The sequence below is a fragment of the Pleuronectes platessa genome, chromosome 13 (assembly GCF_947347685.1).
Source record: "Pleuronectes platessa chromosome 13, fPlePla1.1, whole genome shotgun sequence".
In the NCBI taxonomy this organism is placed as follows: domain Eukaryota; kingdom Metazoa; phylum Chordata; class Actinopteri; order Pleuronectiformes; family Pleuronectidae; genus Pleuronectes; species Pleuronectes platessa.
Genome location: NC_070638.1, coordinates 16,572,484 through 16,815,882, shown reverse-complemented (window position 1 = coordinate 16,815,882; position 243,399 = coordinate 16,572,484). Strand labels below are relative to the sequence as shown.

At 41.7% G+C, this 243,399-nt stretch overlaps 21 protein-coding genes across 38 annotated transcripts; 7 read left to right on the top strand and 14 right to left on the bottom strand.

Moving 5' to 3' along the window:
* Positions 1 to 3,219: 3,219 nt before the first annotated feature.
* On the bottom strand, positions 3,220 to 22,083 carry scp2a (sterol carrier protein 2a). Its single transcript, XM_053438366.1, has 16 exons — positions 21,919 to 22,083; positions 20,715 to 20,772; positions 20,534 to 20,605; positions 20,112 to 20,243; positions 19,822 to 19,886; positions 18,843 to 18,969; positions 18,647 to 18,710; positions 18,090 to 18,176; positions 17,826 to 17,976; positions 17,449 to 17,596; positions 16,602 to 16,709; positions 10,989 to 11,142; positions 9,984 to 10,080; positions 7,082 to 7,211; positions 4,968 to 5,047; positions 3,220 to 3,860 (listed from the first exon to the last, which is right to left on the bottom strand). Exons 1-16 carry the CDS (start codon positions 21,970 to 21,972, stop codon positions 3,765 to 3,767), a joined length of 1,623 nt encoding a protein of 540 aa, XP_053294341.1. The 5' UTR covers positions 21,973 to 22,083; the 3' UTR covers positions 3,220 to 3,764.
* Positions 22,084 to 22,852: 769 nt separating this feature from the next.
* Positions 22,853 to 25,489, bottom strand: czib (CXXC motif containing zinc binding protein). The gene is made up of 8 exons (XM_053437815.1): positions 25,415 to 25,489; positions 25,240 to 25,323; positions 24,720 to 24,776; positions 24,538 to 24,619; positions 24,425 to 24,456; positions 23,821 to 23,898; positions 23,396 to 23,461; positions 22,853 to 23,164 (listed from the first exon to the last, which is right to left on the bottom strand). Exons 1-8 carry the CDS (start codon positions 25,418 to 25,420, stop codon positions 23,087 to 23,089), a joined length of 483 nt encoding a protein of 160 aa, XP_053293790.1. The 5' UTR covers positions 25,421 to 25,489; the 3' UTR covers positions 22,853 to 23,086.
* A 305-nt stretch (positions 25,490 to 25,794) lies between these two features.
* On the bottom strand, positions 25,795 to 31,758 carry uck2b (uridine-cytidine kinase 2b). Of its 2 annotated transcripts, none has more exons than XM_053437268.1 (7): positions 31,637 to 31,758; positions 29,379 to 29,538; positions 28,341 to 28,437; positions 28,072 to 28,214; positions 27,763 to 27,860; positions 27,418 to 27,466; positions 25,795 to 27,179 (listed from the first exon to the last, which is right to left on the bottom strand). In XM_053437268.1, the coding sequence occupies exons 1-7, from the start codon at positions 31,739 to 31,741 to the stop codon at positions 27,043 to 27,045; spliced, it is 789 nt and encodes a 262-aa protein (XP_053293243.1). In that variant the 5' UTR covers positions 31,742 to 31,758; the 3' UTR covers positions 25,795 to 27,042. The 2 variants fall into 2 exon arrangements, with proteins under 2 accessions (XP_053293243.1, XP_053293245.1); XM_053437270.1 differs by lacking the exon at positions 31,637 to 31,758 and adding an exon at positions 31,133 to 31,287.
* A 230-nt stretch (positions 31,759 to 31,988) lies between these two features.
* Positions 31,989 to 38,939, top strand: aldh9a1b (aldehyde dehydrogenase 9 family, member A1b). Its single transcript, XM_053437267.1, has 12 exons — positions 31,989 to 32,043; positions 32,297 to 32,515; positions 33,744 to 33,889; positions 34,107 to 34,236; positions 34,668 to 34,802; positions 35,548 to 35,744; positions 35,995 to 36,135; positions 36,385 to 36,573; positions 36,657 to 36,744; positions 36,906 to 37,047; positions 37,608 to 37,720; positions 38,060 to 38,939. The coding sequence occupies exons 2-12, from the start codon at positions 32,335 to 32,337 to the stop codon at positions 38,152 to 38,154; spliced, it is 1,557 nt and encodes a 518-aa protein (XP_053293242.1). The 5' UTR covers positions 31,989 to 32,043; positions 32,297 to 32,334; the 3' UTR covers positions 38,155 to 38,939.
* zte38 (zebrafish testis-expressed 38) lies at positions 38,129 to 42,530 on the bottom strand. Its single transcript, XM_053437272.1, has 12 exons — positions 41,871 to 42,530; positions 41,549 to 41,693; positions 40,570 to 40,633; positions 40,401 to 40,437; positions 40,271 to 40,291; positions 40,165 to 40,191; positions 40,013 to 40,080; positions 39,774 to 39,922; positions 39,447 to 39,679; positions 39,289 to 39,337; positions 39,167 to 39,207; positions 38,129 to 39,015 (listed from the first exon to the last, which is right to left on the bottom strand). The coding sequence occupies exons 1-12, from the start codon at positions 41,919 to 41,921 to the stop codon at positions 38,968 to 38,970; spliced, it is 933 nt and encodes a 310-aa protein (XP_053293247.1). The 5' UTR covers positions 41,922 to 42,530; the 3' UTR covers positions 38,129 to 38,967.
* A 427-nt stretch (positions 42,531 to 42,957) lies between these two features.
* prdx1 (peroxiredoxin 1) lies at positions 42,958 to 47,329 on the bottom strand. The gene is made up of 6 exons (XM_053437271.1): positions 47,173 to 47,329; positions 45,601 to 45,717; positions 45,243 to 45,396; positions 45,022 to 45,144; positions 43,918 to 44,048; positions 42,958 to 43,461 (listed from the first exon to the last, which is right to left on the bottom strand). Exons 2-6 carry the CDS (start codon positions 45,704 to 45,706, stop codon positions 43,376 to 43,378), a joined length of 600 nt encoding a protein of 199 aa, XP_053293246.1. The 5' UTR covers positions 45,707 to 45,717; positions 47,173 to 47,329; the 3' UTR covers positions 42,958 to 43,375.
* Positions 47,330 to 48,669: 1,340 nt separating this feature from the next.
* On the top strand, positions 48,670 to 60,530 carry LOC128455262 (histone-binding protein N1/N2). 2 transcript variants are annotated; one of them, XM_053438946.1, is made up of 16 exons: positions 48,671 to 48,791; positions 49,959 to 50,115; positions 51,218 to 51,389; positions 51,500 to 51,610; positions 52,199 to 52,279; positions 53,277 to 53,389; positions 53,496 to 53,927; positions 54,023 to 54,120; positions 54,220 to 54,302; positions 54,414 to 54,487; positions 58,270 to 58,458; positions 58,540 to 58,712; positions 59,004 to 59,075; positions 59,207 to 59,299; positions 59,400 to 59,521; positions 60,372 to 60,530. In XM_053438946.1, the coding sequence occupies exons 4-16, from the start codon at positions 51,510 to 51,512 to the stop codon at positions 60,376 to 60,378; spliced, it is 1,638 nt and encodes a 545-aa protein (XP_053294921.1). In that variant the 5' UTR covers positions 48,671 to 48,791; positions 49,959 to 50,115; positions 51,218 to 51,389; positions 51,500 to 51,509; the 3' UTR covers positions 60,379 to 60,530. The 2 variants fall into 2 exon arrangements, with proteins under 2 accessions (XP_053294920.1, XP_053294921.1); XM_053438945.1 differs by having other exon boundaries at positions 48,670 to 48,791; positions 51,218 to 51,610.
* A 2,063-nt stretch (positions 60,531 to 62,593) lies between these two features.
* gpbp1l1 (GC-rich promoter binding protein 1-like 1) lies at positions 62,594 to 74,597 on the bottom strand. Of its 8 annotated transcripts, none has more exons than XM_053437521.1 (12): positions 74,445 to 74,597; positions 70,873 to 72,217; positions 70,221 to 70,335; positions 68,186 to 68,315; positions 66,535 to 66,863; positions 66,014 to 66,089; positions 65,715 to 65,911; positions 64,964 to 65,107; positions 64,171 to 64,326; positions 63,570 to 63,694; positions 63,368 to 63,470; positions 62,594 to 63,219 (listed from the first exon to the last, which is right to left on the bottom strand). In XM_053437521.1, the coding sequence occupies exons 3-12, from the start codon at positions 70,278 to 70,280 to the stop codon at positions 63,049 to 63,051; spliced, it is 1,491 nt and encodes a 496-aa protein (XP_053293496.1). In that variant the 5' UTR covers positions 70,281 to 70,335; positions 70,873 to 72,217; positions 74,445 to 74,597; the 3' UTR covers positions 62,594 to 63,048. The 8 variants fall into 8 exon arrangements, with proteins under 8 accessions (XP_053293496.1, XP_053293492.1, XP_053293494.1 ...); XM_053437517.1 differs by having other exon boundaries at positions 74,318 to 74,455; XM_053437519.1 differs by lacking the exon at positions 74,445 to 74,597 and adding an exon at positions 74,053 to 74,311.
* On the top strand, positions 74,441 to 75,917 carry LOC128454217 (transmembrane protein 69). Of its 3 annotated transcripts, none has more exons than XM_053437527.1 (3): positions 74,441 to 74,753; positions 74,985 to 75,030; positions 75,152 to 75,917. In XM_053437527.1, the coding sequence occupies exons 2-3, from the start codon at positions 74,992 to 74,994 to the stop codon at positions 75,857 to 75,859; spliced, it is 747 nt and encodes a 248-aa protein (XP_053293502.1). In that variant the 5' UTR covers positions 74,441 to 74,753; positions 74,985 to 74,991; the 3' UTR covers positions 75,860 to 75,917. The 3 variants fall into 3 exon arrangements, with proteins under 3 accessions (XP_053293502.1, XP_053293501.1, XP_053293500.1); XM_053437526.1 differs by having other exon boundaries at positions 74,441 to 74,897; XM_053437525.1 differs by having other exon boundaries at positions 74,455 to 74,790.
* Positions 75,918 to 76,371: 454 nt separating this feature from the next.
* Positions 76,372 to 82,111, bottom strand: ipp (intracisternal A particle-promoted polypeptide). Its single transcript, XM_053437516.1, has 10 exons — positions 82,031 to 82,111; positions 81,181 to 81,643; positions 80,873 to 81,084; positions 80,430 to 80,649; positions 80,139 to 80,294; positions 79,866 to 80,033; positions 79,637 to 79,774; positions 78,697 to 78,819; positions 78,278 to 78,498; positions 76,372 to 78,194 (listed from the first exon to the last, which is right to left on the bottom strand). The coding sequence occupies exons 2-10, from the start codon at positions 81,542 to 81,544 to the stop codon at positions 77,970 to 77,972; spliced, it is 1,827 nt and encodes a 608-aa protein (XP_053293491.1). The 5' UTR covers positions 81,545 to 81,643; positions 82,031 to 82,111; the 3' UTR covers positions 76,372 to 77,969.
* A 6,330-nt stretch (positions 82,112 to 88,441) lies between these two features.
* LOC128454882 (phosphatidylinositol 3-kinase regulatory subunit gamma) lies at positions 88,442 to 94,579 on the bottom strand. 2 transcript variants are annotated; one of them, XM_053438457.1, is made up of 10 exons: positions 94,203 to 94,579; positions 91,985 to 92,096; positions 91,761 to 91,859; positions 91,492 to 91,672; positions 91,231 to 91,347; positions 90,970 to 91,133; positions 90,682 to 90,858; positions 90,474 to 90,548; positions 90,189 to 90,359; positions 88,442 to 90,088 (listed from the first exon to the last, which is right to left on the bottom strand). In XM_053438457.1, exons 1-10 carry the CDS (start codon positions 94,255 to 94,257, stop codon positions 89,815 to 89,817), a joined length of 1,425 nt encoding a protein of 474 aa, XP_053294432.1. In that variant the 5' UTR covers positions 94,258 to 94,579; the 3' UTR covers positions 88,442 to 89,814. The 2 variants fall into 2 exon arrangements, with proteins under 2 accessions (XP_053294432.1, XP_053294433.1); XM_053438458.1 differs by having other exon boundaries at positions 90,970 to 91,112.
* Positions 94,580 to 114,818: 20,239 nt separating this feature from the next.
* Positions 114,819 to 132,340, top strand: LOC128454641 (SH3-containing GRB2-like protein 3-interacting protein 1). The gene is made up of 24 exons (XM_053438089.1): positions 114,819 to 114,938; positions 120,168 to 120,231; positions 120,628 to 120,673; positions 121,173 to 121,229; positions 121,560 to 121,617; positions 122,181 to 122,356; positions 122,869 to 122,880; positions 123,457 to 123,468; positions 123,826 to 123,850; positions 123,969 to 124,032; positions 124,378 to 124,448; positions 124,538 to 124,612; positions 124,703 to 124,771; positions 124,854 to 125,615; positions 126,449 to 126,570; positions 126,734 to 126,884; positions 127,015 to 127,071; positions 127,396 to 127,507; positions 128,085 to 128,240; positions 128,417 to 128,549; positions 128,672 to 128,874; positions 129,143 to 129,207; positions 129,873 to 130,037; positions 130,126 to 132,340. Exons 1-24 carry the CDS (start codon positions 114,929 to 114,931, stop codon positions 130,146 to 130,148), a joined length of 2,688 nt encoding a protein of 895 aa, XP_053294064.1. The 5' UTR covers positions 114,819 to 114,928; the 3' UTR covers positions 130,149 to 132,340.
* A 1,055-nt stretch (positions 132,341 to 133,395) lies between these two features.
* LOC128455139 (dynein light chain Tctex-type 5-A-like) lies at positions 133,396 to 134,423 on the top strand. The gene is made up of 4 exons (XM_053438814.1): positions 133,396 to 133,508; positions 133,712 to 133,800; positions 133,997 to 134,121; positions 134,220 to 134,423. Exons 1-4 carry the CDS (start codon positions 133,396 to 133,398, stop codon positions 134,421 to 134,423), a joined length of 531 nt encoding a protein of 176 aa, XP_053294789.1.
* A 1,409-nt stretch (positions 134,424 to 135,832) lies between these two features.
* Positions 135,833 to 137,564, top strand: LOC128455315 (dynein light chain Tctex-type 5-A). Of its 2 annotated transcripts, none has more exons than XM_053439023.1 (5): positions 135,833 to 135,922; positions 136,494 to 136,632; positions 136,835 to 136,923; positions 137,138 to 137,262; positions 137,361 to 137,564. In XM_053439023.1, exons 2-5 carry the CDS (start codon positions 136,520 to 136,522, stop codon positions 137,562 to 137,564), a joined length of 531 nt encoding a protein of 176 aa, XP_053294998.1. In that variant the 5' UTR covers positions 135,833 to 135,922; positions 136,494 to 136,519. The 2 variants fall into 2 exon arrangements, with proteins under 2 accessions (XP_053294998.1, XP_053294997.1); XM_053439022.1 differs by having other exon boundaries at positions 135,842 to 135,922; positions 136,473 to 136,632.
* A 1,944-nt stretch (positions 137,565 to 139,508) lies between these two features.
* mier1b (mesoderm induction early response 1b, transcriptional regulator) lies at positions 139,509 to 147,942 on the top strand. 4 transcript variants are annotated; one of them, XM_053439016.1, is made up of 13 exons: positions 139,509 to 139,596; positions 140,369 to 140,393; positions 141,489 to 141,637; positions 141,763 to 141,948; positions 142,064 to 142,175; positions 142,302 to 142,369; positions 142,710 to 142,782; positions 142,946 to 143,097; positions 143,410 to 143,491; positions 144,278 to 144,372; positions 144,693 to 144,820; positions 145,354 to 145,481; positions 146,120 to 147,942. In XM_053439016.1, the coding sequence occupies exons 1-13, from the start codon at positions 139,588 to 139,590 to the stop codon at positions 146,428 to 146,430; spliced, it is 1,518 nt and encodes a 505-aa protein (XP_053294991.1). In that variant the 5' UTR covers positions 139,509 to 139,587; the 3' UTR covers positions 146,431 to 147,942. The 4 variants fall into 4 exon arrangements, with proteins under 4 accessions (XP_053294991.1, XP_053294993.1, XP_053294992.1 ...); XM_053439018.1 differs by lacking the exon at positions 140,369 to 140,393 and having other exon boundaries at positions 139,554 to 139,596; XM_053439017.1 differs by lacking the exon at positions 139,509 to 139,596 and having other exon boundaries at positions 140,345 to 140,393; positions 144,774 to 144,820.
* A 342-nt stretch (positions 147,943 to 148,284) lies between these two features.
* On the bottom strand, positions 148,285 to 152,510 carry LOC128455312 (UDP-glucuronic acid/UDP-N-acetylgalactosamine transporter). The gene is made up of 13 exons (XM_053439020.1): positions 152,240 to 152,510; positions 151,285 to 151,318; positions 151,116 to 151,202; positions 150,456 to 150,523; positions 150,294 to 150,365; positions 150,122 to 150,190; positions 149,942 to 150,044; positions 149,764 to 149,856; positions 149,593 to 149,660; positions 149,041 to 149,119; positions 148,846 to 148,928; positions 148,705 to 148,757; positions 148,285 to 148,600 (listed from the first exon to the last, which is right to left on the bottom strand). Exons 1-13 carry the CDS (start codon positions 152,437 to 152,439, stop codon positions 148,590 to 148,592), a joined length of 1,020 nt encoding a protein of 339 aa, XP_053294995.1. The 5' UTR covers positions 152,440 to 152,510; the 3' UTR covers positions 148,285 to 148,589.
* Positions 152,511 to 153,790: 1,280 nt separating this feature from the next.
* Positions 153,791 to 161,789, bottom strand: serbp1b (SERPINE1 mRNA binding protein 1b). Its single transcript, XM_053439021.1, has 9 exons — positions 161,428 to 161,789; positions 160,569 to 160,767; positions 159,599 to 159,739; positions 159,171 to 159,242; positions 158,046 to 158,120; positions 157,561 to 157,750; positions 157,084 to 157,149; positions 156,671 to 156,862; positions 153,791 to 155,523 (listed from the first exon to the last, which is right to left on the bottom strand). The coding sequence occupies exons 1-9, from the start codon at positions 161,681 to 161,683 to the stop codon at positions 155,464 to 155,466; spliced, it is 1,251 nt and encodes a 416-aa protein (XP_053294996.1). The 5' UTR covers positions 161,684 to 161,789; the 3' UTR covers positions 153,791 to 155,463.
* A 4,689-nt stretch (positions 161,790 to 166,478) lies between these two features.
* On the bottom strand, positions 166,479 to 170,492 carry LOC128455311 (3-keto-steroid reductase/17-beta-hydroxysteroid dehydrogenase 7). The gene is made up of 9 exons (XM_053439019.1): positions 170,323 to 170,492; positions 169,571 to 169,774; positions 169,332 to 169,424; positions 169,078 to 169,192; positions 168,167 to 168,361; positions 167,144 to 167,248; positions 166,997 to 167,053; positions 166,796 to 166,894; positions 166,479 to 166,677 (listed from the first exon to the last, which is right to left on the bottom strand). Exons 1-9 carry the CDS (start codon positions 170,355 to 170,357, stop codon positions 166,555 to 166,557), a joined length of 1,026 nt encoding a protein of 341 aa, XP_053294994.1. The 5' UTR covers positions 170,358 to 170,492; the 3' UTR covers positions 166,479 to 166,554.
* A 151-nt stretch (positions 170,493 to 170,643) lies between these two features.
* On the bottom strand, positions 170,644 to 182,889 carry LOC128454625 (discoidin domain-containing receptor 2). 2 transcript variants are annotated; one of them, XM_053438068.1, is made up of 17 exons: positions 182,674 to 182,888; positions 180,654 to 180,760; positions 179,535 to 179,637; positions 178,228 to 178,465; positions 177,419 to 177,566; positions 176,802 to 176,904; positions 176,398 to 176,581; positions 175,743 to 175,983; positions 175,552 to 175,617; positions 174,603 to 174,739; positions 173,637 to 173,847; positions 173,356 to 173,540; positions 172,937 to 173,064; positions 172,600 to 172,818; positions 171,913 to 172,147; positions 171,586 to 171,735; positions 170,644 to 171,403 (listed from the first exon to the last, which is right to left on the bottom strand). In XM_053438068.1, coding segments are annotated over exons 1-17 (2,592 nt in total). In that variant the 5' UTR covers positions 182,676 to 182,888; the 3' UTR covers positions 170,644 to 171,268. The 2 variants fall into 2 exon arrangements, with proteins under 2 accessions (XP_053294043.1, XP_053294042.1); XM_053438067.1 differs by having other exon boundaries at positions 173,356 to 173,847; positions 182,674 to 182,889.
* Positions 182,890 to 188,795: 5,906 nt separating this feature from the next.
* LOC128455304 (carboxyl-terminal PDZ ligand of neuronal nitric oxide synthase protein) lies at positions 188,796 to 219,583 on the bottom strand. The gene is made up of 10 exons (XM_053439005.1): positions 219,479 to 219,583; positions 218,704 to 218,775; positions 216,117 to 216,206; positions 215,966 to 216,024; positions 215,761 to 215,869; positions 212,898 to 213,027; positions 212,331 to 212,458; positions 190,027 to 190,188; positions 189,788 to 189,956; positions 188,796 to 189,322 (listed from the first exon to the last, which is right to left on the bottom strand). Exons 1-10 carry the CDS (start codon positions 219,581 to 219,583, stop codon positions 188,796 to 188,798), a joined length of 1,551 nt encoding a protein of 516 aa, XP_053294980.1.
* A 10,165-nt stretch (positions 219,584 to 229,748) lies between these two features.
* rgs5b (regulator of G protein signaling 5b) lies at positions 229,749 to 231,386 on the bottom strand. The gene is made up of 5 exons (XM_053438036.1): positions 231,226 to 231,386; positions 231,002 to 231,097; positions 230,848 to 230,909; positions 230,577 to 230,740; positions 229,749 to 230,466 (listed from the first exon to the last, which is right to left on the bottom strand). The coding sequence occupies exons 1-5, from the start codon at positions 231,267 to 231,269 to the stop codon at positions 230,290 to 230,292; spliced, it is 543 nt and encodes a 180-aa protein (XP_053294011.1). The 5' UTR covers positions 231,270 to 231,386; the 3' UTR covers positions 229,749 to 230,289.
* Between the last annotated feature and the right edge of the window lie 12,013 nt (positions 231,387 to 243,399).

Sequence of the window (243,399 nt, the reverse complement as noted above, 5' to 3'; positions counted from 1 at the left end):
CTTACACTTGTCTTCTCCGCCTTGTTGTCCTGAGTCTGAGTGGGCACTCGGCCTCATACCTGCAGTACTGTACGACAATCGCCACACAGCGGGGCGGAAGCAACGGCCGAGATCACAATGAAAATGAAGACGAGTGTTTGTCCTCGTGTTGAAGTCCTGTCAAGTTGTCTTTGCACCCACGTTGTATTCCCTCTTTGCCTTAAACGACCAAAGGAGGAGCACGTGGGACCAGGGCGTCCACCCGACACGCGCCAGGGGCAGGTGAGACAAACGCGACGCGACAATAACAGCTCGCACTCTGAACTCTGTCCATATGTATGTGATATAATGCTGTACATGTGTGTATTTCAAAAGTTGACAAAAAAAAGGTGTACTGTAGATCTTACTACCATGTCAGTATGTTTCAAAAGCTGCCATTCTGTATTTGTATAAAGAAACGCTTCACTGTAGTCGAACATTTATAAAAGTGTACCAGCTCTGTAAAGAAGAAAACATTGAGAGATTGAAAAATATATCAAAAATATACAAGTAGTATTCTTTCTTGAGTATTTTTTTTTAAATGGTACTGAGATTCGGTTGAAATGCAATGCAATTTTTGGCAGTAAAAATAAATAAGTCGATTGGCCAAGGCCCAACAGTTATTTGGATCTGCACCAAATTGCAAACTGTCATAAAAATCAGTCCCCTCATCATTGAAGTTTTTTTTTAATCAAGATTCATTAATTATTATCATGAATTTTGGCAAAACCTCCAATCTCACAATGTAAAAACCCACCCCCTGAACCAGAGCTGCAGCATAAGCTCTGATTTACTGTATCTACTCACTTAACTTGAAGGTCAAAACTACATGCATGTCCTATTCAATGATGGAAACATGGTACCGTCTGTCCTTCTATAAAGTCCATTAAGGGAAAAATATTGACAAGATAGGATTTTAATCACCTAGTGAAAAGTGTTTGGCAGAGGAGTAGGATCCACGTGAACCTTTTTTATGCCATTCGATTCAGTTTTATTTGTATCTCGTCAAATCACATCTCCTATAACCTTGAGGCCCTTTGCAGAGGAAGGTGGAGACCTTACGTCGTTACAGAGAAAATCCTAACAAGCTCTCAATGACGGAGAAAGAGGGAAAAGGATCCTCGAGCCGAACCGGACAAAGGTGATTACCATCGTCCTGGAGGTTGTGCTTTCACCGCTGCCCTTTGGATTGTTCAAACACTACAGAGCAAACAAAACAAACGCAATATTCGGTCTTCTCAAAAATTGTGCCCTCGCCGAAAGTCAACCTTCGGTAACTAGAGTGTCACTTGAAAAATCTTGCAACGGGAAAAAGAAAAACCTCGCTGAATCATTCTGCACCTCAACAACAAGTTTCATGGATTTCAGTTGAGTGGTTTCAACCTTGGTGGATTTAATTAACGTAACTAGAAAAATCTTTTACATTCTTGCCGACGTGTAGAACAATGAAGCTCGTTTCCACTTCAGCCTGAAGTCTCTCTTCATGGAGCAGCAATAATAAATGTATGGGGGACACAATTTAATTCATGTACGAGGTTAAATTCCTACAGCCTGTGTGTTTAATGAGCTCCAAACACCAGAGGCATTTAGTCAGACACAGAACACACACACGCACACACATGAATAATTAAGTTGTGAAAAGGTAACTTGCTGTCTCAAGTCTATGGTGTCAAGGTCAAAGACAGAATGTGTCAATGTATCGCAATTTAAATTCACTTTCACGTCTCCCGTGGGTTCAGCTGTTAGAATCCAGATCTGTACACTTGTTTACTGAATTAATGTCTGTATGAAAGACGCCAGACTTCAGAGCTGCCGCCACTTCTAACTTCCAGACGATGAATTTTGACTCATGCATTGGAAATGACTCCCTGAGTCAGCGTCAGAGACGGGCCTGTGCAGAACTGAAGGGGCCCATTCAAACAGAGTTTCTAATATTTAAATATAAACTTCTGTGACTTTGAGCCGAGGTTTCTTATTCGAGCGCCGGCTGAGCTTCTTAAGTTGACTCGAGGCAAATGAAGCCTGAAAATCCTCAGCTAACGCCACCGCTCCACTTCCCCTCATCCCAACCGTCGCACTGGGCCTGCTACTGTGTATCTCCTAAAGACCCATTGGCCCGCTGCAAATGGTCAGCGAGAAGGGGCAGGCGGCCGTGAGGCCCTGTGCAGCCGCTGGATAATTTTCCATTTGGCTAGGCCCGGCCACCTGGCAGAGGGACAGGATGGGAGAGGTGGGGGGTGGAGGGGGTTGAACGAGATGTAATTAGTGACACAGGCTGGTTCTTGCAGAAGGTAGGAAGTGTGTGTGGGGGGGGGGGGGGGGGGCTAAAGGGAGGGAGGTCCAGGGATCCAGTCGAAAAATAAAAGGGACAAATGGAGGGAAAATTGGAGGAGGGAAGCGGGACACAGAGGGGCAAATAATAGAAAACTGAAATCCCTTTCTCTGACCAGGGGAGACTGAGCTGGAGCTACAGGCCGGATACTGAATACGGATGACTAACACTTTTAAAACATTTTTATGATGCTTGTATGTGCAGCCAAGCTTTAGCTGACATTCATTGAAAAATGATTGGCTTTATTCCAAACAAACTTAAACTGTTTGAGTCTCTAAACAGTCAGTCAGCAGGACAATAATGCTGGGTCTTTTAGGTTAGTTGTGGGCGGCTATAGATCAGTAGCTGGAGTCAGGCCCACCAATAACCAGCAGGTCATGGGTTTGTAAACATCCCTGTAACAGTGAAAAGCAACCTGACACGCAAATGGAAAGGATTTATTATCGAGTCATTGACATTCAGCATCACAGCTCTGACCTCCTCATTCTCCATGAGTAAATAATACATGAATAAATCAGACAGCAGGGAGCGAGGATAATAACTGACCCACTGTGTGATTGTTGTTTTGTTGCAGTGTTGCAGCTCTTTGCTCAGACACAACAGCTGTAACAAATTATAGTGGTGACATGTTGCCCCCATGACAAGCTGCCTCATCTCATCCAATTCTAATTTTTATTAGACTACTAAAACCATTTATACCAACAAACAGTACATCCCAGTGAAATAGATTATTGGCTCAACCATTTAAGTATGACACTAAAATTAGAAAAATCTGAATATCACACCATTACAAACATTTGTAAAGCTTAAACTCTTTAGTTATCTAGACAAGTGATCTGCAATATGTCAATAATGAATGAACACAAAGATAGTGAAAATTGATTTAATTATTTATATTATTGACAAGGCCAACTTTAAAAGAGACAAACATACCAGAAGATGTTATTTTCAAGGAATTGTAAGTATATATACACACACACACATTTCATTGATTCATATGCTCTATAGAAAATCTATGAAAATGTCAAAAATCAAGTCAAAAATGCCTTTAAACCACAGGTTAGATTTTATACACAGAAATTAGAGGCACATTCTGACAAACAGTGAAGCTAAACTCATTTTCTAAATTGTCAATGATTTTTCATATAAAGAAGCAGCTCCTGCAGACTCAATATGTCATCATTCACATCAGATTTAAAGGTGATTATATTAGCTATTCATTCATTCATTCATTCTCAACGCACTATGCAAGGATGTCAAATTAGAAGCTGGAGTTGGAACTTAAATGACATAATGAGTTATGTTATGTTATGGGAGGTTGTTTAGCAGCTAAATTACAGTTTCAGAAGGAGAAATCAAGAATTGATTTTTCATTGGAGCTTTTACTGAGAGGATAACAAGCTGACTCGGGGTCTCACAGTTTGGCCTGGCCTGGTTTAATCTGCAGGCTTTGCAGCTTCAGAGCCATCCCCATGTTTCCAGTGATCTTCAGCTTCCCTTCAAAGAAAGCCTGAGGAGACAGGAAGGAAAAAGGTTTCAAACAAGACTCAACATGGGGAATACTTAAATATCGTCACAAATAAACAAGCCTGACTGCGATTGTTAGGTTAAGTTCACCCGGATATCGGAAATATATCCTGGGTATGTTGAACTCGCTTTATAGTACAGGCCACAGACCTCTGGTCGAGAGATTTACTTGCAAAGGGAAGCAAAACAAACCAATCACAGGATTTTAGTTTGAGAAATGCAAGATGATTTTCAGAAATTGAAAACAATACTCCTCCTAAATGCACTTGCTAATCGTGAACTTTTATAAAGCTGCCTCACGAACTGCAGTTTGTGTTCAGTGTAGATTAAATTGATACAAGATCATTTTGTAACCATGTACATTTGTGAATGTAAAAAATCCTATTATTTTTGCAGTCTCTACTAATAATGCTCATATGCTTGACAACACGTAGATCAAAAAAGACATAACGTGAGGCATGACTTACAATAATGAGAATTTGATTTCCCCATGTAAATCCATGTAGAGCTGAAAATGTGCCACGACAATGGCAAACCCCTTACTGTTTTAAAAACTGCATTTCTTTATTTATTTCTCATTATCACAGTCAAACGAAGTTACAGGTGTGAAAGTGACCTGAACTGTATGTAATCTTAAGTCATCGAAATAGAATATTATTTTTCATAATAAATTTAAGACATGTTATACATTTAACATTACTACAGCAGTGGCTGCTTGAAACCTACGTGTTTGGAATGATTTGCTTGGCCTGCGGTAATCCTGGTTGCAGTTTTTTTTCTCAAACTGTGAAAGTGCCCTATTGTAATTGAACCGCAGCGAGTAATAAACGACTGAAGGACTCAGTCCACAGAACCCTGAAGCTGCATCCCCACTGCTGCACAAAGAGCTGTTCACCTGTGTTTTCAAAGTGAATTAATACTGAACCTAACATTGTACATCCTTGGGTCCTTAACAATACACATGTGGGAAGCTTATGAGATGAACAGTTCCGGAGATATTCGTTCCACATACAGACATTTCTGGAAGTCGTAGATAGAAATCATAGATTGAAAAACCAATGTATAGTTTCTTAATTATACTGATACATACACTTTGTGGGTTCAGCTTTCCTGTCATCAAATCCGGAAGATCCTTGTCACACATGGACAAGGAGCAGTCTGCCTTTTTATCTAAGACAAAAAAAAGAAGCATGAACTAATTTGTTATCCGGATAATTAACACACTATATCAGAGCTCAAAACCATGTAGAAGGTACTTGAGAATACACGTGGCTTTTTGATGATGCTGTCCATTAGTGCAAAAACATGTTCTATGTTGTAAGCCAAATCCAGTCTTTGACTGAGGCAACCATTCAGAAAGCTTTATGACTAATGTTTTCATGTATTCTGAAGTCTAAAGGTCAGATGCTGTGAATGTCACTTTGATGGGCTGTGAATGCAGTCCATTAACCACATATACAAGGGTTTTGAACATTAATAAAGCTTAAGATATAGTGAGGTAACCAAGAGCGTTGCAACAAGGGGATCGAAGCAGGCAATCACCTGGGGTCCCAAGCTGAGAGGCCGCCCCCTGAAAACAGCTGATAATATTATACAACAGCAATGACCATTTTAAAAGAACCCCCTTAAATTCTATGACCGGTTATATACAGTAGACTGCAATGACACCATGACAGGAAACCCCCTAACAAAGACTGAAGCCACTAGCTTTTTGACAAAAACGTCATTTTAGGCTACTATGTTTTCATTTGAAAATGTAGCAACTCTGCTACGGATACATTTTGGCATCCACACTACTCTGGAGTTTTAGAGCAGCTAAAATGGAGAAGCTGAGAAACCCTGCTGATCAAATGTTAGCTTGAAACTGAGATGTTTGAAAACGATGAGGTAGAAACTCCCAACAGCTGACCGGGTGTTTTGGGACACACCATGGCCTTCGCTGGCCTAGGTGTGTTAGAATGAATGGGGATTTAAATTGATACACGGAAAATCTTTTTAGTTTTGTTTCAAACTAAAACATAGTAGCATGGAGGTAGCCTCAGATGTTTGGCTGAATATGAGAATAAGGGGTTGAGTTTGGTCTGATCCTGTGTCACATCTTGTGTCAATGATGTTATAGAAAGAAAAAACATTTCTCCATCATCATAAAAAGAAGCATAATGTCAGCCTCAGGCCTTAAACAAATACAATTACAATTATAAATATATTAATTATTGTTACTGTTCTGATTATTATTGATCTTACACGTACCATGTTTGCTGTAAATTAATCTAGTATATCAGCACAAATGAAAAGAAGAAGTATTTTTTTGCCCATTTGCTTCTTAGCTCTATTGAATTGGTCCAAGCAAGGCTAGTTGCAATGTGCTCAATCTACCGCCCATAAGGTTTTTACAGACCATGCAGACAGTCGAGCTTCATAGCTGGAGTTGTACAGAGCAGTTGCATTTAATGCAGTTCCCTCTCTCTCAGTGGAGAACTTGTCTTTCACTCTTTAGTCCATCACTCGGAATCTGTTTCATGTGAGAGTAACATTTGTGCAAATATAACGGCTTCCTTCCTGACACATACCACATCTGTCCACCAGGTTTCATGGTAATCTGTCGAGTAGTTTTTATGTAATCCTGCTAACTAACAGACAGACAAACAAAATGAAAACAGGAGGTAAATATGTGGTTTTAGGAACAGTCAGTGTTTGTGTGTGTTGTGTGTTGTGAATTGTGAGTTTAATTTAGTAAATTCTATATTTTGATGTGTTAATCAGCAATTTCATCAAATCCATCAAATAAGCCATTTAAAGTTTTTGTTAAAACTTCATGATGAGTGTTGAAGTACCCTTAGTTTACTGGAACTGCAGTGGTCTTATACAAAACCAGACAGACAAAGCTAATCTCTAGCATCGGAATCCATAACAATTAAATCCGATCCTTTCATTGTTCATCCTGCTGCTGAGAGGAAACGGGCTGAACGAGTTTCACTTCTTTCCTCGTCGGACTGACATGGATTTCACAGGATGTATTAAAAGCTGCATCACTGCGGAATCCCACTGCTCTTTCAGTGAAGTGACATAACACAATGCATCACCCCAGAGACAGAAAAGTGGGGGAATAAGGACAAAGAAACACATTTTTATATGCATGTTTGGAATCCCACTTCTGTCACAACAATCAAATCTGAAATCACACATCTCCATACAGACACGTACCTGGGTCATTGGTGACCGAACCTTTCCCGCTTTTCACATCCACGACCCAAGTCGCCTCCTTCCCGTCAGGTCCATCCCTCACTTTAAATGCAAACACTCCCCCGACCTTCTTGACAAGCTGCTCTCCCTCCTGCAGGAATAGAGACGTTCCATGAAATCGTTATTGTGACATTATTGGAGGACGTAATCAAGGCATCAATTGTCATGTGAGGCCTTAAGTCTCTGGAAATAATCATCTCTGTGAAATATTCTCTGATGCTAATATACAGGGTAAACTACAACAAAATAAAAGAGCTGCTGTGACTGAAACAGGGGAAGTTTAAACATCATACAAAGCAAACACGGTTCACAACGCCTGAGCCACAATGAAATGAGTCTCTTCATTGTTCAGGCTGTTTGACAGAACGTGTGACGTCTCATCCAAGGACATTTTGATTGCATCTTGTGTATCCTTCATTTTGAAGACTGCGAGCTTCAGCATTGGAATGTTTATATGGACTGGCTAGCCATGCAGTAAATACATTTTTGTCCACCCACATTTCACCTCCACGCAAAAGTTAATGGAGCCTCAACGTTGCTGACCCGATGGTATCTATCCATTATCTACACCGCGTATCCTTTGAGGGTGGGGGGGCGGCTGGAGCCGTCCAGCTGCCATTGGGTAAGAGGCGGGGAACACCCAGGACAGGTCGCCAAAACATCACAGGGTCAAAACAAAGCGACAACTATTATCACTTACACCACCGGGCAATTTTCAGTTCCAATTGAGCTGAACTGCATGTCCTTGGACTGTGGGAGGAGGCCGAGTACACTGAGAAAACCCACACAGACACAGCGAGAACATGCAGCCTCCTCACAGAAAGGTTGGTCGTGAACCCAGAACCTTTTCAATGAGAGGCGACAGCGCTCACCTGGTGACATCTCAACATTGTGTTCTTATTGCATTGTGGTATGTTCGTGCAGAAGACGTGCAGGGAAACACACTCAGAAGAACTTCATATATCTTTACGGCATAGTATTAAGGCCATATTGAAGAAAAAATAAATCAATTTGAGAATTATGTCGCGATATTACAAGAACAAAGTTGAAATTGTGAAGAAAGTTAAAGAACTACTCAGCCAGAGTTCCACTTCTTCAGGCTCCGAAGTCTGAATTTCTTGAATAACTACGAAAGCTCTTTGAATATCAGATGTAACCGATGATGACCTCACAATCGACCACTACCAAACATTTCCTCCTCCACAGAAGAGGCAACTTCCTCCAAGTCTGCGTGGTTCTCTCTTCAGAAATGGGTCCTGATACTGTGCTACTGTTAGGTAAAGTATTTTCTTCTTTGTGAAACATAAACTAAAGTTCAATTAAAAAAGATGCTGCACGTTCCTCATTTCAATGCAGACGACAGACTGATCCTCTGATATCCCACCTCTAACATGACACGTCCTGTTTGATTGATACATTACTCTTGTAAAACATTTTTCTTGTAATATTACAGCTTTATTCTTATAAAAACATGTATTTTCTAAGCCGTTTTTTTTTTAAAGCTCATTTCAGGTGTCAAACTCAGAAAAGAACGTCTCAAAAAAGCAGAGCCACACACTTATACAGTATCTGTTCTGGAGAAATGTGACCAACACTTGGAACCCCCCAACAAACTCAGATTCCTGCAGCGTTTCAGAGCAACCCTCATGTGCAGCAGTGAAATCCATCGCCCTACAGCAACTGACTTCACAACTAGCCATTCCCACGCATCATCAAGGTGTCCTCAGCTGCTCATCTCTGCACCCCGAGGGTTTGGAGCGAGATGAGGAGTCAACGCCCGAGGCAACCGCATCCGACGGAGCCGTCAGAGGCTCAAACATAAATAAATGTTGTGATGGAAATTCATCTTGAGATTTGAAATAATGAAATTATCAGACTGGAGTTGCCATTGAGTCTTTATATTAGTAAGCTCTGCAGAGTTTACACGGGTGCTCAGGATGGAACAACTGGCTGCGAAGGTGAAAAAGCCAGGACTTATACCAAGAGGCGTTTCACAAGACAGTATGAGAAAAAGAAGACATGCCAGAATTAATACAAAGAGGTGCTTCATAAAACGTAATATGAAAAAGATATGAAATCCTCCTCAGTGCCTGTCTGCTGTGTCCGTCCGCTGTAGCAAACTCCCTGTTTGCCAAGGCCACTGTAGTGAGACAACTGGTCAGTTGAATTTTCCCTTACAATGTGTTGAACTGAGAGAAAATCTGTTCCTTACATGTAAAAAAGAACAGCCTCAATACTTGTTAAATTATATATTTTGGATATCTATGTATAAATGCAAATAATGTTTTATTCACCAATAGTGACATAGGCTCTAAGAACAATATCCACTTACATACAGCTAACATGTGTTTGTCTTGCCTTTCAATTTTAGAGCTGTCACTCCTTCCTGTACCGCTAAAATAAAATATAAATGATATTGTGTTATATTTGTTGAGAGGTGCTTCACAAATTAAATCTAAATTACTATTTTATTGTTTAGCTGTGTATGTAAATATGTATATTTATAAAATAACGGACAATATTCACAACAGTGGGATCTTTCTAGCTATGAATTTCACTGTACATTTAATGGCATAAAGATTGCACAGTTCAGTCGGTGTGACGCAGTCTGTTGCTTTAGCGGATCAAAGCCACTGACGACCATAAACTGCACACTGCACAGGTTCATTTATGATTTGTAGCCTTTACTTTTCTTTGATGGTCATGGTCCCATTTGCCAAGTACGTTGAAAGCAAGAAACGGGAGCCAAAACAACTCTTAGATATGCCGGCATTTAATTAGAATGCACTTTATATGAGATCAAATAGAGTAGCTACATGTAAGAGTGAGGGTAATGTGTATTTGTGAGAGAATGCTGTAATACCTCAAGTAAATGTTTCTCTATCTCTTTGAAGATAGGGTAGGATTTAAAACCCTCCAGACCGCTGCCTGCGCTGGTGGCCATCGCACCAACGTGGGTCCTGTGGGGAAGAAAAGAAAGACACAAACTATGAACAAAATAACCTCCAGCTCACTGAGGTTCCATAAAGATTCAATTGCACGTGAGGCTGTGAAGTATTTCAGAAAAAAACGAAAAGGAAAAAGAGGGGATGAAGAGGTGCGCATTGTCAGTACAACACAAGGTCAAATAATGAGAAGAGCTGGAAACTTTAATAGTTGAAGAAAACTGTGCAACTGTCGGTCAATACAGGACACACAACAAAACCGGTTGTAGTGAAAGACACACATGTTTCTCAAGGCCTTTGCACATCAACGGCAAATGAAAGGAACCACATTCAAAATCAATCAGAGGCGAATTTTGACGACTCACTGCGTCAATTTCTAAGAGAATATATTTGCATTACATCGCAATACATGCTGTGCTACCTCACAATAGTTTTGCAAACATTAAGTTTGAGGTGATGTAGTTACAAGGATTACAAAAAAAATATCAAGATCGAATAAACATCAAGTGATGATGATCTGGTGCTTCTTTAACTTTATTTAAAAAAAAAAAAAAACTAAGTTATTTATTTGAGGGAGGTCCTGTTTGTTTGTTTGTTTGTGTGAAACCTCGGAGAGATGGGCCTTGGTTTGGGAAAATAAAAGGCGCAATATTGCGGTTAAAAAATAAGACGCTGAAAGAATTGAATTTTTGAAATACAGGTTTGAAAAATATTAACACAAAAGTAATGATTTAAAAAAAAGTTATCTAACGTACATAGAGTACAAAATAATAACATCAAAACTCAATTTTCTACAGCAGAGGACATGATGACAGAAATATACACTTTATAAGTATAATTTTTTTGGTGTGTTAGCGAACAGTTGATCGCTCAATAAATACAATGCTACACAAACTGAACGAAGAAACAAGCGTCTTGCTCACCCGGCCTCCTGTGGGAATCCCATCCTGTAGAGAGCAACAACGACAGCTCCTCCTAAGCCAATGTTGTGTTGCAGGGCCACTTTGGCCCCGGGGACCTGCCTCTTGTCGGCCTGCCCTCGGAGCTGCCAGCACAGCTCGGCGCACTGGGCCAGACCTGAGGGAGCGGGGGGGAGCGAAGGACAGAGGGTGAAGATTAGAGAGCCATTGTGTCATCGTGATGGATGTGGTGTGAGGAGCTGTAGCTACACTATAATGTAATGCCGATGAAGATGCAAACTGCCCGATCATTGCCACGTGCTATTCACTGAAGTATATTAAAGTGCTTCCACAATCTGTACAGCATTTGACGAAACCTGGGGAGTGTTGAGATATCTATGTTTCTCTGTATCTTGTGATTATATTTTACCTATATCCTGTGAACAAATATTAGCTGTTTAATCCATATAATTAATAATGCTACAACTGTTTCTTATATTTGGAATGATGTATATCTTTTTGATTCAGACGCAGGGTCAGGCCCAGAGCACGACCACTGAAAGAGCAGGTATCAATCTGAATGTCAATCTGACCCAAAATACAATTCGGAGAAAAGTGTGTGATGGAAATTCATTGTATCAGCCAGAACTAATACAATGAGGTGCTTCATGAAACGTGGTGAGAAAAAGATATGAAATCCTCCTGAAATGTTTAATCTGCTGGGTCTCTCCACTGTAGCAAGCTCCCTGTTTGCCAAGGCCACAGTAGTGGGACACCTGGTCAGTTGAAAGTCATGTGCTTGCAAAAAACTGCACTTTGAGGAAACAGTGTACATCTGGCCAATGGCTGAATTCCCTCAGGGAAAAAGAACCGCCTCTGTGCCCACCCTGTGTCTGATTATATATACTGTGGACTTAGGATTGAACTGGGCTTCTTCTCGACATGATCCAGTGAACCTGGTGACGTGTCCGGCAGAATCCCAGAGACTCTCTGTAAGTATTTCATTATTTTACAATAAATGTTCAATTTCCAGAACTTCATGTATAAGTGTCTAATTATTCCTTCTCAAATCCTGGATCAACAAACACGTTTGTCAAATCGCCGGAGGCGAGGTCAAGTTTAGTGCCTGGCGACGACAGGAGCACCGTTCATCTCATTGTATCCTGAACAATAACGCTTTCTATTCCATTCTTTTCTATTCTCTTCATTGACCAATTGCTGTTTTGAGATCCCGGTCAATTATGTGAATTGATTGGGACTTTGAAATAGAGTTCCAGCAAAGAAAACCTATAATTTAAAAAGGGTAAACCACTCCGGAAGGTACTTGTATAAAAGTAGGTAAGATGCATGCGTAAGGGTTGTATTTTAAAAAGGGACGCTCATTGTGGTTCCATTCCTGGTTTTGAGAGCTTTTCAGCACACAGCTCATTTGCTCACCCAGCACATCCAGAGCCACATCAGCATTCATGTGGAGTTTCGGATCTGACAGCCTAATAAATGTAAGTCCAATCCTCACTATTCTTCTTATCCTGTTGTGAGATCCCTGGAGACTATTTGTCTTTTTAGCTGCTGTAGGTTCCACAATGTTCTTGTAAGCTTGTTGCTTGGAACGGGAGAGGAGACGTGACTGTAGGATAAAGTCAAAAGCTCCAGAAAAAGCTTGTAAGGGAATTTGCAATATTTTAATCACAGAGCTGAGTTTTCAAGAATTTAAACCCAGCATGTCAAAGGTTAGGGTAAGGCCCCATGTAAAAATAAAACAACACAAAAAGGATACCACAGTGATCAGTAATACAAACCAGATACTACTGATGAATAAATGTATTTTTGTTATTTATTACCTAGAAGGTTATGTGTTGGCCCCTGTCTGTTAGTTTGTTTGCTGGTCAAATGGATGTAACGCAAAAAAAACAATATTCAGAAGACTTGCTGGAAGAATGGGGGCTTGGGCCAAGAAAGAAGCTATCATTTCTGGTGAGGCTCCACACAAAGGGATGAATCCAGGAATTCCCTTATATTGCAAGTTCAAGCATTTATTTTATTCTTTTGAACATTTTCACTAATCTTATGGGGGATTCAAAATCCTATACCTTATAATACAAGTTACACTGACGCATCCATTAATAAAGAGCTACTATTTATAGCACTTCTCTACTCCAACATACCATCATTACCATTCTTGGAGGAGTCAGTGATCAAACCCCCAACCAGCTAATTAGCAGACTCCTTACTTTACCTCCTGAGTCACAGCCTCCGGTGTCCTCTGTTACATCGTGTTCAATCTTAGAGTAATGAGCACAAGTGCAATGAGGGAGCCCTACGTGGCTGTGATTGAAACATGTACATGCAAGTCAATTACACTGTTGACCCTGTAAAAGGGGGATGTGTTGTGAAAACAAACTGGTCTCTCTTATTAGTCAGGGGGCTTTGATACAAAAAGGTTTCTAATGGTTTGACCTTCACTAATAAACCTTTTATGAACATTCATTGTTTTTCCTGAGGAGACTGATTTCCTGTTTACTGTGGTGGGAAGAGTAACAGAAAAAGTGCTCAAGTAAAACTATTTTTGCTTTAAATATATTACAATAACACAAGTAGAAGTAAAAGTACTCATAAAAATAGGTACTTGATTAGGAGTAAAAAGGTATCTAATAAAGAACTACTCAAGTAGTGAGTAGCTTCATTAGAATGCATTGCATTCAAACAGGATTATAACAATGTAAAATGCACATTGAGTCAACTTATTAAGTGACATATTCAAAACTAGGCAATTATCAAAATACATTCTGTTGTGTTCAGCACTGTTTGCTTTTTAACATTAAGTCGCAGATTTAAAATGTTCAACTGATTAACAAGACAGGAAGATGCGGACATTCACATGTAAAAATAATATTACAATAAATTAAACAAAGGAATTCTTCACAGCAGAAAAGATAGTAAATGATATTCAAATAAAATGATCTTTTATCACAGTTTTAATGTTTATCTGTTGAATAGGTCACAAACATAAATATTTGCAACACTTCCTTTACTCCTTTCAAAGTAAAGGCACTGCAACGCTTCTGCTGATTTAACAAGGCTTTGTTTTAACACGATTTTTTGTGTTATCGCAGGACCTGAAGATGCGCGTTTCATAGTGTAATTTCCTGGCAAATAGTTGCGTATATAGCGGTTCTTTTATTCAAGGAAACACAGTGATCATGCCACAGACCCTTACATTGCAACACAACTGCAGACAGGCTGCGTGTGAAGAGACGAGCGTGACATGCAGCAGATCCACGAAGCAGCTGTTACGCTCACGCAGCCAACGGGGCCCACCGGGTGGCACTGTCGGGAAATCGCCGCTCAGCTGACTGTAAAAATATATAAATCATAGAAATGGAAAAGGAGCGAGAAGTGTCTGGCTCAAATTAATGGGGTAGAAGTAATTTTTTTTCATAAATGTTACTAGTTAGGAGTACGAATTATTCCGCAAAACATCAACTCTCAGAAGTAAAATTTACTGGAAAAACTACTCAAGTACATGTAATGGAGTAAATGTAACGCGTCACTACCTCTGCCTTCCTGGACAAAAGGTTAATTTTAAAAATATCTCCAAAGAGGCTGTTGAAAACAAACACAGACTTCTGGCCCACAGGTTTGAGTGGCAGGTAAGACATCTTCTGTCAAATAAAACTGAGATGATCTTTAAAAAAATATGTCAATGCTGAGTACGGTTTTAATCCCTTGATATGTCCGACTGACCAGGTTAAGCAAAGCAGCATTCAGCAAGTGCAAAACACAATACCCTCCAGGGTGACAAGTTGACTCCTAATCTGACAACTCACTCCTTAATCTCACCAGGGTCAGCTGCTGCGTTAGTGTCATAGCCAAGCGTTTCTTCCCATCTGCTTAATGAGCTTTTGCATTCCTCCATTATCCCAATAAGCTAAAGGACTTAACAGTTAATAACTCATCATGGAGGGTCTATCACATTGTGCAGCCCTCGTCCTAATTTTCTTCACAGGGACTTTGTTTGTGGACGAGCAGTTTAGTCTAAATGCCAACAGAAAGGTTTACTGTCCAGTTCACCGGGCAATTAATCAAAAGTCAAAAAGAACCTCTTGAAACCACCTCAGACATAATTTATAGACAATAAAAAAGGACACGCGTCTTTCAGTAAAAGGCCTCTGGTAAATTCCTCTACAGAAAACCCATTGCCCATTCTCTTTCATGGTGACAGGGGATGATCACAAGGGTAAGCCATGTTGTAATTCACCAAATACAGCAAGCTGCCTATCAGCGGTGCCTCAAGGTTCCTGCATATCATGTCAAAGCATAAATATCCTATCAGCCTGACAGGGCTCACGCAACCCACCGGTGAGATCCCTGCAAGGGTCAGTCAACTAGGTGTCGGTAGCGCTGCTCATGGCTGTCCCGAGGGAAGAGGGGGCAGCTTCACGAGCAACACCAAGGATCAGACGGAGCTTAGCTGACTGGGGCACTTGCACACCCGCAGTGTGACCCAGGAGACGGAGGGAGTATGGATGAAGCGCTCTGGCCAAAGTAATGAGGTAGAGGGATAGATGATCGAGACTTTGAGAAGTGAATAAAGAACGGCAAAGAAGAGGAGAAAGAGAAAGAAAAAAAACACAATGAATAAAATGAACAAATCTGTATAAAAATGAAGCAAAGAGAGGTGTTTGCCATTGCCTCATCATGGTATCCCTGTCAAGAGGTGTGTGTGCAAGGGATATGACGGCTGTTATTGCGGAGGCAGGGTAAGCAGGCTCCTCTGTTTTCTCAGTCTCCCCATACCATGGTTTAATATGTTGAGAGATTACAGGGAAGGCCGGCCAAGGCCACAGCCGGCTGCCTTCTCACATGCAGGCTCAGGGTCGCCCTCATCCACTTTACAATCCAGCCGGCCATCTCTAGGAGACACACGCCACCTGGTGGTCGCTGTGGCAAACACCTCTCACAATGACTTTTGACATTTTTGTAGCTTTCAACAAATTTAATTATAATGAGTGAAATTCAAGAGCTATGTCAATACGACAGATGTGAAGGAAGATCCGTGTCCCAGGATTACTTAAACTTCCCCACAACTGAAGATAAGGGGAAGAAGCCTTATCTGAAATCACTCACCACTCATTATATAGTCACCATTTTGTAGTGCTGTCGGAATGTTTAGTGAAAATATGTATTCCACAATGCATTGTGAAAAGTAGATTACAACTGACCAAGCAATATCTACCATTGTGGATTGTGGCCACACTGCATGAAAGAAAAGGGGCCAACAGATTAGAAGAGAGAGAACTTTGAATGGAAAGAACTCAAAGTTGTATCAGACACTAAGTATTTTCTATTTATTAATGTGGGAAAATAGGCATTAACAATGACATACTTGTTACCGATGCATAGAAAATGACCAGAGCAGTGTCAGAAAGTGTATAGTCATCTACACTGAACAGCCAATACAATGAGTAGGGAGGAGTGAGTGAGGAATCTCAACCTCTATTTAATGTACTGTGCTGTAACCCTGTGTGTAGCTCCAAACCAGTTACAAATTAGCTTCGGACTGGATTATGTCCTCTGTCCCATAGTATTCAACAAGTGGCTTCCATTAAGAGTCAGAAAGTCAGAGGCTCAACATACCTGTGGCCCCCAGAGGATGTCCTTTAGAGATGAGTCCACCACTGGGGTTGACCACAACCTTGCCACCGTACGTGTTGTCCCCTCTGTCAATCATCTCTCCGGCTTTTCCTGGAGAGAATTTGAAACACAACAGAACACAATTTAACGATTCGGAGTGATGGATAATCACTAGTTTGACATTACGATGAAGTTAAATGAGCAGTTCAAAAACACTGATGTTACTTTATTTATCCCAGATGTGTCGGGGACGTTAGAGTTCTATCGACTTGTCGAAGCCGACTTTCCGTTGCCTCCAGTTTTCTCTGTCAGCACTAATATATACTGTTCATAAAGATGATCAAATAATGTCACTGCTGGGAATGAAGGCTTCTACTGCCCGTTGTAGGGATCAGGCTCGATTCAGGTACTTGGTGAATCATTTTTGAAAAGATATTTTAATGGCTCTCACATGTAGAACTGTCCTCATAGTGTCTGGATGGTTTTAAAAAAAACTTTGGGATTACTGGGTCACGTCCATCAGTGTGACACCAGGCACTAGGTCTGGTTGATTGGTTTATTAACACACCATTGTCCAGACATTTGCCTGAACATTTAGACAGAGTCTAGTCTAAACCAACTGACACTGTCACAGAAGGTATTGCGATAGTTATATTTTGTTAAAACGGATGACCAATAAGTCAAGTGCAAATTACTTTTCTATTTCTTGTATTTCTTTTTGTACTTTTTGCATCTGTCGCACGTTATAAGCATAATAGGGGGCCAGGCGGAGAAAGTCTCACTAGGAGATGTGCTTCACACGTACAGGTTAAGAAGAAACTGCGGAGGATTTCAAAAGCTGCAGTCGTACCTTCTGCACACAGACCCAGGGCCTCGTATGTGATGAGCTCATTGGCTGAGAAGCAGTCGTGAAGCTCGACCACATCGACGTCACTGGGCTTCAGACCTGTGGCCTTGTAACATCTTTCAGCTGCTATCCGAGACATGTCGTACCCAACCTGCACGGGTAAACAACAAACAAATTAGTGTGTTCAGGAATACCTGTAAGGAAACAAGTCCATCATAATAACGCTACCCGCTATGACCCATGAATGTGCAGGATATTATTTAAATTTAAAGAAAATAACCTTTTTCTATTGTAAAACTTACCTTGTACAGGGAGGAGTATTACAAATAAAGGAATGTGTGCTATGAATTCTGAGTTAACCCCTTCCCCCGTTTTCATACCATCTTGATGCAGCTGTTTTCGTCAAATGTGGAGGAGAGGTCAGTCGTCATCTCTTGGGCCAAGATCTCCACTGCCTGCTTCTCCAGATGATGTTCCCTGACAAAGGCCTCACTGGCTAAAACTGCTGCTCCGGCACCATCTGATGTCGGGCTGACAAGAGCAAAAGGTCGATGTGGGAAAAGAGACAAATATACACATTACACACACTTGATTCCCAGTTCAGACATTTTCTTTATTTAACACAAACTCTGTGGGACTCTTACCAACACTGAAGCAGGGTGAGGTAGTCAAACACCTTCCTGGAGTTTATCACCTGCTCTAAACTGTATTCCTCCTGGAACTGGGAATACCTGCAGAAATAATGCACACACATAGACATCCTATTTATGCAGTATTTATCATTTATCCAATTGCTTCTTTGTGAAACTTGTTATGTTAACAACACAGCGAACCAGATGATTTGTATAAATACTCTCACAGTGTAAACTTCTACATTGTTGATGTCATTGGTTTTTCTAATGTACTGCATATGCTCCTACTTTCTTTTCACATGTTATTCTACAGTACAGTTAAGATCATCAACCACTAGAATTTAATCAGTACATATATAGAGAAATTAAATATAGAACTAAATATAAAATGTAAGTATTTTGTACCATTCTTTCAATTACTTCTTCTTTCTTTCTATGCAAGTGCATTAATTGCAATGTAAAACTTTGAAGATTCCTCACATCTGTGCACATACTTGGCCAACAAAGCTATTGTTAAATAGAAATATATAAGCAGTGTTATGTTTTTCCAAATTCGTAAAGTTTCTTACGGGTTCCTAGTGGAATGCTCGTGGTTCTTCCAGGCAACTTTAGCAAAGTGTTCTGGTTTTGTGCCTTTAAAACATTGAGAGAATTATTGACATATTGAACACACTACAACTGTAAAACAATGCAAGACACAACCACAACTTTCATAGTTTGGCTCATTTAAGCAATTATGATGTTGAACCCAAACATAGTTTGTACCATATTTCTCCATGTGCTCCCTGCCAGCGTTGCCAAACATCTGTGGGGCTACTGGCGCTGCCACCATCCCATATCGGTTGAGCATTACCTCCAGGTGCTTGTCAACGGGGTTGGTCCGGTCCATAAACTGCAAACAGGAATTTCTACTTACATACGTTTTCACATTTCTATATTTGTATCTTTTTGTTTACAGGCAAATATAAGAGAAAGACATTCATGTTGACAGAGGGTCCTAACACTCTTCCACTGTATCCCTTCGTTTGACAGGAGCAGAGGATAAGTATGGAAACAAGCACCATCTTTCTTTTCAGCCAGAGCAGCCATGCTACAACAAAACAACAGGCGGTGAAACCATAACAACGTCTATTTGGTAAATTGCAAGATAACGTGAAGTTCTGTCTACCACCTTTCTTCACTGTTGAGGAATTTTTTACCATCCTCAAACATTACTGTAATTGCCACTATATATTATGTATATTGTATATTACATATTATATTTGTACTGGAGAATAGTGCCTGTCTAATTCCACAGATACTCCCTTCTCTCTCCAAGCAGTATCAAATGTCAGGTTATAGATAAAGGACCAACCAACAGCACATTGTAGTGTCTACACTTAGCTACTTTCATATCTAACTCAGATGCTCCTGACAGAGAGGCACCAACTTCAACTCTTTTGCGTATTACACCAGTGGCAAGACGTAATGACACAATGTGATTTAGGAATGCATACTTTAGGCTTAACTATCCAATAGGATGCAAACACCTACATGTTACATAGAGAGTGACAGCAATTCTACCCATTCATGGATGTGTTGTTAGCATGGCTGACGCAAGTAGAGGGAGATATACTTGGATGCTGTGGGAGACATCTTCAGACTTGGGGATCACAATTGCTCATGTTACTCTGTCAGCGTTTGTATATTGTTCCTCCTTCTGGTCTCCTTTCACAAGCTTACAATAAACTTCCATAACAACTACCTTTGAGGACAAAGAGCCTCTTTCCATCTTCTCAAACCCCAGAGCCAGCACACAGTCAGCGAGACCTGCAAAAGAAGAAGAAGGAGCGGGTTTTACCACATCTGTTACGGAACAGGTGATACACTATGCTACAAAAGAAGTCTCTATGGAAATTATAATACTTCTGTCTACGGTGAAAACCAGTTGAAACCACTGTGAATCCGGTGACAAATCTGTTATGGAGCAACTTATCGACTTTTGGTAAACCTCCTTTTTATTATGGATTTAAAAATTCTTCCTTCTTCACTCACCTCCCTGGATCACCTGCCGTGCTGAGAAGATGGCCGTGGAGCCTGTGGAGCAGTTATTGTTGACGTTGAGGATGGGGATCCCCGTCAGGCCCAGGCTGTGATAAATGGCCCTTTGCCCACAAGTGGAGTCCCCTGACGGAGTAGGATACACGATGACATGTTACGCCCTCCAGACTTTAAACTGCTTTATTATCCCATGGTTCTTTATGCACTGGCGATCATTGGCTAGTGCATAACTGTAAACAGCTTTAGAGACGCAGCCTTTTTGCCTCATTAGCAAAAACACATTGTGTAGTATGTAGGAAGCTACATGGAAATATCAAGTTGGAAGTATTTAGACTCTCAGTGAATAAGATGTAAACTGTAAATAATCGTATACAAAACAATTCCATTTTATTGGAGACTTGACAACAAGGTCTTACCATAGACGTATCCCACATAGGCTTGCTCAATGGCGGAATACGGGATTCCTGCATCCGCTAAGGCCATTTGACCTAAACGTGAAGTTATAAAACATGTTAGAGAACAAGATCCACTTGAGATGATCAGATATGGTATCTTTTGAAGGACTGAACAAGGTCCACATTCAGTGAAGATAAGCACCTGCTTCCTTGGCCATGTCAGGGTAGTCAAAGTTGTCTCGGGCCCCAGGCTTGTCAAACTGCAGCAACATTAAAGAAAAGTCAGATCCATTAGTGCCATGCTATTTATAAACATCTTCCTCTTGTTAATAAGTTGAATCTTTCACATGAGCAAACATTAAACTCTTCTGTAAATCAAATGCAATGAAATCTTCGGATGGAATCCCTCTCTACAGAAGTGAGCTTCATTAAAAGACCCTGGAGCGGTTAACTTGACAAATGCACTGGTGCATAGATCAATACGTTTGAACACTGTTTGCTGGCTGCAAAACCAAACTCATTCTAAGAACAGATATTATACGATAATAACTTTTCATAAACGTCTGATGCCAGGGCGAATTCCCTGTCACCAGATTTAGAAAACAATATCAACACTAAATGTGTATGTGTCAAACTGGAAGTGGCACAAACTCCTCCGACATTAGTGTGATGGGAGCTTTAGACTTGTCCAGGGATCAATGACACTTGGTGTGGAGCAAGCCTGCAGATGCCTCATTGGGTAACACACCCGTATTGAAACTATACAGTTCAGGATAGAGTGTGAAATACGAGCTTTAAAATAAATAAAATGGGATTAGAATATAAAACTATATCAAAAGTGTGTACACACAAAGAATCGAATTAGAGACAGTGTGAACAGCAGTAAAATAAAGGGACAAATCCAGACAGAGTAACACATCTGAGGGAACACTGCACAGAGCAAGTTGTTGCACATGAATAACGACGAAATGCACTGAACTGATCGAAGATCAGTTTGTCAAGAACGTAAATAAATAAATGCCAGAGAGAGAAACGTTTGAAAACAGCAGCCTGATGGAGACATGACCCATGACCCTTAGCCCAGTTTGTGCTGTGGCTCTATGGCCGTGAACCATGGACTGACTGGGGCGAGAGCCAAGTGTGACGAGCTGCATAACTTGATCATTTCAAAGCCCATTCACCATTAGTGTTACTTAATGTGAGCTATGCTAACAATGCTAACAACAACATTAACGTGATAAAACATGAGTAAACAATCTGCACACACACACCTCGGGATGTGCAGCAACTTCCACGTTCTTTGTGCAAGGCTATGTGAAGTTAGCACGCTAAGCGAGCTTCAAGTCTAAGAATATATATCTGTCGAATAGTGTACATTTGTAAAGTTGTGTGTACTCGTACTTTACCTTTGTCAGACCCACACCGATGACAAACACCCTGTTCTTCATTCTAGTTGCCATATTCACTTCTGTTGTGTTCAGCTGCAGGTCCACACACACACTGACAGGTACAGGCAGCGAGATGAACAACAGTCCTTAAACGCACCACACGGCAAAGATCGTCTATGTGTCACACGATGCCTGACTCGGTGAGGAAAGTGTATCAGTCATTGTGCAAATACAGGGTAAACACAACACGTTCTTCTAAAAACCTGTTGATCCAAATCACTAAAAAGTACACGTGTGTGTATGAATTACACGAATTAAAGTCTATTATTGGATTTATGCATGCTATATATAAACATATACATGGCATAACACAAAAGTCAAAACAATGGACAGTTAGATTCCCTTGTGCGGGTATTACTCATTATCTGACAGAAGATGAGTTCAGATAATATTTTAAATCTCAAATTAGTTTTTTTAATTGCACCTCTCCATTTATGTTACACGGTCTTTTATTATGAATGAGTTTAATATGGAGAGACATCCCTCACGTGTTGCTCTCTCTGAGATAAGATTAAAGATGTAACCCGGTTAAAAGGCCTTTTTCTTCAGAGGATGTTCTGAATTATTTTTATTATATGAGGCAATTGTGATTCTAGAATATTTGCTATAAAAATATGTGTCTGTCTCCTGTTTGTAAACTGGAACATGTCGTACCAAGTTGTTCTGACACACATTTTGGGCAATTTTTGTATTTACAATGAGATTTCTCTTTTCCACTGATGTTTAGTTATGATTTTGTGTAAATTGAAAGGAAATCCAGACAGGGAGAGCTCTTTGCTGTCTAACTCTTAACCTAAGGTGGCACAAATGCAGCTCATTTAATAATGATCAAGTAGCATTAGAAAAATCTGTGCTCAATGTTAAGGGAATGAAAGCAAAGCAAAACCTCACACAATTTTCACACTTCAATTTTATTGAGGCATTGAAAAAAATAAAATATAAGAAATTTGTCCTTGGGGAAGGTTCATCAATCCAGAATGTGTGCGAGTTTCAACCTGTGTTGTTATTCCTCTTCTCTCAATGTTCATCATCAACCAACCCAAGCCACCGAAGCATCTTCAGAATTCATGTTGCCAGGAAACCAGGCCTGCATGTGATTGGCCGCAGTGTTCATTCGGCCATGACATCAGCACTTGATGACCTTATGGGTGACTTCATATATTCCCACCGACTCGTTGACTTTCTCATCATAGTCTGTCCAGTCCTGAAAAGTTCCCAACATTGATTTAATGAAAATCACTTTCAGAGCGTTCAGAAAATCGATGTCCAAAGCAAAGCGCAAAGATGAATGAAACAGCTTGAGCCTCAGTCAACAGTGCAGCAGCAATGAGTGAAATTCAGTTTCAAGTTAAACATTCCCTGAAATGTTAACACTTTTGCAATAAACAAAAACTACATAGAAACCGTTGATGTCTGACTGACAAGTTGCTCTTACCTTTTCTAGTAGGTTAACTTCAGGAAACTGAGTCCCGGACTCTGCTCCTTGTGCAGCAAACCCAGCCTAGAAGAATTGCATCACACATCCAAGTTAATGCATACTGAAGCAGGAACACATTCCCTGGTACTTGATAACAGATAAACCTGAATCTGAGAGAAATGTAAAAAACATCCGCTTTGTTTCTTATGGAGTAGCACTCATAAGTAAGGGATGTTTGGACATGATGGTGAATTGACATATTAGCGAATGAATTGTTGTGTTGTTTGTTTGGGCAAACTGTTCATCCATGATTGAAGAATAGACTCACATTTCCTAAACTGAAATATATTTAAGTTAACCTGAGTTCAGCACTCTTAACTGTCCACTACTAAACAAACAACACACACAAACACTAAAACCCTTATTCAAACAAAGCTTCTCACTTGTGGATAGAAGTCGACGGGCTCCAGACCTCGACACTCAAACTGCACCATTGTTTTGAAGCTTTCACTGTCATCAGCCTGCAACCCAGCAAATAAACATCCTTAGACAAACAAACATCTCTGGACACACGTAGTTATTTGCTGGAAAACTAAGATGTAACACTCAACATATTATCAGTAGTTAACATAATTTGTCAGATTTGCTTTAAATGTTTAAAGAGTGTTCTAAAAGGGTTGTGGAGGCACTTTGTTCCTAATATTGCTGCTCTTTAATAAAACAATCTAAAACTCAGCATCTGACCATTGGATCATGGATGTTGTTTTATGCATTTATATCTTCATGATTTGCATAAAAGGCTGTCAGGGAGTTTGTTACAATATAAATTAGATCAAAAGACATTAAAATATGTATTTGTCACATAAGTCTCAAGTGAAAAGGAGAATGTTTACTCTCAAATCACACAAATTTGGGTGATTCTACACAATCTCCTTCTGATAACTGATGTGATATTTTTCACTCCCATTCCCTGAGCCTCCAGTGAAACTGTCTAGAGCCGCACTTTGAAAATCTCATGAAGTACAGAAGTACAGGACTTTGGCTTACATTATATGGCGTGATTGTGTCGCCCAGTATATCTGCGGGGAAACAGTTGACATATGAGTGTTTAACTGAGATAAGGCAGAGCATGCAACTCAAATGAGCGAGTCGGCTCGTACCAATTGAGTTTTCCCTCGAGCAAAGTTTACACTTCTGCACCATGCTGGCACTGCCTCTTCCTCCTTTCAGTGGCACACTCTCCTATGGAAACATTCAAAAGAAAACACACACACATATTGTTGCATTGTGCAGGAGGGGGATTATTACATAGGGTTATGGACACAAAGGTCTTTATTCTTACCGCTAGGGTTATATACTGCCATTTGTCTGGGATCTCGCCACAGTTCCCACACTTCAGCTGAAGAAAGAGGAGAAAGATAGGAAAACAAAGAGTTAGTGACCGCGAGATAGAGAAGAAGAGGCAGGAAAATATTACAACATATATCTACGTCATGAGATTGAGGCTAAGTAGATTCCCAAATACATTTGTAAATGATCAGGTTGATCAAATTTAGTTCAAATAGAACAAAACTATTACTTAATAATCTAGATTTTTAGGAGAACAACAAGTTGGTTGTGATAAATGTGGGTGTTTTAGCATAAATCGGTGAAGTGACTGAAGTGTTTCAGTATAATTACCACATTAGCAACCTTAGCATTAGCAAGGGTGTCATTAGCAGAGTGTACGTGAGCTTATTCAAACACGGGTGACAGTTGTTTCTCCAAACCAGCACGATGAGCACACTAGGGAGAGACGTGCACTCCCACACCAGCGTGAGAAGAAGTGCATTAGCATGCTAGCTTGACAGCAGCTGTCCCACCTTCAGAAACCAGCGGAAGTCGTCGCCCAGTGGCCGAACATTGGTCACATTCTCCAGAGTGGCTTTAAACTGGAGCCCGAACTTCTGTCGTGTTAGAATGAGAGGTTAGTGCTCGCCCAAAGTCGCCACCTGTGCAGAGTTTACAGCAGAAACACGTTAGCATGTCAGTACGCACCACCATCTTGAAGCTCCCCCTGCTGCGTTCACGCACTCCCCGTATATTCTAACTTCTCGGTTGCTGTTGGACTCGTACTGCTTCAGTTAGGGGCGACAACGACATATTTAAACAGGGTTGTTCATAGAAGCGTGTTGTTTTATGTTTTGTGGATGACAAAGGTTTGTTTTCTCGCTCATGCTTTCGTATTATAGCCGCACAATTTATGTAAATATTAAAAAATCCGTCAGCATTTGAACGAAACAGATGCAGAAGTCAGTTGCGCCCTCTAGCGCCCACAGGGGAAACTGTCTGACCTACATTTGTGAGAAGCTTTGTTTTGCACACACACTAACACGTGCACATTTCCCCCTAGGAATCAAACCTCATGACAGATACTATGGGCTGTATCACTTTATTGACCATTAAGCAATTTGACGAAAATCCTGTAAATCATCGAAATACTCCTTCCGGCCAACTCACCAGCCGTACAGTACAAATCTCTAGAGTACAAATCATTCATTCATATACACTTTACACAACAAATACAGCAAGTAGAATACAAAATGGATTCGACAGCTTTTATTGTAACCTTGTGTTATAATGGAAACTGGTTGCTACTGGCTGTACACGTTAGCGAAACCTGAGGCAACTTTACAGAGGCATTGTGGTGGGTCCTGGTTATAAACGGCCACACACCTGGAATAGCTGATATTGCTGTGGCATTGAACACCTTTGTCACACCCTTTTCCTTTTAATTCTAACATCTCAAACTATTATGGTGTAATCAACCTGAGTATACATCATAATTTAATTCAACAGGGCTGATTCTGTCTTTTGAAACCGTTCTAAATGTAAGTTATTTATATACCTTTATAAAGACAGGTGTATTATATGTATTGATAGGGACAGTCAATACACAATAGGCTAAGTGTTCCAAAACTGTATCAATAACCACAACAGGCGTTTGAACCTTTTAGCCGCTCACTTGTCGGCCTCATTCTGCATCAGTACAGAGAATCATGTGGCGTGTTTCTGCTGCTGCAGACTTTACACAGCATCAACATGGTGGACACTTTGTGTAGTAAACAGACTTCGAGTGTGACACATTACACTGAGAGAAATAAAAGGTAGGAAACAGCACCAAGATTGTCAGTACAAATACAGAGTGCAATCCTGGTTTGCTTAACTCATCTTCTATTCCATATACTTCTCGTTTGGGACTCAGCCAAACGTTAACCCAACTCCCCCAGGCATTCGGGGTTCAAGTGTTATCAGACATTACAAAATAAAAAAGGTTTCCCCCCTTTTTTATTCATTATCGGCATGAATTTCCATGGAGCAGCAGGGGATACATAAAAAATAATAATGCAATATGGGAGAAAAATGAAAGGGTCAATCTAAACCCATGGTCTCATATCGAGAAGAGCTTCTCTTTTACCCTCCTGACAAAAATCTGCATCCTACGTCCAACAATTACGGCAAAAAGGAACTAAGAACGAGAGTAGTCATCGTATAATAAAAGGCATTTCAATTCTTTACATTTTTTTTTTCCTTCCCACTTTTCTTAAATACAGTGATTTCAACAGGCATTATTTACAGCACAACCCCCACACCCCTCTCAGCACTGTGAGAGAGGTGTGGCGAGGTCAATGAGGCCGGCTGCTGGACTCGGAGGTCCTCCGCTGACGTGGGGTACTGTGGCCGTTCAGGCAGCCATTGTGACGCTTGTTCAGCCCGCCGTTCAGAATGTCCTGGATGTGCTGTACTATCAAGTTGATCGCCACTGCAGGAAGAGAACAGAACGAGATGGTTATTCAGAGGACTGAAGAGTACAGAGCCGATTTAGCTTTACGTGTCTAACACTATCAGACTCGTGGTGGGCATTTAAAAAGTATAAAACAGATTTCCTCTTTACTGCGTCATTCTTCCTGGTCAAAACCATAGACTGAATATAATTATATATACACACACACACGACAGTAGCATAGGTATAAGCAATGGCCCCTCTACTTGGCTCTTACCAAGGTTATCTGCTCCACGTGGAATAATCACATCTGCATACTTCTTTGTCTGAAAGGGAAAAGAGAGGGGGGGGTCAGATGTGTACTGCGCAATATAGCCAAATTATTTAAAACAAATAATCAGACAAGTGTGATAAATTGCCTAAATAGTAAAACATTTTATTATGGATCAATTAAATGATTGTGATTCAGAGTACTAGGTGGGACACATTTCTTAATGTCTCATGAAATATCAAAGGACACTAACATTGTACTAAGCTAAAGCTAGCTGCTCATATTGGCCATTACGGTCAAACGATCAGACTGCAAAACCACAGATGTGACGCAAGTTAGAAAATCACTTACTGGTAAACAGAACTCCTCAAAGGCCGGTTTCACAAAAGTAATGTACTGAGCTAGCACTTGCTCCAGCTCTCGTCCACGCTCACTGATGTCTCTCAAAACTGAAAGACAATATAAATAGCATTCAACAAACCATAGAAATAACAAACACATCAAACCCCACAGTAGAATTTAATGCAAAAGTTAAGTGGAGAACTGGGAGAGCCTGTTGCTGCGGCAAAGGAATCTACTTTCGTCTTTAATTGAGTAATTATGGTTATTAGTACATATGTTAGGAGATGCCCTGCTCTACAGTTGTCCCTCAGTACATACCTCTGCGGGAGAGGCGTGTGTCTGGATCTGTGTCAACAAACAGCTTCATCTGGAACAGATCTCTAATCTCCTGCGAGTAGAACATGAGGATCCCCTCGAACAGGACCACATCAGCCGGATACACCGTGATAAACTCCTCTTTCCTACAACACAAAGAAAAGTAACCCGCCTGTCAGTGACTGGATTCAGACATCTTTCTAGAGAAAGTGTGTCAACTTGCAGGGAGACTGGCCATGGTCACTGAGTAGGAAACAAAGAAGGGTGCTTACCTGGAATGATTAACAAAGTCATATAGAGGGATCTGGACAGTCTTGCCCTGCAGGATGTCCTTGAGTGTCTGCATGATTAGCTCATTGTCAAAGGCATCTGGGACAAGAAAAGGCAAAGCTGTGTTATTAAATCAGCTGAGTGTGCAGTGGTTGCCCTGAAGACTAGTTTGTGGCTTGTAAATGCAGTAAGAATAATGCATCAGCAGTACTGGAAAGAACAGAGAGTTCAGAAGAAGTCAGACGACTCGGTTGTTTAAGTTTTCAGGTGGTTCACAGGTTAAATGTGACTTTTTGGGAGGTCATCTTTGCAAATTTGGAATATATTCCAGGCGATTGACAACTTGCAAGTGTAGTTTTAACTTGCCTATTGTCGCTGCTTGTAACATGACTGTCATGAGGCGCACAAAGATAACGTCCTTTTCTATGAAAACCTGAAAATAATCAGCACTGATGCATAAAGAATAATGTTGGATTACTGTGCTTATTTCATTGGCAGTTAAGATTGTATGTGGGAATTAATATAATTAAAATACTGATTTGGATGTCGATTACCATGGCTACCACTGAAGGTTCAAACGATTTTGGCTCTGCCTTAGTCTGCAGACAGGGACACGTGGGCCCCTCACACTGCACCTTTGGTAATACAGGAATCCCATCCGTGTAGCACGTGTTGGGTTCAGTGTGAGTCCCAGAGCAGCTGCCTCTGAGAAAAGCCTGCTGACGGTGGACTTTTAAAATGAGCCGAGAAAGGAAGCAACAGTAAGAGGGGGCAAAGTCAGACGCCAAAAATGGAGTCTATGCTACTGCCAAGAACATTTGGGGAAAAATCTCCACATGTAACCAACGCACAGGGCAAAACACAAGGCAGCTGCTTTAAGCCTAGTGTTTAATCATATCTGCAATCGAAAAGCCCCCCCCCAGTACTATTTTTAATATGTGTGGCATGAAAGTTATTAATACCATTAATCCCACAAATGGTCTACAACTAGTTTACTGCCATACCCAGCAGTGTGACAGCAATAACAAGAGGTTTCATACCTGGATGATCAAAGTTGAACTGTCCCTTTGAAGCCTTGGCCTTCTGCTCTGGGGTCAGCACCTTGTAGAAGCTGTCCTGGCTGAGAATCGCCACCTGCCTCTGGTGGTGGTCTATCTTGTCCTGCCCCAGCAGCTCCATGATTTTCTCACATACCGACGACTGCATTAGTAGAAAAGACAAAAGAGATGGCAGTTGGAGAGGGTGGCCTGATGGAAAAAGGGTTGATAGATAAACGGAGGCTAAACCTATTCAGGGCCACACCCAGTTACATCTGCAGGAACACCAGCGGCAGAATGAGTGAAAGCACGGTTAGGATAACTACTTGCAATTCAGTCCATATAAAAAACTGAATGTACAGTTTAACCAACAGTCATGTACATCTAGGAGTAATGACGTGTGGACGAGAGGTCACCTAATGTCACCAACTCAGTGCCCTGTGTCCCACCACATTTGTACTAAATGACATCCCACACTAAGTGATACCCGGTGCTGACTGGGCATTCCTCAGCCCTGCGAGGTCGTGCCACCTTTGTGTTCATGAAACTGGGATACAGATGAATTTGGACGCCCCCAGCCGGGAGCTGCGTGGTTGTGCCGACACATTCAAATGCAACAATTTGAGTTGCGGGGGCCTGACTCATCGCCGATCAAACCACAATGGCATTCAGTGGCGCAGTCCAAGGCATCAGCCAGCAAACCACAACTACTTTTTTAATAAAGAAAATGAATCAAACCATATCTTCTCATGATTATTTTCCTGTCTCTACTTGTTAGTCACTGTAAAATGATTGCTTGGGGGGGGGGGGGGGGGGGGGGGGCTAAATGTGTCAAAGTGGCTAAATTACCCACTTTGACACAAAGTGGGTAATTTAGCTTTGGGCACTTGACAGCTTTAAAATATATATTATATGCAAATAGCTGATTGATGAAAACATTTGTCAGCAACCTTCTTGATGACTATTTTTGTATTTTGTTATTAGTGATGATCAAAGAAAAAAAAAGTCATATCTAACATAAAAAAGGGTCCATCATCGTGAAGCATCAGAGGCAGCCTCGCGGAGCTGGATCCCAAGATATACGTCACCAACTTCCCAATTAAGGCTAGTCAGAACTAGTCTGGCGTCACAACACCACAGACAAGCCTCCTCCAGCCCCCAGTGACGAGTTTACAGGAAGCAAAACACTGACAGTGGGTGGGATCGGTTCACGGAACAGCAGTTGGGATGAAACCAAAAAGGTTGAGGAGTCGTCACCCTTCTATGAGGATCACACGAGGCTACAAGTGAAACGGAGAAAACAAGCAGCCGGTGGAAACTAACACGGATCAGTGCTCTCTCTCCCCCCCTCAGGTGTGTCCGGTTTGAAAGAGGCAAACAAAGAAATACAGTGACGTCTTCCACGTGTGTGTCCACGTCTGTGGATCGAGAAGAGGGTCAGGGCCGCCCACGCCTAATCAAATGTATTAAAACACCATCTGTTCGCTCTAATATAACCGCGGTTGATATCACACTACGCGGATTCACCTAGATTGTGTGTTTATCTACTTATAAACAGAACAATAGGACGCGGGCGCGACTAAAGAACCCAACGGAGCTGCTGGTTCTTTTTTATTATTTTCCCGCTGGCGCCCGAGCCTGTTACATTAATCACAGCAGCATCTGGGTTAGTGAACGTCAGCGGTCACACCGGGTCACTGGGACTAAAGGATCTCACATTTATCGCCACACAATGAGGCCAATTTAATGATACATACCGCATCGTCGTGAGGAAACTGGAGACAGGACACAAAAGAGGTCGGCAGTGTTTACAAACACGGTGAAGCTCCCCTCGGGGGGGAAGCTAGCACCAGCCATTGTCTAGCGCAGGCGCCGGCGGTGCTAAGCTAGCATGTGATGGAATCTCATGCTAGGCGGCTAGCTGAGCTAAGACCACCCCAGATTCCCACGTAGTACAAAGGGTAGACCGGCGCAGAGAATGACTGCCATCTTGTACAAAGGGGTGATTTTTTTGGGGGGGGGGGGTAAACCGGGTGAACAAACGGGTCAGACTAACGAGGTTGTGTGAAAGCGGGTCAAATCAATGCGGGACTGGGTGGGCAGCCTGCTGCTCAAACAGATGACGGAGCTGTCAATCACTCGCTCGGAGCCACGCGGTCACCTAGCGGCCGGGTACCGGCCGAGCCACCGCCGTCGTTCAGCTCGAAATCTAAGCGTGACAGGTCGCGAGACCGTTCGAGGCGGCTGGGTGCGTTTCCCACCTTGCCGCTGGCGGTGCCCCCGGAAACGCCGATGAGGAAAGGCTGTCGAACCACGCTGGTGTTGTCGCCGCGGTCCTTCAGATGCGTCTCGCTGTCTCCGGCCATACTTGCTGAGTGGCGCTCCGAGCCGCCGGCCCGGAATATGAGCCCTGCGAAGCCCCCCCCACAACGCCAACGTCACTTTTTACGTTCAAGCTGTTTTATTTTATTTTCACTTATATTTCCACACTTGCCGCATTTAATCCACATCGGGTCATAATCAATCAAATTATTGGTTTGATAATAGCATATTCATTTAATTTTTGGGGGGGCGCGTGATTGACGGTGAAGCCACCCAATCATCTGCCCCGCTTTTGCAGCTGCCGGATGTCAACCAGCTAGTGTGTTTGGAGCCTCAGCTAAATAAAGTAAGTTGACGAAGCGTTTGATGAACCGTTACTTTTCTGTTCTTTATCATTTAAACTATATGCAATGTGAAGATTAATGTACATAGGTTTACTACAAACACTTAAATACATCATGGAGTCGTCACGAACTTCTGACGAGTGGAGGAATAGTAGATAGCGTGAACACATGCTCCCCTTGTTGACGTGTTGTAGGTTTTTATGGTTTTTAGGTAATGCGGTTCTACTTGACATTAACACACGGTGTATTTAACAGCTTTCAGCTAATCGTCCAGCTCCAGGGCCGGTGTGAGGATGCTGCTGCTGCGGAGGGGGACCGTGTCTCTGCGGCGGTCCGCTGCCGCTTCTCTTGCGGCGGCTCGGTGCGCCTCCTCGGGCTCAGTGGGAGTCACAGTCCCGCTGAACTTCTGGGACGGGGAGAGGAGGGCAAGCCAGGGGAAATACACCAAGGACAGTGTTTACGAGCCTGCAACAGGTAACAAATACACAATGATACAACTCTGAAACAAAACGCTCCGTCCTTCCACATTACTGACACTGTTTCTTAACTGGACTTTGGACGCTGCTGTGCAAATAAGTCTGTCTGGTGATGTCAGGCCTGAGAGAGAATTTCAGGTCAAAAACTAATGCAAACCTTCAAGTTGTTTTCCTGCATAATCCATGTATATATATTTTACACTTTGTAATTCATGCATGTGCTTTTCAGCAATACAATAATAACAATAAATATTGGGGAAATAATTTTCATCAGTAGCAATATTACAAAGTTCAATATTATATCGATATATTGCTTATGCCTTTTGCAAAAATGGTGAGGAGCTTTTATGTTCTACCTCAGATTGGTAAAGTGTTTTTCTGTTTAGGAAGCATCATCATTATCTTCCCATAATAAAGAGCACAACACTTAAATTATTTCATGACGCGATGGACATTTTGTGCTTAGCTACAGAATAGCAAAAAAAGAAATGCCATAAAAAAAGTAGATGAGCTGAGGGAAACTTTTGATTTTGGCATTTTACTTTGCATATTGGCTCATAACTGCTGAACTGTAATTAATATTTCAAAAAGCACAAACTTGAAAACGTGCTTTTTAGTGCTAAAATAAATAATGACTTAACATTTATCGTCATAATTATCACTTTCAAGACTGATATCAACATTTTATTCTTGGTAAAGTTTTCAGAAATGTAGTCCTACTTATAAGTATATCCGATATCCTGTCTATCCGTTCAGTTACACCCCACTTGATCCATATGCAATCATTTTTATGGTCCCTGAGCTTCAATGAATTAGAACAAAGACACTTGACCACACCTTTTGTTAATACAGCCTGCTTAGCTCCCTGTCTATTCCATTTGCAGTCTCATCCATCATCTAGGATCTCTGTGGGCAGGTTCCTTACTTTCATTCAGTCATATTAACCCCATTTAAACCTACACACAGCCTGCATTCAACCCACTGTTCGGTCACAACCATGCTCCTTATCTTATCACTAGGATAAGGATGTAAATGTCCCCCTACATTCAGTGTGTCAAAGAATTTGGCCTAGATTTTATTCCCACTCACATCACTTCAATCAGAACAAATTCAATGACCAAGGGAAGTGATATGACCTTGTCAGATAGAAAACTTGTAGCCTGTTGTTTTTCTATATCTAACACACGCACGTTGCTGTTGTAATAATTCAATATTTCACACTGAAGGGCGAGTCCTGTGCCATTTGGAGCCGTGTGGTGCTGAGGATGTCGATCAGGCTGTGAAATCTGCCAAGTTGGCTTTTGGCCATTGGAGCAAACTGTCTGGGATGGACAGGGCGAGGATCATGATAGAAGCAGCCCATATAATAGAGGTTTGTATTCTGTGCACTTTTTTTATTTTTTTATACCTGTCTTATACTGGTTAGCAGGATGTTGTTGTTGATATGATTACTATAAATTCTATAATGAACCTCAGACGGGGATAATATAGTCTACCAAGTTCATGACTACTTTCCTGAATGTTTTGTACATCCAGTGATGTTTCTATACAGACATTATTATTACATTTGTCTTGACCTTCATGCACAGAGCAGGAGAGAGGAGCTGGCTGAAATGGAGGTGGTCAACAATGGGAAGTCCATCACAGAGGCCCGTCTGGATGTGGACTCTGCCAGACTGTGTATAGAGTACTACGCAGGGCTGGCCAGCACTCTGGCAGGTTAGTACATCCCTCACTTCTTAGGTAAGTGTGTGTTCCCAAACACTGATGGCAAATAAATAACAGATAAGGTCATGGCAGCCATTTAACCTAACAAAGTGAATCCATCATTTTTATTAATTACAGGATCAGGCGGGGAAGCCCATCATATCGTGAAGCTGTTGGCCCATTTTAAATACTGAATGTGTGAGAATCCAATTTGATAGACTTTGTTGTTTAGCTCAAATTAGTTGAAATTAAAATTGTGTAGGTATTGGTAGTGGTACAGGTACTACTGTCATATCTGTTTGTTTGAGTTGTTGTATTTTGTGGTCTGATTTTTCAGATTTCCGTTGTCAATACCGTAAGGACTAAAATCTTTACCTCTTTCTTTTAAAGTCAAATGTTAACCTTTTCTTTTAATGTCCATGCTTCTGTTTTCTCTCGACAAGGTCAACACGTGCAGTTAGCTGGAGGATCCTTTGCCTACACCCGCAGGGAGCCTTTAGGAGTCTGTGCTGGCATTGGTGCTTGGAATTATCCTTTTCAAATAGCTGCCTGGAAATCAGCTCCAGCCCTGGCCTGTGGTATGGGATTCAGAAACCTATTAATACATCCATTATTGCTGTTTTTACACCTTAATCATTTCCTGTCAGGATGGTAATGCTTTGCTTGGCTCTGTTTGCTATCCTGCAGAATATTCCAAAAACTACTATAAAATGTCAAAAGGTTTTATGAGTTGAGGACAACTTGAGTTTTGGGTTTTGATAACTCACAATGCAACAGTTAACAAAGCACTCAACCATTTAGATTCGATGGTTTCATAATTCCTGAACATTAATAGACAATTCAAGAAGAAACTCTTCCCCTATTCAATTTTTATGACATACAAGATGTTGAGGAACCTGAAATCATATTTCTTATGGCATACTGTTATTGTTTCTTGAATTGTTTTAGCGTTGTCTCTTTGACATCAACTGCTACAATTCGTTAACACATCGAGAAGTGGCAGCAACATTTAAATGATGGGTACACATTTACACTGAGCAATCCTTAAAAACATAACGGCTCTTCACCAGTAGATGGCACTACAGCAGCATGATTAATTCATATTCCAATGGTCATGAGTCTGACACATTTCACATTAATCTTCACTATTTCTTTATGTAACAAGCCCCAACATTCACGATTAAAATATTGTACCTAAATCACAACAGCCATACGTATTAAGTAGAAAATTGTATTTAACTTAGAGAATCATGCAGACCTCTTTGCTTTCTAGTTGGTTAGACAATATATTTGATATATGTTTGATTCTGTTCTGTAACACAGGTAACTCCATGGTGTTCAAGCCCTCACCGGTGACCCCTGTGACAGCCGTCATGCTGGCAGAGGTCTACGCTAAGGCTGGAGCTCCAGAGGGACTGTTCAACGTGGTGCAGGGCGGCCAGGAGACCGGCAGCTTCCTATGCCTCCACCCTGATGTGGCGAAGGTGTCCTTTACTGGGAGTGTGCCCACAGGCAAGAAGGTCAGTGTGATTCATGCGGCAGAACTAAAACCTGCCAACCCTGTCAACTTTTCTTTGTTTTAGTGGTTTGAGACATTAAATAATTAAAATGATATCACAGTAAATCCTCTCATGATAGGCAATTTTGTTTGCGGAAGATTTGAGATTCAAAAATATGGTGTTTGGGTTTTTGAGGCCTGTCTTTTTTTTGTCCTAATATGTAGTGAGATCAGGCTAATAATTTATTGATGTATTCTTCTATGTGACATAGATCATGGAGCTGGCTTCTAAAGGAGTGAAACCAGTGACTCTGGAGCTTGGGGGGAAATCTCCTCTGCTCATATTCCCGGATAGTGATCTGGAGAACGCTGTGAGGGGAGCTCTCATGGCCAATTTCCTGTCTCAAGGCCAGGTAGTGTGCAATGATTTGGATATTTGATGGTTTGTATTAATACACTGTCACAATTTAGCATCTGCATGTGTTGAAAAATTACAAATGTGTGTCCCATCTACATATGGAAGCATATTGTTCTGGTGTTTTCAGACATGAGCTGTCCAAGCCCAATATTTTTGAAATTTTCTCAGAGGTTGCCTTAAACATATAAAAAATACCTGGGGTTCATTTCCTCTCTGAAAGCTAATTTGGCCAAATGTCTCACAGGTCTGCAGCAACGGCACAAGGGTGTTTGTTCACAAGGATATCCTGCCTGAGTTTGTGGAGGAGGTGGTGAAGAGGACCAAGGCGATCGAGATAGGGGACCCCCTGTTGGAGACCACCCGAATGGGAGCACTGGTCAGCCGGCAACATCTAGAAAAAGTCCTATCCTTTGTGGATCAGGCGAAGAAAGAGGTAAACTGATTTTTTTCTTTGTCACAGATTGGTGTGTAGAGCAGCAAAAACTTAGTCTTGTGTGTGAATTGTACTGTTTCCAGGGTGCAACACTGTTGTGCGGAGGTGAAGTTTTTGTCCCATCAGACCCCAAACTGAAAGGTGGATACTACATGACCCCATGTTTGTTGGGTAAGAATTCAAAACAATCCTCTGTGAATACAGCACATACAGAAAATATAAAGGCCCGTCTTTACTCTTTCAGAAACCTGCAATAGCACAATGATCCGAGTTAGTGGGATTCAGTGTCAGGATTTCCATATACTTACCCTGTCTTTGTTTCCAACTCACAGGTGACTGCACAGATGAGATGACCTGTGTGAAGGAGGAGATTTTTGGTCCTGTCATGTCCGTGTTGTCTTTTGAAACAGAACAGGAAGTGCTACAGAGAGCCAACAACACCGACTTGGGTCTGGCTGCAGGAGTTTTCACCAGGTTGGTATATGAGGAGACATCCAAGGCAAATTTAATGGTCAATAAATGTTTGGCCTCATGGTTTTCAGATTAGTTTGCTGAACTTAAATGTGTCCCGGGCCACATATGAAGGACAACCTCCTCAGCTGACGTCTTCTGACCTACTACGGTTTCATCATTAATCAAACGTATTTTCATTCTTCTCAGTGACCAAACGTTTATTTGTTTGTGGACACCGACTTTGGACACATCTCTAAACTCAGACTGGGTGAACACAACATCTTGTGGCTCTGGGGAGAACACATGACATGGCAACTATTTGCATATAGAGCAGGGAAGTGAGGTCCGATCATGAAAGGTCACAGGAGACACATTGAGGACGCACTTTAATGTCAGACAATACCAGCTTTAAACAGGGCCGTATTGACAGATATCTCCGACTCCATATGAATTACAACCCTACAACTCTAAGATCAAGTCAACACTGTAGTGTTGTGTAAACCTCTTTAAATTACAACCAAGACTTGGCAATTAAATGCATTATCCATTATTCTTTTAAACCTTTTCTTTTACCTCTGTAGGGATGTGATGCGAGCCCATCGTGTTGTCGAACACCTCAAAGCTGGTTCCTGTTTCATCAACAACTACAACATCACTCCTGTCCAGGTGCCCTTCGGAGGCTTCAAAATGTCAGGTACAGTCTGATTGTTTGCTCATAGACCAGGAGCCAAATTCATACTTTTATTTATATTATTTCAGTCTGCATGCAGCACTACAGGACCCATGGAGATTGCACCCATTATGTTGTCCTGGCAACAGACTTCACCAATTTGAAAGAATAGATGTTATGAGTAATATGAATAATTGGAATATGCCTTAAAGTAAAACTTTGTGCCATCTTGTAAAGTACAACACATTATCATTAGCTGAAATGACCTCTGTGGAAAATGCTTCCTCATTCAACAACCTGTTTTGACTACTACCCAGTTACAGTAATTGTAAGTTTAACATTTTAAGTTGTTACATTCACCAGGCATAGGGCGGGAGAATGGCCAGGTGACCATAGAGTTCTACTCCCAGCTAAAGTCGGTGTACGTGGAAATGGGCGACGTGGACAGTCTCTTCTAGTTCACACACACACACACAGAAGAGGATGAAGAACTGGATCCGTTGGTCTGGACCAGGACATCTCATCCATTACTCAGGGAAAAGAAACATCAGTGAGCACAAGTGATTAGAAGCTCGTTTGGATCCATGGGGCTCCAGTTGTCCGTCCTGAATGTTGAGCCATGTTTGTGAGTATTTTGTGAGTTGGAGGAAAACACAGCTCAAGGTGATCTGAGACAAAAAACTGGTGTAACTAAGTCGAATAATATGAATGTGACGCGAGCTGGAAAATGTAAGAATTGAAAAGGAACATTACTGTCTGTGCCAAATTAATCTAATTAGAGACAGCTTTATACTTAATGAACACTGATTTCTTTTAGCTACTTCAGCATTTATAAGCTGCATTTTGTGTTATATAAATTTCACTGCAGCAGTTCTGCCTCGCTCATAATTTTTACTTACATATGTACACTCAAATGTTAAATACATTTGACAGTTTTACACACAAACCGAAGTTTACAACCAAGTTTTATTTCTTGAACAACGACATCAATATATCTTTATATACACACAGTACTAAAAGAATGAAGCACTTTCTAACATTGTGTTGATATAAATCATAGAGATTGTATTTTTCTTGTAGAATTGTTAAGCTACAGTGTTGTTTGGATCACAACTGTGAAAGGAACATTTTTCTTTTGAGGACAAACAACAGAAAGGTCCTGTTTAACTCATATCAAATCAAACAATTGCGACGTGAACACCGTCTGTAAATAACAATATAATAAAGACATTTTCCATACATACGTTGGACTTTCTCTCTTGTCTTCTTGACTAAGTTCTTCTTTTCTTCCTCGCCGGATTTTTGGCAGCTGCTTGTCTCTGCGATAGAGAACAAAATATTATCACCTCTTTGCTTTTCACTAACCACTGATACAATTGAAGAGAAGCTCCTGTAGGTCACAAAATTGTTATAATATATTTTTCTATAACCTGCATATTCTACTATGATCAGGCCTTTGTGCATGTTTACCTTTGCCACAGGTCTGGTGGGTTTCTTGAACTGTGCAGACTCTGTTTAAAGAAAACTCAACAGTGAATCACCTCAGATATTTTCTGATATTCTTTTATATTAGCACCATCATGTTTACTTACCATCTTCAGAGGGTAGATCGTCTTCATTGTATATTTTCGTTGGTGGAACCTGCAATGAGGTGTTAATAATGATATGATGAAACCACGAAGCAATGTGTTCTGAACTGAAAACCTCAGTTGTGAGACCACACAGGTCTTAGTCGTCTTCCTGAACTCACCTTGATCATTCCCCTCTTTGAGGGATTTCTCTGAGGAACCTTCTTGGTCTCCCTAAGCTGATTCACTTCCTGGAGTTTCTCCATGCGGCCTTGTTCCGCCGACACGCGGACTCTCAAGCTGTGGAAGGCCGTCTGCACCTCGCCCACCTTGAATTGCACAGCCATGCCTTCAAACCACAGACTGTCACATTCACCCTCCTTGAAGCCCGGTGGCTGGTATTCAGCAGGAGTGACTTAGAATGAAGAGCAGAAAGAAAACAAATTCAATACACAATCCACACGTTTTTAATCGATTCTCTGGGGTAAAAGTTAAATACTGCATCTTACTGTCGTCATAGTAGTAGAGCTTCATGGTGAGATACACGTTACTGGGAAGGGCGTCCAGGTTCTGCATGAGCAGGAACAGCTTCCTGATGAGCAGAACTGATGCTCTCTTGGTGTCCTCCAGCGTCACCTGAATCTTCACGTCGTTGTTCCTGCAGTTTTAGGAAGATTATATCACCACCGGCCCACATGGGGAGGCAGCATCGTTGTGACCAACGCAATCATAGTATGTCCAAACCTACCTGAGTATGTCCATCTCTGGTCCCTTCTCAGTGTATTTGAATTTGAACTGGTAAGATTCAATAATGCACTGCAAAACAAGTCGAATAAATGTTAGTGTCGATCAAACTCGTGTTTTTTTATTGACTACTCAGTATTTTAACAGAGAACTTACATTGGGTTCATCTGGATTGGTGTACACCTAGATGGCAAAAACACACAGTTATCATTTGTCTCCATGTAAACAAGGTGTTAAAGAGAAGTGCTGCTGACTTACGTACCCCAATGAACACAATCTGGAGCTGTTAACAGGATAACAGTGAACGTTAGTAGAAATAGTTGAAGTACTGATCCAAAATAAAGGACCAGATAAAACATAAAGTAAAAGTATTCATAGATGCATTAACTTACATACTGCTTCTCTATGGCATCAAAGCAGCCCATCATCCTGGAACAAAAATATAAAAAGTGATAAATATATATTTTTTTAATGGGTCTGATCTGGTTTCTCATGTTGAGTCAGCTGATGTGGCCAGCAGGCTGAAATTTCGGAGTGATATGGCATCAATATTATAATTACCATTTCACAACTTTGCTGGCACCAGGCCTGCTGCAGTCTTCACGTAGAACCTTGACACACAGATCTGGTCGAATGGAAAACAACAAAAGACAAAACAAAGAGCTTTTATCATAAAGCATCACTCATTCATAAATGGTAAATGGATTTGTATAGCGCTTTTCTAGTCTGATGACCACTCAAAGCGCTTTACAGTACAGTTTTACATTCACCCTTTCACACACATAGTGCATCTATCCCAGCACTTTGTTATTCTATGGGGGGCGATTCAGGGTTCAGCATCTTGCCCAATGACACTTTGGCATGCAGATGGGTCAGACTGGGGATCGAACCGCCCACCTTCAGGTTGGAGGACAACCACTCTACCCCTCAGCCACAGCCGCCCCATAGAGATATGATGTTATAATTAACCTATTCTACAAGTCTGTGCATTGTCAGTACGTTTTCTGGAGCCATTTACAGTGTTTTCAAGGTCAAGAAAATATTTTCTTTCCCCTCTTTTAATAAAAAACCGGTTGTTCTAAAACAGCAATGATAACTGTATGGAACAGAGGTTTTCAAAGTGAGGCGAGCATCTCTAGAGGCTCCAAACTGTTTCAGGAGAAGCTCAGAGAATGGAAATGAAGACATCACATATACAGTAGTGACCGGAATGTGTATGATTGGGTTAATGAGATACAGATTGGGTAGTTTGGGGGACAATTACTATTTTTCCCACTTTCCCACAGACAGACACTAATAAATGACTTCGAACAGATCTTTATTTTCTACTTGATGTAGTATGGAGTAATGTCAAACTGCAATATTAACCTTTCTTTGCTCAGTTGATGAGTGTAACTGCATAATCACAGTGCCAGAGGTATCACAGACTATGACACCCCTCTGTACAGAATATAGACAGTAGTAAATGCATTTAAAAACCATGTGGGTGAGTGGAACTAACTCCTGTGTTAGCACAATGTTCATCCTCTTGTGTGTTCACCTTCCAGATATCTGGATCTGTAGGCGTCCTCAGGGAAGATCCCTCTGAGGTAAGTGATGGAGGAGACGGCCACGGCCATCATCCTCTTGACAAACACCAGGGACTCCTGCCTGGTCTTCAGGTCGTTCAGGAACAACCCTGTCCACTTTGAAACAACAACAACCACAATGTTCTTTAAGAGGAGTTAATATTTAAGCTAGCATTACAGTAGGATTGACTCTGAACTTCATGAATGGCTTTGTTCACTATATTAAATATCTTAATCAATACATATGTAAAGTTGGAGTAAATAACCATGTGATCAATGTTATCTTCATCAAACCTCTGCCGTTTCCTCCTTGGTCTTCCTGGCGCACATCTTCCCTGCTGCCATTTTCCTCTCTCCTGTTGCCGAGTGTTAGCTAACTAGCTAGGTGCCGCTAATGCTAATGAACGAGCTAGCTAATATTTAGTATTTAACCTCCGCTGATTCCAGAAAACCGAAAATAGTATTAATGTTACTTTCTCATGAAGATAAGTGTTATTAATCTTTCTCGAGAAACCTGAAAAGAAGCCTGTTTATATCCGGATCAGTTAAAGTAAAGTAACTAAAACTTGGCTCAAGCTAATTTCGTATCCAGAAACGACAAGATGAGATCATCATCGATGTCTCCCGCTCCGAATATAGACTAAATAATAAAGCACAGAAAATGGATCTTAGAAGTTATTAGAAGAGCATTGGTCCAATTTTAGTAAGATTTTAAGTGAAATATAGGAAGGACTAAGATAAGGTTAAATAAATGCAAAAATAAATGATTATATTCATAGATAAATAAAAAATCATAGTTGAATAATTTCCCATGATGACACCATTTCTGTAATTCTAAATTCATTTATCTACTCATTGATGTTTTTTTCATTTACCAGAGTAGAAGTGATGATTCAAGTCAACTAAACTAAGAGGAATGTTACGTCACTAGTGTCACTGATCACTCCCATAATAATGATGGTGGCATTGAGTCTGTTTATTCAGGTGTTTTCAGTTAGTTTGGTTTATAACACAGGGATGAATTCGATTGCAATTACAGTTGGAACACTGTTAATCAGTGGATTTATTTATTGTTTTAGTTTGTCACAGGGAACTTAATGATTAATAATGTTAATTGTTCAATATTAATTAATTGGTAAGAATGATTAATTATGGTCCAAAAACTATTATAATGAAAAATAATAGTTGGGAGAATGAAAAACAAGTCGAACAAAACTATTAGGAGAGACCTGAGACCTGATACATTTTCATTGGACCCTTTTGTCTGACATTCGATGGAGCAATTCCAAAGATTTTACACAGTTGTTTGATTTCATTTTATGGCTGAAATCTAGTGGAACACCCCATCCCACCTGTTTTACGAAAACATTATTCTTGAGGAAAGGGTTGTACACTGTTTTCTTTATTTTGATTATAGAGCGTTTGTTATTCAACTTACAAATTGGTTCAACATTATTGAAAGAGGTGTTTGTGGCTTCTTTTCGGTTAAAAATGTTTGTATGGTCCTTTGTATCTCACACAACAGTAAGGACAGATATGAAAGAACAAACATTGAGCACAGTCAGGCAGGGACAAAAGAACACATTGGCACAGTATTATTACAAAATGATATACTTTGGTCATAAGTGCACTACCAGTATTTGCTCTACACACAGTGGAACCCACACATCATCACGTTGACAAAACACAACAACCTGCCTCCTCTTCACAGGCACAACAGTTGACTTAAATATTGTTCTTGGGAAATGTAATCTCTAAATGAAACCTCCTACAGCAGACAGCAGACTCTGGCTTTGGGCTCATTTCTGCTTGGAGAAGAAGTCTTTGCTCTTCTGGATGTCAGGTTTGATGGTGTCACTTCCTGGTTTCCAGCCGGCTGGGCAGACTGAAAAAGATAAGCCTGTAATGAGTCCTGGCCCGGCAGATCAAACTAAAGATGGGACTTTATGACACATTTACAGAACATGACCATCGCTGCTTTAGCTTTATGGAAGGGAAATTTATCATGAGTAAATGTGCCAGACATTACACAATCTATTGTCCACAATAATTTTTCAATACTCGCAATATATATATATATATATATGACGCAACTTCTTGCTGGTCAGCCAGTAGCAGGTCAATGTTATATAATTGTCGTTGTAAGAACAGCAGTTCAATTATTAACAGGAGCGTATTTGTGTCATGGAGAAAGTTTTAATTACATCACTTATAGTCTAGTACAGTTCAGGCACACTTGAAATCTTTTAGAAGCAAATTGCTTGAATTGTTCAATAAATAAGTGTTGTAGGCAATAAGAAGGTCAAATGGACAACACTACAGAAGTGTAGCGGTAACTTACCCTCTCCATGCTTGTCGGTGAACTGAAAGGCTTGGACCAGACGCAAGGTCTCATCTACCGATCGTCCCACCGGGAGGTCGTTGATGGTGATCTGTCTCAGGACGCCCTTGTCGTCAATGATGAACAGACCCCTTTAATAGATAGAGAGAAAACACAGCTCATGATGACCTGAAGCTGGATTTATAGTCTGTTCAGACTCAATGTCAGATGGTATAATAGGAATGTGTCGAGCGTTTCTGGAACTGTTCAAAAACCAACTATCAGACATTTACATCCACTTCAGATATACCAGCTGTGCTGAGGGGAAAGAAGATAAACTAGATTTGAGGAACTGTAAACAAGCCCTACATCCCCATTCAGACATTTGCCCTGCAGTACAATCTTGCAAGAGGGAGCATTGCTGGTAATGTGATGATTTAGTGAAATAAGCACACATGCAACAAATGTCTGTGTAAATGCAGCCTAAGATTATACCCAGAAAAAAAGCAGAGCTGGCTCTACAGTCTGTATTCTCCCTTCACTTCCTGAAATACAGGGTGGTTCCTTCAATGATGTGTTTAAAACAGGGGTGTCCAAACTTTTTATCCCGAGGGCCTCATATAGTATATAATTTTCCGAATTTCCCACGGGATAAATAAAGTATCCAACTATCTATCTATCATCTATAGGGGAGGGGGGGGGGGGGGGCGTGGCTGCGTTCTGAGGGACAGCTGCAATACAGTGGGCCATAGTCCATCACATTACCTTTCATTTAGCTGACGTTTTTATCCAAAGCAACTTACAATAAGTGCATTCAAGGGTACAAACCCAGAACAACAAGAATCAAAAAAGTACAATATCTTCAAAAATAGAGCTAAACTACAAAGTGCTATAATTAAGTGCCATTAAAGTGCTACTAAATGTTAGTTTAAATTTTTTTTTTAAATATATATATATATATATATTTTTTTTTTTTTTTTTTTTGAGGGCCAATTTAAAATGGATGGCGGGCCGCAGTTTGGAAACCCCTGGTTTAAAAGGAGAAGGGCCAGCAGACTGGCTTCATTGTTTCTAACTTTCTTGGACTCATAGTGAAACAGCATAGCTCCACATTGTAAAACGTACCTGAAGGCGATGCCCTCATCTTCCTTCAGGACGCCGTAATCTGTGGAGATGGTGCGCCGTGTGTCAGCTACCAGGGGAATCTTCATGGAACCCAGACCGCCCTGCTTACGTGGTGTGTTGGTCCTTTGTGAATATAAAAGGAGAAATAAAAAAAGTCAGGTATTTACAAGTGAACGCACGCCTCCATCCTGTGAGTTTAAAATATAAAGCCTAATAAGTACCATGCAAAATGGGAGAAGTGTGAGTCCACAGAGGCAGCGATGATCTCACAGTCGATTTTCTTGAACTGTTCAGCAGCATCACTGAAAGCGATGATTTCGGTCGGACATACAAAGGTGAAGTCCAGTGGGTAGAAGAAGAAGACAACGTACTTCCCTACAACGAAGGAAAGAATAAATAAACCCATTGAGGTTGTCATGTGATGATGCCCCTATGGTAACGGTCTAATTAATTCAGGTCTTTAGTAGTACAAATGAATGACTGTTCAAAACATTGCTGGGATTTCAAAACAGTGAAAGGAGAGTGGCATCAAAGCACATCCTGTGACCAACAGGAGACGAGACACAGGTTTAGCTGTACCTCTGTAGCTGGACAGTGTCAGATCGTTGAACGTTCCATCTGGCATCACCGCTTTGGCTGTGAAGTCTGGGGCCAGCTTTCCAATTCGGGCATTGCCTGCTGCCATCTTCAGATTGACTAGACCAAACAAGAAGGAACAGGTTTATGTATTACACAGTCTCTTCACCTGAAATGCATGTGAAATCATGGCTAAACCATTTGATTCCCTCATTTACAGGACAAGGAAATGATGTCTGTTATATTCAATAATAACCCAATTGATCCGTTTCTAATGAAAGAACTGTCGCAGTAATTAGTAATTATTTTCATTATCTGTTATCTGATGATGAATATCATGATGAATCAGGGTATTACACAGGTATGCAGGGATTTTTGAATACGTTTCTTAGACCAGAATTGATTAGAAACATAAATGACAGAAAAGTATTGGGACAACTGTCGTGATCATATATTAATTAATAAAGTAACTGCACCAGCATCAAGTTAATGTCCTCCTTTCTAAGTGGTTTTTCAGACTAATCAAAACACTGGTGCATTTTAAAAACGCTTGGTCAATGTTATTTTCATATAAATCGAATTCAATAATCATCACGATTTATCTATTCCGTCTACAGAATATGTAATCTACAGAAGATTTTGGTTTAAACTTGTGTACTATACCAATTTACTGTGCTTACACAATGCATAAGCAATATATCAATATCATATTGGACTTTGATATCTTATATATTGTGATAATAATCTATATTGCTTCAATACTTAGCCCTAATTTAACTCTCAACGTATAACTGGTATTTTCACTATTATCGGACATTTTAAAGACAAAAATGTCAAAACATTGCAATAATGTTTTGACATTACACATTTATTTTGAGTGACTGCCATTCTTACAGCACTGCACATTGACTGGGGAAATATTAGTGTGTGATGTATATGAAAATGTGAGAGATAACTGTATTAAAACAATTATAAAACCACAAGAGATTTTTTATCATTTTAAACTGGAATACCAGAGACCAGTGTGTGATGTGAGCTACATTACATCCAATATTGACTCAGAGCTCCTTCTGAACCCAAACCTCAGCTCACACAGCCATTACTGATGCACCCACCATTCTCACTGAAACCTATGGACCATTCACTTCTTCTTTCAGTTCAAACTCACAAGGTGTTTCCGCACAATAACATCCAACTCTATTTTAAAGTTTTAACTGGTGCGTGTTCAGGAAATAATCTCATTATTATGACGTTTGGTTTGACTTTTGAGATTCACACTTAAGGAAGCTCCATAACATCGACTATATACTGATTTGAGAGACACCTGTTTGTGTTTTCTATCGGTGGAAATATGTCCGACAACCACTAACAAATTCCCCTTTACTCTCAAAGCCATGTTGGTTTTTTAAAAGAAAGTGAAAAGCCACTTGTTGAATTCGGCTTTGGCGACACCAGTGGAAAACGGGCAAGGAACAGAACACACACATGGAGAAAACATAACTAACTTCAAAAGTAAAACAAAAATACGTGTTTAGTTGTGTTAAGCTGTGTTGAGTTGTGTTAAGTTGAACGTACCTCAGGTTGGACCACACGAACTCAGGCAGGAGGAGAGAGGAGTGCGCGACCTCGCGTTTCCCACCCGGGACTTTATAGCCCCGCTCGTCTCTCGCGATAACTCGTGATAATGAAGCAGATTTGAGGCGCAGAAACCTCCACACACAGCATGACTCTGCACATTTCCTCCTGGCTCGTAAGGAACTACACGTAAGGAATGAGGATGACGATGATAATAGAAAAACCACCCTCCAGGAAGCTTTCTGTGATATGTCATCATCCCTCAGAGAAATCTTTGGCCACTACAGTTTATTCACCACATTCGATCCCTTGATAAACTCACAGGCTGACTTGTTCTGGTGAGACTGAAGAGCTTCCTTGAGTGGTGCCCCCCCCCCCCCCCCCTAATCCAGGCTCAAATCCATGCAGGGGTCACCGAATCATGAGGTCTCATCATATGACTGGACTTCTTTCAGCATGTGTGGAGCAGGTCTGGAGGAAATCTGTTGTCAGGAGCAGACATTAAACTTCACAGAGCTGCTGCCTCTTATCAGCCAGTGATTTACTTATTAACCGTGCCGCTCTGGCAGCCAACCTACATTTTCTCACTGGTCTTTCGCTAAATCGGCTTTGTGTAATGACCATGTATCAACCCAGGACCAAGAACCACAGTCAATGGCTTTGGTGAAGACAAAACATAAGTCAAACTTGGGCTCATGGTCCTTGAAAGAGATAAAAAACATGTTTTTCATTTCTTGGATCAAAAAATATACTCAGGCCTTTTATTGTGGTGTTAAGATGTTCTCCCTGTGTCATTGTGAGATTTCTTCTCCTTCCTGGTTGACTCTAAATTGACTGTAGATGAGAGTTTGAATGGTTGTTTGTCTCTATATGTCAGCCCTCAAATCTGTGTATTTATTTTACACAAATTGAGACCATGATATGTTTTGTTTTATTAACCTCTATGACACGGTTGCATTTGAAATTTCCTCCTTGTTTCCTGTATTGTCACCAGCTGCTAAGCTGTTCAGCATTTCCAGCGGGACGAGACGCTCTGTTGCGTCATCTTGTAATTTTCCTGTGGGCTGCAGAAGACATTTCTTTATTCTCGTTTCCTCCTCAGCCCCTGTTAACACAATGACTCAGCTGAGGAACAGCCACCATTCGCTTTGCATGTTCACAAGCAGTTTGTTGTAATCGGAAAATTAGAATAACTGGCTCTCTCAACAGGGATTACAAATTTCAAGTTAAACTATTATTTCATTAGTCTATAGAAACTGTTGCCTGAGGGGAAGTGAATAGAGAAATGTTCCTGGTCCTTAGCTTAGTCATTGTGCAAATAAAACCGGGGTGGAGAGGAAATTAGGTTATGAACAATATAAGTGCAAGATGTTATACTTTACTACACTGACATGCTATATGCACTGGTTGGCTGGGCCTGGGAGGAAGTAAACTGTTGATTCAGTCATGTTAACCTCGTAAATGAATGAATACGTAATGCAGTTGTCCTCCTGAGAGGGAGGTGTGTTCTACAGGGAAATGTTGTGATGTGCATTTTTTATCCGATCTATCATCTCATCCACCAGAGGAAACCGAATACTGCATTGATGACAAGAACCCATGTGTGTGACAAGGGGGAGGTAAGGACGGTGTCACAGAGTCACATCCTGTTTGTCACAGGGAATCTCATTGTTTGTCTCTGTATGTTGTCGGAGCAGCTGAAGGTGTCCTTTTAATTTTAGTGAACCTAAAGCAAAAGTATAACAATTTGACCTCCAAATCTTATTCTATAACAACAATAATAATAATGAATAGCTGTTATCCAGCAAAGATCCACATGTTTTCAATCCATTGCTTGAAGAGAAAGCCTGCAGTGTTTTTCATCTAGATTATTCTTTCACCTGGCTGTTATCTGCTCAGCCTGCCCCCCTCCCCCCCCCCTCTCCCACTGTCACAGAGCGACGTCTTTGCACGCTGTTGCCATGGGCGCAGCATCAAGGGCCAGATAAGAGGGGGCACACACAATGACATCCTGTTAGTAAGACTGCGGTGGGCGAGTGATCAAACGATGCCTTGTGTTCATCTCCCGTCTCACAATGTGCCAATAATTAGTGCAGCTGCTCCACTGGCGATTCCGAAACAAATGGAGGTTTGAAGGGCCCTCGTGTGTCCGTCACAATGGTCTCCATCAGCCCCTGCAAAATATCGAAATGCTCTTTTTTTAAAGGATGCGATGCTGGACTGAAAGATTGGCGCAAAGTGGTGGAACATTTGATCCTATTTTGGTAAATTAATGCAGTTAAGTGTGAATATCTCCCCATGAAGAGCAGTGGCATGACGGAATACCGGAGCCTCTGTCTCAATGCTTCACATGCTGCATAAAATGGTGGATTAATAGTTTTATATGTTGCTTAACTGTTCTTTGGGTATTTTATCACAAGCGTATTGCTTGGCAACCACTAATACCCCCACCAAATGTAAGCAGCTGACATCAAGAAAAAAGTAAGATTTTATTGGTTTAAAATGTATTCCATCTGAACATATTTCCTTTGGCTCATTGTCACCCAATTATCTAAAATGATATTTATAATCATGAAATAACCGCTTTATTAATTTGATCATTTGGCTTAAAGAGAAGATGCTGTGTTAAAAGGCTGAGCGAGTACATAAAGTGATCACTATTTACTTGGTTATTGTTGTTTTATCCACCACAATAGATAACAGTGGAGTGTGTGATTGAATGAGCCGTGTTGTGGTGTTTGGTGTGTTGAACAGAGAAATTACAGCTGTTAAATTGATCTCTGCAGTGATGGCAGTGTGAGTGGGATCATCTCAGTGTGAGGTTGATTGGCTGCCAGGTCCAGACTCGTCTTGATGAGGCAGCGACGCAGCGTAGTCAGCAGGAGGAGCTCAGGAGGGAGCTGGACAATCCCTGTGTCTCACAGCAGGACGTGACAGCAGCCTGTAACTGCACTTATACAGCACACACATACTGATTGACACTAACACAAACACACACACACACACACACACACACACACACACACGCAAACACACACACACACACACACACACAAACACACACACACACACACACACACACTTATACCACCACAACCTAATTTCTCTGCTCAATTATGTTATTATCTTATTGTATAGTCAACAGCTTAAAACACTGGCCTGCAGTTGTAGGGGACATCCAAAATATCCTCAATATTAAACATATAAATTAATAAATAGGAAAAAGAAAAAGGAATATTATTATTCACAAAGATAAACACATAACATAGTATTACAAAGAAATGTGTCTTCTTTTCAAAGTAACAGAGATAACTGCAGATCGTTTTTAATTCAAATCATCAGCCAAACACTTTAATGGCTAGTATAGCAGCTGTAGTAGTAGTATGTATATTAGTATGTGAAGTAGAACTGGTATATAGTATGCGTCCCATTTGGATGACATAAACAGTAGTATTGTGATGAGAGTGATACTAATGGTCATGTTATAATTAGAAAGCTTTATTTTCATTGCACAAATTTGTACAACACAATTTGTACAACAAAATTTGTTGCGCAGCACCTAGAAAAACTATGCATATATCAAATACTAGTAATAGTACACAGGCTATTTGTGCTTCTACTAGTAACACAAACAGAATTTGGACTTTAGACTAGGAAATTTGTTTTCTTTCACATTGAGCGGGGCTATTGAAGTGACCGTGACTTCGCAGCAGAGCAAAGATCGCGCGGATCTGAACCCAGGGCAAATAGCAAATGTAATAGTAGCAGTAAAAGTAGCATTAGTATTAACAGACACGACTATCAGTGACCAAGTCCACACTTCATTCAGACTCTCTTCAGATATAAAATGTGCACTTGAAATATTGTAATAATTTTTTTTCTAAAATGTCCAAATAAACTTTCTATTCATTCACTTATTGTAGTTGTTCTAGTAGTAGTAGTAGTAGTAGTATTGCTATAGTAGTAACAGTAGCACTAGTAGTAGTACTACAGTAGGAGTCGTCGAGTAAAACGTTATCATCTTGTGTTGCTCTGTGCCTTTAAGAATTCTCCCGCGCTAGTTGACGAACACGGAAGTCGACCGGAAAAGGCAGGACTATTTCGCGCCAAATTGAAACAGAAGAGTTGACAGAGCGAGCAGCTCGAGAGACGAACCGACACTCAAACCTCCGGACATCGCTTGAAGTTTTACCGTCTGTTATCCCTGTCAGTCCAAGGTCTGTATTCACTGTGCCACACACCAGATGAACCTGAAGACCGAGACACTGAACCGCAGCAGCTGTTTTTCCACCAGAGATTTATCTGAGAAGTGTGTTTCCCTGTCCAGTGTCGCTAACATGGAGGAGGCCAACAAGCTGGTCGGCACCGGGAAGAAGCACCTGGTGATGGGGAAGGTGGTGGAGGCGGTGAGCGCCCTGCAGGAGGCCTGTGGCATGCTGTGAGTCCAAATCCTCAAATCGAAGCAGATTCACACATATCAGAATACAGAGTCATTACATCTCACATCTGGAGTCAATCCAACAAGTCAGACATGCGTCTACAGATTGTATTCTATAGGAAATACTTTTACTTTGAAAGTCTCTTTGTCTCGTTTTTATTGTCTTTTTTTTTGTGGAAGTGTGATTGTCTGCCACATAATGTAAAAAGGTTTGCATTAACTAAGAATGAACAATGATTATATGACATGTTTTGCAGCTCACTCAATTTCATTTATGATCAAATTTGACAACTATTCGTGTTATCAACTGTCAGTACCTAACAATATCCAGATTATTGTCATGTAGGTTAAAGTAAAGCAGAACATTCTCAAGTTTTGAGGAGTTTGAACCATCAAATATTTAGTTAGGACCCGAGCATCGAACACGGTGGGAGGCCCTATTGAAACTGTAGGCATTATTTTCATTGAAATATTAATACAAATATTTATAGAATATTAAAATGTTTTTATTTTGTTGTGCGACAAATAAATTATTTCACTAATCGTTGCCACTTGCATAAACGTTTTAAAGAGTTTTTTTCGTTTTAGGGCAAAAAAGTATGGCGACACAGCGGATGAGTGTGGAGAGGCGTTCTTCTGGTGCGGTAAAGCCCTCCTGGACCTGGCACGGTAAGATCAGAGAGATTAAACTGCCTTCAAACATGCACTAACCTCCAGAGTTTTCCACAGGGGGCTGTATGGGAGAACCCCAAGTGTCTGAGTCATTTGTTCTAGACATTTTACTGCGTTTTTCCTGCTAGCCCCCTGGTAAAGGTCTGAGTGAACGCATGTCCAAATACAGAAAATGTCCAGAAAATTCCCAGTGTATGAGTGGGTGTGTTAAGGAAGTTTCTAACATGCTGAACTGAAAAGAAAAAATTGAAATACACGTAGAAGATGACAACGAAGATGTCAAGTTGGATTGTGGCCAGTTTCGATGTGCTGCAAACAATTCAGTTCAACTTTATCTCAGACACAAAGGTCCACATATAATATACAAACAAACAACATATCTAGGATCATAGCAGCTGACAAATCAGAATATTTAGATCATTGCTAAGACGACTACAGGCATTAGCTCCAGTGTTTCCAGAAAAAAGAGGAATACCTTTTGTCATTAATCAACAGATAACAGTTTTCCCTAAAGTTCCTCAAGACCGCATGGAGGGTAGGGACATTACAGGCCACAGAGATCTGACTCCATCTTGGAAGCTTAAGATTCTAAATGCTTCGTTAAATGCCACCTGAAGCTTTTTCATTTTAGCTCTACTGTAACAAAAAATTCTGATTTCTGCAATGTGCGATTTACTCTCCTGCATTCTCTGCACAAGCACCACTGTTTGTCTCAATGTTCTGGACATTTTTTGTTGTGAACGCGTCTGACTCGTACAATCTCCTGCTGCGCTCTTCATATGTGAAACACAAACTCTAGAAAACGTCCGGACCCAATTTTTCAGACCTTTCCCAGTGTTTGTCTGAAAACGGCTTGAGTTTATCTCTTTTGCTCTGATTCATTGTTTCACAAAATTCATGATCTGCAGTTCAATCCCCTCCATCCTGGACTTATCCTCCAACAGTCGTGTAGTAGTAGTGATACTATGCAGACTAAACAACTGTATTGTTGCAGGATGGAGAACTCAGTCCTTGGTAACGCTCTGGAAGGAGTTCCTGAAGAAGAAGAAGAGGAGGAAGAAGAGAAACCCAAAGACTCCAACGTTGAGAGCACAGAAAACATTGATGGTGAGATAAAGGAGTTGGTGGAGCATCATGGTCGTTTTTGTGCATTCCCTCTTCAAAGATGACTGTTCATGCACCTCATCCTAACTCTGCTTTCTATTCCCAACAGAGAAGACCAGGGACGAAATGAGGGTTCAGGTGTACGACGCCATGGCCGAGAAGAAAAACGAAGGTGCCCAAAAGGCTGAAGGGAAGCAGAGTGAAAAGTCCGAGAAGAAAAACGAAGAGGCTCAAAAGGCTGAAGGGAAGCAGAGCGAAAAGGCCGAGAAGAAAAACGAAGATGCCCAAAAGGCTGAAGGGAAGCAGAGTGAAAAGGCAGAGAAGAAAAACGAAGATGCCCAAAAGGCTGAAGGGAAGCAGGGTGAAAAGGCAGAGAAGAAAGGTGCCGTGGTAAAGGCCTCCGCTGGTGATGCACAACAGAAAGCAGCCAAAAAGGGAGAGGAGGAAAAGAAGAGCAAGGTTGATGAAGACAAATCTGCTGAGAATGAAGACGAGAAGGAAAATGAGAAACAAGGCGAGGAATCAGCAGTGGAAGCAGAAGGTGTCTGTCAATTGCATACAGTCCTTCATTTGAACTGGCTCCATGATGGTTGTTATGACATGTTGCTAAGTTCATCTACACACTTATGTTTCCAGACGGTGAAGAAGAGGAGGTGGAGGAGGAGGAGGGCGACGATGCCGAAATGGAGGCTGACGCACCAGAGCAAGGCGAAGGAGACGGCACCGCTGAGAAGGTACTTGACCAATCAGCCCCAGCACAAATCGAAATGACTCGGCCGAGCGTGTGATTGTCAGAGTGGGAGTTTAAATCTTGCGTTGGCGTGTCTTCTCAGGACAGTGATGAGGAGGAGGAGGAGGTGGGGAACCTGCAGCTCGCCTGGGAGATGCTGGAAGTGGCCAAGGTCATTTACAAGAGGTAACGGAAGCTCCAGATGGGTTTGAAGCCCTGATGGTCAGGTTAAGAACCTTCTAGTCACTGAGCTACTTTCTCCATAGTGACGTCTGTTTTCACTTTTCTTTTAATAAGGAAAGAGTCTAAGGATGATCAGCTGATGGCAGCGCAGACCCACCTGAGACTGGGTGAGGTTTCTGCTGAATCAGGTACGAACAAGTGGACCCGCTCATCTTCTAGTTTTACCATGACCCCTACAAAATGTCTGAGGGAGGTGGCCAAATAATGTATGATAATTATGATTAAAGTCACATTATTAACATGCATATTTTTTGTAACAGCAACATAAAACAAAAACAACCTCAACATACATGAACACAGACAAATAGGCAGTTGTACTGAATGCTGAAGTCTTATCCTTGTGAAAAAAAATCAAAAATAAGATACTTTCATCGAGGTGTGGGGGGGCTCCCAGGGTTTACATCCCTGCACCGCAAAAATGTCAAAGTTGTTTTGTCACAGGAACAATATACAGATTTAGATTAGATTAGATTAGAAAACTTTATTTATCCCAAAATGGGCAATTTCGTTCACAGTTTCCAGTCTCACATAATAGATTACTTAATAAATACAATAAATAGCAATAGGAGGTAGACAAAAACATATATCAAAGGCAGTCCAACACACACATTTAACTCACAATTCATTTCAGCCCGTCAGTAACAACCACCCTGCCCCCGGAAACACCCAGCAACACTGGTGTGCTCTCCACCTACTCCTTACTTTTGTCATCATTTAGTAACCTGATGGTTGCAGGGATAAAAGAGTGGGAGTACCTCATTGTTCTTGTCCTGATTGAACAGTAGCGCCGCCCTGAAGGCATTAGTTTAAATTCTTTACTGAGGACATGGTCAGGCTGACTGATAATGCATTTGGCTTTCTGGACTGCTTGTTTGTTCCACAATGAACTTATGCTCTTGAGCTGGATGCCAGTGATCTTAGAGCAGATCTTCACAATTTTATTTAAACTATTCATGTCTTTAACTGACAGACTGTTAGTCCAGCATATAAAGGAAAAAGTTAAAAGACTCTCAATGAAAGATTGGTAAAAAATTCTCAAAATAACTTTAGAGACACTGAAAGAGTTCAGCATTCTCAACAGGTGAACTCTTTGTTGTCCCTTTTTAACAATTACCTCTGTATTTGTATGGAATTTAAGCTGGTTATCAAATACTGTGCCTAGATATTTGTAGGTGTCCACAAGTTGGACTTCCTCCCCATGGATGATACTTGGTTTAAGCGCTCCCTTCACTTTCCTAAAATCTATGACTAGCTCCTTTGTTTTTTCTATATTTAGATCTAAGAAGTTGTTATCACACCAATTAACAAACGATGTCAAAGCAAGGCCATGGCTGCAATTTGGACCTTGGAAAAGGGACAGCAACGCAGTGTCGTCCGAGAATTTAGCTAGATAACTTCCCTGTTGAGAGGACCTACAGCTATCTGTGTACAAAATGAACAACAGGGGTGAGAGTACGCACCCTTGAGGTGAACCAGTATTCGAGGTAATGGCCTGGGACAAGTGTCCATTCACAGAGACCCTCTGAGTTCTGTCTGTTAAGAAGTTTAAAAGCAACAACAGTATCTGATGGGGTAACTCAAACTCAGCAGCTAGTCTCTCAATTAAAATATGTGGCTGCATCTTATTGAAAGCAGAAGAAAAGTCTGCAAATAACAATCTAGCATGAGATCCAGGCTTTTCTAAATGTTTATACATTGTGTCTAAAAGGAAGAGTTTTGCATCATCTACACCTTTCCCAGTTTGATAAGCAAACTGCAATGGGTCAAGTTTACCACTGACCAGGGACATGATTTCATCCTTAATAATTTTCTCAAAAATCTTCATTACTAAGGATGTAAGTGCTACTGGTCTGAAGTCTTTTAGCTCTTGGGGATTTTTTGATTTCGCTAGTGGTATTATAGTGGACCTCTTCCATATCTGAGGTATCTGGCCTTTCTTAGCACACATATTAAAGAGTGGAGTGAATACCACACTGAGCTGGTCAGCACAGTAACGCAGTGTGCGTCCGCAAACAGCATCAGGGCCTGCCGCTTTCATAATATTAACTCTCTTAAACAGAGTTGTTACTACTTCCTGGGCTATCACAATGTCATTGTGAGGGACAAGAGAGTCCCTCCACATAGAAATGTTCTCAGAGAAATCAGATGATTCAAAACGTGAGTAAAACATATTAAAAGCATTTGACAAATCAGGGACATCAATACCTTTAACAGTTATTGGCTGCCTGGATTCACTAGAACACTGATTTATGGATGCCATTGACTTAATTCCCCTCCATGCAGCTCTAAGATCCCCCCCACTATACCGTTCTTCAACCTTCTCTCTATATTTCATTTTGGCCTTCCTAATCTCTTTTTTCACTTCCTTGGAGACAGCTTTTTTCTCCCAAGGGTCCCCAGTGTAAAATGTCCTCTTTTTCTTATTTATCACTGATTTAAGTTCTTTAGTAACCCATGGTTTATTATTTGGGTAATGGACAGAGATCCTGGTTGGGATGACTGAGTCGACACAGAATGTAATATATGATGAAACAGTATCTGCTAGTTCGTCAATATTATCTGTGCTATCCTGAAAACAGTCCCAGTCAGTGCACTCAAAACATGCTTGGAGAGAGGAAATACTGTCCTCCGACCACATTTTCACCGTTCTCTCCTTGTGTTCTAAGCGCGTGAAGGACGGTTTATACACTGGCATGAGGTAAACACTGTTGTGATAAGAGGCCCCTAGGGCAGGCATGGGTATGGAACGGTAAGCTCCACCTATTGACCCATAGCAAAGGTCAATAGTGGTGTTTTTCTGTGTTGTGCTGCAAGTTACATATTGTTCATATGTTCTCAAAGTTCTACCCAAGTCACATTTATTAAAATCCCCCAGGATGAATTTGGGTGCGTCGGGGCAAATTTCGTCCAGTTTGTGTGTTGTGTCAGCGATCAGCTGGGCAGCAGCTGACGCGTTGGCTCGCGGGTGAATGTAGACAACCGTGTAGAATAGTTGTTGAAACTCCCGAGGGAGATAGAACGGGCGGAGTGAGATCGAAAGCAGTTCTAAGTCAGCGGTACATATCCTCTCCCTGATTTTAACGGTGTTGCAGTACCTCTTGTTGACGTAGAAATACACTCCTCCTCCACGGCTTTTCCCAGTTGTCTCCGGTGACCTGTCTAGACGAATTGGGCTTCCAAACCCAGTTAGTGTCAAGTCCTTGTCCCGGTCTGAGTCGTTGAGCCATGTTTCCGTGAAAGCAAGTAGACACGATTCTCCAATTTCCCGTTCGAACTTTGCCCATGATTCCAGTTCGTCTATTTTGTTACGGATAGATTGTGCGTTTGAGAGCAGTATGGTAGGGAGCGGTGGTAACTTGCGGCGATCATCCAGCCGAAGCTTTTTAATTCTCCGTCGTAGGCCACCTCTCCTTCCCCTTTTCCGGTGCTCCTTGGCCGGCTTGCTCAGCTCTCTCGGGATATTATCTGGGATCGCGCCGGCTGTTGAGGTCCGTAGCGAGAGGAGAAACTCTCTGCTGAGAGCTTTTCCTGGAGCTCCGCTTCCACTCGCCTCGCAACAGGTAGATCCCGATAGTAGAGTCACCGTGATAATGATCACAAAGAATTCCAGGAGTGTTCCCGTAGTTAGCATGGCTGAGTCACTGACAGTTTTCACATTCACACACAAAATACAAAAATAAACACTCCCCTAGAACAAGTTAAAAGCGAAGATAAAAATGACTACGAGACTGGGTAAACTGCTGGGTCGCACGCTGAGGAGCGCCCCCTGCGGCACCACTAATTAAACTAAACTAAAACCAACCCCTTGAGATGATACTGTAACTTAGTAAGAAATCAGTGGCATCAATTCCACCTTAGCCCCTGGAATTACCTTGGACAGTCGGTTGAGTTCCTTTTATTTTCTCCTCAGGAAATTACTCCCAGGCGCTGGAGGATTTCCAGGAGTGTCTGAAGCTGCAGGTGAAACACCTGGACTCAGACAGCCGCCTGCTCGCTGAGACTCACTACCAGCTGGGCCTGACCTACAGCCTGAACCTCCAGTACCGCCAAGCTGTCGACCAGCTGAACAGCTCCATCTCCGTCATAAAGAGCAGGCTGGGTAAGCAGGGGACGATCGGTCTTTCTCAAATGGTACGATGAGCACCAGTGTCTGAGCTAACACGTCCACCTCGTCCTTCAGACAAGCTGCAGCAGCTGCTGGACAAGGCCGAGGGCCCGGAGGCTCTGCCCGGCGAGAGGAAGGAGATGGAGGAGCTGAAGGCTCTGCTCCCAGAGATCAAGGAGAAGGTGGAGGACGCCACAGAGGGACTGAAAATGACGAGTGCTGCTTCTGAGTCTGTGAAGGATGCACTGGTGAGTCAGTGAAGGCATCGTCCTCTTCAAACTCTTCACGTTACATGATGGACCCAGAATCATTGTCTTCATAGTGACGGGACGAGTCTTATTGAGTTTAAAATGTGTAAAAAAAAAATTTATGAACTGTTTTAAACCTGTTGTCTGTCCGGCTGTTGGCAGGGAAGTTCCTGTATCTGATACGAGCCTTTAAAAAATATTTTTGGGAGTTTCATTCAGCTTGTGACTATGGTGTGATTTATAAAAGTTAACATAAACATTGTTTTAACGATGAATAAATGTTGCTGTCAGGGGGGAGGCTCTACTTCCTCTGCATTCCCAGAGTCTGCTCTACAGAACGGTGACGCTGCCTCCAGTTCAAAAGTAAGTGACATACCAAATCCTAATAAGTAGGCATGGTTATTTTTTTAAGCTGTAGTCTGCCTAGATATTAACCACATTACTGGGCAAATTTCTTGAGGAACGATTGTATCATTTTATTTTTTTCCGTCCAGGTGAACGGCACATCAACCAAAAGAGTCAGTTCCACCAACGGACACTCGTCCTCCGCTGCGGTCTCTGACATCTCCCACCTGGTCAGGAAGAAGGTGAGCGTGGAGCTGGATATTCAGCAAAAACTTAAAAAACTGCAACCTAAGAATAAATGGCCCAAATCTCCTGTGAATGAACGTGTTTTGTGTATTTCAGAGGAAACCCGAGGAGAGTCCAGTGAAGGAGGTGAAGAAGATGAAGCACGAGCCTCCCGCTGACAAAGTCGAAAAAGCCGGCAGCAAAACTAAAGGAAAAACAAACAGTATGGAAGTCGACAGGTGAGACTTCAGTGTTAAACTCCCCGGTCACCATGATTCAAATTACACGGGAGTTCAGTTCCCCTGACAAAATGGACCCAACGGTTCCTAAAGTTAATAATAGTTTTAAGGAAACATGTCTGAACCCCTCGTAGCTTTGCTCACTTGTGGCTGTCGGTGCCATAAGTGGCCACATCAGAGGGGGAAAGTGATCCTCCTCAACAGATCTTGCTCGGTCGGGACAGTGCCCCCTTCTGGCTCTGCTGCTGTAAGGAGAACAAGCTCATCCCTTTTTTAAAAACCTGGTGCAAGCTCATTGTGGAGAAAACATGAGCCAGAGGGAACTTTAGAAGGAAGTGTTCCAACTTCTTTTTAACCAGGTTTTCCCCTCACGTAATGCTCATTACTTTCTTCATGCATGCTACAAGGCTTCCTCTGTATCGTTACATTTCTGATGAGGTCTGTAGAGGTGTGTTAATGTGTGTATGAGAGACACAACATTTTGCAAAAGAAAAGGGGAAATACCATATGTTTGTCTATTCCTGCTTAGATCACATATGAATTGATGTGTGTTACCCTAATGACCTTCTCTTCTCTGAGTTGGTGCAGCTATGATGAATCATTAAATTAGAAAATAAAGTGATATTATTTGCTATTTTGAAATTATCTATAGATAACTAGTGAAATATCAAATCCAAAAAGGGCTCCCCGATGCCCACTGTGCAATGGAAACGCATGAATGCACCTTGAGCCGTTTCACTTGGAACAAACGGACCAGTCTTCCAGTTACAGCACTAACGGGGTTCATGTCAGATGGATTTAAATTGTTTTGCTGTGTGTCTAATTGAAGTTTATTCTCTCTCTCTCTCAGTAAGTGAACCTGGTTTCCCTCCTGACTTTCCTCTGCGCCCAAGAGATTCACCGTCCCGCCAAGCCCTTGTTGGACTTGTTTGCTGTTGTAAATATGTGCATATATAACTATGCCTGTTGTTATGTTCCTGTTGGTTCACATGTGTATCTGTAAAGTTGAATAAAGAATCTAATTTGATAAAACGTTGGTGTTTAAAACTTCATCATTGCTAATAACTTGACGTGGCATTATAATTTAGATTTTTTTATAAGGAATATGACACAATGTAGCTAGGCTGATTTAAATTTTTTTTTTCCCGTTAGCAGCCGTAAACACTGATTATTGTGGCAGATGCCATTTTTTCGTTAGTTGAGACATTCAACACACAGACATTACAGAGCCTTTATATGGAGGGTGAGGGGCTGTGGACCCTTAACATGATGCATCTCCACCTGCAGGTGCTGCACTTATGATTAAATATATTTATAACTTGGGGGGGCGTGTACCTCACCTAAAACCCTTAACGGGTTTAAGGGGACTTAACAGTCCCCTTAAACTCGCGCTCAAATTACACACCCGTAAATTTCAGTCCCCCTGAACATGCGTGATTACTTTCATTGAGATCAATGAACTACTCCCTGACTCGTACCACATCCTTAACCAAGTTCCATGATAATCTATCCTGTACTTAGTGTGGGGGGTTAGTTTTTACTTACAAATAAATATGAAACATGACCTCCTTGGTGGCAGTTATTCTCCCATTATTTTTCACCTGCTTAATTCTGCTATACTGCCTTTACACAGGGTAAAGGCTGCTACTGACTGAGCACACAATCTCATAGGAATATAACCAAATTTGCCCGAACCTCATGTTGTTTATCATTCAGAATTCCATATTTTGCCTCACTTATAAAAAGACAAATTGTCATGTAGATACAAATTTCTTAGTTGATTTTAAAGAAATATCTTGTTCAACTTTGTCGTTAAATGACGAGATAACAATTGGAGATTAGTCACATGATTTTATCTGTAATATTGGTGCTCTATTGGTTTGTCTAACACAAACGGGAAGTTAACTGTCGTTGTATTTATGACACCTCTCAGAACTGTGGTTGTGTTCAGACCAGGCCTGACTGACAACTTCCACTTGTGACTATTTTAACTGTACGATGGCAAACTGCAGGAAAAGCAGAAGTGTGTAGAAACGGACGACCAGGTGTCAGGAAGCTCACATGTAGAGCGAGCGGCTCCAGTCCTCTGCAGCTTCCCTTCTGATTTGCAGAACTTTGCTCCGTGTTCTCCCCTCTCTCACTTTAAACTCCGTCTTATCAATAAAGGAGATAAAATGACCAAGAAGATGTCTTCAACAAAATGGCTGCTTTCAGTTTCAGGGTGCAGATATTGTGTATGCTGATCCCTGTTGTGAACTATTGAGCCATTGTCTTATGTTACAAGCATCACATTTGTTTCTACTGTTACGAAACATGTCCGAAAGTTGAAGATGTTTGATTAAATGTCTTCACATTATATATATTTGGGGGCGGGGGGGAATTACATCAGCAAAGGAGGTATTTTCATTAAGCAACAACTGATAGTAATTTCACATGAGTGGAGGAGTTGAAGAAAACCAGAGGAAGAAGCCTTTGGTTTAGGTGCAGATCCAGAAATTTCTTTTCACTAACAAAATTCACGATCAAGTCCATTTTAAAATGGTTTCAGGAGGGGACTGTTGGTCATGGCCGAGGTTTGCCTTTCAAGTTTTAATGGCACTAAATCAAACCAGCATTTCTTTACAGCTTTATCTGACAGTCTGTGTTTAAATGTCTGAAATATAAGCAATTGCTTGAGCGACTAGATTTGGAAAACGTAGGACTCTTTAGGGTTTGTTTGTGTACCAAACTCAACATTTTTTGTTTCCAATATGAACCTTTAAAAACCCTCTTTTAAGCTACAACCCTTCTCCTAAGAGTAAATTCAAATAGTCTTTATTATTATATCCCCAACAAATGGAGCATGTTTTCAGTGGGAAAAGCTGCTCTTAGCCCAGGAGTGTTTTCTTCACCCTGGCACACAGCAGCTGCTTCCCAGCGAGCTGCACAGTAACAACCTGGATCGATACAACACTGCAGCGTTTGAGTGCAAATTCATTTTTGCGTCACTCTGGCTGATAAGAATCGAGGATTCGCTGTGAGGCAGGAGTCAAAGTCACCTACATGTGGACCCAAAACATCACAGGAGCCAGATTCATATTGAAACATATCAGCTTGTCAGGAACCAATTTTTATTAATATCATTAATAATGTGTCATCAGCATCATCAATGAAATGAGTTAGTCTGTTTGAAGCAGAATCAAGTGTGCATTCATTGCCCTTCTTTTTCTTGATGAACACTTCAGTTCCACAAAGCGAGGAAGAAAAAGGAAGAAGGGAGGGTGGGGGAGTCAAAGAGAGCAGGGACTGCAGTGAAGGAGGAAACGCAGGGAAAACGACGTCTGGCGAAGCAGGAATCTCCTCCTTCACTGGGATATGATTGGTTTTTCCCTTGTGCAAGAACAACAACAAAAAAAAAAATCAAAACGAAAGAAATTCAAAATGGTGCTCTAAAAACAAAGATGAGACAGGAAGAGGGGGAACTGCTTGCTGGGATGTGTTGTTGGCTGTTGTGTTTGTTGTCTTCTTTTTTGTTCCATAAAGCCACGTTAGGATTTGATGCAGTCGTCGTCGTCAGAGGTCTGGCTGCTGCTACTGGTTTCGGACTCCGAGCCCTCCTCGACGTGCTCCTCCGCCACACTCCTCCAGGGGGTGAAGTGGAGTGTCACACCCCGCGGCCTTGGGAGAAGCCCGTTCCTCTGCATGCCGTTCCTCTTCAGCTGGTCAAAGGACACAATCGGAGTGTGAGATGCCACTTCAGTTTAGAAAGTGGAAAATATAACACTTAAATACAAAAAGATTAAATCAAAGTACTGGGTGATACTGAGTGAAGTATATTTGATAAAGAGTTTCCCTCTGAAGTCTCACCTGTTCAGTTTTAGTCTGGAACTCTCTCAGCTCGTCCTCTGTCAGAGGCAGGAAGTTGTCATCGTTTTCTGGGTACTCCTGCCAGCCCATGGCCTTCAGCAACCTGTATGAGCATAGTGATTTTCTGCTTAGTTGACTGTGTGAGTGTGTGCACGTGTGTGTGTGTGTGTGTGCGCGTGCATGGCTGTTGGCAATGCTCTACCTGTGCTCTGCCTCCAGGGAGCTGGACAGGTGTTCGGTGTCTGAGTCGCTGAGGGAGTAGGACAGACCGTTCTCATGACAGACTTCTTCGCTGTAGGCCTTTGGCTCTGGCGTGTTGCTTTCGCCCTAAAAAAAATATTCACAAAGCGAAAGGACAAGCTTCAAAAATCTTATCCCCTGGAGGCCTAATATTCTGGCTAGGGACCTTTGTACCATTTAGTATCTCTTTCTCCCCATTTATGGTCTAATAAACACAAGAATAAAAAATAAATAAAGCAATCACAGTTCAGTCAAAACTGATGTTAAAAGACTACGAGCCCTTTTGGGGACGTTGAGGGTTTGGACTTTGATTTTATGGCCTTTGTGTAGAGAAAAACAAGAGCTGTGACTCTACTGTGGGACTTCTACAGAAAAGACTGTTAGAATCTGGGCAGTCTTTTTTTTTCTCCTGAAGACCAAACAATTCTCTGTTCAAGAGAGTGCATGAGGTGTTAATTCTCTGCATGGGAATTAACATGAACAGTTAACACCTCATACAGAACAGAGAATTTGTGTTATCTCTGTTACAACCTGTATCAGCTAAAAGCCAAACTGCAGCCTACCTCTCCTGAGGTGCCCGGGCTGCTGCTTGTCGTCACCTCTCCAGTGCCCTCGTCCTTCAGAGCTCGCAGGAACTCGCTCTTACGGTCGGGAACGCGCCGCATCAGCTTCAGCCTCGACGGGGCGATGTCTATGGGAGGAGTCGTGCTGGAAGGGTGCTGCAGGTGTGACGGGAGAAGGAGGCCGGGGGAGAAGACACGCAAAGGAGAAAAAGTGGTTTAATTATTTAATTAATTTAACAGTTAATACACTTTTCGACTCCGACACAGATTAGTCAGCTATCAGATCCAATTGGACAGTAAAAATCCAGGTCAACAACGAATACTCATTTGTCTGAGTATCTTTCTAAAAAATTCTTTAAGATTGTCAAATGTTAACTGTAATGACAAAATAGGACCAGCGAATTTACAGCAGTTGCACATGTGATAACTTGACACTTTCTGGTGAATATTAGAGTTGGAATCGCCTGGAGAGAAGACAGGGCACAAACACTGCTGCAGAAAACTTAAAGTGCGAGAGAGTAAGCATCTCAGTCAGCAACCACACCAACACATAATAACTATGTTTAAATAAACCCCGTCATTTGCGTACACGGGGGCCAGCTACACATATCACACATGTAGTTACATAACAAGAACAAAGATTTCAACACACATAGCTACTCTGGAATGTTCCACCTGAAGTTCAGCATTTTACTTAGGAGTCTGTGTAAATGACATCATAAATACAAATTGTTCTTGTTTTGACAAGACAAACCCTGAATGTCTGCTACTCTCTATGCTTTGTGATCTTCACCTCTTTTGGGGCATTGTGCAGCGGTGCACTGACTGGGGTGATAGGTTTGGCTCCAGAGACAGGGCTGGTGAAGACTGAATCTCGACCTGGCATGTGGAGGCCAGACTTGGTGATCTCTCTACCACTGGTTTTCCACTGGGTGCTCTGGAAGAGAAGACACATAATGAGTCTCTAGCTGCTCTCAGACATGCACTTAAGACGTTTCCCTGAACTGTTCCAGTGGGGCTGTATGTGAGAACACAAATCTCAGAGTTGGTTGCTCCAGACATTTTCCAGAACTTTTCTTGCCAGACCCTAGGGGTGGGCGCTACATGGGTGTCATAGGCATCACCTATGTAATAGTGCACCACATCATGGATTGTGTAATACCTTCCATCACTGTGATAATAGACCAAGTTTACCAAATAAAGCATTGTAGTGACTTCAAATGCTCAGTTTTGGTCTGAAAATTTGTCCTTAAAAAGTATCTCCTGTAGCAAATTAAAAAGGAAGACATAATCGCAAAAGCTAGTGCCTTCATGGTGGTTCAAATGGAGCAGCCAAACTGATCCATTAAAGCTTGGTGAGGTTGCATCGAAAGTAGCCACACATTTTCCAGAGTTCATTTCTAGCCAACCAATCACACAGACGACTGCAGTATGCATAGCATGATTTGTATTCATCATAAATGTGTGTGATTAGCTTTTAAAACGGCATCTCTGCAAAATGAAACAAAGAAAGAAACTATTTAACACAAAATAAAGAGTCTTACTTTGGTGGGGGCCACAGCAGGTTTTGGGACCAGGTTCTTGTAGACACTGGAGCCTGCAATGGGAGCTTTGTTGCCGTTGGTTGACAGGACGCCTGCAGTGGCAAATCCCGCAGAGAAGGCTGTGCTGGAGTCCTCCTTGGAAGCTTTCTTGATAACCAGCATTTTGGAAACCATCTGTTTGCCACTAGGGGGGTTTTCTGAAACATAAACACGCGAGGATGAGAAACAGATCTGAAGCTATTCAGAGTTTCTTGTTTATCTAGGTATTTTAAATCTAAACTGGCACATGGTGCTCTTACCCCACACTCCAGCATGGGGAGCCACCGCTCGCATCTGCGTCCCAGGCTTTCCAGTTGTTTCAGGGTTGAGGGAAGGCTAAAAGACAAACATCGAGTGTCAACATTAAAACCTTGGCATTCAAATTGTGTATTTAGAGCTTTGTTGACCTACTACAATCAAAACATGTTGTTGTTAACACAATAAGTCTTCTGGGTCAGTCAAGGGCAACTCTCGTGACGAAGAACACAATGAAATTTACAATTTTTATTATTGTTCAGAAAATGTAACATGAAAATAAATCTGATCTTAGTTTTGATCCTCTTGGATCAGGTGCTGTGTAATCAGTGACTACTTTTCTAAAAATAGAGTTTATTTATAACTGAGAGCACTCTTTATTTAACAGATAAAATAGCCTTGCCGTTGACTCAAGGCATCTTATCTTTAAAAATAGCTTCATCATTGAAGAACTATGTCAAGGACAGTCACAGTCTTAAAGAAAAAAGAAAAAAAAGTTAAGAATGTGGAAAAGTCGTTGACTCACAAAGTCCTCTTCCACGAACTTCAGCTTGTCGTCCTTGCCGTCTTTGCGTTCCTCGTTGGGAAACTTGTCCGGGTATGAGGGGCCCTTGCGGGGATGGAAGTTGCCATTGCGCTGCCGGTGCCCCACCTGCCTGTCCCTGTCGCCTGCTCCCCGTTTGGGGTGGCGTCCCTGGTGGTGGTGGCTGTCCTGGGCACCCCGTGGGGCTCCATGCCAGCTGGGTGTTTCCTTCCAACAAGATCCCCCTGCCAGCCCACCATGTCCTCCTTTGGCCACCCCCGAGTCCACCGAGTCATGCCTCAGAAGCAGAGAGGGCTGCTGCCATCCGTCACCTCCAAAGAGAACAAAAACACATAGGATTTTTTTAAATAGGCGCATTCTGTCCCAAATTATCACATCCTCACAGATATTAATGAATATTTCTTTATGTTGATCTGGTCATATGAGAAACCTATGAAACCAAATTTCATGAGTCTCAGATCCTGATTATGGGAGATGTGGGATGATGACGTTTGAACTTTTGTTAACCTTATTATATGTTAAGCTTAAAATATCATGCTTCCACACATTCCTTTGAGCACACTATCCAGTGGCCATTGGAGTCCGTTGAAAGAGTTGTGCCTCAAGTATTTTGTAATGATTTTAGCACGGAGTGAACCCATAGTAAAACAGATGATAAGGTTGACTCCAATAATTTGAAGATCTAAGAACTTACCACTGTACTTTCTGAAAAATATGCTATTTGACCTCATTTATTTTACCATTACAAAGGTTAGAGTTCTCAAAGTACACTCAGACATTAGTAATAACAAAAGTGAAACAAATGAGGAAGTGACCGCTGTGTTCTAACGTCCTTCACATTTGTGCCACAACTGCCTCCTGACAAAACCTTGAGTGATCCAGTATAAAATAATTTCTCTCACGATCTCTATTCAAAGAGTATCTGTTATAATGAATGAACATTATATTTTCCTCAATATAAGACAGACCCCACTTTTCAAGTTGTAGAAGAAAACACATTGATTTATATCAGGGCCCATACAGGATCCTGTTTCTGCAGAGCAGAAGAGAACGATCAGGGTAGTTTACGTTTCCATTCTTTCAGTTGAAGCACTGTACACTGCATGTCGTGCAAAAGCTTTTCACTTGGTATTACTGATAAACATAAACACAAGCAACATTTTTCTAAATCTGAAATCTCAATAAACAGGGCCCTTCTGAAGTCAAGAACTATGGAGGCAATTTTTAGTGAAATGAAATCAAGACATACTGTACTAAATCAGTACTATTGTGTTAATTTCATTGTTTCTGCTGAAGTTCTTACGGTTGCTTTCCTTTACACGATTTACCAGGTTAACACTGATGACTTCCTCACACTACACGATTTTTAACCTGATTTTCCACTCGCCAACAAAAGATCGAAGTCAAATTGAATTTGATTGGCATTTGAGAACTAAATTCAACTAAAAAATCGAATAAAATTTCTGGCAGGCTGCATATCTAGACGAATCAGCAACAACTTAAGCCAATCATAGCAGACACCAGTCAGTCATGTAGTTAAACTCATGTCGTTTGAACTGTATAGTGATGAGGCGACTTTGAACATTTTGTAGTCTGAACATGGCATATGAAGGCAGGTGTTGTACACTGTTACCTGCTGGAGGACGCAGGGAGCCGTTGTTGAAGAAACCATCAGAAGAGTTGTGGCGGCGGCGGCTCACAGAAGCTCTGCCGTCTCTGTGGTGGTGGGGCTCACCTTGTTTGTCAAGGTTGGCAGCAGGGGACTGCAGGAAGACAGTGGGGGGGACAATGTGAGCATTTTAAACATGCATCTTATCAGAGAAAATGACAAAAAAGAAATGGCAGTTACTCTGACACTATTTATCATGACATTTGTATTTCCCCTGCTTCATCTTTGTCCTGATGTAGAAACTTAAATCAGTATAAATCATTTCTAATCAGAAATTTTATAACTAATAATAACAACACTGTGCACATAATCCTGAAAATGTTAAATCCTGAAGTGACAGCACTGACAATGTTTACTTTAAAATGCTGAGTTCTAGCGTAGTCATTTGCCTGTCATCTACAGAGGTTCAAAGATCAAATTAGATTGTCTCGTTGGGCCTATCCCCACCAGTTTAATCTCAAGGAATTTTCATAGCGGTCCACAGACAATACACAGCAAGATAAAGTAGGAAAGGTCAGTAAGATAAGGCACTGCAGCTTCAACTCTGCTGAGAGAATGCAGACTAATCCCTGAAGACAATAGAATTCAGTTGAAGCCAGGAGTCAGCCAGACAGGGAGTTGGGTCATTGTTTGTCTTTCTTGACTCTGGATTTTACAGAAAAACTAATCTGAGAAAACTCTAATTGAAAAAAAAAAAAAAAAAGAAGGTTTAATACACTGTACACTAATACAAAAGAAAGAAAATAAAAAATACTCAGCAATCTTTACCACCCCAAATTTCCCACAAGAGGCAATACTTTGATTGGATCATCATTGGTGTTTTTACAAGATACTGGATATAAACTTTGTTCCAGACCCCTTTCTTTCAGCTACATCCAAAATTATTTCCATCAAATGAAAGAACTCTGGGTGAGGACATCGCCGAGCTGTGATGTCAGACAGACTAAAAACACAGGTTATCAGCTCAGAGTCCAAAGTTTACTCGAAGCTCATGCTGTTTAAACTGCATGTAACTACAGAATCACAACAAATGACACAAAAGCTACAATGAGCTTTCAATAAATCTTAAATGGCTAAAATATTTTAAACAATCAAACAACCTTGCCTTTTTTTTGGTTAGCTAGTGTCCATGTTGATGATACAACTCTGACATGTTCAAAGATGTGAATTCAATGGAAGTAGTAGAGGACACTCTTATTCACTGCTGCCTGTCATATATTTTCCTATATCACACTTTAAATCTTAAAAAACCTGTATTGTGTCATTGCTTCCTTATATTAAAAAAAAAAAAGTCGGCCAGCCGGAGGTTATAGTTAGCTTGGCGATCCGCCAGACCTATAACATTATAGAGGAAACCCTGAGGACATCTCATCATACATCATGCAATGCAATACCTAATACTGATTTGTATTTTACATACACTCACTGAACTTTTAAGCTGTTCAACAGCTAATACAGCTTCAGTGTTAACCTCAAATAGTGAGTGCGAGGGGATTTATTACTGAACAAAAAAAAACGGCCACTTGGACTTAACTTCAGGATGATGTAAACATAAGTGAATACTAATATGGATATGATGGCAGAGCCGGTTAATGATTTGTGACTCTTCATTGAATGAAAGCAGCTTCAACCAATGCTTGTTTTTCAGAAATAGCCTGCAATTGTGTCTGATCTCCACCAGAACATTTGTGTTCAGGGCCTTGTAAAAAGCCCATCCAGGTTTAGAAATGCAGAGATTCAAGACAATCTATGAAAAGTTTGTTTAAAGGCTCCATCAGGACCTTGAGCCATCAATTGTTATTTTAAACTGTTCCCTTTCTTCGTTCTTTCGTCTTTTTCATAACAGAACACAATGTTTAGGTGACCCTCTGCTGAACCATGTACTGACTGCACTGTCTGTCCCTGAGGGTGACACACACACAGGTGTGACTGTCACATTTATATTTAAAAGCCCTGTGTAGCTGCTCATCTGCTATGATAACCTAGCACACACACACACCTTGGCAGGCTGGGGCGTGGAGAAGTTAAGCCAGGCAGGGACAAAGTCATGCTGCGCCATTTAGGTCCAGTGTTTCCGGTCAGTGGATCGAGGCATCAAACCTCATGGCCAGGATCTAATGACAGACATGAACAACAGGAAAAAACATTTTCAATAATCAGCGTTGAAAATTTAAAGTGCAGTAACATGAATCACATACAGCGAATCAAGTTCCCTTAAAATGCCCATCTTTCTTTAATGTGAATGTTCTGTCAAAGTGTAAGTTATTTAGAAATTGTATGTGTGTTGCGTTCTCCACACGACGACCCAAAAAGATTCCTATTCTTAGCAGAAAACAAAGCTTGACTTGCTGCAGCTGTGCAAATGATAACTGCTCGACAGCCTGGTAGGAAAATATAGTGTGCATAATACAAGTATTATTTGGCAATGTGTGCAGCATGTGATAAAATAGCATAACTCAAGATGGATTCAATTTAACTGTCTATTGTGTGTGTATGTGTGTGTGCTGGGAGGGAAATTAACACATGCTACCCAGAAAATGTTGACAAATGACTTGTAATGTCGCACAATACAGCCATCAATTCCCTTCCCATTGAGTACAATCATGCATGTTTGTCCCAGACAGGTCAGTGAGGTGAAGCATTATCATTACCCCAGAGTCTGTTGCTCTGAAGTCCTCTGCCTCCTCTCTCAGTCCGATTGGGCTCGGTTCCTCAGGCCTGTTGGCACTGATCACAGTGTGTGTGCACTGACAGATAGGGAGCAGCACACCAACAACCCCCTCTCCACCTTCGCCAGGACAGCACAGCCCCTTTACCCAGAGGCAGATCCCTTCGTCCAGGGTGAAACACTGGGTAAATGGGTCGAAAGGTTGCAGGAATGATATGGAATGGTGATCCAGAGAACTGGCCGAGCAGGAAGTAGATGTTTGAGTGGAAGTGCAGAGGCCTTTGAGCGACCAATTCTCCGGCAGCTCCTGTGGCAGGTCTGATGAATTTTGAGCGTTACTTTTCAGTCCAGGTAACTTCTTATCCACAGGCTGACAGAATTATTCACTGATTCATCAGTCAGGAGCAAACCTTAAATCCTTATTGGACTTTATGCTGATTGGCAAAATTAATTGACCGGATGTGTGATCTGTCCCAATGGTGAGGAAAAGTCAGACGGTCTTATTCTTAATGTAAGGAAGCTGTCTGTGAGGGTTGGCTGCCCTGAAACTTGGACAACAGTCTGTGTAGCAGTTCGACTTGGACACCAGAAGGGGGGGAAAGAGATGGCCGTTGTCCTGCCACACTGTGTGCCAGTATGTTGCCGCCTCACCTTCTACCGAATCATTTTAAGGTCTACTCAAACTCATGCAGAAAAGAAAAGAGTGTTCAGAGACAGTCTTATAAGCAATGGGCGTCACTGAAAACCACCGCTCACCTCATTAAACTGGTGAAGAGACTGTCTGAGTGTGATGAAAATAGTGCTCAAAAAGGTTCAAAGTCACATGACAATGAAGAAAGCAAAACCCTATGTTACATTGCCGTCATTTTCAGTTGGGGTTAGTGAAACAGAGGTGCTGCTGAATGACGCATTATAATGCCGATTTTATCTTTATATAGTTTAATATCACATTTGTAAGATGCCCATTTATAGTGCTGCAATTTGTTGACTGACGCAGGTATAGGGTGTTGCTTAGTTTTCATAGATGTGCAAGCGCATGTGCAAGCGAAATAAAAAGCATCCACAAGCCAAAACGTCCTGGTGTCATGTGATGGAAGCAGTCCAAAACAACAATTAATCTTGTCCAAAAAATGAAGGAGAAGGAAAAAAAGTCAAATCCAGTCAATCAACTTGTTTTTCTCTAGGGGAAAAAAATGAAGAATGAAAAATTGCATGTGTCAGGTGGGTCTTTCCTTTTCTTCTTGAATTCCCTCACAAAGGATGGTTCAGTGCAGTTTGTAGTTTCCCTGTTTGTGGATCATGGGTATCTGCACAGGAACAGACTGGACCTGCAGTAAACATAGATGGTGTTAGTCTGAATTCAGAAAGAAAAACATTTCAAACCCGCATTACACCTAGTTTGACTGATATGTATTCAGTGCAATAAGCTACTTTTCTGAAAACTGCACTTTTGATGAGGGGATAATTCAACTTTATAGTCTGTGGTAGTTTTGCATTGTTACAATTAACTAATACTTCTACCCTCAATGATGTAAACAGGTTGGACAAAATGCTACCTATGATATTAGGAGACGCATCAGTATGAAGCAATATAATGGAGCAGCAAAGTAAAGCTCCCAAAATAACGATAACGGTGAATAAGCAGTATATAAGAAGATTTATAGCAGGTCTAGAGTATTTATAATATCTAACAATATCGAATAAACTCAACTGAAGTATCAACTGAATATAGGGATTCCACACAGAGAAATTAAGCTAATAAGGCTGTAATGAGGCCACCATGTATAGCACATACATACTCAAGGAAAGTTCATTCCCTTTGCACAGGTTCCTGTTTGTAGTGTCACCTCCCAGCTACCAACTGTAGTGCCCATAATAAGAACCAAAAGACATCACTTATATTCCTCTTGTTCTTAAATTGCTTTATGAAGAAATGGATTGTTTTTTTATGCCTGTATTATGTTCTCTGTCTTGGTCTATGATTTGAATAAGCAAATTATGAGGAGCTCTGTTGGTTTGAACAAGTTGGGGAGTCACAGCGATTAAAGTGTACGCAATTGTTTTTTTCTTGTCATGTTAAATGTTATTTAATAAATAAACCTTATACCTAAACATGAACAAACATTTCCCTTCATGCTGTCCCACCTATGCAACTGTAAACAGCTGCATGTGTCCTGACGTTACGAAACTCCAGCATTACAGAAGTAGCTTCCAACTTTAGAAACAATCTGTCTTCAATGATGCTTATTTACACTTCCAATACATTTATAGAGAAAAACCATGACTCATGGATCTCAGCACCATATCACGCCGAAACCCCCCCCCCCCGTCATAAAATTGTGTCGGATTTGGTAAATGAAATATTTATGGCAGTTAAAAAAAATAACGTGGACACTTTCTACCTCGGTGCTTCTCCTCAGATTGCTGCGCATCTAAACGGGCCTGTGTGTGTGTGTGTGTGACGCTGAAGGAAAGTACGCTTTACTATCCGAGTCTCCAGTCACACACCCAGTCCAGACACGCGTTATGATGCAGCCTGACAACAAAACAAAAATAAAAGCCCGTGCGCACAAACTGGGATCGCGTGGAGTCGCTAGCGTATTCCGCGCTGAACCATTACATAACAAGCCAGCATCAATGAGTTAAGCGCGGCCACAGACAGTCACACAGTGCCCACATGGAGGACGGCAACACAAACAATGCTGAGTCCGGAAAGCACACTGTTTGACGTTATCACACATCTTGGGAAACACACACACACACACACACGTCCACAAACACCGCAGCGCACCGATTCCACACACTGCAACGTAACATGCACGCTACTCCAAGCTAGCTAGCTGAGCAACGGTGTGGGTTAAAGTCCATTAAAAAGCATTTAAAACACAAATGCACCAACCTGTTAACACTGGTAGATAACTAATAACAGTATCTGCTCCGTCAGGACTGAGCTGCTGCCTAACTCTGCAAAGTTAATTGATGTTAACGCTCGCGTAGCAACTGTTAGCTAAAGCTGACGTTACCTAGCCTGCTAAGTAGCCCGCGAAGTCTGCTAGGCAGTTAAGACTACTTAGCACAGCTAGGGGGCTTAGTTGAGTAAAAATGCATTTAATGTACTAGCGGTGGGTCAAGCGACGTATTTAAGCAGCTGTCACAAACGTACAATAGAGGTAAACAGACCTGGCTTCGTTGGAACAACACGGTTTCAAAATGGCTACCTCAACAGCAGCAGCACACATTCATCAGTTTGCTAAGTGCTAGCGGGCTAACTTGCTGTGTCTCATGGCGGTGCCGCGCACAGTCTCCTGGCTTCCGGTGAGCTGCGGTGCAGATACACGTGAGAGCTCCGGAACACTAACGAGAGCGAACTTTCCTCGCAGCTATAAACCCTCGGCTGTTGGCGTTTGTTTGGGTTTCGGAGCGCTTACCACTGGCGGTGCCACTGAGGGGTTTCGAACAGGCTCGACTGTGCTGCGTTCAACACCTGCCGCGATTATGCAACTCCTCGATGTTCCACCGTGTTATTAAGGGTGAACCAGAGGTGAAATACTTTACCTGTCAAATAAAACAACACGTTGGTAATTTGAATTACACCGCCGGATACTTAGTAAATACCGGTGCAGCGCCGTGTTCGCGGCGGGTTTAATGGATAGTTGACGTCTTGAATGTAACTTAACGTCTCCCCCGCCGCCGTCAGCCAAACCAATCGATGTCCGATCGAGTCTCATGGGCTTTCAGAGTAGCTGGAGACAGACGGTTAATCGAGCCCCGATAGAATGGCAGCCAGCAAACGACCTCTAGTTTAGCGACTTAACATTAACTTAACGACTATTAGCTCACTCTCATTACACTGCGGTGGCATTGGTGAGCTGCTGGATGTCAGATTAAACATAACGTTTAGGTAAATGCAACATCTGTTTGTGTTTGCATGTTGTTACAGTATTTAGCTTCGTGTTGCATCAGGTTTAGCAAGTGCCTGTGAGCTAGCTGTTGATATCATTCGCCTTGGTGAGGTGTTGTATCATAGCTAAACATCCTAAATCACATGTGCTATTAGGAGAAGGTTATTAATAAGTGATTACTTGTCTCTTTTAGATTAAAGATGTTGAGGTTAGCATCTGGAAGACGCATACTTTCTGAGGTAAGACCTAAATGTGAACAACTTCTTTATTAGTCAATGTAGAGGCACTATAGCCCACGTGCAAGCAGTATCAAACAATAACAAGATGTGTGTTGCACCTTTGTGTTTATTGTTTTCTCAGGTTGCAGTGTGGAGATGTGTCAAGCAGATAAACACTCCGGCAAACTACTCAACCAGAGCTCAGCTGCTGTTTCCCTGCCGGACCTCCTCAGGGTTTGTTCCATCCACAGCTTCCACCACCAGGCTGCTGAGCATCAGGCCTGTGAGCTGGCAGCCCTCCCGTCTCTGCCAAGGGGATTCACAACAGGGCTCCTCAAAGGCAGGGAGCACCAAGGAGGGCCAAAGCTTAGGGGCCCTTGTTCAGGCTCCCAAACCAGCCCTGTACCTCGGTATCTCCGGGCTCATCCCCTTCCTGTCTGCCCCTCTCGTGATGGCTGCCTCCCAGTGCTTCTACCCTGAAGTGGCGTACGCTCAAGTTGTCTACGGAGCCTGTATTGTTTCCTTCCTCGGAGGCGCCCGCTGGGGGTTTGCCATCCCTGCCGGTAGTCCTGCTCAGCCAGACTGGATGAACTTGGGTAACAGCGTGGTGCCTTCGCTCCTAGCCTGGCTGGCGTTGCTCTGCAGGGACAATATTACGGAGGGAGCCCTGGTAGTCATCATGGGACTGGGTCTCTCACTGCATTACGACCTGACCCTGCTTCCGGGCTACCCCGCCTGGTTCAAAGCCATGCGAACCGTTCTTACTCTGGTCGCCACGTTCTCGCTGGTGGCTACACTGACAATAAAAAAATTCTGTACAGAAAAGAAGTTTAAAGAGATTAAGGACTGATTTAAGAGACAATTTTGTACTTCAAGCAATATTCACTGAATAAAAGTGTAAAATGAAATGGAGAAAATCTGGTTTGGTCTTGCTCTACAATAGCAATTATCTTGATAGTCATGTTTCCTAAGTTGCAAAATGGGGAGAGAAATTTCAGACTAAAGGGCAGACTTTGAGGTAAGGGCAATATTTACCATTTATCAGAAAACATGCAGAAATATGCTCTTTTCTTTGGAAAAAGGACAAACTAAATGCGCCGGACTATTCAAATATATGCAAATCTGAGACGGGGAGTCAGCATTTTGGACTATTTGCATACTTCTCTATTGTTGTCCAACGCCAGACAGACAGAAGTTAAACCTAAGCCATAGACGTGCATTGAATTAATGAGATCTTGTCTTAAGTTTGTAAAAGATATTGATAATGTTGTGTGTTATTAATGCTACATATTACATATATTACAACCAATCTTTCTGTCCCGTCTGAGACAGCAGTGAGGATCAATAAATGAGTTAATCAAGTAATTTTTACATATTTATGACAGTGGATCAAGATGCCAAAACCAGACAGAAGGATTTGGAATCTTCTCAATTTATATATTCACAAATATCATACATTCGGATCAACATGGTTTCACTGGAAAATGACATTAAATGTAAATATTCAATTTAAACAAAGGAATGCAGAGCTGGAGGAAATTGATCATACATTCTCCATTGTCTTGGAAGTTCTCCCCATCAATACTAAACCATGATGCTTTACACTAACAAACCTCAGCCAAACAGATGCATGCAGATCCTAATAACAACGGCACTACAGTGTTGATGACAACAGGGCTGAATGTGCTGAGAGGTTTTACTTTTCCATGTGCAGCCAGATGTAATTTAATCCTCCCACACAAGTCTTGCTGTGTAATAAGTCTGTTTGCACAGTGCAGAAAATCACCCCAGCCAATCAGAACAGTGAACTCAGAACTTGTTTGCTCTTAATGTACAAAATCAAAGTCTTGATTTTTCATATCAGATCTCGATACCTCACTCCAGTATAACAGAAAATAATAATGAGTAATGATTTGATCCCATGCCTTGGTGTGTGAAGTGTCTTTAACAAGCTCTAAAACTGCAGTAATCTTGGATAAATAATAGTGATGCAGGTTCATTTTAATCCTATCAAAAACACAGTTCCTATGACATTAAATAGGAAAAGCAGACAAAATAGTTTAATATTATTCTGTAACATTATGTTGTTTCTTGCAATAGGATAACGGAACACGATAGGCAATACTTTCTTTGTGTATCACTTGATGTGATATGTGCTGATGTGACAAAATCCAATGAGGACACAAGGTATACTCTCTTCTTGTCATGTTTCTCTTCATGTGAGGGATGCAATAGTGCTTAAAGTGTCATATGTACAAAAATAATTCAATGAAAAATGTGTGAGTACTGCACTGGTGTGACAACAGTGCTGTGTCATTCAAGTTTAAGATTATTCACAGAAATCACTGACTGCAAAACTTAAAACACCCCTAAGTTTCATTTGGTTCCATTATCAAATAGGCTTGTAGTGGTTTCATACATTTTCAAAGTAGCAATGCACAAACATCTCAAACTTTCCTTTGAGGCAAGATAACAATACAACAGACTAAAGAACAGTGCTCTCACACCTTGGTCTACAGCAGTGTTCTCAGTCCCCAAAAGACGCTGACAACTATGAAGAGATACTCTCTGTCTGGTCAATCAAAAATAGACCTGCTGCAGTGGAATAGTATCCTTATAATAACGAGAAAAGCTTTGTAGTCCAACACACAATAGAAGATGTGTTCCTACTTTAAAATTCCTTTAAATCCAGAAACAGATGAGCCATGTGCCAGTGTTAATAGAAGCAGATCCATTTGTTTTCCAGTTGAAGATCTGCTATAATATTTTAATAAAAAAGCAACCACACGATCCATTTATAAATAACATATCATTGAAGATGAAATGATGAAATGAAATCCAACGCAAGACAAAAAACACACTCTTGTGTTCTCAAGGTGCAGATTCTCTTCAGTTTATGCAGTTTCGGGAGGATCCAGGGGCGGACATGAATGTTTCATAGTCTCATACATTCCTGTATATCAGAGCACAGCCAGCCCTCCGTCACAGCGGCTTGTGATCATGTTGCCGACTTCAGTCCAGGTGTCCAGGTGAGGGTCGTAGATTTCCACAGAGTCCACCGTCACCGGGGCAGAGAAGTCTCCGCTGGCCGCCCTCCCCCCAACTGCGTACAGCAGCCCGTTCACCGCTGACACGGAAACGCCGGCACGTGCCGTAGACATCGGGGCCACCTCCAGCCATTTTTCCTGAAAGACAAGCAAAGAGGAGGATGTTACAATCAAAGAACAACTATCTTCTCACACACTTGAGATATGAGGTGACACCTAACCTCCTCAGGGCAGTACTTCTCCACCGTCTCCAGTGCGCCCAGTGCCTCATTCCAGCCGCCCACTGCGTAGATGCAGTTATTGAGGCAGGCGACGCCCACGTAGGCCCGACGTGTGACCATGACGGGCAGGGCACTCCATCGATGGGAGATGGGGTCGTACACCTCGGCTGATCGCAGCTCCATCCCTTCATCACTTATCCCTCCGATCACGTAAATGAACCCTGGAAAGAAACAGCAGCATTTGGTTCAGAGCTGGAGATTCCAACTGATGATGTAATAAGAGAAATAAAGGTACAGAGGGATTTACTATTATATTTCTAACAGTATCCATAGCTACAGGACGTTCTCTCTGCCACGGGAGGAATCGGTCGTTTCCTACAAGTTGAACCTGATTACATTGCTAAAAGTGAAACACACACCTTGTAGCTCGCAGCATCCAAAGTAGTACCGAGGAACCGCCATGCTGCCGATGACCTCCCACTTGTTCTCCTCCGGATCGTATCGTTCCATTGTCTTACCGATCTCAGAGCCGATCCAACCACCTACAGCACAGTCAGGACAGTGTAATCAGTGGTCTCCCCTCCCCGGGACGATGATAACAAAGAATCTATTTAATCTCACATGATGAGTTGTTTGTTCAAACTTCACAAAATGATTATGTAGAACTTTCTAACCTTGCCATTTTCAGCTTGATCCTATATTATTTAACGTCTGTCAACCATTCTAGCCCCGTCATTTGTTATAATCCTGATCTAACTTGTAACTGTCTTTTTGATTTATTTTTTTCAACAAGCACTACCTGTCTGCATCTTATAGACAAATTAATTTAGCATAATCACTGTCTGTTTTAACACACTTTCTTATAATACTCTTGCTGTGTTCAAGTTAGTAATAAGAAAATGCTTTCAGTGTTTTACATCATCACTTTTTAAATCACATATTTAATAGAATTGCTTGAATGTTATTTCCTTGCACTCGAGCAATTTAATACTGCACTGACATAGAAAATGGGGGATTAAAGAGAAGCAGATAAAAAAAAAAAAAATGTTCAAAGTTAAGCTGCAGACACTAAAAAAACGTCAGATCCTACATTTCCCAAACTCAATGGCATCTTTCATTAGATCTTCCCTGACTGGTGTGTGCGCATGTCTTTAAGATTTGATGTCCCCAGATCAAGTCAGACTTTACAAAGCTCCTCCTGAGCAACGTAGAATACCTGAGGCCAAGCAGTTCTAACAATGGAGTGTAAACTGATCTTCATATGTGAAATCGATGGAGCCTCACAAAAAAACAAAAACTTCCATCATTTGCTGTGTGTGTTGTGGTTGAAGGAGGCAGGCGTATTAGTGGGATATTTACCGAGGGCATACAGAGCTCCGTGACAGGGGCAGACACCAACTCCACATCGAGGAAAGTTGAGTGACGCAACAGCCGCCCAATGCTTGGTCACTGGGTCATATCTCTCTGTGCAGTCGAAAATCATTGAATCTTTCTCCCCTGGAAAAAAAATAATGTGTTACACTGATCATCAGGCAGGACGTTTAGGATAATTTGTTACACAAACAATGCACAGTCTCAGCTCACTCACCTCCCACCACGTAGATCATACCCTCCAGGACTGCAACCCCGAGACCACTGCGGGCCTGATGCAGGGATGACACAGTGGTCCAGTACTGGTTGAATGTGTCGAAGCGCTCCACACAGCTCAACGCCCGGCTGTCACTCCAGCGGCCGCCTTGCAACCGAGTGTAACCTCCTAAGAAAACAAGGTCGGAGATTACATTTCTGACATTTGTTATTGTAAAACCTCTAAGGAATATGAGGTCCATGTTTATGATGCTGAAACGATTCAATACGGAACCTATGGCATAGAGGTATTTCCTGGCTTTCCTTCTGGGTCTCATCTTGGCTGGTTGAAGCTGGCTGTACATCTTATTCTCTTTGGGAGACTTTGTGACTTCAGTGTATTCCTTCAACAGAGTCTGCAGTGCCACCCTCAGGCTAAAGTCAGTAATACCTATGTGGAGAGACAAAAGGGCAAACAGGGTTCACTGTGAGGGAGTGGTTTCAATATATCATTTATGTTCTTTTCAATTTCAACAAATTATATTGAACTTGGAAACAGTAATGTCGATTTTCACTCTTTTCTTACCCTCTATGTACTTGAACAGTCTCTGTGGGGAGAGCAGAGGGAAGCGGACTGGCTCCAGCACCTCCACTACATGTTTTTTCCTCTTTGCCACATCTTGCAGAACCCAGTCCATGGCTGCGGTGAATACCTGGTACTCATCCTCAATCCTCAGCTCCTCACTTCGCAGCAGCCTGACCAACTGATCCTTTGTCAGGCCCCTGAACTCCTCAGTAACACAGACCTACATGGAACAAAGCAGTCTGTAAGCATTAAACAAAAAAATTACATTGTGAGCTGAAGTGCTTTTACCATCACACATTGTGCAAGTACAATTCTGATAGGATGCTAATGGTGTTTTACTGTGAAATAAGACCAGAAAATAACTAACTAACTAACTAACTATAATTTACTGGTAAATCACTAATCACAAAGTAAAAAATACAGTGACTCTTCTGCATCCATACCTCCAGGAAGTGAACATGAATGTAGTTCTCAGTAAACTCCAGCATGTCCATGCAGGCTATCTGCTCCAAGAACTGGAAGATGCCCACACAGTTAGATGGGTCCATGTGGCCCTTGAGAAACTCTCCACAGACAGACACCACCTCATTCAGCTGCAGCATGTCTGCTGCCACCATGAGCTCCTGAACGTTCTCCACGGTGACGCTGATCACACCTTCCAAAAAGAGAAAACATTTCCACTGAGAAAATGGTACAAAACTAATACGGATTGTATTGAAGACAGTGGTGAAATGCCGGGACCGATGCAGACCTGTGTATATGAAGTCCAGCAAAACCTCAAAGACTACAGTCTCCACACCGAGGATCTGCACCTCCTCTTTATCCGCCTCTCTCATCCCCCCGGAGAACAAGGCAGAGAAGTATGGGCTGCTGGCGGCGAGCACCAGCCGGTGGACCCGGAAGACCCGGCTGCCGACCTTCAGCCCCACGTCGCAGAAGTCAGTGCGGAGCCGCATTTTGTTCATCTGGGCCAGGATGAGTCTGGCGTAGCGGTTTGAGGCCAGCAGGGCCTGCTCCAATCCCTGGGTTGCCATGGCAGCTGCAGCATCACCAATACCACCAACCCCACCACCACCACCACCACCAGGGGATGTTGACAAAGCGACGGAGGACATAGCAGCTGCGGCCGGGACTGTGTTACCATGGAGACCAGGATCCCAAAACCCTCCTCTCTAGAGGTCCTCAGGCCACAGCAGCCCTGAAAGACACATGATCTGACCGCACAAACACAACGACACACACACAGAGTCAAGAACAACTGTTGTGTAACAGCAAAACATCTCTGAAAGCAGTGCGCCATACAGCTCACACGGGGTTTGACTCCACTGCCTCATTTAAAAAAAAACACGGGAGCATTAAACATCAAACTTACTGTCCTTCATATTGTTATCGTGTTATCTGTTAAAAACACACCCCCAGTAGCCATTAGCCGGGCATGCTAGCAAACAGAGGGGTTTATATATTCAACAACAAACACGGTAAAACGACAACAGACAACTCGACAGCTCAGTCCACCCTCACCCACACTCCCACCTCCCTGATAACCACCAACACTTGTGCACAGTAACACATAATTCTACATTGTTTTAGCTGCAACTTACCCATAAGTTTGCCGATGAGGATGGAGGCAACTTCCGCTGCCCTGCAGAGTGTCAATCCTCTTCTCTGACTCGACTACTCCGGCCTGGCAGTTTTTACCTCCAGTCACAACTAATCAATACCAGTGAATGTAACATACTGCGTGAACTCCTATGATTAAATATCTGGTTGTCTGTTTTTGAGATACAAGTTTTTATTTAATCATACTTGATGAGTTTTACGTTTGTTATTTTATGTTATTATAATCTTTTTTGGTGGGAATGCACGCTGAGCTTTGACACCAGGTGGCAGTCTTGGCCAGAACAAGCAGCCAAACATATGCAAGTCCCGGACAAGAAAGCCCAGAAAGCTCCCATGTGAATGATCATAGTATTTTTTACCATGTCAGCCCCCAACACAAAGGTAATTTTAGACGGAGCTATCCTCCAGCGTGTTGGCTGCAGAGACTTCCACCGGAGGCCTTGACCGAGCCAACCAGACCAGAATATATACTCTTAGACAGTGGGTTGTGCAGGTTCAGTTTAATCAGTAGCTTTGTATCAAATTAGTTTAAATATTATGTTGGAAGCCTGTGATTATGTTTCAGAGCTGGAGCACAGACCAGGGCTCATTAAACCAGTCTGTTCCTCTTGTACCGAGGTGAAGTAAAAAGAGACCGGCCTCTGACCGGCACTCTAACATATCTGGGTTAATAACTGTAACGTCCACCAAGATCATCTGTCACACACTTGAAATTCAAGTCCTGGAACATCTGTCACAAGACTTGCATTTGCTGCCATTTCAATGTGTCACACAACGTGCTGTCGTGCTAATGTTGGAGATGATCCTGGGGCTAACCTGGCCACCATCTGAGATACACAATTTGCTTGGGTCTCCCTCACGTTGGTCTGTATTATTGTATCGTTTATGTGTGTCTTATTTCCCTAAAGGGCATCTAGCATGGCCATTATCTCAGCTGGACAATTAGCTTATTGGACACAACTTAAATAGCCTCTTATTAAGCCAATGTGAGGCAGAGATGACCCTCTGGACTCAGCTTTAAAAATGCTCCTTATCACAGTAATGTTTCCCCTCTTTGCAGAAAATATCCAATATTAACTTAAAATAATAAACTTTATCTCAGTACTTTTCATAAAAATGGTACAATGTGCTTAACAAGAAGAAGGAAACCCAACAAAACTAAAACACAGATAAAGCAGTTGACTGAAAGAACATTGGCCACAAAAGAGATAAAGCAGTCGAATTAATACAACAAAAATAAAACAAATAAAAACTATATATAAATAGAAATCAAATAATTCCAAAAGCTTTCAGAAAGAAAAAAGGTTCTAAGAAGATATTTGAAAGGAGCTAGAGTGGAAGAGCTCTTACTCGTTTATCCTGGAGCAGAAAACAAAACAATGATGGCACCCTGCAAACCAGTTAACAATTTGTAACTATCAAATATAAAAAAGATAATATATTGAGGGCAACACTACTGAGTGCCATGTTTCGCATTTCCATTATTTTGCGATTTAGTTTCAGCGCACACATCGTCTTGAACCCACGTTACTTAAAATGTATGTTTAAGTAACGATACTTAAACATAAATGCTTTTGCCACTTATAATTATATCGTTTTGAATTAAATATCTACACTTTTATAAGAAAAGGTTTTCGTCCTCACATGCCTTTTTCTCACACAATTACTTTCCACACCAAGCTTAGATGTGTGTTTGTCTCATTATGTATTTTTAGCAGTCGTGAGCTGTTCAGGGCTCCTTTGCAATTCAAGAGCATCATTGGCATTTCATTGAAGTGTGACAACAACCTCTATTCAATGACTGGATGACACACGCTGCTGAGGAACATACATGTTCTCTGTGATTTCAGCTTGGTCATATATGTTCATCAGACGGTTGTTAAAAAAAACAGGTAACAACTTTTAAGAAGTCTTTATTTTAATTTAATTAATTAATTTATCCAATGTTTAATTATTAGCGACATCTGCTAAATACACAACATTAGTTATGTGTCTTCCCATGTGTTATTTCTAGTGTAAGATCTTAATATGTTCGATTTGCAATATGAAAGTGTGTCTTTTTCTTTGTCCTTTGTTCCTAATGCTGCTGCCCGGACAGGTGCCACTTGTAAAACAGGTTTTAATAAGTAGGTGAGGTTTTCTAAATGAACTTGAATGCAGTGACACAGACTTCATTTGGTGAAAATGGTTCTGCTGCAGTGTGATTATGCTTTTTTTTATTGCTGTCATGCACATCTGTGGTCCCTCATTTTTCTCTCTCTATGTTTTTGCTTGTCAAGAACACGATAATTATTTCTCACTGATCATCAAATCTCTCCTTTCCGGTGATGGCAAGCAGGGTGTTTTCCTTGCCTGCAGACTCTCTCCATGTAGTGGGAGAAAAAGTAAATAGTGCGAGGGTCATCCTATGGAAAGTGGTCGCCGCCGTAATTACCGTTCTGTTTTAAGTGCAGGGTAGAGTCAGACTTTTTTTCATCGGGGCTCTTTCCTCTGGCCAGACATCGCTTTCACCAGGAAAGAAAAACATCATGAGACAGAACTGACAGCTTGAGGGTTCCTGTGGGAGTTGGTGGAGTTCAGAGTTTGCTGGCGCTTTAATTTGCTTTAAATCATACAAGATAATGCAAAACAAATAATTCAAACACTCTGTGAGAGTAGATTTTACCATCATTTCCATAGCTTTGCTCTGTAGAACTCTGAGGGGTATTTTATTTTGTCTTAATAACACATTTTCCTTCTTTTTGCACATTGTAGTGTAATTGTTGACGTCTTTTCTGATGTAACCAGATGAGGCCCTAGTCCTCACCTGACAGGACTTGTAACCTGTACTTACCTTGGCTGAGTGCCCCCCCTGCAGTGTACATACAGTGTAATGCTTTCAGACTGAGCTGGTTTCTGATTTGAACTCTGAAGCTTCCTTGCCATCTGCCCTGCAGCCAGTATCTGTCAGTCCTGGGCCACATGGTTTTGCTGGCCATATGCCATCTATTTGGCAGTTGAACTTCTGAAACGAGACTGAGTGCTCGAGAGACACGGAGGTCCTTCATTCGCTAAAGTAGTAAGAGAAGCACGACATATTATGGTGTGTCTTTGGTTCTCTTAAGAGGAAATCATGCACACTGTTGGGCGTTTATCCAAAGTGGCCCCGTTCTACCGCTCTACCTGTTGGAATCATTTTCCACTCGTGCCTATAAACTGGTGTCTGCAAGTCTGATTTGTCAAGGCTCTGGCCTGGCATTGTCTCCTGAATGGTTTGTCATCAAATAGTAGTATGTCATCCCCTTATACAAGAGCTGGCTCAGTGTCACCTCAGCCAGGCTATAGGACCGTTACTCTGTGGAGTTTGTATGTTCTCTCTGTGTTTACTTTGTCTTCCTCCAAGACCAGCAACCCACAAGGGTAAGATAAACCGTACAGATAATGGATGGATGGATTTTAGTCGATTTAAAAATACAACTTGCAAGATGCAATTCGAATAATGACTACACTTTATCATAATTCACAAACGAAAGAATCCTCAGACATGAATCGATTCGGCCACCAAGGGACACATGACCTAACATCCCCCAGGGACATAATTATTATCCTAAAATGTTTTGTCTTGGTGTACAATATTCACAGTAGCAACATAGCAAAGAAAAAGGGGATCATGTAAAAACTTTGTCAACATCATTCTCTGTCTGAAACTAGTTTGATGAGTTTAACAGTTGCTCTTTCCCCCCAGGCTTAGAAAGCAGGATACTTTTGTAGCTTCTAAATACCTTCAAGGGATACGCTGTAAGATAACTAGATAAATTCACGCATTTATAAAAATACACAGAACACACAGACACGTGCTTTGTTTGGTTTTTTAATTTCTGGTCAAGTGAGAGGGAAGCTTCTCCTGTAAAACTCTGGGAGACGTGTTTAATGGCCCAGTCCGGAGGAGAGATGCTGCTTGGCAGGAAACACAGTCTTGCCCTCAGCCTATAAAGCAGCTATAATGTGAGCCACCAGTAAAAGAGCCAGGGAGAGAAAAAATGTCTCCGTTATCGATTCTGCCTCCGACATAGCAACTGGCCGCGGATTGGCTGGAGCTCGGCACGTTCCCGGGCGCCCATTGGCTGAGCGCGTAGCGTGGAGACGGCGCTGGCGGACGGAGACAGAGGGGAAGAAGAGACGTGATTGGCTGCGGCGGAAACTGAAAGAGAAAACCTGTGCGTGTGTGTGAGACAATTTGTGGAGTAATTGTGTGTTTGTCTGCGTGTGTGCAGGACAGTTCACGGACTTTGTGTGTGTGTGTGCGGGGCAGTTCATGGAGTATGCGTGTGTGTGTGAGAGACAGTTCCTGGAGTGTGTGCGTGTGTGTAAGACAATTCATGGAGTGAGAGTGTGTGTGTTTTAGGCGTGACTCTAAAAGTAATTCGTCCTGCCTCCCCCTTCCTCCTCCTCCTCCTCCTCCTCCTCCTCCTCCCAGCAGCAGCAGCAGCAGCAGCCAGGACTTATTTAAATGGAGAATCATAAAGCTAAATTACTATGAATTTAAACGAGCAAGCTCCACGAATGAGGCCTGTTGGCAGGGAGAGAGAAGGAGGGGAGGAAAGAAAGAGTAAGAAAAAGAGAGCGAGAGGGGGGGGGGGGGGGGGGGGGGGGGTGCTTGGGGCGGTGACATAGATTAAAAGTCAATACTCGAGGAGTTGGAGGGAAAATAAGAGTTAGCATTGTTGGCTAAAGCGCTGTACTAGCAAATAGCTGTGGGGGTTTAGCCAGGTGGAGGAAATGTCGGAAAGGCCCAGGTTGACCTTCTCCAGCCTGCGTTTGCTTTTATATCCTGTGCAGGAGTTGGCGTACATGCACTTCTCTTTCCTCTCCCTCCTCTTTTCCTGTCTATGTGTCTGCCCCATTAACAAACACTTTCTCTACCCACTCTCTCCTTGCCTTTTTTAAAATTCTATTCTTTTGCACAGCTGAGGGGTGACTTAGCGCCGGTACAGCCTGTCCTGTGTGTCTATATCTCCCCCGGCATCTGGTCTGTCCTGAGCAGGAGCGCACGCATGTTGCCCTGTCCTGTCCTGTCCTGTCCACCAGCTTCCTGTGCTGACACAGGTAAGAGGGAGTAATCCTCGGCCTGGAACTGAGACTCTCCCCCAGTACATCCCTGCCCTCTGCACCTCATTAATCCCCTACCTAAAGCAGTTATCTGATGGTTGGAAGAGGCCACCTGTCGCTGTGGTCACGGATGGGCCGATGGTGGTGTTACCCTGGGTCATCTTCATTATCATCATGATCAGTGCCCACTGAGGGCCAAACGCTTGTAGATGGAGCTGGAACACATTCATTCAATTACCAAGAGATGTGTTGAATGTGCGATAAAAGTTCTGGAGGCAAAACACAAGTTGCTCCGGAGCTGGCTGGTATCAAATGTTTACAGTTGGGCTGCATTCCTTTCACAGGAGCGTGAAAAAAATATTGCATGTTCCCAGCGAAGTAGGTTTCACACTGCCAACGGCGTGCCAGGCCGAGCAGGGGAAAGGGCCTGCACATATCCTGCTATTGTCCTTATCGCTTCCTTTCTCTTCCATCTGTCCTCGCTGTGTCCTCCAGTACCCTCGCTGCCTCCTGTCTTACCCTGAGAATAAGATCATCAGAGAACAATGTTTTTCTGTAGAGGTGATGCATTTTTGGAAAACTAGTTTGACTTTCTGTGCCTTGTGTTTGGTTAATTTCCCCACGCATTTAATAAAACATGGAAATCTCACTTGTGAAAAATTAGAATGGCACTAAGTAGAGAGCGTACCTTCGCCAAGGCCCAACAGTCTCCTTAAATTCAGTCAAGCTGCACCAGATTGAGCACACTCATAGAAAACAGTTCCCACAATGTGCCAGATTTTTTTCCTGTCACGATGCATGAATCATTCCCAAGGAAAACTGTGGAAATGTCGAATTTCTTTTTGTAAAATCCTGGATTCTGGATCAGCTCCAAATTCTCAAAAAGTCCTGAGAATCAGCCCAGTAGTTTAAGTTTAATCCTGGAACTAACAAATTAGGTTTATCCCTAATAAAACTGAATATAAATTCACTAGGTCCAGATTTTAAGTTGGATTTGAACCAAATTAGCTTTATTCTGTGAACTTTAGTTAGCTTAATCATAAATTACTGTCTACAACAATACTGAAAACAACTCTATCTGAAGAATAATAGTAATTATTTTTCATGCCGTCTTGCAGTCATCGCGTATTGCTGCCAACTACAGACAGACCAAAAAACAAACGCAGATGAAATCATAACGTCGTTGGTGGAGGTAAAAGTAACTAAACGATCTTCTAAAATCCTTGACAGGGCCACCGTTAATGATTAGATAATGCCACTTTGGTTTAAGCACTTGAGTGTGAAATAAAACCCAACAGATGATGTAAGTTGACAAAACCCTCATCAGTTTATTGTCTTTCAGCAAGAAAAAAGGTCAGGATCTCACATTGCTTAGCTTCACCCGAGGAGTTTCCTCAATCCCCCAGTGGAGTTATATTTTCATAAAGAGGCTTAATCACCCTCCTTCCATAAACCAGCCTCAGAAATACATTTTACAGTTTCTCTGTACAGAGTATCTATTGTCCTCAAACTTGAAAAATGTGCCAAGTTCAACATGGATTCCTTTCCTCTTAAGCTATGTAGGCTGCATGTCATGTAAAAACATTCATAGCTTGAGCAATGCCACAGTTCAAGTAATGGAGGCAGGACACGTCCGGACCTCTGGCAGTTCACACAAACATCGGAGGCCACATCACACTGACACCACCAAAGAGAGTGCATTTTTTTGTGTGGCAAATGTCAACCTCTCATAACAGCATTACCTTCACCACCATCATCATCGTCATACATTGCAACAATAGAAATACTGTTGGATTGCACTTTCTTCAAGCTTTCATCTTGTGGCATATTTATAGAAAAAATATATATAGAATACAAAAAGCTTATACTTCTTTGAGTAACAGAATATATCATACAGTACTTCAGATTATGTTTTTGATCAGCACATCAGCAGGTGTACATAAATTGCCCTCCCCTCGCCCAAATGCATTTTACCGGACTAAAACAGGGATGTAGATTTGCTCACTATTAAGTGCTTTGGTCAATGGATATAACATTGAGTATGCTCTTACAATGGTATTCTACAGGATGTTAATGCTACATAATTATCCACTGTATATGAATGTCTATTAAGAACGGGGCCAATTGTCAAGGTGTCCCATGACGTTTCACATATTCACATCTGGCATTTATCCAAGAATTTTCGTTCCACCATGACGGAATCAGCCTGTTTACATCCCCCTCTACTCCTCTCACAAAAAGTAGTCGTAACCTAATATATATCCAACGGACTGGTCGGATTTTCACAACTCAATTCATTTGAACTATGCAAAAGCACATCTCTTGCAACTTCAACTCGAGCTGTAAAAAGTTGAAGTCAAACAAAGGTGCAGCACCTGGCGCTAGTGAGCAATTTTCTGGTCGTCAAACAGCCCCACTAAACGTGTCCACTAAACAAACGGCACTAAATGAAGTACAAATTCATCTTTTTCTTGAAAGCTTTAACGGTCTCTTTGAAAACCAAAGAGAAAGAAAAGTTCAAGCTGACATTCAAGTTCCGGTCCCACTTCAATCCGTGAAATCTCGTTCACAGAAACCGATGGAATCACTGTAGTGCAAAATTGTACACAATGCACCTCGATGCAGTCGTTCTCGCAGGATACAGTAAACATGTCCTTTTGTCTCTCCCTCCGTTGGATTACATTTCTGGAGCGGCAGGTGGGAGCCCCGATGTGTGTTTTGGAGTTTGTAAGAGTTTGCGTTCCTCTATATGTGGAGAAGGCGTGGCCGTGGCTTTGGCGTGCACTGGATGTGACAGCCGAACGTCCAGGGCGTCATTGTGTTGCGCTAAAGAGTGCAGGCGATAGTGCAGGACTAGGTCTTTCAGTGAGCAGTGGACGTCGTAGGGCTCAGCAAAGCCGTATCCGTGCGGTGTGCTGTAGATCATGCAATGCTTCACTTCTTTATTCACGCTGAGAAAAAAAAAGGAAAAAAGAGAAATCCTGTCAATGAGTTGTCACACCACCTTTAATATTCATCTTCATCCATTCTTTATTCCATTAGGATACTCACACAACAGAGCAGGCGTAGCATCCCTGTTTGCTGCTCTCGCGGATCAGGAACGTTCCGCAAGCTTTGCTTTGAAGCATCTCCTCTGCCTGCGTCCGACTCATTTCACCGACGAACCAACTTGTCTCCTCCTGATGTGGCAGGTTCTTCTCATCGCCCTTCAACACGTAGGTGCTGCAACAACAACAGTCGCACGTTAACACACCTGCTACAACTCTGCATTTCAGGTAGAGGTTATTCATCTTGTTCTTCAATGTGGATTCTAGATTCAAAATGCTTGGCACTTACTCGTCGAGGCTGTCGCTCTGTATCCCCAGCCAGTCGTTTATGCGTTTCTGCCGTACGCCTTTGTGATTAAGCCAGCTGCAATGCAAAGAGTAGAAGAAGCATGCTTAATTCTAACATGAAATGATTACAGCTACCGTACATTTCTTTCCTTAATTTGTTTGAAGTGATATACCATGGAGACGACAAACAATACTGTGCCGATGCTTACTTGAGGTACTGGTCTCTGATGTTGCGTAGCTGGATAAGGTCAGGTCGCAAGCTGTTCATCTTCCGGTCTGTCTCTCTGTAGTCCTCCACCTGTGTTCTCAAGTCATCCTCCAAGTGGATTTTGCTGTCGTAGATCTCCCCGAGACGACACTTGAGCTTCTCATAATTAATCAGAAAGCTAAAGGAGGGAAAGTGAAGGTCAGGATGGGCAGAGTTCGAGGTTTACATTACATTCTACATTAAACTCCATGTGGAGACATATTTGTTGGACCATGACGTAGTGACGTACCTCTCCAGATCTGTGTCAGCTCCGTCGGACGGATTGTTCCTTTCAAACTCCTCTCCGTAACGCTCCTGCTCCCGACACTGCTCCTCGAAGATCAGCATTGTCTCGTTAAAGGCCTCAATTGCGGTGCGCTTCATCTGGATTTCCTGCATTACAGTGAATACATCCTTTGAGAAAAAAACAAGGGAAACCGATAACTAACAATAATTCTACTTGGTATACAAATGTGAGATTAGCAGAGTGAATTTGAAAGTGAGTTTTTACCTGTGAGGTCTTGGTGAAGGCCTCATAAAGACAATCAAACTCCCTTGTCTTCTCTTGATACTGACAGTGAACCTCCTTCAGCTTTCTCCCAGCAACGTCGACATTGTCTTCTTTCACCTAGTGTAAAAAATCCTCTTTAATAAACAAGTACAATTCGTATTCTACTGGATTAAAAACCTCTTGTCTTCAGATATCAAACCAGTTTGCAGACTGACCAACGTTATTACTAAAAAAAGATGAGTAATAATGGCAGGAACTAACCTGCTGGAAACGGGACACAGGATGGGTGAGCATCAGATCCAGTGTGGCGTTGTATTCCACCAGTGGATGGTGCTGATAGTGCCAGATGAGCTCCACCACGGAAGTGAACGTGAGGGGGTCCGAGAAGCCATATTTCCCATCATTGTGGTAGATTTTGATCAGCTTGTTGTGCCCGTCTTTCCTGTGAAACAGCACATCCCAGAATAAGTTCATTGGCTTAAATTCCAATTTTTGATTCCATTTGCGACAGCTCTTTTCCTTCTGCTCACCGTAACGTCAGCGTGAAGTCTCCCTGCAGCTTTGTGGATGCGTCACGCACCATAAAGGAGCCGTCAGGCGTGTCTCTGAGTTTCTCGTTTACCTCATCCCTGAGGAAGAATCAGTTAACAGTTTACGGATCTGACATACCAGTGTGTTTAACATCCCAACAGCATGTACTTATTCGATTTTGTAATAACGACAGCATGTTTGATAAAGTGCTTCAGTTGGTTACCTGGCTATGTCTCCCCAGTACCATTCAGCGTCCTGTAGCAAATACGCAGGTGGGGAAAGGCAGTTGTTGTTCATGGTGGAAGACACTGGCTTTGTTGACCTGGGAGGCAGAGCTGCAGGCAAGAATGAAATACAAAGGATCAGGACGATAGCTTCTTATCAAGTCTAGTGCTGTAAACATGACTCATTCAGTTTTATAACTGCTCTGAGATAAAAAGTAGTGTTCTGGGTTTGCCCCCCCCCCCCCCCCAATCCCCACCACAACAGATGCACACACTCTCTCTGTCACACCTCGGCTGTAAGGAGCCTATCAAGATCTGAGGACAAGCCCAGACATGTTACCATGAGGTGTCACGTGCCATATCATTACCAGGGTCTTAAATGTGGTCAGCACTGAAAAAGGAAATGTTACTCCTCATTAATGAGCACAATCAGTCAGCAACTGTGAAACATGTTTTCTTGTATTTTTCCAAATATCCTCATTATGAGGCATTCAATCACCTGGGGCAAAGTTGTTTTAAGACCAGTTCCTAAACTTTGGCACTGTCCCGAATCGCACGTGAAGCATTAAATAGACCATAAACTGTATTTTGAGCCTCGTGGACCACCCCTCCCATCCTGTGATCATCGCACGCTTACAGATCCTCATAAGTTTTCCATCAGCCTCCATGGAGAAAAAATAATAATCTCAAGTCTGGCCCGAACTACTAAGCGTTTTCCCTAAAAATGAAAAAGGAGGGCAAACCGCATCAAGAGGAGGTGAAGGGCGATATATTTCACTGCAGGACAAAAGTGCCTTTCATGAGGCAGTTGGGGAAAATACAAGAGCACCCTCAGAGAGGAGAAAATGTGGGTTTCTCCCACCATCCGCTCTCCCCTTTTTCTGACCTTAAAATAAACAAAAGGCAGGTGCAGCAGCACAGTGGCAGGCACAAAAACGAAAAGCTGCGGTTCCTGAGCTCAGCAAAATTAAATCTGCACACCTTCCCCTTTCTGTCTGCTGCCAAGAAAACTCCACTGGCTTCCAAAAGCCACATGCACACACCAGTATAGACAAGAGCCACGTAATTAAAGTGAGAAATCATAATAATTACATTTATAGGCTATATTTTCCCCCCGATCCCATATATTAATTGTGCAAGATGACTACAGTTGATCAAATACAATAGAAAATTAACTTATAATGGAAACTGAGTCCGTGCAGGTTTATGGTATAGTAATGTTTAGAGATGATCCTCGAATTTGGTTGTAAAAATGCAACCTTTATTTGTTACACATTTAAAACTACGTTGTAATCCATTGCATAATAAATATTTAGAATCGGTTACATAAGTAATCAGTTACAATGTAGTTTGTGTGTATATATATATATTTATACATAAATCATAATATTGTTATGATGGGTCATCAGTATTCATTCAAGTTCATGTTGTATGGTATTTAACAAGTATCTTTAATAATACAATGAATGTATAGGAGTGAAAGTTGTGGTGCGAATAGCAACAGTCATATAAAATGTATCCAGACAGTTGCTCGGACCAAGACATGACAGGCCCGTCTCACAAAGTGTAATACACAGTAAGAACAATGTTATAAGGCCCAGGTCAAGTGACAGATGTAGATTTAAAAACGCGTCGGTGAGTGAAGTCATGAGACGAGCTGTCTGTCTGTGTGTGTGTCTGTGTGTCCGCTCGCCTGTAGCCTACTTTCTGAGCTAGCAGCACAAATTAAGCACGGCTGGCTGCAGAGGAGAACAAAGCGCTCGTTTCATGCGGCGCTCATTAACGCAGCCCCGGCTCTATCCGCTCCTAAACGCCGCCATTCTCCTCCCGTGGACCCGCCGCCGCCCCGCGAGGAGCCGCGGTGCCGCCTTGTGTCCCCCTGTGGAAGTTCGGTCCTAAGCGCCGGGACAAAAGAAACGGAGCCGCTGCGCCTGGTCCACAGAAAGGTATTACGTAATTGCAAAGTGAATTGCGCTATGCATGCCTGGGCAATGCCAGCGGGGGAGCGCAGCGCCTCTCTCCATTAGAGCGTCTCCACCGGCACCGACACGACATTTGTCAGGTGTCAACTTTGCCACAGGACACCACAGGACAAGACAGCAGCGGGGGGGGGGGGGGGGGGGAAAGGGCAAATAGCGTCATGAAGACAGAAGAGAATAAGACGGTTTCCCGACCCCCCGCAGTTCAGACAATGGCTGCTTTTAACCCTAAACTTACCTGGTGGCGCTTGATCCATTTCGATGTAGAATAAACCTTCGGGAGGATAAACCATTCCTGTTTCACGCGAGTAGTCCAGGGTGCTGCAGTTGTCCTCGAGCACAATAGAGATCTGAGCAGCAACAAACGATGCACGTTCGGTTTAGGGACCGATTGGGGCTACTTCAGTGCATTCGCAGGCACCGCGTCCGACATAGATGTGGACAGAGAGAGAACTCCTTCGATCGCAAGTCCAATAAAAAATCCCGGCGTCCGAGTGTGTTCCTCAACATAGTCGGTCTAAGAGGGGATTCTGTTAAATCTTCGGAGGCGCAGATTGTCCATGTCTTCTTCTCCCGTGTCTGTGCGCTGCAGCTCGACTTTACCTCATCTCGGAAATGGTGCGACTTTAAAGGGCTGTAAGTAACATCATCTAGGCCCAGTCCATTCTGCTGCCACGGGAGGGGGTTCTTTTTCTTCGTGGAATTCTGTATCACGTTAAGAAAACACAGCCACGTTTCTGTTACACGGTTAAAGAACAGGAAAAACCTCAGTGAGTATAATCCTCCAACGAATAGTTTATTTGGGGAACTTCATTTGCACATGTGTTGCTTAGCACACATCAGCAACCCCCTGGATTTGAATGGTACATCCCAGACCGTTTCATTCAGCTCTCCTCCGACTGCACTGTAACAGCTGAAAAATTCCTTGCAGGCATGAATGGAAAGGAAAAATCTACTTTATTAATTTGAATCATAAAAAATAAATATGATCTAACTTGTACCTTTATACGTTTTTTCAGATTTCAAACAAATGGGCAACACAACATGTTTCTGCTCCCCCCCCCCCCCCCAGCTGTGCTCTAATTTACTGGTGAGAGAACAGGTTGGAATAGATGACATCATGCTTCATGTTTTATGATAATGAATCCGTGTTCAGGTGTCTGGCACCCAGACAGCACCCGGCTCAGACCCTTTTGTGCAAGAGGCGACAGAGTAGCCTGCCGGGTTGGCAAGTGTGCATTATATTCCCGTCGAGCTTGTCAAACATGTTCGGCAACAAAAATGGCATCTTGACTGTCAACGCTAATTATTGCTGCTGTGAGATCATTCTGCTGAAGACACAATAGGCTAGAGCAGGTGTGTGTACACCTACACACACAACTGGCTTGAAAATGAATGTAGCGCATACAGAGAAATGATTATTGAATGATGACATAATTTGCCGTTTCAGTCTCATTGCCCTGGAGGTGACCCGAGCTTTAGCATCACCATTACCTTATGTGCTTACGTTGGATGAATATGTGCATTGTTGCTCGTTAATGACACAGAATGACATTGTGCTGTAAATTTAAACAACCAGAGGCTCTTCCACCAGCTGACATCCATGGCTGCAGGGAGAGTGAAACAAGGCCTGCATGGTCAGAGGTCTGTGTCTGTTGGTGTCCAGGCGTTTATGGCCGGTCCCCTTTTGACCCAAGGACAGGGAGTCAGGGGAGGTAATTGCCTCCAGCATTCCTTTTTCCCATCAGTAAGATGATTCTTTCCTGTGTCCAGTCAGTGCCTATGAAAAGCCCTTAAACTAACTGCCATGATGGAGCATATTACGGCAAGACGGCAGCAGACTGTTGCCTCATAGACACACGCATGAGCTCCCACACGTGCGTTGGTAACTCACGGCAACAGTAGATGCATTTATTAGCCTTTTTAGAAAAGGAAATCAATGTTGGCAAGTCTCTTATAGACACTCGATCGGCAATTGGACAGGTATGTCATTGCATGGGTGTGTGCACACATGGCCGGTTGTGCACTCACGTGTGTCTGTGTGCGTTTGTGGGTGCAGTGCATGAGCGTTTGCTCGTGTGCTGTCCATGCTTTCCTACTTTGAGAAAGCCTTGAGGCCTGTCACGGCATGTCACTTGGCTGCTACCCAACCCTCCCCTCCCCCCTCCCCCCCTCGGTGTCAGAAGAGCACAGAATTTAACCCCGCTTTACTTTCTGGGCCTGACCTCTGTGACACGTTTCACCACCACCAACCTCTTGAAACTCAACAGCATCGTATCAGGGCTCCAGATACGTTAGTGGAGGTGTGTGTGTGTGTGTGTGTATTTGTGTGTGTGTGGGGGGGGGGGGGGTCTTTTGGCTTTGTGTCTGGGATATGTTGTCTCTGTCATCGGTATTAGGAAAAGCCAAAATATTGTATTCATATATTATTCATGTGTGTGTGTGTGTGTGTGTGTGCCCCATTTGTGCTGGGTGCGTGTAGTGGCCAAAGTGAGGCAGGCCGACTTTCAGGATAAGCCTTTAGGCTATGCACCCCAGATCCAGGCAGTCCTGATGGGATCAGTGAAGGCTAATCATAAGATTAACAGGATAGGCTGATACTGCAAGCCTGCCAGCTGCCTGCTGGCTGATGTGACTCATCTTGATATCCACCACCACATTATGCCGCTGGACTGTGGGAGTGCTGGGAAACTGTGCACAAGTTTGAAAATAATCACCAGATGTCCCTCTGTGCTAAATGCAGATAACAATTCAACTTAAATTTTGTTACATTAAAATTTTTGAAGCTGATCTGCCAAGCAACTGAACATATAGTATTTAAGGCAACACATGTTAAGCAGGGTAGGTGTTAGGGACACAGAGTTTAGCATTTTTTCCGGGTCTGGAGAGCAGAGAAATACAAATACTTGATATAATAAATGGCAAAAAGGATGTTTTTGAGTCCTGGAGATTAGCAGGTCCGTGTGGCTCAGTGTTGTACACCAACTCATTGGTGAAATCATGGAAAGAGCGTTAATCCACATTTAAGAGTGTTAAATGTGGACATTATAGGCCTCCTGCTGTCACAATATCAACATTTGTAGAATCTGTCAAATAATCTCCTGGCTTTCTAGAGCAATGTTTGTTTAGTCTTAAATGAATAACTGTGTCAAGGAATATTATTCATTGACTGTTTTCATGTTTCCTGTGTGGCGCGATGTAGGACACACTTTATCAGGATTTGTTTTATTTGTTGTCAGTCAAGAAAAGACCCAAAGACACAACACAGACAAACCATGTCAGGGATTAGTTCAGTTCACCGATGTGGGTATCTGTGTCACGGTCTTTGCACATCTCTCAAATCTTCAGTACTGTAGTGTGCTGCTATTCACGGCCATTGAAGGAATGCATAATGGTCTTGGCAGGGCATTCGACATTCACCATGGAGAGACTGTGGGGTTTCCCTGATCGCTCGCCAGAACCAGCACACAAAGCACGCACTAGTCCTGCCAGAGGCAACTCAACTGTGGGCAGAGTGTAGGGCGGCTATGGTCTGGCCCCCAGGACCCTGCCATTGTGGAATTGTAAGTGGGGACAGTGTCTGAACGGCTTGAGTTGGAGCAGAAAACTTTGGATGACCAAAACTATGAGCTTCAAATAGCTGGGCCCTGGGAAACATAGCTTGTTCTTTTAAGGAGGTCAAAGAGAAGCCAAAAAGAAGGAAAAAAATACAGAAAACCAATGTTTGGTGGAGGGAATGTCAAATTGGAGGCTACTGTTACTATAGACATCAGCAAAACTGACATACCGTTTTTTCCATGCGCTGCATTGTCTGTCTGTCTGCCCCTGTGTCCCTCTCTTTATGTGTCTTCTGCATTAGCACCCGGTGGTCATACCCTGCTCTCATCATCTGTCACTCCACGCTGCCAGAGCCTAATCTGACTAACAGAGGTGACAACTGAGGTACTTGTGGCATGCCACCACATAACGTCTACCAGCTGAGTGTCTGAGTTATGACGGGGATGATGATCCTGTGGTATCAGTGGCCCGTGTCTCTCCAGAGGCCCTTCCGACCTCCCCACTTAAGTGGAGAGCCAAAATAAAGGCCTGACCATGCAGAGTTTTAGCAGGATATATCCACAAGATGCTGCAGGATTTTCAGTGTGGATCAGAGTTGGATGTAAAGATCAATCCATGATTATTATACATTGTTTAATAATCTGTTTATGTTTCTGAAGCATTTATTATCTAATGCCACATCCATAGTCCAGTTTTCCAACTAACACAATTTCTGTCCACACAAGCGCTCTGATTTCTTATCAGTTCTAATCCCAAACTTACACACACACACACACACGCATATCAGGTGACCACTCATGTACACTGGGCATGTGCCCGCCGGTGCAAACATGCGACATGGTAATGCTCGCAGATTGCTCGAATAATAGCTTCACTTCTATGCATGTAAACTGATATAATGCATCACAAAATGTAGAATTTAACTGCAGAGCAGCTGTTAGCAAAGACAACAGGGTAAGCAACGCTGGTAATAGATTATCCATGTTGCATTCTACACTGGTAGCCGAAACTATTCCTAAAACTCAGGAATAGTGTGGACCCAAGGTGTATCCGTGGCAGACGATGTATCCAGAATGTAATCAAAACCACCACACATTTTATCTGGACTAAATGAAATGATTGGCAGGCCCCCTTGTCTGTCACTAACTGACCTGCCTGTCTGGGCGCACCCATAGCTAGAAAAGTCGGCTTCTAGCAGTTGTCAGGTAGAGCACGTTCATGTGTTTTGGGGGTGTAGCTTTGACAAGTAGGTCAATGATAGTCTGCTCCTTTTAGCTTTTTCAGGATTACCAACCCTAACTTTAATGTTCAAGTTAGTAAGAAATAATAAAAAAAAGATTGCATGTCAAAGTTAAGTGGCGTACCTAACAGTTAATATTTTATCCAACAGTGCAAATACCAATGCTACTCAATTTAAAACAATATTAAAAATAAATAAATAACACAGAAGTATTTAAGCTTAAAAAATACTTTAAACAAATTATTAGATTATTAAAAATCCCATTTATCCTTCAGCTCCTACTCACGGTGAAGAAATGTGAAATTCCTAATTGTTTTGAAGACAGTAACTGTATTGTTCTGCATACAGTGTGACTTAATACGTTCACAAATAGAAAAGTCATGTTACAGTCAGCGATTTGACTTGTAGGTTTCATCGTGTCAACTCTGACTCTTTACAGAGCCGAGTCATGTGTGTCAGCGAGCAAAGGATTCGTGGCTTGAAGCTTGGTGAAGTTAAGCTAGTAACCTCTCTCTCTCTCTCTCTCTCTCTCTCTCTCACAGACACACTACACTCACACACACACACACACACACACACACACTCACACAATCCCAGGCTTCATGCAAAGCAAAAGTGAGAAGCCGAGACCTCTTTTAGGTCCTCTGCAGTTGCGCCCTTTATATAAAAGGACACTACTCTCCTCAGCTACACAGCCATCACATCAGCACTATAACTCTATTAGGCACAGCTCCAGGACACACTAAGCAACCCATAGCCCACAATGGCATCATTGTCAGTGGGGATTGCAGCCATTGTCGCTCATGCTACAGGATTCATTCCCCTCCTCCCATATTGTGACCTTCACCTCTGCCATCTCACATGCTCTGGGACTGAGAGCTTTATGCCTTCTAGGTCTTAAACGCTCCCTTACAATGACCCAAGTCTGCTAAGTGGCTTTTTTCCACAGCACCAGTGTTGGGACGAGTCAGGTTAGTGTCAGCGTGGAGCGAGCAGGGGGCAGGGGTGGTGGGGAGTTAGAGTATGGAGTTGTGGTTGGAGGGATTGACCCTTGGAAAAGGTCAGCTGGAAGGCATGAGAGGAGAGGAGCTGACTAAATGGCTCTTTTCTCTCCCTTTTACTCCTCCTGGCCAGGGCAGAGACTCAGTATGGTTATTTATGAGCGTGTGGGAGAGCAAGTGGGGCTGTAGTGAAATCCACCAGCCCTCTTTTTGTTGCGAGGGTTTGGTTCTGTCATATATACACATGCACACACGCACGCACACGCAAGCACTCACTTACTAGTAAGAACCCCTCCCAGAGCCACAAGGACAGAGGAGAGGACTCTGTTGCGAGGCAGATTTAGAAAATGAGGTGTGCTTCACACAATAGCTGTCAGCAGTATGATAGATGCCTCTCAGCCCATAGGTAACTTAGGAAACTGGAGGCCACTCATAGTCATCTGGACCAAACTTGGTGACTTGTTACTACATTACTCTGATATAAGTTGTGATAATAATGTTTTAATCATTTTATATTTGCATTATCCACTTGATTTAAAGATGTAATGTGTAACCATTCATAATTTAATTGTCTAAAAATGACTAGACCTATGTTAGGCACTTAGATATGTTACATAATTGCTGACTTGTTTACTATATTATCCAAACTTTTTCCCACAATGCTCAAACCCAGATAAATTTATTGACGGTAACTTTCATTTTGGTCGCCTTTTAACTGTCTGTTGTTCCGCTTTACCTGTGGCTTTACCTATGAGGAGGGATAAGCACACTAACAGTTAGCCAGTCAATTTGTACCTCCACTTCTAATGTATCCCACTTATTTATTACTCTGCTGCTTAACATGACAAAAACTTAAATGCATTACCTCATCCGTTAACATGATTTGTGCCTAAGATGGGTAGGGTAGATTTTCATCGGTAATGGTGGTAAAGACAACAACTCCCATGATCCTATGCTGCTTCACGATACCATAACATTTTTTTATTATTATTTTGATGCAGAGAACCCTAGCAGCCCAAGTTACATGTTGTATGTTTAAGATTTCTTATTCAGGGCCTCTATATGAAACCCCTGTTCTCAAAGATTTGTTTTTGAAAAGTTTTGTTCTATAAAAGCATCAATAAATATGATTACATTGTCTGTAATGAGATAGCAGGTCAAAATACATGATTGTATATTTTGAAGTGATTGTCATGAGTCAAATATTCCTTATGAGTTTGATATTCAATAGAATAAATTAGCTGGGCCTTCTCAGAACAGCATGAGGTTATTGTTCCCAACACTGCAGTTCTCTGCCAGTGTAAAACACACCACTTTTTTTTTCTTCCTGACAAAGCTAAATTGAGCTTGCATTTCACGCTAAAGTCAAATGGTCATGATGTCATGGTTTGAGGACAGAATGACTCGGTTTGTCTGTTGACTGTGAAGGCCTATTCTTGCATGTTTGGGTGGGAGCATAGCATATAATTGCAGAGCGGGATAGCATGAGGGGATGGGGGAGGGAGAGAGTTAGCACGCAACATGAGTTTTGGCCCAAAGTTGCCGGTGCGGCTGCCAAACTTGTCCAGAGGGCTGCTGTGTATATATCCATGCACGAGGCTAGTGCTTCTCTGCTTTAGAGGCTTGCACTGTTCCAAGACACATCTTTCATTTGCACACGCTGAATAGCTTAGGTAAGCCCAAGGCAGTTTGGACAGGGAACAGATCTGGCTTTTTGGACTTTTGGATGTGGATTGGTTGCCTGGCTCTGGGTATGTGTGAATGTGAGTGTGCGTGTTTGTATTTGCGCGCATAACAGAGTCTGGATATTTTCTGGATGTTCAATATTCTTCAGAGTGTCCCTTTTCAGCCCGAGTCATTGCCGTTGTTTAGTTATCAAGTCAGTTGTTAGGGAGCAACCAAACCGCTGTACACGTGTTGCAGCCATTTGAGGATTACACTGATCCAAAAATCTGACAGTAAAAAGAAGAGAATGGAAAGCTTTGTCTGCCTTTTCATATCCTCTCAGTGGGAGGCAGGACCTCCAGACCTGGACTAGCACTGGTGGGTGTTAATGGGGGTGGGTGGGTGGGGGGGGTGAGAGGGTGAGCTCTCAACTGCCAACCAGATGGACAACCAAGCCCTGTGTATTTAGGGAGATCATATGGGATAACCTTGCAAAGACAGATTGACATTTTGCTGACAAAACAAACCACCCCTGTCCTGCAAGCAAAAAGACCCCCCCCCCCCCCCCCCCACACACACAAACACAAACACACATGCATGGGCTCATGTATGGTCATACAAATACTTAAAGTGGTATTTGCTTACATAGGTCTTAAGGAACTTATTTCACCATGTGTTAAGCACTCGGTGAGGAGTCATAACAATAAGAGGATAGGACGAACGCATCTAGGATTACACAACTCCTGAACAAACAATAGTGGCATCGATGACCTGTGTAAATGAGACAACCTTGAGCCAGGAGATCAAGTTAACTCATTTTCTGCGTCATACTTTGGGATTTAGCTTGGCGCTTTAAGGTCAGAGGTGGGAGCGTACAGAAAGGTTTAGGAGGCCGTAATCTGTTTGACTTTAATTAGCAATCTAATTTGACTGGATATAGAATCAAACTACCTCTGAATATTATATATCTGCATGTAAAATAGTTGACTCAGATTTGGGAAGAAAGTGTCACAAGAACAGAACATCTTCTGACATGAAAGAGCAGAATAAGTAAAACCATCAAGAGTCACTCTGTTCTCTGGAATCTCTAATCTTCTCTCTGGTGATTTGTGGCACATAACCCTCCTACACACATACATTATTAAAACAACTTAAAGCAAGCCGTGTTCCAAAATACTGATTGCATTGGTTGTCGTAAAATTGAACTTATATTACTGTCATCTTTCCACTTCACATTTGCACTCTGTGGCCTTTTCACTGTCAATTCTGAGTGAGAGACGACTGAGCTGTACAAAAAACTGCTGACTGCAACGTCTGAAACTGTCATGGTGACCTGAGGAAATGCCACAGGCGCTGCTTATCTTATCTGATTCTTGTGACCCAGTGGTTATTTCTTTTTGCCGTTTTGTCTTTTTTTTTTTTATAGGAATAGACAGTATGACTAAAGCTGGTTGTTCAAGGTTCATGACATAGTTTGATAATTCTAAATTTTATTTGGTGTATCTTTATTTAAATATATATATATATATATATATATATATATATATATATATGCTATTCAACTATATAAATACCATGCAACACTATAGACAACTACATTAATTCATTAGTATACTATAATAAAATAATAATCCACTGAAACATGGAACAAAAAAAAGACGGAGCTGAATCTCTGTTTTATTGCAGCCTGAGACAATTTAACGAAGAAATTAGAGGAAGTCGGTTAAGAAACTCCAATTTTCTCACCCATTTTAACAGGCTACTTTGTGTTTTTATGTCTCACCACATTGGTGCATGGTACATGTGTGGGAGACCATAGAGCTGTGGAGACATCTGTGTGTGTGTCTGTGCAAACTCAGCTTTGTGAACACATGTTTTCCCCTGTGGAGGGTTTATTTAAATAGACTTTAGTCATTCCGAAGAGGAGCTCCAGCAATTTACTTCCATAAAGTTCCTTAAAGTTTAAGGAGCAACAGGCTAGAGATGAAATGAAACTTGGAATTCATTGTTCTTTTGCTTTATTCCAACATCATCATGCTACTAATAATGCTAACATGTGGGTGTAAAAAAGATGTAATGCTTACCTTAATCACCCACTCCATTTATTGCATAAGCATAAACCAAAGTATTGGGGAAAAAATGACGTGAATGTCTGTAACATGAATGTCTGTAAGAAACCTAAATTCAAATGGAATCGTTTTTGCAAATGTCTCTTTGCATTTCCCCTATGAAGAACATAGCAGGTGATCGTCTTGGTCAGTTAACAACAACAGGAACATCTTCAGATGAAAGGTGGTGCCTGGGTGGAGCATGCATGAGGCATGAAATATATGTGAATTCTGCTGCGGAAATCACTTATTTTTGTTCGCAGCACTTCAACACCAAGATCTCGAAACGTCTTCCAATTTGACGTCCTTGTTGGTGTCTTCTACATGTATGACTCCTTTTTGTCACATCCTGAGCCATTTGTATACCATTTGCCTTTCTCAGTTGTGTGTCTCATTTTGAAAACGTCATCAACGCGCCGACTCGACATTTTCCTACTCTATTCTCACATTCTCATTCCTGTCCTCTGCAAAGTTTACTAGGAGGCTGGCAGGACTAGCATGTCTGAGAGCAGCTTAAATGTTACTATTCAGAAATGTGAACACACTGAACTAAGTGAAACCTCGCTCCTGTTAAACATTGGCATATTGACATTGTCATGTTAGCATATGCACATTACCACTTAGCTCAAAGCACTGCTGGGCTTAAGTACAGTGTGACATGTTTGTTGTTATAACTTTAACTCAGTATTGTCAGCATCAACACTTCCAAGTATGTTGATGCAAAAACACCTGCAGATGAATTTGAATACCTTTGGTGGCACAAAGAGTCAAGTAAAAAGTATCACAGAGGAAATTCAGTGGCATATTAAGCAGCTCAGACGGACCTGGTTCTTGTTGCCCCACTCGTCCTGTTAAGCCCACTGCAGTCAAGACAAAGATGAGCTTAGAGACTGGATTCAATCCTGTTTGGTCATCTAACAAGGATAGAGCATGCTGCCTGAAGGTCAAAGGCCTCTTAAGCTTGTATGACCACCTTTGTTTGACAATTACACCTGTCACAGGGGGTTAGCTTTTATCAACACGGGAAATGTCAAAAGCTACACAGGTCAGTGACAGCCTGTGCCCAGGTTTTAACTGCAGAGACGTAGTAGTGTAATGGGATGTTCTGTGAGACGCAGTGACGGCCGGATAAACAAACAGTGTGGCAGACAGGGAGGCAAACACACAGTTGTGACAAAGGAATCCTCAACATCACATGGTCATGGAGATAGTTTATGTTGCATGTCCAACCCCTCTCAGTTTGATTACACTCATCATGCTCAAATTTATGTTACCCACAGAGATTCTAGCCTGTGCTATTTTTGTAAAGGCCGTTGCTTGGGCTTGTCTTGGACGATCCAGCTCCCTCCAGCTCTGTCTCGCTCTCTCTCCATCGCTCATACGCACTAAAACACACACCCATACTTCTGTCTTTGTGGGGACGCTGACTGCCATGATGCATTCACAATCCCCTCACCCAAATGCAAACCCTCACAACTAAATGTCTAACCTCGAACCTACTTTAATCTGAGCCTTAAAAACATGTGTGACCCTGAAGCGGCCCTTTGAAAAGTCAAAATGTCCTCACTCTGTCAAGTCTATAACTCAAATTGGTCCTTACAAAGACGGAAGTACAAGTATACACACCCACACACCTCTCTCCATTTCTCTGTCTTTCCCTCCCCACAACTCTAGCCACATTGCCACACTCAGTTTTCCATGGCCTCTCATTCCCAAGTGCTCTGCGAACTAAGTAAATGAACGACACAATCCGGAAATAGTGTTCCAGCCCGAGATGGTGGGAAGGAAAATCCCTTGACTAGAGCTGGCAGGAGGGTGGGAGAGAGAGAGAAAGAGAGAGAGAGAGAAAGGGAAATAGTACTGCAGCCATTCACACTTCAGACAAAGCTCGTTCCTTTCATAAGTCTCATAAGTCTGGGCTCTTTCACTGTTTAACTAAACTGTTTAGCAGGGACAAACATATTTCTACTTTGGCTCTCTCTCTCGAGGCCCAGATACTGCACATGTTCTCTAGCAAAAAATGCTACGAGAGAACGTGTTTGTAGCTCCAGGACACAGCTTATCTTTGGCCCGAGAGGTCAGAGATCAGTATCAAAACAGGGCTGGTGTTGAAGAGTAGTGCACAACTCTCTGGGTAAACTTTGTCCCGATTGGCCTGGAGTTCGGCAGTGGGGTTGAGGGGGTGAAGAGAGGAGGTGTGCCAGCAGGTTAAGAGAAGGGTCAGGTCTACAGACAGGCTGTTATAGTATCTGGATACTTCCATCTCCGCAGCTGCCAGTTCTGCAGCGGGACTGGTGACCTGTCACTTGCAGCTTTGAGCAAGGATTTAGATGGAGGTTCAGCCGCTGCTGTAATACTACATGCTCAGGGAATGTTCCGGTTCGGTTGAAAACCTTGTGCAGTGGCCTCTCGGTCAGGGTGGTAAAATGTTCCCCCTGCATTTGTCGGAGGATGTGGTTAAATCTCAACCGAGAAGCCTGGGGCCGCGTTTGTGAAGTAACAGTGTAACACCACCGGTCAATCTAAACGAGTATAATCAAGCTCCGATATTATTTTAAAAACACGAATGAGCCTCTGCAGAATAAAGAAAACAAAGTCTCCCGTCACGGATCTTTAATTGTGTTTTACTTGGTGCCGGCTTGGTGCCTGTTAAATGGCCAACAAATGCTTCTGCTCACTTTTTACAAGGGGAGGATGGTCTGCGTGAGTGCGTCTCACTATAACAGTCAGTAACATGAGATGGGGAACCACACAACCGCTAAATCAGTAAAATGGGAACCCAGAGTCACTGTAATTTGGGAGAGAGCTGGTTAACCACTCCTCATAATGGATGGTGTTTCTGTTTAGCCTAAGGCGTTGTAGCTGAGGTCATATGCAAACAAGGCAGATCCTGGGCCTCGGATATTTTACGGTGCAAAATGTTTTTGCTCCGTGTATAATCAGGTTCGTGAAATCAGTGAGACTCAAATTTGGATCATTCGTCGTACGTTCACTAAACAAGGAGCTCGTAATATGTGTTTTTAACTGGCAACACGAGGCTCTGTAATTGAAGCCTATTAAGATTTGTAATATTTTACCCATTATAACTGTTGCACCACACCCTTAATCTATTTCATGTGTAGCACACATGCCAGTTGGCAGCCGCAGACTGCCTCTTTATTTAACTATTTGATAAGCTGCATCGTACAGTATAATATACATTTCTCTAAACGCTCTTGTATGTTATCTGGTGTGCACTGAACCGAGTATATATTATTTAACATTTCTGATAAAAATGTATTCAAATAATTGAACATGTCATGCTACGTGTTCCCTTGTAAATGTTGTGTAAAAAAGGACAAAGATTGTACATACATATGAGATTTATGTCTCTCATTCTAATCTATAGGACATTTTCTAGGAATAATCTCATTAAAAACTGGTTTGTACGTCACATGGTGTTGCTCTAACGTTTTGAAAACTCGTTTCAGATGAGGCCACAGCTCCCACAACCTGAGAGCAGTTAGCAGAAGGGGTGCATCGGTTCCAAGAAAGAATCTGAGCTTGACTTCAAAATAGCTAGTAAGTCCTGTAAAGTTAGATATATTTTTTCTGTTAACATTCAATGTCCTGTCAGTTTCCCCCTGAAGTCTTCTGTTTATTGACTGGTGGGTGACTCAGTACATATGATTCATGCATCTAGCTAAGTCTAACAGCTGTGAGCCACTGAATCTATAAGATTGAATGACACGTTAACATCCATAACTTCACGGCTATCATTTTCAGGTCATTAGGATTTTTAATAATGGTGCAGCGTGGCCCGTTGCCCTTAATTTGCCCAAATCCCCGTCACATTCCCACGTGCATCCACAGATTTACTGTGTTACAGCCGCAGACACATAAACACACTACTGATTATAGAGCTGAAACAATGGCTTGACTCTTTAAGAGAAAATTAATCGGCGGCTGTAGATACTCAAGTAACTGTTTTTTTAGTGACAAATTTTTTTATTGATTCAATGATTCAGCAACATTTGCCATTTCACTACAGTGAGATTTAGAAAGACACACAAAAACAAAACAACACGATCTCTGCACCCGCACGCCGGTTAAAATCAAGTGTCAATAAAGTGAAGTCTGGGACAAACAGAACATACACTGCTCGTTACCCAATTGGAGGGGGGGGGAGAGGGGGCTGCGTCCAAGTGCGCTGCCATCACCATCACTTCCATTGGTGTAAAAATCTGCAAATACAAACACACAAAATATATGCAAATGTTATGCAAAGAAAATTGCACAGTCAAGTGACTGTTGAAGGCTGTGTGTCAAGCAAAACATGTGCATGTCATTGTAAATGTAATGTCTGTATGGTTTGATCTGCAAGTCCGACAAACCAAGCAAACCTGAAGAAGCTTCTCTTGGCCTCTGGTGAATACAAATGGGCACGTTTGACTATATTCAGATTGTTTCATTCGACAAAACCATTGTCACTTGCAGCCCTACACTGTCATCGACACGTACACGTCTCTATGCTCATCTCAGCTCCACTGCAGCTTTGTATCTATTGTTGCCATGTGTTTTTTTTTTTTTTTTGTCAATGTCCCTTTAAAGGATTACATCATCCTCCTTGCTCCTTTTTTCCCTTCGCCACATTTCTCAGTGTTCAGCCTTTTCTGCCCAGAGACAATTGGTCTATTCAGTGGCGGCGTATAACACTGCCACCTCCTGCTCCACAGTTAGAGGCCGCCGACACACCTTCACTGGCACAGCGAGGTGCTCACGGCCGTCCATCACACCTTCACACACACAAACTGCAACACTGGAGCTTGCACTGTCACATGACATTTTCATCAGTAGCAGGGAAATGTAGAAGGGACTCAAGAGCTTCATGTTCATCTTTGACTGACTGTGACTGGAAGATGCTGTTCATGTGTGCGATGGAAGTATTTTTGTGCCATCTAGTGGCATAAAGAGAGAACATCTTCCCCCAGCAATGCGGTAGAAGGGGTCTTCTCAGCCTAAATGTACACATCCAAGCTTCAGACCAGTGTGAACCTCCAGCTTGTTGATGCTGTTGATTACTGGTGTATCTTTTGGATCAGTCTTATATAAGAGCATGGTATTTCAGTAGTTCTTTGTTTTGTGGCTCAGCTGACATCCACAAGTCAGGACACTGTGAACACTTTATGTCTCTTTGTTAACAGCTCCATAAAAACAGGTGCTCGAGGGGAAGAGTGTTCAGCATAGAGACGGATTTTGTTCGGCCAAACTTTTTTTCTTCTTCAAGGAAAGCTAAATTTATCTGTGTCATTTTCCCTCACTTTATCTTTTTGCCTTCTTTGTAACATTTGTCCGGAGCCTCTTGCATAATTGCTGGAACTCGAATTACTCTCCTCTTTACAATCGCCCCATTCACAGGAGCTTGATGTCTATTTTATCCATGCCAAGATAGTACAAATAAAGAATTATAAAAGGAAGGAGCGATGTACTGATATTAACTTTTCTAGATAGAACCGGAGGAGGATGAAACAAGCGAGGGATTCATGGGAGAAAACAGACTCCGATCGTCTGCATCTACCCTCCAGGGGAAAGTGTTCTGTGGGATTACAAACAGCAGCCAGTAACAATGGCTGTATTCTGCACCATGTTGGGTCTGTGTGAGGGCGTAGAAGATGGCATTTGAACTGTTTCATAACCCTGAGAGAACTTTTGCACTAACCCTAATTCTTTAATTATTAAGCACGATGGCATCTATTCACTTCATACTCTTGTGTATAGTAAAGCTAACTTCAATATTATTCTGTGGTGCTCCATATATAATTAGGATGTGAGAAAATATCTGTGGTGTTGCCTGTGATGGGGACAACCCAGCCCAGCTATACTACAGCTTTAAGTGCAAATCTGTTACTATAGATTTATATTCTGTTTTTAAACAACTTTTACATTTTAATTGTATTTATTTTGGTAAAAATCCATTTATCATCTATACCGCTTATCCGTTTAGGGACCCGGGGGAAGCTGGAGCCAATCCCAGCTGACATTGGGCGACTGTTGGAGTACCCAGAGAAAACCCACACAGGTAGAACATGCAAACTCCATGGGATTCGAATCAGGCACCTTTTTTCTCCCCCTTTACAAAATGATAAGCCTCTTGCCTTTTTTACAAGTGGATTAAAGTTGCTGAGTAATTAATTATCATCTGTCGAAGCTGACCAAGCCTCCCGTCCTCTGGAGGCAAAGCTCCAGGCACGACACTGAGCGGTAGCAAGGTTACACCAGCTCACCACGGCCGACAGCACCAACATGACCTGCGCTGATAGCGTCACTCTGCCAGCCCATAAAGAGTCCTGTTGCCAGGCAGACATTATAATCTGTGATGTTTCTGATGCAAGGTATAGTGTATTAACATTTGTGGTCAACTCATCCTCCAGGTATATTCAACATTGTTTACACACAGATTTAGACTGTATTTGTTGCTTTAGCTTCTAATAGCAGGACTGCTCTGGTCTTTTTCCAAAGATTACAAGTGATTCTCAGAAAGGGGCGACCTGATGCTGGGACTGGTTAGTGCACATACCATGAGGGTGCATACGCTCCGAGCACTCCGGTTCGATTCCCAGGTGGCTAGACCACTATTGCATGTTGTTCCCCTACTCTGTCACTCAGATATTTTTATTTTCGTATTTATTTGACAGGGATAGTGCTCATTAATCAACCGACAAAAATACTGTAAATGGTGGCCGAAGTTGTATCTGTTGCCTAACAAGTCAACCAGAAGTAAAATAAAATTACCTATTCTATATATTTACAAATATCTTTGGATAATCCATCTAATTTCTGCATACCATACATAATAACTGTACAACAAACCCATGATGGAAATACTACACCTGGTAATATCAAAACCAACCATGAGGAAATCACTGTATGCAGTAGAATGCAGCAGTCAGCTACAATACAAAGCCACAATATGCATGTAAATTAAATACATACAAAAAGTGAAACGATTACATGTGATCATAAATTTAGTTTGCAACTTGGTTAGATAATTACTTTTGTATAATAAGTCAACACATCAACTAATCCCAAAGTTGTGTGGCTTCGACTGAAAAAACACAGTTTCCATCTGAAATGCACAGCAGAGTTTCCTCTGGTGATTTGTTCTTGATTTAGCTGATTATGATATTGATATTCTTACCTGAATTAAATGAAATTAATAAAAAATATTATTAGTTATTGTTTATTAAATTCTAATAATTGAACTTGTCAATCGGCTCCCATTTTATCAGTAGAAACATTGTAAAGACTGTTTTAAGACAAAAGCTGTAAAAGTGTGTTTATTATTAGTAGTAGTATTAATACTACTACTACTAATAATAATTAAATAATGATGAGGAGGAAGATAACTTGGTATGATTATTCTGGAATAAAAAACAGAGGCCTTCAGTAGTGTCCTTCAGTAGGTGGCGGTATTGAGCTGCACACGGTCAGAGAGGATTTACAGTGCCTAGTAATCCTGTCACTGTCTCCTGCAGGTACAGTCCTCAGAAAGGGACAACTTGCCATGGTGTTCTGTCATATTGAATTGAATCTGTTTATGTATATCATACTACCTGTTCCATGTGTGGAGATGTATCAGTTTGGTCTAATCTACCTGGGGGGTGTGTGTAGTCACATATTAGGGCTCACTATTTTCTTTTTTTCACTTAAAGTGCTTTTCTCAGTTTCATTATCTATTGAGATGTTGTGTGTTTTTTTATTACTTTTTATATACCCCTGTGTGCCTGATACACAGTGTCCAAAAGTAACAGTAACGTCGGGCTCGCTGCTCTTTCTCCTTGCGCTCTCCTCTGTCCACTCCTCCCTTGCTAATCCCGGCTTCTGTGACCTCTGACCCCTGGCTGGCTGGCATCTTATGTAAGGAGCTGGTTGAGGAGAAGCACACGGGAGCAGCTCGTGGAGCGTTGTGCCAGGTTAGGTAAGCTTATTAACGGTTACTACCAGGATACTCAAGGTGACAACAGCAGCTACAAATAACCCTCAGTAGTGAGAGGAGTGAACTGAACAAGTGATGAGACTCGATGACGGTGTCTGCCTCTGTTTCCTGGTTCCAGTATTTACTGCTTTCTAAACTTTACTTGGTTACTGCATCTTTAACATACAGTATGAGAGAGAGAGAGAGAGAGAGAGAGAGAGAAATAGATGGATAGATGGAGATAGAGATATAAAGAGATAGATGGCAAGATTGAGCTACATAGAGAGATAGGTGGGCAGTTAGATGGAGAGATAGATAGAAGGAATGAGAAAGGTGGAAAGAAAGACTTAGAGCTAGATAGAGAGATGGATGAATAGATAAATATAGTCCAGAGATGGAGATGGACAGATAAATAAAAACACTGATAGAGCTATAAAGAGATACAGAGAAAGAGATAGATTGTGAGAGAGATAGCAAGATGTAAAGAGAAGATATAAAAATATGTAAATTCAAAAGGTGTTATAGTCTTATGTACAGTGTGTGTGTGTCTGCATCAGATCACAATCTCTGACATTTGACTCTCCTCACTGACAAACAATCATCTCTTAGCATGGAGGCAGAGGACGAGATGATACACCATGACATGACCTCCACAGTAGAAACGTCTCTCTCCATACACACACCCACACAAACACAGACACACACACGAGCGCGCGCCAAAACACTATCCTCTAACTGCCCATTCCCCATCTGTCCTTTCTCTATCAGAGAGGGTGAGTCACTCAGCTCCAATGGCCCAAAACGCAGCCGTTATCAAAGCAGCTGAATAATCACACCACAGCTCTCATCGAAGCGTGTGTGCGCGGCCGTAACTCGGCTTCCTGCTAAAGTGTAACACGCTCCTTCATCGTCGCTGGGATAGTTTGTCCTTTGCCTCTCTTCCTTCCAGGCTACAATGGGAGGCCTCCTCCTTCTTCCCCCAGCGTTGCTTGTGTGATGATTACAGCTGACAGCGTGCACTCTGCGCTGGAAAGACACACTGTTATCCTCCAGTGTGACACAGTTTTAACAATAGAAACAACCTTGCAGGCTGAGGTTGTGTGGAGTCAATTTATTCCTCTTTTCCAGAGAAAGTAGTTTTTGCCTAACTGCTTCTGGGGAAAAACAAAACAATCCTGTCAGCCTTCAGAGTTTTTCCACAGAGCAAAATCCATCTAGTTTAAATTGGACAAATGATCTCCTCTCGGCCTCCTCTTGTTCGAAACTTCTAACTGCAGCCTCAGACGACATTGTTTCAATGCGTAGGCACAAGCTCCAGCGTCCCTTCGGTTATGCTTTGGACGTGGTTATTTATCCCATGCAAAGCTTTCATGCAGGTTCCTGTGGGACGTCTCAGTCATCTTCATCTTCCATATCCTGCGGGCTGCCCCGAGGCTTGACTGTCGCTCCAGTCTTCTCCTCCATCAGTGTGCCCCATTTATCCTTATCATTCACAAAACTCCATTATTACATTATTGACACTTAATGTATCCTCTCCTTGAAGGAGATTGTCTTTCTGTAGTAACACCATCTGAAATATGTATTAAAGCATTGTGCACAACATTTAAATGGGTCTTTAAATTCTAGGGAACACTTTTCAGGACACGAAATATCGGGCTGCTCAACGCTTTCTTCTTTTCCAATAAAAAAATCTGAATTAATTTCATTCCACCAAACTCAACACTTTACAGTAAATGTAACTCCACAAAAACATGTTGAAGACTTTCCCCTCCTCATCATTGCACAGCCTGCATCGTCAAACTGCTTCTTCCCTTCTTTTGATGAAACATATTTTACACTTTACTACCACCTAGTGAAAAACCCTGGCAGGAGTGTGTATAGCAGCACCTCTATATTCTTTCTATTGCTAATGAGTAATCAAGACCATCATCATAGCCCTACTAGCAACACATTGTCCCTCTTCCTTTGAAACGTATACAATAACTGTGTAGTTATTTGATTCTGCTCCAAATGAGGATTTTTTTCAGGATTCTTTTTTGTCTCAGAGAAACTTTTCCAAATCAAACAATTCAATTACTTTTATATTCAACGTCGACAACACAAAATAACAATATTAAAATATCTAGAATTGTACTCAGTCGTGTTCATACCTCCACCAGGACCCACATGTAAGTTTACTAGATCCTGAATTTAGTTTGAATTGCCACAAAATTTCCATCACACTCGTAAATATCAGTCCTCTAAACATGATTTGCTTTCATCAAGATCCATGAATGATTTTCTGAATGAAAACATAACAAGTTCTTGCCATCTTATTCCCTTGCCTGGCTGTTCCCTATAGTAGCAGAGTAATTGGATTAAAGCACCTCCAGATTACTTTTGAAGTAATTTCCCTAAAAAACCTGAGGCCTTTTTTATCAGGACTTTTATCTGTCACACATTCAAGGCATGTGGTTAAGTTGCTACCTGAAATTCATGGAATCCTCTTTCCTCTGTTAGAATTTGTTTTCCAGCCTATTTTAGATTTCAGCGAAGGACTTAACACACCTTATTGGCTTTAAACTGCCTGTCCGCCTATTTTTACACTGTTTGTCTGCATGTGTGTGGGTGAATGTTTAGTGCATTAATGTCATTATCCTTGTAAAGCTCCAAAATATAAATAAAACTAACAAAAAAACTCAATGACAGACACAAACACGGGGGATTCTGCACATTAATTTGTTAATTTGAATCAAAGTGAATGTATGGATGCACTCTGATTAAAATGTAAGAGATCATTTGGCCAATGAATGTCCAGCATCATGTGAGACCTTGTGTAATATGCATTTGGCGGTGGAGGCAACTCGAGGCGAGCAGAGAGGTGCTAAGGCATCAGGGGACAGCAGCCATGTGACCATGGTTACAGGGATTGGTTTAGTGCAGATGTGACATCAGCAAGCCTCCCACTCCCTCCCTCCCTCCCTCCTCTCTCTCCCAGTCTTCCTCTGCCGCTCTCTCTCTCTCGCTGCCTCTCTCTGATTTTTTTTCTCCTTCTGCCTTTCCTCAGCATCCCCCCTCTCGGAGATGGCGTGTGTCGCTGCTGCTTCTCCCCGGTTGTCCGGGGCCTAACGCGCGCACACAGGAAGACAGAGAGGACCCCGCTCCCCCCCAGCCCTCCCCACCTTGCCTCTGATCTGCTGCATATTCCTCGGGTGTCTCTTTTTGCACTCGTGTCCTCCACCGCTGCCTCCCGTATCAGCCCTCCTCCCACGACCACCTCCTGGTGCGGGGTGGCCGGGAGTCGGGCCCTTGTGGGTGGAGGGAATCAGCATCGCGCTTGGCTGGGGGAGCTGTGCGGAATTAGCCATGCCCTGCCCAGGCTTCCTCTGACCGGCTGCATTTCTCCGTCTTCTCTCCGCCTGCACACCGGAGGGCAACGTAGGATGAGAATCGGCCAACATGATGCAAGGTGAGTAATCGGTGCACCCCTGCTCCTCCTTTATGTCTCGTGATGTGTGCCCCTGCGTCCTCCCTCTGCCCTCTCGCGTCCTGGTGGGCCATTAAAGCCACTGATGTGAGATGTGATCTGCTGTGGAACCACTAAGAGATGTGCACGAGCAGCTTGACAGCGTGTGGGACACATTTAGAGGAGCTGTATTTCAGATGCAAGCGAAGGTGTGAGATGGGAGGGACATTTGCAGCCCTTGCTCGTGTTGTGTGTGTGTTTACACATGTGACTGTGCACATCTGTGTTTGCATGTGCAGATTACCCACCTATCTTTAGTCGTGCCCAGGCTGTGTCATGTGCATGTGCGTCTGAGCAGAGATCAGGTCTGTCCCGGAAGCTACACTCATTCAATCCTCTTCTGCTGCTGCTGTCACTGTATAACAATATATAACAGTAACGATCATCCTTAAACATAGCACTATTTGTGTTGCATGATGGTTGCCTTAGTTGACAGTAGTGGAATGCAGTTAAGTAAATTATAAACATAAGATAGAGGAGCTACATCATAGATCTAACCCTGCATGACAGATGCTGGGCCTTTACCATCCATTAATGCCAATGTAATGGAAGGTGGCTATTATTAGCTAAAGGCCTGCAGTCAGCCTGCCTTCATATTGTACACAGATGTCACATGTTCACCACAGCCTTTGTTAGCATGCCTTGCTAATTACACAGTGAAGGCTGTCGGCTGTAGTTATAGACATGACAACATTTTTATTTGTATATTATAGCAAAACTCACCTTCATGTTGATGCAGCTTGCAGGGTTATCTATATCATTAAATGCATATCCCAGGAAATTGGATTTATTGACTGGTAGTACTTCATCATCAGGCACGACTGAAGTTAACTGTCTTGCACCACAGCAGCAGCTTAATTTTAAACATTAGATACAACAAATACATACATTTAACATCACATTACCTCCACAAGCTAGAATGCATAGCTCTGCTAAGGCCCAGCAGTCCCAATCAGACTCAAGCTACATGCACCCTCTCAGAGATATTACTCCAGAATCCAGGAATTATTCCCTGTGAATAATGAGAAGTGAGTCTTTCTTACAAACCACCAAACAAATGTACAGGGGTGAAAATAAAATAAATGAAAAGACAGTTAATGGCCCTTCAACATACTTTGATCTGGGATTACGCTTTCATATCTACTTCTTGGATTGACTGGTGCACAAAGGGCTTCAGTCTAAGACTTAATATTCACTACTCAAAACATGATTAGAGTCAAAGACAATGTTATTGGCCAGTTTTGACTTCAATAAGTAAAGCATCAAAAGAGCAAAGTGTCAGACCGGTTTACTTTCCTCTAGCCATCCTACTTGCCAATTTTTATTTTTATCTTGAGATAATTGATTCCATATATAAAATGAGCAACAAGTGAACAGTGGATCCGCTGAGCATTAGCGACAGCCAAGTGGAGTTGGTGGATATATTTCAGAAAAGGGCACAGTTATGGCTTAAACCACTGGAATACATTGGTAAAAGCGACCCATAGGTGGAGGTGATGTGTTGTTTGTTAGTTCGACATTTACCAAAAGTTCAGTTGGTAGTTTAAAGTGACATCAAGTTTCAAACCATCAAAATTAAAACTGAAACAATGTCAATGCAGAAAATGACATAGAAAACTTGTATGTGGCACAAAGGTACTCGCATTTCTGAGTGTAGCTTTAAACCAGTAGCTGAAGGAAATAGTTTACAGGAAAAGTTATGACATGTCGAGTCTGGACATTGTTCAGAACTAGCTGGGCCCCGCTTAGCTTCCCCCTCTCTTCTATATTCTTGATTTCATATCCCCAGTCTGTCGCTGGCAGCTGAGGCAAGGTGTTGTCAGCGGACAGCATTTCTGTGGCGGATGTAGTTTGTGTAAATAGTGACAGGAGCTGAATTTTCACACCTTCGCACAATTGTCACCTAGCGTGGACGACTGACAGGTTGTCTGTTTTAGGAATAAAAAAAAAAAATATTGTGGAATTAATGCTTCTTGAGGAATGACAGGTGCCACCGGCTCTAGAAGAAATCTTACCTCAGTTACTAGGTTTTGTAGAGAGCTTTCAGCTGCACCCTCTGGTGAGGAAAACCACAAGAGGCAGCTGAAAGAAATCCAGTAAGTGGACCTTGAGTAAAGAGTTTTTTTCACAATTAAAGAGGTTGAATGTCATGAATAGGATTATGTTTTGAATCAGAATTGAAAGACAACGTTACTTAGGTCTGGAGTCAGTTTAAAGGTTTTATTAATTTTATCATGACTCTGCACCGGTCGCAGCCAGTGGTTGTGCGTCCATCTGTCCGTACCTACGTCTCATTCCTTTGAATGCCTTGAGGGAATTTCCTCCAATTTTGTACAAATATTCACTTCTACTCAAGGATGAACTGAGTAGATGTTGGTGGTCAAAGGTCACAGTAACCTCACAAAGCACATATTTTGCCTTGTGAAGGTGATATATCAGGAAGGTCACCTAGGGAATGTCTTCAAATTTATTACAAATTTTCTCTTGGACCCAAAGATGAACAGATTAGATTTTGGTGCTTGGGGTTCAAAGTTCAAGGTCACAGTGACCTCCCAGTACTGTGAATGTGACATATTAGGATTGCCCTTAGGGAATTTCTTTACATCTGGTACAAATTTTGGACTCACTGATACATTGATCTGATTTCAGTGGTCAAAGGTCAAAGGTCCTGGGGGCTTCAAAAAACCTGTTTTGTGCCTCTTGAATGTGAACCTCAACACTGCTTGAGGGAATTTCTTCAACTTTTGATCAGATGTCACTTGTTTCAGTGCTAAAAGGTAAAGGTTACAGTGACCTTTATATGAATCTGGAAAAATGTACATAGAAATATGATATACACAGAAACTGCATTGGTTAGCGAAGCCATACTTTACTGATTTTATATTTCACTATTTATCTGATAGGGACAGAGCTCGTTAATTAACAGATAAAATACTGTAATGAGCCAGAGTGTCATCTGTTGTCCCTATCAGCAGTGGGCTACATACAAGGCAACCAGAAATAATACAAAATGTCCCATCTCCTGTAACTACAAATATCTATGGATAGTTCATGTTCATTATGCATATCATCCAAACATACTGTCTAACAAACCTATGATTTAACTACATCCAATAAAAACTGCAGATAACAAATTATTAAAATGTACATTTTATTCAAAAACTAGTTATTGTATTAATAAAGCAATTCAGAATTATCTTTCCAAATTGTCTCTTTTCCCAGTGACATCTGAAGATGGACCATGTACCAAAATCATTCTAACTGTTTTTGAACAACTTGCATTTGTCTAAAACACTAATATATGCATTTGAAATCGTATTTGAATAGATGAATGTTATTGTTATAATGAAGAACGTTTTCAGTGAAAAATGGTCTGCAGTGATGTCATCATAAGCCATTGGTTGTGATGTTATCATCATGTTATCATTAAATAACCACTGTTTCTCTCCAAGTCTTGTTTTTGTGCATTATCCAAACTCAGTAATACTTATTAAATTGTAACCATCTTCCATCTGTGTAATGAGTTGTCAGGCTCTCCTCTGGAAAACTTTACGAATGGGTTACAAATCTAAGTTTTCCTCTGAGACACCTGAACTGTTTTGCAGTTCAGTGCCGTCAGTGATCATATTAACTTTGACTGTGCTGCTTGTGATATATAAGCAGGATTTTTACTTATCAGAATTAAGATTCGTTCTCTATTTGTATACACACAAACCATCCAGGATAGACCCATGGCTCACTGTACAGAGCTGTCTCCACTGATGCAGGAATAATCTGTACTATTGAGCAGCTCAGCGATCTACTAATACATCACAGGCTCTGACATGTCCTTTAGTACCCGGGAGAGATTCCTCTCAAGTGAATGAGTCACAGTGAACTGACTTCCCTGTTATGGTTATTTGGATTTCAACACAATCATGTTGATTCACCAAATCAATGTCTCTATATTTACTGTGAAAACATTTAGGACTGGTCTCTATGTAGTGTAGTCAGAAATCATAAATAAGCTATCAACCCCAAAAAAGGTCTGTTTTGGACAAACAATAACATCCATCTTTAAACATATCAAACTGATGAGGAGCTGAGCTGCCTCTGCAGAGCAATGTTCATCCAACCAACTGTGCATCACATGTGATTGCTCTGTTGCTCTCATATAGATGTGAGAAGCAACTGTGCTCGCTGCTCGTCTAAAACACTGTTATGTAAACCTGTCAGTTATCTGTTTGGGGCAAAACCTGCAGCACAGCAAATTCATGCAAAAGAAAAACAGGAATAAATGGTGCTCAAATTGTTGGTTTGACCCGGGTCTTTCTGTTCGCAGTTTTACCAAAGACATGCAACTCTCAGAGGATAGGCGGTTTAGATGATGGATGGATGGATGATCCTCAAATTATTTAATTTGCCATTAACAGAGTTACATGGTCGTCTTTTTTGTGATGTCTGCCATTTGACTGTATTATTGTTTGTGTACATGTTTAATTCAATACCTCAATAACCTAACCCAGATAATTGGGGTCAAAGCCTCACAGATCTGGGAGCTCAGCTGGCTATAGTGTGTTTATGTAAACTTGAAATCCCTTTCAGACTTCATGGTGTGATTCATTTGATTGGTTAATTGTCTCTATGTCTAGTAATAGATGAACTGATTAATTGTGTCAGAATTCTGTTTTGATTTCTATTAATTTAACATTACAGCTCTGCACACACTGAGTTGTGTTATATTCCCCTCATTTGTCTGGATGTCAGTGCTGCAGGGGGGTTGGCACCCAGTTTGGCTGACGGTCCGCTGTAGCAGATCTCTCGCCACCCACCCTCGAATCTCGCTAATGAAGTGGACGGATTGATCCACCTTTGCTCGTGTTTTCTCTCTACTTTATATAGTAAGGGAGGGGACACTTAAGAGAATTACTGGGTCTGCATTGCTTCATTTTACGTGGAGGCTCCTCTCAGCTGGCAGGATGTTTGTGTCCCAAACGGATGCATTAATTTATATCACCACGCTGATTGCTCTATTTCCTGCTCAATGCTGCTGTTAGAGTGCATCATGCCCCAGTTACCTGTCTCCCCTTTGCTTTCAGGTGCATTTAAAAGATGAGGCTGTGAGCTTATGCTCAGGCTTTGAACTGTTCAAATGACTCTTTATGATATTTTTGTTCCTCTCCCTCTCGATAGGACTGAAAAACCGAACCAGGAGAGCCCTGGGTCTACGAAAGAAAGACAAAGACACAGACACAACGTGAGTTTGCTCTGAAACCACAATTAACATGCAAAGTGTTATCATCAAACAGCGTGGACATTCATTGTTTCATTAATGTAAATAAATAAGACTGGGTTTTCAACCCAATACTGAGCTCTGACTAAAATATGTTTGGAGCAGTCTATAGTATTGAAAACTGTCAAGTACTGAAAAGTTGACATTGAATGTTTGGCCAGATGCGCTTTTCTTTATATTTTTTTCTCATTTGCTGATTTCTGATTTTATTCAGTTGCTTATACAGCTGTTTGTGTTCAGATATTTAACATTTGAGACTCTTTTGAAACTGGTACTAAAACTCAAGGATCATCTTGTACAATAAGAAGTTTCCGATGTATAACGAAAACATTTCCCCCCCCTTCTTGTCACCTCAAACAGGAGCTCACCTGACAGAGAAGGGGCTGGAAGTGGAAAGAAGGTAAATGCATGTTCATTTTTAATATTCTTGAAGGATTTCCTCTCTTCCTTCTCTCTTTTATCCAGACATACAAGAATGAAATGGGTTCTTCCTCGGGTCAGACCCCACCCCTCGGTTTAGTAGTTTATTAGTAATCCTGTTGACTGACAGACAAACTAATAGCAATGAAAACATAACCCCCCCCCCCCCCCTTATCACAGCTCAAAGGCTTCATTGCACAGGAAAACTGCACAAATGTACAACAAGAATCATCACACAAATTTCAATCTTTAAATTATAGAAAAGGTTTGGGTAATAATTCAGTTATTTACCCATTAGCTTTTGATTTCTCTTCTAAATTAGTTTGTTAACCAGTGATATTGCTTGATACTTGGAATAATTGCCAGAGCTCATGATTAACCAAATGAGACTCTTTTTTTTATTAAAGATTGTAATGTGTTTATACATTACCCCTTTACTTAAATGTAAAATTAAGCAAAATCTGTTGTTCCTATTTTGTTAATAGAAAAAGGCCAATGGGGCTCCCAATGGTTTCTATGGGGAGATTGACTGGGACAGATATGTGAGTATTATCCTCCTACTCATTGTTGTGTTTGCTCCCCTTCTTTCTGATGTCATGCAGAGACTCTGAAGCTTTATGCATTAGATATATGTTGTGCTGTTGCGATCAGTGTCATGTAACACTGGGTTTAAATTACTGAGTAAACCGTGCGAATAGAGCAATAGCTGCATATTCTGTCAGTCAGCAGGAGCTTCAGCCAGGACGTTGAGTGTCTCAGGAAAGACATCTGTGAAATATGATCGACATTTAAATACAGAGCTGATCGAAGGAAGAGAGTTTAGCACTGCGTCTGTTAAATGTTTGTCTCTTTTCTCCTCCTCTCTGCCGCAGGCGACTCCTGATGTGGACGAGGAGGGATTCAGCCTCCGGCCCGGTGACGAGGGCGATGATATCCTTTCAGCGACGGGTAGAAGCAGTGGCAGGAGCAGAGTCGGGACACTTCGGCAAAACTATCGACCTATTTGGCTGACCGACTCATTGGTGGACCGCTCAGTATCAAATAGGCCAAATCAATGGTTCCTCCCTCTCTTGCCATGTTTCATGTGTGTCCCTGCAGAAGCAAAACCTTTTGTTATAGTTATATTATATTTTGATAGACTTTTCAGTTATCCCTGAGCCACAGCTCTTATTAACAACTGTCCCACAGTTCACTGGTATCTTTCGCTCCCGCAGCTGCCAGCGGCTGTATATTTGAATTAGATTCACAGAGAGCTGGGGCTGTGACACTACCCCTGAGCAGGATGATTTAACCGAAGGTGTCGTTTAGCAGCAGATGGAGACACAGAGCAGATGTCTCACTCCTGAGCTGCAGCGTTGCTCTGCGCATGACTGAGACAAATTTCTATATTTTTAAAGGGTTTGTTAACTTTAAATGCTGCAAAAGATTGAATTAGCCTCCATCTCTCCTATAACATTAAGTACTATTCTGTTTTGCCCTTGACGAATGTTCACTTGCTTCCAAAGCAAAGCAATTTTTCTCCTCCAGCGACTCTGAAGACGATGACGAAAGCAGGAAAAAGTTCAAAATCAAGATCAAGCCACTGGTGTCGGACAGTGCCAAGTGTGTCCCTCCATCTATGGACGAGCTAAAAGCCTCAGTGGGCGGCCTGGCCCTCTCTCCGTCTCTGGTGAGCGCTGCTGCTCAGGGCACATAACATGTACACCTAATGCAGCTTAGTGTCTTTGTAACTGTGTATGATGATGGACGATGTTTCTCCACTTCCTCCCACTATCCAGAAATATAAGCAAAACATCCTGGAGTGGTGGTAGCAAGGTCCCAGTAATACTCATGCTCAACCAACTGCATTTCAGTGTCAGCTGTCAATCATGATGTCAAATAACTAATTAAAACCAAACTTATGAGAAAAATGAGTGTGATAAGAACTATCTAAAATGCAAAACAGTAATTTGACATGTGCTTAGAAATGTTAGTTTTGTCCATGTCCCTTACATTAACGTGGAGGAGGGGGGATATGTGACCTATACTGCGAGCAGCTACCAGGGGGCGATCATACCACTATGGCTTGTCTTTAAGGGGTGTAGTCATGTCCACCATCTTTGTGTACAGAATGTCTTGTATATCTTTAACTTTCTTTCCGTGTTTGTCTTTTTTCTGCCGGTCCTCCCCGTGGTCTCGTAGAAGAGAAGTCCGGTAAGTCTGTCACACATTTTCATCGTTGTATCACCCCCGAGAGAGAGTGCATGGCATGAGCTCACTTAACAGAAATGCTCGATAAAGTATGCCCCCCCCCCGCCCCCCCATGATAATTCACTTACAAATGGCTTCCCCTCTTTTTCCGCATGCCCTCACCCTCAGTGTTTGTTCCTTTTTTTTTAAGGACCTGAATTAAAAATCACATCTTTTTTGTTGATTCATATTTTTTCTGTCTCGTAAAAGCTTTACTTGAACCTGTCTGGCAAAGCGTGTGTATAACATAATGCAGAGTTATCGTAACACAAACACACACATTAGCTCCCAACCTATTGATTTTCTCTAAGTGGAGCTCACATGCTGAGCAGGCCTGCTACTGCAAGTGTGCGGCCGAGTGTGTGTTGGTCTGATAAGACAACGCAGACAGTTGTCCTCATGATCTCCAGGGTGTCATTCAGGCTTTGCGGTGAAAGTAAAGACGTGCGTTGTGTGCAGTTTAAGTTGGTGTCCACTTGACTGATTTGTCACTCACTCTCTGACCCAGGTCTGTTCTCTCTTCCTTTTTGCTGGTCTCAGAGACGCAGCCCGGTGAGTTCATCGCTCCATCTGCTGGCTGTTTGGAGGCAAGCAGCCCGAAATGCAGCTTTTCTGATCTCTGCTGCTTGACCTGTTCTGAACTGTGCAGAATTGAAAACACATACACTAAAAACTCAGCTGAGACAATGTAGTGTTGGTTTTATGTATTTTTCTACGCAAATAGAAGTTAAAATATCTGTGAGGACTGTATCTTACACTTTTGCTCATTGTTTTCTCACTTAAAAAACAATACATCACAGAGTAGAAGAATAAAATATTTATAATATATAGTGTATTACAATACACATATTTGTACTCTTCATTATCTGTATTCTTACGTTGCCCTTTGTTTTGGATTGTGCTTTTCAGGGGCTGATAAAAAGAAATTTGTCCTGTAAGTACAGCAGCTTTAACACTGCTCCCCCCCCCACCCCCTTAGTTTTATAGTGCATATTTGTCAAATATAGGAATAACAGAGCAACAGCTGAGTTTTTCATTCTTTTTTCTCTTAGGTGAGGAGATTGCCAGACCGAGACGCTCCACCCCGACTCCAAGTCCTGCACCTGAGATAACAAGGTCTGTGATCAGTGCACCACTCACCAAACCAAAATCAAACAGGAAGTTGAGAGGAATAATCTTTTCCAGGAAAAACTGGCAATCATGATGAGGTTGTCAAACAATCAACACGATATGATATGCTATCTAATGACTTTTCTATAAGATACGATAAAGAACTTACAGTTTAATTCTCACTTAAAAGGTGCATTGGCTTTAATACGGTAATGGAAGACGTGCTGTGTGCAGAAATACAGTTTTTTTTAATTAAATTTACCAATACACTGAAGTAAAAAATCTAAACAAAACTTTCCTCTTGAGATAAACAAACTTATTTATAATCTCCTTGTGTTTCTCCTTCTGCAGTGACAGGCTATCACAGAACGTTCCCTCCTTCTTCGGGCTGCCTTCAGAGACCAAATATGCCAGATATGATGGTCCGTCCCTTGTCAATAGTAAATTACTATATTTTGTCAACAAATACAGCTACTGAGGGGATGCTGATTGTATTTTTTTGTCATCACAGTGGTTCCTGCTGATATGTGGGTAGAATCAAGACCACGGTCAGACTCTCCTCTGAGCATAAGTTTCCCAACAGGAGGTCAGTTTAATTGTACAAGGAGCTATATCCATACATAGTTAAAAATGATGTCATCTATAATCTATAACTGACCTGTCATCCTTGTTGCAGCTCCTCCTCCTCTTCCTCCAAAAAACATTCCATCAAGAAGTCATTATGGTTATCCGTCAGAATCAGCTGGTGAGTTCTGCTTCACTTGTCTATCGGCCAGACAGTTAAATCCCATGAGTTTAGATCTAACGCTCCTTCACTCTAACTGCAGCTGATCTAACCAATGGGAGGGGAACTCGCAGTTCTGCCCCCATCTACCTGAACGTCCTGTCCCCCGCCTCCTACCAAGGCTCCGAGGGCCCTGAGATCGACGACGTGTTCGGCCCCGTCGACAGCCCTCAAACCAGTGAGGAAGCAATGTCACCCAGATGGGTTACCTTCCCTGATGACAGACCCCCGCCACCGGATGAACCCGCTCCCCCTCCACCACCGGACTCTCCTGCCCCAGACACGCCCTCGTCCACCCCCTCCACGCCCTGCCTCTCACCCGGACCTCCGCCAGACGAGCCCCCGCCTTCACCCCCACCCTTTCCCCCCAGGTCTCCTCCTCCTTTCACGCCACCGGAATCGCCCCCCTCCATTGTGCTCGGACCTCCTCCTCCGGATGAGCCGGCGCCTCCCCTGCCACCGGACTTCTCTCCCTCTAGATCGCCCCCCGTCTGCCTGGACGAGGAGGCGCTCGACGAAGAGGTGCTGCTGTTTGCAGCGTACTCATCCTCCCCTGCTCCCATCAGCCCTGTGCCCCCTCTGCCAGCTGAGCGGAGGTCCCCTCGAATAGGAGTCACTTCTCCCCTGGTGCTCGGGGGCGCTGGAGGAAAAAGAACCCCAGAGGGTGCTTACCTGAGAGATGATATCCCAGACTTTGTGGGCTCGCCCAGAGAGCTGACGCCGAGCTTCAGGGGCACGCCGCCTCCTCTCCCTCCAACCACCTACAGGTCTATCATGTCTTCCCCCGGGCCGTACTCAGGCAGCGGTAAGTACTGTCAGCTATCTGATTATACTGAATATGAACTTAGTGAACAAAAGCCACAAAAAAAAAATATATATATATATATATCAGAGAGAAAAAGCAGTGACACATACGTATAAGACACGGCTGAAGATGTCATGAGAGTTTGTGGTGGAATCCTGCAGAGAATGTGTTGTCATTTTGAATGTGTCTGAGCAGAGACCTGCGTTGGGCATGTGGGAAGGATAAACTGCCCAACCAATTCTTCGGAGATCCTCCACAGGACATGAAAACAGCTTTACTGGCATCTGGTGGTTTGATAATTACACAACAGCCTCAGTATTACAAATATAAATATCTCCTTGGTCTGATTCCAGATTTCTTTTTTATTTACTAAAATCCAATTTAATGTCTCTTTTCCACAGGATAAAATATTTCTTTTTACATATTCCAGGGGGGAATACCGACAAAGTAGCTTCTGAACAAAACAAAAACATTGCTGATTACATACTAGAGCTTTATTAAGTAATTTTCTGTGACCATCTAATCTAAATGTTACAATGTCAAGTATGTGAGAATGACAATGTTGTTGTATTCATCAATTGGGCTCATCTCACCTCAGAGTTTTGTATGAATCAGACTCATAACCATAACAAAACCTGACAGCTCAGCCTGCTCTTGATACGTGTTAGTGGTGATTAGCAAACCTTTAAAAAGCATAGTGGAGGGGGAAATATAATCAACAGACAAACAAAGTGAAAATGACATGAGCTGAGGCGTTGGAGCTCATGTTAAATAAAACCCTCTCATTGTGATCTGAGGCCAGTGCTAACCACAGACACTGGTGTGTGCCACAGGCCCCTCGTCTCCAGCTCGTCCTGCCACGCCTCAGTCCCGAGGCAGCCCAGTTCCTCCGCCTCCTCCCCCTCGACCGTCCTCGAGACCGAAGCTGCCCCCTGGGAAGCCAATCACAGACCTGGTACAAATGAAGTGTCCTTTCATTTCTCTGTCTCTGTCTCCTTTTGCTGTTGTGTCCTTTGACCCGACATCTCATCTGTGTTGTTTAAATGAAACGGGTTAGTTCATTCTGTATGAGTCTTCCTTGAGACAGCAGATTTATCAGTATTTCTTTCCGTCTCCAGACTCGACCCTTCAGTCCGCCGGTTTCGGGCAGCCCCCCTCCTTTCGCGCCCCTGGCCCGGTCAGAGAGCTCTTCCTCCATCTCCTCCATTACCTCACAGAGTGCAGCATCCACTCCGACCTTAGGGAGGGACCTTAACATGTCCACCACAGGTATCACTTTTCCTCAGTGTCACGTCTCCTTTTTGTCAGTCCATGTTGTCAGTCGCTCATCATTGTGTCCTTGCCTCACGGTCTTGTCCCTCTCCATGATTCTCTCCTCCTCATGTCTCTTCTCTCTCAGAGGCCTCACAGCCTCTGGTATGGTTTGACCATGGCAGGTTTTATTTAGCTTTTGAAGGTGAGTTGAGCCACGATGCTCCGGTAGTCCCATCTGTGCATGTACTGAAATCACCTGCCGTATTTCTACCTGCCGTCTTGCTCATGTTCACTGAGTCAAAATATTGCTTCCCACCACCCGTGTCTTGCTCACTCACATAGAATCCAGATTCAATATTGAGGGTTTAGTTCTGCTTTTAACTGTCTGCTTGTTTGTTTATACTCCCCTGTTGTCTGTGTGTGACCCATAGCTAAACGTTTGTGCAAATATGGAACAACCCAAAGGAAGATATGTGGTTTATGTTTTGATTTAATTTTAAAAGAACCGTTTGTGTGTTTTCTTCAGGATGCTCCAGAGGACCCAGTCCACTCACCATGGGACCCCAGGACACGCTGCCAGTGGCTGCTGCCTTCACAGAAACCATCAATGCCTACTTTAAAGGCGCTGATCCCAGCAAGTAAGCCTGGATTTCCTTGTTTCTTACAGTGTGACATTACCAATTGTTTTGAGCGTTTTCTGGAAGCTAGTGAATGGAGAACTCAGGTAGCAGCTGATGTCTTATGTAGACTTGATGCATCAAGGAGACCAGAAGGTGAAACAACATACAAGACACTACAATGTACTGTTGGTTGGTCGTTTATCTATAACCTGACTTTGGGATGTTCTAAGAGAGAGAAGGGAGTGTGTGTTGAACAAAACAGGCCCCCCTCTCCCAATGTTGTACAGAAGTTATACACAGTATACATAATATATAGTGGCATATACAGTAAGTATTAGAAGGGTCAAAAATTCCTCAACACCGATGCACAAGCCAATTTATACAGTTTATAATGTTGTCGTAGGTAGAAAGGTCTTGCATTTGTTTCATTATATAAATATATAAGATTTCAGTTTAGAAGGGACTTTCGCAGACCAATAAAGTGGAATCATCTCTGGTGGCTACCCTGTAAAGTTTGTTCTCCACCTTTTGATCCCCTGTGTATTATTGTTCAGTGCACTGTCTGAGTTAAGCCTTATCTCTCCCACTGGTCCAGATGTGTTGTGAAGATCACAGGGGAGATGGTGCTCTCTTTCCCTGCGGGCATCACCCGGCATTTTTCAAGCCACCCGACTCAGCCCATCCTCACCTTTAGCATCAGCAGCTACAACAGACTGGAGCAGGTCCTCCCCAATCCACAGCTGCTCTGCTGGTAGGAACATACATCGCAAAACCGTATTCAACCACACAGAAATCTAAGTTTTCGTTGTTTAAAGAACTGGAAAAAAAAGAATTACTGGCCTTTATTTTATAATGAATAATGCATAGTATACAGCCAGTATCTAACTAGTGATTGTCTGAATCAAACACATTCGTCTCATCCTGTAGTGATACCACGACAGAGAGTGTCGACACCAAGGAGTTCTGGGTAAATATGCCAAACTTGATGAGCCATCTGAAAAAAGTGGCCGAACAGAAGCCTCAGGCCACTTACTACAACGTGGACATGATCAAATATCAGGTATCTGTCTTTCTACTCGTTCTATTTGTTGTATTTATCCATCCAGCCCCTTGAATCTACCTCTGTAAATTCTCCTTGCCATCCATCCGTCTATCTCGCTGTCCTGTGTTTCTGTGTCTCAGGTGTCAGCAGATGGGATCCAGTCCACTCCTCTGAATTTGGCATTGAGTTGGCGAGGCGACGGCACCAACACAGACCTTAGAATAGACTACAAATACAACAATGAGGCCTTGGCTGCTCCTGTGCCACTACACAACCTTCACTTTCTGGTACCTGTGGATGGAGGCACAGCCAAACTCCAGGCCATGATCCCACCTGCCATCTGGTGAGGGTCGCTTATATTTGTGATTTTAATTAAACAAGGAAAGGAGATGAATACGCTGCCTAGTCCTCCTTCATATCCTGCAGTGAAGTTTTTGTTGTTATATTGTGTATTTTGCATCCTTATTACTGTGCAATATACTTAACTTAGGTCTGGTTTAAAACCTATATTGTTTTTCTCTATAAGCATGGAATTGGACCCAATTACTCTTTGTGTAAATGAATATCAGACTATTTTTCTTCTGTAACTGAACACCTATTTTCTCCTATAGGAATCCAGAGCAGCAGACGATACAGTGGAAGATTCCCAGCCTCTCTCATAGATCTGACAATGGAGGTGGGTGTATGTATATGTCACTGAATACAAAAGCTGGAAAAAAAGCTCCCACACACTATCCAACTTGTTATCAGTGATTTTGCTGCTAATACTGAGTACAACCGCTAAAATATCAATTGCAGTCTGAAGCCTCTTATTCTAGGTTTATTAGTTTGTGAGAGTCTTCTCCCCTCAGTTGGTCAAGATCCTGAGTCACCACTTGTCGCTCATCTCGACAAGCTGCACAATTTGTAACACCCTCCATTCATGTTTTCATAGAATAATGAATATATTAAAGTATATGCTTTTATTCTACAAAATGTACTTATCACACATATTAGGGGGGGTGTGATCGTTTTTTTTGGGGGGGGGGGTGGTTGTGTAGAAAAAAAAAGATATATTATTTTTTTTACATTAAACTGTAATGATAAGATCTGCTTTAGAATGACTGTTATTTAAAATGTTTGATGGAGTTAAAGTCTGTGTGGAAATGGGTTCGGGGTCAGGGAAGGAGAAAAGAAAACACAGACTGCATCAAGTTCTTTATGACCCATTTGCTACTAAAGTGAGAACATTTGGGGGTGTGGGTCAGTCATGTGCACCAGCGTGATTATGCTGGTGCGTCACAACTCGAAAAGGTAGGTGATAACAAAGTAGCACTCTCATCTCAGCTCTTTTTCCTGCAGGAGTAGGGGCTCTCCTGGGCCGGTTCCAGATGAGAGAGGGTCACTGTAAGCCGTCCCAGCTGGCGGTGCAGTTTACCAGTGAGGGCAGCACTCTGTCAGGGTGCGACATCCAGCTGGTGGGCACCGGTTACCGGCTATCACTGGTCAAGAAGAGATTTGCTGCAGGTCAGTCTGAGAATCAGAAATGTGTGTGTGACCTTCATTTTTTATTTTGGTGACTTTGATTCCTGACTTGTTTAATTTCTCTCCACAGGGAAATATTTGGCAGATAATTAGTGGACCTGTTTGTGAAGGGATCCAAGAGAATCAATGGCTTTTGACTGTGACGACAATGGACCCATCTCATGTTTATTGTGTTTCAAACTTTATCCTTAGCAGCCATTGGAATGAATGGTTGAGATTAAACAGACCACAACACAGGTACATGATATTTGACCTTATGACATCATATTCAGTAGAGCAACTGCTGCTGAGTTTATGCAAGTAAACACAAATCCTTAGTTCTGGGTTCGTGGAAATCTTCAAGGGTTTCACAGATTTCAGTACAGAGAAAACATGATTTGTTATTGTTGACATAATTGTGGATTCATGCAGTGATCCAGCCTTATTCATTTCAATTTATTTTGTCTAACTGGTTGTCATTGCAAAATGCACTGTAACAGATAATGTGAATAGATTATATAATATAAAAACAATCTTAAACAAGGTGGAAAAGAATGGAAATATAAAAATAAAAAAAGTAGTATAAGATTACTTTGCAGTTATATTACAATAAGTTATAGGTTACATCGTAATATCTGATTTACACTGCCACCCCAATCTGATTTTTTTTTTCACCATGTGTGAAAAATCTTTAGTTGTCCAAACAGAGATTTAGTTTCTGTCGAGATGAGCATCTGAAATGTCACAGCCCATCCAGCAGTCGTACAGTTAGAGGTGATTGGTTCTGCACAGTTCAAGAGACCTGCAGCACATGTTACCTTTTGAAAGGGAATTTTATGTGGACATTTTGAGCCGATGGTGGCAGTAAATCAGTCACAGCAGTTTGACCTGCTGAAGAACGAAAGCGTTTCCACTGTGGGCAAGTGCAATGCTGTGATACGTGAAAATGTCCCCTATCACAGGACTGTAGTGTTTTGGTGGTGTGAGTGATTGGTCAGATTTAAAAAAAATAAACTGATATGATGAGTAACGTGAGCTGCTACTTGGAACAGTTTGGGCTAATCATTCTGTCAATGCTGCAGAATTTTTACGTTTGAAAGGGCCTTAAGATGTTCGATACACACAGAGCCGGGTGTGAGTGCCATACAGTGGTGAAAAGGAGCTTTAAGTTTCAGGAGGAAATGCAGAGGGTGCTGGACTGACGATTGTAGGACTAACCTTCAATGCTGCTTAAAAACTTGGCCAGTTCCTTTTGACTGTGATCTTTGACAGAGGTTTTTTTGACGAGGATCACTGGGGACACCTCAGAGTAATGAAAAGAAATGTCTATCGAGGAGATAGCACTACTGGTGTCCCTGATTTCATTTCTTCCTTTTCCACCATGTTGAATAAATGTTTTATCATTATTTTCTAATAGCAATATTTAAAAAACTTAAGTGTAAATAGTGTACATAAAAAAAAAAGCTATGTTTCAAATATTTCTCTGGGCATATAGATGTGTCTGTGGTTGTCTCTTGGTTAATTGATGTCAGCACCCATAATGCATTAGGTTCTGTGTAACCCCACCACCACTTTTCTGCATCTCTTGTTTCTACATGTGGGTTTCTTGTACAAAGAAGTGTTACTGTGGACGAATAACTCCAAATGGTGCCGCATGAAATCTGCATTTGTCCATCACCAGTCTTTATTAATGCAATACCAGTTCCTCCATTTCAACAAGGTCATTGTACGTGTTATTGTGTAATTGTGCAGTGAGAGGAGACGTTTTGCCTTCACATGAAACTCCACTCTCTGTTCAAGAGATCATTGTCAATGCATTTGGCATGTGTCCATTGATATTCCCATTCCATGCATCTAAATATAGGTGTTTGACATTCTCCTGTGTTGGACTTGCAAGAAAAAGAAAAACACCTTAAATTTCCTTCATCAAAACAATCCATGGCTTCACGTCATGCATACACCCACACACACACACACGTTGGTATGTTGTGTTTGAACATCACATTTTACAGAATGTTTCGATGTGTTGACTCACAGTTTGGGCTTGAGTCTCACATTTGATTTGGTTCAGGAAAAAGGAAGCAACCCTGTTATTTGCAGTTAGTTTAGAGCAATGTTTCAACATTGTGTTTCTGTTGACAACGCTTTTGTTCTTTTGCCTTATTTATGTCCTCCTGTATTGGAGGATTTACTCTAAGTTTATTTTTTTCTACAACTCTTTTTTTGCTGTATTCCTTTCACTGCGGTAGACACAGAATATGCAAACATTTCATGTAAATTTCCCATCCAAAGATTTTGAAAATAAATATATGAAAAAATCAATATAATGTAATACCTGTTTTACTTGGTAATAAAGAAGAGGAAATGTGAGACATGTATCTCCCTCTCATTTGTTCAAAGACTCATTATACATGTCATAGTCATTATACAGGAAATTCTATAAAGTAAAAGTTGCCTTTAATCCATCAATCCCTTAATCGATTAATACTTTAACCCCTTTCAAAAGTCGCTTTATTTACATTAATATTGACTTTGATGGCGGTAATATCAGAGACACCTTGACGGTCTTTGGTATGTCATAAAGGAAAACAGCTAACGAAGAAGAGGAAGAAGACATAGTAGGTGGACATATAGTCGGATCAGAGACTTTATATTTGCTGCGTTATTTCAGGTAAGAATTGGTACAGCTTTCTCAGGAAGGTACATGGTGGAAAATGGTACTCCTCAGGGCAGTGTCATAAGTCCAATATTGTTTTCCATTATGACAATTCATGTTGTATAAAATGGTTAGTTAGATAGGGTTTCACGTTCTCAGTGTAAAAAACATGTTGTTCAGATGAGACTCAATGATTTTGAAGTTGATCTGAGGAAACCTGTAGGAGGAGTTCGCTAAAATACACAACGTGTAAAATGGGCAAAATGGGCACTAAATGCCAAACGGCAGACTTCTTGTTGGGTTAATCAAGTTGGTGGCACAAACTTTATTTTCCGTCCGGTCATGCCACACATATGTTCCAAATTTTGTGAAGATCGGTTAAACCTGATGGAACTGCTGTCATTAATGCTATTCATTCGCCTGTCTAGCAGTAGGCTCGTCGCTCTGTCAGTTCTCGGGCCCTAATTTAAAATGCTGAGTACGTACATTATACACACATTTCACTGTAGTGGTTTCTATCGAAATGTTATAAAGTAAAGTAAGGAAAAGTGCAGTGTGCAAACAAGTAGAAAACCCCTTTGTACATAAATATAAGGAAATATTGGGCTGTGCAGATTACATCATGTGTACTACTGTATGTTTTAATATTAACTGAGCTACCGTACATGATTTGAGCCTGTTTATTATCCTGGGAAGAACAGCTACATGTCTAAGCTGCAGAAAGACAAACCTCAGAAACGAGAGAAGAAGACGGTGAAGGTTCCAACAGAGGCGAGTCATGGAGTCAGAGGCAAGGAAACCACTGGCAGGACTAAGGAGTGAGTAAACTCTGCAAATCACACTGGAAATAATCATTTTATATCTTCCTTCTTCAGTAAATAAACCTAGTCTGTGATTGATATCGAGCATGTAAGTTTTAAACAGCCTTTTTTCTATTATCACTTCTATGTAAGTCACTCAACCAGATGATGTAAACACTTCATCCTTCCGTCCCTTTATTCACCCTGATCCTGTCTTTCAGAGTCGTGGATATTGAGTCACCCAGCGGTGAAGTAGGACACCATGACGACGCTCGTACGGTGGGGAAAATGGAGAACACCTACCAGACGGGTGACATAACGTTCACCGCCTCACCACCACTAACTAAAAACAGAAATACGATAGTGACTGTTTCTTGGAGATTTGTGCTCAATCTATTGAAGCTTTTCATTCGTTCCTTCTCTTTCTTCATATTTTCACTAACCTAAGCTATCACAGCAGAAGTCAAAGTTGTTTGTCATTGTGTTGTTTGTTTTCTGCACCACAGGCCCTTACAAACGCTTCCCTGTCGGTGCTGTCACAGACATACTGAAGGACGTACTCACCAATTACCTCCAAGAAGAGAGATATGAAGTGGAGTGGTCCCAAAAAATGACCAAAACAATATGTGAGGTAAATCAAAATGAAAAAGCTTGTTCATGCGGCTCCTTTTGGAGACCTGTGAATTGTTCTACTTTATCAAGTCTCATTCTTCTCTTTGGCTCTCTCAGGTGACACGAGCCCGTGTGAAGGATCTCATGATTCCCAGATATAAGGTGGTCGTTCTGGTCCACATCGGCCAGCTCACTGGCCAGAGCATGCAAATCAGCAGCCGCTGTCTGTGGGATAAATCCAACGACACATTCGCCACCTACTCTTTCAAGAACAGCTCTCTGTTTGGAATGGCAACTGTCTTTGGTGTTTACTTTGAATGAATCCCTGAATCCCCTGAATTGTCATTATTCAGACAATGTTTCAAACTTAATTTCAATTGATGAGTGTGATGGCTGGAATGTGAGCTCTTGTGGATGTTCCCCTCTAGCAGAGCATAGAGAGGTCAGTCCGTAGACAGCCTAGTTGACAGCACACTGTATGAATAGATATCAAGGTTTGTCTAGCAGAAGTCGAGGCTTTTATTTTGTAGGTCGGTTCAATTTGGTGGTTTTAACACCAAAGGTCTAAAGGCAGAAGCTGTGTACTGACCGTCCGGCAAAGTGTTGTCTCCTCCCATCAGTCTTCTCCACCTGGATCCTCCACACGTGTACACCACCGCTCGCAGGAAGGCTCGACCACACAGCCTCAGTGTGTTCGCATCATCCTGTGTCTGTGCCTGCGCTGCACAGGACACAGACAGCAGCATCGCCAGCATGAGTAAGGAACTCATGGAGCTAAAAGAAGATACTGAACCAAGATCTTATTTGCAATTAGTTTAGCCATGCTTCAGCGTTTTTCTGTTGACAACTTTTTGTTCTTTTGCCTTATTTATGAGAATTATATAAGTCCTACGGTATTGGAGGATTTACTTTAAATCAATTTTTTTCGACAACTCTTTTTGCTGTATTCCTGTCTCTGCGGTAGACACAGAATATGCTAACATTTCATGTGAATTTCCCATCCAAAGATTTTGAAAATACGTAAATGAAAAATCAATATAATGTAATACCTGTTTAACTCGTTAATAAAGAAGAGGAAATGTGAGACATGTATCTTCCTCTCATTTGTTCAAAGACGTAAAGGTAGACTCATTATACATGCCATATTTATTATACAGGAATGTCTATAAAGTAGAAGTCCTCCAGAATACTTCAAGAATATAAATACTTCACTTCACTACTGTGTGTTGTGATTATATATAAATATATCCCGGTTAAGGGTACGACTCTCTGAACTTTATAAATAGATGGAATCATGACTGATGTATTGGTAAAATAACATGTAATGGAATAACTGAGTATGTGTCGGTCACACCAGGAAAACAGTGATATGATGTCAAAGCTCTAGGAAAAAACACAGCAGAGTTAGTTGAGTAAAACTGTGTACATTTTTTATTTTTAATTGAGCTCAATAATAGAGCTGAAAATAATAATACTTCAAATAGTTGACTGAAAAAAATGCATCTATGTGCATAATCAATTGATTGTTTAATAAGACAGAAAGCAGTCAGTAGCTCTGGTCTACCGGGTGGGCAGTCTCTCCTAAAGGAGACATGGCGGTGGTGTTGACTTTAGCACACATGTAGATATTAAAATTAAAGACCTGACATTCTAATCCACATTTTAACTGTGCACCAGTTTACTCATTATCTCTCGCGAGACTTCCACCGTCCTCCCACTGCCTACTGGTTCCTGGTTGTCACGGCAACACCAAGCTCTCCGTGGCCACTCGGTCCATGCTACTTGTTCGGTTCTGTTCGGATCCAGAGGCTCTGACGTCGGTAAAAACCTATAACATTTTCCTCCACGTCATTTCTCTCTCGCACATTTGGACGCAGCGATACGTCCTGTAAATGCATGCTTTTATATACGGGTTAGAGTTAGCACGTAGAATTAGCAACTACAAACTAACATGCAAAGTTAATGCTACATGTTTTCATTTTAAAAGCAGAAGTTAATAACAACAACAATATGTGTTTGATAAGAGATAAGTGCTACAGGTGGTGGAGTTAAGATGAGATAAGATAAAAGTTTATTGATCCACACACCGGGGAAATTCAGTTGTTCCAGCAGCAGGCAGGTCAGACTGAGGTAGACAAGGGAAGGAAATAAAATAATAAATGCTGAGTATGTAGATTATATACACCTTTCACTGTAGTGGTTTGTATATAAATTATATAAAGTTAAGTAAGGTAAAGTGCAGCGCAGTGCAAAAAGCAAATAGTAAAAAAGTTTGTTCATAAATATTAGGACATGTTGTGATGTACAGATAACATCTGTGTGCAGATTGTATGTTTTAATATTAACTGAGCTATCGTCCTTGTATTGAAGCCTGGTTATTATCCTGTAAAGAACAGCGTAAGGAACGGGAGGCTGTCATGTCTGAGCTGCTGAAAGACAAACCTCAGAAACGAGAGAAGAAGACGGTGAAGGTTCCAACAGAGGCAAGTCATGGAGTCAGAGGCAAGGAAACCACTGGCAGGACTAAGGAGTGAGTAAACTGTGCTAATCTCACTGGAAAGAATCATTTTATATCTTCCTTCTTCACTAAATATAGTTAGTCTGTGACTGATATCAACCATGTAAGTTTTAAACAGCCTTATTTGTTATTATCACTTCGCTGTGTATGTCAACCAGAGGATGTAAACACCTCTTTCTTCTGTCACCTTCTTCCCCCTGAATCTGTCTTTCAGCTCCATGAGTATTGTGTCATCCATTGATGAATTAGGACACCATGAAGACACTCGGATGGTGGTGACAATGGAGAACACCTACCAGACGGGTGAGATCACGTTCACCTCTACACTGCGCCTCACCACCACCACTAACTAAAAACAAAACAGAAATACAATAGTGACTGTTTCTTGGAGATTTGTGCTCAATCTATAGAAGCTTTTCATTCGTTCCTTCTCTTTCTTCATATTTTCACTAACCTAAGCTATCACAGCAGAAGTCAAAGTTGTTTGTCATTGTGTTGTTTGTTTTCTGCACCACAGGCCCTTACAAACGCTTCCCTGTCGGTGCTGTCACAGACATACTGAAGGACGTACTCACCAATTACCTCCAAGAAGAGAGATATGAAGTGGAGTGGTCCCAAAAAATGACCAAAACAATATGTGAGGTAAATCAAAATGAAAAAGCTTGTTCATGCGGCTCCTTTTGGAGACCTGTGAATTGTTCTGCTTCATCAAGCCTCATTCTTCTCTTTGGCTCTCTCAGGTGACACGAGCCCGTGTGAAGGATCTCATGATTCCCAGATATAAGGTGGTCGTCCTGGTCCACATCGGCCAGCTCACTGGCCAGAGCATGCAAATCAGCAGCCGCTGTCTGTGGGATAAATCCAACGACACATTCGCCACCTACTCTTTCAAGAACAGCTCTCTGTTTGGAATGGCAACTGTCTATGGTGTTTACTTTGAATGAATCCTTGACATTTTGAGTATTCTTTATCTGTGTTGTGGATTATGTCTTGTGTATACTGACAAAACAAGATTCTTTTCAAAACCAGCGTTCAATGTTTTTTATTTTTGTCATATTTTGAAAATGAATTCACATTAGTCAGACAATGTTTTAAACTTAATTTCAATGGATGACTATGAGGGCTGGATGGTGACCTCTTGTGGATGTTCCCCTCTAGCAGAGCATAGAGAGGTCAGTCCGTCGACAGCCTAGTTGACAGCACACTGTTAAAAGTGCTTGGCTTTCGTCACGCCGATGACGTAACATTTCTGGAACATCTGTCGTCTTGATGCCTGTGAATAGATATTAAGGTTTGTTTAGCAGAAGTCAAGGCTTTTATTTTGTAGGTCGGTTCAATTTGGTGGTTTTAACACCAAAGTTCTAAAGGCAGACGCTGTGTACTGACCTTCAGGCAAAGTGTTGTCTCCTCCCATCAGTCTTCTCCACCTGGATCCTCCACACGTGTACACCACCGCTCGCAGGAAGGCTCGACCACACAGCCTCAGTGTGTTCGCATCATCCTGTGTCTGTGCCTGCGCTGCACAGGACACAGACAGCAGCATCGCCAGCAGGAGTAAGGAACTCATGGAGCTAAAAGAAGATACTGAACCAAAAAGCCAAACACACACTAACACTCTTTGTTGATTCTCAGGAAACATCTACCCGCATCAGTCCTTTTATATCAAGTCTCCTTATCCTCAGGAAAATCGGTTGCTTATCTTGTGGGACCATCAAAGGCTTTTAACAGACGGATGTCACTCAGGCTGTTTGGGATGTGTGTGGGAATCTGGGCCATTGAGAGGATCACTGATTAAATACTATTTTCATAAATGTTAAGGAGAGAAATGCACCTTTATGTCTGACCTGCAAGGTTTTTATTGCCCTGGATTTGGTAAAGTGTCTCCTAATGGATAGCTGGAGATATTCCATGTGTGACCAGCTGAGGTGATGGCTCTCTACATAGCAACATAGTGGTGTGTGTTGGTCACTATCATGAACATAAATCAGTGGTTCCGAGAAGAGACGTTTAAATTACCAGCGCATTTGTCAAATAAACTCTGTCATGGAAAAGAGTCAACCTTTAGAATGGTCATTACTGGCACATGTCTAAATACACACGTTGGGGCTGGTATCAGAAATCAAAAACTAGTTTTATCATGTTTATAGCTTAAACCTTTTGATATCCCCTCTGGTCTTTTCCACTGTATCTCTTAAAAGAGTAGATATATTAACGAATGAGATTGTGCTCCATGGTTTCTGGTGGCAGAAAACCCCAGTAGCCTTCCTTACATGTGTCATAGTGCTAAACCCTTTATCTCTCAGATTGTACAACTTTACAGAAACCCACCTTAATTTATGTAATCTCATCTTGGAAACCATCTTTTTGGGGATATACATTATTTTTATTGGATTCCCAAGGTTCTTTGATGCCCACAATCACAAAATATACCTGAAAGACAGCATATGTGCCTCTGTCCTTTTTTTTTTAACCTATTCTATTGTTATAATTAATATAAAGGAATTAGAGTATTTCTTTTAAAATGGAAACATTTAATTGGTTCACTATTTTACTTATTTCTTATGAATATAATCACATTTAGGAGCATATCAATACATTCAGTTCCCTTGATTAGGATATAATAAAAAATGCTTGGACTTAACGCTACTTTTTTAATAGTTATAGTCACGTCTGTTATTATAATAATAGTAATTATTATTGTGTCCTTAATTTAGCGATAATTAAAATTCTATAATGTTTTACATACTGTTTACCTTGTTAATCCTGTATGTTATGCAACGTGTGGTAGATGTTTACATTGTTTGTTTGTTTTTGATTATTATCAATATTATCATTATCGCTGGGGTCGTGACGTCAGGGCAGCTCCACGCGCTCCGGAGGCATCACGCGCTTGATACCGCAGGTGGGCGGGGCTCTACATCCGGGCACCGCTGCTGACCCCTGACGGGACCCTGCAGGATTGCAAACATGGCGGAGGTAAGAGAGTGAGATAAATATACGGGAAAAAAATGATTTAGCTCTGCCGGTCAGTTTATTCGGTCCAGTGTGCGCGTCGTGTGCGAGTCGCCGCTTTACTTCGGGGGCTTAGGAAACAAACGCTTGCGTGGCTGGATAATTCACATTTCCAGACACTTACATGTTTAGTAAACTTCGGGTTAAGCTAACGTTAGCCGTGCTAGCTCCGACTGTAGGGAGCTGCGGCGCTAGCTGTGGTACTTCGCGGTTTTGTTGAAGAATACTTAACTACCCGCGTTTCCGTGTTTTAGCCGACGTGTGGCGATATTTCCACGGCTGCGGATACGCGTCGTGTTGCCCCGCGGGTCTTCACTGGCGAGCGGCGGATTCCCGAGCTCAACTTGTACGCGTTAGCCCCATGTAGAAAAAGAGTGTTAGCTTGCAACTTGTACTGCAAGTTAGCCCGCTGAGTGCGTTCAGGTGGTGCGCACCGGGCTGTGGCGCTAAGCTAAGTGCGGCTGAATACGGGCGGTAAACGCCACAGTTCCTGTTGTATTCACCTCACCGAGCTGCAGCCTCCACGATCCCGCAGGAAGTGGTGACACTCTTTGTTTCTCTTCTGGTAGAACAGGGCGCGCTTTCTCTCTAACTCCCACCAGTGACAAAGTAACTTCAGTGTGTGTTGTGGCTACACGCAGCGACTACGAACGCTTTCTGGTTGTAGATCTCGGGCGGTATTTGCCTCTGAATCTGTTTTGTGACTTAACTCATGCTCCTCTTCTCCGTTTTCCAGCCCTCCCTCGGGAACTCGAGCCCAGGTACATACATCTGCAGCCTTTCTCTTTTTCCTCTGGGTGCACGGGTTTTCTAAAGACTTGTATCAAAAACATATTTAATTGAATGCATAAAGTTAATGTTGTTGACTTAATGTTTAGCATATGTAAATATCGATGACGTTTATGTTTATATTACATATTTTAGTTTTGAGTTATGGTTGGAAACAACAGTAAAACACTTAATAATGATTATTAAAAACACTAAATGTCGAATTTTTTTACAATCTGAGATCTTGCCTTAGTGTTTATACCATATATCAGTTACTTTCATATCCTTGGCTGTATTAAGCAATTATGAATAATGCTGTAATAGTGTAATTCAGTGTTTATGACTGTTTAATACATTTTTTTTTATTGGTGAGCATGCTTTTATCATTTGTAATCAATTTCCTGTATTTGTAAAAGCATACATCCCCATCTGACTCGTATAACCCCCAAGAGTTTTAGTTGAATTATGATAAATGGTTCGTTCTCATGATTTACCTCAATATTATAAATTTATAATTACATTTACAATATTGACGGCTGTGGCTGAGGGGTAGAGCAGTCGTCCTCCAACCAAAAGGTTTGCAGTTCGATCCCAGATTTCTCCCGATGCATGCCGAAGTGTCCTTGGGCAAGATGCTGTAACCTAAATCCCCCCCCAATAGTAAAAAAGTGCTGCTAATAGATGCAATGTGTGGATGAAAGGTTGTAGATTAAAGAACTTTGGTTGGTCATCAAGACTCGAAAAGCGCTATATATATATATATTACATTACATTACATGTCATTTGGCTGACGTTTTTGTCCAAAGCGACTTACAATTATTACACTCAACATTTCTGAGGGGCCTGTTAGGTTAGATTTAGTTATATACAAACAATTTACAATTTACCATTTACTTATTACTCACCCCAGCACCTGAATATATCTTTAATCTACTTGTACTTTATATTTAAACAAAATGTACTGATTGAGCCTTTTTTGGATTTTTTTCACAATTTCCTTAGGTAAAAGTTTTGTTACAATTTTATTCATATATCAGTATTTGATACTGAATTTACAATATCTCTTATTTTTGTTGTTACTTCTCCAGGAGGTTCAGCAGGTTCCGATGACCGGGATTTCGACCCAGCAGCAGACATGCTTGTCCATGACTTTGATGATGAGCGCACCCTGGAGGAAGAGGAAAGGTTGGAGGCTTCAGATGAGACCAATGCAAACGAGATTGAAGATCTTGCACGGGTAAGTTTCAGGCTGTCCGCACGTAGTTTATTTTGTCACCTCCGTTAATAAAATATACTGTTATGAAGTAATCTTCCTCAGTGAGTGGACTTCAACGAGAAGTTTTTGCTTCTCTTTTGTAACAGGAGAGAGAAATGCCCATTCATGAGCTGCTGAGTCTGTATGGCTATGGGGGTGGATCAACAGCAGATGAGGATGAAGAGGAGGAAGAGGAACCTGAGGAAGAAGAGGATGACGAGGAGGAGGATGAGGAAGAAGACCTTGACAATGACGAAAGCAGCAGAAGCACTGGCGAATTGAAAAGAAATGAGGTATGTGGGTATATCTTGAGTTCCTTGGTAGTTAAATGATTTCCAGAAAACTAATGTTTTGTGTCAGTTCAACAGCATCTGTAACATTTGTGACGTTTTGTGTGTGTGTTTTCAGGGTGAGGGTGTTAGGAACTCTATAGGACAGGGCAATGATGCCCAGACAACCTCTGAGGTTCGCACACGCTCAGTCAGGTCCCTTGGCACAGCAGAACTTATGTATTTTGAAAGTACGTGCCATCTCATCTTCTTTACATTTTATGTAGAAGAGTCATGTGTTATCTGTATAAGAAAACATCTCAGACTCTGACTCTCTAGTGAGATTTATCTGACTAAAATGTCATTTTTGGTCTCAGGCAATAATGATGCAGAGGAGGGGTCAGATGAAGATGAGGACTATGTTCCATCAGAAGACTGGAAGAAGGTTTGTTTGAACCTAATTCATCAGGGTTAAAGACTGTGTACATATGCAGTGCCAGTTTTATATACAAGATTTAAACTGAATTTCTCAAATAAAATTAATTTTTCCAAAGGAAACAATCAGAAATATTTTCAATCGAGGAATATATTCACCAAAGTTCAAATGTGTAGTGAAAATGTGTGTTTGCAGAAAATCAAGTTTTCACAGTGTAAAGAAAAAACATGGTTGAATTTGGGCCTGTCTGTTTTGTAGGATGCAAACAGGTTTTATATTTTGTATAAATAAGAAGTAAAAAGTAATTGTCAGTCCACATTTAGTTTAAACTGTGTTTTTTCCCCAACAGGAGATTATGGTTGGCTCCATGTATCAGGCAGAGACCCCTGCTGGCTTGTGTAAATATAATGACAACGAAAAAGGTGAGATGGCTGCTATGTTTCCTCGCTGTCGACATCTGCACATTCAAGTAATATCACTCTGCGAGTTACACAAGGGATACACAGAGTAAACGTGATATAAAGTTGATATGATTGATGTGAAATTGACATCTCATTAACTGCTGTCTGAATTTGTCATCTGTAGTTTATGAAAACGATGACCAGTTATTGTGGAACCCCGAGTGTCTTCCTGAAGGCAAAGTAGTGGAGTTCTTAACAGAGGCATCAAGGCGAACTGGAGATGAGAAGGGAGTCGATGCGATCCCAGAGGGATCTCATATCAAAGATAATGAACAGGTGAGATCAAAACATCTGTAACATGTATTAATGGAAATGGCTGATCATTGTCTACATTTTTCTTATTGTCAAGAAATCCCTTGAAAAGTCCAAAACAAACAATTATTTGTGTAGTCTGTTTAGCAAAAGCCTGATATAGCGTAAACAAAAAAATTAAGAAGACATTCGCACTTTTGTGTTGTCAGTCTCCACATAAAGTTTTGATACTCACAGAATATCAGATCATATATGCTTTAAAAATAATCCTAATGTATTATGTTTATAGTTTTGCATGTTGCTAATGTAAACATGTTTGTTTCTGTTTCCATGTAGGCATTGTATGAACTGGTGAAATGTGACTTTGACACAGAAGAAGCTTTAAGAAGACTTAAGTTTAATGTAAAAGCAGCCAGAGGTAAGCAGACTCTCACTAATACCTGCTGCACACTGGAGGATTTTCACATCTTAACTGATTTTCAAAACATGGCAGACCACACACACCCAAAACAACAGATGTGATTGATTTTTAATCTTTTAATCGTGCAAGCCCAAATTTTAGACAATCCAGTCGAGACGCAGGACCACACACTCTGTGTTTCAACAAACAATTTCTGAGAAGTGATTCCAGAGACTTAAGAACTCAAAGTCACTCGCATGATAAAACTTGGCTTCATAATAAAAACAAATTAACATTAAATATTAAACAAATACTCATACCGTTGCCACAATTCCACAAGTTAGTCCTCTTTTTCCTCTGTCCAATTTTTTTTATTTATGCGTAGGCAGCCATGTTTCGGTTCTAAACATGAGTATGCGACATCCGGTTAGTGACGTTTCCCGGTACGTGTCCTGTGTTTTAGTCTGGGTAGGCAGAAGCAGAGATGATTGGAAAATTATGACACACACACTCTCGACCACTTGCTAACAGCGTTTCAAACTAAAATGTAATGGTATGGATGCAGCCTCCAATCAGTAATGCCCTAGCAATCGTCGAAAGGCCTGAATCTGACCCAAAATCTACCCTATTATCCTCCATTGTGCAGCAGACATGGCCGTGGAAGTTTAATCTTCATTTTCACCTCAGTTTTCTCTGATGTATTTCAACCGATCTTATTGTCTCTTTGTAGATACTGTGATATTTATCTTTTTGAAAGAGATTGTAATAAAGATGCAACATAAACATTCTTCATCTTTTTAACAGAGGAGTTGTCAGTCTGGACTGAAGAGGAATGTAGAAACTTTGAACAAGGACTAAAAGCTTATGGGAAAGACTTTCATTTAATACAGGCCAATAAGGTAAGAGAAGTGTGAAAATCTGCTTGTTCAGATCATTGTGTCCTCATATTGATATTAAAAATAATTTGTTGACAATAAAATTGATTTTTAAATGATTGTTGATGTGTTGCTGACATGTGTTTGTTGAATGCTCAGGGTTGAAATCTGCTCAATTTCAACCTTGCAGCATTTTGAGACAAATCAAATTTCTTTAGTGTTGGTGTCTGATTTTTGTCCCAGAGAGAAATTTGATTTGTCTCTTCTTTTACATTGTGCTGAATCTGTGTCTTCAGACGATGGTAATAATGTTCGTTTCGTGTCTGCTGAATTAAATCTTTCAGGTGAGAACTAGGTCTGTAGGAGAATGTGTGGCCTTTTATTACATGTGGAAGAAGTCTGAGCGTTATGATTTCTTTGCACAGCAAACCAGACTTGGGAAAAGGAAATACAACCTTCACCCTGGTGTGACGTGAGTTTAATTTTTTTATATGTACAGTTGTGAAAGAAATTGATATGTAGACATTGTGAATTATTCATTATTTGTCTTTTTTCAAGCTAATTAACTTACATGATGTAAAATATGTAGTGTAATTAATTGAAGAAATCATAACCATGTCTTAGGTTTGGTGTTTTTGGTTAGGTTTTTTGTTAAAAAAAGTCTTGCTGCGATTTTCAGATTTTAACTAAGTGAAAAATGAGTTCATTTAAAGGGAGTGGGTAGATTTATGTTCAGAGCACACATGCATGTCTGCCCTGATCTGTGCTGCTGCCCTGTTTGCTACTTTCCGACCGCTGTCTCAGCCACAGTGATGTTAATTAAATTCATTTAAACCGTTATCAGTTCTTATTCTGTGGAAATGGTCCAGTCATATATCATTTACAATATTTATATATAGTTCATGAAGTATTTGATCCCAACGAGGACCCACCTGCACTCACTGTATCACCCTGTCAAGAGTTGAGATTATGTGTAACAGGCTGTGTCCTGCCGTTTGTCCTCAGAGACTACATGGACAGATTACTGGATGAGACGGAGAGCGCAGCATCCAGCAGGGCGGCATCGCCTCCTCCCACCACCTCCAGTAGCAGTGCCAGCCACTCGGAGAAGGAGGACAGCAGCAGTCAGAATGGTGAGCTGATGACTAGCCCTTACACACCAATAGGTATTTAACACACAAACAGGAATTTAAGATGTTTTTTAATTCAGATGTATTTGCAAGGCAAGTTCATTTGTTTTGGCCCTTTCAGCAACAAGGCAATCCAAAGTGCCTTACATAAAACATAAAACACATCATGACAAATTGTTAGAGCAACGTAAGACAAAACGCAATTCAGTGCAAGAAATGATCTGTTCAAGTCCAAGAGGATCGACAGATTGACGCTCCTCTCACTATCCCACTGTCTAAGTGCCCCTGAGCAAGACCTTATCTTAAATGTATCCTACCTGGTGGCAGGTGTAAAGGTAATTGTTTTTATTTTATAGAAGCTGTATTTCATATTATGTGATGGAGTCGATCACCTAAAAGACGATATCCCTTCCTACCACTAATGGTCAAAACAAAACATCAGTTCATAGGGTTTTATCAACACATCCATCACAGTAGAAATGGACATTTCATTTTTCGAGCTGGAGAATTGAAGAATTCAATATAATAAAATGTAATTTATATCTCTTTCTGTAAAAATGTATTTCTAGTTTTAGTTTTTAGTATGATCTCTTTATTTCTTATTTATCTCCGATCACTCAATATTTATCTTTCTTTGACAGGTATCGCAACTCACAATTCAAACCACCCTGTGGATGGCGCTCTGTTGCCTCCAGTACTTCCAGTCAAACCTGAGTCGACTCAGTCCAACGGCCCCTCCATTCCAACAGTGGATTCTCCTCCCGTCTCAGACAACAACTCCAACGGTTGCAGCCAACCCTCTGCGCCCAACCACGACAGAAATGGTTCTCTAGAGCCGCCGCTCGACCACAGAGACGCAGTGGCACTCGACCGGCCGGCCAAGAGATGCAGGACGGAGGCAGAGCCTTTGGGCCAAAGTGAGGTTGAACCATCCAGAACGCAGGAGAACTGAAGGTTGTCAAGCTTGGTGGTGCTCGCTGATAGACGGTAACTTGGGGTAAAATGTCCCGACCTTTTTGGCCTGGGAGCTCGGCATCTCCTGAGAGCAAAGACTCACGAAAACAAGGTCAAAGGTCACTGCAAATGACACAGTGAAGAACACAGCCTACCAAACTGCAGCTGGTCCTCCGGGAGGGGCAGTGACGGACCTGTCCCCCCCGAACCTATTCATGTACTGACTGCCTGCAAAGCTCATCCCAAAGTACCACCGCTTCAACGTGTCTACGAAACATCTTCTCTCACCGTCTTTATTCCCTTTTCGGAGACTGACAAAATTTTGCCAAGAATTTTCTTTTTTTTTCTATTTGTACTCAAAGAAAAGAAATCACCTGATTATTTTTTTACACAGAGATATTTATATTTTTTAACAAAAACATCTTTAATGATAAGTTACTGTTCAAGCCATTTGAACATTTGATGACACAGGGGACACACTGACCGATGCTCAAGTTGTCTTAAAAAGGCAGAAAGACAACAGGTAGGCTGGTGCTGCCACTGACTCGCTTTAGTAGCACTTTGATTGTATGTTTCTCATTGTTGATTGACTGATCGATCAGGGTGGTGATGTAAAAACCCAGCAGAATGACTTTTTCACTCCTTCACTCGCTGAACCGGCTCTGGCCTCGTGTCATGGCTGTTTGTTTCTGATAAATAAACCGAAGGGTTCGTTTCCCCCCCGCCCCTCCTGCAGGTTTGTTTGTGTAAAGCAGCTGACATCAGTGATGTCTTGTATTATAAACTCATCGTGTAGAAGATCGCTGTATTTTTGGATTTTCATAGTCAGTGCTTTGCTCAACACTTTGTTTTTACTAGACAGAATGTCCATGGTTTTTAATGTAAAGTTTGTATAGATTTCTTACCTGGAGCAGTTGGTACATTTTTATAACTATGTTTATCTCTGTATTTTCTGGTCTTCCTCGTAGGCTTCGCTTTTTTGTTGAGAAACCTTTTTGCCTCTTGCTCTGAGATGGATGTAATTAAAGTAGCCATTCCTCGTCCCCTCTCTGTCCGGCCGCACGTCTCATTCCTGTGTGACCCTGCTCAGTCTCAGATGTTTGTTGCAGAGCTTCATATTTTGTGCGTACAAAGTACTCCACATTGTGGTTGAGCTTCGGTTTTAAAAAGCAAAGGCTAATGCTTAGTTTCAGCCAGTATTTCCTGTCCCTCCACAGGGAGCGTCTTCAGAGCAGTGGACCTCCAGCAGACCAGGCTAATTTGTTTTGGTACAGTAGCTTTTCAACCTAATGCTTCGTTGTTTTACTTTGTACTCCAGCTTACATTCACAAATTAAGATGAGTTTGTCTCAATAATGTTGATCCATGTAGTCTCTTTTCTCCTTTTTTATTTACTGATGGCTTTTTTTCTCTGTAAATGACAACATGAATAAAAATGAAGTGTATTCCAAGACTTTGCTATGAATGGAATAAACGACTATATTTAATAAATGTATTAATGAAGTTGAGAAGTCGTGTTGTGAGTTTTCATACTGCAAAATTTCAACCACTCAAAACTGCAGTACAGTTTTGTAGATACAGTGTATCTGTGCAGCACTTTCTCTATATCACACAGCACAGCCATCAGGGGCAAGTTGGGGTTCAGTGTCTTGCCCAAGGGCACTTTAGCAGGCGGAACTGAGGAGACTGGAATCGAGTGACCCACCCTCTTGTTAGTGGATGACCCGCTCTACCTCCTGAGCCATAACCACCCAAAGTAACACTTTTCAATTTAAAAGACATGTAAGCATTAGAGTAGTGGTTTAAAATATTCCTTAGATATACCATATGTGAATTGAAAGAGGTACAAACTATTTAAATACATACTTACATTTTTATTAATTTCTCAAATATAAAAAAGTCATTGTGAAATATAATTGTACACAAGTTAAGGCTGTCATAATCATACATAAAAGCTGATCATAGTGTCTCAAAAAATTACTTAATGATTGTAAAATAGCAACAAAAAATGCACAAGCTAACAAAGTACAGGAGATATTTGTAAAACAAGGAATGATTTAAAAATAGATATGTATACTGTAGGTATATACATGTATCTCTGTACATTGCTCTGAGATGAAATGTGCTCTGGACGTACTTCAGCGTCGGGACTCTGTGTTTATGCCTTTTCTGTTCAAATTGGATGCAAAAGAGTTTTAGTCAGGAAACAGAAAAAACCCAGATTGGACAGGTACAGTGAATTTTACCATCGACATTATTCAACCAGTTCTTACTCGCTCGCTCCTGTGTGAAGGTGATGACGGAGTACACCAGGCTCCCGGCGATGCTGTGAGAAACAAAGATGACACAATCTGTTCTCAGACAGAAAAATATCAGCTCCTCAAACAGAATCAGTCAAATGCTCTGAGTCTTACCTGATGTTCAGACCTATAAAGTTTGTCCAAGTGAAAATGTAATCTCCACCGAACACCATTCCAATGTAGGTCACAACAACATTCTGCAGCAATCAGACAGGGACAGAGAGAGAGAGAGAGAGAGAGAGAGTCAATTCACACATCTGCATTCATGACTTAGCCAATAGAGAGCAGCACCGGCTTGAAATGACCCACCTTGATGCAGCCCACGATGGAGGTAGTGAGCGCTGAGTTGTGCTGCGTGCACAGCATGATGGAGTACATCAAAATGAAGCTGCATGACAGATGGGAGATGAATTACACCAGGGCAGCGATGAGGGTTTATATTATACATCTGTATATAAACATGGACGACGTTTCTCCACTTCCTCCCACTATCCAGGGATGAACGCTAACACCTTGCGCATTTAGCTACGAGGTTCCATGGATACATGCGGTCAACCAATCATGAGCCAGTCTCAGCTGTCCATCAGGATGTATCATCCTGGTTTTATACCATCGACAATGAATGAAAACCAAACTTTTCTGATAAAGTAAAACTTGGAAAATCATCGGTGATTAGAACCACCTACATAGACAGACAACTTAAGTGGACGTGCCCTTTGATTTTTAGTTTGCACCACGTCCCATCCACTAACACGGAGGAGACAGGATTTATGATCTGTGTGAGGCAGTGAGCTGTGATGCTGTCCATCTTTATAGACCAGTCGATGATGTCCATGAACAAATAATGGCAGTAGAAGTTACCCCATGACACAGGAGAGCACAAACTGCACGACAAACAGCAGCTCGGACCATCCGTCATACTCCAGCCCCTGTACGCAAACACACACACACATGACAGAGACCCTCAGGACTGACTCAAGTTGTCAGGAAAGATATTATACATAAACTCATGTTAGTAAAACCACATCTTACCATTTGTAAGTCCCCGGAGTAGTAGGCATACGCCGTAGTGGGGAAAATCATGATCAGGGCATTGTAATACAGAAGCCCAAATTTGCCCAGCTCCTGTGGGAACAGCAGAACACAGCTCTTCAGGAAACGGTGAAAGAACGAGAGGCGCCGCAGGTTGAGAGTAAACTGCTCTGCTCACCTGAGAGTCAAGTTTCTGCTTCACATACGCCCCGCTGGCCGCCGTCAGGACGTTGTTCAGCATGATGAAGACGTACCCTTCGAGGTCAAACGCTATGTCCGAGCTGTAAAACCCCAGAGTGAGACACGCGGCCTGGGTTTGAATATCAGCACACGGGTTCAGGGTGTGTGGGGCGCTTACCTGGCAGCGATGAAAGCACCGAAGATCATGGTGAACACCGTCATTTTCACAGACACAGAGAAAGTCTTCCTGTGAGGAGAGGAAATATCGAAAGCATTAATTTGCACGTGTAAAAACATTTTGGTTAAATTGTAAAAAAAAAAAAAAGAAGGAAACAGGGAGTTGAACCTACTTCAGCAGGAATCCCTCGAACACCATGGTGAGAAAAATACTGAACCTCCTCAGGACTGTAAACATAGGTAAACTAGGAGATAAAGAAATGATTCAGAGTCAAATATGTTTAAATATATTTCATGAAAATAACATTAGATAATAACGGAGGACAAGCTCTCACTTGAGTCGCTGTGTCCCAAAGAGTCCTGATATCTGATTCCCCACATACAGCAGAGGCAGTGGGAACATCTGGAACAGAACAAAGCACAGGAAATGTTTGATTAGATTATTACAACGGAGTATTAGGGCAATTTAAGGGGCAGAAAAAACTGGAGTTTGAGGAATAAGTTATAATTTTAAATCAACAGTACAAATATTACAAGAAGAAATAGTTATTTTAGGCTACATTTAATATTAGAGAGGGAATATCAGAAGGTCCGTCTGTCGCTTGTGTTAAAAGAAGGAATGTCGAGCATCTTTTTAAATTATAATTTAGAATAGGTTTCACAAATAACAAAATACTTAATCTTTTGTCACATCAGCCTCAACAGATTGGGTGAGAAACTGTCTGTTCTAAAGAAAAGAATCACACAGAGTAGGAGGAGGAATGTTTGGCTGTGGTCGAGTGGGGGGTTATGGTCGGTGACATCTGAGGGATATTCACAGAGGTTTTTAAATTTCTCAAGAACCAAGGAGTTTATTCATCAACAGTTTGGATCCAGAAGCGGTTGAACTCAAACGAGCTCTCCCTTACTGCTTATATCCCCCCCAAAAATCTTTATTTATTATTTATTTGTAATTTTCCAATATTTAACATCAGCTCATAGAATTCACTGCGCACCTTGCCTGGTATACTCAGATCCAGATCTGGAAATGAGATGATGCCCAACATCTTCCCCGTCCTCAGAACTACGACTGTGGCCAGCATCTGCAGGGAGAGCAAGTGGAGCACATCAGTGTTTGTTCAAGAGCAGAGGGAAAAACGGTGACTCCACTTAAGACAAACCTACTTGGCCGATTCCGACACATGTTGACGATGGAAACCTGTAAAACACGTAGAGAGTGGTGAGAATGAAGAAAGGGACTGAAAACAAATATTTAACCAGAACAGTTTGAATAAATTCTGACAAGACCCAACAGTAAATAAATCATATATAAATATATTCAAACAGTCAAGCTGCACCAAATTTCACACACTAATAAATCCTTGTTGGAGGGAATTACTCCATTTCATTCATGCTTCTTAGCTGCATGTTAACGTCTGGTTTACTTCCTACAACCTGAGATTTAACACGTTACACAAGATTGGCCTTTTAACTTCATGATGTTTTTTCCCTAATTGTAAAAGATGAAATAGAAACGCGACACAAATGTAAACAACAAGGATTTCAAGTTCTGAACCAACACAAATGCAGTAAATGTAATAAATAACTGCAAAGTACTGTATAGTATTAACTGTGGAAGCTAGGATTTTCACTGACGTTCTTGTACTTTACTTTATTATAGACTCTACGTTATATTATATAACTCATGCGGATATGAACAATTTTATCTTGACCTTATTCTCCAGCAATACAGTAACGCATGAGGTTGCATTATAAGGTTTATTTTTGATGATGTGAAGTGAAAATATTAACTTGGTGAGATGTGTTGTTTCTTTCTGAAGTTACACCTTTTTACTTTGGGTACATTTTGATTCTCACGTTCACGTTGTAAGAACTCGAGACTTTCCCTTGCTGTTGAGCTGATGATTCACTGAAACAAATAACCAACCTCTCCCTAAATAAACATGGAGGTTGCTGCAGGGAGAGGTTGGTGCAGGTGGAGAAACCCAGTGACAGTCCTCACAGCTCCAACATTCACCGTGTCCTCTCCCTCAGCTCATCGTTACAGTGATACCAGTCATATAACAAAACACACATGTGGAGAGCGGGCTCCCTCTGACTTGAACTCTGAACTTTGTACCTGTAGCTGCTCAGGACGCTCTTGTTGACAATGACGATGAGGAACGAGCTGACTCCGTAGAACACAGCGGCCAGAAGCTTCAGCATGACCGAGGAGGAGCCGCCTTCACCGGAGCCCTCTCCCCGGGCCCTGGAGGACTGTCCCCCGGCCGATGCGTCTCTGTCTCTGGGCTCATGTCGATGTCTGCGGAGCTCAGCCATTAATACCTGAGAGGTTTCGACAGGAGACCTCGAGTCCTGCTGCGCATGCGCACAACAGCGTCTGACGCCTCGGCGATAGGAAGTTCCGTCGGCGAAAACGGAAGAGGAAGGAAGTTAACTATCTTGACTTTATGACGTAAATTAACTGGACGTAAACATTTAATAAACAGTCAATCTTATGTTATTATTCTGGGAATCAATTATATCCATAAAGTTAATGGAATAGCATTATCAATGCATAACTTTCTCAACTACTTTATTTCAATTAAAGGGAAAAACTAAAAGGTTAAAAAAAATCCATTGTTCCAGGTTCTTTTTTATTTCAATCAATCGCTCTCATGTTTTGTTAGTAGGTACGTTATCTATATGTTTTATTTATTTATGTTTTATTCTATAATACCATAATGTTACCTCCCTCATTGTGGAATTTTCTTCTTTGTTCTTATATATATATATATATATATATATATAACTTTCATATTGAGAGTTTTCGTTTGGCAGCGAAGGCCCCGAGGCTCTGGATCAACAGCATGAAGAGATCATGTCTTTACAGGACCTTCTTCAGCCTTCAATTTCCATTTCCCAATTTTTGTTTTCACACACCGAATGATTTTATCCTATTTTGCTGATCTTACTGTTTAAGTTTTTTGACAATGTAAGGCGCTATGTAATGTGGATTTTGATAAGCGCTTAATAAATTGAGTTTATTATCAGAGATTCGGCAACTGACCTTTCCTGTTCTCCTCCCTTTTTACCGTGTTAAATCAAATTGATTCATGTACACTTGACATTGAAGGATATTTAGTAAATGTGGGACAAACGTATTTCTTCGTATGTCACCCAGCTAACATGATCTATACTTTTCAAACCAGAGTTGAAACTAAAATCTCTATAAACAAAACTTCATAGCTACATACATTTTTTTTTTTACTAGCTACAGCTAGCTGCAAGTCTAATACACCAATCCTATAGTAAATCCAACCTTCAAGTTTATAATATTCCAGATTTGGTGAATCTTTGTTCTAGGTGATGAGTTAATGAGTTTTATTATCCAAACAATTATATACGATGGATATAACTGATGGTAGCTTCATAGTCCATTAAGGTGAGTCAACATCACAGATGAAGGTTTAATTCAGAGCTGCCTAAAAACTGTAACTGAGTGTAAATCCAACCTGTCTGCACTGCTTACGTCTCACTCAGGTCCATATGGGATCAACAGGGAATACTGCCGGCCTGAAACACACCAGCGCCTCAGTGTTTTGAAGCCAATGAAGAGTCATCAGCGTCTTTTACACCTTTTAAAGTCACAGTATGGATTTTAAAACACCCCCGACAGCCACTGGCAGAGTACATGTAACACCTCTAAAGCGATTTATTAGAACAGGGATGTTTGCAAGAGAAACTTTCGCGTCACGTGGCTCAAACAGTCGCACGAGAAAACTTTTGCAGCAACCTGTATCAGTGCATCACCAGCGAGTCACCGCAGCGCACAGCATGTCAAGCTTTGAACTCACTCCCCAATGCCTTCAGTACCCCCCCCCCCCCCCCAAATGTGGAATGTACTCACTTCATAAAAATAAACGCTCACTGGAAATGACTGACACAGGTGGCTACAAGCAACATCACCGTACAATACATTCTGTAGCTCGTGATTGCTCCACGATGACAGCGGACATTTCTTTCAGACAAATTATGCATTATGGTGCTGCTGCACTGATAAAATACCAACAAAATTAAATAAAAACAGCAATTATGGTTCACAGGAGGGAAAAGGAAAATAAAAACACAATCTTCAGGGGATTGTTGCTGATAAAAACCCAAGTGCTTTGAGATCTGAAAAGATATTACAGATACTGTAAGAGCTAGATATATCCACAGTCTATCGTTCTCGCATAGATTTCAACAATCACTTTTCAAAACACAGTATGAACTACTTCAGGCCAGAACGTGCAATCTACTGCTGGAGAATGGCAAGTTCTTAGCGGAGGAATACTTTTAATTTTAAGATTTTAATTTAACAGCTGTCAAATTCACACAGTCAGCCTCACACTCTTCAATACATTCACACACAAACACATTCTTAACAACAAAATACAATATTTGCTTAGTGGTCCTGAATATACAAGTAGTAGAGTCTGTATGACCTAAGAGGACCAGCCTAAAGATATACATTGGGCCCTGGGACACCCTGAAAACACAGGTAGCACATCTGGATCAGGGGATACAAAGCATTACTAACCACTGGTCCACCAAATAAAAGGCAAGCTATCAAAAAATAAATAAAAACAGGAAAAGGCATTTACTTCCACTGCACAACAAGCTGAAAAATACCAAGCTTTAGTAGGAAGTCTCTTTGCCTGGATACCCATCCTGACCTTGTGCCTCGCAAACGGGTGGGTAGTCAGGATCAGAGTAATTACACTTTAAATGCAAGTTAAGCCATACTTCAGATTTCTAGTACAAGTTTCCTATGTAGTGAAACGCTACCACATCAGTGTGCATTTACTGGAAAACAAGAACTCCAGCAGAAAGTCTTTTTCTAGGATGATCCGGTAATACTGAGCGGACGTCAGGAGGAGAGAAAAATAAAGCCCAAAAGCTTCAGGGGGATAAGATACACACACACACACACACTTCAACCTAATTGCAGAAATGAATAAATTCATAAATTCATAAATTCAAGCAGCACAAAAAGAATGATCACTGATGTATGCATAATCTCTGAAAAAAAGAAAAGTATGAAAACATCCCTGCTTTCATGTTTCCTAAATACAAAACTTCAGTGTTACAAGAGGTCCTTTTTCCGCTGTTTTTTGTCTTTTGTTCTCCTTTAAAACGGGTAAAATTGTTGTCCTCTGGTGGTGTGGATGGTATGGGATGACAGTCTTTTTTTTGTTTGTCATTAAAATCTTTTTTTTTTCTGTTTTCTTATATACTTGGAAGATGTGGTAAGCATGCAAGCCTCGTAGAGGAGGGACCCCCGGAAGGGCTGATGGGTGGGCTGGTGGTGGAGAATGGGTCCTAGGCCAGAGCTGGGAAGGCCTCAGGATCATCCACGTTGGGGACTGACACGCCGCTCGCCTGGAGGGAGACACAAGAACCAGGACAGGGTTAACTGGGCTTATACATCCGTAAAGCTGCCATGGTCAATCAATGGTTTCATTTTAACAATGGATCTTATTACAAAGTGTGTGTGAAGGTTGAACCCAAAAACAATTAACTGTCAACTCCATAGTTTCCCTGAACTCATCTGCCTGTAACTTCTAATAATTATACAATATTTGCATTACTTGTTACTTTGACATCTTAGTGATAACCCTTTAAAGCCCCTTTATTGTAGCTAGTGTCTAAGTATAAGGAGCCATATCAATATGGTGTTTATATAACCCATTGCAATACTGAACATTTGTTGCAGATTATTATATTAAAACAAATATACATTATATGATGCAAGAAATTCCATTTCATCATATCTTATTTTTAAAACATGGTTATGGGGTATCTGATATTAGTTTGCATGAAATGTACAGTGATTTTCAATTAAATCAAAATGTAATCTTTGGATGTTTGGTGCGACAGCTTGTGCTAGATTTTCATGCGAAAAGGGCAAAGGGGAGTGTGCAGCTTAACATCCTTTCCCTTCATGAACCTTTGCTTTAGAATCATTTACTACCTATTATCTTTTCAAATATATTATTGCGCTCTACTTCTACAGTTTCGTACAGTTGCCAGGCTCATTGTGTCTCCTCCCTGCCTCCTCCAGCTCTACACTGCTCTGATACAGGGCCTCTCCACAAGTTGAACTTCCTGCACCGTTTCTCTGCAGGGTGGCTTCCGGTTCAGTCTAAACTCCCACATAGGAAATGCACACCAACAGGAGCCGAGCAGGCAAAGTGCTCCGCCTCTGTGGAATCGGACTGCCGGAAATACATCAGAGTGATGCACCCTTTTAACCCTGTGAGTCCAAATAAGCATTTGATGATAGCTTTTAGTACTTCACAGTTTAACACTATTCAAATTGTGGTTCACACCAAAAAAGCACCACTGTCATGAGGTCAGTGAGAGTTTTCCAGAGTGGAGCATGTGTTCACTGGTCTGTTATTTCAGGGCTTCAGTTTTCCGCAGCAGGTTTTCCACGTCAGTGATTTTGCAGCCTGTTCAGTCAGTGAGCTGAATCTTTTGTGCGGGACACTAAACCTTTGTTGTTGTTGGCAGCTTTCATTGTTACCTTTTCGGGCCGTCCTCCCCCGCGTGCCGGCCTGCTGCCTCTCTCGCCGCGGCCTCCCCTGCCTCCGCGCGCCCCCCCACGCCCGCGGCCGGGGCGGCCCAGGTCTCCAAAGTTGATCTCCAGCTGGGATGTGATGTCGTTGGCTGGTTTGCGGAAATGGTGCTCGCTGGACTCGTCGATGGGGCCGGGCGGCTGACAAGAGAAGATGTAGAAGTATGTTAGGAGATTAACTGCCTTCCATTTGTTTTGTATTTGGTAATGAGAGTGAACATGAGGTACAGGTTTTAGTGTGCATCGTTTAGTACAATAGCTTTAGAGCCTTTATTTCCTCTGCCCAAAATAGATTAAAAATTACCCCCCAAATGTTTTCATAGTCTGTGTGGATGAATGAGCAGTGTGAGAGCTTCAGGCACCTTCTGGTAAACTGGTGGAGCTTCTGGTTCAATCTCTGGGGGGTCAATCACAGCACCGACAGGCTTCTGAAAATTGAAACACGAGAAACATGAGTATTTACACGTGTGATGTCGTCTCAGCTTGTGAGAAAGTCAAAGTGACCTTCACAGTAACCTGAGCGTGTGTCCCTGGAGTCCAGCCGGAAATGTTCCATTTAAATGCATCAAATTCAAGGAATAGACAAACAGGAAAGTGTCCGTGCTATGTCTAAAACTGTTGCAACATACTCCCTATCTGAATTATCATTAACTTTCTGTCATGCACACAATCGTTTGAATGCAATGACTCAAAGAATACAAAAACCTTTTATATTATCTGTGCACGACTTCCTGTTTTCAAAACTCCATATTTCCCTGTAGTCTTTCCTTTTGGTTTATGCTTGAAAATGTAAATAACCACAAATAACAGTATTTGGAATAATATAAATGTGGACCCACCTCGACGCATACGTCCTCGCTCTTGGACTTGTGCAGCACGTATCCTTTCTTCCACTGGCTGTCGGCGCCCTCGTTGGGCTTCCGGATGTTGAACTCCACCTTGGTGCGCTCCTTGTCCTGCATGGCCTTCCACTCGTCCAGGGTCATTTCTTTGGGGCCTTCGTTTTTCACCTCTTCCGCCTCGTTCTCCCTGGGAAGCCCACACACAACAATGCAGCAAATTCAAACGTAGAGCCGCAGATCCTCTTAGCTCGATACCTGCTCTAATCCCGAGGGCCAAAAGGTCAGTAGCAATTTTTATCCCCAATCCACCACAGCTGTGGGAGCAGAATGCAGAACAGTTTGTGACAAAGACCGTCTTATAAGACCTGCCGATGGTGCTCTGCAGCTACAAGCTACCTTTCCTGGCTTTTACGTAAACAGATGATGTTTCTTTCCTGAATATCACCCGACTAATCGTCATCTGACAGGAAGTGCATGCTCACTTGTTCTCAGATCCAGCAGGTGCAGGTTCCTCTCCTTCTGGGGTCGTCTCCGGGGCGGCAGTCGGTTCAGTCTCACTGGGAACAAAGTCACAAAGGCACCTTGTCAATACAGACTATTTGACACATATATATATATATATATATATATACACAGCGCCAGCAACGTATCGAATGTGCAACTTTATCATTGAAGAAGAAAGTGTTTCACTGAAGGAAGTTTATTTTTTTAAATGAAAACTTCCTATAATGCAGGTTTAAATTAAACCTTAAATAAGTCAATCAAATGGGCATGTAAAAACACAACCAGTATTTAAGTAATTGTGACTAAGAAACAATACAACACTATTTGTAAACAAATCCAATGTCAGATGCTGATGGCATTATCCAACAAAAACAAGCCAATCAAATTTTAAATATTGATGCCAAATGTCTGAAAGTCAGGAAAATTGTTAAACACTTTTGACGAGGACATCTAATAGATTCCATTCTCTTGTTCAAGTTTTTCCAAACATTGAACGAGTTGGCCAAGCAGGTTACACCCCTCCCCCGTTCCTATCTGTAGCTTACTTAAATTACTGCTTTGGGACGCATTTAAATTTAATGATTTTCTGTAAATATTTAAAGTGTGGTTTCCTAAAGCATCACGTTACCTCACAGGCAACAACTATGATGAGCAAGAAAAGCGATGCAGGATTGGCGGTTGAGTGTGGCGGGGCATTTCTGTCCAAACCCAACCGAACCCAAGAGGAAACTGAGCGAGGTATCTTTTTATGTCTGAATCCAACACAAGCCCATTCCCTTGATCACAGGCATGTGCAGCGTAAAGAAACCCAGCAGGTAGCCATGCCAACTTGACTAAACCTGAGCCAAACACTTCAAACCTTCCGTGTGAACCCGGCCTGGGTATCCACACTCTAAACAGCAGAGAACCGAATTCAGGTAATTGATCAGAGCTGAACAAAGCGGTGCATCGTAAGTTAAACTGACTTTATCTGGAAACCACCACAGTGAGCAAAGTCTGGGCTGATTCATGATGTGCCTCGTTGTTGTGCAGACAGTGGACACAACTCAGACAAACAGGCCGTGTGTGTGTGTGTGTGTGTGTGTCTGTTTGTGAACGCTCACCTCGCTTCTTCCTTCACGTTGCCCCAGTTGTGTGGGCCGCTGCCACTGCGCTTCTCCTCAACCTTCTGATTGCTGGAGTGAGAACAGACAGGAGGACACACACCGTGATGGAGGCTGTGTGAAAATAGTCACAGTGGGAGTAGTTCCAACAACAACTCTTTAGTCTGTAGTCAAAAGTAGGTTAGTGAACACAGCTTGGAAAAAAAAGAATACCTGATCTTGATTGCAGACATTAAGACTCACTGACCTCTGCAGAGGTCAGTGAGTCCTTGTGTTGTTTGGTTTGTGAACAGGGTCACTGGATTTTGACAACTTTGTGTTAAAGAGGCCAACAAATAATCTCCTTACAACAACACAGTTTGTCGACGAGTCATTTCTATTTTTAGATTTCCCTGCTCTGCTAAAGCCTAAGTTCAGGACTGACTCACGATTTGTCACTGCCGCTGTGTCGCTCGAAGTCTCGTTTCCCACGGGAGTCGAAGCCGTCTCCTCGGCCCATGCCCCGCCCTCTTCCACCGCGCCCACCCCGGCCGCCACCACGCCCTCGAGGGGGCCGGTCTCCAGGAGGCCTGCTGGACACAGAAGAGCATGTTAATTAATTCCCAGCCATCGTAGGTGGACGGTGGTCATGTTCACACCTGACGTTAGAATGCTTCTCGAGTGTTCTGTGTGCAAATAAGCATGTTCAGCATTTCTGTTTGAAATGCTGAACATGTGTGGAGTCTTGACGATGACACCTGGGTCTGTTGTCAACGTCAAGAAATCATTCTCCAGCGCCGGGTAGGGCATCAGCGAGTAAGCACATCTATGAACCAATCCCAAACCACATCATTAACATGGCCATACAGGGTAATTAGCATACAGCTGTTAAAATACGTTTTACAAGTTGTCATACATTTAAATTAACTGGTATTGGATCAGTGTTCTTCATCGGCCTATACACAAAAATCAGGTATCTGAATCATCAGGAAGGGGAAAGTGGTATCAAGCATCTGTATTATTGAGAAACGACAACATCAGTGTTTAGTTCACACTTTTAAGAGGATGTGGCCACATGCGTCCCAGACCCCCTCTGAATATTGTCTTAGTGATCAGATCTCAAATGTGCCTGCAATGCATCTTGGGTATATTTACACCTGTACGCAGGTTAATACCGGTTGTGCACAGGCCAAAGAGACGACACTTAAGATGACTGAAGTGTTGGCTTAAATGTCAAATAGCAGTCCAGCCTCAGAACCATGCAGTTCACTGATGGTTGCTCTGTTGAGGTTAAGAGAGTTAAGATCAAATCGATGCTTCCTGCACACAGCCTCACACTGATCCTCTGATAGCACCAGACGGCCTTGTGCTTATCAGCCTTTTTATATCTCAGTTTCGTCATTCATCACAGCTACCCACTTGTCTGCTGAGAACTCGCCAGGTCCCTCGGGCTTGTCCTCGGCGGGCTTCTCGAAGCGGCGCTCTCGGGGAGGTCTCCTGTCCGGCCTCTTGTCCCCGGGTCGCCCTTCGCCCTGGCCTCCCTGGCCGCCCTGGCCTCCCTGGTGCTGGGAACCGGGCTGGCCCTGCTGATCCGGTCTCCGGCCCACCCGCCTGATTCCTGCAGATCACACGAGCAGGAGTCAGATGGAGTAAACTCAGAGTTACAGTCGTGCTTACTGTTTCATGGAAAGGAGCCGTTTAAGCTCCTGATGTACTAAGCGTCACCTCAGCAGCTTTACATTAGCAGTGCAACTGTTAGTTCACAGTGTCTGTCCGGAAACCCACTGGTGTTTCAGAGCCAATGAGCTCCACAACTATGCAGCATTCACAGAGCGAAGACACCATCACAACAAACAGCGGTCTGCTCCGTGCGCTCGGCCCCGCTCACAGGTGAACATCCTGCAAAGCTCCGTGCAGCCTGCAGCCGGGGCACGGGCATCCTCCAGAGCATCCTCCAGAGCATCCTCCAGAGGACAGCAACACAACACTACACCTTCATCTCCAGTGCAAACCATTTCTGCGACACAACACTGGCTCGGTCAGCACAGAGGACTCCACCGGAGCTGCACGGTGCCGCTGCTGTCACCCGCCTGTGTCCGTCCTCAGCCGGTGAGGACGGACCGGTGTGTCCTCTACCCGCAGCCGGACAGGGTCCCTGCGCCCTCGGGCTGTGTTTGGCTCGGACCAGCGGCAGCCAACACCTGCCGCTAACGGAGCTGCGGATAACAGAGCCGGATAAACACGCAGGACACCGCGGCAGCAGAGAGGACACGCTCACCTTCTTTCTTCAGGGGGACAGGGGGCTGGCTCTCCTCCTTCTTGTCCAGTAGCGGGTTCTTCCGGTCCTTCTGGGACTCCTTCTTCGGCTGCTTGGCTGCCTGCGCCGCGGACTTGGCGGAGCCCGCGGCGGCCCCCTCCTTCTTCTTGTTCTCGGCCGCCTTCAGGATCTCGAACGGATCCGACTCGTCGTCCAGAAGCTGGTCGAACCGGTTGGTCACGACGCAGCCGAAGCCTTCCTGCAGGTGTCCGGGCATGATGGCGCCCCTTCAGCGGGATTCACCTCCGATTCTACGAGGCTTGATGCGAACGAATCGCGGGATGCGGCCACAAGATGGCTGGGAGAGCTGCCCCTTCTCTTCCGGTGCGAGCACCATCCGGGACACCGCGCCACGCGCACCAATGTGAGCACGCGGCGGCCGCAATGTTTTTATTGACATTATGTAAGTGTCATGTCCTCCTGCTCTAATCCTGCTCCAGTATGGCACTGGATGTTACACAGCAGGAGGCATCTCAGTGGATTTGACTTCAGACTGATGAGTGGTGTGACTGCAGGAAACGAGCTCCTGGTTTATATAAAGCACATAATACTGTGGCAAACACCAGAGTATGACAGAAATGAACATGCATGTTATACAATACATATTCCAGGATTGACTTACAGGAGAACACAGACACATTTCTATAAGGAAACAAAGTGGATTTAACATCAGACTGGTGAGTGGTGCAGAAAGCCCCAACGCTACAGGAAAATAACAGAGTATGACAGAAATGTGCATGCATGTAAATATATATTCCATGTTTGTCTCACAGCAGAACACATACTTCAGCAAGGAGGCAATATTTATGTCTGCACTGCTTCCATTGGATTTGAGATTAGTCTGATCCGTGGTAAGTCTGCAGGAAACAAGCCTCTGGTTTATATTAATCACATAATACTGTAGGAAATGTAGGATATGACAGAAATGAACATGTATGTGATTAAATAAATGCTCCATGTTTGTCTCACAGCAGAACTCAGACAAATCTGTGTTTCCTTGTCAGAATAGATAACATCAATATCTGCACTGCTCTCAGTACATTAAACATGCGCCTGGAGAACGGTGAGTCTGCAGGAAATCAGCATCATATAAACCACACGATTACATCATGACACACACATGTTCATATGTTTTATCAAATAAAAATGCCATGTTTGTCTCACAGCAGAACACAGACACATTTCTGCAAGGAAACACTATATATCTGCATGTGATAGATTTTGTTACACAGTCTTATACCTTTAAAATTGTCTCTGGCTTATATTTTGCCTGACCTGAAATATGTTTCAAAGACGGTTGATCTGAGATGTCCGGAGGCCTCTGCATGAAGGCTTTAGCTCAGATGTTTTCTGTCTGGTGCTAGGAAATCGAGTTGCCATCCGGTCTCTGATGTTAGTGATAAGCTGAACATTGACAGTCTGTATCTCATACGGATGTTGAGCATTTTGACAGGACCTATAATGAGGGCAGGCTGCTGTCTGTTCCCTTCTGTTTAGTGTGATATGTAAATGCTTTTATTGTACTTTTTGTGTTTTGGTTTGACTGGCATGTACATTAGATTTTTAGGTATTAGATATTTCCCCATCATTTACATTTTTTGCTGAGCATCAGATGAAAAGATGGTTACCACTTTTATTCTGTACAGTAAATCTGAAGCCAGATCATTTAATCTGTAGAAAAACAAATTGTCAGATGATAAATTGTGGTTTTACTGTGGATTATGTGTTGGGACTATTTCTTTTCCAAAAGATGTCTGACAACCACAGCGACAACACGACTTCAGTGAGCAGTCAGCCAAGAAACAGTTTGGCACATATCCTCTGTAAAACCCAGAGTGACATTTGTTCACCTACTGATCCTGCTCGTGTTTTAAAACCAGTTTATTCTGATAAACTTTGGACAGTGACAAATCCTGTTGAGAAATTAACTCAAGAGACAGATCACAGCTGCTCTGGAGAGGCCCAGCAACAAGAGGGCTGGCTCTGAGATGCAGACGGAGAGAATAAAATATGACCTAGTGGACTATTTATCCTGAAGCTGTCCTGCTTACGTACACTTCTAAACTTCTGCAGCTTGCAGTCATAAACAGGAAGTCTATATTATGACTTAACCCCAGTGTCTCTTAGTGTCAGTCCCACCAAACCTGTAACATCTGTGACGCATCAGATGCAGCAAAGAATTGTGAACAGGAATTATTTTAGTTCCCTCTGGCTACAAATAGCTCTACTCTCATCTACCTTGTTATTACCTCCATGCAACATGCAGGGCACGCACAGGTATGGATGTCTTACTTTTTTTTACCAATAGAGGGCAGTGAAGCTTTTCCACTGACCTCTTCCTCAACATGGGTGAACAGACACACTGTCTACAACACAACAATTATTGTGTTGATCTGCAGAACAGATGATGTCATGATGTGCTAACTATGTTTGTTTACATATGTTGTGCCTCTTTCATTAAGTACTATTAATGACAGGGAGAAACTAAATATCACTCCTTACCAATGGTGAATGTCTTTTGTTTTTATGCTTAATATCACACAATACAACAGCATTAGAATATAGTGTTGAAGCTAAGATGGACCTCATGCATTATCATGACCAGCAACATTAGTTACAGTCAGATGAAACACTCAGTCATAGGGAGCAGACCATAAACATCGTCTAGCTAAAGGTTTTCTTTTTCCCACAATGCACATTGAACAGAGCCTGAATGCTGTTGCTAAGGAACAGTTTTTTTTTTTATGAATACCCTCACACATTTATTAAGTCTTCTTCATTCCCTGCAGAACACATTTATCAATATATCCACTCCTTGGTTTTGGAAGAATATTTCTCTTCATTATCTCCACATTACTGCCACAGTACAGTGGTGTTCAGAGATGCAGTTTATATTTAACAGGTACTGCTTCACATCTAATGGTGTATATATAACAAATTAAAAGCAAGCCTGTTTATATACACAGCCTCCATTTATTACTGGACAGCAGACTTCAGGTGTATCCTCAGGAGATCCAGTGGCCAGTACTCATGTGTCCTTTCTTGAACTGTTATATTGCAACGGTTATATTACAACTTTCCGGAAAGGCTACCAACTCATATACACATACATAAATGACAGAACATTTATTTATCAAGTTCTATAGATAGTGAATGACTGTTTGCTCTCTATTTGTTGTTTAAATGAGGGATCTGCTGTTCTAGGGGCGTTCTCTCTTACAGCCTTGTTCCTCTCTGTTTCACTTACAGTCAGAACTAATCTAGAGCCACTGATCCTTTGTGGAACTTAAAGACAACACACATTATTTAGAAAAATAACTAAAACTTTTTAACCAGTCTTTTTTTTTTTCAATTAGTCTCATAACCTGCTCATTTCCCTCTTATTCCCACTCTTTCTCTTGCCCAGGCATGTTAACAGAGAAGACTGCAACAACTGCTAGAATAAAAAAGTCACACTTAAAACAGATTTTTTAAATGTAAAGAAGAGACCACACAAAGTAGAAAATCTGAAAATTCAAGTCCACCTTTAACAGAGTTGGCAAAAAGAAAAATAACCCGCAGGAGATCAGTGTGACAGCTGAACATGTCTCATCAGCTCATGTAACCACGAGTTCAACAGTCTGCTGCTTTTAATTTAATGTGTTAGAGCAAACCACTGAATCAAAACATTCACAAAAGAAAAGTGTCATGTAACTCATCACTTTAGTGAATAAGCCAATGTCTTATATTTTGAAAGGTCAATCGCTGAGGTCATCACTTCTTTGAACAAACAGTTCATGTGCTCGTCGGGCATCATCATTATTGATCTGTGGTGAGCTTCAGATGACAGCTGATGATTGAGTTGGAGGTCGGTGTTGGAGGTCAGTCGATGACCTCAGGAAAACCAGACGGTAAACAAACAGCTAATTACAGTTTGTAATGAAAAACGTCTGTTTTAAAAGGAAACAGGATACAGCTATCAGGTGGTGTGACTACATTAGACAACACATTACCAACACACAAGACTCCTGCTGGTATTGATCTCACATCACGACAATATGACATTATTGAAAACATGTGGCAGGTCAGTTCATGAATGGTTTTATCAGACTTTATAAACAGTTGGGGGTTGTGAATGACTCAGCTTGATGTAGGAAAATGTACATTTGTATTATTGATAAATTAAAATATCAAAAGTCACATGAGTAGTTTTGTAGAAAGGACAAAATGTCTCATTAATGGAATAGTGTGTGCTTTCAGCTGTTCTTATGAGACAGTAGGTGTGTGTTTTAAGACTTTAGAGCGTTGCCGTCAGGGGACTGAGAATAAAAGCAGACTTTACATTAGACACATTTCCATGGACACCAATATTTTTATGTCAATATTAGGACAACAGCCTGAATGAGACACAGAAAGTGAGATTTCACAGCAATTTTATGTGGAAGCTACCAACTGTTATAAGATTGGAAAATAACAAGGAATTCAATCTTATGCTAAATTAAAAAAGAAAACCATCAGATGGTTATAAAATGGTAGCATCGTGCATTGACCTCTTTCAGGTTGTGGTTTTAATACTCTGGCGGGAATGTCAGACATGACCCAACGAACTATAACCAAAGATATGATTAAAAAAATGACGAGCTACTGTTGATTTGGTTTTGAAGTAACTACCTCCAAAGCAGAATAAGCTCAGAGCATTTTTCACAATGTTCTTCTCTGGTATTTGACATATTGTTCAAATGGACTTTATCGTCACCTAGTGGTCCAGCATGCTGTTTTGAGTGTTTGCAGTCGTTTTTGTGCGTACAGTTTTTTCATGGAGTTGTGAGTATTTGTACTGTAGTGAGGTTACATTTTGACAATACATTTTCTCTTTAATAAATATATGCTGTAAATGAATACTTGTAACTGCTTAAAATGTCTCTTTCATTGCTTCACTGTTTTCAAATTTTCAAAGGATTTGAAGGATTCCCCAAGTGCAGTGAATCCAGAAGTAGCTTCATCTCCTGTAGCCAACATGAACTAGAGTGAAGTAGTAGAAGTATGGTTGTTTTATTCACATATAAAAACACATGTATAATGAATACAAGCACTTTTATTCACTCCACCTCATTGAGGTACTGTTTCTGCTTTGTCATCAGCGTTTCTCTCGCTGAGTTTCCTTCTGACTTCCTTCTCCAGTTCAAGAAGTTTTGAGTAGAGGACCTCGGACATGTCATCATCAATGTCCATCTGAAACACAAACACACAGAGGTTAATCGTATGTAAATAGAGTATCTCAGGCAGCTTATCACAGTACCTTTCTATGTGTTACTGTCTGAGCACTTTCTCATGTTCTCACGGGACTCACCTGTCGAGGTTGAGTGTAGTTTGCTCCAAGCCCTGATGTTAAACTGTGATATTTTGCTCTTGGGTCCAGAGACTCAGGCTTTTGAAGAAACAGCCAGTGCTGTGGAACAGACCAGAGCAGCAAGTCATGTTAATAATGTGCCTATTGTAGAGATATGATGACTCAAAGTATTTCTCATAGGAACTACACACTACAACATACCAGTGCCTCGGCCCCATTGGAGGGTGTCAGTGTGAAAGTGTTGGTGAAGATCCTGATCTGTTCGGCACCATGGGAAAATATATGACATGAACATGAGACAATTCATATGTAACTTCAATGTCAAGATCATTTAAAGAAATCCCTCACCAGCCACATGATGGGCATGATGAGAGTCCAGAAGAACGAGGGCAGGATACCGTAGGTCAGGTTAGTCATCACCAGTCCGGGACATATCACAGAGGAGAACAGCCCCTGTACCACAGAGAGGAAAAAATACATACTTTAATATCAGATAAATGTTAAATGACCGGTGCTTTTGAAAAGGTGGTTTTAATATAAAATGTTATAATTTATTGTAATAAAGCTTAAAACTGTCACAACAACTCATTGTAGTCAAGTGTTAACACCACCCCTACCTGTGGGTCCTGTATAAGTTACTCTTGATGTATTAAAACCAAAAACTAAAGCGACAATGTCTTGTAAGAACTTATAGGGCATTCAGATGGATAATGCTACAGACTTAGATTACAATAAAGTGGATACGTGGTTAATGTTAGAAATAATTTAAATTCTCCATAAAAAAGGAAATTACAAACATTTTACACACGTTCAGTCCATTAATCCACAGTCCAATTATTCAGGCCCTCAAGAAACATAATTATAAACAAACACAACCATACACATCAAATAAAGAGCTCAACACTGAACTAGAGCCTCAGAGGAAGCACAATGTGCGAACCTTTTAAAATGGACCAACACACAATGTATACACAAGTGCAGCAGGTAGACTCATGTGGTCGCACACTGAGCTGTCTGATTGGGTTATTGTGTTGAGTTTATCATTACTAAAACCAGTGGATAATCCAACAAGTAAATAAAGAAAATGAAGTAAAGAACATTTCAATAAGACCACATTTTTAATAGACCAATTATTCCATCAGTTTCCCTCCTATGTAACAAATCATAAATAGCCTCTAATGATTCACTGGAGAGATGTACAGTATGTATCTTCTTAGTGCTTCTCTACATTATTGTCTTTACTGGCCAATGACAATGACGACTGGGAGAATAACATATTGCACAGGACTGGAGTCTTAGAATAATCTCAAACTTGAACACTGAGCCATTCCAGTTCCAGGTCTACACACTGTGTGTTTGTGAAAGACGAACCTGGCTGTTCTTGTGTTTGCTGAGCGCCAAGCTGAGCAGGTCTGAAGCGTACTTCGAGGAGCTGTAGGGCTCCGTCCCATTTCTGTGCTGCAGGTCCTCGATGTTGAAGGCAGAGCGGCGGGCGTTACTGGAGGAGGTCCACACTACCCTGGACGTGTGTCCTGCCTCACACAGCAGAGGCTCCAGCTCCCTGATCTGTAACACAGAGAAGGAAGGAATGTCAATGAATAAGAATATCAAGCAACAGGTCAAGATAACTGCAAAGAGGGAAATGGTTAAGATTTCAATCCCTGTAATACATCACAAATATAAGGAAACATTTAAACTACACTGCTGGTAATTAAAGACCTTAATAGCTGCCTCATTATATTTACATATTCTGTTGTATCTATTTTAAACTGGTGTAATAAGGCAATAAAGGGCTCTTTAATGTTTAATGTGCAATCACATTTTCATACTGATTTATTATGAATTGTATATAAGACAAAACACTCACAGGCCTAAAATTGATGAGGTGTCTTGAATTTGTCTAGTGAATAATTCACAGCATAAGTCACAAATTATAAGTCAACAACACAACAATGTTGTTATAATAATTTAACATTTTCTAAATTATATTTCTAGAATATACTATAGTATTTCAGTAGTGTAGTAAATAACTTTAATTCTATGATAGTCCCACAATGCGGAAACTTGACATCATTTACCTTTAATTTACTTAGATTTAGTATGATGGGTTTATATGATATAATAGTATATCCACATGTATTGATTTTATCAATACACAACAAATATAATAAATGTAATATGAACATCGACCCTGCAACCTGTTTTACTTTTGACAAATATGTCCATATGCAGATGCTGTGCTGCTACACTATGATGCTAATAGGGCCATCTGAGGTATGTACCAGAAGGAAATGACCAAAGAGGTTGGTGGCAAAAACTTCCTGCAGTCCATCTGCATTGACTCGATCCTGTTGAGTTAAGATACCCTCCGCTGTAGAGAACATGTTGACGACATTCCTGTGGTGAGAGGGGAAAAGATTACATAAGAGCACAAACATGAACTAAATACAGTGGTATATGGCCAGCGCACTATAGGGCAAGATCATATAATTTAAAAAAAATCATGCAAAGTCAGGAGGTGGGTTTGGACACTTACGTGGAGAACAGACCCTTGAAAAAAGCTTTGACATCCACTTGTGGATTGGGCATAATTCCTGCATTTAGATACAGAAAGTCAACTCTGCTGTATCTGTAGAAAAACACAAACGTGCACCAAGGACGCATCAGTTTCCAATTCATATTCATAGTGGTTAAAACCATAGAGAGAAGAGGACAAGGAGCAGTGTCAAGGAAACCAAACAGAGTTATAAGGTCAGTGTACCAAAGGTCTCTCACCTGGCCTTGACCTCCTGAGCGGCCGCGAGGACCGACTCCACAAAGCCCACGTCCAGGTGCAGCAGGTCCACGCGAGCGTCGGCGTGAGACGTCAGCAGGGTGTCGCGGGCGGCCTCGGCCCGCTGCATGTTTCTGCAGGCCAGACACAGACGGAGCTGGGTGTCCTCAGTCAGCAGCCTCTCGCACAACGCCAGGCCGATGCCACTGCAGAGAGAGAGAGAGAGAGAGAGAGAGAGAGAGAGAGAGAGAGAGAGAGAGAGAGAGAGAGAGGGACATGGAAAGAAAGAGACGGAGAGAAAGAGATGGAAAGAGAGAGAGAGCGAAAGAGATAGAGAGAGATGGAGAGTAAAATAATTTTATTTTAATATATGTAAGGCTCTAATGTAGACTTACATTTTGTATGACCAAACTGGGGCTATAGCAATTATCTTTTTTTTTTAATATTGTTGCTTTTGATTTCACTATTTTAAAAATGGAAACGTGTTTAAATACTTTTTTGTTGGTTAATGTTTTGAGCTTTGTATGTTTGCTAGCAGATCAAAAAAAATGTCATACAATTTAAAAACTTCAAAGTCTATAACATGACAGAAACTAGTCATGGATTTAGATGAAGTTCATCTCTCAATCGGACGAAAGTGCACTGCCACAGTGAAGCTACAATGTTTACACAGTCACAAACACACGCAGACACACACACGGACACACGCACACACACACACTGATCGAGTGTGTATTATTCAGTCAAATCTCACCTGTTGGCTCCGGTCACAACAACGACTCTCTGCATGTCTGTGGCTTGTTTTCAGCTGTGGACGATCCCGCTGTCTGAACCTCTGGTGTGAACACTTCCTCTGGGCAGGTACGAGTCTCTGTGACCGGCCACCATCAGCACATCGTTCGATTCCGGTGGAAACACAGCAGCCTATATGCACCGGTCTACCCGTGGTGTGATTGGATGTCAGCAAAGAACCGACCAATCAGCTTCCACGACGGGCAGCAGCGAGGACCAAACCGCTGAAGAGCGCAAACATCGAAAACGTCTCTAATAACTCAGTAAAAACATGAGAACCAGAGGAGATTAATGCTTTATTATTTATTTACAAGGCTCTTTGGTTGGACAGCGCTAAAAAAACTTTGGTTTTTGCTTCTGCTCAACAATATACACTTCATTTATTCTTGTAAAAGGACGTAAACATGTTTATAAAGCATCTAAAAGAGATTCTGCATAGTTAAAAACATCCTGAATCAGAAAACAGTCAATATCGTGTCATTTGTTCACGTTAAAAAATAGTAAAGCATAAATAGAAACAGTGAAAAAGATCACACAAACGTACTGACATTCTCTTATACGTGTGCAATAGAAACATATGTTCTTACAGTATGTCAAGGACACAATTTTTAGACATCATCTGTGTTTCATAACCTAGGATTACTTTGGCGTACTCTATAAATACACATATAAAAGAACTTAATAAATACACAGAGGCGTGAATACTCTGAGTTAATACTGCTCTAACTATCTACACAAAAAGGCTCCATTCAAGTGTATACCCTCTTCATTTACCGCACCGTTAAGGAAAGCAGGGCTTTATTAAATGCAAACATTTGACAGGTTGTGTCTGACTCCAAGTGAGTCCTAAATACTGAAAAGAGCAAACAACGCAGTGCTCGGCAGAGAGGGATTCTACGTCCTATCTGCTACGCCAGACTCTCCGTCAGATGAGCGTGCATCTCCTGAAAGCTCGGCCTCTGCTTGGCGTTCCTCCTCCAGCAGCTCAACATCAGATCACTGTAGACTCTCTCAGGACAGCACAGAGGCTTGGGCAGGTACACCTGAGAGCACGAGGCAGAAACATTAATGTAGGATTTATGTAAAAGGGAATCTTTAAAGCAAGTCTGGTATGATTTTCCTGCAAATTTGAGAAAATAGGGGCTGATTACATTCATTTAACTGTGACCGACTAAAACAAAGTGTACTCTGCAAGATTGGGGACTTGAACCTGTGTGGTGTTTACCTGCTTGCCCTGGTCCCTGAAGAACTCGCCTGTGTTTTCAATGACCTGCTCGTCAGAGAGCTGGGAGTATGGCTGCTTCTTACACAGAGTCAGGACCTCCCACAGAGTCACACCAAATGCCCACACGTCACTGGCCATGGTGAACTTACCCTAAGAAAAAAGACACCTTTCACCAAATAGACTCAGGAAAACAATGTAGATATTGCAATTAGTGGTGTTTGGCTGGAATACAAGTGATAAATACCACAGATGGAGTTTTATCAGCACTAACTAAAGGTTATTTATACTTTTCTCAACAGAAATCACACTTCACTCCAAAGCCCTCACCAGCAGGATGCTCTCCCAGGACATCCAGCGGATAGGCAGGACGGCCCGGCCCTGGATCCTGTAGTAGTCTCCTCTGTACAGGTTCCGGCTCATGCCGAAATCAGCGATCTTTATTGTGTAGTTCTTCCCCACCAGGCAGTTACGTGTGGCCAGGTCGCGGTGGACAAAGTTGAGAGAGGACAAGTACTTCATGCCAGATGCAATTTGCACGGCCATCCCAATGAGTTTACAGTAGCTGAGGGCACAGGAGACCAAAAACAGAGAGATATGGTCTCTACTTGTTGACATATTGACAGAGTATATATTATACTCTGTCATGTTAGACTGCTGAGGTGATACCACTGAAAACACACCGTACTGACATAATAATTATTGCCTGAGTCTCGGCCACTTCTGAAATAATTTCAGGTGTTATTTCTAAAGCACCTGATGCAGGAGGCGGGGTCTATTGATACCTGCCTCCTCTGATTGGGTCAACGGAGCAATTCCCCTTTAAAAAAACAATGAGAACTTGTAATACTTTGTAAAGATATGGTGGAGACGAAAGTACAGATATTTACTGACTTGTTGTGGAGTAAAGCGAAACGTACACAAAAATGAAGTACAGATACATCAAAACTGCACTTAAGTACACAAAGTAAATGTCCTTTGTTATATCCCACCGCTGATGTTAGGATATGAGCCCACCTGACCATGCTGGTCCCCTCCCTCTCCTCCTGCTCGGCCTTGTCTTCGTCTGCAGCCTCCTTCAGCCTGAGGTTGCACAGGAACTGGTTCAGGTCTCCGTTTTCCATGTACTCAGTGATCATGCACAGCGGGTCCGTGTCCACACACACCGCCAGCAGACGCACAATGTTGGGGTCCATCAGGCGGGACATGATGCGGATCTCCTTCAGGAAGTCGTTTCTGCAGCACAACAAATGGAATCCTCCGCATGACTGAGACTGGAAAGGACCGAGTCATGTCTGATTGAAAGAACACGGCTTAAAAATTGTAAGCATAAATTGTCAGCGGTTGATTTTACCTCGCGTTCTTGTTGGCATCTTCCCGCAGTGTTTTCACAGCGACAAGCAGAGGAGACTCATTGTTTCCCTCTATAGAAAAATCCTCGCCCAAAAACTCCTGCATGCCCTCGGCCTCACACAAGTGCACCTGTACACAAACAGTCCATCATGATGTCAGTGCATCATCCTCTTGGCTCCACTTGGAACCATCTCTTCTGCTCAGTTTAATACCACTAAGTGTTGCCTGCGTGTCAGCGTGAACTGTTTAGTGACTGCATTTCACACCCAGCTGGTTTCACCACAGAGCAATATCTATCAGTCAGGTTTCAAAGTTAGCGATATGCAGATACATCAATATCATAAATGGCAAAGGGAGAACAGGCCAATCAAGCTAACAACCACTCCCAATAATATTTCTATTACACAAAACTGCATGTACTTCTCCAAACTGGCCCTCTCCCAGTTTCTCCTTGAAGGTGAGCTTGTGTCTGGGGAACTCTTTCATGGATGAGTCGGTGCCAGCGAAGAGATTCATGTTGACAGCGGTGATGGAGTAGGTGCTGCTGTCTGAGGCCGACTCCTGCAGGCTGATGATGTCTGCCTCTGCATAGTGGGGGGCACCGTCTGAACCACATGCACACAAACACAACACACCACAGCAGCTATAATGATCCCAATCCTTCACGGTATCTAGTGCAAGGTGTTTTATTAGCATCTTACCGAGGTGCTCCGTGGACTGAGCGAACTCAGGCAGCTTTCGGATGAGGCGCGACGGCTCCTGGTAGTCGGCGCAGAGAGGGAAGATTCTCTCATAGGTGGAGTTGGAGGTGGAGCCGCCCTCCGTGGACAGGGACGAGTGTTGGAAGAAGAAGGCCTCGGTCTGGATGGCAAGACGGGCTGTGAGCTCATCGTCCAGGACGCGACGAGACGCCTGAGAAAGTGAGTGAGAGACGAGGTCTGACATTTTGTTCTGAGGTAAAACAAACTACAAGAGAAGTGTGTCGACATACTTGGATAAAAGTGACATTGATGAGGATGTCAATGCACTGAAATCTGCAAACCGCATTAAAAAAGGCGGGTGCTCATAGTTGCAAAGGGCCAAATTAATTGAAATTTTTAAAACATCATACACGATCATAATTTTCTGAATTATCTCAAAGACAAGGGAAAAGATTTTGAGGCCGGAAGCCTTCTGGTGAGCAGGCTTTGGTGAAGAGTACACGTGGAGCGGAAAAGAGGTGGAACACAAAAATGAAATGCAGAAGAGTGTAGTAGAACCTAGGTCTAGCCGGGGATGAAATGGTTACATTTCACGGTTTACAATTGTAAAATTCCCAATGGTTGATTAGTTGTACTGTTTCAATCTTCAATTACTGTCGTTACTGTGGATATTTGGTTGATTCTGTCCAGCGAGAACCAACGTCAACAAGTCAACACAAGCAACATGGATTTGTTGTGAGTTTTATAAAGTGGCAGAGGGAGCCGCAGGCAGTGTCAGAGCTACAGGTCTATTTCAGTAGTTGTCACTTTGCCGTGAAAGGGAACTGAACATCAAATATGGAAATAGTGACATTTAATACAATTCAATGTACAATAGGCTGCTCACTGCTTCCACTGGATATCTGTGTGACTCCATGCGCCCCTCACATGTGTAACACTCCCCTACCCCACCTCTCTTCTTCTCACCTTCTCCAGCATCTTCTGCCACACCTGCCTCCACAGGATGATGACTATGATGGTCATGAGGATGGCTATGATAGCCACCAAGCAGCCAATCAGGATGCGGGTGTTGCTCTCATCCACTTTGTGAGTGGGATCATCCCCTGTCAAAGAGGAGATGAGAGTCGGCAGTCAAGGGAGGATTTCATTTAATCCGTCACAGTTGAAGTTCTCCTCATAGTAAATCCCAAAAATAATTAACACCCTCGTCGCACAGTCGTCTTCATGTTTCATTACAAGTGCAACAAGAAGCCTGACATCTATCTTCATGGTGAGGAGGCCTCTGTGATGCTGCCACTAGGGGGCACTGTTAACCCAAACATATGTGTGAGTTAAATCAAAATTTTTCTCTGTGCAATTACCTGCATTTTAAGACTGGAATAAATGCTTATATATCACAATGATATGCATGTTACAAATTGAAATTGGTAAACAATATCAATATAAAGTAATCTTATAAATCCATAATAATAATAATTCAAATTTCATCATACTTGCATCTGACGGAAATATATTTTTGACCTTTTTATTTATTCCACACACAATGAGACAAAAAACACACAGAGAAGAGATGTATAATTATACCTACTTCAATTAATAATTCATTCATTCAATAATATAGCCTGTCTACTCTGATCACAATATTACTTATCTTATTTCATTTCAACTCAAAACCATCACATTACCATTCTATTGCAACCTTTTAACTACAGTCTCTCACGGAGCCTGCCCACTGACTTATATCTTATTAATCCATTAAACCAAATAAGTTTACTCACAATCCTGGTACATGTACAGATAAACCTGCCACCTCACTTCCTGGCAGCCCTGCACTCTTATCTGACACTTTTACTTCAGCCAAACAACAGCCACCACTTAGAGACTAAAGAAAATCACAGAGGGCTCAGCTGCTGACCTGGTAGAGTGTTTGTGGGGTGTCCATGTTTGCGAGGAGTCAGAGATGTGTTGTACACTGCTGAGCCTGTGAGTGAAGGAACAAAGTGAAGAAAAACGAATGATGGACAAAGGAGGATGGAAGCATCACATTAGAAAGTTTCCACCAGGATGGACGACAGAAGACGACACCCACATCCCCCTTTTTTTTACCTGATTGGAAGGCCACCTCGCTCAACAGCATCCAAAGGTCACCGAAGTGGAAACGGCACTTGATGGCGCTGGCTGTGCGGTCCCCCAGGGGCACGGTGACAAAGCGGGCGACTTGGCTGACGCGGTCGGCTGGGGGCCTAAAGGTCACCGGGTCAGCCTCCCATTCGGAGCCCGAGCGGAAGTAACAGGAGGCCTGTCGGAACATCCTCACCCCCCGGCTGAACATGTTGTTACAGTGAACCTGTGGAGGTAAAGTTTTGTCAAAGAACCAAAAACCCTCATATAAATACGGATTTATCTATTTCATATCCACAAGGAATATCTGTTTTTCTCAAATGAGAGGTTAAAAAACGCAAAACCCAAAATGGACAAGAGCAGAGGAAGGAGTAGTGATGACTAATCAGTCCAGCTGTGCTAAAAAACATCATCTTCCATCTCTGGATTCATGCCATGGCGCTTGGCAAATAATAATTACACCAAAAATGACATTTTCACACCACTATGCTTTTTTTTCAAAATGGTTTTTAATTTGATGTCCCATTTAGGATTTTCTACTGTATTGTATGTGTTAGCTCAGATCTGAATCGCGTTGACTCAAATCTAAAAATATACCGCTGAAATACACCCAGATGGTTTCCTCCCCGGACCCTCTCACCTTCATGGACGTGAAGTTTCGGACGTGGTCGAACTCAAAGATCATCTCCACGTAACCTCTGACGAAGCTCTTGTTGTTCCAGCCCACGTAGTCGTAGCCTGGCCACATGCTGTAGATGTGGCTGTGCAGGAAATCGTCCAGACCCCAGGTGCCGTCTGTCAGCTGGCCGAGGCCCTTTGTCAGTCTGGTGCAGTGACGAGTGGAAGAAGAGAAAAGGTAAAAAAAGAATGTTATATATTTTGAGGATGAGAGGAGAGGAGATTATAAAGTCGTCGCTATTTTAGCACAAAGGGGAAAAAAGGATTTCCCCACTTAGTTTTTGAGGTTTAAAAAACACAACAGTGACTACAGAATGATTTGCTTCTATATTGAAGGATCTTTCTTTTCAGAAGTACAAGCCTGACCTTTCAGCTGATGCTCCATCATACACAGAGTCATTAAAGTAGACGTCCAGGCCTCTGTAGATCATCTGGTGCCCATCTGGAATGCTGTAAGACACCAGGCCATCTAAAAGAGCAGGCCAGAGAAGATTGAGATTGATTGACTCAGAGCAGGCTCAAAAGATAACAAGACAATAAACATGTCACAAGTCACAAAACAACTGTCCAAAGTACAAGCAAAGAATAACGATTTTGAAAACCGTGTACAGGATGGTCCAAACCCCAGGTTAATAGACAATAAGAATTATTATTGATGATTATCATTATTGTTATTATATTATTGGTGATGGTAATCAGGGTAAAAGTAACACACATACACACACACACACACACACACACACACACACACACACACACACACACACACACACACACACACACACTGCTTTTTCATTCCATTCTGTTTAATGGCCTGTTATTTAAAGTTCCTGTCCTCCTTCTATTGTTTTGTCAATGCCCTTTCTCTTGTCTTGCAAAATCAAATAAAAACACTGAAGTTCTGTTTGCACTGAAGTAACATAGACTATAGATGTTGTTCGATGAAGATGCTGCAGTGCAGAGAATGGCAAGCGAGGACTGACCGAGCCATTCACAGCCGTACAGCTCCACTCTCATGCACACGATCATGGAGTTGTCCGTCACCGGCATGAAGCGGAAGAAGCGAGCTATGATGGGAGGCTCCAGATCTTTCAGCACCACGTCATATGCGTTCCTGTTCCCCTCGATGACCTGACAGGGGAGAGGCACATTACATGGGGCTGACTGGGAGAAAAGGGTCAGGGATGAATATCAAAGATCTAATATCTATATGGTGGTAATACATGATATGATATGTGATAGGGACTAAATAAACTAAACGGATTCTGTCTGTTTCATGAACATAAGATCACACTTGTTATGAATTCTGAAATGTTGTTGTCATATCAAGAAAACTCCTTGATATGACTTCCTCTAACCTTAGCCACTTGCCTAAGCCCTACCCTTAACCTTAACCTTAATAAAATATGCCTTCCCCTTAATAAGTAATTGATGTTATGAAAACGGACTCTATGTCACTGCAAAGATGACGTCACCATCACAAGATGTCAGTCTTTGTTACCAGGATATTTTTGCTTCATCTCTGGATAGTAGGAGGAAGTGGAGACGTGTCGTCCATCTTTAAATCTAGCCTATTATCATGCACTGTCATAAAAGCACATCTGGATTTTGTTCAGACACAAGATGAGCTAAAGATCTGTGTTTTCTTCACAGACAAAGTCAAGCCATTCTCTAAGGCCCACCTGTCATAGTTTTTGCTCAAGCTCTATAGATCTGAACCTGATGACATGCAAATGTGTTGTATATATAAATATATATATATATATGTACAAACAAAGTATCATCCACTCACCTGCCTTCCCTTCCTGTCATGCCAGCCCACCCAGTTGTTGCCGTCCCGGCTGTACTTGATCATGTATCGCTGGGCAAACTCATTACCCATCCCGTCGGCGTGGCGACCTTGGGTGCCCACCAGCGTGATGAAGTGCAGCGAGCGCAGGTCCACCTGCAGATACTCCTTGTGGCCGTCCGGCTCCAACCTGATGTGAGGGCACCAGGCCCCGTCACCGTCCCCGTTGTCAAAGTCAAGTCTGAGGAGGAGGAGGACACAGGAGAGCACACGATGAAGGTACGGAAGGGCAGAGTTCAGACAGAGAGAGGAGGAAGGAGGAAACGTTTCAAGACACAAACAGAGGAGGAAGATGGAGTGAGGAGAGGAAAGAGAAGAGGGAATATGTAAGTGAGTTAATGAACTTATCTTCTACAGTATGCATGATCTTGTCTGTGTTAATGAATTCATCACTGGTCGTGTTGAGAATAGGATTATAATTACTCAACATGGAGTGAGTTCATCAAACTTTCACACCTGCTGAGTTTCAGTTGTCTGCTGCTGCTGCTAGTTCCACATCCATATTCAACATACACATATCAGAGAGGTGTGAGTCTCTTCACCTCACCGAATAGCAATTCTTAAATTTATATTCAGTTGTTAGCACTATCAACTTATTAACAATACCATCAAAAATATGACAATTTGCTAAGCTTTAGTATAAACATAAACATAACATCATTTGGTTTCAACAAAAGCTCCACAGCAGCCACTAAATGAAAGTTCAGACAATATTTTCCTTTCACATGTGCTGCTGGCGAACCGAAAGCCAAGCCTGCTTTGTTAGAAGGTTTGTGAGAAAAAGAACTGCAAATACTGCATGTAACAAGAATGACAATGACAATGAAACATATCTGATTATCTTTCATCAACATCCATGAATTATGTTCATGTTTAAAGTGAACAACATTAAATACGTTCTCCTCGGACCTGTCATTCTTCCTTTCACCAAGTTTCCTGGTAATTTGTGCAGCAGAGTAATTCTGCTAACTAACAAGGAAACGCAGATTAAAACATAACCTCCTTGGCGGAGGTCAAGAAGCCCGAGCAGAGAGGTGTGTGTGTGTGTGTTTTCACTGAAGAACAAGAGGAATGAACAGGAGAAGAATTTGGTGCAAACATCAGTGACCACCAGGGGCTGAACATGATCTGAGGTCCAATTAATAAGAAAACAGATAATTAGAGATTTACACTTTTGCACATAGTCAAATGATACACTGCGCTTGTGACATATTTTAATCAAAAGAATAGAAATGCATAACCCAACATGCCTTCCAAATCTTGCAGCCGTCGACTCGGACCACTGACTGGAGGCGGAGATGTCCTCGTCCTGAATCTGCCCGCCGGTCATACCCAGAGGATAGCGACAGATTTCTACAAACACAGGAAACACCGCTGGTTTATTCTCAATATGTCTTCGAATGTGTGCGTGTAAAACGTGTATTCTCTCTCATGCACTGTGAGTGTTTATCCTCATTGTGTATTTTCAGGATGTGAGGAGGTGAGGGTAAAGCGGTCTGAGCTCATCCCTTCCCCCCGCCGTCCCCTTCCTGCAGCACCTCGAGGCCTCCAGAGCCAAACAGAGGCATCACTGTGTAGGTGCCAGTCCAAGCAAAATGAGCAGGGAGTGGCCTCCAGGCTGCCTGCGCTTTGCTTTTCCTTCATAATTTATACCAGAGACACGTGAGAGAAATGTCTTACACTCTAAATCAATCAATTTCATATCTAACCTACATTTGTGTGACAGGAGATGCTACATTTTCCTGCTGATGTGGTTCAACGTCTGCATGTTACGCAGCTGCAGTATCACTGTTTATCCTCAGCATCACTACCTGGTCATTAAGGGACGTGTGTTTTATTCACCTTCCCACTGAACTCTCTAACATGTACTTTGAGAGAGCAGCAGAACAAACACGCCTTTTACTCTGGAAATATTCTAAGTGGAACAGTTAGAGCAGTGCATGTGGGTGCGTGCATGTGAGAGAAGGTATGACTTTTTTCTACGAATGCCCCCCCGCATGTGAAAGGTCTGCCTGTTCTGAGGAGTATTTGCTGTCTGACCACTAGGTAAACCGCATACACACACACACACACACACACACACACACACACACACACACACACACACACACACACACTCACACGCACACTCACACACACACACGCACGCACATTAACATTCTTGCATTTTTAGCCCACCCACCGAAAATTGCTTTCCTTCTCCCTCCTGTCAACACGCCTCTCCCCCAGGAAAAGTTATTTTAAGCTTAAATATGACATAGCTGCATGGGCCAATCGCACACTGTGACTTCAACTAAACCCACTCTATCATGAACAGTTCAACTGGAATGAAGGGGCCTTGACATGTATGTTGAAGGATCAAGACCTACCTGGGTTGACTTGAGCCCTCGCAGAGGCAGCCAGCAGGATAAAGACGACTCGGCGTGTGATCAGTTTAACCTCCATGACCTTCATCTCTTCTCCAGGAGCTGCACACCTAAACATGTCAGATATAAAGTGAGAGGTACCTTCACTGGTTCTCCGCTGAGGCAATTCACAATTAACACAGCAGGACAAGGAGGTGGCGGTTCAAGGGAAAATGTAGCTAGAAATATTAAGAATAAAAGTAGAAATACCTTGTACAATACAAATGGAAAAGTATATACAAGGCTGGATTTCAGTATAGATCAGTGGGTTAGTGGTGAGGCTCAAAGTGCTGCTAAGTAAGATGTAATATAGGCTTTTATACATCACATTGACACATTTTACACCCACTTCTATATTTGGGATGAGTCAAATGATGAGTCATGTACAAAAACTCTACTATAAAAAGGCTCAGCTAAAACACCAATGCACATAAATGATAAGAAAAATTGATCCAGAGTAAATGTAACAATTGGAAAAAGAAATAGAAAGCCTGAGAATATAATTTCTTTGTATGTATTATTATGATAAGGCTTGTGTGTGATATATATACAAATTTAATTTAATTTAATTGAATAATAGACATACTACTCATATACACTTGTTATATAGAACAAGACCTTACTAAACGTATTTGTTCAGTTTTTGTTTGATAAAAAAAAAATTGCTTAAAAAGTTAGGTTTCAAATTGAAAAATTAAATAAAAAATATAGAAATTGGAATTTTGTCTTGCACTTTATGTCCAGCCTAACACATAGCTAAAAAAACATTAAAAAACAGAGCATCATCATGAGTAATAATACGGAACATATGAGCCATTGCAACATTTATTTATAAAATTTCGAAATAAAGGTAGCCCACTTTTAAGCAGTAAAATAAAACAACCATTCCATTCTATCATCATCAGTACCTCGGGTCAAATATCTTCTCTTGACTCATCACAATTAGACCAATACAGAAGAAAATGTGATTCATTATCCACATCTCTGAATTCACACAATTCCCATATCCTATTTTCCGCAGGGATTTTGTATATATATATGTGTTAGTCACGTATCCCGATAGCAGCATGTTACTAATGTGCTGTGGCATTGAGAAACCCTGTTGAGCTCCTCACTGGTAGATGCACACACACAGTCCTCCTTGTGACCCACAGTCCTGCTCTCTCTCTCTCTCTCTCTCTCTCTCGCTCTCTCTCTGCCACCACAGTGGTTGCAGTATGAGTTTTATTTACCTTGTATAAGCCCAGTGAAGGTCTCAGTGACTTACACCCTCCAACGCACTGTGAAACTGCTCAGAAAGTGCACTTACACCACATTCACATGGTGTGTTCCCCTAAGATTTTTTGGGGGGGGAGAGTGTACTTCTGCAGCGGTGGGATGTGTACTCACCAAGAACGTATTGTAACTTGCGTATTTTGTACATAAAGACAGTACACTCCATTTAACTTAGTGTATCACACCATTAACTTGTGACTGAAATGAATCTTTCATTGGAGTTACCGGCTCATGTGATAATCGCTTACTCTCTGGTGTAAAAGCTTCTAAATGTGTGGGTGACAAACTGAAGTATTACAAAGTTAGCTACAATGTCTTTCCCTGTTGCACCTTTATCGATCTATTTATGTATGTATTAGAATGTTATTAGACCCGTGCTATATACTGATATCTATATATGAATATAATATGATAAACATCAATATATACGTGTCTATTCTTAAACTAATTTGTTCAATTTTTGTTGGCCACTTTCCCACAGCTAATGTGTCAATACAGAGCAGAGTCAAACCAGTCAGACTCCACGTGGGGGAACTTGGCCATTAAAGCCAATTGCGTTGTATTTTCCTGTGTGATGTCACTCTGTATGCTGAGCCGAGCTGAGCCGAGCTGAGCCGAGCTGAGCCGAGCTGACTCAAACTTCCCTCGAGGTCGACGTGGACGTCAGGGTTAATTATTCACATGTGAGGAAAATATGGATCTGACTTACATTCGCACGTTCCTCTCTGGTTATTATGAAACCATCTGTGTCGGGGAGTATTCCACATCCACTGGGAGTTGATGCAGTCCCCACTGCAAGTCGCTGACCTCTTCCTCTGAAGGACTTTCTGGGAATGGAAGGAGAGAGGGAGGGAGAGCCACGGAGAGAGAGAGAGAGAGAGAGAGAGAGAGAGAAAGAGCGAGAGGGAGGAAACAGTCCTTCTGGCTGGAGGAAAGAAAGAGAGAAAATAACTGCTTGGGATTTTGAGATGAAGCCAAAATCCCAGAATTCCACCTGATCCACAAATGGTTTCAATTATGGCCCACAGAGGCAGCTGAGCGCAGCAGCCTCCACCACCAGCTACTGACAAAAACAGACTGGAGCTCATTTCCCTGCAGAGACGAACCTGCTAATTACTGAAGGAGACGTGATGGTTTGGAAGAGAAAAAAACTGGATCACTGGAAACAAACTAGAAAGGGGCAGGACTGGGATAATGGAAACAGTGGGTGTGAGAAAAAGACAGAAGCTTGTTGTCATTATCAGAAGTGTGCATCAGAGTGGTTTCACAGCAGGGTCAAGCACAGAGTATATTTTAAATTATGTATTGAATGTTCATATTTTCAGTATCATGTCATCAGTTACTTTTAAGAACCACTAAATGAAATGTTTGCCTCACAGTCGCTGGTGACACTTCAGGATGCTATGGATGAAAGAAAATGCAGATATAAAAGTAATGATCGGAAGAAAGTAGAGAAATCAAATTAAAGCCTTTTAATAATTCTGTATATTTAGGTCACACACTCCTTTTGATATCACAATGCATTGAAGGGGTTCTGGTGCATCGGTATCTGTTATGATGAGATCTGTGATCACAAACCACAGCTTTTATCATAATGTGTCTACAATGGTCATTGTAACAAATATAATGGCCATTTAGCGGAATAGTTTGAAACATTTTCTCTATTAACAAGAGATGGATGAGAAGTTCAATATAACTTCTGACTGTGTTCTACATATAAAGCGACCGATACCGAGGGAGGAAATAGCCAGACAAGCTGTTCTATATCCCCTGTGGCTGGTTTCATGATCACCTAATAAAAGCTTATTCATGAGTGTTCATCACAGGAGCAACATGACTGCAGTTTGATGACAGTCCTCACAAAGCTAGGAATATTGTAGCTATAGGAAACATGGCATCTACCAATTTTATGTGCCTGCCTGAACCGACTGCTTCTCATTCACATGTAATGATATTTAGTGGAATCTATTCTTTCATCTGTACAATGTTTCCTCTGCCACTTCCTGCCACACAGAGCATTTCCAGCCACATGTTTAACATTATCTTATGTCAAATACATCTAATTTCTTCTCCAAACACACTTTTGATCAATAACTTCCTCGGCCTGACCTCCCTGTAGTTTTCTCATGTGTTGGTTTTGCTTGGCCTTTCCTCTGCCTGCCCAGCAGATGTGCCGTTCTATCTGAGTGTTTTTTTCCTCTTGGTTTCTCAGATCTCCCCTTTACTATTTTCTTAATGACGTTTGAGACAGTGGCAACTGCAGCTGGAAGCACTTTCATAACTTTATATAGCTCTGCCTGTTTTTGAGCGCATCCGTATCATCAGCTTCATTTCAGATCCTCCGTCAGCTTCTCAGAGGAGCCTGTGGTTCAAGTGGTTTACAGGGAGAGACTAAATCATCAGGTGACAAATGATATTTCTTGACCTCCTTGATGAGTCCTAACATCAGATAAGGTATAATTAGTTAATAAAGAGTGTATTACAAGGAGAAGGATGAGCACACATTTGCACATGCCACAATTACAGTTTTTTATTTAGCTTTAGTCAAGCTTTAGTTGTCCTTATGCCACAGGGGATGTATTGATTTATTTTTACTTCAAAGATGAACTTAATATGTAATTTGCCCGGGGTGCAGTAACCTGTGGGAGTTATATAGGAACTCCAGCAGAGATATGATCTCATAAGAGGATGATTTTGGTGATAGATTCGTTTTAACATTAAAAATGTCCTTACTACTACATTCATGGTACTAACACATATTGGCCTAACTTGGGTACAATGTCACTCATGAAACGCTTTGTAACTGTAAACTACCAGATACTCTGTGAACAGCGGTATACAATAATGTAATAAAATAGATTCAGAAGACTATTTTATCTTGACTCTGCTCAGAAACTTAGAAAAACAATATATGAAACTAATCTGCAGGTAAAAAGAACAAAAAATACAGAAGAATACTTTTTCAATGCAGTATTTAATTGCTGTCAGGACATTGTTTACTTTTAAAGTGAGATAAAAATCAATGCTTGATACAAATAACATTTCGTATGTCATGAAGAAAGAAAAAAGCCTTTATTGAATTTCATGGAGCTCAGTGACAGTCTGTGTTTCGGTGAGCTACACTGAATGGAAACATTACTTTAGCCTACCTCCAAAGGACACCTTTAAAAAGCCGATGTTTAGCAGCTAATGTGTTAGCTTATTGATGTTTGCTAATACAGTTGTTTGGAATAAACGAAAAAAGTTTAGGAAAGTTGAGCGATCATTGACGTTTTGACGATTCATCCTGTCGGGAACATGACTGATCGTGTTAAAATACATGACAATCATCATGGGATAAATGACTTCACTGTAAAACCACAAATGTCAAGGTCATGGTGGCGCTAGAGCAAAAACTGGGAGATTATACAACAAGAATCTGCAGGAATCATCATCTGGGGACCATGAATGTCTCTCCAAAAAAAACAAACATGCAGTCGAGGCATTAAAGCAACACTGCAGTGAAACCGTGTTGGTTGAATCCAGCTGACCTGCAGAATACAAAGCAACGTACATACGGATCGAGGAGGGGGGGGGAGCAGAGTGACACTGCAGACCATTCTTCACTATAGTCAAGCAAATGAGAGCAGGGGCCACCTCCTGGAGGCCGCCCACTGTGCCTGTGTCAGCAGCAGCAGTGCGAGTGGAGCTGCAGGACGTCGTGGCTGGGTGTGGGTGGGTAATGGCTGATATTCTTCATATTTATCCAGCGCATCTGCAGTGTTGCATCGAGCTGCTGCTCTAAGCGCGCTCGCACACAGTGAGCGTGATGGGAGCTGACCCTGTTTAACGGCCACAGCTGGTGTGTCTCCGATGATAATAGTGAGCCGTCGCCCTCGCAGAGCACCTGCCTGCATCCCATCATCCCGAGGAATTATAAATACTAACGAGAAAAAGCGTCTGGAAAAGGTCAGCCCAGAAAGAGGCGCTGCTTAGCAGGAAGCTTGAGACAAATTTCGGTTTTAGTGAGTCGCACTAAACGTGCTGGACACATCATAGCACCAGGTGGCATTGAGAAAGGGAATTAAATTCCACAAGAGGAGACGTTTACTTAAGTGCACTTTTGTTTATAGTACACTTCATATGAACAGGGCGCGATGTAACCTTGGAGGGAAACAACACAGATTGACAACAGAGATATGGATAGATGGATACGGCCGACAGATTGTGAGTGCAAGGCGGTAGGGGAAAGAGGTAATGAGCTTTAGGGGGAAAGTGGAGGAGGAAGGTGAGTGAGGGAGGCGAGGAGGAGGAGGGGGGCCAGGAAGAGATGAATCGATTTTTGGAAAGAGCTCAAAGAAACGTCATCGATTCAGCGATTCATTACGTTGGCTCTCAGTCAGCGAGGCCGCAAAAATATGAAGAGGCCCAGAGGTTCCCTGTTTGCCGCCTGTCGGTTCTTTGAATGGGTGACTCAAACAATCCTCTCTCTGAGGGGTGGAGCAGCGGCGATGCAGCAGTTTGTCGCTGCCGCAGTACGGCATTAATAAATAACAGTTTTAAGCAGCACAGACGGGACTGTAGCAGCACCTGCTCACAGGGAGGAGTTTCTCTCTGAGACACCTCATCGGAAAAAGCTCTGTAAGAGGATGAAGATAGGTGTGAATGAAACCGAGCCATGGATTGACTGCAGAGCATCGAAGTTAATCTGAATATATACATTGGGGGAAATCAGACTGGGACAGATACATGCTCATTTTCAAACCCATGTGTAATTCACAGACTAAGTGGCACAGCAAGCACAGCGAGATTTTTCATTATTCACAATCCCAAAAAATCCTTGAAAGCTTGTCCAGACAGATTTTAGCAAAGGAGTCTTTTCTTCCAAGGTCTTCATTTGACGACAGATCCGACGACCATGTCCGCGCCACATGATAAAGACACAACCACAGTGTAACAAGTCCAGTGAGAGAGTCAGAGAGCCAAAAGTATGAAGGTACAACAATCATTAGACTGATTACCACACACACACACACGGTATGCAACACAAAGGAGGGGAGAGAGAGCGAGAGAGTCTGAAACACCTTGTGACAAGTTTGATTAGAGTTGAATTGTGTCATGTTCTTATCTAGAAGTATGTCTGTTTTTTCTTCACCTCTGCCAATTAGGTTATGTTTATTTGTTGGTTTGTTTATTTGTCAAAAGGTTTACGCAAAAATGTTTTCCGCAAAAACGTACTTAAGGAGTGGCCAAGAGAACATCTAAAGTTTTTTTTAATCAGCATTTTTCTATTTATTCATATATTTTCACTGATTTCCAAGCTTATAGATGAATCTTGATCATGTATCATTCCCGTGCATTAAAGGCTCAGTATGTAGGATTCAGGTGAAAGGGATCTATTGGCAGAAGTTGAATATGAAATAATCAAAGTAATGTTTTCACGAGTGTGTTTCATCTAAATTGTACAAATTGTTGTTCTCTTTAGCCTAGAATGAGCTATTTATATTATAATACTTTATATTTACATTGGGAGTGGGTCCTCTCTACGAAGGCCCCCATGTTTTCTACAGGAGCCTTTGAATTCAGCTGCAAGATGGAAATTCACGACTTAATTCTACACACTGAACCTTTTAATCAGGTCTATCTAGGGAACTGATATGTGAGTGTGTACAATTTGGTGCAGCTAGATTCAATTTTAAATGACCTCAGGGCTGTGGTGGAGGCAGGCGCTGCACTCTGTGTCATTTTAGTTCCAAAATCACAGGAAGTAGCCCCCAGTGTAGGCCTTGTACTGTAGTGTGGAGCTCATGAAGATTTAATCAGCGACTGGATTAATAAAACTGCTGTCAAGACAAAAATTTAATTCAGTTTGATATTTTAATTTAGGATCATGGGCCAGTAAAAACTGTTAACTTCAGCTTTAGTTGTACTTAGTTTAGTGCTAATTGGTGGACATGATGAATAGACTGAAAGACTAGATTGTTATTTACATGGACTGTATATAAAGATGGACAAATAGCACTGATTTCAGCTTTAGTCCATGAAACCTCCAAACCTTAAACATTGTTGCAAAATTTGGCTTCTCTCACCGTTTCCAGCACTTTTGTGCACCTTGGGCATATCTCTGATGAAGAAGTGAAGATTTTAACCATTGGTGCAAAAATAAGGCTTATCTCACCGTTTCCAGCGCTTTCATGCACTTTGAGCAAATAAGAAAAGAGAAAGCCTTTAGGCCCCACTTTTTCATTGGGGACTCAAAAACGGAGGAGGCGTTTATAGACTATACTGAAGCCAGCCACCAGGTGGCGATCAAGATACTGGCTTTACTTTTGGGGAGCAGTCAACTTTAGATACAGTTTATGCTATTTTAAATGACAACATTAAGGGTTTGACAACAACAAGCTTGTTTTGGTTGGCATCTGTACATTTAATGTTGTATTTGAAGGAACCTATCATCCTTACTTCTTATCATCTTATTATTATTATTGTTGTTCTGAAATATTTTTTGTCGTCATCAAGTCATTCTAAATTTCAAGACTACATTGGGTCCTGTTAATTCAATCATGACTATTTTTGTTCTCATGATTTACTTATATGAGTTCCACTGCTCAGTAAAAAGAAAGTGACAAATCAAAACTTGAGCGTAAACTTTAAAACTTTCCTCAGACCTGTGGTGAGTAAGCGCTCAGTTCAGCTATTGAACATACGTAATTCATACCTGCACAAGATACTGATGTCACCATGCAGTATTTCTGTGCTATGAAGTCCTTTAGATAATGAATGTCACCTCTTAGTCATTGGGATGGGACATAAGTAACAAAGTTGCCTAGTGCAGCTTTACACACAGCACCACTACACAGCCACCTCATCCCCTAAGCAGTCCGACAGACTCTCTGCATTCAGCACGTTTAAGAGTCGAGCTGCACCGTCGGCCCCTATGCCCTCCCCCTGTCCCCAGCTGTCTCGGTCGTCGCTCTCATCTGTGTTTGATTCGTACTCTGATCCGATCCCTGACTCCCTGAACCGCAGCAGCTCCAGGGCTCCGAGGACCTGCTCCCCGAGTAGCGAGATCTCATCCGGGGCTCCGTCGCTGGGCGTCTCCCCCGCGTCCAGGCCCTGCTCCTGGCTGTCTGGCCCCCGGGAGGAGAAGCGGAAGCACTCGAGTCGAACTCCACCGCCACTCAGTCCCAGAGGGCTGGTGTCGGCAGCCATGGTGCCTGGAGAGCAGGGCCCGGGGAGGGCGGAGACCCAGGCACTGTCACAGATCTGGAGGTGAGACTGAGAGGCTAAATGGCCTATCGATGAAGACAGGGTGAGCAGTTCACGCTGGGGAGGCTTGGCGCGAAAGGTGATCTCCAGGAGGCTGTCCTGCGAGCCCACTGAGGACAAATCCCAAAAAAGATACGAGAGGAGAGAATTAGAGACAGATGAAACAAATCACAGAGAATTTAAACATCACATGTAAGAGGAGATGTCTGAGAGAGGCAGATGAGATTATTTAGAGTGCGGTGACGTCTGTGCTGAGAGGATTTGATAATTCATGACTGTATGGCAGCATATTGCCTCGTGCTAAATGCAGGGAGAGGAGAGCAGAGAGCAGCAGTGAATCCTCTGAGAGGGCTGGATAATTAATCCTGTGTCACGAATGGATCAAAAAAGAAAGTGATGACATGGAAGGGAAACGGACAGGGAAGAAAAAATCAAGACGGAAGAGATGACAGGGGAGAAAAATATTTTATGACACATTTAAAACAGAGAAAGAAAGGAAATGGACAAAGGTTCAAGCAGTAAATAAAAAATTGAGGCTGAGTCGTAGGACTAAAATTAAGCAGATTTCAACTCACTGGATGTCAATTGGCCGGCAGCTTTGAGTTCCAGCTCCTGGATCTGTTTGACCAGCAGGGAAATGTGCTGCAGCAGGTCAGTGTTCTGCTGCAGCAGCCTCTGCACTCTGGACTGGGCCTCGGTCCGTGCACACACCTCCACCGACAGCTGCTCCTGGAGCACATGAACCTGAACACACCAAAACCGTTCAACACATGTTGATGAAAGATGAGAGATATCTGTCCTCTGTCCTCAGTACCTGCGCTCCGGCTGCCAGCGCCTGCTGTTCCTGCTGCTGCAGTTGTTTCTGAAGGAGCTGGACGTGGTGCTCCGCAGAGCAGGGAGCCTCAGCTGTCAACTGACCCGACACAGACGCCCCGAGGATGGGAGAACCCAGCAGAGGAGAAGGGTCATCACACACCTGCAGCAGACAAATCAGGGACAACTACTTCTTACCGTATGACAAAGTGATCATGATGTGAAAGCATATGATGTCTTTTTTTCTTTACATGTCTGTTTTGTTGTTTGTTTGATCAGATAGATTAAGTGATCATAGCAAGCGTGAAGAGAAGTTCAAGTTTCATGGAAAGAAAGAGAAGAAGAAAAGCTGTATGTCAGTGCTTAACAATGCAGCGGAGAACCTCCACAGCACAGTGTGATTCTGCCAGACAATAACAATGTTGCCTACTTCCACTAAAAATAAAGTAAACAAAAGCTGCGGGTTGGCGGCACAGGAGATAGATTTAAAGGTAAAGTAAAGTATAAGACTAAAAGACTTAAATTGTGTGATGCATGGTTGACCAGTGAGCCCAGTCCTGGCTCAGTTGTGCAGCTTGCTCTCATGCACACAGACACAGAGAGAGAGAGCCGGTAAGGAATATACATTTACTACAGTGTTCCCAATTGCTGTTCAGTGTGTGTGTGTGTGTGTGAGAGAGAGAGAGAGAGAGAGAGAGAGAGAGAGAGAGAGAGAGAGAGCAGAGAAAGGACCGCTGTGCCATACAATGTCTTCCATAAGATTGTTTACAATATTTTTGGTTCATTTTTCATGGAAAAAGTGACAGTGGCTGAACAACAGCAGCAGACCAGCAAAGGGAGACAGTAACAAGCTTGACCTCTCTCTATCTCACACATACACACACACACACACGCACACACACACACACACACACACACACACACACACACACACACACACACACACACACACACACACACACACACACACACACACACAGTAGTAGTCGGTATATACACACTGTGGTTATATTTACTGTGTGGTGTGCTATATTGACGTCTGTCTGTGTGAGGGGCGGCAGAATGTCCCGTATGTACAGAGAGTATTTCCACAGCTGTGATTAAACCAGACGACCGAGGGGGCTCAGAGCAGGAAACTCTCTCCTCATCAGGTTTGTTTTGGCTCAGATGCCGAGTCCACGGATCCACGTTTGTCATTTTTATCCGGATGAAAACAAATTCACTTCTGCAATAAAAGATTTTAATCCCGATTTTCAAGTTGAGTCTCGAGCTGCTGCCTTTGAATCTAGGTTTCCTCTTTGATTTGATACACTAATGCATGATGGGCACAAACTGGGGCCATTAGTGGATATACAACTACTTTCTAAGTATAAGGACATATTAACAATGTGTGTGAATGTGTCGGATACAACATTAACAACTGCCAAAGGAGATAATAGTTGGCATAATTACAGTCAACACCTCTCTAAAACAATTTCAGTAATGTGATACGTTGGTATCACAGGAGTGTCATTGGTACATCCGCTCTTCACCTGTGGAGGATTCAGTCCACTCTTACTCTTCCTCCTTCATCCACCTCCTCCTTCTCAACCTCCTTCTCTGCCAGATGGGAGCTGGGATTTCCTCTTGCAGATCAGCTACATCTGCCTGGTTCCTCTTAAGGGACCAGTGTTACTGTGCCAGATACAAATTCAGGTTTCTTGATGCCAGGCTTGTATTTTTTGGTGGTTCCATTCTATGAGCTGAACTGTGTTTTGGCAAGACACTGAACCCCAAAGTTCCCCTGACGGCTATGCTGGCAGTGTACGAGAGCTGTGTGATGGAGAAAGTGCTGCACATAGATGCACTGTATATATGGACTATAAATGTGCGTGTGGATGGTTGAATGGCAAACTGCAGTGTAAAGCACTTTGAGTGGTCATCAGGACTTAAAGCTGCTATATGAATTCAAACCATCTACAGTTTAAATGCTGCAGCAGCATCTTCTGTGTCTCTGAGGCCTCAAGCCGAAGCTCAGTGCTGAAACTCTTCTCCTCTTTCAACAACAACATCGGAAAAATCCAGCCTGCGGTCTGTTCCTCCTCCCACCAGTGCTGTCAGTCTACATATATCTACGTACATTACCCCCCCAGATTCATATGAGGTCACAGTGATGTTGACCTTTCTCTCAATGTCTTCTGGAGATATAATATTCACCAAAAGTGAGTGGATGGACGAATGGGCTAACTATGTGAAAACACTCCACACTTTGAGGGACTTGTTTAACCTCTCTACATTTCTGCAGTTCTTTGCTGAGCTTTTCTTTTAGGACTTGAGGCTCATTTCCTTTGCAGATCGTTTTCGAGCCTTTCAATTTCCCCTCAGCAGCTGGCTGCATGCAGCCGTTACAGTTCTGTCTTCATCACGTCAACTTCCTCTTCATCAACCTTATCTCCTGGAGCATTTCTTTTTATGAGAGGGACTTTTTTGATTTCATCTTCTCCAGGCGCCTCAGTTTTTCTTCTCTGCAGGTTTGTTTACTACAAGCATCTCATCTTACAGACACATGATCAATTGTTAATTTAATCATCAGCTGTTGATTTAAAAAAAAAAAAACGGTTATGGCAGCTTTACAGCTGGTTGAAAAGTGATTCTGTCCCTCAAAGGAGGAAGAATCCTACCAGGCATTTTACTTTAATTATGGCAAACGTCAAAACAATTTCTGGTCTAATGATACATGCAGAGTGGAGTCTTGCATCTAATCTCTCATCAATCTATATAAACAGATCTGAATGTGCCGCCGTTGTTTGGTTTGAGCACATAATGTCAGACCTCTGCTGCTGGAGGAGCCGCCGTGAAGGACACGACTGATGTGTCACATCTGAGAAGGGAGGTAAACATGGTGGACACAGTTGTCATTATTATTAAACCGTGAAGGACACTTGACCTTCGTCTCCCGGGGAGACAGAGACATCGCAGGCGAGAGCCGAACAAATGCAACGCTGATGTCTTATTGTCGCGGGACTTCACTGAGAGAATGAAAATATAAAACTAATTTCCTTCTTCTCTGTGTATCCATGTAATTGGATGTAATATCCATTCAATTCAAACTAATTAACTCCCGCGCCAGAACAACACTTGTTTCCCCTCTTGAGCGATAAAGCCGACAGTGGTTGTAAAATGAGGCAACAGATATCAGAGAGCAAACAGCCACTTGTCCGACATTGCAGGATTAGGAGAGCCTCGCTGTATTTTCCCCCAGCAAACCATATGATCCGGTCAATATCAAAGAGCCCTGTGGAGGATTTCTTCACAAACAACCATAAAGGACGTGGTGTTCTCGCTTTATGTTCCACACTGATGTTCTCTCATCTTCACTTTCATCATATGAGCTGCGTGCCCTGCGGAATTATTTATTAGCAAGGCTTTTTCAAGGTTTTATATCAATGTTTTCTAAAATGCTAAAATACACCAAGTTTGTCCTCAGATGTTTCCTTGGTACGATGAGCAAATTAAATCCATCGCCTTCTCCTGGAGTCATTTATGTAACTTGCTTGTTTTGTTAAAGGTGTCGTTGTTTCTCAAACACCTCTTATCGTATTTGTTGAAATACTCTTCATGTCCCGATTACGGAAAATGAAAAAAAGCTTGGTCGAGTGACCTTTGCAGGACAGTAATATAAACGACGGAATGAAATGATTGGCTGGCGAATCTCTCTGTGACCTGCCGACCTGCACGTACTCTACTTTCTTCTTGTCTCCGCAACCCAGCGAGGTCTTTACACCACTGAGGCAGAGACGATAGCCAGAAGTTAGCGAGTGACTCACAGATAAGACATTTTCTGGCAGTTTGTGTGAGCGTGTTTATGTGTGTTTGGGACGTAGCTTTGATGAGAGGGGCGCAATGTATCTATTACACGTTTTCAAAGTGTAGCCTGCTCTTGTTTGTTATTGCAGGATTAGCAACCCTAGCCTTAAGTAGAGTGGATTCATAGATGAGTCAAACAACAGCAATGTAATCTGTAAGCTTTTTGCAAATTGTTTAAAGGACTACTCCATCAATTTAGCATCTCCCTTTCATTAAAGGACACATGTTGGGCTTTCTTCAGTGTTTCTTTCCTCTGGTGTGTTTATAGGTTTTTCTGTGAATGGTGAAGTTCTACACGATTAAAAAACCCACAGCTCCTGAAACATCTCGTCAGTAGTCCCTCACGTTGCATCACGACTCCCCATATTTGTGTAACACTCTCCAAGCGGCTAAAGTAAAGGCCAATGTATGCTTCTCCGTTTTGACGGACACGGACAGATAGGACCGCCTTCTCCAACGTGGAACGCCCTCTCCGGGCCTCTCCGCGGCTCCTCGGAGAGCTTTTCGTGCAGCTCTCATTTTTCTAACTACACGTCGAAATGGCGGAGAGCCCACGGATAGCCCTTGGCTGTGATTGGTCCGCTAACGCCAGCATTTCGGAATGGAATCTTCCTGTTCCATTCCCTACATCACAATAAACCAAAATCACAACTACGACTCTATGATTAATGTGACAAGTGTGTTAAGCCAGTGGCGTTGTCCGGCTGACGGTGGCTGGTTAGAGCACTTACAGCATGTGTGTACGGTCACATACGGTTATAACGAACTTTCATAACGGGGCTAGCGGACTAGCCACCATGCTAACTGCGGTGGGAACAGCGCAAAAACCCGCTGACTTAATCCCAAGGCTGTCATGACACTGTTTCTCAAACACCGTCAGGTTAGAAGCAAACACTTGGTAGTAGCTAGTATCGAGTGTCCGTGCTGACTGTGTGTGGAGGCTAGCTGCCTCCGTGTAGCTTCAAGCTGTTGCAGCTGTTGAATTAGCAACGCAGTTTGGAAACAATACCGGGGAACCGCTGCGTTAAGACACGATAACATAAGTACTTTGACCCGCTGGGTGTCACTTTATTTCAGCAAAACTGTCGCGTCATCAACAGCCCTTTTCTGTTGTCATCGTTCACTGTGTGTGAGGAGCCGGGAATCAGCGTCTACTAATTCTATGTCTATTGGCTGGCGGGCTAAAAACCTCCAGGCTGCCTGCACGCGTTTTAATGACGTCGTGTAATGGCACTCACGTGATTGGCTGTACAGGAGTGAGACATCTGATTGGCTACAGACGATCCCCTCTTAGAAAAAACGCATTCGTGAAACAGAGACACGTCAGGGGAGTCTCAAAAGTCTCACACACCAATGCAGCGAGGTTTACAAATTAAAAGCACTTTGTACATGCAGGTCCAACAGTTTATATATGAATGTAACAAGCTCCAAATATGTATTTGATGAAGATTGCAAATACTTTTACATACATATATTTGTGAATTTTTTTTCTATTTGTGTGTGCATCGGAAATATGTTTATGAATCTTATATTTTACATGTGAATTTTTTTTACTTATATATGGAATGAAACATATTTGTGTGTGCATTGAAAATGTATTTGTGGATCTTTTTTGCGCACGTATTCATTTCTGTGTGCATTTAATCCTTTTGAGACTGTTCTGGCTCCATACATGTTAAACCTAAGTGCCGGTCACACCGGACGCTGGGGCGCCGTGCAGCGATCGTTTCGGCGTCGAGTCTATTTTTTCCGCTTGACGCGAGCGTATCACAACAGGAAACACACTGGAAAATGATTATAAACGATATTTTATATGATATAAATGATCAAATATGCATCCCATACTTTGTATTCACCTTCTGTTGTCTTGGAGTTTTAATTTTACCACTTTTACCAACCACATTATTAAATGTCCCCGTCTGCCCGTCCACTACAGCCACACAAGCAGTGATACAGATAAAAAGAGAGAGGGGGGCTACGTATTCTCCACATAGGCTTGAGGGGAGAATACGTAATTTACCCTCGACACCCGACATTTAACGGAGCTAACAGCGGAGAAGTTCTTCAACATGGATGACATTAAATTAATAATTGAAGTGGAGAAGTAACTTGAGTTGTATGATTCTCAGCATATGTTGTATAAAGACAACACCAAAAAAGACACATGTTGGGACGCTGTTGCAGTTAATGTTGGAGCAACAAGTAAGTATATGCTTGAAAAAAATGATTAAATGCCGTTTTTACTGCAGGCTGATAACAGCAGAAGTATGTGATATTATTAGTAATGCGCAGCGCTTCGGCGTCGCTACCGCGTCCGGTGTGACCAGCCAAGCGCCGGTGCTCTAGGGATTAGCGCTTACGCCACGCTTCCGCGTCCGGTGTGAACCCGGCGTTAGCCTCTGAGTCATTAGTCAGCACAGTTTTAGAAGACTTGGGAGGCATTTTTTGTTCCGAAGATTCTACCAAATACTTTGTTGACTCTCAAAATACTACAATGAAATAATTATTTAACCAGGCTATTAACGAATTATAACTTATTTATGTGTCAAAGTTGGGACCTCGTGGTTTACATGTCTAGTTCCTCTGTGTTAAGTTTGACTCCCTGTTCAACGTTGCCCCAAAAAACATAAAAAGTTACATAAAAGTTCACGTATATCTTAAATGAACATAGTGCCTGTAGTAGAAAAATTAACTAAATATGCTTAACAAACTATTTTGTATTTGGATAGTAAGTTTCTGCAGCCTTGTAAGAGACTTTTATGACTTGTATTTACATACACCAAATGTTTAAGACTTGAGCTGTTTTATGGTCGGAACTGTTAGTGTTGAAATACGTTGAGACCATTTGTTACCCATCAAAGGAAGGAGTGGATGTCTTCTTATCACCTAAGGAAACACATGTGAATCAGCTGCTAATGTTTAGATTCCTCTCCTTCCCCCACCCATGTATCCTTCCTGGATTGGTTCAGAAGGACAGCCCTAAATCCTCCTATATAAGATCTGTGTTTTTGACTGTTCTTCATCCTCACTCTGAGACCCTTGTGGTTTCCCTGTGTTGATCCTTTCTGCAGAAAGCCCCTTATTAAATACACGTAGATAACTTTGTTGTTTCCAGCCTCTTGTATCTCCAGATTTCCATCACAATTTGGTGTCAGAAGTGGGATCGCACGTCTGGGCGGATCTGGACTCGGGTCAGCGGTTGACTGATCCTCTTGGAAAAATAGTTTCCAACCTTAACCTCCCCATACGGGTGAGATGCAGGGACTAAGACCCGAGTCCCGGATCGTCTCAGCGCTGCGATCTATCTGGTGAGAATCTGAGATTTCAAGTGTAATATATACCAAGCAAAGCATAGTGTTACGGAGAAGTTGGTCTAAGAGGAACGGGATCCTCAAGACAGGTGAAAGCCCTGTAAATTTTTAACCAAGGTTTAGAAAAAACCTGGAAGGTAGACTGACGAGGTACCTTTAAGAACGAGTTTGTTAAATAACACGACCACAGAGAGGACATAATACTGAGTTGTATTTGCATTGTGTGAAACAAGTCTCGAAAAGCGCGCTATGTAGAGAACTTCTTTAAGGCACTATGATTTGTATTGGTGAGGCAGGATATTTGAAAGTGTATTTAAAAAAAGAAAAAAAAGAAAAAAAAAGAAGAGATGAATTGAGAAACTAACAGTAACCAAGTAATTATAAGGAAATTACTATTGAATATAATATAGGAGGTATAACATTATTTTGACGATGTTTATATTACTAAGTTTTATATTTGCTCCTTAAGATAGCATTTAGGAGATTGATGAAGACTAACTAATACTTAAATTAAAATAAAAAAAAATCTTTACATAGGTAAATGAGAAAATAAGATTTGGGTAATAGAACTGAACTGAGTAATCCTTATGTGAACTTCATGCGAAGGAACTATGGTGACACAGTACTTAGTCTGATACAAGTATGGATGAGTGAATGTGGTTTCCAGCTGGGGGGAGTTTTCGTGTAAGGAATGTGGTTAGAAAGAAAATTGCATCAAAGGGACAGAAAACAGACACTGGCAGGGACAGATAACACCTCACAAATGTCTCAGTGTCTCAAAATGCAGGTTTCCAACCTCGACTCTTCCCCGCCGACAAGAAGACAACCAGAACAACACCAGGCTCCAACAGAAGCGGATGTTCCACAGCCAGGAGCCCAGGCTCCACAACAACCTTTTCCAGCTAATAACGTTCCAGACCCGCAACTCCTCTCTTCACCTTGCACCAGACAAGCAGGCAATATGGACTGGGACAGGATCCAGCCCAAATCGCGAATTGTTGAAGTGACCTGATGTTGCCAGCCTGTTAAAACGTACAGGCATCAAGTGGGACTCAGGAAGAGCTTAATAAAAACACATGCAGTTCATGCGAAGAAGAAGAAGAAATAAGACACTGATCTGCATAAAGCCTCACTGACAATGTTCACAGGTACATCGCGGATGCAGAAGAAGAGGATTTCAAGGAAGGAGAGGAGACGGCACGTGGAATGATGATTGGGACATTTGTTTTCTCTATGGAGAGAAGGGACAGTGGGCAAAACTAAAAAAAAATTGCAGAAGAAACAGCAACTTTACAAGGTGATTGAACCGAGGCGGGGATGGAGGAGAGGGAGGAACCAGCAGCTTTGAACACAGAACGAGGCCGTGAGGAACACTTCACACATCAAGAGGGTGAATGCACCACACCAACACAAACACTTATCAGGGAAGTAAATTTTTTTTTTTTATTTTTTTTTTTATAAAAGAAACACAAACTACTGATAGGAACATATGATAAATATTAATGAAATGTATATGTTCGTATGCCAACGCACACACTCACAGTGCTAGGGAAAGAGAATATATTCCTTGTTGTTGTAGGAGCAACACATTCAGTCATCAACAGTGATATGTTTGACACACATCCTAAGATGAGCGAATGAGTTGTTAGATCTGTGTTAGATTCAGGAAGCACCGTGGTTGAAAATTCATGACTCCCTTAATATGAGGTGATATTATAATATAATATAATATGAGGCATCGCTGAAAAATTCAAGTGTTAATTTTTTGCTATCCTCATGTTGTCCAAATTAACATGATGGGAAAAGATGTAAAGTATCTTTTGGATATTTTATAGTTTCCAACCCATTAGGAGTCATAGTGATCCGAAACGGCTGATCTGGATCCACTACAGATTTACACGTGCATTAAGTGTAATGCTGATTCACTGTTAAGTGAGTATGAATGGAAGCTCTGTTCATCTATTGTCACATCGATCTAGTGGACAAGGCACATTCAGTCATACTAAGAACATCCAAAAGATGTACACTGCACTCAAACACAAAGGGAGAGATGCAGGTTTTGAGAAAAGATGGTTTAGAGAAAGTTGTGTGAAAGATAATTTAACACTAAGTTTCATGTTCTGGAATGAACATAGATGTGCTGTTTCTGAAGTCACCCTCTCAGTTCCTTCACAGATGTTCAGAGGATGCTCTCCTTTTGAAGTTCCTGGTTCACACTCACATGACTTGCTGTCAAAAACAAAAATGATGAATGGCAAGACTTGGGACCGTGGATACAAAAATGTGTCAATGCTGACATTTGGGAAAAAATATCAGATCCTGTGGTTAGGTAAAATCTATTTTTGAAAAAAATCTGTTGTTCACACTTTCAAGGTTGTTTAACTGGTACCAGACACACATAAAGAAGCCCAATATGCACATGCATATTTAGATTATACAAACAACATTTCAAGGGCTCAAGGTAATCATGATGTGGGTTTAATTGAAACATGGAACCTGTGGTTATCACACCATGATCTGACAATATCTAATAAAACAGAAAGCCATCGATGGTATTATACCCGTTTTCAACTCTCTATTGAGGGCAGGTGTAATTGTTCCTTGCAAGGATTCACTTGTGCACACTCCGATTTTTTCCGGTGAGGAGTATTTTTGATAAAACACAACCTGAGGATTTGCAATTCATCTAAGATTTGTAGGTTGTCAACGCTGAGTACAACAACGCGCTTCGTCGGTTCCAAATTCTTAAAACAATACTTTGGTAAGTTCTGAAGGATAGTAAATGGTTCTCTGTTGTTGATCGGACAAATGCATTCTTCAGTGTTTAAATTGATAAAGACAGCCAATACTGGTTTGCATTTGAGTTCGACAGAGAAAGTTATACAATCACATGCCTTCGTCAAGGCTATTGTGAATCACTGACCATTTACAACCAAGCACTAAAGGAGAGCTTGAGCTAATTTAGAGATAACAGCAGGAAGAGCACATTTATGATATTTTGACAATATAATGATTTGTGATTTGTGCTCCAACTGAAGAATATTGTGAAAATTATTCTGTAGCTCTACTAAATTATCTAAATGCATAAGGTAATAAGGCAAGCCTGAACAACTACAGTTTGTTAAAGTATAATTTTGTTAAAGTATAAGTTTGTTAAAGTATAAGTTTGTAAAAATATAGGTTTGTAAAAGTAAAAGTTACATTTTTGGGGCATATGATCACAGCAGAGGGCAAATCCCTCTCCCCTAATAGAGTAACAGTAATTCAAAGATTCCTAAACTGTTAGAAAGAAATAAGTGATGTCATTCCTGTGATCGATTCTTATTGCAGATCATTTATACCTAACTATGCTGTCCTCGAGGAGTCCCTCAGCGCAATCGCACACGGGCTTACAAGCATTTAGCAAAGTTATATGGACTGATTACGCAGAGAAAGCTTTCACTGACTTGAAACTGACCCTACAATTGACCACCCGACTTTATGACTACCCGACCCTGACCGACCTTTCACACAAGCAGTTGACAAGAGGGTGGAGTAGATGATATCAGTGCTGCTCCCAGACCAAGGGCAAACAGAGACCTGTTGCATTTTTCTGAGCAAAACTTGATCCAGTTGCTGCAGGCCTGCCTACTTGTCTCAGAGCTGTAGCAGTGGCAGAGAAGGCTGTAATGGCATCCAGGGATTTAGTAGGGTACTCTCCACTCACCCTGTTGGTACCACATGCTATGTCTTCGATTTTGTTGGAACAAAAGATATCTCATTTGTCTGCTGCACGCTGGCTTCGTTATCATGCTATTCTGTTGGAAATGCCTAATATCACTGTGAAAAGATGTAATGTTCTTAACCAGCTACTCTTCTTCCAACAGAAGGATATGGTGAATAACATAAATGTGTAGTAACAATAACTGAAGTTTGATCCTCCATACTAGATTTACAGGAAACACCACTGCAGAATCCAGACCTTGAACTGTTTGTGGATGGATCAGCGTCTCGCAATTCAGACACAGGAGCAAATCAAGTTGGTTTCTCTGTGGTTACAGCACATGATACATTGATTGCAAGACCACTCCCTGCTTCCCTGTCTGCACAGGCAGCAGAGCTCACTGCTCTCATTGAAGCATGCAAATTGGCTAAGGGGAAAAGGGTTCATATCTACACTTACACTAGATATGCATATGGTGTAGTACATGATTTTGGCACGATTTGGAAACACAGAGAATTCCTTACATCAGCAGGCAAACCAACTGCAAATCATGCTCTAGTGTCTCAGATGCTTGATGCTATCCTCCTCCCCAAACATGTTGCTGTATGTAAATGTGATGCTAACACCTCTAATAATGACCCAGTATCACAAGGAAATGCCAGTCACTGCAAGAGAGTCCCAGAACCGGAAATTCTAACTGCTGCACCCACACTGAATAAGTAAAGCGAAAGATCGGTGAAGAGGGGGCAGTGCTGACCAGCACAGCTGTTGGTAATAGTTGCTTCAGAAAATCACATGATACACACACCACCGAGAGGACGACAAATGGAACGCTGACCTCTCCAGTCAGCTGGGTCTAAGTGGCAGTAGAGGAACTGTTCTCTCAATAATGATGACAGCGATCTCCCGCTGACACGCTTGATACGAATTTCGTTTTTTGTGGGTTTCAAGCATCCTGTGCGATATGATGATTTGTTTTCCTTTGAAGCTACAGAAAGTGTTTGCTCGTTTGAACATGCCACACTTCTATTCGCACGTATGTCTCCCCCACACTGCACCTTTATACTCACAGTTTGGTTACTGTAGCCTCCATGGGCCTTATGGGGAATGCCAACTGTGTCCCTATGGTTTGTATTGCCAGATGACACACGAACTAGATCTACAGTGACGACAATATAAGGTGTGTTTCCCCTCCCTGAGGGGTTTCCTCCCCAGAACCCTTTGATAGTGATAAAGAATCTGATGTTACTGTGTGTTTGTTTAATCTGCTCTTATCATTCCTTCCTCCCATTTAAAGACGCATACCGCCTGTGACAAAGGCAGTTTGCTTGACACTACTGTGATGATGATGGTGAATTGATGTATTTGATTTTTTCATTCTCATAAGTTGTCAATAAATGACAAAAAGGAGGGAAATGTAGTAGAAAAATTAACTAAATATGCTTAACAAACTATTTTGTATTTGGATAGTAAGTTTCTGCAGCCTTGTAAGAGACTTTTATGACTTGTATTTACATACACCAAATGTTTAAGACTTGAGCTGTTTTATGGTCGGAACTGTTAGTGTTGAAATACGTTGAGACCATTTGTTACCCATCAAAGGAAGGAGTGGATGTCTTCTTATCACCTAAGGAAACACATGTGAATCAGCTGCTAATGTTTAGATTCCTCTCCTTCCCCCACCCATGTATCCTTCCTGGATTGGTTCAGAAGGACAGCCCTAAATCCTCCTATATAAGATCTGTGTTTTTGACTGTTCTTCATCCTCACTCTGAGACCCTTGTGGTTTCCCTGTGTTGATCCTTTCTGCAGAAAGCCCCTTATTAAATACACGTAGATAACTTTGTTGTTTCCAGCCTCTTGTATCTCCAGATTTCCATCACATGCCTCAAAATTCTCATCAATCTTTTCCGTAGGTCTTCTTGACCATAACACGAGTCATGAGTCATCTGATCCTAATATTTTACTTAATGGGTTCAATAATACCTGTCAAACCACACTGGATATCACAGCCTCCATTAAAACAAGAATGAAATCCCCTATTAACACCTCTCCATGGGTTGATGACAGGCTACGAGAACTTAAAAGGCTGTGCAGAAAAAATGAACGGAAGTGGAAAAAGACCAAACTGCATGTCCACTACCTAAAAATGAAAGAACTCTTAACTTCCTATAATGACAAAATAAAAATTGCAAGAGCCAACTATTTCTTGAAACTAATCACTAGTAATTACCATAATAACAAGAAAAGTTTTATCCTTAAGTGCTTGCTCATTGTGGGAACTGTTGGGTTTCTCTATAAACTTAAGGTCTTGAGCTTATTATGTTATGATTTGGCTCTTAAATTTATTTTTGCCATGGACTTTTGTGTGAAGCATGCTGTTACCTCGTTTAGATAAGTGCTACACAAATAAAGTTATCATTAATATTATTACTATGATTATTATTATGACCCAACTGACATATTGTTATATATAGGCCTACTCAATTCTAAACAGACACAACACCTGTTTTTTTAAACCCCTCATAATTTTGCTGTATTTGTACATATTATATTATCTGTAAAGTATGACATATAAATTTGTAAAATTTAATACAGTTTTATTCTGTTTAAAACATTTTTTTTAACACTGTTATGTTGTAATTTTAACTGTATTGTATTGCTTTTTCTATTACAGTTTTTCTTTGTTGAAACTACAGTAATCTGTAAATTCTACAAAGAAATATGATTATTTTAGCATATTTTTACCTTAAAATTAAGTTATGTTACGTTCAGTATTTAAAAAAATATTCCTTTAAATTAAACCCTGCTCATTGTTTTTCCATTTACAATATTTTTATGTTACGATTTCACAGCACTTCACTGTTAATTTCACGGACTTTTATTACAGTGTGGCTATGGCGTAATGACAAGATCACGTGGTGACGTAGTCTGGCCGTGATCAAGATGTTACGTACAAGATGGAGGTTTCCTAAGTGAAGCCACGTTGCGAAAAGCAAAATGGCTGCCGGTCACTGACCTTAACAAAGGGGATCTTTAGACAAAGAGATTTCTTATCTCCTGGTTCTGGCGCTGAATGGCGTCGAGATGTATTGAGGCTCTTTAAATCTAGAATTTTCTATGCCATATGAAATATGTAAGTGTAGGTCGGGACGTGTGTAAGAAACAGGTTTAGGAGAAAAGAGAGAGAGAGAGAGATCAGGAAAGCTCTCAAAACATCGTCAGAGACAAACTTCCGGCGAAGCGGGCAGTCCAGTTACGTGAGATGTATCTTTTAACAGATGTAAATCTCCGCACAATATCTCTGACGGTAACACGTAAAAAAGGAAGTGCCGGCTTGTTACGCGCGCTTCTCAGAACATAGTAGACAAAGGAACCAGTTAGTTGATCCGGAGGTAATTTTAGGGAGCAATTACAGACGTTTGTTTTATTTCCATTTTCTTTTATTTCTTTATTCAGTCGACGTTTTATTTTGATAGGACTTTTTGTTATTTTAACTTGAAAGAAATCGCCACAGGAAGTCCACTCGCAGGCCGAGATCATAGACTTTCTTTTTCACGATCCCCACAACTGCGCCACAGCTGATCCTAACCCTGCAGAAGAGACGAGGCCGAATTCCGTTCCAAGAGCAAGAGAAGTTCGCTCTATTCGGCCCAGCGCTAACCTCCGTTGTAAACACGAGACCCACCGGACCCAGGACTTCACTCATTTGTTTTCCAGGAAAATTCGCCGTTCGTGCAGGCATCCTGAGGTTAACAACGAGATTCACTGGACTTCCCGAAAATCCGCGCGCCACGCGCAAGCAACACCGCGAAGGTCACAGTAAGAGACTGGGCAGAGACTAGTTTAAATACTTAGCGTGTCATGTTATTTGAGTGTGTTTGTTTGTAGATCGCTGATCTGTTTTTAGCCGTGTAACGCGCGGCGAACTGGAGACGTCACATCCGGTTCCTTTGTCTACTATGTTCTGAGAAGCGCGCGTAACAAGCCGGCACTTCTTTTTTTACGTGTTACCGTCAGAGATATTGTGCGGAGATTTACATCTGTTAAAAGATACATCTCACGTAACTGGACTGCCCGCTTCGCCGGAAGTTTGTCTCTGACGATGTTTTGAAAGCTTTCCTGATCTCTCTCTCTCTCCCTCTCTCTCTCTCTTTTCTCCTAAACCTGTTTCTTACACACGTCCCGACCTACACTTACATTTTTCATGTGGCATAGAAAATTCTAGATTTAAAGAGCCTCAATACATCTCGACGCCATTCGGCGCCAGAACCAGGAGATAAGAAATCTCTTTGTCTAAAGACCCCCTTTGTTAAGGTCAGTGACCGGCAGCCATTTTGCTTTTCGCAACGTGGCTTCACTTAGGAAACCTCCAGCTTGTACGTAACATCTTGATCACGGCCAGACTACGTCACCACGTGATCTTGTCATTACGCCATAGCCACTCCCATTTCTCTTTCTCAGACACACACACACACACACATAGAGACACAGACAGGCAGACACACACGATCACACAAACACACACACCAGTAGATACTCAGTATTACATGTGTGACAATTGTGATAAGTGCTGCTACTGCTGTTGCCATCTTTGAAATATTGGAGTTTGTTAAATGAAGAATCATTGAAATAATATTAATTTATTTCCATAAAATCGTAATTTGTACATTTTACAGAAAATCTAATTGCAGTATTTAGATGTTGATTTTACTGTAAAGTCTTAAAAGAAAATACTGAAAAATACACTACATTATATAAAAATTTGGAGTAAAATTTGCAGAGGAATTCCGTTAAATGACAGCCTTATAATGAAGAATTTAAAGTTCTTTTCAGTGAAACTGAATGGGGCTCAATGTATAATAAGCGACAACTGCATGTAAATCTTACGGAAGGAATTTGTTAAATAGCAGCATGGTTATGCTAATTAAGCAGAAAAGGGCTGTAGGATTTACATGTTTAAAATGTATTTTTTTATTAAAATTGAACAGATTAAATTGTCAAAATTACAAGTTGTTCTTGTAAAGTTGATTACATTTTTACTGTAAATTTTACAGAATTACTCTGGCAACCCAGCTGCCAACTTTTTTCCGTAAAAACGATGGGATTTTTCTAACAGTGCACTCCTCTTTCTCTTTCTCAGACACACACACACACACACACACACAATAGAGACACAGACAGGCAGACACACACGATCACACACACACACACACACACACACACCAGTAGATACTCAGTATTACATGTGTGACCATTGTGATAAGTGCTGCTGCTGCTGTTGCCATCTTTGAAATATTGGAGTTTGTTAAATGAAGAATCATTGAAATAACATTAACTTTATTTCCCCTTTTTAATAAATACTTTTGTGATTAAAATATTTGTATTTCTGTGATTATTTGTACATGTGAATACAGCTGGATTACTATAGCCTGTGCTTGAACTTAAAACCCTTCATTGTTTATTGTATAATCATTAATATTAAATATTGAGATTATTAATTTAACTTTTATCACTTGAGACTGATAACTATAGTTTGACTAGTTGGTCCCTGTAACCAGGGTGGTGCCCCGCTACGATAAGCAATGATTACAGATTGTATTATTCTTAATTGATAATTTTATTGTTTTCATTAATTATTTAACCATTATTAATGGATAACCGTATCATTTCTAATTAATTATTTTACTATTCTTAATTAATAGCTTTATAATTTTTAATTATTTTTAATAAATAATTTCTATTTTAATAATCATTTCTCATGATTATTAATAATTAGCCAACGTCAAATCTACTACTACTATTGCACAACATCAATCTGTTTTAGACAGAGTTAAAAGGTCCTGTTTTAAATGATCCTTGTGGTATTTTGACCAAAATATGTTACAGACATTTCATTAAGACCCCAAGGAACCATATCAACTGTGATAAAATGGGTATAATATGTCTCCGTTAAATAAAGTTTAGTTAAATCAAAGATTGTTTCATAAATCTGATTCAATACCTCATTAAAAGGTAAGAGTAATAAAGGGCTGAAATAATTTAAAATAGTGCTTTTTAATACATTTAGAAACTATATTACTAATTATATGTATTATATGTACTGTGTTAGGCCATAGAGTTTAATTCTGTGTCATTTTGGTTGGTGGTGTGCCCCAGGATTTTGTAAATATAAAAAATGTAAAAATGTGCCGCAGCTCCAAAAAGGTTGAAAATCACTGCTGTATAGGATAAGTGAAAGGAAAGAAAATGCATGACATTGTTTAGTATTTTTTATTCAAAGAACTGTTGTAACTATGTAAATTGATTCTGTGAATTATAAACAATTCTCTATGAAGCTGACGCAGAAGAAACACCGTGTCCGATTCGCTTTATTAACATCTCCCCTTTCCAGGGCACAACACCTCCAGCATGTTTGCACCTGTTATCATTATCACAAGTACTGATCACCAGCAAAACGACCACCAACCAGACGGGCAATCTGTTATAGTTCACATGTAAGGTAGCACTCTCTAGTCGGGATCTGAGTAGATTAGGTCCTACCCTTCCTTCCCCTGAACAGTTTGCCCATGGAAGAGACGAACCGGCCGAAACATCCTTTCTTTTTAGGTGGAGGGGACATCAATTGAATCCTCAATTCATCAATGAAGATGGAGTCAACCCTCTGTTTCTCCATGAATTGCAGAACTTCCTTCGCAGTGCCAAGTTTCTTCAGCAGTTCTTTGAACACGGCCTTGTGGATCTTCTCAACATTTTGGAATGTGGTTACGAACATTTTATCGTGCTTGATCTGCTGCTTTGCCTTCTCTGAAAGATGTTTGATAAGACTGTGCGCATCTATCACACTCGGTGGTACTTTGGCCTTCTTTATGGTGTACATAACCAGTCCTGTAATGACCAAGTCAAGCTGTATGTGAGCTAAGTTCGGCGTTGACATCCTTGTTGGCTCACAAGGATGCCTTGGCTTGTCAGAGGTTTTGCACAAACGATGTCTTTGTGTCATTTTTGAACATTTTTCACCATCACCACCTCCATCATGTGAAGATTCATCTCCAGAATTTTCTTCATCAGAATTTTCCTCATCAGAATCTTCCTCCTCAGAATTTTCCTCATGAGAATTTTCCTCCTCAGAATTTTCCTCATGAGAATTTTCCTCATCAGAATTTTCCTCATCAGAATTTTCCTCATGAGAATTTTCCTCATCAGAATTTTCCTCATCAGAATTTTCCTCATCAGAATTTTCCTCATCAGAATTTTCCTCATCAGAATTTTTCTCCTCAGAATTTTCCTCATCAGAATTCAAAGTATCTGAATCCCTGTCATCCATGTCCTCTTGAGGGTCTGAATTTTCAGAATCTGAATATTCATATCCAGAATCTCCATCTTCATCATTTCCATCATCAGAATTTTCCTCTGACTTTCTCAGATGTGAGATACGTCTTACTTGTTCACCACTGTCCTCATGAAGGTCCTGGTCTTCTGCTTGACTGTGGGTGGGGGATGAAGTGCTCAAGCTATTTGTTATATTGCCAATTAGAGCAATCACTGCGTCTAAAGTTTGTGGAGCATCACAGCTTCCCTCAGAAATTTCTGTAAGCATAAAGGCTATGCGGTTGTTTATTTTGCTCACAGTCTCTCGAGCAATTAACCGGCTGAATTCACACAAGCTCTCACAGTATCTTCTTGATTCATCTGCTGGAATGTGACGGAAGAACGGTGGAAGGTTGTCTTTCATGTTCTTCACGACGAATTCTTCATCTATACCAAAGTAACTTTGGTCCGGACGTACTGGTGAATTAATCCTTGGGGATTTCTCTTTCCCATCTAAAACAATTGCCTTGATGCTTTTCTGGATTTCCCAGGTGGACAGTTTGAGAACATGTTTGCATAAACTGTTCACAGTGATCAGATTGAGTCTGGGTGAGTCCATGGTGACTGTTTAGGTTTAGTAACTAGTTTTGTACCAATGTCTCAACAGGTTAATATATCAGTGTTTTAATCTGCTTTGTTCAGCCAACATCAGGATAATGCCTAACATATATATGTTCTCTAGCCTTTGATCAAAGGTGGGATCATAGGGAGAGGAAACTCACCCAACCTTTTGAAGTTAAAAGGTTAAAGGGATAAAGTAAAGGGTAAGAAGATGGGTACTATCTATAGAGTACCTTGATGTTCTTTGCCACCCACCAATCTTCTTCTTTGTTCAGTTTATTAGCGGATAGCAACCTACTGTTTTGAGAGTGTGTGAATCAGAGTTATCCGGGTCACCTTAAATCATTGTCACCCTCCGATAATGAAGCTTACTCCCTATTCCAATCATTTCCAAGCTCAGTTCCTCCACTGCATGCATTGCAATTTCCTACTTTAGCTTTTCTCGTTCTCCAACATACTTGTTACAGTGAAGCATTATGCTCCACTGATGATTTGGCAGTAATCACATAATCCTGTAGGATGTCATTTTAGTACATGCAGTGTGTTACTGAGTTCAGTTTGTCCTATCGGCCTGGTCAAGATGTTCTCCTCTTTGTTGCTCCCATGGCCGACCACACTGTGCTCACCTCCTGCTGCACTGCATAAAGATGTCTCCCTGTATTAGCTACATCCCGGCTGCCATTGTGTAATAATGTTTCCTTTGGTTATTGTTCTTCCTTCCGATTTGCCAAGTGAACTGTCCATGACGTCTTCACAATTTAGTGCTTAGCCAATAAATCCACCCCTTTATTCTGCTTTATTCCTAAGTGTGATCCGGCAACTTCATTAAAAGTAGCCACAATATTCATATTTTGAAATCTATACAGAGTAGATATCTCATTAACAAAATCTTGCCTACTTTTGATGAAAATAACTTTAACAGCATGATTACTGAGCATGAATCTGACTGGCCTTCCTGATTTGTAGCTTAAGTCTATTTAATGGGGGGTAGGTAGGTCGACTTAACGTGTGACCCTAAATGGTCTGCTTGTGCTCCTAATATTTTCAGTAGGAGGATATGTGCTGCTTGTAAAAGAAGTTAGTCTAAAAAATCACTTATATGTGAATAATTTTTAAACTGTTTTGACTGGTTCTTGACATCAAAAGCAGTTTGACTCTATAGAGAATATTGGGTAATTTCTCACTGTTTTCTAACATTTTATTATCTAAGTTATTGATTGATTATTGAAGAAAATATAAGAACACCAAGGTTAATCTGTGATGTAGTTCTCTGATGAACATCTTTGCCTGGTAAAATTATAACAGCATCAAAAAACAACTGAGCTCAGGAAATAATTCAGATCTTAACACACGATAGACCTGTCTGAGCTGATATTAAAAATCAATGCAAAAAGTTTCCAGCAAATTTGCAATTTATCAAATCACGTGGACACATACCCAGGGTTCCCACGGTACCTGGAAACCATGGAAAACATGGAATTTATTTTTTCATTTTCCAGGTTTGGAAAAGTCATGGAAACTGAGCAAAAGTGAACACTTACATGGAAATTGAAACAGTTATCCTGGAAAATTGTATTGGATGATGTGTAAAATAGTAATAAAATGAAACTATTGAACACAGAATTAAGATAAGTTTATAAAAACCCTTTACATGTGAACAGCTCTTACTGTAGATAGAAATGGATGATCCCATGTTGTAGAACATGCTCTTGGCATCCTATCTGGTGTATTGGATGTTGGAATTTGATCAGGCAACCTGGTGATATGGACTTTAAAAGTATAGTTTCGGATTGGTGGACTTCGGGAATAATAACCGAGAAACATTACTCGCGATCTCAATAGAAGGGTCAAATACATGCATTTCCCAGCCAACACGGGAGCCTTGACATCTACAGTGAAACTTCTTATGCAAGTTTATCCTCAAATGTAAGAAGCTGTGTTTTAACTGTGTGGTAAACCTGGGTTTATCAACGTTAGTTAGTAACCTGTGCAATCTTGCTAGCTAGCAAGCTGCAACTTGCTAGCTTCAGCTTGCACTAGAATTGTTGACGTAATTTTTACCTTGCTTTTAAAATACTAGAACTATGTTTGATCCCCATATGTATTTCACTCACTGACTTTTCCTAAAACCGTGTTATTCACCACATTTAGGGGAGTTTGTTTTGAATTTGGATTCATTAATGATGGTTAGCAAGCACATGCAGTGCAATCTTGCTAGCCAACATTCAGCTTGCTAACTAACTAGCTAGTGTTGGCTAGCTGGCGTTGCTAGCTAACTACCAATACATTTTCACATTAGGCTGTGACATTACTTCTATGCTAGTTGACATGACCAGTCTAGTCTTGATCAATTTTGTAACATTCATTCTTATATCTACTTTTAGCTATTTTGTGATTTTTCGTTTTTTCTTTAAAAAAATGATAGTACTAAATAGGAACATTTGGGGTGAGACGTTTTTTAGGTTGCTGTACTGAGGAACCACAGGGGAACCAGCCTTAGGTTTTTCCTTTTAGGTTCATTAGTTTGATTTACAAAAGCTTTTACAGAGTAAGGGTAGGCATATTACCTCTTCTACGTAAGACTCATAATCTCAAATGTGTGATGCATTACAGGAGTGAGTGACAATGACACGCTGTAGATTCAGGATGAGGAAGAGAAGAGGGGAGAAGATGAAAGAGGAGGATACAAGAGTAGAGGATGACAGAGGAAAAGGGAGAAGAGTGGAGAGGAGTTGAGAAGAGTAGGAAGAGAAGACAGGAGCGGATACGAGAGGGGAGGTGTGGAGAGAAGAGGACAGGATAAGATAGGAGAGGAGTGGAAGAGAGAACAAATATCAATCCCAGTGCTCATGTGTCTCAAAGTTCCCGTTCAATAAATTGTTGTTCATCTACAGATTGTTGCATTATTTCATGCATTGATATATCAATAAGACATAATCTCTAAGCATTTACAATGTAGACTTGACTGGCACATCTTTTAAATCAAGTTAGTAGTCAGGTGTCCTAGGGGGTTGTGTTTGTGAGGGGAGGGGGGCGCGGAAAGCTTCAGGGGCCTATAGATCATTACTTAATATGGTACCTGGAAAATCAGGAGGTAGCATGGAATTTTTTTTCAAGGCAAGCGTGGGAACCCTGGTGTCCCTTTCTGTCATTTTTAAACGCACAAACCATTGATTGAATATTTGCTCTATTTGTGACTTACGTGAAAGGATACATTTTTTGCTTTTGTATCATTGATTGCCTGAAAAAGCTATTCAGTTTTGCAAGGATCATTTTTCATTACCTCCTGAGACCTTTAAGACCAAATAATGAATCGATAGAATGAGATGTGCAGATTACTTCATAATGAAAAGGATTTAGTTGCTATAATTAAAAAAAAATCACTATCTGCAGTAATGGCTTCATCTATGAATATTTCATAAAACCTCCAGCTGCTAATGGAGTTTGAAAGTAGCACGGTGCTTTACATGATCACACACCGTGACGCAATCAAGGACAACTCATGTACGCTACCTTCACATCGTTACCAAGGGCCTCGTCTTTTTTACTCTTCTCCGGGTCGGATGAAGAGACGCACTCGATGCTCTCCTCTGTAGTGGCTTCAAGGTCGGCCTCTTCTGACAACGCAAACCTCTTCTTCGCTGTGGAGAGACCAGACAGATTCAATATGCCGCTGTTTTACAGTTTACGACACGTCTACGGGCGCTGACAGCAGCGGCGGACGAGCAAGGTCTCTGAACAGTGGCCTGCCCGATTCACCGAAACCAAACTGCAGCTGCGGCAAAGGAAAACTACCTGCAGCAGATAATTACATATTTTATCTGGGAAGATTGTGCGACCGTTTGTTTCTGCAGAAGTTAAGGGTTGGTGTAGAGAGGACGAAGAAGAAGAAGAAGAAGAAGAACGCCTCAAGAGTTTGTGTGCTGTTGGGGGAGTTTATGTGTATGTGTGTGTGTGTGACAGAAGGAGAACGGTGAGGAGAGAGACAGGAGGGGGGAGGGGACTGGATGTATGGATGCAATTTTGTGTGTATGTGTGTGCTTGTGTAAGTTTGCGTGTTCATAGGTAGATGTGAGTCACCTGGCACCGCCTCTGACCCCTCGTCCTTCCCCTCCTCATCCTTCTGGTCGTCGGTTTTCTCCTGCGGGTTCAGCTGGTGACACACATCAAACGCCTGACCCACCGTCCTCACGATCCTCATGGCCTGAGACTGGGAGGGAGGACACAGAGACAAAGGGTGGGTGGGTGTTTGTGTGCGTGTTTGTGTTTGTGTATGAGAGAGTAAGAGAGCAGGGGGGTGGGGGAAAGCAGCAGGAGCAGCACAGCGAGGGAGGGATGACGCGGGAGAAGGAAGCCGTGGGGGGGGCAATGAGGTGGCAGAGAAGTTGTGCAGGAGGAAAAACTGAAAGGCAGATCGAGTGTGTGCGTGTGTGTGTGTGCACAGGTAACAAGACACATCAGAGTCAGGGGAAATGAGGAAGACGGGGTAAAGCAGAGGGAAGATAGAGACCAAATAGAGGTGAGGAGATATGACGAGCGCAGGGCTTCACTTGTTTGTCCTTGTCTATCTGCTCTGCATACGTTGTGCTGTCAGAGAGATGGATCGGTGTGATGGCAGGGAGGAGGTGAAGATTAAGTTGGTTTGTTATTGCAGCTGAATCAGTGGGTGTGTCTGCAGCGTCAGGTCATCAATCAGGGACACTTAACTCAAACCTGACATGAACATATTCTAACATTTTTAAACACTAATCCTGTTTGTCTCATGGACTTAATGTTAGAGACAGATGTTCCTGTGATGAGTCCCACAGAGCAGTCATTATCCAAATAGAGGTTAAATCATGGTCCCCACTTCCTCCCGCTAACCAGAAATGACGGCAAAATCTCCTGGATATATGAACGCTGCCATCTTGTGCATTTGGAGCCAGAGTCCGGGCAGTCGTGATCAAGGGATGGAGCCGTGGTATGTGAGGTCCCGCCGATACACATGCTCGACCAATCGCGAATCGAGTCTCAGCTGTCAATCAAAACTCGGTGGAAGGCTTCGGCATGGGGGGAGGAAGATTCCATTAACTTTTGGGGCAGATTCGATTAAGGGTGCAGGTCTAGGAAATTATTTTCAATTTCTTCAGCATGGCGAGATTGGGATGTTAGGCTTGGAGGACGCATTCACTCACCACCTCCGACCTTTTAAAAAGGAAATCTCACAGTTACGTTTACCCAATTTAGTTGTTCATTGATTTACTTTGTACTTTCAAATCATTCAATTTTTTCCTCTATTTGAAAGCAGTTTGTTTAAAATAACAGCACTTTTACATTAGTAGAATCCTACAGCACTGTTTTCCAGAAAAAAACTTTTGTGTGGCCTTTGAATCACCATCACTTCTCTTCTTTTTCATAAAATCATAATATACAGTCACTGAAATTGAAGTTTGGCCAAAATGTCTTTCCTCACTCTCATCAGAGGTGAATATTTCTTTTCAAAATTTTTTTATTTTATATCAGCAGAAGCAGAATCGAAATGAAATGTTTTGCTCTTCGTTCATCCTGCCTCCAGGCGCTCAGTCAATATGTCAAGGGTGCTCAAACCTCAAAGTACTCAATCAAGTGCAACAGCGCAAGAAAAACATCGGAATAAAGCCGTGAAATTGTTTACTTTGCTCTGCCAATGTAAAATGTAATTCTGCTTTAAACTGTAAGGTAACATTTAAAAAAAAAAGCCCTGCTGGGCTGCGATGAGCCATGATGAAAATAAATCAAATCTCCTCTTATCAGCTGCTCTATCACCTCCTACTCAGCACAAATGCTTGGTCTGCAACACCCAGATAAGGCCCCTTACCCCTGAGGGGGTCGCCGAGAGACCGTGGCCTGTGCCCCCGACCATTTGATGATGTTTTTCTTCGGCAGCGGTGAAAATGTCTTTAAGAGCCGAGGAAAAAGCCCATCTTCCTTTCTCTTCCCACCAGGATGATTAGTATGCAGCTTCACTAAGTCACCGTCTGTCTGGTATCCATAGTGAAGGGATGGGAGTCCACCTCACTGATGCTCTGTCTTTGTCATAGAGGAAGAAATGTCACAGCTTCATATGAAGATATGCGGAGGAGAAGAACAGGCCTTTCAATTTTATGAGCGTTTTTGCAAAAACTCACACGAGGGGGATCTGTCTGTCAGATTAATTGGCTGTGTGAACAGGTCCAACAGTTCCATACATCACCGAGGCCGTGACCACAAATATCAATATCCCCATTAAAAGCTTTGTTCAAGGAGTGGAGACGAGAACACGATGCAGTGACTGAATTGCTGCGTTTCTTCTTGAAGTGGTCTGAATCATGTTTTCAGTATCTTCTGCAGATAGTTAGGATGGGAGCAGGAGATTTACCTGAGAGTGAGACTTATCATCGAGCCAGACATGGGTAATGTTTCTAGACACTGAATAACCACTTGAGGCTTATATTGGCACATTTAATAGACATTTTGTGGACTGCCCCATATGTTTACATCGTAGCCCCTGCCACTGTGTCACGGCTGCCGGCGGAGGGGATCTACTGAACCGATTCCAAATGTTTTTAGTATCATCATTTAAAAACGAAAACAGAATACCCATTCAGCAGGTTATTGTATCGTTGTATCTGGTTTATCCTGCTTAATCTGTACCAAAAACAAATGATAACTGCAGTACCAGCAGGACTCCAAGCAATATTAATGCAACCACCTGTAATACTGCAGTGTGATGTTTTTCTGTTGTGTTGTCAGCAGATTAACATTAAACTTTACAGTGGGATTTGCATGAATTTAATGACTCATGTCTCAGTAAAAGATGTATGACTGTAAATTTCTGTGATTAAAGTATTTGTCATTTGAAAGGATCCAAAGCTTGCAGGTAATTCAAGTTATGGCAGAAAAATGGGACAATGGCGTTGAGTCTTCTCATGTAAGTTAAACTTACCTTCCTCTTTGACTTGAACACGTTGCAGCGGAAGATGTTGCTCTGTCCTTCTCTGGCTATGTAACTGAAGATCTTCAAGTCTTGAGCATCATGTGAGACATAGAATATCCTATTGGGGCAAGATAAAAACATGAAATGATCCCAATGAGGCTTTACATTTGACTCCTGTCTCTGATTTAAAATGACCAGGAGGACATGAGACTACCTGTGGATGGGATCCTGTGTCACCAGGAAGGTATTCTCATCCCATGAACACCCTTTTCTCTGTCATAACACCAAAACACATGAGCAGACAGTGAGACAGAGGATTTTTATAAAAGACACAAAATGTATTAAATGTACATTAAATGACAGACCTTCTTTTTGCGTAGAATCACTTTTACACTATCGGTGGACACGACAATGTTGACCTTCTTCTTCTTTATATTCTTCAGTTTGAATTCATACTGAGGAGGAAGAATGATACTCTGATTAACATTCCAGGTATAGGCCCAAAAAAGTAAAATGAAACCAGACTGATTATTATGCTACTGGAATGAAATATCACTCAGTCCTGCTGAGACTGAGCTCTTTACACAAGAAAACTGAAATATTGGAAAAAGCGAGGAGGGATAATGACAAGAAGAAATGTCTGACTATCTTCTTCTCAGGAGGAAACTGCGATTGAGTAAACAGCGAGGAACTGTCAGTTGGTGTTTCTGGAAGCTGTTTAAGCTTTCAAAGAGACTTCCCAGAGGGAGACAGGCGTGTGTGGGACACTTTCATCCCTCTCCATGATTAATGCTGGAGACTGGAGCCTCTGCCTCCACTGCAGGCACTGCACGCTCCAAATATCAGCGCCCAGAGATCTGAGAACAAGCGGGATTTATCTGAAATAACGTTGCTCGCTTTGAAAATATAAATAAAAAAACCTACATCAGATAATTAATTGATCCAATGAAGTTCTATGAAAACCCCAGTCTTGCCAGATAAATCCACCATCAGCCGCCCAGCATGACAGGCTTGGAAATTCTCTGTCTTTTGTTTTGTGTTAAAAATAACAACCCAGCACTGTCTTTTATTTTCAGCGCATTTGGAGGCAACTTTCAGTCTTTGACTGACATTTCAGAATAAAATAAATGGGGAAATGTTGTTATTAGCAACATGACAAGTCACACTTGGTGATTTTTAGGGCTATTGAATTTGGATCACTTTTTTTACAAACCTGAGACATTTGTCACAATTCGATGAAAAGCGCTTCATATTTTTGGTTGATATTTTTTTTTTAAATCAGAGTTGATGAATTGAAGGACCAAACTGCGACAGTTCACAAGATGTCCTCTAAAAGTGCTTATTTTTGTTAGTAGCCTTTGGTTAGAGTCTGGCAAAAGTTTACATATCGCTCTCGATGAAACATCTCAAAATCTTTTATTGGCAAACAAAAAGCACTTTTTAGTCGACATTTGTCGCAGTTGCCCCATAAGATTACATTGTAACCACTGTTGCTGTGACACGACTGCATGCGGATACGATTTACTGGACTGATTTCATAGGTTTTGAAGCCTTAATTTGCATGCCCCTATTTATAAACATTGGGCTAAGGTTGAAAAATCCCGGTATTCCCCTTTAATGTGTTTTATATGTTTATAATGCAACCCCACGAGATCTGGGACGAGAGGAAGTAGAAAGCAAGAACGGTTCTTGCCGCATTTTTCATGCACATCAGCCTCAGCCAAGACCAATACCCCCCCCCCCCCCCCAAACACAACGGATACGACAGGTTGAATAAACTCACGTCTGGTCTAATCTCTAAGCCACTGTGAGCATTTTAAGGGCGATTTGCTTCTGAATATTCAGAGACTCTCGCCCCCTGAGGCGGGAGCTCTTAATTAATGTGTTATAATTACAGAGCTCACAAACATTACCATCATGCTGTTTATTTAATTAATTCCATTATTTGTCTCATTTTATTTTCTCCTATTTTTTAGACCTCGTAAACCTATTTACAGGGGAAGAACCATAGACACCTCAGAGAAAGCCCTGTAGAGGTGCAACAGAAGCGAGAGTAGCAGAGTCCATCCATCAAATTACAATATTTACAGCATTGATAAGGAAAGACAGAGTCTAACCTACATGAAGATGTGTATCAATGTTTAAAGTATTTGTACATGGGAAGAAATCAGACAGAGATGAATGGAGCAATCTGGTTGTCCAATCCCTGATCCCTTGCCACCACGGTCCATGTGGAAGTTTAGACAAGACAGATTAGTGTAGCAGCAACAACCTGTGCATATAGGAGATTTTATGTGATCTTGCTTGAATCAATATCCTTTGAGATACTGGACGTCTCAAACGGGCATGATCATTTCTGGGCTTGGGTACTGAACATTTTAGGGACATCTGACTTTGGCTGTTACATTTAGACAAATCGAGATAAATGTCAAATAATCAATTAATCTTACTGAATAATAAATCATTATCCGGCACTGTACTTAAAGGATCAGGATTAAGTTCCTCTCTGGTGTCACTGGGGACATGGCCGACCTCCGCCACTGACACAATAACTTAGATGCTAGATTAGATACAGCAGCTGACAAACGACTAAATCCTCTCGTCCCAGTGCCTGTGTAGCGCTGCACTGATGATGTGTGAGGAGCAGGCATCACAGGGTTTCCAGTGGTCTTATTAATAAGAGAGGAGAGCTTGGGAGGTTTGGGTTTCTCTAATGGTATCACATATAAACCTGCGTGCTGTGTCTCTATCCAGTCATGAAATCAGAGTTGCTCTATGAATCCTTGTGTGATTTAAACCACCCCTGACAGCCGAGTGAATCGGCCAAGTGTGTAGTTTTACCCTGACTGGTGATTTATGCGAATTAAAGGATGTCCTCTGAGAAGTCTGCACAAGGTGAGACATGAGAGAGGATGAACGTGCACTGAGCAGCCACATATGTAAGTGTCTTACTCTGATTCGCCTCATCGCGGCGACAATCTCCATCCGACTCCCAGGACGACCCACCTCCAAACTGCCGATGTACTGCAGAGTGAGAGACAAAGATTCAGAGACCTGTCGTTGCTGCAAATATTCACTTAATGTTGAAAGTGGAGAGGGCTTTACGTTCAGGAGTCCTCAAAGTGCATTCACGCATCACATAGAAAGTAAAAAAGAGAATTCACTAAGAGAAAAGAAGAATTGATTATATATAAACATTCCTAAAAAGACAGAAAACACATAGAAAAAACAACAACTGGCTTCATGATCTGACTACCATGTTCTCAATTGATTAATTGCTACATCTATAAAATATCAAAAATATCATGAAAAATCCAATATTACCATAAAGATAAATAGACGTATATAAGCCTTTTCATTTGAGCCTTATTTAGTCAGACAAAAGTCCACAACTCAAAGACGGCCTTTACCTTTACTGTACATTTGGTATACTGTAATAATGACAGAGACAAGCAGCAAATCCTCAAATGTGAGAAGCTGGGACCCTGCTAATGTGTAAAACTTTATTTTGAAAAATGACAGAGCAAAAATAATGGCATTTGATGTATGGATAACTTAGTTAATTGCCAGATTGTTGCAGCTCTAAAATGTTCATAAAGTCATAAAGTAGAGAGCCAGTGGGCAGCATCAGCGTCGCACAGACAGCACCGTGCTATCTGTGACAGACAGTGGCAGCCCCAGTGTGTGTGTGACAGATCCTGCAGGAACAGTTGCAGAGGGTCCTTACCTTTGCCTCGAAGCAGACCCCGTGCTGGAACACCTCCTCGTTGTGCATGGGGATCCTCAGATCGTGCACGTCATCTACCAGATTGTACTTAGTTACCCCTGGCATCGCTCTATCAGTGTCTGACCTGCTCGTGTTTTACGACCGCGCTAGAGACCTGCACACGTCCGTCCATCCATCTCCTCCGGCGCCGCTGCCTCCACGCACACTCCCAGCGGAGAGCCGCGTCACTCCGGAGGTCATCCGGGTTGAATTGATTGGTCGGCGGTGGTTGCGACGAGCGTGTTGATCGGTGATCGGTGTGCGCGCTCACTGAACCCGTTACTCCGCTCAGAGGCACGACCACGGCGGGGGCACTGTGCGCGCCGCCGCAGCCGCCACCGCCGCCGGGGTCCAGATGACGCACGGATCTCAACGAGATTATTTTTCCTCGAAACACCAATCAAGGAAATCCAGGAAGTGGTTTCTCACAGTGAGCGATCAAGATGCAGCGGCAGCTCGCGGGCTTCTGATGAGGTCTGGAACCGAGAGCATCATGTGTCACAGATGAAGAGCAGCTCCTCATCTGTTTGTGTTGGTGTTACCAGACCCGCTGTTTGCTTGTGTGACATCTAGTGGCTTCGCAGGGAAAAGACAAATCCCCAAATCATGGTGTCCCACTGGATTCCAAAAGACCCGGGCCCCAGGGGTCTCTGACGGGACCCTAACTCCCTCACATGTCATCAATAACTTCAGATAAATGTAAATAGCTACAGTTAATGTCTGATGCATTTCACCTGCCCTGAATATTTAGAGACAGGCACAGATACTATATTTTGTCGCTTCTCTCATTTGACAATACAAACCTTTGTCTTTTTGATTTCTTCGATCCTTGCTTTTAAGGCATTTTGATAAGAAATTAATATACAACTACACCTACTGCTACTACTGCTACTACTACTTATACTAATAATAATCATCCTCATCATCCTCATCATCATCCTCATCATCCTCATCCTCATCCTCATCCTCATCATCATCATCATCATCATCATCATCATCATCATCATCATCATCATCATCATCATCATCATCATCATAACTATAATCATCACAATTGCACCTCTCACCGAAGAAAGACAAATAAAAAACTAAGAAATAATAAACATCATAGAAATACACTTAATATCAACACACACAGCAAATAATAATAAAAGATTCAGAAGAAAAAAAATACGTATAGCATCATTTAAAATCAGAGCCAACAAGTTCAATGGGACATGAAGCTGTTGACAGTAATTGTAAAAGAGTAGCATGAAAATAAATAGAAAAGTAACAGAAACAACAATAAGGTAAAGGGAAAGAATGTTGTGAGAGAAGATTGAAAAGTAAAGAGTGAAGCTCCACAGAGCAACTATCTGAGCGGGTTGGGGCCCTGCCAGGAAAAGCCCCTCCTTTGGAGTCTTATTTGAAGATTGGAAGCTACGGGCTGGTGAGGACTGATTTAAAAGCTCAGCCAACTAGCTCAGTGCCAAAGGGCCTGGACGTCAACAGCCACATTCTAAAATCCATTCTAAAACACACAGACAGCCTGCTCCAATATATTTTCACAACTTCCACCAATATTGTCCCGGTTAAAGAACCTTTGGTGCTTTGGTAGCTCTACAATTAGCTGCATATTGCTGCAAAAACAGCTAAGTTGTGAGCCACATAATCAAAAGAATGAACAATGAGCTGAAAGACATGATCCAGAGAGCTGAGAGGAGCTGCGGAGTGGTGTGATACAAAAATAATTGACTAACAAAAATCGTATGTTTTGTCACACTGACCAGTTCCTTATTAAACAACCACGTACCTGCATAGAAGTGGAGAGCACATGTTATGTTGGTCTCCCTGTTGAGGTCCATGAAAACTGTCTTTGCCATAAGTCTATAGTGAAACCTGCACCTTGTTTCAACTTCAACTGTCCAGGGCCCGTTATGCTTCTGTCCAATAGGTGGCAGGAGAGCTCTTTGTATTGTACAGTATGTAAAGCTCGTAACAGCATGTGAGACCAAGCTGAAGTCAAACATGCACTTTAAGTCTAAAAGATACTGCTTCTTCTTCTATGTGCTCTTATTTATTTTTGTATTTTTTTTGTGCAGCTTGTCTTTTGATGACCCTTGTCAGGAACAACGCCGCACAATTTGTTGTACTTTCTGTCTCGGCATAAGGCGCCATCCAATAAAGTCCAAATGAACAGAGTGCTCTGTCGCTTGAAAACAAAATCATCCCTCTCATCATGTACTTTCTGGGATAAAGGTTTCCAGTCGCTGTTTCTTGGGGACAAAATGTCCTCTGAGATCCTCCTTGAAAAGAACCGAAATACTCTACTCGGTGCTTGAGGAGACCGTCTTCTGTCAATTGCCTCATTTTGAGGTCGCTTGTGTCTTGCTCGGTGCGTCCAGTTCCTGCGGCCTGAGTGACACCTGCCCATTTGTTAAGCTGGCCGGTGAGATGTGTGTCATATGTTTACACTTAATTGGAAAGCAGTAGTACTACAGACGAGAGGGAACAATCCCTGTGTGGCTTTTATTGCGAAATGATTGAAGCGAAGCATGTGCGTCAGAGGCTGCAGTTATTTTAACACTCAGCATCATCTACTCGACGAGTGGAAGCGGTGTGGCTTTTGTCTGGCTCTCTCTTGTGTATTTGCACTGTGATTACCGGAGACACACCGAATGGGTCTGCATCCAACTTGTAACACTGCATGTTTTGTCGTGTGCTCCATGTTTTTATGGAAACGTACATGTTTCTACCAAATGCAAATGACGTTCCATTTAGTAATTGGTGAGACGTTTCACGCTAAACCTCAAAGGGCAACTTTATGGCATCATGGGTGGAAAAGATCGGGGATCTACAAAGTGAGTAGAACACATTTCCTGAGGACCATGAATGTCTGGCACAAATGTCAAATGTGATGGACTGACCAACAGACGTTGCCATTTATAGAGCCATGCTGCTAATGTGTTCTAGGTCTACCCCATGGTCTCCTGCCTCTTGGATGACATAGAAGGTTCCCAGAAGGGATCCTTAATCATAGGCTCTAACCCCCTCATTAGAAATAGTCCCTCTCTAAGACTGAATCCAGTCACCCTGTGGAGTAAACTCATTTCAGACACTTGTATACACAGTCTCATTCTTTAGGTCACCACCCAAAGGTCATGACCATAGCTGAGGGTCAGAGTGTATTGACTGTTGAATTAATGGTTCATTAGGGGTCACCTCCCTCTTCACTGCAATGATCGGGTCCAGCACCTGCTTGTCAGTCTCTCTCTACCTGCTACCCCAATTGTTGGACAAGACCCAGGGACACTTGAACACTTGTGGGAGACACTCTGTCCCAAAACAAGGGGAGCAATTCATTGTTCTCATAAGCAAACAATGGCCTTGGACTTTTAGGCGCCTACAAGCACCACATATATCTACCAATCACAGAGAGGGAAGAGACAAGCCAATCTAGATCCTCTCCTCACCCAGACATGTCTAAAAGTCCTGTCCATTAAAATCACAAAAAATCTGTTTGGAAGCAGGTGGAGGCCAACACTCACTGAAAACATGCGTCTTTATGCTAAGCTTGGCTAACAGGCAGATGGCTTTAGCTTGATATTTAATGGACACGTTTTGAGTATCGTATCAATCATCTCATCTCACTCTTGGCAAGAAAACCATTAAGTGTATTTCCAAAAATGTTGAACTATTCCATTAATGTGTGTGTTGGCCCCAGTTTGACTTTTTCCATATTTATTTTGTTGCTGTGGTCACCTATCCAGGACATTAAATTCCCACTGAAATCATCTGCTTAAATGGCTCAATTAGTATATGATAAATGTCTGGTCTTGTCCAACATGATGATATAGGACTCTTAAGGGTTCATGATTTTCCCGATATTGTTTGAAGTCGAATCCTTCTGATTATTAGTATTATTAATAGCTATATATTAAGGGAGAGTAAACAAAAAAGACAAATATATGGTGAGAAGTGGTTTCAGGAACTGAACAAGCATTGTAGTGTTTGATTAAGTCACCTAATAATTTGCATGTTTGAAGTAAACTACAAAAGGATGGTGGGAAAAGGGTCAGTTCAAAAGTTTAGAGTGGTCATCAAGACTAGAAAAGTGCTGTATAAATACAGATACAAAAAAAAGGTATGTTTTATAGTCTTGAACTTGGGGATAGGAGGGGGTGGTGGAGCTTTTGCTTCTTGAGTTTCCTGAGAATCCAGCAGCAGCAGATTGTTTCTAAAGAAATGAGAAACATTGGAGCGTCTCCCTGAGCTGCAGAAACACCACACATTGATTGCCTATGAGACAGACTCTTGGAAACAGACAATTTAGTTTACACTTCTTATGCCTTGTTTATTTTCAACTGCTTTCTTGGGTTTTGTTTTTGTTAACGTCTTTGTGTACACGGATACCAACCCACAGTGGGTGGAAACAAGCGGAATAACCTGGGCAACATCCAACCACCCTTACATTACATTACTATATTCATTTATACTTTGCGGAATTTATAGGGAAACAGATCAAACTCAGGAAATCTGTTGAAACTCCTCTGAGAAAATCCAACTACATCTCCTCTATCATCTCCTAGCAATATACACTACTAACAAACACATGTGGCTTTACCTACAGAAGTGAGTCATCATTGTTCTCTGTATATGGCTCGACTCCCGCTGGCGCAACATGGCATCATGAAGTATATTAATGCATGGCATATGTTCAAATAGCAAAACAAGCGAGTTATATTCTCATATTTCACACTCGTGTTTTAATAGCAGAGAGCTGTTTATGATGCCTGACAAGAGGCCCTGCTCTTAACCAGTGGACACAAACAAGTTTATTTCAGGCAACCCTTTTGTAATTCGGCCTTGCTAAATGAAATAAACATGAGTTTGAGCTTTCAAAGTCTAATTGTATTTTAGAATGAATGTTGGTATGGGACCGCTGCTGTGCTAGTTGCCTTGGTAACCGGGTAGCCATGACTACAGCTCTTTGTTTTTACACCACTGCTCCAAGTTCGAGCACCGTCGGTGATGATATTAATCATCGCTCGCACAACAAATGTGTTTTAATATGGGTATACTGACTCACTCCTGCCGGTGAAGTGGAGCCAGATCCACGGCTGAACAGAGCTCCACCTGCTCTGTGCCACATGATGGTTCCACCTTCCTGACATTCAAACCCCTCGTCTTAATCTGATCCAGACACTCGTGTCAAAAATACCAGGTTTAACCCCTCCCATGACAGCTCATCCAGTTGTGGGACCTGTTTGTGTTTACAGAGTAAACACTTCATAATCCTCACCGTTTATTGATCTTGTACTTTTATAATCATTCAAACGTATATAATGATCACATGGTCATTTCTTGCTAGCCGTCATGGAATACGTATTTCCAACGTGAATATAAAGATTAAACTTCTTCAAGCCACTTAAAAGACATTAGAGTAAAATGAACATTCTGTCCATCACAGACACACCAGGTTGAGCAATTGGTTAGTCATGTTAGGAAAGGAGATCCTGTTTTTCTTCTGGGTTTTTGGATTTATTCAGATCATTTATTAAATAATTGTTGGAGGCTTTAAGAAGCATTGACACATATGTGTATTTCCATTAAATGTTTTTAGTTGTTACATTTTGGCCTACATTTTGATGTGAGAGAGAGAGAGAGAGAGAGAGAGAGAGAGGGGGGGGGGGGGGGGGGGGGGGATGGTACTTTTTCCCATGTTTGGACTGAACCAAAGCAATTAAATTAACGTCATCTGAAATTTGATTTGCATGATAGTGTAGCTATTGTTTTAACCTACATTTGTTTAGTATGAAAACTTCAAGGTTTGTTCAAAATCTAAATTTTTGCCTTCATGAATGCCCCTTAATAATACAGCGATGAAAACTCCTTATTCATTCTCTGCCTAGTAAATGGATTTCATCAATGTAAACAACATGCAAATATTGAGTGAATAAACAAGAGTCGGGATCATCCTTCTATAAATGACCCACTTACTCTACCATGTGCAGTAGTAGAATGTAGAGTACATTTACTACTATATTGATGCATTTTCAGTATGGAAAGACTTTATAGTGAGAACACTATATAATACACTATAACATGCTTATAATAATAAAAATAAATGCTAATAAACTTTTTTTTCTGTGGCACCTTTTAAAATCAAGATGAATCACAATATAATAAAAGTGCAAAATTAGCAAATCATAGACTCAGCAATGCAACAAACCAAAACAGATACGCGAACAATAATAACACAATAAAATATATATATTTTTTAAAACAATAAAAAACATAAAAACTGTACGATACTGATTCTGCTGATCTGTTGTTGGAAGGGAAGTTGCTGGAGAGTTTTAAGCACATGTAGGTTTTTATTATTGTAAATGTTTACAACTCTGATATCTCTTTTAAACACATGAGTAAAGACTGCTGTATAAGCAGTCAATGAATTACAATGCAAATTTACTGTATATTTATAAATACCTTCGTCTGATATGTACCTAAAACTACTTTAAAGTGTTATAAATCAATCTCTAAATTATTCTATCCTGTTTATAATTGCTAAATATGTGATATATACAACATTAATGTTGTTCTGAAATCATGAAGCCATGGAAATAAGTTTATATTTTCATTACTGATGGTTCTGAGTCAACCTTTACAAACCAGGCCACAGATCTGAACACCAACCACCACCATTGAGAGCAGGTAACTGGTTTCACTGTTGTGGCTGATCAGAGTATTTTGATTGTACCCACATGTGCATTTCAATGGCTAGTTTAACCTGTCACAGTTTGTTTTGCTGTAGTGCAGCTAAATTTAGTTATCAGGCTTCTAGAAGCCAATTTGGAACTTACCTTAATCTTCTGCTAATAAGAAGATTCTGCTGAACAAAAAGGAAAATGTTGCACATGGGGTCTCATAATGTTATTACAGCTGATAACCACAAGAAAGCTCAGGAAACGAGCCAGTAAGGCTCTGACTGGAATCCAGTTCAACATGATTCACTTGAAATTTACTTATTCAGAGCTCAACTTCTTTTGTCCACCCATCTGCATGCAGTTACACACATCACATAGGAATGCACAGCTCTGGATGAATATAGTCTAATTCTCCACTCTGCATTTGATTAGAGTAGGAACACTGCAACCCAGAGGCTATAACGCTAATGCTTAAAGTTTTTAAATTTAATGCAATTCTTATTGAAGTAACCAATTTTCCTACAGGCTTTAAAACTATTTAATTTAATCTTCTTTAATCTTATCTCTTTGTTGCTCGGTTATTATCAGTGTTGTTGGAAAAACAAAAATGATATCATACAGAAACCAAAAGTCTACTCAAATGACTGATCAGGTCTCCACACGTTTCTTTTCTTTTCCACACATCGGTGCGATTGGTAAGCTTACATTGAAATGAGCCATGACTTCATGCCCACACAGACTCCTGAAAGTCATCGTTCCTCAAAGACAGCATGTGTAACATCCGCTGCTAGGGCAAAGAGTCGATGACAATTAAAAGTTAAGTCCATGTGTTCCCTGAGGACACGAGCCTCAGTTTACTGAGCCAAAGGAAAAAACACATCAGCTTTTCTTCACTTAATCTCAGTCAGTGTGTGTCCAGGCTCAGAAGACGACTCATTACTCATCACTTCAGGCTGAGAGAAAGAGGGTGAGAGGAGAGAGATAGCCTGTGTCATTTTCCATGAGTGTGAGAGTGGTGGTAACGACTTCGCCCTCACCTTTTTAGGGGCTGAGTGTTAGAGCGGGAGTTAGCTCTTTGCAGCCGGAGAGTGTGGGAAGGGGAGAGCTTGCGATCAGAGAGGCGAGGAGGCGGCGAGGAGGCGGTGAGGAGGCGGCGGGGATTGACTGTGATAGAATGGAGGGAAGGGGCTGATTTACAAAAGGGAGGGGGGGCTGCTGTGACGCACAGGCGGCGAGGTAGTAAACAAACCTGCCTGTGGAGGTGCTCGGTAGGTGGCTGCTGTCTCCTTGGCAACTGGCCCTCATGCTCAGATGCTTCTCAGAATAATTAACTAACTTAAACAAGCAGTGGTAGTGCTTCAAAGCCACTGCACCTCAACCCATTTACCAAACCAACCTGCAGCCTGGAGTTTAACCTAAACTTTGACCCACATCTACCAGCTTCGACATTGAAGGAAATGTGCTCATTTGCTATCATGCTGAGAGTTCAATGAGAAGATGGCGCAGGCCTTTCTAAGCTCTAGCTTAAGTAACCGGATGAGACATCAAGCCTGTCTGTGTCCAAAGCAACGACTCTATATAAAGATAGACAACGCGTCTCCAATTTCTTCCAATGCACAGAAATGAAGCCAAGATATTTGATAAGACATCGAGGTCTGATGCATGTGCTCTACCAAGCGCTCAGCTGTCATTCATGACATTTCACTCCGTTGTCATAACATCAAATACAAAACCAAAATTACAGAAACAATTATGAAAACATAAAAGCTCCCAGTGAACAAAGTAATGACACACACACGGAGGACACCAACGAAGATGTTGTAAGAGTTTGTGATGATAAGACCTCCCACTGTGTTGGGCATGTGTGAAAGGCAACTGCAGATCAACCTTGGTCATGTGTGAAAAGTAAACATCTTAACTTAAGATACAATTATCCGATGCTTAGCTTAGCATAAAGAGTCGAAATAGGAGGAGACAGCCAGCATATTGTAACAAAATCCGGATGCACCCCCAAAGCTCATCGATAACGTATAATTCATTAAAATAATGAATTTGAATCTTGGCTTCATTTGTGGGATGCGGCTGTTTCCCCTTGTCTCTTTATGCTACACTAAGATAACCGGCTGAAGGCTCCAGCAGCTTTTCAGTGACTTGAGAGTTAAATTATTCTTCCCTCCTCGTTCTGCAACAACACAGTGCCTAACATGATCTTTTCTATTTGTTATATTTTGAGTTTCTTTAATACTCATTAACAGGATTGTACAAAACACCCTTTCCTCAACTTACATTACAGTCATTCCTGCTCCTGAGCTTTTGACCACATGACCTTCATCGGCAGATGGAGTTTATACCATTGTCGTTAAAATGCAGTTATTTAAATATAGTTAGAATAGTTAGACATATATTAGTGTTAGACAAGAAGGTAGATCAAACTGGCCGGCCTCTGAATTTATATTGAAATAGAGCAGTGGTAGGGAAACTGCGGGCCTCTGGCTGACTTAACACGGCTCATATGAACATTTACATCTGATAATTTTTTTTTTTCTCAGGACAGCAATACGTTTTTTTCCTATAATTAAAGAAAATAACACAAACAAGCAGACTTACAGGTCCTTAAAGATGGTTCCTGCCAGTAAGTGCAGAATGGTCAGGGTGAATAAAAAAAGAAAAGGAATTGTTGCACTTTCAATTGAGTCGACAAATGATTCCTCGTCCTTCAAAGATAAATGAATGAGTTTCTAGTTTTCAGGAAATTGGTCACACTGATGAAAAGCCAAATCTTGAGCGTTATTACATTCTGACAGAGACTATTTTACCCTTGCAGGTTTTATGGTGAGCGAGCTAATAGGCTGAAACCTCATTCAGGAAGTGAACTGGTGAAGGAGGCCTGATGCTGAAGAATGGATGAAAAAGATTTAAAAACAAAATTTGGCTGAATTCATATCAACCTTGGATCAGGGAAAAGTTCAACTAAAGTTGAACTAAAGCCAGCCGGGTAGTTAGCTTAGCATAAAGACTAGAAACAGGGGGAACAGATAGCATACTCTGTCCAATGTCGAAAAGCATGCGCCCACCAGCTCACTAGCTGGAAATGTATATCTTGTTTGACAGATGCACATGTATGTATGCTAACAGGCTTAGGCCTATAAAATTTGTTCTAATGTGAAAGTACTCCTGGTGACTTGAGATGAACTACAAACTTCATCAAATAAAACAAAACTAATGCATTTTTGTCTAGTGTTATGACCTTTGTGAATTATGTCTTGTTTGAGCAATCGATTATGCATAGATGTTGTCACACACACACACACACACACACACACACACAGCCACACACACACACACACACATACACATACACACGCGTACACTTCATATCTTCCATTGACTGTTGCTCCGTAGACTCATCCTGTCACCTACTCGTGAACTGGAACATACCGGGGCCACATAGTTTGCAGCTGTAGGAGTGACCATCTTCTTCCTCCCTCCCCCGCCCTCACTGACCACATCCACGTTAACATTTTCCATGGAACCAAACAGCAGCATTTTGTCTCTGGAAATTCTTTTATTCAAGTTTCACATACAGCACTTTAGATAAAAAAAACATATTAAATTAAAAACAGTTTCACTGACCAGCTGCACGGCAAACATTCACATAATAAATATAAACTTTTAATAAATAAATAATAAATAATAATTTATGCTACGGAGAGGATGGGCATCTCTCTTAGTGGTAGTTTTAGTTGTGTGAAATTCATTCTTGTCAGTCTCTGCATTGATGCACTTCATGTCACTGAGGCTGCTGTTCATACAGCACATGTGTTTCTTTCGGAGTGAGACATCTGCAGCTCAGTCTATTGTCACAGCCTGAGCGTCCTGTAGCTGTCAGCTCGGACCCCGGCCGCTGTGTAACCCCCATGTCTCCAGAATAACTCCACATGGGTGAAACTCCTCGGATTTAGGAATTAATTCCAATCCGAAACCTTTCCAGTCTCCGCTGTGCGTCAGAAAGCCTGTGTGCCTTTTGAGGAGGGATCACGTCTCGTCTGCAGCTCGCAGGAAAGTTCATCAGAGGGAGAAAGACTTTTACGATGCCCTGGTCTTCCTGCTGAGCTCCAGGTACGTGGGGGATTTGAGGAAGCGAGGGTAGCAGTCCTTCTCCATCAGGGTGTAGATTTTGGACTGGGCCAGGTCGAAACAGGACTGAGTGGGATTCTCCGTGTTCTTCTTGATGATGGCTTTGGTCACATGGTCCAGATTTACCTATGGATGAAGAAAAGAGTTACAGAGGTGATTATACTGCATTATAAGCTAAATTAACAGAGTTAACAGAGCAAATCCTTATGGTTCTTTTTGACCTATTTGATATGTACCTCTCGTGGTGCATCAGATCCAATGAATTCATCATAAATTTTCTTTGCTTTAGTGGCCAGCTTTGAGGGCTTAGTGGCCCTGTAGTCCTCGCAGGCCAAGTAGAAGGCGATGTTTTCCTCGCTGAACTCACTGACGAGGAACGCTCTGAACATGCACAGTCCATCTGGAAACAGGAAGAAGAGACAATTAACATCTGGGAGCTATCTTAAAACATCTGGAATGATCCAATTCTCCCTATACTGTGTCGAGTGTGACGTGATGTGTGCTTACTTTGGCAGGAGAGCAGTTTCTCAAACGACTCCTTCCACTTCAGAGGTTCATCGATATTTAACCTGCAGGAGCAGAAAAAAAATTAGCATGAGTTTTAAAAGTCCCAGTCGTCCTCTGTTGTTTTGCTCGCTGGCTGGAATTTAGTTAGACTTACCTCAGTTTGTCACATTTCTTTGTCTGTCCAGCACCGGTGATGCTGTGATCTGACTTCTGTAGTAAACTTGCGAACAAAGCCTTCAGCTCCTTTGCCCTGCAAAGATACAGAAAGAGAACAAGTTATAAAAAAGACACATTCAAAGTAAAGTCCAGCTGTCGTATTTTATAAGTGCAAAACTGGTCACTTTTACACTATAAAAAGAAAACCAGTTTGGATCTCACCTCTCCAGGCAGGTGATGGGCAGTGATTCCAGTCCTCTGCACATGATGAGATGTTTTCTTCCTGCTCACGACTGAATATTTCCAAAGGATTTGTAAGTTTTGTATGTTACAGCTACAGGTCTTCCTTGCCGTCAGTGAGTGAGCTCTCAGCTGGTCTGCCTTCATCTGTCAGACAGGCACTCTTTATAGGGGAGCCCACACTGTGACATCACGACTCTCAGCCAATGAGAGAAGACGTGTGGGAGGATGAGGTGACGCCTCTACGCTGATTTTCCTCCAGACTACTTCCTCACTGCTGCATAACACATGCGGTGGTTGCATTCGTTGGAATTACTTCCTCAGTCATAAATGTCTTTGTGCTCATTCACAGGAGTGTGAATGTATGCGAACGAGTGTGTGTGTTTCCCTGGAGATCCAGGCATTCACACAAGGAGAGAAAATCCTCTAAAGTGAGGACTTTTTGACAGCCCTGTCTTTAATAGAAGCCAAAGTTTGACCCTCATGTAAAAAATGCCTAAACTGACTTTTTGTCAGTAAATTCCAAAATGACCGAATGACTAATTTGACAGATCTGGACTGTACTCAAGTCCTTCAAGTCAGTAAAAGTTATTATAACACAAAGTAAAAAATAGCCCAACTGATATGTTTGACAATTGATTGATCAACTTAAGAAGGAGAGCTGCCTCACAGCCCATAAAGTGACACACCATCTGTCATCACAATCCAAAATTTCTTGATCACCTGAACAATGTATATGACAGGTGCATTAGTAGGATAGACAACTTCAAGAAGACAAGACACCTGCACACTGTCTCGATTGCTCAGTACTGAACATATGTTCTGAAATGACAGACGTCTGTCTAAGAGATCCATGGATTTCATTGGACAGCAACACCAGGTTAAATTAAAGCTTTAGAGGGTTTTATTCTTGCTTCTATCATTATTGGATTACTATCATTGGTACATCAACATGAAACCAACCGAGATGTTTTTCACTACTTTATTTTCTTGTGTTTTCATCTTCTGTAAGTCGATCATACATGTTTGAGTAAATTCACCTGTAAGTGAACCAGTGGCTGTAGCTGTTATAACATGTAATGACGTACATACAATAGACTTGAAATAAGAGGCAGCAGAAAATGAAATACTCTAATACAGTGCAAATGCCCTTGACAGCTATTATTCATGTTTCACAAGGTCAACAAACTGAACCAATGATAATGATAAAGGTGAATCTGATCAGGCCCAATAAAACTGGCAGAGGCTTTTCATAAAGTCTTATGAGCTACAGGATAAAGGGGATTGTCTGAAAATTGTCTGATGGTTAATTTATATATATATATAATTGTATGTTTTATGAAATAAACCCACACAGGCCTGATGGAACATAAAATGGTCCTCAGAAGTGTACTAACAAGTGTTTTTGTATGTGTCATAAGGCCATAAGGACCTATTTAGACAATCTCTGTCTGAGAAATTCTTGTCCGGATTATATCCACAGGCAGCTATATCTGTCGTCTCGACTTCCGGGTGGAGAAAACCATTGTTCAGTTAGTCAGAAAAATCTAAATTTAGCCAGACAGAGAGCTGTGCAACAGTAAATGCTGCTAACAGGTTATTTCTCATTGGGTTCACAGGAAACGCAGGAAAGAGAAAATCAGGCAGCCGGATGGAGAGGCAGCGAGCTCATTTAAAGTTCCCGAGCCGGCAGCCTGAACCATACTTACTCTCGCCCCAATGGCAGGTCACTAAGGCCTTAAATAATGAGCTGCTTCCCTGTTTCTTCTGTAGAAACATATTCTTTGTATAGGTCTGCAGTGAGAGGAACTTCCAAGAAGGAAAGCGGGGCATGTGGCAGGGTGAGCTGTGAGGAAGAAAAGGAATTAATTGGGCTTTCTTTGGTAAGGAGGAGGCATTCATTTGGCCTCCATGGAAAGCAACTATATTTACACGAAAACTATAAAAAGTAACAATTAAATGTACTTGTGAGATTCAACACTTATTTGTCACAAAGCAGAATGAGGGTAAATCAAATTTACTCATTGCTAAATATTAAATAACTGTTACTGTCTTTTAAAGCCTTACCGAATAACCCACAAACTTACTTCTAGCATTTGAGTTGCAACTGTCACAATATAGAGAGACCCATCTTCTGCCTGTTTATGCCTCTCATACATATATGACACATAAATGGTAAATTGATGCTCTATCACATAAACTCTTTGTTATCTCACAGCAGAATGAGATATTGACACGTTTTGTTTTTTTTAAATGGGCCGTGGCATGACGGGAGGAGGAGGAGCAGGTGATTTAGCTGAGGCGGGAGTGTCGGGGTCTGATCGACTAAATCAGACTAAGAACGCACAAACAAGTGGAGATAACCACGAAAGATGGGTTCTCCCACCTCCTCTATTGTGTTCAGTGGCATAGATACATAAATAACAGCCCAAAGTGATAACAATGTTCAACATGATCGACATTTAGGTCATAAACTGTCCAAAATCTGGGTTATTTAAGAGGCTGGCCCATGACATATCATAAGTTGATATGTCATGGGTGATTTGCTGTCTCTTGAGAGTTCAATCTGAGTGATCAATAATGCCAATTAAAACTCATTTGTTGTTCTGAGCATTTTCCAAGGCTTCATGGCTTGACTGCACCAAAAACTAGTTCAGCGGCTGATCGGTATATAACAAAATAGTAACAGCTGTTTGTGAAAAAAAATGGCAAACATAAATAGTATCAAATGAGTGTTTTGATAAAAGGAAGATCACAAGGATTCTAACCTTCACGGCTTGTTATGTTGACCTCATTTTGCAAAGAAAAGTTAACTCTAGAAATAACAATTGCAGCTAAAACGTCAAGGTCAAACAATGAAACACTTTCGGCTTCCCTGTGACAATGCTATTATCACTTTGCATTAATGTGTTGGGAGCGCTCACAGAGTAGTTACAGATTAGTTTTGTTTTAAACGCTTATTTATCACATTAATTATATTACAGAATCCTCATTTTTCAGCTGTTGTTCTTCTATGGACTCCACACTGTCCAGTTTCTAAATACAGTAGCTGCATAAACATTGCAGTTGTTATTATTATTATTATTATTATTATTATCTTCCTTTAAATATATCTTATGCAATCTTAATAATGTTAAATATTCATGAACAATCAGTGTGATATGCAGCATAATACATCTTCTTTAATTGCACTACTAATGTGTTATGTGTATTTACATCGCCATCATTGCCATCGCTATATGTCTACAAACATATTAGAGGTAAAATGATGGCCCTCCATCTGGGCTCCATTTCTGACCTTGTGTTTATGTGTTTTAATATAATTCTGTGTTTTATTGACATGAATTATTTCTGAGCTTAATTACACTTTCTCTCCCTGATGCACAGAGATGACTCTGTGTTTAATCACTCTTACCTTTAACTGAACTTTGGAATACATCAGCTGTAAGTGTTCAGATGATGTTTTTCATCTTCTGGGTCCAGCCAAAGACACGTCACATTTATCTTGATTTACCTGGTTTAAAAACTACAAACCCTAATTAAATTGTGATCCTTATTTTACCACTGGGAGCTACTTAATTCAAGTTGATTTATGCTGCATGCTTTTCGTTAATTTCAAACCAGTCTTTATCTTGATTCATGCATTATCTTGAGGACTTTCTCTGCTTCCTGCCCCGCTCTAGTTGAGATGATTTCCGAGCCTTGCCGTCTGCAAGAGTCTGTCACATGCGGGAAGTACACAGCAGCGTGGAATTCCCACAAAGTCTGTCCACTTCCCAGACGACGTGACCCTGACCTTTGTGGAAGTCATCCAAAAACCACCCTTTCCTCCTCCTTTCGCTGACTCTCCTCCTCCCTCTCCGCTGCAGCAGAAGCACACATGGTCAGAGTCTATGTTTTGAGCTCATGAGCAACAAAAGTCTAAGTCAAAATAGAAACAACAAAACACATAATGTATTTACTGTAGAAAACACAGTTGGAGTGGCACCAGCTGGCAGCGGACAGAGAATCCACAATCTGCATATTCACCCAGCGGAGCAGGTGGCTCACCTAATGCATCGAAATGAAGACGCTCCGCCAACAGTTACCTGCTCTCTGCCGGATTAGCCCACTGTATCTCTGTATCATCAAATGTCAACTGGCCATCGAACATCTGGAGATGCAGCAGCGAGGAAGACAAATCAATTTGAACTAGTTTGCACATTAAAAAGATGAACCAGTGTATCCAGTGTATCCAGTGCTTCTGTTACATGTCTCACGTGTGTCTCACTCAGTTTTGGTACCTGCTGGCTATACTCAAGCTGAATGTATTTTAATTCGGACACACTGGCTTTTATAAATACATGCATGAGTTACATTTCGCCCATCTGGCATCAAGCTACACAGGTTTGCATTTGGAGGAGAGAAAAAAATGACTGCAAGTTGACGGGATCATATTGAGATCAACTTGAATGGCTTGATGATAACGGCACATGGTGTTAAAGGCTCGGTGAGACATTTGGAACTTCCCTTTCTTCTCGGAATAATTGCAAATTGTTTAATTTTATTTTCCAAAGAAAACACTGCAGGAGGCTAATAGGTTTGCCCTCGCTAGCACCAAAACAAATATGTCTGCAGCGTGGCCAGCAATGCACCAGCGGGACGTTGGTCGGCACACGGGTAATTGGGTACATTGCCAGAGATCCAGCAGCAGGCAAGAGAGCGCTGCTTTATGGGAAATAATAACGGACACTACAATGTGCCCTCTCTTATTCTGAAATATGGCTGCCTGGTGATAGGGTAGTGTGGGAACAGAGGGTTAATGAGGCGACAGTAAGCAAGACAGATGAGGGCATTGGTGTCTTTTCCATATTTGTTAAAGCATTAGTTATATTCAGTCACACAACCCATTAGGTTAGGTAACATGTCAACACCTTCTTTTCAAGAAACAAGGCACACAAACTGGCTTGGATCCTAAAAAGTGTAAACCTTAAAAACCCACTTAAAAATGTATAATTTAGCAATCCAGCGGCATATTTCATTTAACCTGCTTGATTTATAAGGTTATGCATAAGAAATATTTCATGAGTATTACAAAGAGGACATTAGTTTTAACATTATGTCCAACTGAAAGCATTTGTTGTTTTTCTTCTCTTTTTCCATGACAGCAAAGAGATTAAGTAAATGTTTGCCTGCTTTTAAGCTCTGGGGTATTTCGGGGGGCAAGTGAAGAACACGTGGGACAGGCGTGTTGAAGGGATCTGGGCAAACACATCTGTTCAGAGCACCACCTGCACGGCAACACTCGAGAGGAGGAATCATGGTCGAGTTTTTCTCAGAAATGAACTGTCAACGTGGATCTTTACAATAAGAGTGTGCAGTCATGCTGGAACTCTAATACTGGCTCTCTGATTGAAATGCTAACAAGCTCACAGTGACAATGCTAACGGATGTTTTAGCAGATATGTTTTTTTCCTCTTAATTTAGCATGTTAGCATGCTAGTATTCGCTTAAAACCAAACACAAAGTACAGCTGAGGCTGATGTGATTCGTCTTACACATGGACAGTATGATGGACGATGTGTTTCCACTTCCTGCAACTATTCATATAACGATGCCAAAATATGCTAGATAAAAATTCTGCCATCTTTCGCGCAAAAGGAGTCACGGTACCAAGGTTCTGGCGATATGTGTGCATGAACCAATGTCAATCATGACCCTTTACCCCGTTTTCATAGCATCAAATAACTAATTTAAACCAAAAGAGGCCTACAAGATAATTTTTTAACAAACATCAGTGTGATAATTACTGGTGGTAGAGACACTTTGGCTTCACTTTTGGGGCTCAGTTATGTCTTCCATCTTTATGTATAGTCTATGATTTAACATGTTAGCATGCATATATTTAAAGCACAAAACAGCTGAGACTAATCGCATTGGTTTTACAGACATGGGCTGACATTGCCATCGCTATAGCGCCACCTGACTACTGTTATATCGGAGCAGTAGTCAGAACATTAGGTTATTGCCACTTTCATGTCATAACTTTGAAGCTTTATAACCCCCCCCCCCCCCCCCATTCTGCCAGCATTGTGCAAATTAGTCAAAGCTTCCCTCTTTCCAGTGACGTAACTGTAGAGACGTGTTGATTTATCAGCTCTGTTTGGATTTTTCAGGAAGTTGTGCTACTGTTTAATTTTCAGGTGAGGAAGTAGCAAACAAAACCAACATTCAACCAAAGATAAAGCAGAGTGAGAGACTGCATTCACAGTCTCTTAAGACTTACTGCGTACCATATAGAAAGTGGTTCCTTATATTAAAAAACATGGAATAATAAATTACATATGTGCAGTGAGCTTTGATTTTTAATTCTATGTATTTACGGGGCTTCTGCTCTCGATCCTGTTGAGACCCAGGTTTCCCCACACCACCCCTCTCTCTCTTTTTCTGCATGTGACATACTAGCTTTGCTGCGTAAGTGATCTCTGCATGCTTTGCTCACTTCTCATGGGAAATGAATAGACATGGGATAGGCTGTCAGGCAGATTGTGCATGTTGGAGCGTCTGTTGAAGCGTCTCAGTGAGACTGCATCGGGAACAGCTTGCTTCTGGCCTGCAGGGAGTCCACGAGAAGTTCAGAGAGAATTAATGTGCAGGATGATTGTTTGTTCAGCTCCGACACAAAACTGAACTGTGAGGATCGCTGGGAGCGGAGGAGAGAGCTCATGGGGAGCAAAACGTGCTCCATCCTTCTTATTTTCTATGTAACACAGAGCTGCATGACAACAAGCTGGTATCAAAAACCACATACTGAAGTCAAAATAGGGAAATAAACAACTACAGATTTGTAGTTTAGTAGCATGAATTTAAAGGTCTGTTCCATTGACAACCAGTTAATTGTATGTCTTGCAAAAGAGTAACTTTACCTGTAAGGCCTTCTATCCAAAACACCAACGTTAATAAAAATGAAACGATTTAAAACAAAAGTCCATGACACCTCCTGCTGTTTGTGATCGGAGCTAAGCAGTTTTTCTTTCTGAAGGAATTTTATCTGTGCTGAAAGACAAGGTAATTAAATCTTTCCTTTATGCGCCGTCCTTCACCTCCTATAGATCATAATGGAAGTCATCACTTTCACTGTCTGCTCGGCCGATCTGTGGCTGTTCAATGACCTCAGTGGCTTGACTGTAATCACATGTGTCAAAGGCACAAGCAAAGATATAAGGGAAGAGTGCGTATCAAGGTTAGTGCGAAAGGCAAGTATCATTTTCTACATTGTTTTGTATCGCTCGCATCAAGATAGATTTTGTTTCCTGCAGAAGTTGAAACCCTCTAAGTTAAACAGGAGGGTGCCCATTAAAGGGTGTGGAGCGAACATACAATTCCTCTGAGTGTGAATGTGTGATAGGTGGGTTTTGGGCCTAGTATCACCTCCATGCCAGTTTTCCTGTTCCATGGAGGCCCCACCCATTTACTGCAGCCACTCACCTGGAGGCCATTGTCTCATTTAGAGCTTATATATGTAGGCACCATTCAGCAGTTCTGTCTGGATGGTTTTTGTTTAGGGTGGCAAGGACACTTTAGGATTTCATATAGCCACTGTTTTTCCTATGTTAGGCAATTGTCTATGCTGTAATTTTATCTGAATGAATTCATATTGTACTTAAGCGAAATGTGATTGATTATGGGTCAGAAGATATTGTAAACTTCTCTGGTTTACTTATACTTTGTTTTTGACATTATGTGATTTGACCTCATCCACTTTTGTTTTCCCTTTTTTCGCAGTTCCCCTGCTGGACGAATAGGGTGGTGCTGATGGATGCCCCTCTCCTTTGCACTGCATGCGGCATGTTGTGATAACTGTTTGCACTCTTAATCCTGCCGCGTGTGTTTGGTTTTTGTTTTCAGGTGACGAGATTTGTGTGTGTGCAAGAAATTATTCATTCCATCCACATAACCATTCTGAACAAAAACAGATATAGACGCGGCAAGATAATTCAGTTTTTAATTTATATATTTTATTTTTGTTTATCTCTCGTGTGTCAGGAACCATGTGGTTTGTGTTTTTTTTTTTATAAGTGAATTGTGTATGTTGAGCCCTGTCAAATAACTTTTGTCACTGATCGGACAGTTGCTACAGATTTTTTTTTTCTATCTTTACGAAATATAAAGCGCATCATGACAAATTGTTGGAAATGAAGGAGACTTCCTCTGGGGCTTAGACGCTGGTGGTGGTGATGACTTGTCAGGCTGTGATTCAATGAGAATGAGCTGCTGGGCCCAGATGCCGAGAAATGTGCATGTGAGTCAGGAGGCAAGAAGACGTCTTCCTGACTGAGCTTTCGTCTTTGTGGGCTACATGCCAAGAGGAAAGATAATTGTAAGACCTCTGCTCTATATTATGAACATGCTGGACTTCAATAAATATTTGATTATGAATAACCTATTTGACAAATGCCACAATTTATCATTTGTTTTTCAGAGACATTGGCTTAAAGAAATTGTTTTGTTTTATTAATGGTTTTCTTACCATGGACAAATTATTGATCAATAAGCACTTGAGCACTTCCCTACTAGAATTTCCGTTTCCATGTGCACTACTGCTCAGTGGTGGAGCTCTGCAGGTTTGTTTGTAATCAGAAACTGCCAAAGAGAAAATGCAGGCCACAGGAGCAGAGGAGGCTTGTGTTGTGTGGGTCGGTGACAAAGTATCAAAGATCATGGATTGCTTAATGCCCTTTTAATTATCATAGATTCTACATTAACATAGTCTTAACCAGCAATTAAAATGATGATTGCTTGTGATTTGCCTCAGTCTTTTAGTATTGGCTCTGAAATACTCCCACTCGAGTTGGAAGGTGTAACGTGAAGAAATCCTTTCATGGCTGAGCTTGCAGAGAAGCCCCTGCAGGTCTTTGAAACAAAGCAATGTGTCACATTGTAAGAGTGGAGGTGGTGGAAAATGGAGCTGACTAAGTGAGCATAATGACAGTCTCACAGTACGCCATCGTCTATTCAAGCCCTGGCACATACAGTACGCCAATCACTTAAAAAGCTTTGAAACCTGCTCAGGGCTGCTGAATGCCGGCGTGAAATGTCCACCCACACAGCAGCCAGAGCTCGGCCTCTGAAGACACACAGCAGACACACACTGTCTACTGACTCACACACAGGTAGAAATGACAAAATACACGCGTGGGCGATCCAACTGATGAAAATAATGGAGAAATGTGTCAGATAATTGCTCTCAGTTTACATGCATCTGCCCAGGCCTAATAGTCCCCTTAAATTAAAACACGTCCTTTCTCAGCTACACATTAGTGGTTATCACAGGCTTCTAGTTATATTTGTTATAATACAGCAGATGAAAAAAATAAATTATGAAACCACATTTCAAATCATTAAATCCAGATTTATTTATTTATTTCCTCAACACCAGCCCCCTACTTCCTGGATCCTTACCAAATGGAGACAGACGCAGAAAATACACAATGAGTGAAAGGATTCCATATGTGCACCTTTTCCATCACGTTTCAGTAGTGTTGCATCATTTAAGAATCATTAGCCTTTGTTTTAATAGAATACTGTCTTTTTAAATGTGATAATTTATTTCAGCCTATAATTCCCTTTTATGTTTCTCTCTGTTCTGTGTTTTTATCTGTTTGCTCTGCTTTAATATGTTTTTGTGTTATTTGTCTCTACATATATGTTCCTTATATTTTAAAACTGTATTTACTTCATGGCTGCTCACTTTGACCAGGACACTCTGAGGTGTATATCAATGGGACCTTCCTGGTCAAATGAAGGAATACAACAAAATAATAAAGCTGGTAATTTAAGGATATCATTCAGCAGAGCTCAACTCTTCAATCTTTCTGAAAAATAAATTCTACCTAATTGAACGATTTCAATTTTTCATGTACTAGTCAAGTGATTTTACTGGAGGAATTCAGCAGTGGAGCATTCTCTTATGTGTGGCCTGTTCATGCTGTAAATGAATGTCCCGTAGTACCGTACAGTAGCCTGATGAGATAAACAAAGAGAAATAAGCCAAACCAGTTTTTAGAAAGGTTAGTATATACAGTGTGAGTCTGAATTCAAGTCACTGATGATTTGTATAAAGCCACAATAAGACAATCCGTTGATACATTTCTAATTGCATGAAATGAAGCTTTTAGGGGCTGACAGCGTTGCTTTTTGGGAACTTTTCATTAGACGTGAATGAATGAGACAGCGATGATCAACAAACTTCCCATGTTGCCTCATTCCAGGCTCGGTGATCGTGTGTGGGAATCTGTGCTCCACTGGGAGAAATATAATGCATCACTTCAAATGACAACATTTGTCACATGGGTGACAATAGTTTTTTTTTATCTAAAAGATAAGTGTGTTGTGAAATCACATCCGGCTTCAGCAGCGAGCTCTGAACTCTGCTGTCCCCTGTGGGACCGGAGCAGTGGCCATTAGCCACATACCTCCTGAAACCACTGTGGAGTTATTTATACTTCCAATATGAATTTCAAATATTCATACATTTTTCCTATTTCTGTGTCATGCCAATGTATTTGGCCTATCCCCTTCATGGAAATACAACACCCCTTATTAACAAATACATAATTAATATTCTGGTATTACAAATATAGAAAAAAGAATAAGAGAGGACAAACAAAGAAGAAAGAAAAATTAGTGAAGTTCTAAATTAACTTTACAGGACTATTATTTATTTATTTATAAATGGACTCGATGCAGACGTTTTTCTCTCTTGTCCCAGGCTTTCTCCAGGTAACTGCTAATGTACATTACTGCCAATTCAGACTTTTCACATAATTTCTAACTTGAAAAATAGATCATTCTGTTTATAATAGAAAGAATTTCATTTTCTCAATCATGAAGACAGAAAATTGTGCATCAGCCTTCAGCCTCTAACATGTAATGTATCCTCCAGTTTCCACAGTCACAGGTCAAATGATAACTGACCTCCCTTAATACAGTGGAAACAAAACAAACCTCAGAAATGCACCTGATGTTCAGCCTCAGTACTAATCACAAAGAAACCTGCCCCCCCCCCCCCTCCCGCAGACTGAGATAAGGCAGGTTTGTGGGATTACTTTAAATGCCATCCTGGTAGATGTGTTCACACATCAAAACATCAAACCAAATTACAAACGTCTTCTTCTTATCTGTTGGTCTGAAGCATCAAAGCATGACTGGGCTGTGAACTCTCTAGAAGGTCTCCTCACATGACTCCTGAGCATAAGACTATTCTGTCTTTCTGTCAATCAATCTATCGATCATTCTCTCTCACTCTCTATTTCTACCCCCCCCCCCCCCCCCCCCTCTCTCTCTCGCTCTCGCTCTTCAGTACTTCTGAGTTAGTCCAGCAGATGGAAGCACAGTCACATCTGTGTAGTGTCGCCTGTGCTAAGTGTGTGTCAGTCGTGCAGCACCTGTTAAAGCTCCACTTCTCACTTGACACGTGAACGTGACAACAGTCTGTTGGCTGAGTTCAGGAGTGCAGGGAAACACTAACTCTGCAGAAGAAAAGAAAACAAAGCTCTGACTCCGTGTTGAGCCGACGGTGAAGACTTCCGACGCAAATTGCATCCGGCCCCAGCAGAAGGTTGCTTCGAGCAACACAAAGTAAAGAGACATCGGGCACCGAGCACAAATGAACCATTAAATGCAAGGCCTTAGACACACTTAGCGCTTTGTGTCATATATAATAGGATTTTGTGAGTATGCATGCCTGCGAGCTACTCAATGTGTCTTAATTTTTATACACAAACCCTTTCCTGCAGATATGAGAGATGAATAGAAACGAGCACGGGAATGCTGTTTTTGTTTCTTTCCGATCAATTCTCCCGCCCTGCAGAAGCCCCTGGATGCTTTGTGTTGCGTTTGTCTTGCATCCCCCCCCCCACCCCCCCAAAGGACCACATTATCTTGTGTATTTCTACTGCAGACAACACAGGAAAATGTTTAGAACGCTTTCATGTGCTATCCACTGGGTGCAGCTGTGCATGTGTAAGCACATTTTATCATGTATGCCAGCATTTAGCTTTAAATAAATCCAATCATTCTCAACTGTGCCTGCACCGCTTTCCTCTTCCCTCGGAATGTACTTGAGCAAAAAGCCAAGGTGAACACTACAGCAGAATGGGCAATTCTCCGCCATGA

Bases quoted from the DNA above. Each gene is read 5' to 3' on its own strand.
- scp2a (XM_053438366.1), bottom strand. From the start codon at position 21,972: ATGGCAACTAGAATGAAGAACAGGGTGTTTGTCATCGGTGTGGGTCTG. The intron at 20,244-20,533 runs GTAAGACCTTGT...CTACTCCGTCAG, and splicing joins CTATGTGGGATACGTCTATG to GGGACTCCACTTGTGGGCAA. The intron at 18,970-19,821 runs GTAGTTGTTATG...TCCTGTTTGCAG, and splicing joins GAGGCTCTTTGTCCTCAAAG to TTTATGGACCGGACCAACCC.
- czib (XM_053437815.1), bottom strand. The intron at 24,620-24,719 runs GTAAGAATAAAG...ATGTTTCCATAG, and splicing joins GGCAGTATATAACCCTAGCG to GAGAGTGTGCCACTGAAAGG. The intron at 24,457-24,537 runs GTACGAGCCGAC...GTTTCCCCGCAG, and splicing joins CTCGAGGGAAAACTCAATTG to ATATACTGGGCGACACAATC.
- uck2b (XM_053437268.1), bottom strand. From the start codon at position 31,741: ATGGCCGGAGACAGCGAGACGCATCTGAAGGACCGCGGCGACAACACC. The intron at 27,467-27,762 runs GTAAGTGATTTT...TTTCCCTTTCAG, and splicing joins TTGAGGAGTTCTGTTTACCA to ACAAAGAAGTATGCAGATGT. The intron at 27,180-27,417 runs GTAAGAGCCAAG...CTCTTCCTGCAG, and splicing joins ACGTGGAGCAGATAACCTTG to TGGCGATCAACTTGATAGTA.
- aldh9a1b (XM_053437267.1), top strand. From the start codon at position 32,335: ATGCTGCTGCTGCGGAGGGGGACCGTGTCTCTGCGGCGGTCCGCTGCC. The intron at 34,237-34,667 runs GTTAGTACATCC...TCTCTCGACAAG, and splicing joins GCTGGCCAGCACTCTGGCAG to GTCAACACGTGCAGTTAGCT. The intron at 36,745-36,905 runs GTAAGAATTCAA...TCCAACTCACAG, and splicing joins CATGACCCCATGTTTGTTGG to GTGACTGCACAGATGAGATG.
- zte38 (XM_053437272.1), bottom strand. From the start codon at position 41,921: ATGGCAGCAGGGAAGATGTGCGCCAGGAAGACCAAGGAGGAAACGGCA. The intron at 40,192-40,270 runs GTACGTAAGTCA...TTTGCCATCTAG, and splicing joins TCCAGATTGTGTTCATTGGG to GTGTACACCAATCCAGATGA. The intron at 39,208-39,288 runs GTAAGTAAACAT...TTCTTTAAACAG, and splicing joins CGATCTACCCTCTGAAGATG to AGTCTGCACAGTTCAAGAAA.
- prdx1 (XM_053437271.1), bottom strand. From the start codon at position 45,706: ATGGCAGCAGGCAATGCCCGAATTGGAAAGCTGGCCCCAGACTTCACA. The intron at 44,049-45,021 runs GTACGTTTTACA...TATCTATTAAAG, and splicing joins GATGAGGGCATCGCCTTCAG to GGGTCTGTTCATCATTGACG. The intron at 43,462-43,917 runs GTAAGTTACCGC...TATCTTTTTCAG, and splicing joins CACCGACAAGCATGGAGAGG to TCTGCCCAGCCGGCTGGAAA.
- LOC128455262 (XM_053438945.1), top strand. From the start codon at position 51,417: ATGAACCTGAAGACCGAGACACTGAACCGCAGCAGCTGTTTTTCCACC. The intron at 54,488-58,269 runs GTACGAACAAGT...TTTTCTCCTCAG, and splicing joins TGAGGTTTCTGCTGAATCAG to GAAATTACTCCCAGGCGCTG. The intron at 58,713-59,003 runs GTGAGTCAGTGA...TGTTGCTGTCAG, and splicing joins AGTCTGTGAAGGATGCACTG to GGGGGAGGCTCTACTTCCTC.
- gpbp1l1 (XM_053437521.1), bottom strand. From the start codon at position 70,280: ATGGCGCAGCATGACTTTGTCCCTGCCTGGCTTAACTTCTCCACGCCC. The intron at 66,864-68,185 runs GTAACAGTGTAC...TTCTCTTTGGAG, and splicing joins CTCCCTGCGTCCTCCAGCAG to GTGACGGATGGCAGCAGCCC. The intron at 64,327-64,963 runs GTGAAGATCACA...TCACACCTGCAG, and splicing joins TGCACAATGCCCCAAAAGAG to CACCCTTCCAGCACGACTCC.
- LOC128454217 (XM_053437527.1), top strand. From the start codon at position 74,992: ATGTTGAGGTTAGCATCTGGAAGACGCATACTTTCTGAG. The intron at 75,031-75,151 runs GTAAGACCTAAA...TTGTTTTCTCAG, and splicing joins GAAGACGCATACTTTCTGAG to GTTGCAGTGTGGAGATGTGT.
- ipp (XM_053437516.1), bottom strand. From the start codon at position 81,544: ATGTCCTCCGTCGCTTTGTCAACATCCCCTGGTGGTGGTGGTGGTGGT. The intron at 80,034-80,138 runs GTTCCGTATTGA...TTGTTTTCTTAG, and splicing joins GAAATACCTCTATGCCATAG to GAGGTTACACTCGGTTGCAA. The intron at 78,195-78,277 runs GTTAGGTGTCAC...CTTGTCTTTCAG, and splicing joins AGAAGTACTGCCCTGAGGAG to GAAAAATGGCTGGAGGTGGC.
- LOC128454882 (XM_053438457.1), bottom strand. From the start codon at position 94,257: ATGGTTTATCCTCCCGAAGGTTTATTCTACATCGAAATGGATCAAGCG. The intron at 91,348-91,491 runs GTTAGTTCCTGC...TTTTTACACTAG, and splicing joins CTGTGTCCCGTTTCCAGCAG to GTGAAAGAAGACAATGTCGA. The intron at 90,859-90,969 runs GTACGTCACTAC...TCCCTCCTTTAG, and splicing joins GCTGACACAGATCTGGAGAG to CTTTCTGATTAATTATGAGA.
- LOC128454641 (XM_053438089.1), top strand. The intron at 124,033-124,377 runs GTCTGTGATCAG...CTCCTTCTGCAG, and splicing joins CCTGCACCTGAGATAACAAG to TGACAGGCTATCACAGAACG. The intron at 128,875-129,142 runs GTGAGGGTCGCT...TTTCTCCTATAG, and splicing joins ATGATCCCACCTGCCATCTG to GAATCCAGAGCAGCAGACGA.
- LOC128455139 (XM_053438814.1), top strand. From the start codon at position 133,396: ATGTCTAAGCTGCAGAAAGACAAACCTCAGAAACGAGAGAAGAAGACG. The intron at 133,801-133,996 runs GTGACATAACGT...TCTGCACCACAG, and splicing joins GGAGAACACCTACCAGACGG to GCCCTTACAAACGCTTCCCT. The intron at 134,122-134,219 runs GTAAATCAAAAT...TGGCTCTCTCAG, and splicing joins TGACCAAAACAATATGTGAG to GTGACACGAGCCCGTGTGAA.
- LOC128455315 (XM_053439023.1), top strand. From the start codon at position 136,520: ATGTCTGAGCTGCTGAAAGACAAACCTCAGAAACGAGAGAAGAAGACG. The intron at 136,924-137,137 runs GTGAGATCACGT...TCTGCACCACAG, and splicing joins GGAGAACACCTACCAGACGG to GCCCTTACAAACGCTTCCCT. The intron at 137,263-137,360 runs GTAAATCAAAAT...TGGCTCTCTCAG, and splicing joins TGACCAAAACAATATGTGAG to GTGACACGAGCCCGTGTGAA.
- mier1b (XM_053439015.1), top strand. From the start codon at position 140,345: ATGCTCCTCTTCTCCGTTTTCCAGCCCTCCCTCGGGAACTCGAGCCCA. The intron at 142,783-142,945 runs GTGAGATGGCTG...TGTCATCTGTAG, and splicing joins ATATAATGACAACGAAAAAG to TTTATGAAAACGATGACCAG. The intron at 143,492-144,277 runs GTAAGCAGACTC...TCTTTTTAACAG, and splicing joins TAATGTAAAAGCAGCCAGAG to AGGAGTTGTCAGTCTGGACT.
- LOC128455312 (XM_053439020.1), bottom strand. From the start codon at position 152,439: ATGGCTGAGCTCCGCAGACATCGACATGAGCCCAGAGACAGAGACGCA. The intron at 150,191-150,293 runs GTAGGTTCAACT...CTCTCCTCACAG, and splicing joins TTCGAGGGATTCCTGCTGAA to GAAGACTTTCTCTGTGTCTG. The intron at 150,045-150,121 runs GTAAGCGCCCCA...GGGGTTTTACAG, and splicing joins GGTGCTTTCATCGCTGCCAG to CTCGGACATAGCGTTTGACC.
- serbp1b (XM_053439021.1), bottom strand. From the start codon at position 161,683: ATGCCCGGACACCTGCAGGAAGGCTTCGGCTGCGTCGTGACCAACCGG. The intron at 159,740-160,568 runs GTGGGTAGCTGT...TGTGTCCAGCAG, and splicing joins GGCGAGTTCTCAGCAGACAA to GCCTCCTGGAGACCGGCCCC. The intron at 155,524-156,670 runs GTAACAATGAAA...GTCTCCCTCCAG, and splicing joins GGGGAGGACGGCCCGAAAAG to GCGAGCGGCGTGTCAGTCCC.
- LOC128455311 (XM_053439019.1), bottom strand. From the start codon at position 170,357: ATGCAGAGAGTCGTTGTTGTGACCGGAGCCAACAG. The intron at 166,895-166,996 runs GTATGTTGTAGT...TCTGTTCCACAG, and splicing joins CCAATGGGGCCGAGGCACTG to CACTGGCTGTTTCTTCAAAA. The intron at 166,678-166,795 runs GTGAGTCCCGTG...TTTGTGTTTCAG, and splicing joins ACTACACTCAACCTCGACAG to ATGGACATTGATGATGACAT.
- LOC128454625 (XM_053438067.1), bottom strand. The intron at 173,065-173,355 runs GTACATGCAGTT...GTTTGTGTACAG, and splicing joins GAGAGGGCCAGTTTGGAGAA to GTGCACTTGTGTGAGGCCGA. The intron at 171,404-171,585 runs GTAAACACCACA...TCGTGCTCTCAG, and splicing joins TCAGGGACCAGGGCAAGCAG to GTGTACCTGCCCAAGCCTCT.
- LOC128455304 (XM_053439005.1), bottom strand. From the start codon at position 219,583: ATGCCAGGGGTAACTAAGTACAATCTGGTAGATGACGTGCACGATCTG. The intron at 216,025-216,116 runs GTCTGTCATTTA...GTGTTATGACAG, and splicing joins TGATTCTACGCAAAAAGAAG to AGAAAAGGGTGTTCATGGGA. The intron at 213,028-215,760 runs GTAAGTTTAACT...CCTCCCTCCCAG, and splicing joins TGTTCAAGTCAAAGAGGAAG to TCTCAGGCCATGAGGATCGT.
- rgs5b (XM_053438036.1), bottom strand. From the start codon at position 231,269: ATGTGCAGAGGACTGGAATCACTGCCCATCACCTGCCTGGAGAG. The intron at 231,098-231,225 runs GTGAGATCCAAA...GTATCTTTGCAG, and splicing joins CCCATCACCTGCCTGGAGAG to GGCAAAGGAGCTGAAGGCTT. The intron at 230,910-231,001 runs GTAAGTCTAACT...CTGCTCCTGCAG, and splicing joins AAGAAATGTGACAAACTGAG to GTTAAATATCGATGAACCTC.